Here is a 288358-nt window from a genome sequence, read left to right on the forward strand (position 1 = left end):
AGGCAGATTCATAAAACAGAAAGTGAATGTGAAAGATGTAACGGAAAATAAGGGCAACTCCACACATCAGCTCCACTAAGATTGTTTGATATTACGATATGGTGATAAAAGGATCATTGCATTTATTTTGTGTTACATGTGATGGAGAACATCATGATCTATAATGTAAAATTTCTCTGGAGAATTTAACATAATTTTCATGATGGATAATAGCTGGACAAGTTTAGTGTCATTCAACAATTTATTTTATTTATAAACATATTACATATTTTATTCACAATTTTTGAAGTTAAAAGTAATTTGCTTTCTATTCATTCACTTTTTACCACGCGAAAATTCGCATAACGTAGCCGACAATGCTGAGACAGCAATACTAGTCAGCGCACGTATTGTTTGTTGATATCTGAATGCAAATGAAGTACGAACGGGAACTTGCGAGACTTGCATGACGTCATGGGTCAAGCAGCTTTAAATTCAAGATGGCGGTTATTCAAGGCCGTCGGTCTTGCTGCGAAAAATCCATTAGGAGGAGAGAAAAATTACAAATACCGAGTAACTATTGAGCGGGTAGGTTATATGAACACCGGACAAGGTCCTTTTTGAAAAGTTATGTCACATTTTTGTCTTTTAAAATTTCTGGCGAAGGCCGTATCCTGTGCGATATTTGCGTGTTACACATCGTAGCCCTACCACTCCAATGACCAACCTACCCGAGTGGCAGAGGCTACGGATTCGCAGCAAGAAAATACATGACTCCCCTTTGCAGTTTTCAAATTTAAGGTGACTCACCCTGGATTTGCCGGCCCACCCCGGCCGTAATAACTGAACGCTCCCTAAATCACAGAATATATATATCTTAAAGGCTAGTATGTCGCATGCACAGTCCGCATGTGTGTTGGCGCTCCGTAACAAACAAACGCGCTGCACATGCACACCCACTCCAGTACCGGTATGCGGGTCTTGCCTGGCCAAGTTATCGTATGACTGGAGGGGAGAGGAAAAATCGACGGACAAACAAACGGAAGTAAATATCACTTCACTTTTCGAGCGAGTGGTACAGCGCCAAAGATAAACATCCCTGCAGCAGCGCATTATTTTTTCAGCATCAACTCCCACCAGAGGTCAAGTGGTTGCAAATCATTTCCTTAGGGATTACTAAGAACAGGTATTTTATTTAAACTGTCATGACGATATCTCTGTCCATCCAGAAGAGACGAAGACACATTCATAAGAAATTGAAACTTTAGCTGCGATCGCGATCTCGACCCCGATTATACCAGTAAATTCCTGTAGAGTGTATGCTTAATGTAGTGTAGTACTAGAGATTAGGTCGAAGAGATCATCATCCTTGTGGTAAATCCTAATTCCCTAGATTGTCGGCTCCATTCGGCTTGCCCATCTCTCGCCTCGTTGTATTTTAACAGCATTGCGAGCCAACTACTGAGCTGGACAAGACAACTTTGTATGGCCTCAAATCCGGATGAGCAAATTATGCAGAGCGAAAGCAAGCTGGACTTGGAGGGGGGGGGGGGGGGGGGGTCTCGCAACATAAAGATACGTGAATACAAACAACAAACAGGTGTCTTGGCTAAAAAAGGGGTATTTACAACTAATAACAGACGTTAATGGTATACCCAGTTTGCTAAATACACGACAGATATCTGTGCAACAAGTGTGGGCGTGGCACCTCTAATCACGCACAGAAAAGGAAACAGGAAGCTTCTTCAAAGTTCAGGCCCAAGTGCCATAAACTGTCATCTCTTTCGGTACTCTTTGCTGGATCTACTCTCCACAGCATGTAATGATGTTGCTCTGTACTCATTGGAGCTAAAACGTTGGCTCCATGATATTAGCAGAAGAGGTGGAAGGAGTCTAAATTTTACATCCATGGTATTAAGCTTAGCAACTCAGCCTGTGTTTGTTCTCATTCTACCTCAGTGGTCCACACTATGATGGCAAGTGCAATCATTAATAGTAGTCTACAGTGCTGTAGAAATTCTGTAAAATGTCTTTCATTCTCACTTGCTTTTGTTGCCTGAAATATGGTATGTGAGAAACTCTAGCACAGTGTAAGTGGAAGTCAAACAAAAAGAAGAAGTTAGAGTGATTGATTGCCAGTATCTATTCTATTGTGATAGTAGCCTATTTACATACGTGTACACATGTGTATTGAGCAGTTTTGTCCGTTTAGTTCAAGGATTGACAAGACAGAATTTCAGGCGTTCAAATGCTTTTATTTGCTCCTATGTTCATACTGTTCCTTTGAGGAAAAAGCATGCAAATTATCAGTTTGTGTCAATGAAGCTGGCAGGTTTGACCAGATTATTTCACATTGACCACAGTGACTGAAAGAAGGGATGCAGCTTCTAATACAGAACAATTTGAAAGCCCAAAAAACGATTTAAGGACAATGTTGCAAAGCTGGGTGTGGTGTCTATTGAGGACGTGACTTCCACGTTATTCTGTTATCCCTTAACATTAGAAAATAAGTTAGCTGCAACAGATTTTTCAAACATAACCTCTAATACTTGTAAGGAAATGAAAAAACCTAATCTGTTTATCATGATTTCACAATGTTTAAATTACTGTACTCAGAAGACAGGCCCACGTACCACTGAGACAGTGATTTAACATAGATACTGCTTCAGCATAAAAAGGAAGTGTATCTAAGTTGATCATCACGACACGAAAGTTAATTTTAAATTTTGGCAATAGGAGGTATGCCTAGGCAATTTAAATTCTTACTTCTGTATAGAGAATTTCTTTTGGTGAAGCCCAGCTCTCTAGATATTCAACACCTCTATGCTGAGCTTGTTCCAACACCAACAAATTCTCAGACCTGATTTGCTACATTTCATATATAATGTGACATTGGCAATTCTTTTTTCAGAAAGCAGAAATGGCAGGTGTGCCGGTGCCACCAGGTGGGCCGTCATCTAAAGTTGAACTGAGAATATCATGCAGGAAACTACAAAACAAAGACATCACATCTAAATCAGATCCCATTGTGGCATTGTTGATGCAACTTGGCGGATCATGGGTTGAGGTGAGAACCAACACATGCATTTAACCACAAATTCTATCAACCTTACTAGTGGTGCCTATTTGATTTTTCATGTCTAGTTCTCTCGATGTAAAAATTGTTAAATATCCGTTTTAATGACATGTGTATCAGCTTGTCACCATTTTATGGCTTTGCATAAACCTATTCAGGCTTAAAGTCCTACATATAAGGGTGGCTCTGGTCACCAGAAAGTCAGGCCTGAAAGGCTTAAATTTAATGAAAGTGGTTTTCAGATAAATTCTTTGTCTGTCTGAAATATTATAATACTTTTAGACTTACACATCATCTGTATGTGCAACTATAAATTAGCAGGGCGTTTAGAGCTCCGTGCGAAAGGCAGTTCTAGGCAAACAGGTGGTTCTCTGGAATTAAGTTAGAACTTGTCTGTGCTCCTACAGTGTTTGCTACAGTGGTCCACTGGAATGGTCCACACAGCAGTTGATGGTACTTTAGCATTTAATCATGTGACTGCAGCATTTGTGTGGGAAATATCCCACAGTTGTGTTACCATTATCCTAGATTTATGTATGGATGGAAATTTTCCATGGCAGATAATGATAATTAGCAAATTGAATGTAGTTTAGATACAACAATGTCTGTTCGCTTTATATGTTTGTGAAGTTATTCCATCACTTTACAATGATAGTATCTTAAGTTGCAATTGAGAAATGATGACAGTTTTCTCCTCAGTGTCTATCTCATACTACATGAGGTCAGGTATCCGTGTCTGTTGTTTGTTTTGGTGTCTGTTGTTTTCTTAAAATGAGTACAGATTTTTTGTGCAGTAATGGATGTTTTCACACAAAGAGGTTGGTTTGGACCTACCGGGGTACTTACAGAAAAGTAGATGAAACTGTTGTTATCTGAAATTTTCATTTTTTTTAGGTTGATAGGACTGACAAAGTTCAGAACTCGCTGGATCCCGATTTCTCCAAAGCCCTGGTCGTAGATTATATGTTTGAAGAAGTGCAAAAGCTGACGTTCAGTGTTCATGATATTGACAACGAAAGTGACAAGCTATCTGACGACGACTTTCTGGGTCAACACGAGTGCACTCTTGGACAGGTATTATGATATCAGTGTTAATGTTACTGAGGCAGTCTTAACCCTTATCCTGCCAAGTTTATACATGTACGTCACCATCAAGTTGGTAACAGCCAGTGAATCAAACCATGTCCCATTTGTTGCATCTTGAGGTAGTATACACCTTGACAGTGAAAGGAAAACTTTTGCACAAACATTCCTCAGTCAAACCTTCAACCTTTCTCTTACCAAAATAAAAAATAAAAATCAGAATCACTGAGCAAGGTTTGGCACTGGAGAAACAAATTACCTGACATTTACCAATATTTACAATTCAAAATGGCCGCCATTCCTGTGTTAACTCATAGGGGAAAAATGAAATTCTCAATTTTCAAAAAACTAAGATGCTGACAATTTTCCTTACTCCAAGAGCTTTAAAATGATCCCCTGCAACTGGTAGATCTGAAAAGAATTGTAAAAGTTTGAGAGTCTGCATATCTATGTCTGAGGCGTACTACCTTAACAAAGACTTGAACATTTGGTGTCTGAATACATAGATACAGTAAACATTGTTAAATGACGACAACTTTTGTAAATATAAGGACTCTAGACACATTGATAGTAAATGCAGTTGTACAGAGAATTCTCAAACAGTGACACATGACAAAGACAAGTCCAAAATTTTGGACCTCAATGCAAGTAATATCTTGGATGCACAACCTAGTTAGCATTATGCCATGGTTGTTTGACCATCTGGTAACTCTGTAAAAAAGTAACTTTTCGTGGTCATTTCATCTGAATAAGATGTAACCCTGGGAGAAAGATATGAATTACCAACAGGTGTGGTTGTACCTCTGTGTGTTCTTTATGAACTACATTGTATTTGCAATAACTCAGTAAGAATCCTTCACAGCCCCTTATAGGCTGTGAAGCTGTTTGTTGGCACGCCCTAGGCTCAACCAGACTGAGGTCATATGCTATCAAAAGAGTTCCCATCCAATAATGGGCAGTGAAAGAGTCATCAATCATCACTGTGTTCGTACTTTTAGGACATAGCAGAATTTGAGAACTTGAATCTTGTATCATATTGTTTCACATATTTCTGTAATGTCGAACTTGTGCTTCTCTTTCAGATCGTTTCCATCGGCACTTACACCAAACCACTCAGCAAGAAGTCAGGTTCAACTATCGGAGAAAGTACAATCACAGTAAGAAAAATTTTGCTTTAACTCATTTTGAAGAAAATATAAATGTGCTTTTCATCAGTGAAGTTTCATGAGTTGTAGCATTTAATATTCCAAATCTGTAAGGCAAGACTTGTAAATGATTCTTCATTCTATCTTATTTGGTTACACTCATTATAGGTCAGCCACACCTATACCAAAATGGTTTAGTCAGGGTCGTAGAGGTCACAGCAAATTCCACATCTGATCCTAAGGCATCCTTCTCTCATTTCCTGTCCAATTTGTAAATACGATACTGGATGGCATTCTTGCCGACAATATTTGTTGATTCCCAGTTTCAGAGTGACAAATTTCAGAAATTTCTGTTTCAACCACATAAATATCATGTACATTTAACAAATTGAAGTTATTTGTATGATGTAGCTCCGATAGTTTTTGGACATTTTATCTCAGAGCTCTCATATACATAATGTCCTACCATATGTTGGGGTTGTGTATTACTCTGAAATTGTTGATATGTAGGTCAATATTTGGTGTCACTCCACATGGCAGCAACAAGTTACTCACCGTGCTTGTCACCAATTGGCTCAGAAAAACAAACCACAGCGAGCAGTGTTTTTTACCTGTCTTTATTGAACTGAAAACAAAAATTATGTGAATGTTACTGTTTTATCACTTTAGTCAATTTGGAATTTTTTTGAAATTGTTGTGAGTCTATTATGTGAAATGTGACAGAACAGTGGCAAAGAGGCTCTAAAAAAATTGGGTCAAAGTGAAATGAAAAAGCACAAATGTTACATCCCACCTTGAGGACATTAAAAAGACAAAACTTCTATTGTTTTACCTGAATTTTCAGGCATTTTTGTTGTGCATATTTTTACTGTTTTTTGCTTTCTTCTGGGAGCATGTTGAAATGCTCAGAATTTGTTCTGTCAACACTGTCTGTATATGTAATGCCTCTATTATTGTGGACACTTTGTAAAATCTAGACTCCAAGTCATCAGTAACAACAATGTTATAGTTTGAGATTTTGCTGGTTTGTAAAGAAATATGAAAAAAATTTCCTCACCGCCTCAGCACCTTTGCCAAAAAATTCTAAGGAATAGTAATCTTTATCTTTAAAGTACAGACTGATGTAAAAGGTAGAATTTGTGATGTACAAGACATCATGAACCATCAATGTGATTTATGTGTCTTCAAACTGAAGTAATATCCTTGTCTGTCTTTTATTAGATTATTGCAGAAGAGGTGTCTGATTCCAAGCAAGTTTTAAATTTGAGCTTCAGAGGTCATAAACTGGACAAAAAGGTAATTTTCTTTTCTTCCAGCATTTCTGTGACACAAGGGTATGTACCATTATTTCTCAGGCATGCTGAAACAGACTCAGATTCAGCAATTAAACCATACGACTATTATCACATGCATCCAGGTTTCAAATAAACCTTAAATTTCAAGATTATGTTACTTTTTACTCATAAACCACCCTACCTTTGTGACCTCAGAAGTGATGCAATATTTTGGGAATTTGATCGTCATGTAGCTTTGATATCCAGAAGAGCAACGGTCAGTGATTGCCTTAATGCATCACAATTTTTCATGTATGTGCCTTGAGAATGTTAGGTTTTCGCTTTTGCTCAAACTTTCCTCACAGAAACTATTGACTATTCTCTTTAAAATAGAAAAACATAAATGATAAAATAAAAGGAAATAATGAAAATAAGGTTTCCCTTTGCAAATTTTTTGTACCAGAAAAACATAAATGATAAAATAAAAGGAAATAATGAAAATAAGGTTTCCCTTTGCAAATTTTTTGTACCAGACAAACAAATTACATTAAATTAACCGGTATTTGAAACGAGTAATGGCAATAATCCTGGTATAAACTTTGTGGAAAAAAATTGAATTTCAATTTTCACAATGATATAAGACAAGGAAAACTTTATTTAAATCAATTTTAGCTTCAAAATGAGCAAAAACAAGCAGTAATGAGAAAAGTATTGTAAAAGTATGAGAGGCAGAATATCAGTCACTAAGGCACATTTTACCTTCATTGCAATCTCATTTTGAATGGTTCTTGTAATTTCTGATCCTGACTGTAATACATCTGTGAAATATTTACCCATTTCTGAAATGCAACAATCATGCTGTAACTGTAACTGTATGTGGTAACAATGACCACAGAAAATAGTTTCAATTTAAAAAAACTTTTTTCACATTTCTCAGGACTTATTTGGAAAATCTGACCCTTATCTGGAGTTCCTCAAACCTGGAAGTCAGGGGAACTGGATCCTGGTACACAGAACTGAGGTAAATGCTCTGAGGAATTTCAGCCATAAGCCCCTACGCAGGCTGGTATATGCGAGGTTTGGGTACAATACACAGCATATAGAATGAGTCGTTCAGCAAGAGCAATATGGAGCATTGCTGTTTGAGACTGCAAGTTTGAGCACTCATTTATTGTGTGTGAATTAAATTACAGTGCTTGTTGCTAAAAGCAGAGCATTATGAATAATGACACAAATTACTTCAAGTTTCATGCATCTAGCGTGTGTGAAGATTGCTAGATGCTTGAAACTTAGGTAACAGATATACATGTATACACACACACACACACACACACACATTTGCAGACGGTGCTAAAATCACACTGTAACTCCAAGTCAAGCATGTGGCTGTTTGCCGTCTTGAATACGTGAGCAATTGGATACTTTTGTGTTCTCTGTTGTCTGCTTTCCTGCTACGAAATCTCTGAGAAAATGCTTGAATTATATGGCATTAATCTTCTTTCATTGTAACGTCACACCGCGCATGAGACACGGTTTAACACCTATTTAAGGCTGCACAACGAAAGGGGATACCCTTTGCTCTGATTCAGTGAGATTAACAATATCAACTACCAGGTACTTAACAACTGTTAGGCGTATGTCGCCACACTCAGAATCTCTCAAATAACCAAATGGTGACATTGTGTGTTTACTACAGGTCATAAAGAACAATCAAGAGCCGACCTGGAAGACCTTTAAAGTTTCTGTGCAGTCCTTGTGCAATGCAAACTATGAAAAGGAAATCAAGGTAAACTGAGTCTTCCGGTAGACTTCACACAAGCTTGTCATTCCAACATCATTGAGAGCAGCAATCCAGCTGATGAGCAAGGTCACTGTAATCATAGAAAATTTGCATTTTTCAGTGTTAATCAGAGAAAAAATAACTGAGTAAGAGTTATACAAATTATTTTGTATAAACCTGTACACTCACTGAAAGTGATTTGATTGTTGCAAATTTGCATATACCCATATATGGTAAAAGAGGTATTGTTGGCCAATTTTTCACTTGAAAGAAGATTGACACTGTGGTTAGCTTTGGTGGCACCCTTCCCTTTGTTTGTGTCGCCACAAAAGTGAAAAATTAATGGCTGGCTGCTGCAAGTACAGGTGACTGATTTCCTTTCAGTAACATATACCCGGACTTGAAATCTTGTAGTACCTGCATTTTTTCCGTTTCAGTTTTTCTTGTGTCATTCATATCATTTGGACTCTTCATATGAACATGCTAGAAAATACGAAACAGGCACACAGTGTGCCATGACGGATGTGATTTGTAATGAGTATTTCCCAAAACCTGCTTCAGAGCAGAGACTCCATGAAAAAGCTGCTTTGTGATATTATTTCCATTGGAATACAGTGAACCAGTCTAAACAGGAAACCTGTCTAAACTGAACCCTTTTCCATGTCCCATTCCAATAGAACTCCATGTTAAAAGGACCTCTATAAACCAAACACCACTCCAAACTGAACAATTTTCTCAGTCCCTAAAGAGTTCGGTTTAGATAGGTTTTACTGTACTTTGATCGGGACAATTTGAAAAATTAGAGCTTTCGACTTGTATGACTTAAACACTGGATAAACTAAATTGGATACCATCATCTATAGCTAATAGAAGTAAATAGCTGTTCATTATTGGACATATGATGTCTATCAGAGTAAATATGTCTTAAATAGGACCATTAAAATGTTTGGAACTATTTTGATTAATATTACCGTAGGCTTAGACAGTCCAGAGAAGACACATAGCTTATGATTATACAAACAGGATAATTAAATCTAGCTATCGAAAGTAAAAATGCCCATAAAGCATACACCAAATGCAAAATAAGCAATCCATATATCCTTAATGGCCTTACAATATTTTTAGGAATCAAAGGAAAAAATCCTGCTGAATATTGTATCTGTGTTTCCTTATGTCCTGTCTGCTCCTATGTAACGATTTTGTCCTATTACCGGTATCATTTTAATAAGGTTCAGAACAAGATGTCTTTCTATGACCCTTACTTGAAATCTGTAGACAATATTTATCAGCAGCAATTGGTCACACAGGACAATTAAAAAAAAAAGGACATTGGCAGGAAAGTTACAAATATCTGATGGGCCATTGTGATGTTGAAATGATTTGCCAATTTTGCAGAGATGGCGCCCTCTACAGGTCAATGATACATGAAGATTGACAAGCCAATGTACTCATACATATATATATGTGCATACGTATATACCCAAGACATGTACCAAATTTAATCTGGTCTTTACTGTCAAGTAGCACATCTCTCATTACTCTTTGGGTTTCCTCATTGATAAAGATAACGTATTTCATCCATTTATCAAATGACTTTCATCATGATCTGTAGAAGAGGACAAAAATGATTTCTCATCTTGATGTTCATTGTTCCAAATGTTGAATTATCTATGTGACTGATCATGTTGCCCAATATTTAACTATCAGATCGTCTGCTACGATTGGGATGACGACGGAAGCCACGATCTCATCGGCGAAACGACTACTAATGCTCAGCAGATGATAGACGGTACGAATGGCGGCAGACAGGTGATAAATTATTCCATAAGTGTTAAGGATTGGCATCGCAATGTGTCACTGATTTTTCCCGGGTGCAGAATCCGGATATCTCAGATTTCAACCGAGGTGGCATTTTCATAAAAAAATCCCAAGGCTGACATTTTCCAAAGAGAATGCATTATGTATTTAGTGTATAAAATTACCAAAATGTCACAGCTCCATGTATGTCTGTTATTGATCTACACAAAGAACATTTATACACTCCCACACAGATACCAAACCCTGCGGATAAAAACAAACAAACAGATGGAACGTCCTTTGGGAATGTCATTTTATTTTATTACCGTAGAGAAGGATTTGGAGATACAGTGAATGAGACCGTCAATAAATGCACAGGTTATTCAAACATTTTCCAAATAGGTCACATATTGCATTGATATTGGGCAGCAATGAGTGTTGAAAGTTTGTGGAAGGTGCCCTTTTCAAGGATTAAAAAAATTTAGATGAAAATGGGCAGCAAAAACCAGTGAACAGCAGATTAATTTTTCCAGTGTCTTGCCAAAAATAAGAGTAGCGTTTAAGAGAAACAACCCTTGCATTGTGGCCCTAAGTTTGATTGCTCATCTGATTTTATATTTTTTTTTGTTTATTCACTTATGCAAGTAAGTGTGCTTTATGTATGTGCTCTTTGGGTATAACCAGTGTGAGATTTTGTTGAACTGAAAACTTGTTCAATGCTATGCTATTAGATTTTCAGTACTCCACACGGTCAAAAACTGCTTCTCTACTTCATAGGTATATGAAAATTTACATCCAATCCTGGCTGCACAAATTTTACTGTCTTCAACTTGAGAGACAGTATAATTCAAAAACCTTTTTGCAAAAACTACCCAAGCACTTGATATGTCATTGTCTTGTAGCACACAGATGGCATACCAACATTGGCATTTGTTCAGTGTAATGGTCCAACCACTCTACTAAAAACACCTGGACTCGGCCAAAGTAGAGTACAAAGCAATCTGATTAAAATAAGATATAGAGTACGGCGACGTCTCTGTACTTGCGCGGTATTCTCTTGCTGTTGCCTCTCACTACAAGGCAACGCAAGAGAATACCACACAAGTACAGAGACGTCGCCGTACTCTCTTATTTCAATCAGATTGAGTACCACGTAGTGACAGGGAAAGGCTATCACAAACAACATTTTTTGACAACGACTTCTTGGTACCGTAAATATGATTTTGCCACCCAAGTGTCTCATAACAGTCTAAAGAGGTTAATCCTATTTTCAATATGATGGATTTCTATAGATAACACACAAGATTCCTGAAGTCAAAGAAAAGTTTAAAGTTATGAGGGAATTTCATACCAGAAATGTCTAAAAAGATGAAGAGATGCATGACTTTGGCTAGTTTTGCAATGAAACAGAACTTTTTGTCATGAAAACGATTTCATTTACATTAAAAGTATTTATTTGAGCACCATCTCAAACTTTTGCTACGGTGAGAAGTCGACTTTTTACCCTCAGTGCATTTCAATATCATGCAGTTTGACCCCTTAGCACACGACAAAAGCTATACCAATTTATTAGTTAGAGATAATTTGATCAGACTTCAAAGGCATTGGTCATACTTATATTAGTCATTTATGTTTTTTTCTTCCACATCATGTTTCTAATGCATTACTTTTGACACATGGTGCCAACCCAAGTCTTACTTTGATTTAAACTACGAAAGCACACTTTCAGCAACATAAGAGTACAGCTATAATAAACTTTTGGTTATTATCTTTTTAGCTAAAATTGTCAAAATTCCTATACCTTAACCTCAATAATAAAACATTAAAAGTTCCCTGAATAAACCCTTACAGCTGAATATTTTCATATCATTTGTCATTAAAATGTCAGCAAAACAAATGCCAGTAAATAGTGAGCATGCCATGTTTTACAAATTTCAAATTTTCAAATGCCTATCTCAAGCTTTTTCAAGTCTACTTTCCACACCGATACTTTCAAAACCTCTTCCTATAAATGTACTCTTTGTTCACAAGCAGCACTGAGACTTAAAGGCATGGTTCAGGCGTCAGATTGTCTTGCCAGGAAATGTACTTACTAGATTACAATTTCAATGGAAAACAAAAGGCTATGACACCTTCATAATCCTCTTACAGACTACAACAAACTTCGATCCCTAGGATCGATTCTCCTACCTTTAAAGGTATACAGTCACCTGTAATCTAAATATGCCTATATATGGTCAAAGGGGCGTTCCTTGGTATTCAAAATGCCCATGTGAGGGCGATGTTTTTAAAAAGCAGCCGCCTGTGATTGGTTAGATTTTCTCTTTCCATGGTAACTGTGGCAAAATTGGAACAGGTGACAATATACCTTTAAAGTGTGCTGCATAATAGCAATAGCAGCACTTTTGCTTTGTTCTTATAAATTTACTTTGTGGCATATTATACTTGTCAGTTGTAAGTTTATTCCTCATTGTATATCTGTGTACATGGAAATCTGGTAGGCTGTAATAATGTAACAAAGGAAACACTATACTTTATATTGTACTGTCTTACAAAAAGTGATGTCAAATGTGTCCTTCAAGTTCCATTGTATCTTACATGTAATGTTGTTGTATTTTCCATATCAGGTTGAATGGCAACTTATTCATCCTAAGAAGAAAGCCAAGAAAAAGTCATACGTACATTCTGGATTGCTTTTCCTGACTTCTTGCAAGGTAGTGGAGCAAAATTTTGAAATTCAATTTTATGGTAAAATTACTTTTGTCACCAAATATTTCAAAAGTTAATCTGTAAAGCCACTTTTACATAACCCTCTTTCAACATCTTTCAAATAAGTTATTTTAGTTTTAATACTAGCAGTCAATATTTGACCTTGCACTTGTCCACAAATCTTGCAAACTGAATGAAGAAACTAGCAGCTTTTTGATGTGAAGTTTACAATCTGATAGCCTGCTGCATTTTATGCTTGGAAGACCACCTTGTAACCAGAGCTAGGGAGTATGAACACTTCTTATAGACTCCCTAGAATGGAGTGCTTCTGCTCAAAATTGGAAATAGCTCTGAAACAATGGATTTCCAGGGTTGTGCCTTTAAGGTAGTATGCACCTCCAAAGTGAAAGACTTAAAGGTTTGCTCAAAATTTCTTCAATGAAACTTCAACAATTCTCTTACCAAATCAAGGGTAAAAATCTGGGTTACCGCACAAACTTTGGTATTAGAGAAACAATTTACCTAACATTTACCAATATTTGAAATTCAAAATGGCAGCCATCCATGTGTTATCTTTATGGGAAAAAATGAAATTTTCAATTTCCATAAACTAAGATTAAGAGCTTTAACCCTTTCACCCCAGTTCCCTGTGTACAGGTCCAACTTTACAATAGAAAACAATGGATTTGAGAAAAACCATAGCGGTGAAAGGGTTAAAGTGTGAGCCTGTGAATGGCTGATCAGCAAAAAATTGGAAAAATTTGAGAGTCTGATAATCTGTCCGTGAGGCACTTCCTCTTTTTTCTTAGTTTTGAGTGATCTTTACGTTATATCAGGGTTACATACTGACTGTTGGGCATCAAAATAATGTGTGAAAAATGTTGCAGAAAGCCAATGATACTTTAAAATGCTTCTCTTCTTTGACCACCAGATCACTCAGGAATACTCATTTCTTGACTACGTGTTGGGAGGATGCCAAATTAATTTCACGGTAAGCATAAACCTCAAAGAAATATTCCACCAAAGTTTTCATGAAAGCTTATTTTGTAGACTGTTTTGGCTTCAATTACCTTTTCAATTTCTATCCTTCATTTTAATGTGGAGTAAATGCCCCATTTTATTCCAAAAGGAATCTTCAACACAATAAAAAACACAATCTACCAATTTCTCGGAGCGGGAACAGACATTTTTGTGCAGGAAATTGATCAATTATTTCTGGACAAGGAAACCTTTGCTATATATTAATTTTTCAAATTAATTTCCTTGTACTGTCTCTCAGTGAAATGCAAAACCATGGGTGCATAAAAAAAATTACCAACAGGCACAACAACAAAATCGAATTATTTGCCAAAGTAGCATATCTCATATTATCCACTCAACATCAAAGGCTTCATTAAAAGCCTGGAAGAGATTTCAGGAAATGGAATCCGGTCAGTGCAGTGAAAGAAATTTGATACTTCATGAACTGAAATTGCATGCACATACAAACATATAAAACAATTTGTGTACCATGGTTTTTTATGTCTTTTCTGTTTTTTAATAATACTGTGTCATCAAATTATACACTACACTCATAAAAAAATCTGAAGATGAAAAAAGTGAGATTCTCTTAGGGTTCAATTCTAAAACACACTCAATACCAAAGTCATGTACTTTTATCAAATAGTACTAAGTGTAGCTTTAATGTTGTTTTAAGATTTTATTGAAGTTTGAGAACTGAAATCAAGGTTACTTATAGGTTTCTCTCTGCTCAAATATTGTGTAGATCAGCAGTCAGAACTCAGCCCTTCTTCTCGAGTAGATGCAATATATAAACACTTTGACAATTTCTGCCATATGCCAGGAAATCATGTCACCAGTGCTGTAATATTTATAACCCTCCTCTTGAAAAAAGTTATAAAAATATAAGAAAGATTTGAATCTTCCCCTTTCTGAGGAGTCAGTATTGTTTGAATCAATAAAAATACATGTATCAAGTTTCCAAAAAAATGATAATCATTGAATCATTCCTTGAGTGTGTGGAATTTTTCACTCTGTAAAAATATCTGATTTAGGTCGGAATTGATTTTACTGGCTCCAATCTCAACCCCGATGAACCAACGTCCTTGCATTATATAAACCCTGGCCACCCAAACCAGTACAGCCAAGCTATTATGGCAGTCGGAAATGTTATTCAAGACTACGACAGGTGAGTAACACAACACCTGATGGTTGTCAACTGACGAAACTTTGGTTAAGTTTTAGTCAAAAAATTGTTATAGGAAAATAACAATAATCTTTATTTCTTCTGTAGTGCAATTTATTGATGGTATAAAACATGCTTTACAATATAGCCATAATGGAACAATGACCGTAAAAATAAATTGTCAAATTGCAGATAATAAGAATACATGGTTAAGAAATAAAGGAATTTAGAGAGAATTTTGATTTAATTTTACAACCGTTCAGTCAGCAGGCCACTTGAGTGTGTAATGGTCAGACTGTCCATGAACTAACAAAATGCATAAATATGTAAATAATTGATATTGTTGTCTTAATTTTCATCATACTTTAAGCCAGAGAAGGCACAACAAGTGGCAAAGGTCACCATTCCATCTGTGTGTCAGTCTGTCCAACCAATTGTTTATCCATCCATGCCTTAATTTATATATGTCATCTCCTGTCAAAAGTCTTCTCTTCAAAAACCACTCTTCCAATAAGTATCAAATTTGGCTTTTGAATCTTTTGGTGACTTTATTATCATTTGTCCCAATGATGATAAAATTTGAATATTTAAATTTTTAGGGACAATCATCTTATATATGCAGATGTTAACAATTGACTTCTACACAAATACTAACAACTTGACTAATTCACGAAGAAGTGTATGTAGCCGTTTGATGCTTTCCATGCAGTTTCAGGAACATCTTTGCCGATCTACGATATTATGAATGTGAGTCTAATTGCACTGTCAACTACAAGAACCATGCACATTTCCATTTTCCAGTAATTGGCAGATGAAAGACTATTTTTACAGCACGACGTCCTACAATGCATATTTGTATTGTGCATGTACTGTGTCAGCTGGAAGGCATGCGCTTGTTAAATAACACTAATGCATACATGTGTACTTGCAAGCTGAATGGAGGTTTCTGTATCAAAAGTGTTGAATGGACCGGTCATGTCACAGTTGCTTTTATTCAAAGTGTGTGGGCGGAATATGTCACTGTGCAAGGTCCTTCATTTGCTTTGTGCTTCATAGATTTTCTGTTATTTTTTTGGAGAGTGTCAAATTCTAACTTCTGGTTATGTTGCTCTAGGGTATGTAATGGAGAATGGTGTTTTATACCTGTTTACAACACCTTGTCTGTAACGTCTGTAATAAGCTGTCTCCATGTACCCAGATAAGCATCCTTGACGACTTAACAGTGAAAAAATCACATAGTCCCTGGATGCAGCAGTGATATTTTTAGAGGAAATACTGTAATCCTGATAGAGAAAATTCATGATTTCAGAACGCTTGATAAAAAACTGCAATAAGGCCAAGAAAAATAAAAAGTTTGTTTCTCATCCCCTCACGCGTCAATTCAGACCCGCCGTGTCAACTTTTTTTTCTGCTCATGAGGAAATAAAATGGGAAAAAAACCCCACAAAAATACGCAACGATAGTGCATAACACAGTGCTGTATAAAACAGAACTGTACACAAAATAACTGACACTAACATTCCATTCAGAACTGTACACACGTATGTCACTGTTATATTAAGCTGTCAAAACTGTGCATTGCTGCACTAAAAGTCAAACCACAGAACTGTTGGCTATACACAAATACTAAAGCAACATTGCTGTTCATGTATCTCTGGATGCATTCCTATCTTGTTTTCTGTTTTTCATGTTTTTTTGCACATTCTTGTGGTTGAAGCCGCGTCACCACATCATTTTTGCAATGTGTCTAGGATGAGAAACAAACTTTTTATTTTTCTTGGCCTGACTTAGGATGGTTTAGAACTTCGGAATGTTCTACCTTTGATATTTTTAGTGGGTTGCCACCTGTCTCAAAACATCAACATGGAGTTTTCCAAAATGTGAAAAAAAACATTTTGGAACGGAGGATGTTGAAATATGGTAGGATGGGCTACTAGCTGGCCAACTCATAGCTTTCGTATAGGGTCTTCATGACCCAGTTCCTAAGGTAGCATCACATGAGCTCACAGTAAGATCTGACAGAAAACCATTATGTATGTGTAATACAACAAACATTATTGCAAAACCATCTTATCATGCATGTAATGCCTGATTCTGAAACATTCGAAAAATTAATCTCTTACCAAATGAAACTTTGTTAAAAGCATAATTTCTCAAATTCATATGAAGTGTCATATTTGAAAGTCAAAAAGCCCAAAACTACAGATTCGTAATCTGTAAATGAAGTAATTCTTTCACTGGGATATGAAATGTGTCTGTGGATTAGATGGGTGTTAAATGATGAAGAATGATTTCAAAATTATAAACTAGACTTGTAAATGGTAAAATTGCATTTTTTTAAAATTAAAATGATTTAGGCTAAATAACTTGCATTATTTAAATATTTTTTACTGAATTTTAATAGCACAAGAAGTGAGAATTCTTAATTTGTTAGAATATTACCGAATAGGCTTGACTTTTCTGAAATAGAAACCAACACAGACGACGACCCACATACTTCACTTTCCAGTACTATAAGACACATGACACTCTGAGTTACGTCATGCCCTCAAATGTCTCATCTGCTTCCAAGAAAAAATATTGAGACATTTCACGGTAATAGAAAAAAAAGTCAAATCATTTTCTTTTCCCTTATTTTCTTTTAATTAGTGGCTGACAATTATTTCCCGACCATTTGTTTGAAGTATATGAAAACAATACCCCATGTTGCAAACAGTCTGATATTTTTCCCCAAATTTAACCTGTTCACCTCGAACTCTGTGTAACCAGGTCCACACTCGCCCTTGATAACAATGATTTTGGGCAAAACCATGGTGATGAAAGGGTTAGGAATTGTATAACACACTGCATATCCCTACATGACACCATATTAACATCAAATTTCAGACTTTCTCAGGAAGCAATAGAACTGCATGCCGAATTACTCATGTTCAACCCTGCAGAACAAGAATATATTGAAAGTCAGTCGAGTCAGAGACTTTCAATATCAGGTTACAGTGTTTGAAGTTGAAGCCATTAATCTTGAGTCATAATGTTACGCTCGGAAGCTTGTATAACTAAAATGAGTATTATTTCATATTAGGATTGATTGATGGAGATTGAGGCAACGTGCTTTCGAATACAAGAATTTTAAGCAACATGTCGGTATAGTATGAAGTGCTATTTTGTCAGTGAGTGTCTGTCGTATGTATGTCTGTAGGTCTGTCGATCCATCTATTGCAAAAATTTTGGAAGGGCTGCATGAATCACCTCAGCGCTTTATTTTAAGATATATCCTTGGTTGTGGATTGGATTTTTTATAAATGAACAGATAATTCTTCAAAATCTTCAAAATCTGCATGTGAGCTTCAAAATGTGAAATGGTAAAAAAACTTGGGGACTACAGACCATATGCTTATATTTGGTTGATGTACTCATGCTGGCATGTCCCATTAAAAACTATTCAAATTTACATAACTTTGCATTTGTAAATTTGTGACTTTTTAGGGAATTTTTCTCATAATAGTCGCGCCAGCGGCTTACTGAATACGCATGCGCAGATTCATAATATACTATGCGAGTAACCGGAAGTGTACCCTACTTTTATGGGCGCTGCCATGTTTTTTTGAGTGCTTGTAAATAAACGATACGAAATGTGCAAATTATTATATAACATGCCATTTGTAAAATATATCTCTTTTATTAGCCAGTAAGTATTATTATCCACCTTGTCGCTGATACAAAATATCGTTAATATAACGCATAAAAAAAAAGAAAAAGGGAGAAAACTGTTGTGCGTATGAACGGGGCATACGTAAAAAATGCTGGGATTATTGAATGTTAGAAAAGCGCCCCTGTGTCAATAATTAGATTCAAAAATTGCCAGTTTTTAGACCGGAACGCTGTAGTTTTCAGCTTGCAAGTGGAAGTTGGGCAGTGCGGTTACCATTGCAATAATAATTATTGCATAATACGTCCCTTGTTTAACGCAATAGCCTGTTATCATGGTAAAAATTGCCAATTTTTGTCCAACATTTTTACACATTACAGAAACTCTATACCTGCTCTGCTGCAGGGTTTGACGTCGTGTACGTACGTGAACTGCTTTCATCAGAGGGAAACTGGGCATAGTTGTCATATGAAGTAACAATTAATTCTATTTTATCATGAATCAATACAAATAACATTGCCATTCTTAACCCCTGGCGCGACTCCAAGGGCTAAGCCCTATATAATATTATCTCCTGCTGACAAACCTCTGATCCAATGTAGTGAAATTTGCTTTGGTAGGATTTTTGAGATGTCATTCAGATTGTACAAATATATAAGATATGCATATTTTAGACAAATTTTTTATTGTTTTTTTTCCTTACATTGAGTTCAGTGTATGATATTATTGATGATAAGTGAATTCTCTAATCCAGATTATATTACATGTATATGACGCATTGCATGACTGACACTCATATCCATGTAATATAATCTGGATTATTGCATAACTAAAATTCAGTTTTTAATTTCAACATTAGACATACTATACAGGCACCAGTATGTTGCTGAGTTGAACACTTATATACACTTTGATATGATTTGGGAGGAAAACGAGAAACTGCATTTTACAGACGAGATGATAATGGAAAATCCATCAAAAATTTCAAGCTCACGGACGCGTAATCCATTGAAGAATTTGCTTCCACACTTAATTTTTGTTTTCAGTGACAAGATGTTTCCGGCACTAGGTTTTGGTGCACGCATTCCACCCAACTGGGAAACGTCTTTTGAGTTTGCCATCAACTTCAACATCAGCAATCCATTCTGTGCTGGTAAGTCACACATCAACAAAGAGATGGGAGAGTTAAACTATTTTCAGATCATGGATGCAAAACTGACATTTCTCACAGAGGGAAAAATTTCCAGCCAGTTAAATATCACTACTTTTAATTTTGATAATTTAGTCTTTCAGAATAACAGGAGGAAGCTGACCAGATTTGATTTTATTATCTCTGTCTATATAATTACCAAACTGCAAATTTTTCCAAGTGAATTCATGCCATGCCAGAATTTACTTACTTTAGCCTTTTAAGGGTCTGTAACCATCTTTTTGTGATTTTTTCATTATCTTTATTTTTGTATGTCAAAGAATGTTGAAAACACCAACTATTTAGCTATGTTTGTAGAACACACTTCAATTATTGTGTACATTTGAATTCTAATCTGGACCAGCATTCACTTGTCAACAATAACATATATTATATTACCATGCCCTGCCCGTCGCATTTTGATTGGTCGAGCTGAACCACGTGACTGACCACAAATACACAGTAATGGGTTGTTTACATGCCCGTGAATATGAATAATAAGATTAACAACTCAAAGTATCGTAACTTTACAGCTCAAACGTAAATCATAATCAATCACAAAATAAAATGGAGCACTTGTGGGCCAAGTTGAGGTACTTTTTTCAGAAAATACTCCGGGTTTACCAAATTTTTACAGCGTGCGTAACAGTGCGTTGCATATTGCTCAGTTCTGGGGCCCAGGTGTCGTTCGCTTGGGAAATTTTCCCAAATTTTGATGGTTTTCTTGGGTTCGTTGATAATGTAATGACTTGTAGATCAAGTTGAGATACTTTTTTCTGAAAAAATCTCCAGATTTGCCATTTTTTACAGCGCACATGGCAGTGCGTCACGTATTGCTCAGTTTCTGGGGCCCAGTTGTCGTTCGCTCCTGAAATTTTCGGAAATTTTGACGGTTTTCTTGGGTTCGCTGATAATATAATGGAAATAACAGACTCCACTCTGACCATAAACGTTTATTTGTGGGCGCGGGCTCGAGGAAAGCCAAATTAAGGGGCTCGGCAAGCCTCGCCCGTTAATTTTTGGCTTTCCTCTTGCCCCTGCCCACAAATAAACGTTTATGGTCAGCGCGTCGCCCATTATTTCTATAACGTAGTTTACACATGTACAGGCTGAGTTGACAAGATGAATGCTATTCATATCAACATACTTTTTGGAGTAGAAGAAGAAATTATGGTTGCATTAAGAACAAAAATAGTGAAAAAAATCATCAAAAGTTAGCATTACTGGCCCTTTAACAGTTTTGCTTGTTCAGCTGATTTCAAGGAGGCAACCAATACAGTGTTTCATCAACACAACATTGGCAAAATTGATGTTCCCAGCAACTTTTTTCTTATAACAATGGCATTTCAGTACCCAAATGAATTTTAATATTTATCGTACTGGGAATCTGAAATAGAATCAGTGAAATTTGATCTCCACGAAACATTACCATATGTCGGAGTTTTGAAATTCTCATGTATTTCGATGAAAAGGAGAAAAGAAAAACTTCACAATACAACCTTTTGTTGTTTAAACAGGTGTCCAAGGTATTTTGCAAGCTTATGAGAACTGCATCCGCCAAGTCAGGCTTTGGGGACCCACTAACGTTGCTCCCATCATATACCATGTCGCCAGATTTGCCCAGGAGGCATCTCAACAGCCAGGGGCATCGGTAAGTACTCCAAGCTACAACTAAAGAGTCATCAAAAAAGACACAAACACTGTGTACAGAGGTTTAGTTAGCTTAGCTAGTTCAGAGTCCTGTAGGGCGCTCTCATACAGGTATAGCGATGTTTGCAAAAGTAGACTACAAGTATTTTATGACTTCACTGACTTGTGTAGCCTTGAACAAACGTATATTTTCCGCATCTTATGGAAGATCAAATATGAAAATTGTGTGATTGATGGTGTCTGGGTGCCCTGTTTGCAGGATCTTACATTTTTTTATCCTTCCATTAAATTACATACTGTGATGGCTTTAATGTGAACAATATATTTAACTTTGCCAGATATTTTCCTTGACGGTTTTATGACAGTGTTATTAGGCCGTCTGTCCCCGAAACCTTCGATGCTTGCAGTCTGTTTCAAGGAACCCTTTTCTTCCATATTCCTTGCCGTAGGATCATTTATGGATATCATGTGAAAAGAGAGTGCCTTGAAGACAAACATACAAGCAGTGGGAATTTCCAAATCTCCCTTTGCCCTTTAATATTGAAAACATATAAACAATCTCTACAGCAATAGCACTGCATAGTGAACAAGAAAAAAATCCTCACCATTTTCTGTGTGGAGTTGACATAATTTTGTATCTTCTTTTAAAGAATGAATGTCAGTAAACATGAGTTAGTTTAAATCAACTTCTACTGGATGTACAACAGCATGTGCTCAAAGTTGTTGCGCTTTTTCTCTCTCTGATCTATCTTGCTTGTTTTAACTCATGAATAGAAGTCGTATATGGCATCCATTAATGCGCATAACAGATAAATACCCCATATCCTCTTACAAATATGACTTGTCTCTGACTTCATTCTCAAGTAGCAATTTGTTTAGCTAAAATTCAGTCTTGCACCACTGTTCAGATAAAGGGTAACCCTTATTCCTGGCGATCCCGAGTTATATTCTCAAATATGAAAGAGAATGGTCTTACATTTCCCTAAGGAAGGTTTTAGCAATTTTGTAAACTTTCTAGTTTTAGGCACACATTACATTAACGCAATAGAGATACACTGAAATCTTATGGTGAATAACTTAAACAAGAAATTGTGAGGTTATTGATAACTTGAGTTATTGTTATTAAAATTGTATTTGTGCGTTTGAATTTCATCGACTTAGAGAAATTACAAGTTGATAATTATTCTCCTACCTGTAATTTTGTTAGGAATTTTAAAAAGAATAGTTTACAGATTCCCGGAGTGAAAGTTAATCTTTCAGCTTCAAGCACGTACTACCCTAAATGAGTATTATACACATTCACATGTGTATCTCATATCTTGTCAATGAAGTTTGATTGTATTGGTGACTCTGATAGGAAGTTCATAGCACTTTTAGATAAAATATATTACAGAATGTGAGAGAATTTACCAATAACATCTATATCTTTTCACTCTTTAATTTGTTGTCAGCGGTACCTATGACTTTATGGATGGGTGGAAAAGGTTTTGTTAAGCGAGGTGATTAGTTTAAGCTTTCTTTAACATTATGTTCAAATGCCGCCGTTTATCTCTCCAGAAATGTTCTTGCGCATGTAATATTTTTTTCACGTTCTAGCAATATTACGTTCTGCTGTTACTCACCGATGGGGTCATTACTGATATGGATGACGCCAGAGAGGCCATAGTCTATGCGTCCCATCTACCCATGTCCCTCATCATAGTTGGAATCGGAAACGCTGACTTTTCTGACATGAGAGTCCTTGACGGAGATGACGGCGTCCTCAAGACAGTGAGAGGAGAGAAAGTGGCAAGGGACATCGTGCAGTTTGTGCCGTTCAGAGATTTCAAGCATGTAAGTATATGGCGTTTGTTCTCAGATGTCAATATTCCTTCATCCGTTGCATCCATGAATATGTCAGTGAAATAAACCATGCATTATGTACTTCAGGCCGTACTGAGAAATGATCTTGAATACTCAGGACAGTATGGTACAGAAACAAAGGAGTGAAGTATCAAGTTCCCTCTTATAAGAAATGGATGTGTTCTCTTTCAGTCATCTGATACAATGTATGTAAAACATCATAGTAGTGATTGAGTTGTTTATTAATTTTTGTTTGAAGAGCTTCTTGTTTGAATCCTAGATGTAGAAAGAGAAAACATTATGGATGTCATTATTTTAAAATGGACAAGTTGTTGATCACATGTATTGTTTCTTTGGAGTTCTCAAAAATTTTTCTGGCAATGACATGTCATTCGTATGTTGTTATATGTCACCATATTAAAGCTAACTGCTAAGCTCTTAGAATAAAGACAATTGGTATTGAGATCATGAATGTGGTTATACTAAATTTATAAGTTTTCTGATCCTGTTTATTGTTTCTATAACCTTCTTAGAATATTTTTCTTGTAACTGATATGGCTTTCTAGCTTTGCTGTCAATGACGCAAAGCCTATCATATAGGTGAATTGTCCATTGGCATCCGTCTTCCATCCTCTGTCAACATTCATCTTCTTCTCAAAAACCACTGGATCAATTGCTGTGAAAATCAGTATCCAGGTTTTTTAGGAGTGACCTTAGAGTTTTTCAAATTCTGGCAGAATTTGCTTATTTTGTATTTTTTAATTTTAAAATCTTCTTCTCTGAATGGTTTTGAAATGGTATGCATGCTGCTGAGGTCACCTTAGGTTTGTTTAAATAGTCAGGTTTGTTTAAATTGTAGTGAGTTTTGCATACTTGTGTTTTTGGAGCAAATTTTTCCCGTTTCTGGACAAAAATCTTGTTCTCTTAAATCACTTGTCTGATTGTTTTGAAACTTTGTATCGGAGGTTACTTTGATTGACTTCACTAATGTTTTTTTCAAATCATGCTGGAATTTGCACACGTGTATTTCTGGGACAATTTTTCATGGTTTTTGGTCAAAAAATTATCCTCTCTGAAACCCCTTGTCTGTTTGGTCTGAAATTAAGCAGGTTGCCAGGGATGGGTGAGCTTAGAGAGGTTTGTTCAAAACTTTTGTAAAATTTGTATATATGTTATTTTAGGGCAATTTGTCCTGTTTTTGGTCAAAAAATCTTTTTCTCTGAAACTGCATTTCTGATTGATGTGAAACTTGGTATTGAGGTTCCTTTAATATACTTCATCAAGGTTTGTTCAAGTCATGCTGAAAATTGCATATTGTGTATTATTTTGGCAATCTTTTCTCTTTTTTCTCTTAAATCTGAAACTGCTCATTAGATTTCTTTGAAATTTGATATGAAGGTTCTATGATATGCTCTATGTCAGTTTTTGCAAATTGTGAAATACTCTACAAAGCTGCACTTAATTGACAAAGCATCCACACTTTAATACTAGCTTGGTTATATGATGAGATAACATACAAGCAACCTGGTTGCCGATGTTGCTAATGTATGTGTTCACCTGAGCAAGGTAAACTTAGCAAAGTTCTGAGAATAAACACAATTGATGATGTTCAAATCATGGATACGGTTCTTTATAATTTAGACTTTTGATCATGTTTCATCTATCTCTGAATTACATTGAACTTGAACATGTTGTTTATTTGATATACTGCTCCATCATCTCACAGCTTTCCGCTGAATTCCCAGAACAAACATGTTTGTTTGTGTCAATCCTTTAAGTGCCAAAGTCAATTTTTGTCGCCTTCAAACAAGTAGACAAGTTTTGCAGATTGAGACAATTTCATTTTTCAGATTTTTCCAAACATTTTGATAAAAAAATAGACGTTGAAAAGTTCTGTCCATTTGGTCCAAAATTATCAAAAAAATTAAAGAAAAATTCATAAAAATTGGTAAAATGTTGCACTAAAATTTTGGAGAGAAAAATCACGGCATTCAAAGGGTCAATATCTTCCACCGATATACACACTGTATTTGTTCACTGAAGGGCCTATAAATAAGACGAGTCTTAGAATTTCCTGACTCAACGTCTTGCCTCATTTTGGATTAGACAATGCTTTTGTTCTGCAATATTGGGATTAGACATGTTCATCGAGACAAATTTATGAACTTCATAAAAATTTATGAACTTCATGAACTTGGCGACGGCAAACCATGCCTTAGGTTCAATGAAATTTTACAGCAATCTTAATAAGTACCGAGGTAGCGCAGTAGAGATTTGAAAGGTACCACAGCTCAAGGTCAAGGTGCAGAGGTTGTAAAATTTGAAAAACGTTGTGCACATCTGTGAGAACACTTATAGAATCACTACAAAAAAATGGCAAAAAGTCAGTAGCTTTGAGAAAAGCAGCAGAGAAGTTGAAAAATAAAAAAGACAAAATTTTCAGACAAAATAATCAAAAAGATATATTTTGATGTCAGCACTGCAGACGAACAGCACTCAATCTTCCGTACATACAACTTTTCCATCTTGCCCATAATTATACTGCTCTCGCTCTCCAAATTACACTTCAGGTTGATATTCATGCTTTACAAGATTGTCAATTACTGGCGTTCCCTGTAGTATTATTGCTCTTTAAACGTCGTAGATGTCCTTTGTATGACACCATAAATCAAAATATCAAATTCAAAGATTCAAGAAAAGATAATCCTCTGCAATAAAGACTACAGTCGTGACAGCCCGCCTGCAAACGTATACACTGAATTGATGTAAAAAATGACAATATATTGACTTTTTCAATTTTATATATATATATATATATATATATATATATATATATATATATATATTATATATATATATATATATATATATATATAATAAATAATCGGAAGTGAGGATGGTGTCAACAAGACACAACAAAAAGGCTTTCACGGTGACTAGCTTTCGCCCTGCTTACAGGGCATCATCAGGTCCAACTGGAGAACTCAAGTGAATGGGCACACAAACACACAGACGCAAACATGTATAGTCAAAGGCCACTGAATGAATGGGCACCATATGGTTGTACAGATGTCCACTTTTACAGAAATCCTTAGCTACATATTATATATACATATATATATATATATATATATATATATATATATATATATATATATATATATATATATATATATATATATATATTTGTTTTTCTGAGTGAACTGACTCCTATCTTAGATCTATTATGATGTCTGTATAATGCCGTTTCTACGAGCCAAGCATGATATGTGGAAAACCTTAATCTCATTTTGAAAATTTGAATCGAGGACACTACTTTGCATTGTTCTTTAATGTTTAGATAATTTGATGGATTCATTTGAGTCACATGTGGTATGTCAGTGGAGAGCTTTGACGTCAGAAATGTTTACCGTGATGAATTAATTCTAACCGTAGCTAAGGATTTCTGTAAAAGCGTACATCTGTACAACCATATGGTGCCCATTCACTCAGTGGCCTTTGACTATACATGTTTGCGTCTGTGTGTTTGTGCGGCAAAGGTTTGAGTTAATTGTTCCCGGTGAGACAGTTTCGGTTACCAGGAGACACAGTGTGCCTCGAGACAAGATATGTATCCCACAACAGTAATACTGAGACAAGAATATGTATCCCACAACACAAAATAGAAATACGCCATGCATACTGACTATCGAGGTATACCTACCAATGCAGGCCTATTCTTATCCCCCATTGAATGACAAGTAGCCATAATTTGCATAATATCTGCATATTATGGAGAGAATTTACCCTCTCTTTTGGATCCCAATTTGCTTTTGAGACCGTTGTGTTTCTTCTTCGCATGTTGAAAATATTCGACTCTTGATGCTTCACATTAGAAATCAAATCATTTGAAATCACCATGGAAATAAATGTACCTAAGAGATCATAGTTGCATGCACTGGCTTTTATGCATGACTCATCAAGTGATATGTGTGTTATGCTTCACTTCTGTTTAACCAATTTGATGAAGAAGTGGCTGGAAAAAAAGATGATTCAACTTTTTTTTTCAACTGTGCTGTCCCAAATATAGAGCTTATGAAATGTGATATTATAAAGTGTAATATATCTTGTCAAAAATTAAAGTGCTGGTTCTGTTTGATATTTGCTTTTCTGGTCACTGTAGACCTGACCTCATTCAGGTTTGATCAAGCTGGGAAGAAATTATCAGTGGGGTACCTGTATTTAATTTACAGGGATTCCAGGGAAGGGTTTCAGCGTGCTTTCATTAGTATCTTCACGGAAGTGGTTTCTGATAGCTCTCAAATTTGGTACCTTGGCCAGAGAAAAAACAATTATTGTTCCTCAGATTTTTTGGCAAAGCTATAGAGATGGCGAATGAAATTTTTTTTCATTTTCTTTTTACGAACAGCAAAATCTCCAACTAGTGACTTTGTTTCAGATGACTTGGAGTCTAGATTTTTCACTCTCCAAGAAGAAAGCAAAAACTGAAAATGTTAACAAAAAGACACCTTAACAAGTATTGTTTGAGATTTTCTGGTGTAACTTTGCCCCATGTTTTAGCCTCTTTGGAAGGCAAGTTAAAGAAACAATTCCAAGGTGGCTGTAGTAGAAGCAGTGATTCTGAGGAACAATTTAATCATTCTTTGTGGCTGTGCTGTAAATGTGTTTTGGTACTTGTTGTATTTAGATTTTTCAATTATGGTGAAATTTGTAATTTTGTTCTTTCAGTTATGTATCTTCCCATTTTTTAATCAAAAACTCCTTTCAGAAGCGACAGGTCTGATAGCCAGGAAATTCTTTTTTGTTTTCAGGATGTGTTCAAAAAATGCAAAATCATTAAAGCGTCACAATAGCTGTGTCTGTTTGCGTTGTTTTGATACGATAGCATGAAATCAAATGCAATGTATAACAATGCTTAATGAGATATGACCAGAGAATGTTTTTCAAACATTGGGTGATGAACGCACAGCTTACATTTTCACAACTAAATAATTGTTGAGTTGCAACTCAAATATGGCCACTGCAAATATACATGGCAGCACTTGAATTTTTAATGGACCAAATCAAGCAGCAAGGATTGAAATAGTGATAATTTCAAATACAATATGGCTTAACATTAACAACGGGAATCCAAAACATCTCTCAGAAGATTAGTAGAATAGATGGTATTTTTTGTTAAGAACATACAAAAAGATACAGCAAATTGGACTTTAATCCTTTGGATTTCTATCATTTCACATGAAATAACATGATCATTTGCTCTAGAAATCTCTGAAGGGGCAAATTATATAAAATATTGACAACAGAACCCAAAAGGGATAACACCGTGCAGTTAATCTTGAACATTAATAATTCACTTGGCTAGTTCATAGCTCTGATTATTAAGCTAGGAATTTGAAGCAAGGATGCACCAGCCACCCGTCTTCCCCCTCTAGCCTAATTGTTAACAAGAATGTGCAGTCCTCCCCAGATCTGCAATAAACTATTTATAACCGTGATAAACGTGTCCCTAAGACATGACAGATCGGTTTGCTTGTCTGGAAACCCATTCTTCAGAGAATGCAATACGGTAAGAGTTGGAAATTTATGATGTACATGTTGATAAAAAGTTGTACTCAAATGTTCCTAATAATTTACATATAGATATCCCAAAACCATAATAAAATACTGCTCAAGATAATTTGCAGCCTTCCAATATTAACGTATTTGGCTTGAAAACATGAATGTAAATAGTTTCATGGTTGATAGGCTCTTAATATCTACATGTTTTTTTTTTATACTTTTTTCAGGCATTGACGTCACATGAAATTATTACTGATTCACCTTATTGATTATCTTTGACCTCAGCTTCTGCTGTAGATGTTCCAATTCAACATGAAAAACAAAGAAATTTAACAGGCTGTGCTGCTTGGTAGAAATGAAAAAAATAATGCAACAAATATTTTCTGAAGGTTTGCTTCAGTGTTGCAAATAATGTGATGACTAATTTTATATGAAAAAAATGGAAGGATTAGTATTTCTCATGTCGGGTGGATGTTTAGGGACTGATTCAGGATGACCATAGATCACCAGGTATAGTTTTCAGGCAACAGACGTCTCCCTATAGGGTCGTTGTGTGTGATTCACTCCAAAATATGGCAGATGAGCTCTGTTTTGGACGTCCTAGCTCCACGGGGCTGTGCAGATTATTGAGTGGAAATTGAATACAGCCTGAGTGATGTTGGCTTAGAGGCATTCTTCCTGTAACTGCTGTAACACATTTTCAGTTACGAAGTACTGATTAGTATTTCAAACTATTATGTAAACTGTGAGTCTATGTGACCTACTTTGGATAACCATTATCATATCTCTTACCATTCTTTGTTGTCTCAGTTTCATACTTGATATTTTTATGCCATCTGAGAAAGCAGATGGAAGCCTCTTTGAGGACCTTGCCAATAATGCCTGCAGAATTACTCTCGTTTGCCATCTGACTCACTCACTCAAGGTGCGTGAACTTGCTGAGAGTATTAGGCATAAAGTAATAGCATCATTTAGTATGGAATTCTATCTGTAAAATCAATTTGCACAGAATCTCATCAGTGTATATTAAATCGGGACTGATAAATAGAACCTGACGTTTTCTAGGGTCAATCTCATCCTGGGCAACGTTAATATATCTGCGTCTAACAAACATTGGATAACAAGTCGGTGGGATATTTCCATACAGAGCAGACAATTTAACACAGTTGATACACAGCGACTGTATCCTTGTGTGACTTACACTTCTTGTCAGGTTCGTTGAACCGTTATTGAATTACGCTTTAACAAACAGGACTGAGTGTATTTGAGTTGAGGGAGGTAACAAAATGCAGATCAAATTAGGCCAATATTTGTACATAACAGGAAACTTCTGTCAGATACAGTGGAATATGAGAATGAAACTCGAACTTTCATGTCGATTTTTCATAATTCCCAAACTTTCATCTTTTCGTAAATCCCAAACTTGATTGCATCTGAAAATACGATGGTTTCAATCGGATTCGAACTCACAACGTATTGTACCCAATCACGTAGCGCAGAAGCCCACAGACAAAACCACTTGGCCAAATCCCCAATCTCAAAAAGATTGGTTCATAACCTAGCTATAAGTTGTTACAATTCTGACTGCGCCCTCTCCACACGTTGTAGAGTTCGTGAAGCACTCATGCTTGTACACACTATCATACATCGCACACAAACTTTATTTAAGCGAAGCAATGAATACATTGCTTAAACTGGGCGGAAGACAGCCTCAGGGACAATTCTGTCCACCAGCAGAGCTATCAACCCAGGGTAGAGAATACGATGGTTTCAAACGGGTTCGAACCCACAACATACGGTAAAAGCGTACGTATCACACAGTATTTCATTCAGAGTCTGCTTTGGGTGATTGCTACACTTTCACCTCATATGCCCTTGACTTGAGGAAGTTTAAGATTGCATAAAGGTATATATATAAGCTGGTGATTTACTTATGTGATGGGTGAGCAAGATAGGAGGAATTGATTTCTTTTCAAGGGACAGGACAGTTTGTGTTACTGGGGGGGTCTCTGCATCATATGCCAATGGCTGAGTTAATGTACATTGTACAAGTGTTAAAATAAATGGTTCTTTGATCTGTGAAAAATGTGGTATTTTATCAGGGATCAAGACCCCTCAATAATATATGTAACTCCATCTTATTCCCATCTTATGCTGTCCACCCCATTCCGTGTAAACAGGCACACAATCACCATCGATAACAATGAAATTGGGCCGAACTATCCATGGTGAAAGGTTTAAACTGAAAGAGTTTCTCACCTCCTCTCATCTACATCATCAACAGACTACCAGCCACCCCTGTAGAGGAGTAGTCGTCTCAGACACCTTAACCAAACGGCTCAATCAACGACCCAATTTCCCATTTAACTTGAGCTCTCCTGATCCTTACCGCATTCAATCAATGCTTGAAATCCCATCTTCTTTTAAATCCTGCTGATTGCCGCCTTAAACCACAGGAATGGACAGAAAGTAATTTTGTCAAAACACTGTGTTGAGGTCACATTTGTAGCCTGAAAAACATGCCCTGCATGAAGATGGAACACTGCAAAAAGATGTCAATTTCTGGGCCACAATCACCCTTGTTTTAAACAAAAGGGGTATGCTTGTTATACAAGAAATGTGCTATGAATGTCTATAAAACATGCTGCATGCATGGCCATGAATTATTTCAATAACGAATTTCAATAACATTGCATCAAGCATGCATGAGATTTCTCAATTTTTTCCCAACGCATGATTGAGCGTGATGTCTCCATTTACTGCCCTCCCATTTTAATCAGAGAATCTAAAACTATTTGATAGAGTTTTTTCTGATGGGTGAGATTGAATCAGAGCTAGAAGGTGTTGATCAAAAGTATACTGTTCATCTACAGGCTGCTGTCGGGCAACAAGTCCAGTTTCTTGTCTTGTTGTGTATTCCAGACACTTATCACAGGGTAGTATGATTGCAAATATTTCATGAAATTTGCTGAGAAATCCCGTTTTTTGATGACAAAAGGCACTACAGACTATGGTAACAGAAGATGTTTGTCAACCTGAGTAATTTGTTTCATGAATCTCACTGCTATTGCTGAAAACCTGGAGGTATTCTATATTTTGCTTGCAGAAGTGGGCCAATCTTGTCCCAAGGCTCAGTCATGTAGGGTTAGGTATTTTTCAATACGAGCATTGTTGTGTACAATTGAACATCAAACTATGAGACTGGGCAGAAACTCAGTCAAGAATAAATAAGATGAATATTTTAATCATTTTCTTCTCTTTGTATTTGTGTATTAGTTACCTTTTTTAGCTACTATAGACTATAGTCTACAGAAGCTATTTGGATGGGTATCCGTCCAGCGTCCGTCGTCAGTCTGTATGTATGTATGTATGTATGTCCGTTTGTGAGGCGTCCGTCCACTCAAATATCTTGAGAACCACAGTACTAACTGATTTGATATTTGTTGTGTAGATGAAAAATAGGATTTTGAGAAATCATTTTTTTTAATTTTTTGATATTGTTGAAAATAGGCAAATTAATGCCAAAAAAGGTGTTTTTGGTAAAAAATCTTCTTCTTTATAACCGCTGGTCAGACAGCTTTGTTATTTGGTATACAGGTCCCTAGGGATAACCCAACTTGGATTTGTTCAAATTGTGATGAAATATGCACAGGTGTATTTTTAAGGAATTTTTTTGTCATTTTTGGTCAAAATTTGACTTACATTGTATGTAATTCTTGTACTGTATAAACCCTATCAATTCACCCAGAAAAAAATAATTAATATGATTTTAAATAATTGAATTAATTGGGAAATCATCAAAGCCAAAATGATTTTAGTGTAGAATTATCAGAAACTTTTTTTGACAGTTCATAGTGAAATGCCTACCATCCAGGAGGATTAAAACATGTAAAGGCAACTTTCCTGAATCCCAACTTTGACATATTCTGAACCGTTATTTATTATGCCCTGTATGTTATCTAAAAGAAATTGCTCATAATAGTTTGTCATGATAGGATGGTCAAATAAAAAGAGATAGAGGAAGTTCTAATTTCCATTTATGGTTGACTTGGTAAGGATAAAAAAAAATTACTCTTTGAGGAAAAAAATAGAGTGGTCAATTAAAAAAGTGGTCAAAGTGATAGGGTTTTTATGGTAAAGCTGGGCTATAAGATTCCTCATGTGCTATTTATAGCAATTATGCAATCTGTGTAAACAGTACAAGAAAGTGTTACATTATTCCTTATAATGCTTTTGATGACCTTGAACTTCTTAAGTTTCAAACATTTGTCTCTTCAGTGTGCTTTCTGTAAGTACGTACAGTCTCAACTTATTCAACAGAACTTACTTACAATGCTAATTTGAAAGTTAAAATGTGCTTTGTTAATAGGATGGAAATACTGATAAAGATAACCAGCTTAAGATTCTTTATAACCTGACAGATACATATATGCTGTTTTTTATGACGTAAATCTTGATTTAAGCAAGTCTTGTTTATTTTAATTAGAATGTAATTAACTCTCGTTTATTAGCTACTATAGACTAATATAGTCTATAAAAGCTATTGCGATGGGTATCCGTTCGGCGTGCACCGTCAGTCTGTATGTATGTATGTATATATGTATGTATGTATGTATGTACGTCCGTTTAGGCGTCTGTCCACTCAAATATCTTGACAACTGCAGTACTTACTGATTTGATGTTTGTTGTGTGGATAAAATATATGATTTTGAGAAACTATTTTTATTAATTTTTTGATATTGTTGGAAATATGCAAATTAGCACCAAAAAAGGCGTTTTTGGTAAAAAATCTCCTTCTTCATAACCACTGGTCAGACAGCTTTGTTATTTGGTATACAGGTCCCTAGGGATAACCCAACTTAGATTTGTTAAAATTGTGATGAAACAAATCTGTATTTTTACGGAATTTTTTTTTCCATTTTTGGTGAGGCCATCCTGAAATGAGCTATCAAAGATATCCACCTTCTTCATCAATACATGTGTCACAAAAGGTTATTCTCTACATAATGCAGCAGAGCTCTGTCAACTGTTGAGTCGCTTGTTTTTTCAAAACCACTGGTCAGACAGCTTTAATATTTGGTTTACAAGTCCCTAGGATGACCTTAGTGAGATAATTTCATACAGTCATGTATCCATGTCTATAGTAGCTTCAGGGACTTTGGCCCTATATTTTAATAGTGTTTTAATTAACATTGTCTGATTTGTTGCTACGGAAACATGAAAGAAATACAAAAATAAAAGGAATATCTTCCCCAAATCATCAGAAAACATTACATCTGACTGTTTCTAAAATTTTTGGAAGCAAAATTATCCAAAGAATTAAAATTAGACCTAAAATTGTCATGCAGTATGTACAATTGACTTTATTGGTAGAATGTGCCTTGGGGACAGATATGCGGACTTTAAATTTTACAATACTTTTCTGATCTACCATTTGTGTGGGCCCATTTTGAAACATCTTTCATGATTTTGAAAAACAAAAGTTGAAAGTTTCCTGCAGGAAAGTTTGAGTAAAAGCATAAGTTTTTCACTTTCCAGACACTACCCTAAACTGACATTTTCAAAACCCAATGGAAAAAAATTGTGCTTTCCCAGTAAAGGGCAAGTGATTTACTAAATGAAAAAAAGACCAGATGTTTTGTACGTTGATCACCACACCGCTTGCGTAGTGATTATTGTCAGAGCCGCAGGGATAGTTGGGTAAAATTGAACAATTAAGGATTGTAAGCAATTAATCAAAGAGAATGTCTGTCAAAAACTGACTTTTGATGCAATGATGTAAGACCATCATGATTACAAATGTTTGCAGTCAACGCAACCTGAACCTATATGCGGTGGACTAGCTCCTGGTATGCATGCATGCATACATATAGAATTACCATCATACTTGTCTTCAACTTAATTAGCAAGAAATATATTGCAATTATTTTTGCTAGATAAAGATGTTTGATTGCACTGCTTGTCTTCTGTGGTAAATAATTTGTGCCATTACAGAAATATTGCCTCAAGCTAATGCAGTTAGCATTCTGATAATCACATACATATAGGCATGAAGCTTTGAATCTCATACTCAGCTGTATGTTAACTTTTTTGGGTCTCTTTAGCGTGTGTAGTTTGTGTGCTTAATTGGAAAAGCAAATACATAAACATTTTGCTGACAAATCACCATGTTCTGATGAAGACTTTCATGAAGACACTGGTTTATATTGATTGCATTCCAGGCACAAGTAAAATTACATCTCTAGGTATTCTTGGATATTTTTATTCTGCAGTGCAGCATGCATGAATCAGTAGAAAGATTTTCATGTGACTGAGGTCAAATTATTTCAGAATCTAGGTGCTTAGTTGAGCAAAGTACAGCACCTGAGCAGTGGAGCTGTATGTCTTAGTAATATTTGTATGTGATGTGTGCATGCTGAAAATTCAAAAAGATTGTGTCTTTCTGTCATATATTCATGAATACATGACATACAGCTTGATTTGGATCCATATCCCAAGACATTTTTAGAAATGATCGTTCAAGAATAATGAACTTTTCAATGATTTGTATGTGTAAAGCATATTTAGTTGCTGACCTGATAACAACAGAACAGCACCCTCAATAGTCTGTTGGGCATTTTTTGTGCATCCGTTCCTGTCGATTTCGTGTGTTTGTTCAATAAATAACCTATTGATTACAGCATGTCCATATAAGCTTTATAAGTGAATATAAAAGAAAACAAGAAAGTTCAAGTCACAAAAATATGAACCTAGATTTAGGACGTAGTATTTTGTTACCCTTTGATTTGACAGAACTGATCAATACTTTTCACTAAGCTTGAAACCTCAGCCTAAAGTTGGTTAACTTCCTCAGACCGTGTACAAGATTGTATCGATCCTGAGGGAGTAAATTGTCCATTTTCGCTTGTATACATTCAGCGTTGGAAAGTAAACCATGAATATAAGTCAATTCATAAAACTGCTTTCAGATCTCACCAATTTAAGCACTCTAGTATTTCCCGGGCGATGTGATCAGCTGACCTCACATCCTGGCTGGGTAATGTATTTATTAACCCTTTCACCACCATGGTTTGTCCCAAATCCATTGTTTTCTATGGTAAAGTTGGACCTGTATACAGGGAACTGGGGGTGAAAGGGTTAAAGAAACGTGGAGATCATCTTCAAAGTGATGTCTGTGCTTGTAATGCAAAATTTATGATGAGTGGTATTTCTCATTCTCATTAGACTCACGTCTGTCTCTGTGTAATCTATGTAAATCATTAATGTTTCACAGACAAAATGGCTGTGAATTTTCCCACCGTTTCCAAAAGACTGCAAATGCCTTGACAGAAAATCCATATTGTCAACAATTTTAACTTCAGATCCACATTTGTAGAAGCATTAAGAACAGTGAACCCATTCGGAAGCAACTGTCAAATGGCATTAGGCATCGCATGGTTTGTTTCAAGATAAGGTTTACGCTTAGTGATAGCTTTGTAGTTAGCTTTGTAATGGACCTGAAATTAATGCCCTGAGGTAGAATGCACCTAGGGGACAGACATTCTGACTCACAAATTTTTACAATTATTTTCAGGTCTACCACTTGTTGGGGCTCATTTAAAGGTCTTGCAGTAAGAAAAATGTTCAGATCGAAGCTTTTTGAAAAACATGTACTTTTTCCCATAGAGTTTAACACAGGGATATAGTGACCATTTTGAATTTCAAACATCAGTATATGTTCGGTTATTTATTTCTGAAGTACAAAACTTTGAACTCTATCATTCTTGATTTGGAGAGAGAATTGTTGAAATTTCATTGAGGATAGTTGAGCAAAAGTTTCTCTTTTTTTTAGAGGCATATACTACTATGTCAACAACAGAAGAATCGACAGGACCTGTCCTTCAATTTGTGAGGTCTATCGCAATGTACACCCATAAGGTAATCTTCAGGTCATTATCGAAAAAGTATTTCACCATCAGTTCCTCTACTTCTCACATCACTTAGAGAACATTTTTCTTCAATATTCGCCTTTTAAAATTCAGAAACATATATTCTAAAGCAGTTAAAAATAAAAATTGGTTCATAGTTATGTAGTTATGCTTGAAAATGAAAGCCCTGAAAATTTTGCTCAAACTTTCCTCAAGGAATCTTAAAAATTTCAAGCATTCTCTTTTAAAATCAAGAAGGGGCAACCCTGCAAATTTTGTAACTGGAGAAACAGATAACCCAAATTTACTGACATATGAAATTCAAAATGGCCGCCATCCCTCTGTGTTAACTCAATGCAGGAAATTTCAATTTTTGCTTTTTGAAAAACAAAGACAATGAAAATTTTTCTTACACCAAGAGCTTTAAAATGAGCCATCACAAGTGGTAGATCAGAAAAGAATTGGAAAAGTTTGAGAGTCCAATTATCTGTCCCAAAGGTGCATTCTACCTTAATGCTTCAGAGCAACAACAGCCTGACAAATGTTCAGTTAATGTACCTTTCAAAATGGTGAGCAGAAAGCATTTAGAATGGGCTTGTGAATGAAAACTCTCCCATTTGTATTAACTGACTCAATAAATTCATAGGTTGACGGTAAAATTTCTCTGACATATACATGACAAGGCAGTACCGGTACATGTTACTGGCATTGTTTTCTTATAATATTTCCTTATTTGCATAAATGCAAATAGCGACTTTCAAGCATGGCTGTACCCATGTAGCAGTTCATACCATTACCAAATAAGGTTAGTAGATTGTAGCATAGATGGGATTGGATAAGTTAATGATAATTTGTTGCCATTCTGTGCTCTTGTGACATAATTCACATCCACTCCTACACTGCAATTTTAAATCGCCTACCTTAACATCACAAATTGAACATTATACACAGCGCTGCCCACAAGAGATATCGTTCTAAGTAATTCAGTGAACTAGTTTCTTCAGTTTGTAGGCCAGCATTTTTTTTTGTTTCTCTAGCTCCGTTGATTTGTTTTCCTGTTTAGAAGCAATCTTTATCCCTTCAAATTTCATATGTCACATTATCAGTTATATTCCTATTATTTCTCGAAAATCAAAAGTCCATACATCTTCTCACAGTCCCTCTATCCACTGTGATCTGCTCAAGCATGGTTTTCCTGTATGGTTATTCTGTTTACTCTCCATTTATATAGATTTAAAGTAGAAAAAGAAGCAACAAATCTTAAGACTTTTACTACTTATGCATTTGAGGTCTTAAAGTTACTTCCAGTATTTCGTGTCCTTGTCTGATAAATCAAGTTTCTTTCTCTAAAATATTTGCCATTCTGTCTTAAACTCTCATCCGCATTTTGACCATTTTTGTTTTTCTTTGAGGACCCTGTTTAGTCTTCAAAAATTTTACAGAATCAGTTCCTTGTTTTTTGTTGTTGTGTCTTGGCTATTTTGATAATTCATATAATGCTTGTTTTTTTTTGGCAAAGATTTTTACCAGCATAGTTCATGTTGTTGACTCTGACATTTACTTGCTATATTAAGATGGTAGCCACTGAAAACTCATTTTCAATCCTAGTTGTCCATGCATATGATAAGCTGACACTATAAACCACTTAGTCGTGATTTTCACAGTTTTACAAAATCTGAATTATCCTGCCAAAAATTACATATGGCATAATAATATTTACCTTTCTTAAAATTGTTAAAACAATGAGAAAGTATTGAACATGGTTTAATGTTAAAAGACCTGCCATTCAATTTGTTAACGCTATGATCATGCTTTTATTCAAAAAGCTTTTAACCTTTTGAGTGCCAAAGTCAAATTTTGTCACCTTTATAAAATATTATGCAGACAATTTTTTTCAGATATTTTTACATAATCTTGATAAAAAAACTGTAGCCAATTAAAAGTAATGACCATTTGGTCCATGATTATTAGAAAAAATTACAGATAAATTCATAAAAATTGGTGAACAGTTGCACGTAAATTCTGGTGGGAAAAATTGCAGCTCCAAAGGGTTGAAAAGTTGAACAAGTACTCAACTTTTGTCACGAATGTTCACCTTTTTGTTCAAAAGCAAGTCAACTCAGAAGCCAAAAGAACAGGCTTGCCAAATTGAATTTATAACACTCCATTAAAGCACAGAATATTATTGATTTATTTTTAGTTTGACCCCTTGGGCACGGTACAATTCCGTGAGCCACACCGGTGCAGATCAGGTGTCAATGCCTTTCAACCCGTGGCAGAAATTCTGACAACGTTCAGATGTACAGCGTTAAATTCCTTGCTTAGATGTAATAGTCCCAAAGTTCAAGTGATCTGCATTGTCGCTAGAAGCCATGTTACAAATTTATACAGCTGTCTGCTCAATGATGTCAGAGTTGACATATACCGTGTGAAAACTCTAATAGGGTCAATCATCAAAAATAGAAGTCATACACAAAATAAATGTGTCCAAAAATATACCTTACTTGATCAGTTGAACCAGAAGACATCACTATATTCAAGTACAGCACACAAGTTAATTGCTCTTACACACGTACATTCTACTTACCCAACTTCATACAGTTTTATTTATATCCTTTTTTGTGTGCAATTTTTAACTCATCATTTTGTTATATATTCCACATAGATCGGACAGTTCATTTTTATGTGAAACGCAAACTACTGCATGAGACCATCCATGAATAAGAAGCACTGATAATCTACAGTAGCTAGATCACTGCACATATTCCCAGTTATGTCATGATTTGTCTGATGGGAATTGATGTTTTCCCTCAGAGATATGGCTTTGTATTGCCATCATGCACTTTTCAATTTGAAGTGCCCATATGTCGAGTAATGTTGACTCACTGATATAGATATATCTAAACCGAATTCTCCTAAATATTAGTTTATTCTTTCATTCATTCTATACAAACCTCTTTTTGTGTAAAATGATCCTGACAATTTGAATAATTGATATTTTCATCAGTATCATTTCATGAGATGAGCCGATGCTAAGTTAATTTGCTATGTCTTTTGACAAGAGCATCAGATGACACCAGTCGTAAAATATCGATAATGAATGGATTCTGCAATGGATGTTACATGCTGGGAGTTCAGTCAATGCATGTGATGACAGATCTAGGGTTACTGTTTTGATTTTCACGCTGTTAGAGAGCTTATGTGTACGTAACCCGGGGACATCCGCATATACAGGAGACTGTTTTCCCTTACTTGAAGGACTAATAGGGCTCTCCCCGATGGAAGATAATTCACTGCAACTGTTTTCCATGAATACAAATCACCACGTGCCGCGGTGTGTGTAAGTGTTAGTGTATATATGAGAACATAAAGAATTGGTAGTCAAACAGGGAATGTGGCAGTGGCAGTAAATTGAGCCGTCGTAGATGACGTTCTTTATGTTCTATTCAACACTGGTTGAAGTCAGCAGATGTAGAAAGCTTCTCATTTCTCTTGTACCCGTCAGTGCTTGTCCGTTGTGATTGAACACCAATCTTGAATTCATTCACATGCAATTTGCAGAAAAGTCAGTCTACTCTGGTATGCCAGAGTTCGGGTCGTAGTACATGATATAATATTCCTTTTATCAAAAGCAGTAATTCTGTACCGAGTTTACAGGTACGTATCAATTGTAATCACTTATTGAATCGTTCTCGCCTCGTGACACAGTTCTATTCTCAGGTTAGACGCCAGCAAATTGCCTTCACCTTAATTTGCCGCCGTTCATGTCCCGCGAGGATTCAATTCACAGCCCCTTCATGTTGAGGTCGGTGAAGGGGAGTGAAAAAAAACGCATTTGTGTAGCATAAAAATTCTACATCAGTTAAATCAAATTATAGGTCAAGGACGGTTGCAATATATTTTGCTCACATCTTTTCGTGGAACTCTTTCTGTTTGCGTCAAAATCTGGTGGAAAAATTCAACAAAGATAATTGACTCGGACAACACTTCTGCGTAGATCATGACTCCATGAACCCACTTTCATCAAGAATGTTTAACATGTTCACCTGATATGCTGTTTTTGACAGTTGCCCTTCAGAGACGGGTAAACCTTTATAGGTATAAGCACTTTTTCTTAGGACAACCTGCCTGGTTTTAATGGTTTCATGTAACTCTTTATCTCTGAGCTAAGATTGTGTGAGTAGTGTATTGCATTTTGGCACAAACTTTGTGTTTTGATTTATTTCATGCAATTTAAATTACTAGTCCTCATATATTAGATCATGTATTTTGTTGAATAATCTGATTTACATGGATTTTATTTAATGTCGTTCAAAGATGGCAAACATTGTAAGGCCAAAGTAATTCTTTGTTTAGCATCTGTGGGCATGTAGGTTTTTGGATGTTTTTAGGACAAAAAACATGCAGTGTATTTGATAGTTCTTTACAGCTTAGCTTTTCTGCCTACAATTCTTTGTTCACAGCATTTAGTAATATGTACACAAAATGCATGCATATTTGCAGAATGCTACACTGTAGTGTAAATAAACAGAAGGTTCTGCTTGGATTCTTGAATGGACACTCATAGTACATTGAAACAATCAAGTAAATATAAAACTTGTGTGTGTAAAATTTTATAGTGTGTGTTTTTTGAACTGCCCTTCCCCTTACCTTTCAAAAATTTGGACGTACAGTACACAAATTAAAGTATTTAATAACTCTGACGTAAAATATGAATCCACCTGTATACATATAGGGAAGGACACATGCATAAACATTTTTGATAGTTTTTGACCAAGTCAAAATTACTGAAGTGGTTGAAGAAATCTATAACTGTGAAGAGAAGTTTAGGATATTATGATGATACAGGTACCGTCTGTGAAATATTTAATGGTAAACTTAATATATTGAGATATTTTGAGTAAAAATAAATTTATCAGCTTTCGAGGGCCTATAGCTGTAATACTTGACAATTTTTAGTCCCCATGGACAATGTCCTGGGGACTCATAGGTTCAATCATGTCCATGCGTCGGTGCTTCTGTCTCTGCATCTGTTGTGCATCCGTCCAACCATTCACACAGATCTCTCAGACATGCCTGAGCCAATTCCTTTCAAACTTGGTACAAGGATAATACTCTGTGGCATACTTATGCACGTCCATTTTATTTAGGTATAGCATGCAATAAATAGTGCTAATATGTAAAATTAGTGATTTTGACAAAGAGCTGTATTTCTTGAGCACGGTGCCACATTTTATTTGTACAGATGTTGGTTACACAGACTTCTAATGGCACATAGTGACATATGTCCAAATCTTTAGCACACAGTCCTATATATAATGTACAAAGACACGTCATGTTATTGGTTGCTAATTTGCATATTTCATGAACTTCCCTAATTAGTATGCTATGTCCAGAAATACTGCATCAAATTTGATGAAACGTGGTACAGATGTACTGTAATACTGTGTGAAGACATTAAGAAGTATCATGTCAATTAATGGCTAATTTGCATATTTAATGACCTTTCCTTATTAGCGTAATATGTCTAGAATTATGCATCATCAAATTTGATGAAACATGGTACAGATGTGATCTTCAAGTAGTGTAATTGTGTGCAGAGATATGTAGCAGTATCATGTCAATTAACTACTGATTTGCATATTTATGAATTTTCACAATTAGGCTGATATGTCATGGAATAGTTCATCAAATTTCATGAAACTTGGTTACAGATGTAGAGCTCACATTGCTTTAACGGTGGATAAAAATATTTATCAGTGTCATGTTGATGATGTTTTAATTTATATATTTAATGAACTTTCCACATTAGAGTAATATGTCCAGATATACTTCATCAACTTTGATGAACCTTGGTACAGATGTTGATCTCACAGTGCTGTAATATAATCAATGACACTAAGCGGTATTGTAATTAGTCGCTAATTTGCATACATGATGAATTTTGGTTATTGGGTGAATGTCCAAAAGCACTGGATCAAATTTTATGAAATTTGGTACAGGTAATAATCTGTCAGTGTTACAATAGGATGAAAAAAAATGTTTAGCACATCCTGCATCCTGTCAATTAATTACTAATTGACTTATTTAATGACCTTTTGTAATTAGGATGGTAGCCCAGATTGTTTTATGTTTTCACCACAATGGAATTCATTCTCAGCCATTAAGCCCCATCTTTATCGCAGTATTTTTAATCACAGATCCAATTAATGAACAGGACTCTATCTCTCCCTGGACTTGTAATCAAATTACCCATTAACAAGTGCGGACTGTGTCATCAATGATGACTTGTTTTCACTATTTTGTTTTGTCAGTCAATTGCAAATTTATTGTTCTGCTCCCAAAATGTGGAAAATGCACTGTTATTGTTTACATTTGAACTCCAGCCCTGACCAAAATTATCTTGTCAACAACACTGCAGTCTTGCACATACAGGCACAGTTGACAAGCTGAAATATTGTGTACTTCAACATGCTTTGAGGAGTAGAACAAAGAATGTAGTTGACAATGAAAACAAAATTAATTTGTGAAAAATCCTCAAAACTTACAGCTGTACTGGCTTTTTGAGAATATTGAAAGTTCTCTTCTAATGTACTCCCTTTTCGTCACTTCCTACCATAGGCTAGTCCACCAGCACTTGCAAAGACTGTTTTAGCCGAGGTACCCAGGCAAGTCGTACAGTATTATGAAAAGAAGGGAATTCCACCGAACAACAGACCTCCTGCTAGTCAGTAGAGAGTCATGAAACGTCAACAAATGCTGATGGAGTGAAATGTGAAAAAAATGTCTTCTGATGAATGACAGCTTTTTACAACATCCTGTCCGGGCAGGATAAATTTTATGCCTTTAACAATGGTAAACTTCAATTTTGCCTTCACCTCATATATTTGTAATTTTCAGAGAAATGCTTCTATTTGCACCGTTATAGTACTTGCAACATCATCATAGTGACATAGAAATATAAATTTTTGCATATGTATACAAAGAAGATATATTGTAATTAAGAAATTGTAGAACATCTGCAAAATAGTTAGAAAGGAATGATGTATATTGTGAATCATGAAGAGATTCACTAATCATGATGAAAGAGATTCACCAATCAAAGTTGATCTCGCAAGAAGCTGCTGGTAGGTCTGACTAGGCCTGGGTTTTTCACGTTGCCGTAAATCATTACAGTAGGGAATTTCTTAAACTTTTCATAGTACAAAGGAATGCAATTTTTTGAAGTAACATTAATGGAAGGAGATTTTTCATAAGCTTCACATGCATGATTAAATGGCAGTCAATGGTAATTATACTTGAAATCATGAACATATATTGTGCATTTACTGATATCATATGTACCTTTTATGAAAAGTAGTATTATTACAAGAAAATTGAATTTTTCAATTGTAGCTTTTGTAAGTTATGTATTTCTCAGACTCTATAGAAGCTTGCTGATATAGGTCAGAACTAAAATGCTTTTACAGGAATATAGCCATAGTATAGATCTTGGCTGCACCTTTCAGTACCCAGACCTTATATATCATTGGAAAATGAGGTTTCCGTGGAATGCAGAAGCTAGAAGGCTGATAAACTTTGGAGAACTTTTCAACTTTGACGATAATCTTTAGAAGAGAAATTGTGATCATGCGGAATGAATTAAGATTGAGTTAGAGCTCAGATAGGGAGAATTTTTGTGCAGTTTTTTTAACTGTAAATTTCAGCTGCAGCATCTAATCAAATCAAACTAGGAGTATAAACATGACATTCCTTTTTTTCATATTTTCTGATGCAGACTGCATAGGCACTGGAGCATATACGGGTAGATTATAATAGTGCAACTCGGTGTGTTTGTCTTCCAGAGCTGTTTCTAAAACTGAGTACATGTATCTATCTTAGTATACCTCTTTCAAATCATGATTGTGGAGGACTATCACATTGTACTTGTCAATTTATTTTTACTGAAAAAAATGCAACATGACTGCCAGTTGACAGTAGTACCATTTCGATGACTAGGGGTTATTCCGACTATGTCTTCTACACTCTTCCAAACTTAGAAATCTTGTACAGACCATGACATGACAAATTAAGTTTGCAATGGCCAGTGTATATATATATATATATATATATATATATATATATATATATATATATATATATATATATATCGTACAATCCAAAGAGGCTTGCTGTTTGTCTATTTGTTTAAAACTTGAAGTAGACATGTGCCTTTAACGATATGATATATCACAGTCGCTCGAGAGTTATTCAGCTCTGGGACTATTCGCCCCATAGACGAGTATACAGAAGCGAGAAATACCCCAAGTCAGGAAACAGAATGGCTATAAAAACCGCGCCATGTAACATTCCGTGTCCGATTTCACTGTGAAAATTAGCAAGTTCATCTATCATGCAACCGTCGATCGTTCCCTTCATTCTAAAAGTTCATACCTGATACTTTATCTGATTCAAAAACGCTTGTTTCGTGTGATTTTCGGCCGAATTCGACGGACACCTCGCCAAAACCTGGGGTGAGCAACATTCCGGTCACCTCTTGGGTACCTCCACTTTACTGACGTTGGCGCCGCCTACCCATGAGGGATGACTGGAATGTTGCTCACGCTTATGTTTTGGCCAGGTGTCTCTCGAACTCGGCCGAAAATCACAGGAAATGAGCATTTTGTAAGCAGATGAAGTATCAGGTATGAATTTTCGTGTGATTTTCGGCCCAGTTCAGAAGACACGTCGCCAAAACATAAGGCATGAACAACCTTCCAGTCACCCCTCATGGGTACGCGGCGCTAACGCCAGTAAAGTGGAGGTGCCCAACGTCCACTGTAAGGTGACCGGAATGTTGCTCACGCTTATGTTTTAGCGGCCGAAAATCACACGAAACGAGCGTTTGTGAAGCAAATCAAGTACCAGGTATGAATTTTGAGAATGATAGGGAACGGTCGACGGTTACATGATAGATGAACTTGCTACTTTTCACGGTAAAATCGAACGTCGAAGATGACATGGTGGCACAATCCCTATACGAAATAGCCATTTCATTTCCTGACTTGGGGTATTTCTCGCTTCTGTATACTCGTCTATGGGGCGAATATTCCCAGAGCTGAATAGCTCTCGAGCGACTGTGTGATTATATATGCTATCAAATCTCCATTTCCTAAATACTAGTGATCACATTTTTAGCTCCCATAGCCATATGTATATATGGCAATGGAAGCTATTCTTATAGGCTAGGGAATGTCTGTATGTATGTATGTCTGTATGTCTGTATGTCTGTATGTCTGTCCGTCAACATCAAAAACTCCAAAACCGCTGTACATTTCATCTGATATTTGGTGTGTACATGGATGATGGGCTGTAGATGAGATTTTGTTCAAATGAAGTTGTCATTGCCAAAAATATGCAAATTAAGTGAAAAAATGTAAAAACAGTCAAAATTGAAAAAACTCAATAACCACTGAGCAGATTACATGAAAAATTAGCATGTAAGTACTTTGGCTGACATGAAATGATTGTGCACATCTTGGGTCAGTATCTTGGACTTGCTATTTTTCATGAATTTTTTTGTAATTTTCTCCCATTTTTGGTCAAAAATCTCCTGCTCTGAAACCACAAGTCCGATTGATTTGAAACTTGGTATGGAAGTGCATAGGAGTGACCTTTCCCAAATTTGGGCAAATCGTGGTGAAATTTGCATATTTTTAGTTTACACGTCCATAGACTCCCATGTATAAGGCAGATCTCCATAGACTCCCATGTATAAGGCCACGAAAATAAAAATTTAGTTTCTCATCGTATTCATATTGCAAAAAGGATGCAGTGACACAATTTTTAGTCCCACGGATGAAGTCCAGTGAGCTTATAGATTGGGTCATGTCCGTCTGTTCGTCCATCCGTGAGTCCATCCGTTCACGCATATATCTGGATATTTTGACAAAATGTCATGTGACCTTTATGACCTTTGATCTCAAATATACATATTTGTCCATAACTCAGTAACCACAAGTGCTACCGCCCTTCATATATGGTATGATGGGACACCTTATGACGCCACATATTGTACCTCATTAATTATGTGCATATCTAATTTTGAGCGAGCCAATAGAGCTAGAGGTCTGATTTTTGGTATATAGGGATAACTTAGCAATACAATTTTTTTGACAAAATGTCACGTGACCTTGGTGACCTTTGACCTCAAATATACATATTTGTCCATAACTCGGTAACCACAAGTGCTACTGGTACACCCTTCATATTTGGTATGATTGGACACCTTATGACGCCACATACTGTAACTCATTAATTATGTGCATATCCAATTCTTAAAAGCAAGCCAATAGAGCTGAATGTCTGATTTTTGGTATATAGGGATAACTATAGGAGAGAAATTTTTTGACCAAATGTCATGTAACCTCGATGACCTTTTACCTAAAATATATGTTTATGTCAATAAATAAGTAACCACAAGTGCTATGTCCTTTGTATTTAGTAGGATTGGAGTCCTTATGACAACACACGCTTTACCTCATTAATTATGTATACATCTAATTCTGGGCAAGCGAATAGAGCTAGAGATCTGATTTTTGGCATATAGGGATTAAATAGCAATATAATTTTTTTTTTCAAAATGTCATGTGACCTCGATGACCTTTGACCTTGATTATACATATATATGCATATTTCAGTAACCACAAGTTCTATACCCTCCAATTTTGATAGGATATTAGACCTTAAGATGTCACATCTTGTACCTCATTTATAATGCGCATATGTATTTCTTGGCTGGCCAATACTGCTAGAGGTCTGATCTTTTTTCCCGATTTAGAACCATAACTTAGACATGCCTCATGTGTTTCAAATTGGGAACAACGACATAGACCTATGTGCCCATAGATCTCAACATATACACTCCAGTGATACTTCTTAATGACCACATTTTCCTGCCCCATCAAGACTAATACTCCTATTACAAGTGGGGACTATGTCATTGTAAATGACTTGTCAAGTTAAGGTTGTATCACAGTATTCGATATATCTAATTCTGTATTTTTTCCATTTTATATTCTGAATAATTACATTAAACATATTTCACTGTCTCCAGTACATTTCATTTAAGTATTTTCACTTCATGCACTTTATCCCTTTCACACATGTTCAAATATCTGACCTGACACTAAATAGTCCAGGATGGGAGCTACAGTGTCATTGACGCTATTTTTTAGTAATGCCAACATGGATTGCTTATCTGTGGCACTTTTTAATTTCTTGAATGCACTTGTTTGGGGCTCATTTGAAGCTCACATAGTAACTAAACTTTCACTGGCTTACTTTTGTGAAAATCGAAATTTTGATTTTTCCTTGCTGAGTTAACACAAGGCTGGCAGCCATTTTGAATTTCAGGAGTCAGTAATTCTCTACTACCAAATTTTGCATACTAGCTCCCTGATTTGTATTCTTGATTTAGCAAGGTAATGATCTGACTTTTTCTCTTTTAGAATGTTTGAGCAAAAAATTCAAGTCTTTCAATTTTGAGGCACATAGTACCTTAACATAGGGTAGAGTGGCCATTTGAAATTTCAAATATCACTAAATTTACGCAATCTGATTCTGTAATGCCAAACTTTTCATCGTGCTTCTGGATTCATTGAGTTGCTGATCATGAAACAGAATGGTTTAAAGTTTTCTTGAGGAAAGTTTGAGCATGAAATAGTACAACTTTCTGTGTTTATGAGGTGCATGCAACCTTAAATGTATCATTGATGATGGCAGATGCATGGTGTATATTTGTTACTCATATCATTTCTGGACAGAAAGTCTTTACTAGTACTCTAAGATTCTGTTTCCAGGCAATATTTGAATCTGGCAACCTTGATACATTCTGAGCAGTATATGTCACCTTGACAAGAGCTGAAAGTTACTTTCTATATGCTGTCATCAAATTTATGGTGAAATTTGCCTTCGGTTTAATGAGAAAATGTAGCACATTATGATGGAGGTGTCATAACACATGTGACCAATCACTTTGCCCTGATTTTTTCATCTGTATACTTTGTAATTGATATACAATGGTTAACTTTTTACGATCCATTTCACAACATGAGACTTGTATATTGCTTTTAGTGTGCAATTCTATTCTGATTTTTAATTTCCAAAGCATTAACTCAGATATATATCTTTACGAACTCGTATGTATTAAAGAATTTCAGTATTCCATCCGAGTCCAGAGGATTTTACAAAAAGAGTTCATTTTCTGTGGCGCAAGAATTTTATATGTGAGATGTATTGATCTAGGGTTAACTCTAAAAGATTTCCAGACAGACTCAAATTATTCTGATGTTTTGACTTTTAGGTTGCACACAGCCAACCGTTTCAAAACACAGGGCTGGAAGATTTGCCATTGTACACAAGTCATAATCATTGCCACTTTAAATCACTTAAGTGTGATCCAGGAGGCTCTTTCTTTATCTTCAGTGTTTAATCTTTGACATGCAGATGGACCTTGATGGGCCATCTGACATTTTCAACCGGCAGAATGACATCAAATTCAACATCCCAAATCTTCTGCAGATGTCCGAGGTGATAAACAATGTGCCTTTTTTTCAACAACACCAGGTTTACACTGAGTCATTATTCAACGCCTGGGAATTGTCTGGTCATTCGTTTGTAATTAAAGGACTACAATCATCAGCATTTTGCTCAAAGCCACACGCATCCCCGGTGACAAGGAAGCATGTTTCAGATAACGTTTTCTTCATCATTGGATGTAACATTTCTATTATTTTTATTTTGAAAAACATTTGTGCATAAACAAATCATAGATGTGCAGCCATTTGTCAGCAGGGCCCTTCAATGTCAACTCAAGACAACCCCACTTTTTAGCACCAAGAAAATTTTACCCACTATTCTCCAGATGGTCAAATATTCCACTTGACAGCCCTTTATTTCTATATGTATGAATAAAATACATCTCATCACCTCAGCATTCAATTTCATGTGACTCTTAATAGCCCAGCATCTTGACTAGGCCATGAATTTTTCCGTTTTCTCTCTTGGCACATATTTTTGTTATCCTAAACATGATTGGAACTAATTTGGGATAATTTGATTTTCATATTTTCCAAATTTCTCAAAATGTTAGGTGCCATATAGCTGAATGTTGGCGATATTACAAATACTCATACAAACAGTGTGTAACTTATAAAGAAAAGCATATGATGTTACATTTGCAGATGAAATTGACATTACTTCACCATCCAATTATCCAAAATTAGTTCCAATCGTGTTTTATCCTAAACATAGAATAAAATGAACTTTTGTAACTCTTGCTTTTAATAGGATGTTGTTTTGGGCATCTCAGAGGGATCTGGCAAATAATAATGGTCATAATCAAAGTATTTTCCTGCAGGTAGGATTACAGGAGGTCAACTGCTTATTGTTAGGCAGCTATTATTAGTTACCAACGACCTTAGAGGGATCTAAAGAGAGTGACTCGAACTAACAAAGAGCTACAACAGAACAGTGACTTGAACCGCAAGGACTTGTTGAGTTCCGTGAACCTTGGGGCGTAAATTTTGCAGTTGGGTATGGATTCTTCAGAGTGTAGAGACTCTGCTGATTGCAATTTGCAAGACAAAATCATATTGTAGAATGAAGTTTCTACATAAGCACAAGCAGTCAATGTTTTTCAGCGTACTGAGCTTTCGATCTCATGGATCAACCAAGCTGATGAATATCTGTGTACAAAATCACATTGGATATGACCGTTGTGACATATTTGTCATGCAGTATCTGACCACCTGGAGATGTTTTGCAAAGGACAAAATTCCGTCTGAATATGGAAGCCATCTACTGAAAACGATGATCCGAGTTGAAATCCTACAAAATAATCATGTTTAGGAAGTGAAGGCACCGATAGTGTGTATTTGAAATTTAATAAGGTTAGATACCTTCAAGTTGATAGCTTTTTAATGTCATGAAATATCCGTAAATGTTGTTGATTGACCCCTTGAAATCGTTTCCCAACCCATGTTGGTCATTCCAAAATTTCCTTTGAAAGAGGTATTTAATAAAATGGCACTCCCATTTGGTAACATTTTTAAGACACATTTTTTTAGTGCCAACGGTCGATATTTGACGTGGCGACTGCGCGCGGATCGCGAGATGTCGATAAAAACATGTCTTCAAAAAAGTAAAAGTTTGAATTCCGGTGGCCCACCTATACGTAAATAAATGCAGCTTCCAAACATCGAACGTTCGGCACTGGGGCCATTGTCAATGAAGCTATATGGAGTACGAGTCTACACTGACGCTGCTGTACGCCACAGTACCTGGTAACCACTCGCGTCGGTGATCGGTCATGCCCCTAGGATAAAGATGAGTCTTACTGACTTGGTGAAAAAACGGAAAACAATTTTTGCTGATTCCACCAGAATTCGCATAGGTGACAAGCCCAGTTACGTGCAGTTGATACATAGCGGCCACCGCGCGCGGCGGACCACACGTACTGTGTGGGCAGACGACAAAATGTAGTTATCGGAGGCAGCTAATATTTAACACGTAAAAACTGATGTTTATGTGGTATTGGTTAAAAATATAATACAACTGATTTAGAATAATGAAAACGACAAAAGCTAAGAAGAAGTTTTCAAAAACTGACCTGTGGTAAAGGCATAATGCTGTATATAAAGTCTTTGCAGTGGCAGTAAATTAATTGCGTCGTCCGAACTTATTATAGACTCCCTAGAATATCGTCAACAGCACAACAACAAACCCTCGGGGGATTTCGGGTCAAAATCAGAAACGATCGTAAAACTTCGGGATGTGAAAAATACGCTCGGGAAGTGACATGTTTTTATCGATATCTCGCGATCCGCGCGGCGCAGTCGCCACGTCAAATATCGACCGTTGGCATTAAAAAAATGTGTTTTAAAAATGTTACCAAATGGGAGTGCCTCTTTAAGACTGAATTCTGCCAAATAAGACAACGAGAATTATATTTTTCACAGTTTGATTTCAGTAAAACTGTAATAGTAAAGGAGATCAAACTACAACTATGTTACAATTCTTAGGGAGTTTCTCTATTCAAAAGTGACTCCCTAGCCTAAGAGATTACCATTATAGGTACGATTGGGCCCACTATTTTAGAGACCCGAGGCTTTTGCTTCAGTTTTTCCCGTCATCATCTCCATCTAAGTGATTTCTGTCAGCGACAGCAATGTGCAAAGAGAGGAATCAAAATAAATGTTTTTGAAGATTAACATTTCTCCAATCCTACCCAGCTTCGAGTAGACCGTGATGACGTCATATTTTCTTTCCATTTTCTTTCTATGTCATTAATAGCGATACAAGTAACACATATTACCAAACGAAGGCAATAAATAATGTACGCTCCAGAGCCCATTACAGATGTTCCAGTCAGTCCGGAAGATAAATGTTCAGTCCAGAAGATAAATGTTTAATGAATATTTAATGAGTTTGAATAACAGCTCTACAGAAATGTTTTGTACAATTTTTAGCGGTAATGCTTCGATCTGTCGTAAAGATGGCTAGAGATTATAAGATTACTGTTTGGATGAAACATTTAAACCCTGTGGTGTTTCATTCTTTATGGTGATTTTAGCGCTTGTTGTCTCTAGCGCAACGTCACTCTTTTCAATCTCATGCTTGTTGCAGGATGTGGTATTAGTAATTTTCTTTACAAAGTTGAAGCTAATAGGCCTATATATTGAAAATTACTGCTTTGTTGCCGTATTGCAGTCACTCACTGAATCGTCACCCTCTTTAGCCTATTTTACTTTACTATATACTATATTATATATACTATATTATAACGCGCCTTTGGGACAGATATTCGGGCTATAAAATTTATCAATTCTATTCTGATCTATCATTTGTGAGGGTTGAAAGCTCTTGGTAAAAGAAAACTTTTCATTGTCTTAATTTTTCGAAAATCGAAAATTTTGTTTCTCTCCATAGAGTTAACACAGGGAGGGTGGCCATTTTGAATTTCAAATATCTGTAAATCTTGGGTAATTTGTTTCTCTAGTACCAAAAATTGCACGGTGACCCCGATTTTTATTCTTGATTTTGACAGAGAATGGTTGGTTGAAAATTTCATCGACGAAAGTTTGAGCAAAAGTTGAGGTCGTTCACTTTCGATGCACATATCACCTTAAATAAAAGGGCAAATCTACTTACACATTTGCAATAAAACATATAAACAAAATACCAACACTAATGAAAATTGCCAAGGAAAAACCAACAACACAGAAAAAAATGCTATCATACAAAATATATAACAAAGCAGACAATTTATCTTTGAACCCACGTGAGGAAGAGAAAAAATCAAATTTGAAGAAATTTTATTGAACTCTGACATGTATCTCTATAAAGATTGATGCTGTCTGCCATTAAGAACGGGGCTGTTTGTGTAAAAATGTCGGCTCGAACATTACTGTAAATTTAGTTTGATTTCGGAAACGAGGTAAATCGCGGAAAGAGGGAATATTTAATTTGTATAGATTATACATGTCAATAATTATAGGTCGCTTGATAAACAACATTTGAATGTTGCCTCACAGAGAAAACGCAAAAACGCAGGATTTGGAGCTGTGAAGGTGACGATTTATACCGCAGAGACTTAACTTTAACCCATTTGATTTGTCCGATGGGCCATTCATTAGAGCCCAATCCAATCGAAGACAGAATTTCACATTATAGTAGTACGGGGACATTTAAAAATCCAACAATATTCCTTGCGCTCTGGTCACAATTCTCTTACTGTGGGAGGAATACCCCAGGTTGAACTTATGAAGTGTGCATTATCTTGAAAACAGAACACGTTCGAGAAGAGCTCCATTGATGGTGATGGAATAATTGGTGCAAGGTATGGCGGTTTTTTTACCCGAGTAAAAACGATGAGTTTACATGTTCGCTGCATTAAGCGACAAATTCCCATTTATCACACCAATAAACAGCGGTATTACGATCTCTTTACAGCATATCATGATCAACCGCCAGCCCAAGAGCATTTGCACAGAAATTGGTGTAAATAATAATAAATATAACAAGGGCATCTTACACAACTGGACTACAGAGAATATTTGCCTCGAATTTGTATGTTTTTTTCAAAAGCCAAGAAGTAGAGGAAAATTATATTGTATATGATTACATAGCATATTGTACTTGATTAGAGAGAGTTTTCAGTTGTTTAGTATATAAATAGCGACATATGCGTTGTGTGATTTAATAGGGTAGGGATCAAAAACATTGCTGTTTATGACTCGTACAGTTGTAATGGTGGGTTTTTTTATTTTGAGTCATTCAACGAGTCCATGAATTCAAGTTCTCTTGACGGAAAACCAGAGTGGAAGAGTATACCTTCCCCGAACAGCGTATGGCGTCGACACCAAGCCTGGTTTCTTGCATCAAAGGTTTCAGAGAGTTCAAATAAAAGCAGTTGCACTTCCACGACCTTTAGTTGCTCTGCAGAGCGATTGAAACGGACGACAAAAATCGAGCCTCTCGAAGAAAAATCTTTCTCCTCGTTCTGTATCGCTCTCCCACCTATCGAGCATCTCGTCGCGGGACTTACCATGGAAAGCAAGAAAAATGTTACTCTAATTAAAGTTCACCTCCGGGATTTCAAAGAGTACACTCACTCAAGTCCTAATGTCTTCCGTGCAGACTTTATCAATAGCTTTCATGGACATATTTTACAATTTCGTTAATACGCAAATGATAAATTAGCAATATAAACGTAGCCTCTAGCAAAAAGGATACAGATGCGGGCGTCTGTTACGTTTTTCTCCCCCATGTAATTTACAGACCAATAATCTCGTGGTATTGGCCGTTACAATAAATCTTTTATGGACTCAATCACCCGGGGTAGACCGTGGAAATACGGAAAACAACAAAGTGCATTGCGTTCAGCAATGTTTTGGTTTTTGGTTATCAAAAATTTTAAGAGTTGTCGTAATTGCGATGCATATACCCTCATATTAACGTACAGTCTTCTGCCAATCCTCTGCGATAAACTCTATTTTTATACGAGATCCATTTCAGCCCCTGAATGTTCTAGATCAATCTGGTTAATGGCGCGACCGGGATATTTTTATCACTGTCGGTGTCGCCAAATCAGGATCTCATCTTATCTTCTGATAAGAGCAATAAAATGATACTTGTACCAATAATGCCTCACTTAAATTCATCGCCGTATAACCGGATTTGTTCACAGAAGTCCTATACAAGAATTATATACACATTTGGTGACAGTGCACATTGGAGACAAATTTTCGTAAGGGGGGGACAGGCATCAACAAGCAAAATATACTACTCCTAGCACATCATTCGCAAGCTATACAGCCAACTTAGAGAAATCGATAGCAGATGCGACTTTAAGGTAGAATGCGCCTCGGGGACAGATATTCGGAGTCTCAAAGTTTTCCAATAATTTCTGGTCGCCGACTTGTAGGGCTTCATTTTAAAGCTCTTGGAGTAAGACAAAATTTTACAGTCATAGTTTTTCCAAAAGCGAAAATTCAATTTTCCCTTAAAGTTCACAGGAGTGGCGGCCATTTTGAATTGCAAATACCCGGAAATGTTAGGTAATTGTTTCTCTAGTGCCAAATTTTGCACGGTGATCCGTGATTTTAATTCTTTATTTGGTAAGAGAGTGGTTGAAACTTTCATTTAGGAAAGTTTGAACAGAAATTTCGAGTCTTCCACTTTGAAGGTACATACAACCTCAATCTATAGGCGTTTCACGCCTCGTAGGAATACGATAAGTTTGATTCATACTACTGTTAGTATTTCATGATTCCTTATGCAATTCTCCTGCTTATGCAATTCTTGATTGTACGTATCTGTCCCGCTGAGAGGCCATCGACGTTCTAACCGCTCGCTTTTGTTATGAGAACGGGTTCAAGCATGTCCAACAAAGGCAAATTAATGGCTGTAAAGTCAGATTGCGATCATGCTGTGCAAAAAGGCCTACAGTCTGCTTGCCATACACTTACTCAGATCAACCCCTGTATCTCATACTGATATAAATTCACATTTATTGTTCGTAAATTTTCAGTCCAAAAGTAATCAAGAACAAGATAAACGTTCCACGTTTTAACGTGAACAACAAATAATTTGGAGTGAATTAAAGGCCTCCTGGATGAGTCATCATGACCTTTTATACAAATCATTATCACATTGGTATCAATAGAGTGATGTTTTAGGAACCATCCGTCTCTCTTTTGTCAAATCTAACTTCTATTAATCATGCACTCACTCTACGAGTTACCATGGCAAAGTTTTGGTGTCGGAAACAGTTTTTGGTTCTCAGGATCGACATTCATCAATCACTGATTCCCGTAACGCCACATTCTGTACGAATCCCCTAAATGAGCTATGAATGTGCAATTTTCGAACTCGTGTTCTGTTTATTTTATAACCAAGGTCTGGTTTCGAATACTATTCGTGTGAAAGGACGGACGGACACCTTCAAATACAATACTTCAAGGAGGTGTTCTCTCGGATTCGTCGTGCGTAGTCTGAAGCAAAATCAGGGTGCATAGAAAGTTCATTCCATCGTTGAGTACATCACAGTTCGTTTCATTTAAACAGTCGTCAAGGTTCGCTTTTTCAGTACTATGATGTACTTTCAAAACGTGTGATGCATCTATAAGCGTCTTGGAAAAATCAACGGTGTCTCTTTTGTTGCGGATTTGCTCGAAAGTTGGTGTCGGCTCGTGATCCTCAGCAACCCTCTTCATCGTCAAGGAGATGCAGCTGTCGCGCACGCGCATGCCCAGTGAGAAGCCTACTTTGAGATAATTTTTTCCATTTTCTAGGACTCCTATTTAGAGTCTGGATGCGTGAAAATATTACCTCAAATTTTACTAAGTCTAGGTCTCTCTCTCTCAAGGCAACTTCCGACTCAGTAACCGCCATCTTGAGGGGGTATGGCCACCTATGATGATCAAAACTGCCCATTAAAAGATGCCCGATTCCAGAGAATTCTCTCCAAAACACGATCTAATGTTGAACGAATCTGGGAGAAAATTTCATCGTTAAACACACCTTATATGTTAAGCGTAGTGTCGGAGACCGAGATGGAGGAGGCGTTCTTCTTAGTGCTTGCAGGTTTTACGGGGTATTAGTGCCCATTTCTCTTGACATGTGTGTCTATATAAAACTTAGGATATGTGTGTCTATTTCTTGGGACATGTGTGTCTATTTCTCCTGTTTCTTGGAATATTTGTGCCTGGGTGGAATTACTAGTTTGAGGTTTCATTCGTAAATATATCCAGCCCATCCAATGAATGAAATCGTGTGTTCTCTTCCCTTGACTCCCTTAAGGTAGAACACTCCTTGGGGACAGATATTCGGACTGACAAACTATCACAATTTTTTTCTGATATACTACTTGTGGTGGTTCATTTTAAAGCTCTTGGTGTAGGAAAATTTTCACTGACTTAGTTTTTCGAAATTCGAAAATTTGAATTTAAAATATCGGTAAATCTTGAGTTAAATGTTTCTCTAGTACCAAAATTTGCGCGGTGGCCCCGATTTTTATTCTTTATTGTGAAAGAGAATGGTTGAAAGATGCCTTAAGGAACGTTTAAGCAAAAGTTTAAATCTTTCACTTTCGAGGCGCATACTATCGTAAGTGCATCCGATTGAACATCTGGCCGGCCGTGCCAGGGCTTGCCGAGTACGTACCACAGTTGTGCTTTGATCAACCGACTGTTACTCTAGCAACTAGCCTTTGGCGACTCCACTTTATTATTAAAATGTACTCTTTTTTCATCCATCAATTTCAAGGGCCCTGATGACGAATGAAAAATTGATTCATGTCCAGTCAAAACGAGGTAAAGCTTGTTAGCCACTGCTACACCCAAAGAGAGTGCTCGCGTCTGACAGTCGGCCACTGCATTCAAACACGAATACGCACCCTTAGATCCGGGATAAAACCCTATATAGGTCAGGGTCCAAAATTAATAAACCGCTTCATTTATTTTCTTACATGGCATAGTCGTCTGTTAGTGCACATACGGAATTGAAATTTTACACTCAGACGCCTTCGTAGTAAATCAGTGCAGCGCAGTCCAATTTTTAAATTTTTCAATGACCCAGTTTCTTGCCCCCGCTTCAATTAATGCACGATATTAACGATCCCTGGCACAATATTAAGGGAAAACCTCCATTTGACTTACTCAGGATAGTGTATGCCACGCGGACAGCTGTTCGACCACATTTTTCCCATAAATCTGTCCTGTCTGCTTATCGTGTGGACTGACTTCGAAGTCGGTCCAATGAAATGAAGTTTTCACTGCTTGTCTATGTTTGGAAATCGCACATTCGATTTTACCAGTAGAGTTAGCCAGGGCCATTTTGAATATAGCGGTGATAATTTCAGACAAATTGTTCCTCTAATCCAAAACTTAACATTTATGATTCTGGTGCGTGTCCTAAAGATCGAAATTTTTGCTCAATGGAACTGCCCTCTGACTGACGGGCGATGAATATCAGAGATCTCGGCACACACGTATTGATTGGAGAAGCAAATTTACCTCAAGATTTTTAAAAACTTGACGTGGACAGCGGCCGTCGATTCGGATCTTCCTCCGATGGAAAGCTGAATTCTTCATAGCTTTTAAACAAGTCATAAACACCCGGTTATTCTGCTATTGATTTTCAAAAAGATTCTTGAAACCGCGCGTAAATTGAACTACTGACGGATTTGGAGGGCTTTCATCATTTTCTTGAAAAAATCCAACCGTAAGGTGCATTCTAACACCATGCTTAACTTTTCGTCTGCTGGAAGCGCTCATCAAGTAAAGGGCATGACGTGGCTTTTCAGTAAGTGAAAAAACTGGCTCTGTAGCGGAATATAGAGGTCATTTCACCTGTTCCCAAGTCTTTGAAAAAACTTCAAAAGAGTGGCACCGCCGTATAATGGAATATTTGATGCAAATATCAAAAAAATCTGATAAAGGACAACACATTAAGAGATCGGTCTTAGTGTTTGGGTCGTATATATCTATCTTGAAATCCATCTTTTTCTGCAAACGAGAATAGAAGCGCCAATCGATCGGAAATTCCTTTGAAATTTAAAAACTTCTCTCATGGTAAAATGTCAGGGGTGGTGTACGCATGCTCAGAAACAAAGTAAAGCAATTTTAGTACCTGGATGTCTACCCTGCAAAATGCCGTATTAATTCGTCAAAATTGGAACAGTTTTCTCAAATCACACGCTCAGGGGCACGTGTTTATAAAGCTACTAGGTAGCCGATCGATAATTCCGGGGACCTGCAGCCACCGTAAATACACAACCAGAATGATGTTCTGGATGTCGAAAAAAAATGAATGCAGGGGACTAAGATCTACATGATAATTATGAAATTATAAGTTGACTTACATCACAAATTTCAACAAAAGCCTGATGCAACAGGATATATGGTCAGCTTTAATAGCGAAGTTTCATAAATTCACGTGCAAAAGCTAGCTTCGTAGTTGTCAAAGGTAGCATTAATTGAGAGAGAGAGAGAGAGAGAGAGAGAGAGAGAGAGAGAGAGAGAGAGAGAGAGAGAGAGAGGGGGGGGAGAGGATTCCACATAATACTCTTTCACAAGCTTAAGTCGAGATATTTAGAAAAAATATATTTGTCCTACTTTCAATACCACAATCTTTCGTTATACCACCGTACAACGGCAACGCGCTAAAACGGTTCACGCTTGACAAGAACGTCGTACGGGTCAACGGATCCATGCATTTATATCAAAAATGAAACAATCGCAAGGCATCTTGTCTAGATAATTTCGTTATCAGCGTGCTCACATTGCTCATCCGGAACATGTTTTTTAATTTGTGAAGACACACTTTCCGACAAGCGCAGGGATTTCCATGGCGACCGATCTTGCACTTATGTAATTATTAGTTGTATTGTGCTTCTATCATACTCGGTTACAATAAATATAAGCGTAAGAGATAATACACAAACAAGCTTACATCATGCCATTAAAAACGATAGATTTCATGATTAAGGGCTATTCCGGTTGCGGATTGGTGTAGCTGCACGCTCGCAACATCGTACATTTGTCAAGACCTCAGAGGTGTCCCTGACCTCAAAGGTATCCCCATGTTTTCAGTTTCATTGCTGCCAGAAATTTGGACATTTGTCAGTGTTGCAAGAATAGCTATAGTTTGAGCCAGTAATGCATTTTTTCTAATGATTATCATAGTCGCCTAGTGTTGTCGTTAATGCATGCATAATTTCCAACAATGTACTCTAAACTTGTGGACAAATATTTATTTTTGCATATTTATGAGAGAACAAATGCGAACAGCCCTACTCCATAAATTATCCATAATGATTTATCCACCTAAATCGATATGAAACGTTTTATGATCTGTGTGGGTGATTTTAGCGTAAATTTTCTGTAGCGACCATTTTCAAGCCTAACCTCCTTACAGGGCTGTGTGCAAAATCGCAGAAATATTTCGACTTCGCCGGTTATTTTCCGATTCATTTACCATTTGGCAGAAGGCCATGCCCTGTGCTTGTCATCAGCATTGGGAAAGCAATCCTAAATACGACAACGAGGAAAGTGAACGTTTACATGTACCTATTTCCACTCCAATAATTGCACTGTAACGGGTGTAAACCGTGGATCTGTATATTTACTTATTTCTATTGGCCCAACAGTCATCAGTCATCACTTATTGGCTTTTCACCAGGAGGTAAAAATACATCTTTAACGACCTGTCCTAATTCATATATGCTTATTTGTAAGACGGGTAGTGTGTGTGTGTTTCCAAACACGAGTATCTGAACGTGCATGTATTACACGTAACCAGTTATCATAACAATTTTAGGATTTCGTGGGAGTGATTGTTACTTTCACTCAAGACTTTCGTTTTTTAAGCGGCGTCCCTTAAAAAATTACCCTCAGATAAGTAGTAAACAAAAAACGACGCTGGCGCTATCTGTCCAGGTCTATCTGTCTGTCTGTCTGTCTGTCTGTCTGTCTGTCTGTCTCTGTCTCTGTCTGTCTGTCTGTCTGTCTGTCTGTCTGTCTCTGTCTGTCTGTCTGTCTGTCTGTCTGTCTGTCTCTGTCTGTCTGGTCTGTCTGTCTGTCTGTCTGTCTGTCTGTCTGTCTGTCTGTCTGTCTGTCTCTGTCTGTCTGTCTGTCTGTCTGTCTGTCTGTCTGTCTGTCTGTCTGTCTGTCTGTCTGTCTCTCTCTGTCTCTCTGTCTCTCTGTCTCTGTCTCTGTCTCTCTCTCTCTCTCTCTCTCTCTCTCTCTCTCTCTCTCTCTCTCTCTCTCTCTCTCTCTCTCTCTCTCTCTCTCTCTCTCTCTCTCTCTCTCTCTCTCATTTCTTCGGTTTACCTAACAGAAAGCTTACAAAGATGCATATCATCAAATCCGAGAACAGTGGGTGGTGCCCACCTTTGTCCTCAGATAACCTCACCAGCTACATGCCCAACAGCATCGTGTAACAACACTGGGGCTATCTCGTTACACAGGATCGACTTGGATCAATTAACGTAGGAGTTACACCAGAAAGTAAAGGACATCTGGCGACCACAGTAGTCTCACAGGCAAGCAATACTGTGGAGCACGCAACAAACGTATAGAGAATCAAGAACCAATAACAAACAAACAAACAAACAAACAAACAAATGAGTGAATTCATCATTATACGTTAAAATGTCAAATCAAAAAAGTCATTTCGATTTCTGAGTTGATGCACGCCGTTGCAAAGAACTCACAATGGCTTTAAACAATGAATATATATGGATTTTGTAACCGTTGATTATCACACGGGGGTAATTTCCTGGAACAAATGGACATAGCATCTAAAGCACAGATGTATATACACATATATATATATATATATATATATATATATATATATATATATATATATATATATATATATATATATATATATATATATATATATATATATATATTACATATCAGATATTGTGGCAACTTATTTTTCAAGCTATCTCAGTGATGACCTTACCAATTGAAAAACGTTAGTCAACTCTTCTGTATTTTTAAAATAAAAACGAGACTTCTTGTTCGAAGAAAAGCTTCTCGCCGGTGTTTGATAAAAGTAATAAAACCTCTCAGCCGGGTAATCATTTTGCAGTTTATCATTTTAATCCTAACAAATTCCATTGAAATTCTGACTTTGGAAATCATAAGTTCCATATATTTAAGTTCTATATATGGCACTGCAATTTTCCTATGAAATGAGGATAAAAATGCAGACAAACTCCCTTTTAACAGCTCTCGCAAATTCACACCCATTCTATAATTTCTTATGAATGGTGAAAATGCTTAAACAGCGACTTAAAACAGCGGCTTTCCATGCGCCCACGTAAGTTGTCACGTGTACATTTAGGCTGATTACATGAAAAATTATTCAAATTTAACTTGTTATAGGAAGGTATTACTGTATCTCTGTACAATCCTTTCAGATTGCCGTACACAGTTTAATTTACGAAGCCACCAAGATTCTACTTACTCCGCCGCACAATGATGGCTACTGTGTTCATTCCGTCTTTTTAATCACTGCAACTTCCATATTCCGATTGAAACGTCTTTGGAGCTTAACAACTCGGTTTACAAACTGTCGTGTGCTATTATGGTGTATATTTAAACGGAATTACTCGGTGGATAAAGAATGACGTCGCACGGTAGTTGGACTTGTTGAAAACGGATAATTTCAAAACTCGCACGTTTCATAGTGAAGGTAGTGCGCGCCTCGAAACTGAAAGACTTAAAGGGAGGCGGTCGTCGACTTTCTTGTTTACAAACAATATTTCTATTTGGATGCATCACGTCAACATAGCTGCAATATTTAAATTTTACGAAAATCATTGTTAGCGATTATGTTTCAACTTTTATCAGTCGCCAATGTACCCTAGATACAGTGTTTACATCGGTGATAGGGGTCCGTGAGCAGAGTTCCGATCAACGCCTCCCTGGATAATAATAAAAATCAGGGGGATAGAGTGCAATGTTTGATACTAGAGAAACAGATTACTCAGTTTTTCCCCGATTCTTGAAATTCAAAATGGCCGCCATCCCTGTGTCAATTATCAACTCAATGGATTAAAAAATTAAATCTCACAAAAAATAAGGAAGTGAAAACATTATTTAGTCCATTTCAAAATGAGCCCATACAATCGTTTGGCCCAAAAGTACTGTTAAAGTTTTAGAGATTCAGTTCGAATATCTGTCCCCGAAGCGCGTTCTTTCTTTTGATTTTTATTTCCTTCGTTTCGTCTTTCAGTTACTTTGGTGTGTAACAATGTAAATGAGGGTAAAAGAGATCATAAAGCATCTTTACGACTGTTTGTTCACTCGCAGACAAAATATTTGCCAGGTCCCAGTTGTCTTTGCGTTGTTGAGGGATTTCATTACACCGCGGTCAATGGCAGGATTTTGTCATCTGAACCCTTGTCTAACCCCTCCATCGATTCGCTTCGACGTTGGACCATGGGTGATAGCCGTGGAGCGTTGTTCGTCTGCTGTTGCCATGGCAACTGGTCGACCCGGCGGGACAAAGTGCGGTTCGTTGCTTCCAGCGGTGTCTTGACGGTTCTGGCAAAAAAACACCGCGTCCACGGGAAAACTACCTTGAAGTCCTCTGGAGTTCATTAGATCAATTTCTATGCGCCGCCGTTTCCCTGGTAACTCGGTATGTTCAGCCCAGGAAAGATTATGAAGAATGTTCAAGCAAGGCCAGTTGAAGGAAAGCCTTGATTTGCATCGTTTCAATCATGACATCCTTTCCATCTGCCATAGTTCAGCGGTTTTCGTTTGTCTCCCGCCTCAGCGTGCAGCTCTGCTGTTTGACGACACGTGTAAAGAGAGAAAGCAGTCTTTTGAATTGAATATGAGTATTAAGAGGAAGACATGTATAGTATGTATTGGGCCATTTGAACAATTTAAAGGCGATCTCCGCTACGCGGATTTGATGTCATTTCTTAGCGTCCCGACAGCTAAAATTGTGATCACGTAATTAAAAGTATCCGTCCATGTTAAAATCAACAATAAGATCCCTAAAATCCCTCTCTCTCTTTCTCTCTTTCTCTCTCTCATGCAATAAGCTATACCCTTAAAAGGTGTACAGACTTTTGATTATTATTTTCCAGAATTTGCCCCCGTCGTCTGGATTTTTTCCCTGAAAACTAGTTGTCGGTTGCTTCCACTCGCTTCGTTGAAAACGGTTTTTACCTTGAAAGCTACTTCCACCGAAAAATAGAATCATCGTAACTTTAAATAGAACTGATGAAGGTCCCAATGGATGCAGCAAGGACAATTTCTTCTTTTGGCGTTTCATAAATGCACCACTGATCAAGCTCAGACAGAGCCAGTCATTAGAGGAAACCTAAGGGATATTCTGATAAATACGATGCTGTTTAGAGTCTTATTTTCGTGCAAATCGTGCAAATATTTGAGAGCTCCTCCTTTGGAGGTCCGTGGCATCCTTGATTTTGTCACGAAGTCGCACCGGAAGAATGTTTTTTTTTCTGCCTTCGATAAGTTCTATGAAATAACTGAATTCCTGTAGTTGGTATGACTTCGCCTGGACTCATTAATCTTCTCATCGACTATGATTAAAGTTGAACCTTTTCTTTCGAATCGTTGAATTCTTCCACTAATCAAGATCGGTTTTGTGTTTGAGATTTTCTTGTCGCTTTGTTCATGATAGACTAGGTTTGTAATGAACTTCCTTATGGCAGCCAGAATGTACCAGATCGATTCGTACGTTCGTTTACCAGGGATAGCAGTTTCCCAAGTCACATAGATCAATGCAGTCATTTTGTGGGTGAGTCTGTAACGGTTCCTATCGATATGACCCAGACGCAATTGCATCTAGAAATTGATTTTGATGCAAAATTCTGACCTCCCGTGGCCTAACTTTGTTTTCCATGGATGTAGCGGGGAATTAATTACAATATTTGACGCACTGTGCAACAATCATATTAGGGGCCCCTAATGATATTCAATCATGCTCACGTAAAAATTAGAACCTCGCGCACAATGACCGTATTAGAGAGTTGTTAATGTTCATAAGACCTGTCCCTATAGTCCATATATTCAGAATTTTCTCTGTACCAAAAAACCCCCCTACTTTTCAACATAATCTGTAGAAATGGATGTCCATGGTTCAATACAGTCGGTGAATCTTTCGTCACTGCATGGTACATATTCACTGAAATGTCGACAAATGACCTCATAGTACAATGGCGCTGTTAACAAAAATTATCCCTGATGGATAAAACTTCATGCGGTCTTCTTTCTGCCTGTCGTTCATGTATGCTGAGGGTGGAGAAAACGTCTCCGGCAGTCTCTCTTCATTCCTAAGATTTGCTGTCAATGCATGTCTACTAATGCTCATCTCGAGCGGAGTATGCGCATGATAGTATGCGCTCGTTGTTCGGTATGGCGCGTTGCGGCGCCGGTGTGTAGCTGGATTGGGATATCAAGGGCTTGTGAGATCATAGAGCCGTATGCCAGTGCAAACACATCAGTTGTGCAGTGGGGAAAGAACCGAAGACAAGTTTTTTGAAATGGTTTAACTCCCCGAAATGGGTCGACTCGGTCAGGATTTCTGGGAATACACAGCAAAACAACAACGTCTGTGTTCATTTGGAGTGGCAACTGGGGAATCGAAACCAATTTGCGATGTCGTTATGCCCGCCTTTATAACGGGTACGCGCGCACGTTCGATGCGTTTGTGCACGCGACGCGCCAGTACACATTGGAGCAGGTGTGACGGTTGAATGATAATGGCAGTTCACAAACTTGCTCTTTCGGAAGAAGTTGCGTAAGATAGCGAGTTCCCCCTATCTGTAAGTAGAACGGAATCTGTCTTTGAGATGGGCAACTGAATTACCGTGACGATAACATTTCGCTGCATAGTTGTACTTGGAAACGAAAACCACCTGTGTCCACGTGATTTACAAGTACTGTCACTTGTTATGGGAATGTTACGCTCCCTTGAACATTGGAGGCAATGTTGCATCGCCCTGTCCATTGCAATGGTCCCCGCCGGAGCCTTCAAAGGACAATTCAATTACCTCGCCAGTGCAAAGTTATTATTTTGCAGCGAGTAATTTATCAGTCATTTACCAGAATAAAGAGAGGTATGCCACTGCTTCTCAGAAAGGAAAAACACACTGAAAACGAGTGTGGCATCATGAAATAGCTTGGGGCTATTCATGATGCCAAGAGAGACGAGATCGCCCAAACCTCCTCTGCCACCCCAATTCCATTTCATCATCTGAAAAGCGTTATAGGCTATTTAGCGTCTAACACTTTCCTTCTTTCATTCATTAAATGTAGCTGTTGTTATTGTACCTATTAATTTATGGATCATTAAATATTATGCCCCGACGGATTTTTTTTAAAATGCGTGGATTAATTGATCTATCTTATCGCATCCAATATAACGAAATAACCTCAATTTTATCGCTGCAATTCCATGACGGAAAAATACAAACGCAAAGAATTATTACAAAAAATAGCTAGCGCTCTTTAGATCTGTCTAATTTAGTTATAAACGTTGCTTATGTGTGGGAAATAATTTTATTGCAAGGTCGATGCAATGGCAGCTGCGATTGGGTGTAACTCAGTGTGCTTCCAAAGTTTTACTCTGATGTCCGCATGAGCGCAAATTTGTAAAATAAAAAATGGAAAAGCTGGCGGTGCAAGGAGATACAACTGACAATTTACTGAAGAGTATAGCTCGAAAGACAATAGGTTTTTAATCACAGTCGTACTTGTGTTTGTACTCTCGGATCCCTAATAACGTAGGTAGGTATATAAGCAAATAAGTGGGTAGGCCCTTAAGCAAGCAAGTACGGTAAGTTAGTGAACAAGTAATGATAACAATAACACTATGTAATCAAATAAATAGAAAACAATGAATAAGTAATGAACGTTCGAATGATACATAAATGAATAGGTGAATAAATAGACAGATAGATACAGATAGATAGATAGATAGATAGATAGAAGATAGATAGATATATAGATAGATAGATAGATAGATAGATAGATAGATAGATAGATAGATAGATAGATAGATAGATAGATAGATAGATAGATAGATAGATAGATAGATAGATAAATTGAGTTGAGTGAAAGAATTCACTGCTCCTATAAATTGAGTTGAGTGAAAGAATTCACTGCTCCTATTTATTCAGGATAGCCAATATTATGGTATCACGCACAACAGTGTGTGCGCACTACCATGCGTTTTAGCGAATACCTGCCTGTGCTGTGCACATGATCGAAAGAGTTCATCAAACTTTCACACGGCTGCACATATATTTTGTGATTGTCCAATATTAGCAAGCAAGTTCTAATTAAAATGAATGTGTCCAGAGCAAATTTCCCATCGGTGATGATTAATTTTTTTGAGGGTTAAATCTGACGCGTCATCCGAAAATATGTTTTTTTTCTGGCCCAGAAAGGTTCTACTAGGCTCGGACTCACTAATGTCAGCCTCGGCGCCTTGTTGGCACGAGAGAAGCAATTTCAACCTCAATGTAATCGCGCGCACTCGGAACTGCCTCAGAGCGTGAATACATCGTAAAATGTACAAGGTGGAACGATGTGGAACGAGGTATAAAGTCATATACTGCACAAAAGCTCAGAATTCGGGTGTTTTGCTCTTCATCTTTAAAGATTTATTAGATGTCCATTAGGCAAGGTACACGATCCCACAGCTCCTCTCTTGGTCTCTGTTACATTTGCGTTTTTATGCGTCTTTGGAGAGTAAATTAGTTAAGAAGGGCTGCAGTGGTCTTTACAGCCTCGTATTCCTTCGCTCTCATGGTGAGTTAGACAAAGAGGGTACGACTTTTACGTGTTATAATGGCAGAAGCCCCCTGAGTGTAATTTTGCGTATCAGCTAAGCCTTTTGCCTAACTTTAATGATATATGGAGTGTACTCAACGACGACCTTACAGTTTCTACTTCAGCGTACACCGAACTGCCGATGTTTGAGTGTTTTCGGGAGTTATTTTAAGTCGCAGTGAAACATCTGTCAAGTGGAACCAGTAACATTGCTAACCCCCGTGCACTACAGTGCCGTGACGCTGTACTCATACGGTTCATAGGCAATGCATGTGTCAGCGAAAACACGCGAGAGGATGATTCTCCGCCGGAAACAGAACGCCATGCATCGGATCACCGCCGTCGCCCTGACGGCTGCCCCTCTGCGCAAACCGGAACAAAAATATGAATGCATGTGTAGGCTATGATTTCATTACAAATATTTTTTGGTGGAAAAAATCAACAGATTTCAAGAATGCAAAACTACAGGGTGAATATACGAACGATGTTTTGAAACTATCACCGGGAATCGAACCAAAAAGTCACCAATTTTGTCAGGTTATCAGTTGCTACAAGTCAAATCCATTGCATGACGTTTTCACACAACAGGCACTATATTGCATTTAAGTACAATATTTTTTCTTTGACTTATTGAAATCAATCTACCACCGAAACCTATAAACGAAAATAATGGCGTTCACGATGTGAACATCGACAGTCAGACTTGTTGTCTACCAATTTATAATTTATCGACAGACTTTTCCGTTTCTGTCGTTTTAAGTATATAAGTATTTGTTGTCATGGCAATAGTCCAGCCGATGTGCAAATAAAATATTGATATGCGAGCACAACCAGCATAAAATTTCGTAATCTGCGGTACCACTGTGAAATTGTCTTCCACATCAATCGCAATAGAATAATTTGCAATATTTGTCTACAAAAAAATCTGTCAGCAACCAGGAAAACCCTAAAACTAGCATGTAAAACTACTGTAAGTGCACACACCGTAAGTTTTCACAAATTTAGTATTTACTTCTTAACAACGTTGCTAGATCTTTCGGTTTAAGTAGATTCTAAGTTCAGGCACCGCATTTTAGAGGCACTGATCGAAGAAGAGCGAGTGATATGAAACAAGTTTGGCAACGTGCAAACCTTCATCTCGATGTCCCAAAATTGAAGACACTTGGAAGTCACTTTTTGCTACGATGGACGCGCGTTCACACTGTAAGGTTTAAGGAATTTTCCGAACACGAATGGATGAATACTGTGGTAGTATTCCAACCCAAAGAACCTGAAAACATGCATAACTATTCGAGAGAGAATGTGCATGAACCGGAAACATGAGAGATCCGCCGTTTCCGACTCAAAAAAGCACAAATAGATTTTTTTTTGGTGCAAAATATCACATATACGAATACTTGCGCATGTGTGATTCACACTTGAACATGTATACAAATTCACTACACGTCTGAACTCGTACACATCATATACATGTATATACGCAGTAAAAATGAGGTTTAAATAACATGAACGCATGCACTTGCTTCACCTGAAATTATCACTTAATAAAGAAAAACTAGACTACTGAAGGTCACCCTACAGTATACTTCCTCTTGTCCTCGTATTGCACTTTGTGAGTCAATCCACTTTACCCGTGCATATATCACCATTCTACAACTGAAGCATAAAGCATCGATTTCGGTGCCATTTATCCGTGCCATTTATCAGTATGGCCTTGCGACAAATCCAGGGAAATGCTGCGTTCAGTTATCGGTCGGTGGGATTTGAAATGCCCACGTGTGCCACCCAAACTACTTCAAGGTAAATAGCCGTTGAAGATTTAACCGTGCGATACACCCACAAATTGCAAAATGGAATTGTCCGTGACTGGAATTCCTGCCATTAAACTAAACTTTGACGAGCCGTGTAAACCACCGTTAAGACACACGTAGGAGGATATTGTGGCGCAGGAATTGATGTCAATTACCTTGGCGGCCAGTTTTGGCACACATACATATAGAGAACTCTTGCAAGTACATAAACATGATAGACGCCTACCTTGTGCGGTCAATGACCCAACCAACATAGTCTAGTCGCCGTAATGACTGCATTATCCAATTAACAAATCTAAATGACTTCATCTATATCAAATCCACATGCCGTAAATTGAACATATCGCGTGAACTATCTTTAACTGCGCAAAAAAGAACGAATTATTGAGATCGTCGTCATATTCTTCGACACTAATTATTACCGACTGTGTAACTCGGTTTGGAAGAGATGAGTTTATCAGAAGCAATTTTTCTATCAAAAAAGAGTTCGTCACAAAAATGAACAAATCGGAGCAGATCGTGCCCTAAATTTCATCAAACAACCCATCGAAACCACTGAGACAGTATTAAGGAGGGTGGCTGTAAATTATCTAAGATAGAGGCGGCCATCTTGCAAAAGAGCACAAAGAAGACAGCCACCCACTATAGTATAAAGTTTGATATCGCTTACAGCAATAGTTTATGAATCATGCAAACTTATGGCACGTAGGAAAGGTTAGCCAGGAAACAGACATTATGATATGAAAGTAGAGTAATAAGCTTTCCTGAAAAAAATACTAAACCCCGAACGAAACCTGTCTGTCCACGGTTTCCCTGGAGAGTCATGTAAGAATGAAAAGTTCACTTCCCCAGACTTGCGTTTGCAAATGTGTGCCCAAATCTCACAGTGTCACGATGTATGACATTTGATAGGTGGGCGCTGGAATTGTTGTTCCTGTTTCGCTTTGAACTCGACTCCTCGGCTTGGATTTCTGTTGGAGTTTCGTTTCAAACCTGTTCGAGACCGCTGCAGGACATATGGTGCGCATTCACGACCTTGACTCTCAAGTTCCCTGACAGATCAGAAGAGATTCATCGAAGCCCGTAATACTCAATAGTAGGAGTGAAACCATCCTGCGAAAGAATGTCGATTTTTGACCATTTTGAGTGGCCTTCTATACCCCGGACAAGATTTCAGTCATGGACAATAATGCCAAGCATTACACCCGTACAGGCTGCGTTGACAAGTCAAATAATATAAGCCTTTCGCTATGATTTTTAGAGCAGGAAATTTTCACTTTATTTTGCAAACATCTAAAATGGCGAAAGATACATCAAAAGTTACACATTATTGAACTTTGACAGCAATTTGAGAAAGATGTAGATCTTTTTTACCAAACCCTGCAATGCTATTACAACAGGAACTCACAGGCATATCGTAAATCCATTGTCGTGACAAACGTATCGTAATTTGACGCTGTTATTCAAATGTTTATGAAACTTCAGTGGCGTCCATTGTGCCATAACACCAGTGGCTGTACGCTCATTTCGTTGCGCTAGGATGGGAACGGCCAAACAAGGCACATATTCTGTAAAGGGATTTTTTCGCATAACATTTCAGATCGTGTCTCGTTTGCAGGACTTTATAGGCTGCAATCACAAATACAAATTCCTTTCATAGGTACCATTTCTCGTCGGATTTTAGTGCAATCTGTTCTGCTCTGGTGATACAAGCTTAAATCATTATGTCAACTCCTTACATCATTTTAACTCTGTAGGAACTGTCTTAAGGTAGTAAGCGCCTCGAAACTGAAAGTCGTGAACGTTTGTTCAAACTTACAGGAAACATAAAACCATTCTCTTTCATAATGAAAAATTAAATTATAGATCTTTGTGCAAATTATGGCCCTAGGAAAACAAAATGTCTAAAATCTTACTAATGCGTGAAATGTAAAATGACTGCTAACCTCGTGTTAACTCAATAGGGACATATGGAATCTTTAATCTTCACAAACACCAAAATGCGAAATCTTAATTTGTTACAATGGCTTGAAAATGAGTCCTCACAAGTCTAACATAATTGTAAAAAGTTTAGAGTTCAAGTGCTTCGTTTGTTTAATTTTAAGGTTAGAGTTGTGTTATGACAGATGCGACAATAGTTTTTGACTCAGCTTTTGTCTAAAAAAGCATATATGCGCAAGTATTCCATGTTTTCTTGACATCACAAACAGTAAAAAAAAGGAGCGACTTTGTCCCTTTAAAGGTATACTGTCACCTGTTCCAATTTTGCCACAGTTACCATGGAAAGAAAAATCTAACCAATCACAGATTTTAAGCGGGTGGCCGCTTTTTAAAAACAGCGCTCACACATGGGCATTTCGAACACGAAGGAACGCCTCTTTGACCATATATGGGCATATTTAGATTACAGGTGACTGTATACCTTTAAGATATAGAATGCATCTCGAGGACATATATTTGAACACTATAACATTTTCAATGTACTGGATGCTTGTGGACAAAGTAAATATTTCACCACTTTGTTTTTGTGAAAGTCGAAAATTTAATTTTCCCCAAAAGAGTAAACATAGTGATAGAGGCCACTTTGAATTTCGAATATCGGTAAAGTGACATCGAGTTTTTTTTTTATTTACAAAAAAGAAATATTTGATGTTTTCTTGAGCAAAAGTTGCAAAGTCGGTTGTGTCGAGGTGTATATTACCTGACTCTGACTGTCTCGCGCCCGAAAGAAAGCGATTTTGACACAAGCCTTGTTTTCCTGCTGTTATGCTGACCATGATTACAAGTGTGCGAATGTACGACCCTTGTCTATTTTATTGCATTTTATGACAAGTCTCCGATGTAAGATTTCGATGTTTGATACTCGAACTCGCACCATCGACACTTGATCAAAAAATGTCCGTGAATGGAGGGCTTCACCATCTGTACACGTGTTGACGATGCGATACAAATATAATATTCACGTGACTGACTCCAATTTTAATCCGTGTAAAGAAGAGATGTCGCCTGAGCGAGATATCCCTTGTCTGTTGCAGTGATTGCTTGGATAAGACAATGCCTTTTGATGGTCCATGCTCTTGGTACCAGTCCTGCGCGAACTGGTAAAGTCGTGTAAAACCCAGTGTCGATTTTACTTAAAAGCGGGAAATGCTTAGCTCGGCTCCGGTCTCAGGGCAAAATCTATCATCAGACCCAATTTCAGATATTAACGCATAAAGAATCCAATTAAACGTTTGCAGGGGTGATTACAATGTAGCTTACCGCAGAGAAGCCCCGATTACGATAGTTTCGACATAAAAACTGCGTATATTTATTAAAGATTCCATACAAGATCGTAATATGGGTCTTTTAATCTTGTGTAATAATGCCGTCTGTGTAATCATTGATTCATGTATGTTGCATAATGTTTCACAGTGGCCTACTTTTTCGCGACTTTCTATATAGGATTTATAGCACTGGCGGCGGTTTAATCTTTACAGCGTCAACTTTGACTTGAGGTGTCATCATAGCGTCAGGTAAATGTATCTAACCAAAAATCCTAATCAGGCTAATCTCTCTTTTTTTCTTTCGAAGGCTCCCACTTCACTGACCTACCTCGCTAGGACTCACGTAGTCATAGAAACGACGATTTGCTTTTATGAGAAACTTAAAGGCACCAGCAATTCACTTTGCCCTCCATTATCTTGTCTCTGTCGCAGGGGTATACATGAGCACCCTTGATAAGTCACTTAAGGAGCTCGATAAGGTCCTGAAAAGTTGCTGCTGAAATGGAAGGGCAATAACGCCTAGTATGTTAGATTTATTGAAACTTCTCCGAGTAGCGAGAACAGAGTACACACGACAAAAACAGAGAACAGCAAGAACTCTCTGCAAGGAAACGTTCACTAAGACCATTTGGGAGAGGGGTCATTTGCGCAAACACGTTTGTTTTCCCCCCAAAAGACCCTCAGAAACGGTCACAAAGCTTTCAAATGTCCCCGTGCGTGTCTGATATCTTTATCACGTTCAATACTTGCTGAACGCCTTCTTAACTTGAAAAAATGTCCATATGTTAAAGAAGTTTTATGTGCTTCAAATCTTGGACCACTCAATGATGCCATAGGCAGGAAAATCTTAACCTGCTACCTTACTATTGATTAAGGTAGAATGCGCCTTGGGGACAGACATTCGGACTCTCAAACTTTTACAATCCTTTTCTGATACACTATTTGTGGGGGTTCATTTTAAAGCTATTGGTGTAAGAAAACACTTCACTGGCTTAGTTTTTCGAAAATCGATATATTTTTTTTCTTCATAGAGTTAACACAGGGATGGCGCCCATTTTAACTTTTTAATATCGGTAAATTTTGGGTTATTTGTTTCTCTAGTACCAAAATTTGCACGGTGACCCCCGATTTTATTCTTGATTTAGTATGAGAAAGGCTGTAATTGGATTGAAGAAATTTTGAGCAAAAGTTTAAGTCTTTCACTTTCGAGGTACATACTATGACAGAGCTCCATGACCTTGCCTTGACGTTTGTGTGGTACGGAAGTTATTGTCACGAGTGATGCGGTGTATCCTGCGGCCGTATTTTCACGAGCGAAGCGAGTGAAAATACAGCAAGGATACACCGCATCACGAGTGAAAATAACTTCCGTACCACACAAACGTCAAGGCAAGGTCATGGAGCTCTGTTATTATTACATATGTTCCCAAATTACACACGTTGGTAACTTCGTCGAGCAAGTAAATTCTTCGGGTCGGCGGATGGATATTACTTAACCAATGGAGTTATTCGCCCCTCAGCTGGTACACTCAGACAACGTCACTCACACGTATGACACAACAAAACGATTTCAAGCGAAACCGTTCGTATTTTGTATCATTATAATCGAAATTTATGTACACTGGAACAAGAACAATGAATAAAACTTCAAAACGAGAAAGTGTAATTATGTTATCGGTTGAATAATTCAATCTGAGTCAGAATCGGAGTAGATAACTGCAGGTCGGCGACGTTTGGAGGCGATGCAACGACGCGTGATATACAGGCGAAGACTGTTGAGATAGGGAATTATTTCCGGTGATGTTGGAGGTAAAGTTGAACGATCCACCACTGATGTGTGCATTTGAGAACATCCCTGGTAGTTGCGGTAACTGATGGACAGCATTTTGATGTATTGACGACAAGGGACCTCGAATAGCATACGAAGGACCGTGCACCGGTCGCGGTGTATGTTCGGCCGGCGTCAGGCTTGTACTTCCGGTCGCGGATGCAGGTTGTGTACCGGCGAGTATGTTGCTCATCTGACGCTGCTGGTCTGCACTGGCCACAGAATAACGGTTGAGTTTTTGTGCCCGCTTTAGGGACCGTTCAGTTTTTACGGCCAGGGGGGGGGGGCGGCAAAATCTTGTCGCCGGTGTTCAAAAAAATGATGACCCCCTGCATTTTTCGCGAAAAAATGATGACCCCCCCTTTGTCAGACGAAAAAATTTGATGACCCCCCCCCCCCCCCCCCGCTGAAAAATAACCAAAACCCATATGTCAAATTTACCCGCACGGTTTGGATTTGAACTCCGGTACGCGGCGCACTTTATTCGTGTAGCAGAGATGCCAGTGTACAAACTTCTCAGCCACATCCATGCAAACGTCTGTTTTAGGACTACTGTAGGGCAATTTTTAACTTCATTTCACAGACAACTTATGTCCATGGACATTGTATAAAGTAAACTTTATTGGAGTGGTTCGCCAAAGGCAGCCCTCTGGTTAAGAGGATCATGGGCCATTACGTAAAGTCAACTTTATTCTAGTGGGCAACCAAAGGTGGCCCACTGGTAAAAAGAGGGTCGATCATGGCCATTGCATGAAGTAAACTTTACTGAACAGGGCCGCTGAAGGCGTCCGGCCGTTAAGATGGTCGTGGGGTATTACAATAAAGTCAATTTATGTAGTGGGCCGCCGCAGGCGGCCTCCGGTAAAGAGGGTCGATCATGGCCATTGCATGATCAGAAGTAAACCTAATTGGAGTGGGCCTCCAAAGGCGTCTGCCCGCTAAGAGGGTCATGGGTAATACATAAAGTATATTTTGTATTGGGCCGCCGAAGGCGGCCCGCCGGTAAAGAGGGTCAATCATGGCCATGGCATAAAGTGGACTTTATTGTAGGTATTATGTTTTTGAAAATGTGGTGACCCCCCCTTTCCTACCAGTGAAAAAGTGATGACCCCCCCTTCTTGGATTCCAAAATTATGATGACCCCCCCTGGATTTTGCCAGCCCCCCCCGGCCGTAAAAACTGAACGGTCCCTTAGCTTAGTTGTGAAGCCACAGTTGGTGTAACGCCGGTTACACAGTTGGTGTAAACATCGAGCAGTCGTTGTACGCAGGCTTTACGAGCGATGTGATTACTCAATTTGTCAGTGAGTCCCGTCGCTCAGAAAAAAACGGGCTAGCAATTGATCTTACTCAGGTGGTGGAATGTTCAGAACTTCGCAAGTTTCTTCTGTCATGGTGTGAAGCCATTCCTTGAAAACTGCCACTGCGTGTCTTGTTTTCATTTCCGTGTTTTGTTTTTTCTGCGCTCCAACTTGGACGTCGACATCTGGACGTCGACATCAGCTGTGTTGACACGGGCACATCTCCCTGTGCTCGCAGTCCCAGATGGCACTGTCAACGACGCTACCGTCGCGTTATCCTTAAAAAAATACTTGTTTCTCCGTGTCACAAGGTGTTTCCATTGTGTCTCCGTAATAAAATTCAATTTCAAAATAATCAACATATTCGCAATTTTGCCAGTCGTAATGCTGGTCCTCAATCGAGCAGACGACAATTTTTACCAAAGTATAAAGTAGTCCGCCAAATTTGAGACTCATTTGCATAATTTAGCGTGAAAATACCGAAAAATTATTGAATGGGCACGTGACTAATTTGCATAGTTATTTGATGGCTTGTGACATTCTCCTTCAATCTGTAAGTACGTTTTTAGCTGTTTGACAAGGAGTTTATTGTTAACATTTTGTATTATTATGATAAAATTAATAAAGTGTAGGAAGCAACTGTGTGGTCAATATTATATGCAATTTATCCTGCCAAAAACCGAATTTTTATGAGGAACTATTTTTCTCATATGCATATTACTGAGATTCAATACCAACTTCATGTGGTGGGGCACAATAGAATAATCTGCAGTACATATGTAATAATACCTTAATACCATGCAGCGAATGCTCTTTTATTTCGATTTATCATCAAAGTTTTAAACTGTTGTGCGCATTATTTCCAATCGTATATTCGAAAGAAAAATACCGCCAACATAGTCATTGATACCAGTAATCGACTCTCAGTGAAATGTAACAAGTTTTAATCGGAATTTTCTCAAGCAAATCAGCCAGCCGAAGAATTTTACAAGTACATATAATTTCATTTACAATTGACAATGCGTACTTAGATGCGCCTTTCATTGTTCATTTCATATTTGTGGGTCAGTGTGTTGATTCACACCCTCGTTTTCCATGTTGTAGACATCCGTTCTGCTCAAGTATATGTGTTTCACCATTGTCATACTTTCTGAACCTAATCCTCCTTCCACTTTGACGGTGCCAATATCTGACCACCTGCATGCTTGTACGATCTTTAACCATGCAGCATTTGAACTTGGTCGTGACCTTTTCAGCGTTTCGCCCGTACCTAATTTGTATATCATGGAATCGGTTTTTTCAGTTCCGAATTGAATTACCTAGATTATATATTCCAGATCTCCTACTTTGTGTTGCTTTCATTGGAAGTTTGAGTTTTAAAGATTTTTATCAGTTGTATGGTTCGACAAAAAAAAATAAATTTGATGAATAAAACGTAGCCCATTTCAATTAATTTTTCATGATAAACAGATGGCGTTTTAAGATAACACATCATGTTCCAGTACTTATCCAGTACCAATTCTACATCCAAATATTATTTAGTAGCCCATTTACCGCGCTCTTATATTTGTTCACCCCAAACTGACTTCTCCCACCCTCCCTAGAGGTATTTTGTGAACGCAGCCTTAACCCAAGAGTCAAGATTGCGTGGCCGCGTAAACCTTGTTGCATGATTAAAATGTGTTATGCCATTAGCGGATACTTTAAACGGTACAGTCAATTGGCTAATCTGCGCTAGTCCTATAGTGCCACCTATAGCTTTGATAAAACATTTTCCATTTCCCAGTGTAGTGTCGTGAACGGTATGCAACAGTGGCAAGTGTTTGGCACGGTGGGTAGTTCCGTTATGATTCACGTCATCCGCGGGAGAACAATCGAGTGAGAGAATAGATCCTCTCTGCAGTTCGACTCAGGGGGCTGCGCTTGGTCGATAATTCAGGTTGGCTGGTGGTGATAATGCACCTCGTTTTCATTAACGGTGACAATCTGATAAGTGTCATTCGGACCTGGGCAGGATGTGGGAGCTTCGTAGACTTCCTAGGCTGTGAATTGATTGGACGGGTACAAAAGCATGTCAACACGAGCGATATAATATATGTGTAAGCTGTCATTTCATTTCAGCTACGAGGCAGTGTATTTATCCGATCGACGGTCTTTTATCAGCCGGAAACGATACACATTGTCAAGTAGTACGAAAACACTATACGTCGGGGAAAAAAACACGAGGCGCATCCAAAGTGGGCGCTTTAATTGTTGTTCAGGTTACGCGAGTCACTCTGAGTTCCTATCATCCCGGTAGAATTTGGCTGAGAAGCAGATATTTTGTTTAAAAAAAGCCGTGAATCGACACCCCTGCAGCACCCACGCGACGAAGCTGAAGTCCTGGTTCCCAACGGATGCAAGCACATCCACGGCGCATGTGGAAGGATAGGACGCCAAGAGGATTACAAGGAAGAAAAATACGTGAGGCGGCGCCGTTTGGGCCATTTTCGTCTGAAACTCCGAGCGACATGGATTTAGTAGATTTTGTCTGTGTCGTTTTGTGTTACGTGTGCCTTCCTTGCGCGGCCTTTACGTCGCCATCGCAGAGGGAGACACTGGCCGGTGGCTCGACAGGTAAGAAACGATATGCAGTACTTCTCATAGCGAGTGTTGTCCTGTCCGTAAGTCCAAGTGTTTTACTCTTGCTTCATCAAGACTCTCCCAGCAGATTTTTGTTACGTATCTTTCTCCACGTCAACATGTCTTTCTTCGTCCTCTCGTTACTCAAACATTTGCTTTTCACCTTCACTTATACCGATGTATACGAACAAACACGTGAAAATATGACAAATATATACTGACAATACACAAACGTACCGTTCAATCAAATAACTGGGGCAAGATATAGGAATAGTCAAGATAATCCCGCAGTGAAAGCAAATAGCAACTGTGCAGCAGTCTGTGTGTAGCGATTCTTACTCTAAACAAGAAAATGCATCTATTCAGTGGCGGTGACTCCTCGCCGTGAATTATGCTGTACAACAAATTAGCTCGGTAAATCTACACGTGTGTATGTGAACGCGTGGTTCACTCTGTTCATAGACATTACGAAGCGCAAAAATCATGTCCTGGGCTCTGAGTGTCGCATTTTAATTTACGGAATGCCGTGCTTATTTTCAATTTTCTCCACATGTCCCGCGAGGACATTTGATATAGTGGCGAGGGCTTTAGTCACTGGCGTGGAAATAGCTCTCGGGAAGTAGATGTGTAGCCATGAAAGACGACCGTACTGATGAACTCGCCAGGCAGTGACGTGTCCTATTATCTGACATTCATCTGATTGGCTTGAAGCGGTCGTTCAGGATGTCTTCCAAATAATCTTAATGCTTCCTCCCCGTCGCGCAATAAATGAAAGATCGTCTGAATTGTAAATGCAATCAAAGTTTGGGGACGAAAAAGCCAATCTTCCCCCCCCCCTTCCCGACCACGAAAATTAATTTAAATTGAGGGGTAGCCATCTTGACTAGGGCGCTTTAATATTGAGTGTTATGTGTAGCTGAAATACTTAAAGTACGTTCTAAATAAGTTCCGCGTCGTCACACTCCGATAACATCGTCATTCTGAAGCTCCAGGTCTCTAACTACCACTTCTCAAGCAGCTGCAGTCGGCACGCGATTCTCGTCACGGTCTCGTCGAGACTCGTACATAATAAAATTGCTCAGCTGGTCATATTAAAAGTTTACTGGGCGGGGGAGGGGGCACAAAAGTCACGCCGGCTGCGCCTTTCGTGTAAACTGGTATTTTCAAAGTGCTGGATTTTCTTTTGGTTTTTAGATTTCACAGATTCCTGTCGGAATGGCACAATGCGGGTGATGACGTCACATCGGGGAATTATTAACATATACAGCACGGACTACAGAAGAGTGTGCAAATTTTTGATCAAGGCGCCCCGAAGACAATACATCGAGGTAATATGTTCATTTCAATAAATATCAATCGAAATGCTGATATACCTCCTGTAGACACAGTTGTCTTTTTAGATGTCGCATTCGGAAAGAAGGTCTTCAATTACGCAAAGAAATGTCAATGCTCTTGAAGAAATGAGTGCACAGATGTTTCAAGAAAATTGAAATGAGACTTCGAAATTCTAGAAGCTGGTACTTTTAGAAATCATTTTCACGATTCGTTTATTGGTTGTTTTCATATTCTCCGTGGCCATTTCCTTTTTACAAGGATAGTTTTTCACTTTACTGAAGCATGTGTGACGTGCGCATGCAGTGTTTAAAGGCCATTACCTGTAACCCTTTGTTGTATTTTCACTATTTTTGTTTTGTATCATTATGTCAATGCAATTTCTTGTTCTACTCCCCAAAGTGTGCATTAACACCCAGTATTATGCCTGTCAACACAACGCCTATACGTGTTAAATGTACAGCCACTTCTTATTTGAATTCTAGTCCGGACCAGTATTCCCTTGTCAACAATAACAATACCACCTACTCGTGTACAGATTGAGTTGACAAGATCAACACTGTACATACTGTCACCTGTTCCAATTTTGCCTCAGTTACCATGGAAAGAAAAATATAACGAATCACAGATTTTAAGCGGGTGGCCGCTTTTTAAAAAACAGCGCCCTCACATAGGTATTTTGAATACAAAGGAATGCCCCTTTGATCATATATGGGTGTATTTAGATTACAGGTGACTGTATACCTTTAAAAGACAAAAACTAGTGAAAAGAACAATCAAGAGTAACCGCTACTGTTCCTTCAAACTGGAAACTATCCATAACATGCATTGGTGCAAGTCAGGACTTAAAATTTGACAGAAATGAACTACTAGTGTAACACAAATGATTCAAATACAGGATGCATAAGTAGGCAAAAGGGGACCTCTCAACATGTCGCACTATCAAAGAGTTGATAATTTTCATTAATGTAAGTCCGGACTTAAAATTCTACAGGTATGAAGTATAATACAAATGATTCAAATACAGGATGCATTAGTAGCCAAAAGGGGACCTCTCAACATGTGGCACTATCAAAGAGTTGATAATTTTCATTAATGTAAGTCCGGACTTAAAATTCTACAGGTATGAAGTATAATACAAATGATTCAAATACAGGATGCATTAGTAGCCAAAAGGGGACCTCTCAACATGTGGCACTATCAAAGAGTTGATAATTTTCATTAATGTAAGTCCGGACTTAAAATTCTACAGGAATGAACTATAATACAAATGATTCAAATACAGGATGCAAAAGCAGGCAAAAGGGGACCTCTCAACATGTCGCACTATCAGAGAGTTGATAATTTTCATTAATTAAGTCCGGACTTGAAATTCTACAGGAATGAACTATAATGCAAATTAGTCAAATAAAAGATGCATTGGCAGGCAATACGGGACCTCTCAACATGTCGCACTATCAAAGAGTTAGCACGCCTGTCGGAATTGAAAGTGTCGGAAAATTTAGAATGTGTTCCATCATACAATAAGAAACATTAGGTCACCATACAGTTTTTTGTTCACATAACCAGAGAATTACTTGAAACTTTAGATTAAAGCCCCAAAAGCTGCTAATTTTATTCATTATTTTCATGATTTTATTTTCAAACCAAAGTTGGTTCGTGTAAATCTGCTGAGTGAAAGACATTTATAGAAGTATCACTGATTTGGACCATGCCTATGCGTTTTAAGAGGGGTGCCGCACTCATGAAATGGTGCCCCCACGGAAAAGTACAAAAAATCACAGAGTATCATAGAAGAGTGGTAACGCCTGCATGCCTTTTGTTCCATGGTCGTCTCGGTAGACTATTGGCTTTTCATATTAAAATGAGCTTCAAAGGTGTTAAACTTTTTGGAGGCTTTGTTTGTGGTTGATAATTACACGAGATTATGCGAAATATACGACGAGATGGCATCGTACTGCCAGTCGCGTAGCAACCATAGTTACTTTGTGAGCTCTCAGGCCAGAAACACTGCTTCACGCCAATCAAAACATAACACGCCAGCAGTTTCATAAACATGTCCTTCCTTGACGCACTTGTGAAAGACGGTATGACTGACCGTAAACCATTGAGTAAAACCAGACAGTATCGATAAAAGACTTTCAAATTTGGTTCAAATACACTCATTATATATTCATAAAAATATGAGAGGAATTTTTATTTTTTTTTTTTTTATTTATTAAACTTCATCACTGGCATACAAAGACAAAGAAGACACAATGACAAACAACTAGCTCACCAGTGAAAGGTTGAGACAAACAGGTGACGAGCACCTCTATAACTGCCCCACCACACATTAAAAATTGAAAAATAAAAACAACAAGGCACATAACAAAATGCACAATAAAAAACAATTTAACATACAGTAAAAAACAAAGTCGGCAGCTGTGGAACAGTGAAAAGACCGAAATAATTAAATTGGACGACAATTATGACAGCGACATGCTGAAACCCATGTACAAGTATCAGTACAATTGAAAAATATTACAAATTTTGCTGATAAAATGAAGTTACTCTTGATTTAAAAAGAGAGACGCTCCCCGACATTCTAATATCTGAGTGTAAATGATTCCATAGTGGTACAATTCTGTTAAAGTAAAGCGTGTAAATGATTCTGTGTGGCAAGACTGTGGTTTAAGTTTTAATAGTCATCAATTGATCTCGTATTGGGATAACTCGAATTGGCTGAGTAAAGTGAACAAAGTCATTTAAATTTACATCATAATATCCATGAATACACTTAATGAAAAATATCAAATCTGACATTTCTCTTCTGTATGTGAGAGGCATAATATTAAGATCTGTAAGCCTTTCTTTGTAATCAGAATCGGGATAATGAAGTATAAACTGTGTGGCCCTTCTTTGCACCCCTTCCAAAGCCTTAATGTTTTGTTTGGTAGTACCCGCCCACAAACTACAACAATATTCCAAGCCACTCCTAACCAAGACAGTGTACAAGGTCTTACTTACATTTTGTGGAGCATCGAAACCTAAAATCCGCTTTATCAAACCAAGTTTAATATTTGACTTCTTTATAAGTCTTTGTATATGATTGTTCCAAACCAAAGTGGAAGAAATATCCACTCCTAGGTCTGTAATTGAATTAACCCGACCAAGGATCGTGCTTGACATGTTGTAATTATAGATAAGTGGATGTTTACTGCGAGAAATTGTAATAATTTGACATTTAATTGGATGAAAACGGAGATACCATGCTTCACTCCACCTTAGCAAAGAATTGATATCATTCTGAAGACACTCACAGTCATCAATATTATTGATAATTTTGTAACACTTTGAGTCGTCAGCAAATAAAGCAACAGTTGAGTGTTGGACAACGCTGGGCATGTCATTGATGTACAAGAGAAATAGCAGCGGCCCTAATATGGAACCTTGTGGAACCCCCGAAATTACCGGGAGCCACTCAGAGTGTAGTCCTTCGACAACAACTCTTTGCATTCTCCTAGTCAGGTAACCTCTAACCAAGTTAATAACTGAGAATGGATGCCAAGGATTTTAGTTTATGAATTAACAAATTATGGGGAACACTGTCGAAAGCTTTGGAAAAATCCAAATACACCATATCAACCTGACCAGCTTTGTCCAAAATGGAACCAACGTCATGGAAAATTTGCAAAAGTTGAGTCAACGACGAACGCCCTTTAACAAAGCCGTGTTGCAATTGATGGATGCGGTCTATTATATTCTGAAAGATAACATTAAATATAGACCTCTCTAATACTTTACTACAAACACATAACAGAGAAACCGGTCTGTAGTTTTCAACTTGTTGTTTATCCGATTTCTTGTGTATCGGAACTATATTTGCCGTCAGCCAATCATCGGGCAATATACCTGTTGAAAGTGATAAGTTAAAGATATGACACAATGGTTCAACTAGTTGCCTGGCACATTGTTTAAGAAAATGTGGGGAAATACCATCCGGGCCAATTGCTTTAGAAGTGTCGAGATCAATGAGAATATTCAAAATTTCCTCCTGAGTGACCGAAATATTACCTAAAGAGCCATGCTTGAAGGTGGAGATGTCAGGCAAAATGACATTTAAAACGGTAAAACTCACTTTCCTGAAGCTCAAAACACTCCCGTTTTCGCCAGCACGTCAATTCTGCTCAGCACCACACGACAACAACAACACAAACTTTGCCGAACATACTTTCGCTTAACAATTGGCGAAAATCCGAAAATTACCGAAGGATTCATGGTCGGCACTCTTCGGAAAAGAGAGGCGAGAGCAACCTGAGGCGAGGCGAACATGGATGGCTTACGTAACCGCTTCACGCCTTAAAACAATACCCGTTGCGACTCTACCTATCTTTCTCTATGAAAAAATGCATTATTTCCTGCACATAACACATCGTGATCATAAAAAAAGCATGATGCCACACGATAGCCACATTCTGTTGTTGTTAAATTTCTCTTCTTTGTCACATTATTAGCTTTTGAAAATGGCGGGAAATCTAAAATACTGTCAAAACATTTGAATTTACATGCACATTCGACACCTATGACAGTGTTATACACTTTTTCATAAATCGGTAATATTTAAAGAAAACTCTTGGAAAACTTGTAATATTTTTAGATCGGTTTATTGCACATTGGCAGCTATTGGGACTTTAAATATATGACGGTTTTCAATTTTGTTAACTTGAGCCTAAAGGCTGGTTCTGCTGATATTCAAGGATGAACTAAGAAGCAGCGACTTTTTTAATTTTTCGCAAACATTTCCCTCGGACTACTTTATAGCAGAGAACGGTAAGATTTTCAAAATTTCAACCTCCTGAAATATCTCTTTTCAGGCACGTTTTGCAAGCAGCGTTCTCGTGATTTCAGATACCCAATGATCATAACTCGCTACAAATGCCCGTTACAGTCATCTCTCGACGTCTCTTTTTACATCGCTTTGACACAGTCAATGGGTGTCGCCAACTTTCGATTGAATCGTGCAGCGCCATAATGGATCCTAAAAAGGCATTTTGTAAAAAAAAAGACGGGCCGGTGTTGATTTCGCGATGCCGATTTCATCTCAGAATAGCCCTACAAGTATGAATCGGCGGCTCAGAAGTGAGTCGTTTACAAACTACTCCGCGAAGTGAAAACGGCGCCCTTTTCTGTCAAAGAGGATACATAGTTCAACGGGAAAAAGAAATGAATACTAAAAACAGCACCGCAGAAACTCGAGAAGGCGAATGGACTGAGGAAGGAATAAAAACCATTAACAGCGATTTCAACAACACAAATGGAAAATGTTGAAACGCGGGTCATAGTTCACCTTAGTGACAGATTACGCCAACACTGCCATTATTAATTCTCACCTGAGGCAAACTGCTACAGGCCTTGTTATAGAGTAGAACCGGCGATCATCAATATCCATTTCAGTGTAATCAGCGACAATTAATGCGGACCAAAGCAGTATATCACACATTATCTCGATAATTTTTATTACGCTGTTTTTGGCTACCCTCATTCTATTTGTTGCTTCATGCCCTAGTTTAGAGTCTGGCCACATGCTCGGAATCTCGGAAAGTCACGATGCAGACAAGAAATAAATAAAGTGACCAATAGATAAGACATTAAATAAACCCATAAACGAATAACCAAAGCAACTGCATGAACAAACGCACAAATTAATGATAATAATAATGATAATAATAATAATAATAATAATAATAATAATAATATATATATATATATATATATATATATATATATATATATATTGTATATATATACTTGTACAAAACAAATAAATAAATATATATATACTTGTACAAAACAAATTAATAAATAAACAAGCAAAAAACAAGCATGTCAACGATAAATATTAAGTAAACAAATTATATATATATATATATATATATATATATATATATATATATATATATATATATATATATATATATATATATATATATCTTTCATTTGCAAAGGCTGACACCTGAAATAAAATCAAATGTATGTATATTAACTTTGGAGAATTCGCGATGGTATTTCTTTCACTTTCTTTGGTTTATACTAATATGCGACGCATCTAGACAATGCTTCAACCACTACAACGCGACAAAATCCACATGGCATTGACAAGCGAAGATACCACTGAAAGATAGCGACGATAAAGAGTCAGACGACGTGACGTCATCATTACGTTACGACCATTGTGTCGGGCTATGTTTTCTCTCAGGCGGGAGAAGTGTGTCTTTAATAGTCCTGTTGGTTGCTTTGCAAATTTAGGCATGGTTATCAGCTGTGTGGAAAGAGTTTCCTGGCGGTGTCAGTTGCATATCTCCATGGTTGCAATACGCACCACATGCACTTTGAGAACAGTGCGCCAACAAACCACGTTCAATCAGAAAACTGCCGTACTAGTGTAAGGGACATAAAACACAACTAAATCGAAACATCAGTGTATCGCCATAAGGTAGGGACTTTCTTTGTCCCATACTTATAACAGTGACTTTGATTCTATTCCTAAGTCCATTACTCGACGAAGAGAAACGCACATCTTGACCGCACGAGTTAACCTACAAGGATTCGTAAATGGCCAGAAAATTATCCCTTATTTTGGTATCAAATGATCAAAGGGAGGCGGTCGTCGGAACTGCACAATGTATTCCATCCATGTTATCCAGGTGCATCACTTCATAACTGCAACATTTATATTTTACGATATTCATAGTTAACAAACATGTTTCAACTTTCATCAGTCGCCAACGTACCCTAGATGAAGCATTTACATCGGTCGTAGGGGTCCCTGGCTGTTCCTTTGAGCAGAGTTCCGACGACTGCCTCCCTTTAATAAATCATGATTTCAACTAAGCAACAGTGTGCACGTTTTTCACTGCTTGCTGCCACCGTGGGCAGTCAGCTTACAAGGCGACGAAGCAGAAATCGCCAAAAACCATATCGTCAACGTAGACAGTCAAGACGCGGCAAACAATCATACATCCCTCATCTTGGTATCAAATGATTTATATTATAAATCATGATTTCTAAAGGCAGCAGCGTGCACGTTTTTGTCCGCTTGCTGCTACATATTGCGCCTGGGCCTAGTACTCGGCGACCCAGTGGGTCCAGGGAACTTACCAGAAGTCATGACGCCATGATACACAGTCAAGACGAGGAGGGTTCAGCTGTATGCCCAGGGGACAGCGAAAATGTCCGTCTCTATAGGAGTTGGGTTTGGCATTGGTTGTCTTTATCTCAGCACGGATTTCTTCTTGTTTTTTATTTCATTTTAATACAGTTGACTATATTCCTCATAAAGATTCATACTACCAACCTAGCGTATGTTGGTCTTATCTTAGCACTGGTTTTGTAAATATCTCTTTGCCTCCTTCAAATGTGTCATGTATTTGTCCTGTGAAAACTCTACGCTAACTTTTATCACTATTTTGCTTTCAAGCGAGGGTAAGTTACTGTGGACGCTGTCACCAGGCTTATCACCTTATTAACTTTGACAAAGTCGACAACGAACGCACTAGCAAGTGTAAAACAGAAGACCTCTTCATTATACCATTGTTTGTGACGGATTAGTAACTTACCCTTGCCTGCTGACCCATTAGGCAATCAAGCGCATCAGATCATAGAAACAGCATAGTGATAAAACTTAGTTTACAATTATAACACTACAAATACATTGACACAATCACAGAGAAACAGAAGAAATCTTTACAAAACTAAGACCAAGGCACTCACCGCCAACTTGAAGGCGGCCATATTGAATTTAAAATATCGGTAAATTTGGAGTAATTTGTTTCTCTAACGCAAAATTTGTATGATGACCCCCTCATTTAACTGTTGATTAAGAAAGAAAGTGTGAGCAACAATTTCAAACTTTAACTTTCAAGGTGCATATTACGACCTGGCTTGTGAAAAGCCATCAATTGTTTTGGCGTTGTTCCTGTACAGCTCTCAACCCATGGCAGCCATTTACGAATCCATTTGTGTAATTTAGAAGCGGTATATTGAACGCCAACAACAAAACCTTCAAGTTGCCCTTTGACCCTATTTCCGTGTCAACGTTTCCTTGAGCGAAGTACCTGAAACGCTTTTAGACTCTCATTTATGAGGCGCCAATACACATGATAAATCTTTGAATTTATGAATATATCGCTCCTCTTCATCTGCCTAAAAGCTCTGCCATCAAGGGATGACAAATTACTATTGTTATCATTTTCGACGGAACACACTAACCCTGTGGGCATTTTGCGTGAGTTATGAGAAACGTGAAACGTTTGCATTGTTGGGAAAACTCCAAAACGGTGATACATGAATTGCTTTTTTTAGGGGAGTAGACGTAACGTTTTGATATTTTATTATTCCCGCCACGATGTTGAAATGGGGTTACAGTTTACCATCTTGAACCGACAGTTTCATTGTTGCGAAAGCTTGAAAACATCCTTCTTTACCTGTATGTGTGTAGGTGACGATGAACATTCTATTTATGTATGCGCCTCATGCATCATGCGTTCGCTATATGTAATTGACAGGTGTATTATTGCAACAGCTTGTCGACAAAACGTGTATGTGTATAATTGTTGAGATCGTGGATATTTTTCCGTTATTCATCCTAAGCAATTTATTTTACGTGTATCTATCGCAACGCTTACACAGCACCGACAACGTTTACAAAAGTAGTAAATTCTATATTAGGTAGAATGTGTTGCAGAGACTTTGGAATCTTTGCAGTACTTTTCTGATCTGCCACTTGTGTTGGGTATTTTAAAGCTCTAGAGAAATATATTCCTTCACTTTCTCATTTTTGCTAAAATCGAACATTTCTTTTTCCCATACGATTTCACGTAACACAGGGCGTAGGATGGCGGCCATTTTCATTTTCAAATATCGGTAATGATGCTATAGGTTGTTTGTTTCTCTAGTACCAAACTTTACACGGTGAGCCCTGATTTTATTCTTGATATTGAAAGAGAATGGTTGAAAGTTTCCTAAGGAAAGTTTGAGCAAAAGTTGAAGACTTTCACTTTTGAGGCGCATACTACCTTAACGCTACATGGCGGGTAGAAACACGCGACAACATACACGACAATGACCGCATGACGCAGACACACGCACCGACGGTAAAAAAGGGAATGATTACAACTAACATGGCTTTGATAAAACACTGATTACCGCAGACCAAAAATAGAACTCATTTTACGGCGAACAGGCAGACTGCACGTTTGAATAGACCTTGAGTACGGCAATAGCGAATTATTATGACAAATGTCACGTGATTTTCAAAGGGGATTGATGTTTTATTGGACCCGGAAAGAAAATAACGAGGCTGCCGGAATGATGCAAATGTTGAGGGCATTGTTAATATAGAAAACCTTCATTATCAGCAAATTTCAATGGCACAAGCTACTTCTTTGTGTTATTTTAATGTAATTACTCAGAGCGAATACAAGCGCATTAAGTGAAAAGGATATTAGAACAATGTGGCACTGACTTTCTGTAGCACGCTGAGGCAGTTTACACATGGCACGCACAGTGAGAGTGAATAACTGTGATCTGTTAAACAAAACATAGCAAACTCTCGCCTTTGGTGCTGCTGATATATAATATATATATTATATATATATATATATATATATATATATATATATATATATATATATATCAACACAAGAAGATGCAGACAAAATCATCACAAATAAGACTACAGTCCATCATATATATATATATATTATATATATATATATATATATATATATATATATATATATATATATAATATCAACACAAGAAGATGCAGACAAAATCAGCACAAAATAAGACTACAGTCCATCTTTACCAAATATGGAAGGGATTTTACAAGCTCAGTAAATTATATAGATATGGAGTGTGAAAATTCTTACCGTTTGTGTGTGACGCAGATGGAAAATGCCAGTTTCCATCTGCGCCAAAGATAAATGGTAAGACATTTTACATTCCATACCTATTATAATTACTGAGCTTGTAAAATCCCTTCTTCATTTGGTAAAGATGGACACTAGTCTTATTTTGTGCTGATTTTGTCTGCATCTTCTTTTGTAGACATCTTTTCATCTGATGAAGTCCTATAGTGAGGACGAAACGTGTCAACATCATGATCAGTAGACGTATGTAAATAAAGTCGTGTGTATGTATGTATGTATGTATGTATGTATGTATGTATGTATGTATGTATGTATGTATGTATGTATGTATGTATGTATGTATGTATGTATGTATGTATGTATGTATGTATGTATGTATGTATGTATTTATGTATGTGTGTGTGTGTGTTTCCCTTTGAGAGGATGTCCGTCCACTCACACGTTTTTAGAACAGTACTTTACAGACTTGATATTTGTTATGTGGATCAACATACGGTAAACGGTCTATTTTCATTTTTTATATTGCTGAAAATATGCAAATTAGCTCCAACAGCCCCGTTTTTTGTAAAAAATCTTCTTCACAACCGCTCGCAAGACAGCTTTGATATTTGGCATGCAAGTCCGCACGAATGACCTTGACTGTGATGAAATATGCGAGTTTGTATATTTAAGGCAATTATCGTCACTTTTGGTCGAAATATCTTTAAAAATCTTCGAAAATCTGCTTCTTCTTCTTAAAAAATCTGCTGGTCAGACATCTTTGATATTCGGTATACTAATGGTCCGCAGGGAAGACCTTATTAAGATTCGTTCACATTGTGAGTGATGAATTCTGTAAATTTGTAATTTTAAGGCAATTTGAGGCTTAGACGTCAATTTTCTGTAAATGTTTGCGGCTATAGGGGTGGTCTTTAAGTATGAGCCACACTGAAATAATTCTCCTACCATAAGAATATTGTCAAAGGAGCTCTGCATTTACTATATCGAGTATTATGCTATCTACGTCTTCTATACTATCCAAGCCTATGGTAGATATAGGGACATTGGCCCTTTTTGGGTCTCTTGGAGTGAGTCAGTTGCTTTTTAAAGGAACATAAAACAACTTTCTTTTCCTGAATTCAGCCAAAATTACAGCCCACACAGTGATGTGAAAAGACCGACCATATGCAAAATTTACACTCGCACCCATCACGCGCAAGACTGTGACTGTCATTGGTCAGTCCTACCCAAATCATATATCGATAGAAGGACAAAGTACAAACTCAAACAATTGCAAAATTGAATATGATTTCATATCAGCTAGGGCGGTTGGCAGTCATCAAGCGTGGAATGACATTGCGCATGCTCTTTCATACACGTCGTCTGCAGAGGTTTCGCCGAACATCTATCTAGGCATGGCTACCGCCTGCGTAAATACACGGCACTGTGTTCAATGTTCAATTCTATATAGTTTTGACAAATAAATCCTTGTCCGCTGCGACTAAAATTCAGTCACAAACGATAAAATTAGACTGTGTATTCACACCTAAGTTGTGTTGATAGCCTTGGTTGTGTTGATAGTCTTAACTCAAGGAATTTCTACGTTATTCATGAATAGCACAAGAAGGCCAAAGAGGGTGTATTTTGCAAACGGAACTGTGGTGCTGTAAAAATACACAGAATATATACGTATACGGCTGATGGAGTTTAGGAGTGGATAATCTGTACACAACGAACGTAATCGTAAGCGTTGGTTTCGTTTCATATTCTTTGAAACGAATTCTAAAAGATGCACATATAACCCGTGAATGAGTCAATAGCGTGTTCTCAAGGTATGTCTGAAAGTACGTGTATATCTATATACAATTTGAAACGGCGGGAACGCTGAAGGAAAATTTTTCAGGAGAAGTAGCACGGATTACATTCATTGCCCTAAGACGGCCCGCGTTTTGCTCCCTTGTCTTTTTGTCAAGTTTCAATAGGGAATAACATGTTTTCCCTCGATTTCAGAGATAGACGACGTTTAGACAACTCGACGTACATCAGCATTGTCTCAATTAGACTCCGAATGATGTTGACCCGACGTTGCAAAGCAGGGGTTACCGACAACGCCTACTTAGCGCGCCCAGGACACATTTTCTCCGTGGCAAGATTTTAAAATCACCCAATCGAGTCTCTTTACTTCGCGAAAATCGTTATTGAGCTATTTAATACTCAGCTACTGAGGGATTCGGTAGTTAATTGTGAAGAACACTCTTCGCTGGTTACACAGGCAGAGCTGCTTGAAACCCCGCCAGCACTGTTCCTCCATAACGACGCGCCCCTAGCGCTACTAACAATGCTGGAACGTCACATACAATATCTGAAAAGTTGAGACTTAATGTGACATTTCTTAGGGTGTGAATGCCCACCTTAACGACGTGGTAGTCACCGTTGCTAGGCGATTCGACAACGCTACTTAAGTGGACCGATCAACTTTAAAAATGATTAATAAATGCATTCCTTCCGGTAATTTTATTCGTAGATCCGGTTTTTTCAAATCTAAAACAATATAGCCACGGTTAATTGGGACTTGAGTGTTTCAAAATGTTTTCGCGATCATTAAATTACCTTTGAAAGTCAAGTGATCGATGAATGGAAACGTGCGAGTTACATGTGCCAAGGATACGTGATATTTTGAAAGAAATAAACGGCACTGACTCTCGAATTAATCATCCTTCTCTCAGACTGTAGGTCGTCTGAATGGGCTGTTTATTTTCCATATAGAAATTAAATTTGCCCAACTCAAAGAGGTGCCGCTCGTTTCTTTAGTGACGCTTAAAATGCCCCTTTCCCAACGTGAGCAGAATTCCTTTGTAAATATTACAGATGTATATTCAATGGGAAAGACGTGGCATCTGGGTTAACATAGAGGTTCTTTCGCCGCCCCACTTCCTTTTTTACTTAGCCGAAGATTTCGTGATTGTTCTAAGCAGGGGTTATAGGTATCGTGCACGCTACACGTGCGTCAAATACCGGTAATTGCGCTCGTGCGCTTAGACGCAAATGAATGGTTTTCCTCCGACGATGCAAGAGATATGCCGCTCAATCCATTGTACAGGCACTTTATCAATTTAGAAAACTAGGGGAAGAGAGGCGACTGAACGCATTGAGAATGAAGAAAGAGGAAAAGTTCATTGTATCCCGCGGATTTCATTACTTTTTAACACAGCTCTCATGTGTGTCTGAAAATGAATGAAATAGGCTTTGTGGAGGAAATCACTCTGTCTTTTTTTATTTTCCACTCAATCTATTCCATTCTTTAATTCCCCTGTTTTTTTTCAGTTACACGAGCTTGCATTTCGAGCTTATCAACATGAAAGCTGCGACAAGGAATACGTCGCCCTCTACGACGGCCAGAATGCAAGTGCACCGCTGATGGCGCAATTCTGTAGAGATGAGCAACGGCATCCACCGAAAATAGGTTTCGCTTCGAAGGGGAGATATATCTACATTGAAATCTCTTCACAAGACACCACAGAAAGGCAGCAATTTTATTTTTCGACAAAATACAGACTGTGGAAAAAACCGCCAGCTGTTCCCTTTCCAGGCAAGTTTGCTTCTAATGTACACTTCGCTGTCAACAATAATGGTGAACTATGAGGCCTAAATGGTTGATTTGCTTTGGAAGATTCTGAAAGCACATTAATATTTATTCTGACACTGAAAAGGGCCAGTTAATTTTTTTATGCTTTTGTATGTTAACTGTAGTTTTTTATCCTCCAAAAACATATTGCGATACAAGGTGTCGACCTGTTAACTCTGCCTGTCTTTGTATAGACTACCCTATTTTTATTGATATTAAAGTGAATTCTGGTAGGGACTAGAATTTAAATGTGAACAGTAACATGTGCGTTCTACACGTATAGAAGCTGTGTCGACGGGCTAAATAGCTTGTGTTTTGACATGCTTTTGGGAGTGAAACAAGAACTTGCATTTGACATACAAAACCAGTGGGGGAAAATCATAAATGTGGCAGCTACTTGCCCTTTAAGGGAGAACGCACCTCGGGGACAGATAGTCGGACTCTCAAATTTCTACAATTCTTTTCTGATCTACCACATGTGGGGCTCATTTTAAAGATCTTGGAGAAAGAAAAACTTTCATCGTTTTAAGTTTCGCAAATCCGAAATTTTATTATTCCCCCATAGAGTTAACAAGTAATGGCGGCCATTTTGAATTCAAAACATCGCAAAATGTTGGGTAATTCAAGTTTGTTTCGCTAGTTCCAAACTTTGCACTGTGACCCCCGATTTTTATTGTTGGTTTGGTAAGAGAATGGTTGAAAGTTTCATTCAGGAGAGTTTGAGCAAAAGTTTAAGTCTTTCACTTTCGAGGCGTATACAACCTTAACATCTGTTGTCGTACTTGATAAAATTGTCTGTCCCAAATTAGTTTATGGTACAATACGCCTTGGGGACAGACATGTGGACTCTCAAGCTTTTACAATATCCCGTCGGCCTATCACTTGTGGAGACTCACTTTGAAGCTTATAGAGTAAATAAAGGTTTCACCGGCTTCTTCATGTGAAAATCAGGAATTTTATCTCCCCCCCCCCCCCACAATAGAGATAACACAGCGACATCTGGCTGCCATTTTGAATTTCAAACATCTGTAAATATTTGGTAATTTATTTCTCAAGTACCAAAATTTGAATGGTGACCCGGGATTGTTATTCTTGATTTTGAAAGAGAATGGTTGAAAGTTTGCTCGAGAAAAGTTTGAGCAAATTCTAAGTCTTTCATTCTCGATGCGCGGAGCTACCTCACGTATTCTGTCTGCAAGTCCCTGGGCATAATAATGCAACGAATGCCAACAATATTGTCTCCTTGTCTTATTATACTGAGGCAGGTTTCAGATATCGTCGTCCAGAACCTCTCCGTACTTTTGGTATGATACGCTCAAAAGTTTTGAGTATCGTACGAAAACAGGGGAGACATTCTAGACAAAGGTATCACAACGATAGTCAAGGCGAATGTACTGTATATATATGAAGGATGGTTCGTTTTACGGTCGACTGGAGGACATGCGCGCACATGTATAAATTAATGAAAAGCTTTACATTTTTTATGTTTGTTCAAAGAAGTTTATACATCAGTTTGTAGGAAGGTGCGCTTTCGTGTGTGTTGCACATGGCTCTGCACATGGCTCTGCACATGGAACCGAACTTCTCCAGACGTTGAAGGCCTCTAGATTCGCTAGTGGCCATTACAGCAGCGGAGGCACATCTATAAAGCGCCGTATGGTGTACAACTTAGTAAACACCTATTACTAGTACCTGGTCATGAGGGCTATAGCGCCCGTTTATTACCCCGAAGGACTGTCCGTTACCAGAAACACATCGCTATACCCGCGAGGCCGTCGGCCAAGGGGTATAGCGATGTGTTTCTGGTAACACATGACCGTGAAGGATAATAAATGGGCGCTATAGCCCGAATAAAGACCAGGTTATAGGTGTTTTTATAACGCACCACACGCTCATGTAGTATTATGTTATGTTTTATTACAACCCTTTTCAGAATTAGAGCGCGAAGCCACTGCAGTGAACTGCAATAAAACTGCTCACACTAATTAGTTTCAGCTGTAGCCAGCTGGCAAAATCGACAACATTGTATGTCCCATGCAGACAGTTTGTCTGGGAAGTTGAAATAAAAAAGATTTGTACATGGACCAGTGCATGGTAATGTTACATTGTATCTTAATCTTGAACACAGGGTGCCAATCGTAAACTCTCATTTACAACTCGAGCCTCAGACAGAGCTAGTTTTGCCCTTGTACAAGCAGACTTTTTGGTCTTTATCAAGAAGCCTTGTTCAACACTAAAGTGGCCACGGCTACAGCTGAAACTAATTAGTGTAAGCAGTTTTATTGCAGTTCACTGCAGCGGCCTCGCGCTCTAATCTGAAAAGGGTTGTATAACACGCCACATGCTCATTCCGTGTCGCGATTCGCTAGAATACGTCACGTGACGAGAAAATAGATACGTCTAGTCCCATCAGATCGAAAAAAGTGACGTCAGAGGGTATTTTTTGAAAAGCTATTTCCCTAGGGAAATAGTCCTGACCAAATTTTGAAAAGTGTCTGGTCACGTGACCGTAGTGTCGTCTGCAGCTTTGCAACAATGGCGGGTGACTGGAACGTGATGTGCGTCCGGGATACGTGACGACACATTCTCTAAACAGATTTTCCAACATTTTCCAACAGTCTAACAGCGTAGGAACTTGAACAGCTCATAGACGGAAAAGATTAAAGTGCAAATAAGGATGTCGCTAGGTATGCTTAGAATATTTTTTGAAAGAAAATGGCACTACCACGTACAACTGAAACCGCTGTGGAAACATCGCCCAGTAAACTTGTTACAATGGATTGTTGTGGTGCAAAATATCAAAACACATTAAAAAACTATATAACAATACAACATGAGCATGTGGTGTGTTATAAAACACCTATCGCCGCCTGGTCTTTATTTGGGCTATAGCGCTCGTCTATAACCCCTCGTGGCCCTGTGTTACCAGAAAACACATCGCTATACCCCTCGGCCTACGGCCTCGGGGAATAGCGATGTGTTTCTGGTAACACACGGCCCCTCGGGGTAATAGACGGGCGCTAAAGCCCTCATGACCAGGCAATAGGTGTTTTAATGTGTTTTGACATTATGCACCGCAATAATCCATTGTGACAAGTTTACTTGGCGATTTCTCCACAGCGGTAACATTTTACTAACAGTAGTACCACTTTCTTCTAAAAATATTCTAAGCATACCTTGCATTGTCCTTGGTTACACTTGAATCTTTTACGTCGATGAGCTGTTCAAGTTCCTACGCTGTTGGAATACAAAATCTTGCTGTTTTAGAGAGAGGCTTGTCGCTCATCTTGGGCGCACATCACGTTCTAGTCACCAACGAACCATTGTTTCAAAGCTGCAGATAGTCTGGTTCCCTGCCCCCTTTCTACCGTTGGCTGCGCTACACTCACGAAAAGGGTCAGGTATGCGGCAGCCATTTTGCCCAGATTTTGGGCAAAATGGCGGATGCACGTGGCGCGTGATGTCAGGCTGGAATGTTCGAAATGACTGCGCCCTTGACAGTAACTCAGCAACAAAGTAGGAGGGGCAGTTACATGAACATTACACAAGTCTTCAAAAATCAATGTTTCATTATGCAAAACGTCGTACGAGGTGATATATTTGTGAAAGAGCGTACTTCATCCGAATGACAGAATCGAGTTAGTTTTTTGTTTGTTTTTGAAATTTGAAATAACATATAACACTGCAGCGGACGCAGCAGACGCAGGTGCTCCCCTTAGCCAATCGACATGTTCCATAGTGTCGTCCAATCAGTGCCGTGAATAGAATGGCGCATACCTGACCCTTTTCGTAGAAAGGGGGCAGGGAACCAGTCAAAGCTGCAGACGACACTATGGGCGCGTGACCGGACACTTTTCCAAATTTGGTCAAAACACGGAATGAGCAAGTGGCGTGTCATGTTCATTGCGTGTCGCGATTCGCCAGAATACGTCACGTGACGAGAAAACAGCTACGTTTGTAACACACCTCACCCGCAGTCTGTATTCTAATTGGTATACTAGTCCCCACTGAATCGACAAAAATGACGTCAGAGGTTTTTTTGAAAGACTATTTCCCTAGGGATATACTTTTTGCCCAAATTTGGAAAAGTGTGTCGTCACATAACCGTAAGCCTCTCAAGAAAACAGCAAGATTTTCCATTCAAACAGCGTAGGAACTTGAACAGCTCAACGACGATAAAGGTTCAAGTGTAACCAAGGATGTTACCAGGTATGCTTAGGATATTTTTGTGAAGAAAATGGTACTACTATTACCGCTGGGGAGAAATCGCCAAGTAAACTTGCCACAATGGAATCTTGCAGTGCACAGTATCAAAACACATTAGAAACTATAACATAAAACAACATGAGCGTGTGGTGTGTTATAAAACACATATAACCTGATCTTCTTTCGAGCTATAGCGCCTGTTCATTGCCCCTCTGGCCGTATGTTACCGGAAACACATCGCTATACCTCTCGGCCTACGGCCTTGGGCAATAGCGATGTGTTTCTGGTAACGCACAACCTCTAGGGGTAATTAACGGGCGCTATAACCCTCATGACCATGTAATAGGTGTTTATTATAACACGCCACATGCTCATTCCGTGTCGCGATTCGCCAGAATACGTCACGTGACGAGAAAATAGATACGTCTAGTCCCCACCAAATCGACAAAAGTGACGTCAGAGGGTAATTTTTGAAAAGCTATTTCCCTAGGGAAATAGCTTTGACCAAATTTGGAAAAGAGCCCGGTCACGTGACCGTAGTGTCGTCTGCAGCTTTGCAGCAATGGGCGTGACTAGAACGTGATGTGCGTCCGGGATATTCTCTAAAACAGATTTTCCAACATTTTCCAACATTCCAACAGCGTAGGAACTTGAATAGCTCATCGACGGAAAAGATTAAGGTGCAACTAAGGATGTCACTAGGTATGCTTAGAATATTTTTTGAAAGAAAGTGGTGCCACGTACAACTGAAAGCGCTGTGGAAACATCGCCCAGTAAACTTGTCACAATGGATTGTTGCGGTGCAAAATATCAAAACACATTAAAAACTATATAACAATGCAACATGAGCATGTGGTGTGCTATAAAACACCTATAGCCTGGTCTTTATTCGGGCTATAGCACTCGTCTATTACCCTCGTGGCCGTGTGTTACCAGAAACACATCGCTATACCCCTCGGCCTACGGCCTCGGGGAATAGCGATGTATTTCTGGTAACACACGGCCCCTCGGGGTAATAGACGGTCCCAAAGCCCTCATGACCAGGCAATAGGTGTTTACTAATAAACCACCTCAGCGACGGGTATACCATGAGATTTTGGACTGGCTCAACTATGTGTATGCACCCATTTTGCTGAGATGGGTTTATTGCTATCATATCATTAAAGTTTATTGAAATTCCGGGGTGAAACGTCAAACGGAATTTTTCTCAGTCTGAAAGACACTCGTGTTCAAACTGTTCTATATCGCGAATATAGCACGGTTATATTAATGTCTCGCCCAATGAGATTTCTGTTTTGGCGCCATCAATATAGTAGTGAAGCAATAGCAACCCCTCCCGGCCCACAGGCTCGTGGAGTGTTCGGTGTTAACTACTGTAAAACAACTCTCTGCGTATATCACATTGGCAACTCCAGTGCCTATGTCCCGGCCCATAATTGACGAAAGCAAACTTTGCACAGCGTAATGTATAAGGCGAAGCCACGGTCCGTGGAGGGACCGTGGCGAAGCCAAGTATATTATGGAGTACAAATCTTGCTTAAGTCATAGACTCTGAAGGGTCTATGCTTAAGTCCATTACGGGTCGGGAGGGGATAGATTAAAACTATTACTTTGTAGTTTTGTCAATGCCAGTAAATTTTTAGATATAGAGAAGATCTGTGGGACCAAAATGCTTGATGATCGGATACATTATCAGAATACGGGAGGGCATAACAAAGTTCACTGGTATTGACAAAACCCTGCTGTAATATGATTATAATAGTGCTTTGTACAGATTATGTACAAGATACATGCGATGAGAAACTTATTTCGGCAGTTCAGTTTGATTGTTCCGATAGCGCATGGGCGCACTGTGTATTGTTCTGTTGACCTGCTACGTTTTATTTTAGGTTGTCTATCCCATAATTTCCGTCTCATCTCCAATGCTTCCAGTTTGCACGCAGTTTAACAGACTCCGGACGCCATCCGATCAGCGTGGGGGCTACATCACATCTCACGACGGTTATCCAGGCCCGTACTCACAGAGCAACTTGAATAGTTCAACGCCCTGTCACCTGCACATTATCACCGGCCATTCATCAGACCGGGTTTATCTGAACGTATTCGATGTGCCAAATCGCCGGCAAGGTAAAATAGGTCAAATTTTACATTTTAAGGGACAAAGTCGGCCATTGTTCATGAATTTCGTTTGATGCAAGATATTGTTTGACATGTTGAAAGATACTGAATAAATGGGTGACCATGCATATATTCGACCCCGGTTTTAGACAAATTAAGTGAAACCATCGCGAAAATGAATTAATGGTCATGATCATTAATTCATTTTCGCGATAGTTTCATGTATCGTGTCTAAAATCGGGGTCGAATATATGCATGGTCACCCATTTATTCAGTATCTTTCAACATGTCAAACAATATAAGTAGTATCTCGTATCAAATAAAATTCATGAAAAATGGCCGACTTTGTCCCTTTAAAGACCCCTTATCGCAACATTATTTTCCTCCGGTTTGACAACAATGTCGAATTTTACTCTGTTGTGAAGGTTGCTTGTTGCAAGACAGTTATGAACCGAAAGTGCTTCTGTGTGCCAGTTTATGTTCCAGTCGTCTGTAAATTTACACTTTTCTCTGACGTTAGTGCTTATACTGTGTATCACCCCTATTTGTAACAATCAACCCTATTTGTAACAAAATTTAATTTCAAAACAACTTTGCCGTATATGTTGAAATATTAATAAAATATGCATATTTGTATGTTTGAGGGCAATTTTCTTTTTTTTTCCTTGTCAAAACTCATTTTTCCGAAACTGCTTTTTTTACAAATTGGGTTGATTGTTACAAATAGGGGTGACATGTGTCAACCCTATTTGTAACAATCAACCCTATTTGTAACAAAACCTAAATTTCAAAGAAACTTGGCCGTATTTGATGAAATCGTGATGAAATATACATATTAGTATGTTCGGGGGCAATTTTCTTTGTTTTCCTTGTTGAAACTCATTTTTCCGAAAATGCTCGTGAGATTAAATTTCGATGTGCAGGTTCCTAGGGATAAGAGCCCTACTCGTAAGATATAATCAAGTCGTGCAGATACATGCCAAAGGTTTGTTTCGGGGCAATTGTCCCCATTTTCGGTCAAAAATGTTAAAAATCTTCTTTTCTGTCCGAAATCATACTAAACCTATATGGGGTTAACTTTTGTTACAAATTGGGTTAATTGTTACAAATAGGGTTGACATGTCAACCCTATTTGTTACAATCAACCCTATTTGTAACAAAATTTAACCAACTTGAAACAAAACCTAATTTTCTACAAAACTTGGCCGTATTTGATGAAATCTTGATGAAATGTACATATTAGTATGGTTTGGGGCAATTTTTATTTTTTCCTTGTCGAAACTCATTTTTTTTCGCAAATGCTCGTTAGATTAACTTTCGTTGTGCAGGTTGCCTAGTATAAGAGGCCTACTCGTAAGATATAATCGAGTTGTGCAGATAGGTTTGTTTCGGGGCAATTTTCACCAATTTCGGTCAAAAATGTTAAAAATCTTGTTTTCTGACCGAAATCATACTAAACCTATATGGGGTTAACTTTTGTTACAAATTGGGTTGATTGTTACAAATAGGGTTGACGTGTCAACCCTATTTGTAACAATCAACCCTATTTGTAACAATCAACCCTATTTGTAACAAAATTTAACCAACTTGAAACAAAACCTAATTTTCAAAAAAACTTGGCCGTATTTGATGAAATCTTGATGAAATATACATATTAGTATGTTCGGGGGCAATTTTCCTTGTTTTTTCCTTGTCGAAACTCATTTTTTCTTAAACTACTCATTAGATAAAATTTCGGCGTGCAGGTTTCTAGGGATAAAAGGCCTCCATCTAAGAGGTAATCATGTTTTTCAGATACATGCCAAAATTTGGTGGGGGCATCAGTCACTAATTTTGGTCTTAAATGCAAAACAATCTTCTTTTCTGACAGAAGTCATACTAACCCATTTGTATCAAAGTTAACGCTATTTGTAACACTTAAAACTAAAAAAATAAATTTTGCTCTTCCAATAACATGGTTTCAAAATAGGGCAGTTAGGTCGGCTGGTTTTCTTTTCCCAATATTTGTTTTTAAATATGCACTTTTCAGGGGTTCAGGGCGATCTAACACTTACCACAACATTTCCAGAAAAAGCGTATCATACATATTAAAGGACTAATTACATAAAAGACATCGACGTCCCAAGCAAAAATCAAATATCAGGTGACGAACACGTGATTTTACGGGGTTTTCTGTCTTTTTGTTACTTCCGTGTTTACGTTGCTAAAAAGTTTAGGGTCGCAGGCTAAAAAATAGGGTAGGTCGGGTTATCGGAACAGGACAACTTTTTTCTTTTGCCTATCCTATCCATCTGCAGGCCACCGAGACTTTGGTCGGCCTCTGTAAAGGATGCTTCATAGTAACTTAAATCATCATCAAACTTTAAATTTTAAAAACTTTCAATCACGTCGCCCTGGAGTTCTATATTTTTTTCCTCCTTCAGTCGTATTTTTCTCTGTATTACTCCACTATAATGCCGTACAGCAATGACAATGCCGTAAAATCGATAATTTTATCAAATTAGTCGGGAGGTTTCTGTCTAAAACCATATGGAATTAAGGCAGAAAGGACCCATCATGTAGTTACTCATTAGCCAAGCCAGGCACACATAGGTGAGACACTACACATACGGTGTCCAAAGTTAGAGAGTGGAGTCGTTTATGTTCCAGATACCTTCGATCTGGTGTTTGACCTTATAGCATCGTTCACCCAAATAACCGAGTAGTTCAGAATATCACAAAAAATATAATCAAGTGCATTGTTTTAGAATTCGAGGGACAGATACTTCTCGATCTGAGTAATCATAATTTTATTGAATGATAATCTACCTCTTGAGGTTTATGATACGAAAATGCCATGCACTTGACTCATCCCTTCATCAAAGGTCATAGGTTTACTTATCCATCAGAGCTCGGCAGCAACATCGAGTGGGAAAATTACCCTTGTGTCTCTGTCTCCCAGTTAATTGTCAGTGAAAATCTCCCTACATCAGGTTATACAAACTGACGAATATTCAATTTGAATATTAAAATGGTGGTATATTTCATGACACTACTGACACTGGCAAGTGACGCAGCCGGGCAATAAAAGAATTGTAAAAGTTTTCTGTACGATCAAGTGCACTACTGAGAGCAACCCATTTAATAAGCCGGACTCAATTATCAATAAAAATGCCACTGTTCCACGTTGAAGCATGGGAAGTACATTATTACTCTTTACCAAAAAAAAATATAATCTGTCAGAACTGAACAAAGAACTGTTCGTAAATCCATTCATTAAATCTCTTTCTGTATTGGTACCATTGAGGGGATCGTGAATAAAATTGTTGTGAAATTAACATGGCTGAAGTTGAGTATGTAAAGGATAAAGTCTACTTTTCTATTGATACCCGTAGCTTTACAGATATTAATTGAATTTCATGAAACTGGAGAGGTGTAATTAATTAGTCCCCACGGACACCGTCCGGGGGGACTTATAGGTTTGGTCATGTCCGTGCGTGCGTGCGTGCGTGCGTGCGTGCGTCCGTCCGTCCGTTCACGCAGATATCTCAGAGATGCCCTGGTCAATTTCTTTCAAACTTTGCACAAGGATAGTACCCTACCCCATACAGATGCACGTCGATTTGTTTCACAATGCGATCAAATTTGGCCGTGTTAGAGGACTTTTTAGTTTTCACCTCCATAGACTCCCATGTATAAGGCAGTCTCCATAGACTCCCATGTATAAGGCAGTCCATAGACTCCCATGTATAAGGCCGGGAAAATAAAAATTTAGTTTCTCATCGTATTCATATTGCAAAAAGGATGCAGTGACACAGTTTTTAGTCCCCACGGATGAAGTCAAGGGGGCTTATAGATTGGGTCATGTCCGTCCATGAGTCCATCCGTGAGTCCATCCGTTCACGCAGATATCTCAGATATTTTGACAAAATGTCACGTGACCTCGGTTCCCCTTGACCTCAAAGATACATATTTGTCCTTAACTCAGTAACCACTAGTGCTACACCGTTCATATTTGGCATGATGAGAGACCTTATGACGCCACATCCTCTACCCTTTTAATTATGCACATATCTAATTTTGAGCTAGCCAATAAACCTAGTGTTCTGATTTTTGGTTGACAGATGTAACAAAAGGAACGAAAGTTTTGTTGTAAAAAAGACGTGTAACTGTGATGACCTTTGCCCTCTCTGATGACATTTGCCTTCTTTTTCCCACTAAAGATTGCTTTGGCCCCGGCATTGCTGCTTGCAGCTATATTTCTGGTTGTTTTTTGCACCTTGCGGTTCCTCTAGTAGTTTGGGGAAATTGTCACTTCCTAACTGTCGTACTCTAACGAGCGTGGACAGACACTTAAGGAGTATAACTGAGTAAGATAGGGAGTCCAGTGACCTACGTCACATTAAGTCTAGGCAGGAAGTTCAAGTTTTAATCTAGCATAAATGGAGCCCCAAGGGTTATTTCCCAAGGCTATTTATTAACGGTTAATTATTACTTAGCACTTTCAAGTCTACTCTTACACGATTAGTGTTTTAACTGATGAAGAGTTACATTCAACTTTACATATATGTATTATATTTAAATGTATATATATATTTTCTATACGTTTTTCTATGTTTTCTGTTTTATGAATTTCTACTTACTCGTAATATTTATTTATGTAGTTGTTCTTTTATTCACTTAGTTACTTTGTTACAATTAGGTTACCTTGCAGTCCAGCTACTTTCGTGTTACACTACCCTCGATATACTTCATTTTATTGTTTCTTCTTCTTTTTCTTTCTTAACGTCAAATGGCTTTGGGAACGGACTTGACTAGCATTTTTCCGTTTCTGTTTATCCTTTATCACAGCACAAATCAGATGTACATTAATTACTGAATTGTAATATTAACATGAGTATGGGTAATGATGATGATGATGATGATGATGATTATGATGATTGTTATTATTAATTTGAGGAATATATAATGGCCTTTTTACACAAGTGTACATGTTACTTAGGGTGGACCATTGGTATACAGAGATGTCGGGAAGAATTTTTTCATGCAATAAATTTAAACCACGCTCTCTCTCTCTCTCTCTCTCTCTCTCTCTCTCTCTCTCTCTCTCTCTCTCTCTTCTGTCTCTCTCTCTCTCTCTCTGTCTCTCTTCTCTCTCTACATCTATATATATATTATATATATATATATATATATATATATATATATATATATATATATATATATATATATATATATATATTATATATATAATATATATATATATATATATACCGTAGCTCATCTGTGTCCACATGTATACATGTTGTCATAAAGCCATATATGTATATACGATGATATTGTATATATTTTGTATATATATATATATATATATATATATATATATATATATATATTATGTCAAGCTACCTGCGACAGATTTTTTTACTGATGTCTGCTGGGGAATTTTTTACAAAATCTTCCGGATCCCAGCTTATTAAATGATCCACCCCTTACGATAAGCATAAGTTTTATGTTTTTTCTCTTGAGTGTTGGAAATTTCTCCATCAGAGACATTTTCAAGGAAAACTATTTTCCAGGGTCTGCAATTACCCATGGAGAGATGTTATTCTCAGTGGTTATTTTTTACATCTAAATATACACTCCATGGACATTGAACCTTTGTGGTACACACAACTGCATTGGAAAGTCAAAGAAAGGGCTATAAATATTAATCTTTACGGCGCTGATACGGCTTTTGCGGCCCGAGGTCGTACGGCGGAAGGGCCGAGCGTGCGAGGGCCCTTACGCAATACTACCAAGGGCCGCAAAAGCTGTATCAGGGCCGTAAAGATTTTATCATATACCTCATGCAATGATAAATATGTAGTTTACATAATATTCAACATTGTTTAGGAGAAAAAATGCGTGCGATATCAACTATTCATCGCCATTTGTGTCAGTTTTTCGTAATGCTATGGCCGCTTCCCATCGCGGATAGACATACATAATGACGTCATTTGTTTACCTGCAGAATTCTAGAACGCGCAAAGCAACATCCGTACTATTATGTGGCCAACAGAGATCAAGGCTGAAATCGAGGTGTAAGAAGAACAAAAGCGTTATGTCAGTTTCTTGTAATTTATCCTGGACAGGCACGCACTTAGTATACACAGGATTTCACTAGAATTTAGAAATAAAAATATTTCAGGGCTCAAAGCAAAACTAAGAAATTATTCTTGATATTAAAACAAATGCAAAACCAACCTGAACGTTCCAATGCCTGCTCAGAGGATCACCCAAAAACAACTTTTAAGGGATCCATCAAAGGCGAAATTCTTAGATACTCGCCTACATGCAATACCCAATCGATTTCAAGAAAAAAGTAGAATTCTTCACAAGCAAATTAATAGACAGAGAATGCACGGCAACATAAACAAAACAGAAACCATACTCAAAAACGTAAATAGAAAAAACAAACAAACAAACATTCACAACATAAAATGACTTGATCTTCACAACAACATTTAGGCTCAACACATATCAAAACAAAGGATAAAAAAGAAAGCCCGTCAAAATATTTGGAAGAACTTGATAAGTGGGAAGCAATAAAAACCTTTTGCCTAAACAACCAACAAGAGCCTACAATAAAAACAAGTATATAAATTAAAGCAGCGGCATTGAGGGTTCAAATGAATCAAAACAAATGCCAAGGCTGTATCTGTGATGAATTATCTGAAAATTAGGTAAAACGTCACCACAAGGAACCTTCATACAAAATGTCAAAGCAATTGGACGAGTAGATTCTAAGAAGAATTTTTTGACCTGTTTTTTTTAGCAAAATGACGAAATTGCCAAAAAAAGAGTCGTGCATAGATCAGCACAATTCAATACGTCTTGAAGGAATTATCTCCAGAGACCTGTATACCAAATTTCAAAAGTCAAACAACCTCGCAATTTTAGAAAACATATTTTTTTGAAAAACGACATATTTTCCAAAAATATAGACCTAAATACGCATATTTCATCAAGATTTCATCAAATACGGCCACGTTTTTTGAAAATTAGGTTTTTTTTTACAAAATTATTAAATTTTGTTACAAATAGGGTTGATTGTTACAAATAAGGTTGACACGTCAACCCTATTTGTAACAATCAACCCAATTTGTATCAAAAGTTAACCCCATATAGGTTTAGTATGATTTCGGTCAGAAAACAAGATTTTTAACCTTTTTGACCGAAATTGGTGAAAATTGCCCCAAAACAAACCTTTGGCATGTATCTGCACAACTCGATTATATCTTACGAGTAGGCCTCTTATACTAGGCAACCAGCACAACGAAAGTTAATCTAACGAGCATTTTCGGAAAAAATGAGTTTCGACAAGGAAAAAATAAAAATTGCCCCAAACCATACTAATATGTACATTTCATCAAGATTTCATCAAATACGGCCAAGTTTTTTAGAAAATTAGGTTTGTTTCAAGTTGGTTAATTTTGTTACAAATAGGGTTGATTGTTACAAATAGGGTTGACACGTCAACCCTATTTGTAACAATCAACCCAATTTGTAACAAAAGTTAACCCCATATAGGTTTAGTATGATTTCGGTCAGAAAACAAGATTTTTAACATTTTTGACCGAAAATGGTGAAAATTGCCCCGAAACAAACCTTTGGCATGTATCTGCACGACTTGATTATATATTACGAGTAGGGCTCTTATCCCAAGGAACCTGCACAACGAAATTTAATATCACGAGCATTTTCGGAAAAATGAGTTTCAACAAGGAAAACAAAGAAAATTGCCCCCGAACATACTTATATGTATATTTCATTAAGATTTCTTCAAATACGGCCAAGTTTCTTTGAAATTTAGGTTTTGTTACAAATAGGGTTGATTGTTACAAATAGGGTTGACACGTCAACCCTATTTGTAACAATCAACCCAATTTGTAACAAAAGTTAACCCAATATAGGTTTAGTATGATTTCGGTCAGAAAACAAGATTTTTAACATTTTTGACCGAAATTGGTGAAAATTGCCCCGAAAAAAACCTATCTGCTCAACTCGATTATATCTTACGAGTAGGCCTCTTATACTAGGCAACCTGCACAACGAAAGTTAATCTAACGGCATTTTCGGAAAAAATGAGTTTCGACAAGGAAAACAAAGAACATTGCCCCAAAACATACTAATATGTACATTTCATCAAGATTTCATCAAATACGGCCAAGTTTTTTAGAAAATTAGGTTTTGTTTCAAGTTGGTTAAATTTTGTTACAAATAGGGTTGAATGTTACAAATAGGGTTGACACTTCAACCCAATTTGTAACAAAAGTTAACCCCATATAGGTTTAGTATGATTTCGGTCAGAAAACAAGATTTTTAACATTTTTGACCGAAAATGGTGAAAATTGCCCCAAAACAAACCTTTGGCATGTATCTGCACGACTTGATTATATCTTACGAGTAGGGCTCTTATCCCTAGGAACCTGCACAACGAAATTTAATCTCACGAGCATTTTCAGAAAAATGAGTTTCAACAAGAAAACAAAGAAAATTGCCCCGAACATACTAATATATATATTTCATCAAGATTTCATCAAATACGGCCAAGTTTCTTTGAAATTTAGGTTTTGTTACAAATAGGGTTGATTGTTACAAATAGGGTTGCACATGTCACCCCTATTTGTAACAATCAACCCAATTTGTAACAAAAGCAGTTTCGGAAAAATGAGTTTGACAAGGAAAAAAAAAAGAAACTTGCCCTCAAACATACAAATATGCATATTTTATTAATATTTCAACATATACGGCAAAGTTTTTTTGAAAATTAAATTTTGTTACAAATAGGGTTGATTGTTACAAATGGGGTAATACAATACTGCACCTCCATAAAATAGTTATGATCGAAATTACGAGCAATAATCATCAAGTATAGCTTAAATTGAAAGTACGGAGCTGAAATGAAAGCGCTTCATTTCTTTTACTGCCGTCATATAATTGTATTATCGTATTTTGTAGCAAGTATAGTAGTCTTTAAGTCCTAAAAGTTTTATATGCCAAATTATGAAAGTTCATGAAATATGCAAATGCGAAATGCCTTCACAATTGTCATAGTTGTATTGTTAATGTTTATCAATATTGGTTCAGTCAATCCAGTGAAACATCAATAATTGGGATAATTTAGCAAATACGCATATTACTAAATAGGTCAAACAAAAATATTAAATTTATTTATTTCTGTTATATTATTGTGGAATCAGTATACTTAACAAGTTGTGTATTATTTATTTCTGTTATATTATTGTGGAATCAGTATACTTAACAAGTTGTGTGCACTTTGGTGAAGTTCTTTTAGTTTTATGATCCATATTGGTAAATGTTTATCAAATATGCAAATTGCGAATTAGTTGACTTAAAATGAAAAACATCGTTCACCTATACTAAATCATTGTCTCATCAATATACATAGTAATCTTCGTTCAGTTCGGTTGAGTCCTGGTTCAATGTGCTAATTGGAAAAGTTTGTTAGATATGTAAATTAGTAATTTGCTGATGTGAAAATGCTAAATGACTTTCCTCATTAAACGTTATGTCGTAGTATCTTCAATGTCTACAGCAAGTTTCGTTAACTTCGATGGAATCAATCCAGAGGTGTATATTGAATTAGGAAAGTTCGTTAAAAATGATAATTAGTAATTTGCTAATGTTAAAATGCTATATAACTTTCTTTTACATTATATCTTCCATGTACATAGCAAATTTCGTCGACTGCAGAGGTATATCCCTAATTAAGAAAGTTCTTTTAAAATGCAAATGAAATGAAATCTTCCATACTGTTCCTTTGCGAACATCTGTAAGAAGATCCATGAGATACGGTTGTTTCATTCTGAATATATTAGATTTTAGAACAAACAATTATGCAAATTAGTATCACTTATTCAAACCACACCCACCAAAACATATAAGTGCTTGCCATTTCCAACAGAATGTATACGCAAGATTTGATTTGATTTGATAAGTCGTTCATGAGATGTCGCCCCACCAGATAGACAGGCAGACTGACAGACAGACAGACATCGGTACGGCAATGTGTGACCACATGAGTTAAACATTTAGACCCAATCAGCAATAGAATATTAGGTTACTCTTAAATTAACAAATAAATGTGCCAGCAAACATGTTCTAACATACTTTCCGCCTGACCATACAGCGTACGAATCGACGTACATGAAAATGTCCATTAAGGTAACATGCACCTCGAAAGTGAAAGACTTAAACTTTTGCTCAAACTTTCCTCAGTGAAACTTTCAACCATTCTCTTACCAAAGCAAGAATAAAAATCAGGGGTCACCGTGCAAACTTTGGTACTAGAGAGACAAATAACTTGCGATTTCTTGATATTTGAAATTCAAAATGGCCGCCATCCCTGTGTTAACTCTATGAGAAAAAAATAAAATTTTCGATTTTCGAAAAACTAAGACGGTGAAAACTTTTCTTTCGCCAAGAGCTTCAAAATGAGCCCCCACAAGTGGTAGGTTAGAAGAAAATTGATAAAATTTGAAGGCCTGAATTTCTGTCCCCGAGGTGCGTTCTACCTTAATAATGGATCATTTTCAGCAGGTCTAAGGCCTTTCATTGTTACAGTTTTGCATAAGAGTGTCATTTTGTAGCTTCCCAAGATATAAACTTACAAGCTTGATAAAAGATCTACGCAAAACAAAACTTATACGATGTTCTTCGACAGTGACGATTTCTGTGCAGAAATTCACCAGCGAGAGAGCCGGTAAATAGGTAGTCAAAGCGTTGACATTGTTACTCTCTCTCTTCGTCCGTCTCTCTCTCTCTCTCTCTCTCTCTCTCTATCTCTCTCCCAACCCGTCCGTTTCACTTTCACATAGTACTTCTTGAAGTAAAATCTAGACATGGACGTGTTATTTGCCACCTTAATTATCCCAGACTACCAAACACGCCCACCATCCTTTCGAGATATTGACAACTCTGTGGATTAGACTATGGTGTAGGCGACAGAGAAAGGTATTATTTGCTCTCGGTTGCCTTTAGGCGAGACTTAGCAGACTGTATCATGGCCACTGCGCATGGCTGCCCTTCTGAACTTACTTCATGTTTGTCGAGGATGGTGCAATGCAAACCGGGGTATTGACCGGTGCCTGAGGCAATCTGATCTTGCGATTGTGATTCCGATCGTTGTAAGCTTTAATGTCTTCATTTTTTTTCACTTTCTTCACTTTTTCCTCAGACGAAACTCTAGATTGTCTTCAAGTTATTGACAAAAAAGGGTCTGGAGATAGTCTGCTGGGCCAGTTTTGCGGACAAAAAACCGGCTACATCGAGTCAAAGTCTTCCAACGTATTACTGGTTGTCACCAATCGCTCTAGTGCAGAAGAAATGCCCTTCAATCTCGGCTTCATGGCTTCTTTTACGATATACTACTATGCAGGTAAGGCCTACTATCAAATAAAGACACTTCAATTATAAATCGGCGTTCGGCAGTGAACTGAACGTGTTACAGTAACCCAACAGATTTTCTGTATTTGTTTTTAAGTTATCACTTGTTTGACAGTTGTTCTCAGTGTTCAAGGAGTAGCATTATGTGCAAACATTTCTTTCCTTATGAATTTGAACTAAGCAGGTAGGTAAAATAACGCCAATTCTCTATTGTAAAATTATACGTGGCTGGTGAACCACAAGCTCACTGAGCTTGTGCAGCCAGCGACTGGTTTCGCCAGCTACGCCGGCTTGCTTGTGCGGAGCCAAGCTGCACTAGTGCGTAGCCAGCGAGGGGCTGGGAGTTTAATGCCATATTGGCAATGACCTCTATTTATTTGGTAGCCTTGAACGGGATAGTTATTCTTGTATCTAACAATTGCGATGAGTACGGACGAGTGTTAATTGATGATTGTTTGTTGTCATGTTCGAAAAACTTGCCTATAGCAGTTTTCTTTTTTCATGACACACTCTAAAACCAAGCAGCTGGTGTTATTCCACCACAGAAGGATGTGTATAATTGTGGTCCAGGAGTATGGTTACCGGGCATTCTCTTTTATTGCATAGGTTTAATATCATAGTCAGTCAGAGGCTCGAGATTTATTTCCTTCGCCCTTCGACTTCAGATCTCAACGCTTCGGTCCTTAGCTGTGCATCTTGGAACTTCTGAAAAATGTATCTCCACAGAGAGAATATCGGTCTACTAGCCTTTCTTTGAAAGGCAAAAGTAGTAAAGAAAACGTGGGCAACTGTGATTAATAAGAATTTTACACCCCATTTTATTCATTTATCTACATGAAGCGAAGGAAAAATTAACCATCCATGTAACTAAAGTGTGACCCTGACCTATATATGAACTCACGCGCAGCAGTGCATTGTCCTGAACTAAGCGGGGAAATTCCCTGCTGAGTCACACACAACATGTTTATACATGTACGGGAAATTCCGTGTGAGTCATCACCATCAAACTAGCCTATATAAAGGAGCTTTTTTTACCCCCGTTGTCAGTCCGGCCGGCCGGTCGCGGAGTCTAGCTGATGTGAATTTTTTCCAACTGCATGACTGAGGTCTGAACTCGGAGTTCCTATCGGTGCGAACTTGTTCACCTGATAGATAAAATTTTAGTAATTTCCTCTGAACTTAAAATGTGACGGAAGACCATTACTTCAAATAATATGAGTCGTTTCAGATGAATGGTACTGATATCTAAAGTGTTCACTCTTTTATCTCTACGTACAATGTAGTTCCTAAGTCGTTCTCTATTCTATTCCCACCAACAAAACATTCAATACTCATTTCCCTTCCGATCTTTATCAATACTTATGATAATATCACAAGTTGTTCTGTTATCTGTTTTCATAGCATAATATCCAACCAAATCGTCAAATTCATCTCCAGTAGCTAACTTTACACATCTAATGAGAACTGTACCATGTTGAAGTATTTTCATATTATCAGTCATCTGTTGATTTACAGTCTGTAAAGTTAATTCAGCTGCCTCATCACCGACACTTTTAAGACCCAGTTTCTTTAAAGTTGTGTCCCAAAATAATCTAACTGGAACTCCGCTAGCTGTATACGAGCAATAATTCTCCCCCTCGTTTATCCACCTTCTTAGTGTATTATCTGCCTTCATTATTGTATTAAGAGGACTAATTTTAAGATGAATTGGTATACCAAGAAGTGCAATGTATGGATTTGTAGGAGTAAGCCAACTACGAAAATCTAACAATTTATATTTGTTTACATTGCTATCAAATAAATCACATTCGGAGTTCCTGGTGGTTCAGCAACACCTCCTGCAATTTCACTATCCAATATATCTAAGATGTTACGCGGCACATTATAAGGCATGAATTTCTGACTATCCCCATCCCATGTCAGAGCAAAAGGAGTAGGATCATTCGAAGCCTTTGTGGCGTCAATTACAGTTTCATCAATGTCTTTAAGTTCGGAAAATTCTACAGCATGTTCGTGGGGTGGCGCCGCGGCATTGGCTAAAACGAAATATTTTTCGCGGTCTTTATAACGAAGGACGTAATCCTTATTATGATTAGCAGCCATTTTAGTATTATTGTTAACTTTAACATCACTCAGATCTTCAAGCTCAAGATTTTGCATACGAATTGTACCTAGACCGAAGCCACTTGGATCAGACATAATTATGTTATATACAGTGAAAATTAAAATAATACCTTGTAATATACACAACCATGGCTTCAGCAATAGGAATGACAGTTCTCGGTGCTGTATTAAATGCAACGGCATTCACAGGAGGAAATATTATCGGACAAAAGCTTTCTGGGAATGGTGACGCTCTTATTGAAGAGAAAGTTCGACATGATAAAGCATTAGAAAAATTTGAACATGATCGCAACGTCTGGTCAGAAAAAAGATTACTACAGGCTGACTGGGAAAGAGAAAATCAAGCAAAGGATGCGCATGCTGCGGCAGAATTAAGAGATACAGATGCAGAAATCCTGGAAGAAGCAGAAGCGGTGCAAAGCAACTCTACGTCAAGTCCAGTTCAATTCTCAGATTATTATCAACCCAGCCCTGAGCAAAAGAAATATGAGATGATCTATATTGCTGGAGGATTAGTCGTGGGATGGTTTATGTTACACCGGTAGGGGGCTCCTTCGGAACGCTTCAGAACGACTACAGCAATTCAATACAAAAGCTAATTGGCCAGTTTTGAAATCGATCATGTTCCCATCCTGATCTGTTATCCAGATACGCATTGAATTCATGTAATCTCCCCTTTTCTCAATGGCATAGAAATTGCTCCGTTTTTAAAATCGTAAGTAACCTTTTCACTTATTTCTCTCGTATCCCGGATGGGAAGTATTTGTAAACATTCGATACTTTCCCCTGTATGTATCCTCCGGAGGCACCCGAACCAAATGAAACATAATTTCCAGTAACATCGACTACATCTGAATGAACTATATATTTAGTGACTGTTAAGAAATCCACTTTCTTCGGACTCATAATACTTTTTATAACTGGGTTGTTCTCAGGTTTATCTGAAAAGCCGACGACGTTGGCGAAGCTACCTGTGGCATTGAAATAGACTTTAATATCTTTAGCCAAAGTTAGATAAACATGGTTTGTCGGCAGATGTTTTTCAAAATTAATTTTTTGCTTCAACCCGATTGCTTTGTTTAACGTATCGATATTGTAGTTACCTGGACGTATTGATTTAGTCTTCTTCGGTTGGTCACCTTCTTGATATTTTATTACATTATTCGTCGATGTTATGTTATGCCATGAATTATATAGTCCGCACTCTAGCAGTCTTATCTTCGTAAACTGTGTCGTGTCAATGCAAGGGTAAAAATTAACAGTGACTGGTTCACCTGTTTGGCTTTCAATCCAAATGATCATTGTTGTGCGCTGTATATATTACTAAGTATAAATGTTCGATGAATAATATTCCGAAGGTGCCCATTACGAAGTATAAGGTTCTGCAGGAATAATATTTTTCTGTTCAAGGAGATCTTTGGTTGCTACCGCGGCAGCAGTCGCACCGCCTAATTTTGCCAATCGAGTCAAATTTGGACGACTTGGATCGCCAACCTCTATTTTCAGAAATTTGCTGGAGATCATAAGATATCCCATCGCAAGTCCTGCGATTACAATACCATCGTACATTGTGTTTACAACTGTTTTAATATCCATGATTGCTGACTAGTATATAAAATAAAAAATAAAAATAAAAAATATGGGGAGTTAATCCATCTCATACAATGTAGAGGAGCTGGGTCCTCCCTCCCCCTCCCCCTCCCCTCCCGTCGGAACTGTTCTGGAGGGAGCCGCTACTGGCTCTGTTTTTTCCGCTTTCTTATTTTGGGGAGGATCTTTCCGATCTGGACTCGATCGATTAACGGGACAGGGGGTATGCCGAGCACGCCCCCAATATAGCCCTAATGCAGTCAATGAAACTCCCACAATTCCTAAAACAAGATAACATTTATTATACCAGCGTGAATTATTATCACACTGTTCTTTCATTGTAGGCGGTAGGTCTGCTTCAGTCGCTACCGCATCGCTATCCCCCCCCTCCCTCTCCATTGCTTTTAGTTTCTTCTCCTGTTTTGCCTGTTCCATTCCGCTAATTTCTTGCCCGCAGCAACTCTCCCTGGATGCTTCGTCGGTAACGTCATTTTCTCTATGTTGCGCTGTGTCGGAGGTGCCGGTGTTGGTGTTAGGATCGTCCCTGACGGAGTCCCTGGCGGAGCCGTTTGCTGAGTCGTCGAAGTTGAATCCATTTATTTCAGGTACTATATTAACCCGATTTTTTTAAAATTTAAATGTTTACCCGTAATTAAACCGGTGGAAATTAGAGCAATCAGGGGCCCCCACGTGTACCCTAGCCGTCCTGATAATCGTTTTATTTCACTGTTTAGAATAAAATCCTTTTTAAGATCAGTGGCATAGTTATCTCGATCATCGATTGGAACTACCTGACTGATTGCACGGGCTCCTAGATCTATGAAACTTTGAGTGATGGTATCACTTATAAGAGAACTGTATTTCGCTTCGTACATTTTGAAGGCTTTAACCACCGTTTCATCTTTCCATTTTTCTACGTCAGCAACTGAAATCTCCTTACCAAAAAATAACTTACTTTGACCACTTGCGATGACACAGAGTATTTTTTCACGTTTTGTCTCTATTATGGATTGATTATTGTCCGAAGGCGCCGAAGGTGCCGAAGCCCCTTCGGAACCGTTCCGGTAGGGCGCTGTCATATTTGCCGCTGCCGATGACTTTATTAAATTCTCCATTGTTTGCAGTATGTTATCTATTCTTAGTAAAAAATAAAAAATTCGTTTAAACCTGAATCCGAAATAAAGTATTAACATAGTCTGGAATGTTAGTACCCCTAACGTTCCGACAGGGATTCCGGGAAAATTCTCCTCCATTTAAATCTATATGTATATAGAAACACGAATAATGAGTACAGACTTATTCCCAGTTGCTTTTCAATTGAATAAGACGAGCGTACCGACAGTACAGCATGCTGATATTCCTTCCAAACCGGACGGGGGAATAAAACCTATTCTCATGGACTTAGAAATATATGTAACGCCGACAGATAAATTTACTTTTCATCCACGGATGTGTTCAAAGATAATGTAATCACTCATAGAACAGCAAAAGAAAGTAATGTCTGGCTGGGCAGCCCGCATATGAAATATTGGGACCAGCAACTGAATTTCGCTGTATGGTGTAGCACTACTGGTTGTGGTATATCATTCACCATCTCTTCGATAAGAAATTTCCTCCGCAAATACGATCATTCTGCCGTTTCCATGTATACTTTACAATACGTCGGATCCTTCACGAAATGGGCGTTGCACTTCCAGACGATACCCCCACCTTCAAAGCGGGCGACAATCCATACAATCTCGTCCAATATGAACTTCTATGTACAGAATTTGGAAATATAAGCCCAACGAAGTCCGACTTTCGTTATCGAAAAGGTCAAATAAGGGTCTTGGTTATGGATATGAATATTACACTAATCGTGGGCCTGTTCGACAGCCAAAAGCGATATACAACGGTCGGGACTTTTTCCTCTCCGCCGACGGAGGCGTTTTCTATACACATACCATTTTTGGAAAGAAAAAACATGTACTGCCGACAAAGACAGACCACACTATTATTTCTTCCGAAATGATGGATCGGAGGGACAATACAATAGTTTCATTCCTCTGAAGGGAGACTCGGGACTAACAAAGGCCGGTCTCGCCCGCCTCAATGAAAGCCTTGAAGCCTACGTATATTGCATACTTGGCGCACAAGCAAATATTCGTAGTACCATAGTGGCGATACTGGCAGTGCAGAGCAAGTCCGAAAAGAATTCGGTGTTCTCCTCGAAGATGAAATTCGTAATACCGACAAAGTAATTAGTTATAGGCGATATCAAGACACAATAATGAATACTGGTGTAAAACTTGATATGGCAGTTTCACCCAATTTACTTCTCTTACCGTCTGAGATGGTCATTCTTTCGGCCCGGCAATCTCGGGTTATAATAATGAATTGCAATACGCTACAGAATCTATGTCCTTCGGGGTGAACGGTGATATAACACGGAAGTTCGAGAAAGTGCTGTACACGAGATGGAAGGAGGGGAGGAGGGAGGGATCCTGTGAAGTGGCAGGACGAGCCCGGAGAGTCACCTCACAATGACACGACTCGGGGGGGCCTCCCCTCCCCGGAACGGGCAGCATCTGCAGACCCTATTCACGAATATGGTAAAATTGGTTTGTTATCTTTAGCAATATTCATTACTATTGTAGGTACTGGAATAAAGTCACTAATATATAGATCCAGAGGAAATGTCAATATACGTAACCCCACCATTCAACATGATTATAACTGGACCGACATATTCTGGCAAAACAGAATTTATGTTGGACCTCCTCACGGTCCGTACTTAAGGAATTCGAATATGTGATATTCATTTGCCCAACATTCATGAATAATAAAGCGTATAATAGAAGATTCATTTTCACCGATGATAATGTGTTTATATTTCCAGTCGGACTCGATGCAGTGGATGATACTTAACCTACGTGCATAAAGAATGGGCCGGCACGAACACTTTAATAATCCTCGACGACTGCGCCTCGTCCAAAGATATGAAGAAGCGCAGTAACGTTTTAGTCCAACTTGGTTTCAGCGCAAGGCACGACGGATTATCTGTCTGGGTTCTGACTCAACAATATACTAGTATTAGTAAACCATTCAGGGAAAACATACAGATGTTAGTACTATTTTACACACCGAACAAGATAGACAACAAAACTATTATAAAAGAATATGGAATGGAGGTGTCAGAACAGGAAGCCGTGGCCTAATCAAGCAATTGAAAAGTAGGCCATTCAGTAAACTAGTATTTCGTTTACGGCAACCGTACGACATAAAATTATTCGTATAATATAACAATTATGGAAGCTGAAGCCGAAGGTACTCTTAGAGAATTATATTACAACCCGAAAACTGGTTTTGGAGGTGTACAAAAATTGTATGACGCAGCACGGGCCAGCGGACTCCACGTCACTAAGAAAGAGGTGAAGGACTGGTTAAAAACTCAGCTAACTTATAATCTACATAAACCGGTACCTCGTTCTCATGCTACGGGCGGCCGACGCGTTTTTGTAACATCGATAGACTCACAGTGGCAAGCAGACCTTGTGGAATTCCCTGCAGCATTCGCAAAAGAGAATCATAACATTCGATACATGCTAACAGTAATCGATGTACTCAGTAAATATGCCTGGGCTAGGCCAATACAGTCAAAAACGGCCGATGACACTCTGAAGGCACTACAAGATGTGATTAAGAAATCTGGGAGAAGACCCGACAAACTTCAGACAGATGAGGGGCGGGAATTTACTAATCAGAAAATGCAGGGGTGGCTCCAGGAGTCAGGCATTCATTGGTTTCACACCTACAGTGACAAAAAAGCTAGCGTCGTTGAACGTTTTAATCGGACCCTCAAGACGATGATGTGGAAATACTTTACATATAAACAGACACGTTCCTGGCTTTCTATTCTACCCCACCTTCTCGAGAATTACAATAACACCGTTCACGGAAGTATCAAAATGAAACCCAGGGACGTAACAGAGGAGAACGATTGGCAGGCATTTTATACACTATTCGGTCCTGAGTTGGCAGCCGGGGGAGCCAACCCTGAATTCAAGCCGGGAGAACGAGTCCGAATTACAAAATACAAGACCACTTTCAAGAAAGGATATTTACAAATTGGACAGAGGAGATTTTCGTGGTTTCAAAAGTTGTGTACGCAGCTGGCTTGGGAACACCACCAGTTTACAAATAAAAGATCTGAATGGAGAGGAAATACTCGGCACTTTCTATTCTGATGAACTTCAGAGCGCACCTTCAGAACGCGACGAGCTGTACAGAGTAGAACGAATTTTGAAGACGAAAAAATTAGAGGAAAGAAATATTATCTGATAAAATGGAAAGGTTATCCAGAAAGTTTCAATAGTTGGGAGCCGGAGGAAAATGTTATTAGAACTTCGTAAGTTCCTGTGCTGGTACTACGTAAGTACTTCGTAAGTTCCTGTCCATGGTACTTGTCAAGTACTACGTAAGTACTAACGTAAGTATTTACGAAAGTTATTCAATAAGTACCATGGAAAAAGTCTTAATTTCTTGAAAGCCGAAAGTGTCAGTTTACCACCCCACTTCCACCCCCCACCTGGCCAAGTATTTATCATGTACTGTCGTAAGTAATGTTCACTTACTGCATCTTTTTCGGCCGTATGTGGATGAGGTGGTACCCCCTCGGTTCCTGAACATATTAAGTTTGCAAGATCTTCAAAACGACTTCTCATGTTACCACAGTCCGTTCTTTCGAGTCCCCCTTTTTCAGCTTTATCTATAAGTTCTGGTTGAAGTATAATGTACACAACTGACATGAGCCATAGACAAGTAACTTCAAAGTCCCTTTCAGAACCGTAGGGTTTCATAATGTCAAGTGCTCGTAGGTCAAACGAAGCATTATAAGCACACACAGATTCACAAGCGTTAAGAAGTTTGTGTAGGTTCTTTAGTGAGACTCGAGGTTGTTCTAGTTGTTCTTGACCAGGTGGGAAGTACGCTTTTTCAAGTTCACCTTCGGAAAAACCGTCTATTAAAAATCCCTGGCTGCCGCCGCTCCATGCAATTCCAAAGTCAAAAGCTCGTGGATATTCTACTGGTCCGACTGTCTCGGTATCAATTGTTGGATTAAGTATATTCTTGAGAACGAGGGGGGTAAGAGCGTTCCGAATTACCAAACATGGAAGCCTATAGTCGTGGAAATTTCTAAGAAAGTCTGTTTGAACTTGTTGTGAATCTCTTCTAGTTCTTCTAAGGCGGCTATTTCGTACGACCTGGCTCGAGTCAACACATTCCGCCTGCAATAATCCCAAGGCATATCTTTGAATATGATAATGAAACTGGGTAAATGGTCAAATGCTCTAGAAACAATCTTTTTTTCTTCCGTTGCCACGCCCCGGATTCGAGAAAAAGTCAGATGTTGAATTATGGAAGAGTCACAAATAATGTAGTGTTCTGAAGGGGAGGCCCTCCTCCCAGCCTGACATTGTAAACTAAGCGTATGTTCTATAAACTGGTTCTGAAAATCGGCAATCGAAACGTGGGTGACACGCCCATTATAAAAGTCGGCAATGTTGCTGGAAAAACTAGTGTCAAATTCTGGTACGTGATACGGATCCAAATTTACTGCATCGTAACTCTTACCACTTCCAGTTGGTCCATTTATGAATATGTATGACATTTTAGGATACTATATCATAGAAAAAAATTTTTTTAAATTATTTTTATTAAGATATATACGATAAGACAATGACAATCCTTTCTATTTCAACTGCAATAAAAATACTTGAAACCGGAGAAAACATCAAAATTGATGATGGAGGCAAATTAGTATTTGGTGAATATGTAGATCCTTTCATATACGTAGACAGTGAGCTAGAAGTAGTTTTCAACATCGGACCTAAATATGGTTCTAAAGATCCAGCTACATGTGATGGGGTGTGTGTCCGTTGGCAACCGAGTCTTCAAAAGTTTACTGATTTAATATATTCCGTACCCTAGGTGAAAGTTTCGATGCATCTACTGCTAAAAGTTATGCTCTAAGCCTGGCCGCTCACTCCAAGAATACTACTGGATTTTACAATCCATCTAAAGTGTATCAGAAGCGAGGGAGCGGGGCGCAGCCAGTTGCGTATTTTAAATTTCAGTTTAAAAGAGGGAGAGGGAGAAATCACGATTTCGCTACATGTATTGATATGGTTCAAGAAATTGACTGCGGTTTTAAAACAGTGAGCCCGTTACTACCAGTCCGAGAAAATCCTGCTATTGTACCTCGTAATATCAGGAAAGGTAGTAAGATAGAATTCTTAGCATTTAAACCGCGCTTAAGTAAGCGTGCTCTTTCTTTCACTGTTGAGAGGTTATATTTTGTGCTGCGCCTAATAAACCAGAAATTCAAGATGCGGAAGAACTAGTCGACTTAGAAAGATTAGGCGAGATATATAAACAAATAAATGCTGACAAAAATATTATAGTGGATTTTGATGACCTATCATAGAATAATTATTTTTTCATTTTAAAAATTTTTAGGATAGTATATATCATAAAGATTATTATGGCCCGTCGATTACATACAGCATTCAAGGGAGCAGTTTTACGAAAGAATTTCCTGAAGTCAAGCGAGTCAAGGATATCGGGGAGCTGGTGGATATTGAAGGTATGGTCAAACGAACGAAAGATGTACTCTGTTTATACCGAAATGGAAGTCAAATTATCGATCCGAAAACTGGTAATACACAAATTCGTATATTGCCTGTTAATTAAAAGATACATACACAAAAGATGTAAGAGGATCGGGATTGGATGTGGGCAACAATTAATAGATCGCTACGATCGTATGCTTGATACAATTGAAAATGTTGAGGGTTCTGGTCTCGTTCTCGAGGAGATACTTAATTTTGAAGTAATTCTAGTAGAAGTTTTACTCGGGGCTGGGGCTGGCGCAGTCCAACTTCCCAGATGGTTAAAAAATAAGCATTGTGTTAGCGATCTGGTGCTACCTTCGGGCAGCGAGAACTGTTTTCAATACGCCATCGTAGCAAGTTTAAAGTTGGCCGACCCCGAGTTTCGTGAAAAGAAATGTGGTCAGGTAAGGAGAAAATGGAATACGTACGCCCCATTATGGCTGACTACTGTTGGGAAGGTATTCCCTTTCCTACGCCCGCCGATCTGACTGTATTCAGGCGCTTCGAGCAGCAAAATCCAGGGGTCAAACTTCAAGTATTTCAGATCTACGAAATGATCCCACTCCCCCGTCCGACATAACTGTGTTATATAGTGCCCATTCCGAAGGTGAAGCCGATAGGAATCAAATAGCAAATATCTTACTGATAGTTGGCGAAGACGGCGGCCGTTCTCACTTCGTACCAATTACTGCTGAAATCGCCTTCGTAATTCTCGTACTAATCGAAAGAATGAGCGCAGACGGAAGTGTATTTGTATGGTTTGTAAAAGAGGTTTTAAGTCAACAGAGAATTAGAAAAACATCAGGTATACTGTGGAACAGACACTGCCCAGCCAGATTTTCCTAAGGAAGTGTGTCAATTTGAAGGACATCGGAAGAAGGTTCCTTCTCCCTACGTCGTCTATGCAGATACTGAGGCAATTATTGAGAAGGGGACCGGTCGACACATTCCAATTTGTCTTTCGTATGTTATGGTGGAACGGGGGTGGGGGGGACCTTCGGAACGGGGCCCGGGCCGACCCACTGTTTATGGTAAAAGAACATTCACAGGTCTCTCCTGTGTTACAGACTTTCTAAAGGATATGAAAGAACGGGCCGAGTATTATTCGAAATCGTATTATTGGAAAATAATACCGATGAGGATCCTTCTAATTACCGGCGCGACGGATGTGATCCAGTCTGTATTGCATGTGGAGAGCCGGCAGGATACCGAGTAGTGAAGGAGGAGGCGACCTTCTATTGCGAAGGATGCCGGCCGTCGAGAACCATTCCTATCTACTTTCACAACCTCAGGGATACGATGGTTCTTTTATTTTGAAAGAATTACATGAAATCGTTACCGAAGGAGATGATGGGGTTCCGGACCAGAGCCTAAAATCATAGCTAAGACGAGCAATGGAGGAATTATGGGTCTCTCGAAAACATTTATTTTTCACGCCTCAATTGTTGTTGCCGGAGGGAAGAGGGAGATAAAGAGACGTTTCTTTTCTATAAAGTTTATGGACAGTGCTCAGTTGATGATGGGTCATTGGCGAAGTTGGCAAAAACTGTGCCGGAGGATGGGTGGACGGCGGCGCCACTTTCGTACCCGGACATTCAAAGGGCGAAAGGTTTCTTCCCCTACGAATATTTAGACTCGGTTGACAGATTAGAAGAGGGTGAGCTCCCGGAGAGGGGGGAATTTTATAGTGAATTGACGGAAGAGGGGATTTCAGAGTCCGATTACGAACATGCATTAAGAGTATGGGACGAAGTTGGATGTAAGACGATTCGTGATTATATGGAATTCTATTGCGAGACTGACGTTCTACTTCTTGCAAATATATTTGAAAATTTTCGTGACACATGTTTAAGGGCATATAAGTTAGATCCGGCCCACTATATGTCAGCGCCCGGCTTGACATGGGATGCTATGTTACTTTACACAGGTAATAAATTTAAACTCATTCAAGATACTGAGCAGATGACTTTCGTACAATGGGGAATTAGAGGTGTATCAGCCAGTGTAATATTCATTATTTACAGACAAATCATCCTGCTTACGGGAATTACGATCCAGAAAACCAGTGGCCGAAATAAAATATCTCGATGCAAACAATCTCTACGGCTGGGCAATGAGTCAGGCAATGCCTACGGGCGGACTTCATTGGATGACGATGGAAGAGTGGGAGGAATGGGCCGCCGGCGGAGCGGGGGGCCGAGCTGGCGGAGCGTGGGACCTGGCGCCACCTTTCCACCAAGTTTTCTAGAAGTAGACTTAGAATACCCCCCGAATTACATGAAGAACACAGCGATTTGCCATTAGCGCCGCATCACTATGAATTTCCGAGGCAGGGCGGTCGACTGATTACAAGTGTGATGGATAGAGAGAGATACGTCTTACACTACAAGTTGCTGGAATTCTATCTTCGGATGGGAATGAGATTGAAAAAGATTTATCGGGTGCTTGCTTTCGATGAGGCTCCATGTCTCGCGAAATATATTGACTTTAACACTAAAATGAGGACAAAGGGGAGGACAGATTTCGAAAAGAATTTCTATAAGCTGATGAATAATGCAATGTTTGGTAAGACAATAGAAGATGTTCGAAAGTACAGAGACTTTAAATTTGTTTCGGACTGGAACGGCACGGATAGTGGACGTAAAAAGATTCAGAAGTATAATCCAAAGATGAAACATATAACTTTCATAACTTCCGAAGAGGATGGTGATTCCTGCGACAGTGCCCTACTGGAACTGAAACGGATGAGCATAAATATGTAAAACCAGTTTCATTGGCGCCGCAGTACTGGAACTTTCTAAGCTGCTTATGTATGAGACGCATTACAATTACTTTCGGGCCCAGTTCCCTGGAATACGATTAGCCTACATGGATACTGATAGTTTTGTTTACAGTGTGCCGATCCCGGACCCCGACGTAACTTTCAATGATATAGCCGAGAAGATGTTGAAAAGAATGGTGAGAAGTCTATATATGATACTAGTGGGATGAGCTCCGCCCCAACTTTCCGAAGATTAATAAAAAAGTGATAGGTAAATTTAAAGATGAGTTGAATGGTGAACCTATTCTTGATTTTGTCGGCATACGCTCGAAAGTGTATGCTTTTCGAACTCCAACTTCGGAGACGAAAAAAAATAAAGGGGTGAAAGATGTTTGTGTTAGAAAACATTTGAACTTTGAAGATTATAAAGATCTGTTTGAAACTGGGAAGGAGCCCGAGCCGGCACAGTTTGTACAGTTTGTACGGAAAAGGCTGGAGAAATCCATAGTGAAAAGCGCAGTAAAATTATGATGGCGCCAAATGATATCAAACGTGTGCAGTTATACAATCCAGACACGGGCGAATGGCTGGCAGAAACATGGCCGATAGGACGGACGACGGGTCATGGTTTAAAATTGTAAAGACATTAATCTACTATTTTCAATAGAGACCAGGGCATCACTGATAACATAAATGTGGGCAAATATATTATCATTGTGAGCGTCATCGCCAACCCACGCGGTATCTTTCTTCAGGATCTCAAGTTGAATTCCGTCCTTTGTGTTCATTACTTTTAAACCATTTCCATGAAACTCAATATCTTTAAAACTACGCAGATCGATAAACAGACAGAATTTATTCTTCAAATAATCGGCCTCATCTATATCAATTTCACACCAATCTTTATCTTCAGCAAAATACCGTCGCACCTCTCGCCAAAATTGTCTTGGTATCATCTTCTGAGCGTACACTTTATTTGCAATGCCTTCGATTGATACAGACACAGATTCAATGGATGGGTTAAAGAAAAGTTCACTGTTCAGTTCTGTCTGATTCTGATTTTTAGTGAAGAGTATAGCGATACCTCTAATGCTACGTCGTGGTACATTTATATTTTCATTGATAACCGTGTCCGATTCTTTGAATGGGATTGTTCTAAAATAATGTATATGCTCGTAGAGAAAACTTTTCCCATTGTTGTAATAACCAGCAGTTGACCTCGCGAGATCGAGGTCAGAAATTGTCTCGTATTCCATTTGAATGTTTTTTAATTTATAATTGGTTGTAACAACCTGATTACTGACAAGTAATTGGGGGCGGGTGCCAACGTAATTTCCCATTCAATATGACTCCCTAACGCTTTTGGATATGCAACTCCATGACCTGTTATGAGGGGGTGAGTGAGACGAATAGCATATTTTGTTTTATATGTGTCGAAAAGTAACTTATCGCCCACGACGTTTTGATCTGCATCGGTCGAACCGCTTCTTAATTTTCTTAGATTTTCGTTCTGAATTCCGTACAGTGTCATGTTCGTTCTCTCCTTTTTATGTTTGAAGAGATCACGATAGCATTCAATAAAGTTATATTTACTCAAATCGGAAAGTGTCTGACCCTCAAATGTGAGTTTCATACGCTCCACCAAATTTTTTGCAACATTTTGTACTACTCGGTTATATTCATCTCCCATTACTTCGAGATCAAAAACCAGGTCGAAAGTATCTGGAACTAAGAGTACTCCGCTTTCTAACTTCGGACATCGTATGATAAGTGTCTGGCCTGGATCTGCCTCACTTGGATTATGAGCAATCACGTGATGAGTTCTTTCTGACTTTGTTCCATTCGGTATTCGGTTGGTGAAAGTCGGTGATAATGTTCTATCGTACCCCATTTTTCGTGTAATGTATATAGTAGAGAAAAAAAAGAAAATAAATCACATCTTTACGTAAATATTTCCGTCTGCCTGAAAGATAAATCGATTGCCTGTGTCGCGAATCAATCGAAGAACCCAATATTCTTGGAGATGATGAGCCTCTTGGTCATCCTCAGTATCCTGGAATACAGCTATGAATTCTAGTCGCTTAAAGAAGTTAGTCTTTTGACATTCCTTCACGAAAGCTAAAATGTTATGATATAGATTATCATCTTTGAGTCGGACACCTGGATTTGCTCGAAGGATATGTCGATTTACTCGTCGGAGTTTGCACCATTCCAATTCGACGGAGAAACCAAACAGGTCTTTATTTTTAGAAAGAAACTTTGCAATATTCTTTTCACCAAACATGCTGATTCCGTAGGGGTGTCATATATTAATACATAATTTTATTATAATGACTAATGTTAATCCAGTTAAAAATATCCATAGCTGTTCTCCAACAAATCCGACCACCGATCCTGCTGTTTTTAATAGAAAACTGACGAGGGAACCGATTAAACCTGGTATTGCAGCAGCACTTTTTGCGGCCAAGGTTTTAACCATTCGCCAAATTGCTTTACAATTTCTTTCGCTTTTGTATATACTTTGGGCGGACCTGAACCAGACCCGCCAGTTCCTGCTCCTGCTCCCCCTCCTCCTCCTCCTACTTTAGTCACAGCCAGGGCAATTGTTGATATTGTCATTCCAAGGGCAGTCAGTATTGCAGCGATTGTAATACCATTTCGTTTAAATAACTCTGTCAGCTTCAGCCTGAGTGACAATTCTGGATCGGAAATTACATCACGAAGAGACCTAGTCGTAGCCAGACTTTCACGTGCCTCACTGATCTTACCATGTTCGTATTCAATTCGATTGTCAACTTTAGCTTCGCTTGTTATGAGTTCAGCTAGTAGTTTCTTGGCTTTTTCTTTTCCTTGGGTGCTCGTTTCAGGATCCTCTAACTGTTTTTCAGCTTCTCTTTTCTCTAGCCTTATTTTAACTTTTTCGTTGTTAAGCTCACCAAGATGCATATTCGCAATCCTTAATTCATCATTAATAGCTTTATATTCTGGATTTAGATTGTTCCATTGTTCGATTTTATTTTCAAAAGCTTGTATTTTATCTGCATTACCAGAAGCATCTTGCCGTAACTCTGTCAGTTTATCTTTGTATACACCCATGTCTTCTGGCGTCATCTTCTCAGCTGGTATTTTATCATTTTCCACATCTTTAGAATGCAATGCACGTCCCACAAATTCGGGCTCACTATATTTATATACTTTCCTTACAAATTCGGATCCTCCTTCTTTTCTTTTTACTGTCTCGAGTGATCTAAATCCACGTCCTGAAAGTTTTGATATCATGAGTTCTTTATAATACAGCTTTCCATACCTAATCTTTGCATTCAAAATTAATTCGTTTCGTGCTGCTTCATCAGTAATATTATTCTCGTTTAAGAATTGTTCAGCCATTTGTATTTCAATTGTTACTTTCTGTCTAGTCGTAGGATCTACCTGCGGGCTCTTCGCGCTTGAGACGGCCTGGGAAGAATCGGCTTCTGCAAAGGTATCATCATCATAGGAAAAAGTTGTTTCAGCAGTAGCATCATCATCGTCATTTACATTTGCATCATCTAAACCCTGGAGTGGTATATCTTCTCCTCCTTCTGCCATATTGTCTTTCTATATTACTACAATTATTTTTTATCCCCCCTTACATATACAGTAAAAAAATGCACATCTCAGTTGTTGAAAGCGTTGAACAATTGGCTGATTATATCGAAAGAACAAGTGCTGCATATCGACGAAGTTATAAATTAATGGGTCGAATTGATATGGCTCTTAATATTACTAAAGGAATTCTTGTAAGCTCTGCTGTAATAGCGGCAATTCCAACAGTTCCGGTACTGTTAGCTTTAACTCCTATACCAGGTGTTATTATTGATGTGATACAAGGGAAAACTGGTGTAGCAAAGAGACGAGAGAAATATAAACATTATTATGTTCAATATAAACAGCTGCTTACACAAATACAAGAAAAAGGTGCAACAACAGAGGCTCCGGGGTCAGAACTTATTCAGGACATATTTCATCAGGCGCTAGAAATTCAAAAACAAGAAGGATTTAGTCCGCCGCTGGAGCGATATCTACGATATTATGGATTGAATGGATATGAAAGTTAGGTTCAGAAAAAATTCCACAGAAAATTTTTCTGAAAACTGTAGAATGACAGACATTGAACATGACATCACAAGTTGCTAAGCAACTGAAGCCCGGTATTGCGAAAGCGGTATTGCGAAATTCCCTACTGGAAAGTTCCTGCCTGAAAACGTTCCGATAGGGGTATTGCGCAACAGTGTTCCGGTAGGGGAAAATCTCGTTCCGACGACTCCAAACATAGTGAAAAGGGACCAGCCAGCAGATAAAATTCACATCCATAAACGAGAATCAGCTCCGATACGGGTCTTTGTAAGAGCTCCTGTACGGCTCCGGTACGGCTCAGTCAGAATCTATCTAACAAATGAGAGAGAGAATAGAATGTCGTTCTGTTTTGCTCAGTGGGGGTGAGTCATAGCTACTGTATTGCGCAAGTTCCATTTGGAATGTGAATGACTCAGCAGGGAATTCCCCGCTTAGTTCAGGACAATGCACTGTTGCGCGTGCGTGAGTTCGTATATAGGTCAGGGTCACACTTTAGTTACATGGATGGTTAAATTTTCCTTCGCTTCATGTAGATAAATGAATAAAATGGGGTGTAAAATTCTTACTTCATCCCAGTTGCCCACGTTTACTTTACTACTGGCAACGATCATTGCCTAGTTGGTAGCCGATTAAAGTATCGGGTTTTCACAACTGATGTCATTGTTCTCTCATTAATATGCAAAATAAATTTGTCCGCATTTTTAGCTTGCGCTTTTGAAAATTGCGCATGCAGTTATGATGGAAATACATCTTAGAAGGCGAATGCTAGTGTAATAATGAAGAGTAAAAGACATATTCAAGACTCGGAGTATAAGCTGCAAAAAACAGCCATGCATGCAATCCGCATTCAGCAGCAGTGTCCGATGTGTCGTACGGGTGCAACTATATATTTAGTAACAAACCTGTAACCGTGAAAAGTGCTATTACTCTGACGGCCTCCGATGAAAAACTTTACAAGGTGTTGATCCATTTCTGGTGGCAGCAAACTAAAGTTTCACTACTTCAATGCATTCGATAGCCTGCAAAAAAGTCACGAACTGCTTCACTGTCTCGTTTTTGGCCGTGACTGTGTTTTTCCCCGCGTTGCTTTGCTATTGCAATTTCTTCACCACTGACATTCACGTGACGTTTCTCCGTTGCCGACATTTTGCGTTTTCTGTCCGATCGTCAAAAGTGACAGCAGACTACAAGTTTTCCCGCTCGCACGCAAACCAATAGAAATTCTAGTATCGACCGTATTTTGTTTTACACGTGTATTTAATAGCCTGAATATCCCCATGCTTCATTACACTAACGTTTCAGGAATTTAAAAATCAATCTGAACAGCTGATTTTGTTTGTTACTTTGAAAGTAGTCCGGGCCCTGTCATGTGGAACAACGTCGTTATATACCAATGACATCATACCATAGGAATGACTTGGTCTTAGGATACGATACTATTATGATCGGATACGATGCGATCTGATGTGGTATGATAATATATGAGATCGTATCCGTATCGTATCGTATCGTATCGTATCGTATCGTATCGTATCATATAGTATCATACATTACATTACATCATATAACGCCAATATCATAACATGTTTAGTTCGGTTTTAACCATGATTTATGTTGCAGATAAGGAAGAAGGCTGTTACAGAAATCCAACCGACTTTGAATGTCGCAACAGTTGGTGTATCGAGAGATGGATGCGGTGTGACGGCACGTACCATTGCCCAGATAAAACAGACGAAATCGCTTGTAGTAAGAATTGTTCTCATATTTGCATGTATAAACGAAGAGAAAGATACACGTTGAATTAATCACCTGTAGTCACTCATGTGTATTATAGCCCAAACATGGGACTCTGTGCGGGCAAATGGTCTCCTACCGCAGAGGGTACATAGTCCCTTGTTTGGACTATGTTTTTATTACATGCATCTCTTACATAGTTTTGACTCCAAATTTGTTGGTTTACATAAAAATGGCAACCATGTATTTCCATATTAGACGAAAATATATTCAAAAAGTAGAACGACTTTCATCATCGAACAGTGTATTGAGATATTTAAATCGCTGTTATGCGGCTTATCGATATAATAATTTTGTAAACGCGGTATTTCCTATGTTGAACATGGAATTTTATAATTTTTAAATCCAGAAGTTGTCAAGCTGAAAATAGTTCCGGTTCACTTTCAGTCCAATGATGACTAAGCGGCCTGCAACGTCATCGACAAATTACCACTGAATCCCATGGAGCGCATGACGTTCGGATGAAGCATGTGATAATACTACAAAGCTTGTTAAATATTTCTGTAAGATCACTGATTGACCTATACCCATCCGTTCAGGACATGGGAGCTTGTTCACCCATAATCAAAAGACAGGTAGTGCTTGAGGACAGGCATAAAATGTTCTGTTTTCACCAGACGAAATGGCCATGAGTTCTGCGCCTAAAGGGTAATAGCGTCATCAAAGGTCATTTAAAGTCCTTTGTCTGAGATCGATTTAATCAGGTATATGTGCGTGACATGGAAAGGTCGCCTGAACCTATGGAACAGTGAAAATGCCAACTAGTGAAAGCGGAAAAAAAGAAAAAGAAAGAAAAAAGACCTTTAGTAGGATTACTTCTACTTCAATGGTTTTTAGTGGCTTGTCATGTCATGATGATGTCAAATTGTAATTCCACGTAGTCGGTATTGCTAGTGGTTTTCCAGCAATTTATTGACTCCAAAAGATCTTCAGTGCATCATTAGGCATTTAACACTGAAGGACGCAAATTTGTGAGTAGAGAGTGAATTGTCAGTTTAACTCAAACAATCCTGTTTTGTCCATAGATGCGATGTAAGGACATTATTCCGTGAAATTTTTAGTGAACTGCCGTCCAGAAAACTTTGATGTCTTGCGAAAATCCCTCCTTTCAACTTAGCAGCAAATAAGAATATGAGTAAAATATCGACTGAGTCAATAACATTTTGCCAGCTCAGCAATGGCGAACGTGAGGGTTCAGGAAATCTTTATCATCACCTCAGGGGTTATCCGTTTTATCTTGTGTATGTGTGGATTTTGCCAGTCCACCTCCGGCCATACAGAACAAACCCTGCAGAGTGGATCAAAAAGTAGAGTAAAATCGACAATAATATGAGACGTCGTGCTGTTTTTAAACGTAATCGTGTTGCGCAGTCACTAAATTGCCCAGTCACTTCAACGACGTATTTCCGCTTTTAAAGAAGAGTAATGACGGCCACGACATTTTACGCGACATGACTGTGGAGCGCCCTCATCTGTCTATGGTCATATCAACCAGCTGAGCTGTAGTACATGTCTTAGGATGTGTAGTAAGAGAATTGTTGAAAGTTTCACTGTGGTAAGCTTCGACAAAAGTTTAAGTTTTTCACTTTCGAGGCGCGTATTTGGTGTTAAATGACTCTCCTCTTAGGAGTCTTCTCTAATTCGTCTATATTTGATCAGACACAGTCTACAGGTTAGATGTGAGGAACCTGGGCGATTGCCCTCGATATTTCACAGTATTTAACAGTATTTTCATCGTTTCCCATTCAACTTGTATTTTCAGGCGCACTTTCGTCGGGCACTTACACTGTCGTGTTTTCCAGTTTTGGTCTCACCGCACTGCTGATATGGACCGTCGCCATGATACTCATATGGCGCCGCTCAAAACGGAGAAAGAGGCAATTTCACGAAAACAGTAGTCGAGACAACAGACGACGAAATGCCTCAGAAAGGTAGGGAAGGTAAATCCAATTTCGCTGTCTCTCCCAAACCTTTCCCACAAACAGATTTGTTAAGGTTGCATGCGTCTCGAAGTCTTATTTTCAGGGGGAAAAAGAAATTTCATTTTCATATTCAGCGACCCCATAGGCTTGATTTAAGGGTACGAATATTTGCTTAAAAGGTGTCAGCGAAAGTTGAGTCAGATGTAAGGCTTTGGGCACGTTTTCAATCTTTTTTCTGTCACCAATATAAGTTTGTTTCAGTCGTCTACCTATAGAGGGGTGAGGTCAGCAAACGTTCAGTTGTCGAAAGCTGTACACCAAACGATATCCGCGCACACCTTTAAGTCTGATTTTGAATCAGATAGCGGAGCTATTGCCAACTGTCGATGCCACTTTGTTTCATTCATTGGTGTTACCGTGTGGTGTTTTTGCAACGTCTAAACACGTTATATTGTTTTCTTCGTTGTCAGAACTAGTGTGGAGGCATCCTTCATTTTGATATAGCCAAAAAATTGTTCTCGTTTCAGTAATAAGCGCATTACTTCGGTCATCACTTTTTTGCACCTCATCAAAGCATGCTGCAAGAATTCGCGTATTGCTAAATGCATGCTTTGCCAATATGGTAGACCTTCCTCATGTGTTTCCCTTAACGCATCATGTCTGCCACTTTTTCCAAGAACTATTTTCTCCAACACCGTGTCCTTCCATCCTGGCTACAGCTGGTTGGTTATGCTTTTTGGGTTTTGCTGGTGTTGACAAATACTTGGCAAAACCTCTACCACCATTTATTTTCTAATGTTCCTCGCACTCAGATCTGATTTCAGTTGGACCAGCACCAGGCCGGATGTTTCGTCACAAGAAGCAGAGGAATGTCCTTGTTCCTGTCTGCTCGCCCGTGACCTTGAAGTTGGCGACGGATACAGTCAGCCCAGGCGATCACTGACAGTGCCCAAGACGGAACAGGGGAGGCTGCTACGGGAGGGTTCCAGAAAATCAAATGCCGAGAGATTTGCCATGGGCCGACGACAAACGATACCAGGGGCGGCGTCTTGTGAGGATGATTTCGTTGGCGACGTGCTCGAAATCTGCGGTTGACGTTCGCTGAAGCTGAAGGGAAACTTATACTTCGCAAAAATTGGCAACAGGAAGTGAATTTAACGGAAAACAATATTGGAATATTTTAGACAGAGGATGCATGCGTGCACTGAAGACACATGACGCATGTGCAGATGATGAACAGTATAACCATGGAATAGTGGGACGATGGTGTCACTGGAATACACCTAGAACAACAGACATCATTAAAAACTGTAAATAAATGTTGCTGGAGAAAACACCAAAACATCACCAGGTTTTTTTAACGGTGGCGTTTTCAAAAGAAAGTACGCCGCGACATATCGATTGACAAAAATGTCTACGACAGAGTATTTCACAATCAACAGAAATTTGTAAAATATGTGGATTCTGTTGAACGGTAGAATGTTCCGCTTTAGGGACAAATATAAATAATTTATACATATTGAATTTTAAAAAGATCAACAAAAAACATATTATTGAAATAAAGAGTCATATTTTGAAGCCGTGTGTCATTATTCGTCTTAAATCAATGAAGTTGAATATATGTAGCTCATCAAGGTTACTTTCTGACTGATGATAATAATCTCCAGACAAATGTTGAGTTGCGAACATTCTTGTAACGTGATGTGTGTATACCGACATGCAGACAGACGCACACACACACACACACACACACACATATATATATATATATATATATATGTGTCTGTCTGTCTGTCTATATATACAATGTTTATATAGACAGACATACATACACACATATATGTATGTCTGTCTGTCTATATATATATATGTGTGTGTGTGTGTGTGTGTCTGTCTGTCTGTCTGTCTGTCTGTCTGTGTCTTTGTCTATGTGTTTATACGTGAACTTTCCGCCGGCGACATCGTCTATTTTTGTACAACTATTCACACTAGCATTAGAACAAAAGGGAAAATAACATGCTCACCCTGAAGAAGCTGAAATAAAGATTTGTTGCTCATGCTCACGTGGGTCGATTTAGATGAGCTGCGTCAACTATAGTTGGCGCTCCTTAAAAGGAATATTTTGAACGGACGATGCGCAACGAATAGCAGACGTGTGTACGGCAAAACGTGCTTAAAATAACTAATTACTGCTTGTAGCCTTACTCATTTGTTGAAAGTAATCCCTCACAGTCACACAATACTTCGTCTGTTAAAACACACGAACGAAATCTTAATTAGAGCAGTCTACAATCACAAACATCACAAGATAGCCATATTATAGTTTAAAAATACAGTAAATTTCATTGATTGCGTAAAATCGCCGAGCCCCTCAATTAAACACCGTGTATACATCGATCAACACATAGAAGCTGTCTTAAAGGGTAGAGGAGAGAGCACGAGGTCACATAAGGCCATCCGCTCTCACGGTGGCGGGAGTATCAAAATCAATGGCAAGAAGAGTACTTATGTTTTTGTTTTTATCACCTTCCTCGATCGCTAATTTTGCCATTTAAGTACATAAGTTATACTCAAATTGGTCAATAAACATTCAAGTGGATGAGAAGAAAGCACCTTCATGTTGCAACACGGAATTATCTCCATGGTCTCGACTTCAGTACAGTGAGCGAGCGCGAGCCCGGCCGATGGATTAACAGCCACAATACAAAAGAATTAATTACATGTCAACAATTTGAGAGTAGTTTACAGAAACAAAAATCCTCCGGATAGAAGACTTCGCACTCCGTGTACACAACATCATACGAAGCGACATGTACCGCGCGGATGAAGTGCGCTGGCTAAAGCGACTCCCCAGGGTCCAGGAGTAGTCAGCACTTTACAGTTCCGAACAGGGTGTATCATATCGATCGTCGCCATCTTACTGGCGGTACCACGCCCTGGTAAACATTGCCTGCTGTATTGTTATTATCATGTCATATTCAGTCGATGGGTCTTGGGAGCAAAACAATTTTCAAACAACAAAGAATTCCAAAAACCAAAACAAAAAAGCTATAACAAAAGAAACCCCCAGTAACTGGATCATTTTATAGAGACCTAGGATGAGAAACAAACCTTGTATTTTTGCCAACATTGTAGGACCGACTATGATGAACTAGGGACAAACTAAATTTAGTTTTGGCCAATTTGTGTTTTGCGTTTTTATCAACGATTTCCACACAGGATCAGTGTCGAACCAGTAAAAGTTTGTGTGGTGAAAATTGCAAATTGCAATCCGAAGAAGCCGCAAATGTGTTGCGCGAATCCATTGTAACGTAGTGTGCCAGCAAGTTAATTAATTAATTTGCAATTAATTTGTGTTAAATTAAATGAAATTAAACGTTACTTGATGTCATCAAACTATTTAGTAGACTATTTAAACTCACCTTATAAATGAAATTTATCAGCCCTTTTGTTTGATTTCACCCATAAAAAGCATAGACAAAAGCGAAACAAAAAAACATCGGTTCAAGCACAATAAAAGTATAAACGGTAGTCTACTGTCAATGAAAAGGATTGGACAAGCATGTCAACCAGTGGCCAATAATTACGATCTGCAGTTAGCAACTTGAATTAGCAATACATTATCCATAACAAACTTATGTAAATCAATATGTTAGTTCACTACCACTAAGGAATTCACTGTGACTCACGGTTGGTGCAATCAATGTTCCTTTCTTCCCCATGATTTTACAAAAACAGGACTCGAGTGAGGTTTATATATTTCTCCATATTCAAAGAAAATGGGAAAAGACGTACTTTGTCTTATGTATTTTTTGATTGCAACGAAAAATGGCAAAACAAGTAATTTTCCTCTTGTTATGGATCTAGAAAAAAATCGGACGTGTTTGTTTAGTTTCAAATGGCATATAATCTTGTCGTTTCGCGTCTCCGTCCTTATTCCGGACCACGGACCGTGTACGGACGATGCTATAAAAACAACAGTCCCCAATGTAGCTTATTATAGGTGGCGCCGGAGCAGGTAACCATGCGTGGAGTAATGAAAGGAAGCAAACACACGGAAGACCTGTTTGCATGTTGAGTTCTGTCTGTCTGAGTGTGAGCGTCTGTAATTTTGACTGCTGATCTTGTTTGCGGGGTTCAACAAGAGACCAGGTGAGTGTTTGCTTTGTAAACTATAAAAGGTAGCAGAGGCTGGTTTTCGCGAACGGACGATGTATTGAGAAATTGAATATCATTGTACGTTTATGGATGTTGACAAGGTATCGTTCCCTTTCATTGCGAACTCTAAACACACCCAGTTATTTATTATGCGTTATTATGTGTGTCGTAAATTAAAAGTAAGGCATTCTTTTAATATTGCACGTTGTGGTTGTATTCAGTACTAGTCATCGGGGACGGTGTGTCATTACAGCAGCGTCCTGTATGTTGTTTGTTTGATCGTCGACACTTGATCACGTCCCATACATATTCACAAGCAAACGCATCCGCTGATGAAGTTTTAATCACGGTCCTGTGCGTGTGCTCAAAACATGTCGTTAGGATCATCATTGGAGGTTACCTCTGTTATACTAGGATCATTGCAAGCTTCATGTACGCAAGCTGAGACAGACCTTAGGGTGATTCAAAGCAAGTTAACCAGCCGTACATGGTGCCATTCACACATTGTGCATGTTATGTGTTAGCTCTGCATAGCAGGGCTGTGTGTTACCGGCGTTTTACGGCCGTATAACGCCAGTAACACACAGCCCTGCTATGCAGTGCATGTTATGTGTTAGCTGTGGAAACGCAGCTATCTGTTGGCGGGGTAGCGTGCATCACGAGCGTAAAGTTGGCGTCATACTCATCCTCAGCCTCAGGGGTCACGCGAAAATGAGGATGAGGATGACGCTACAGCGTCAGCTTCACCGGCGTCAGATCCGATTATTCCCGAATGCGTCTGATGGAATGTTAAGTGTAAAAACGACTTTAAAAATGTGCTCCAAGTTTCATATCACTGTAAATATTAATCAAAACACAGTGGGGTTTGTATTTCATAATACTCTCCTCTTAATATCCGTTTCTCACGATGTAGTTATAACGCAATATTCTTAGCCCTTAATTTCCTTAAAGTCCATATTTCACCATCAGGTCAAGATGGTTAAAATTAATGAAACACAACATATTCCATATGGTGTATTTTAACATAATACTGTACATTTGAAGGCTGTTGAAAACATAAATACTGTAAACTTGATTTTTTTGGACTAAAGATGCTATAACATACCAAGCCGAGCGGGTGAAAATAGGTCATGTTCTGGCTCAATACCGCTTTTTACTGACTTGGCTGATGGGGAAGTAATAGTCCTAATACTGTCTGGCAGGAAAAGGGTTAATACGTTGACTTTTCAGGCCTCAAGTCATAGTTATACCAGTTAATTGTTTTATATGTCCTCTGAATAATTAGGGCTTTCATATCGCCTCTCATGGTGGCGATTTTTACACATTTCGGACCACGTATACTTTTTTACACCAATTTTTGGAAAATCTTAACGCAAGAGTTTAGAGGATACCAACAAACACATCCACGGATCCATGGACTGAAAAATACGAACATTTCCGAAAAACTACTTTGTATGAGATATTCTAACGATAAAATATTACCTGCGAACCAGTTTTGTGATTGAAAAGAAAGTTGAGAAAGAATGAAGTTGTTATTTTCTTAAGTTTTGGGCGAATTTTATCATTTATCCGTCATCTTCGGATACGACGCTGAAGCTGACGCTGAGTAGCGTCATTTTCAGCGTCAGCTAGAAAGGTCACCTGAGGCTGAGGAAAAGGATGAGGATGATGCCAACTTCACGTTGGTTGCGGGTCATCATATCAAAAGGTCAACTCCCATGCGTGACGGGGTTGACCTTTTGATGACCTGCATAGCGATGCACACTACCCCGCCAACAGATATCTGCGTATCCGTGGCGGGGTTGACCTTTTGATGACCCGCATAGCGATGCACGCCACCCCGCCAACAGATAGCTGCGTTTCCACAGCTAGTTATGTGTCAGCAGTCGTCTTTCAGGTGTTGGGAGGTAGGTATGTAGTGGCATGGAGCTACCAGTTCCATGGTAGTGGCAACCGTTTCATGTAAAACACCAACAATGTCTTAGAATTCTATAGCCTAGATACCTTCTCTTCCTTTGCTAGGTAACATTTCACCGGACTTGACAGGCAATTTATTTTTCAGTATTAAACAGCAGTAGCCAATGTCATTGATTATATAAACATCATTGTTATTATTATGAATAATTTAATTCTGATTACAAAGAAAGTCATCACAAAATGAGGGTATGCAGACAAAATTAGAAGAAAACGTAATATTTAATTAGTTTAGAATTCAATGCAGGAAAATGAAAAATTATTGAATCAATATGAGAAACGATACGTATAAATGACACTGAAGTATATCATAAAAAAATTTAGAGACAAGGCATGTCTGCCAATGGTAAAAATAACAAAAAATCCAGAAGAGATCGACAGTGATGAAGTATATATTTTGCTGTAAATGTATCACTGTATGGGGCCTCAAGAGGTATCCTGTCCTTATGTAGAGCAGACCTCTAGGCTCATTTGATATTCCATTTTGGATTCATAATTCTGAGATAATGCATCCCCAGAGTATTTTCAAATGCCAAACACTTGATCACGTTTGCATTCAATAACCATCATGGCATAATGGAAATTCATTTTAATCCATGGCAAAGTCAAGAGAGCAGCAATGAACGTTTTGAACTTCAACATGACTGTCAGTGAGACTGTGTAATCATCCGTCTGTTGTTGACAGCTCCAAAGAATGACAGATTTGATTTTCCGTTCCTGATAATTTCATTCAAAATTTATGATATCAGAAAAATTACCCTCTTCTGGGTTTAACAGTTAATCTTTAGTACTTGACAAATGAACCTGGCCGGAAAAGCAGTGTTTGCTCTCACAAGGTGGGTATGTTACCAACCCTCTCCCCCCACCCCTACCCCCTGCTTGAATTGGGCGGGGGTACTTATTAAGGGGGACTACAATGGATTATGCAAATTAAGTTACCCAAATTTTGTTCAAGGTATTAGCAAATTTACGTTATAGCATTGATCAGATATCAAATAAATGACAGTCTTTCAGTCATATCTCATCCTTTTACAGATAGGAAGCTTGTATGACTTTACTGTGGCTACAGATAGTGGATTACATCAACTGTATGATGTTACATCATAGACAGTAACCATGAAGTGGATTACATCAACTGTATGATGTTACATCATAGACAGTAACCATGAAGTGGATTACATCAACTGTATGATGTTACATCATAGACAGTAACCATGAAGTGGATTACATCAACTGTGTGATGTTACATCATAGACAGTAATCATGAAGTGGATTACATCAACTGTATGATGTTACATCATAGACAGTAACCATGAAGTGGATTACATCAACTGTGTGATGTTACATCATAGACAGTAACCATGAAGTGGATTACATCAACTGTATGATGTTACATCATAGACAGTAATAATGAAGTGGAATTTTATTATAAATACTCTGTGTAAATCATAATCTCAAACCTCGTTGGAGAGGGGTTACATATCCCATCATTGTAATTGTTTTAAGGGGGATTTTGATGAGATAGGGGGAATCGGCACAAACATGCATCCTGGAGAACACACTGGAAGAGTGTGAAGTACAGTCTGTCGGAAATTGTACTTCAATGTCACGTTCGTTGTCTACATTTTCATTACAGGTACAATACTTTATATGTGAATGTAGATATTAAACTACATTGTGACTGTACTATCCTTGATATCATCCAGTCGAGCCGTAGTTTATCTTGGGAGCTGTCCCCAGGTCTCCGTCATTGAGATGGCAGCACCGTATACCATGGCAGCCCACATGGTGCCGGGGTCGGCCGGAACTCCAGCCACCAAAGTGGAACTGAGGATTTCCTGCCATAAGCTTCTTGACAAGGATGTGACTTCCAAATCAGATCCGCTAGTCGTGTTGTTGATGGAACATGGGAGTCGATGGTACGAGGTGAGAGATATAGATCTGCAGAGAATTGTTTCTGTAAAAATACCCATTCACCCCGAATTATGGAACAGTTGGACCTCAACATTTGAAAGAGGGGATGAAAGGGTTAAATCAGGGGAATTTCATGTGTAAATTACAAACCTAATTCCACAGAGCTAATGTTCTTACGGTACTTTTACTTCCCTATATCCTCACAATGAATCAACCTTCCTTTTTCAAAATCAACTTCCTACAAAGCCAGCACCTTTCTGGAGTTTTGACACCGTCTTTTCTGTCATCAAAACAAGAAAAAAATGGAAACTTTCTGAAAATCTCATGATTGATCATTCACTCTGTATTCTGTTTCAAGGCCACAGCAAAAAATGTCGTTAGTTAATATTTTTTAAAGTTCATTATGTTATGTACTGTATTGCCAAATAGTAATAGTGTACATAGTTAAAGTATGTACACTTGTCTATGTATACTGTAACAGTGTCCTAGTTTAGATAACAAATTTGTATAAAACTAACCTGTGGCTGAAATTTAATGAGGTCATTATTGTATTACATTCTCGACCAAGCCCTGATGGTTTTCTGTAAAAATCCAAGTTGTTGATTTCCTTTTCTGGGCAATAACTATTAATGCTACCTTTCCTGACATCCTCTGTGAGAGGGTTGTGAATTATTTAATATATTTGTTAGCTGTGCTAAGAATGGGATGTTTTTCCCTGGATACTAGCTGCCAATGTTACCCACATGTGTGAGGAGAAGCCAATCAGGATACAGCAAATGGCTGTACTAAATTAATCATTCTCTGCCATTGGGCATTGTAGTCACTCATCACCATGGTAACTGGGCAAAGTTCACCATCGTGACCTCAATTGCTTTCACTGTACCGCAGGTCGCAAGAACAGACAGAGTGAAAAACAGTCTGAACCCAGCATTCTCAAAAGCCTTGACAGTGGACTACTTCTTTGAAGAAGTACAGAAGTTGAAGTTCGCCGTTTACGACATTGATAACACAACTGTCCAGCTAGATGATGATGACTTCTTGGGGCAGCACGAAACTACGCTTGGCCAGGTCAGAGAATTTCAGAGAAAATGCTCTTTTGTCATACTGTGATTGTGAATTTGTAGGTCTGGGGCTGTTAACTTGTTTTCCAGTTGAGCTCAACATGTGGGAATGTTAACATTCCAAAAATAAAAGTATATCTGGGAAAAATAGAGAACTGATTGATGCCCAGGTACTTTTGTGGAACTATCAATGCTTTCCTATGTGAAAGACTTGAACTTTTGCTCAAACTTTCCTCAAGGAAACTTTCAACAATTCCCTTTCAAAATTGAGATTAAAAATCAGGGGTCTCTGTGCAAATTTTTGTATATTTTGGTAGTACCGTATTGATACTTGAAATTCAAAATGGCCGCCATCCCTACATAACTCAATGGAGAAAAAATTAAATTTTCATTTGTCACAAAACTGAGCCGGTGAAAACTTCAGATAATCTAAGATCTTCAAAATGAGCCTCCACAAGTGATAGACCAAAAATTGTATTGCAAAAGTTTGAGAGCCTGAATATCTGTCCTCGAGGTGCATTCTACCCTGTAAAGTAAGAAAATTTTGAACCTTTTGCTGTTTCTGTAAGATGAACTGTGGTAAAACAGTGATGATCTGCATTCAGTCTTTTTCTCATTCTATCTCCCATACTGCAGGTTGTGTCCAGTGGAACCTACACCAAACCTTTAGTGTTGAAATCAGGGAAGCCCGCTGGCCATGGCACAATAACAGTGAGTGTTATTGGTTGTGTTGCATCGTTTCCACATATGCTATCATACATCATGGGGGCAGCTATCGTTTTGAAAACAACAAAACAAACTGTATCAGCACAGAAAATGTAACGATATCTTAGTACCCGTCATGCTTTTGCCAAGTCAGCACTGAGCGATGTATCTTACACATTTAATCAAGTTGTAGATTTCTTTTCATATATCGGAATAGAAATACAGAATTCAGAAGATGGACTCCCTCAGGAATATAAGTTTTACCCGATTAACCTCCAAAGCTTGTCTGTCTCCTTCAAGGTTGTTGCTGAGGAGGTTTCTGGTTCTACTGATGTCTTGAACTTGTCATTCCGAGCACAAAAACTTGATAAAAAGGTAAATACTGGCAGGTGTGTCACGTTTCAAACCAAATAATATCATACGGAAGAACTCATTCAATAATATTCACTGTGACCGTGTCACCCTTGCAGTCATAAAATTTTGCTTCATTTCATCTTTCATCACAAAATTAATCATTCTGCTTCTTCGCCTGAGACACCCTTGTGACCCTGGAATATACTTTTTGTGACCCCATTTGACTTGACATCTCAAACTTGATGTATTCATGATTGTGAGGTCTTCCAAAATTTGAATTTTTAATAGATACCCTATCTTAAAAGGACATAGTCGCTCTCTTGTGAACTTTTTTCATGCATTTTGTTTGATATGAATAAGTACTTTTTATCTTTTAACTTCTTGAAACATGCTGACATACTGGTAACAGAGAAACAAATTGTAGTACCCAAGATTTACAGATATTTGAAATTCAAAATGGCTGCCATCTCAGTGTTAACTCTATGAAGAAAAGTACAATTTTCGATTTTCAAGAAACTAAGAGGTTGAAAGTTTTACTTATGGCATCATTTTACAAGTGGTATAGCCACAAACTGATGACGTCAAGTTACTGTACACAATACACAGTGTCATAAATACAAGGCGTCTGTGTTTTGTGTACGGCGATTTGACGTCATCAGTTTGTGGCTATACCACTAAATGGTGTTTTTCTTACTGCAAGGGCTTCACAATGAACTCTCACAAGAGGTAGATAAGAAGAGAACTGAAAAAGTTTGAGAGTCCAAATATTGTCCGTGCGTCGCATTCTACCTGAGTAGAACATTACAGGCTATGTAACTTGGTGGAAAACTGTCGAATTGACTCAGAATATCTGTAAATCACTTAGTGTGCAACAGTAGAGTGCCACAGGTAAACCATACAAACCACTTCCTTTCTGACATACATGTCAACACTTTGTTGGATATTTTACTTTTCTGTATTTTTCCCCGAATGCTAGGATCTCTTTGGTAAATCTGATCCGTACTTGGAATTCTGGAAGGCTGATAACCGTGGTGATTTTATTCTTGTTCATCGGACAGAGGTAAGCAGCACACCTTTACCAGTTTTTAAGTTTTTTTTCTCAATTATCTGTAGCTATTTAACCCTTTTACCAGCATGATTTGGTCCAAACCCAGTGGTGAGTATGGACCTGTTACAGTTTACAGGGAATAACTGGTTCATAATCATACTTATAGAGGCTGTCCTTCTTACTAACTTCTGGAAACTATTTCCTGATATATAATTCAAAGGCAACTTGCTATTCAGTTGCTTGTCAGTTTGCTAAAAATTTTCTATTTTCTGGGTCACATGACTATAATGGATTATGAATCTGATGCAAATATATAACGTTAGACTAACAGCCCATTTTATGCTATAGAGAATTGAGCACTTCCTGGTATATTGAGGGGTTTTTTTCTAATCAACAAGATTGATTTAAATGATGTCAATCACAATTATTGCATTGAAAATGTAAATATTTTCTCTGAATGTTATGCCAAACTTTCAAAATTTCTGCGTACAAGGATGATGAGATGGCTCCCGTTTACTGCCAATGTTGATATGAAAACGGTTATGATGACACGTCACATGGTTGCAGCAATGGATTCCTTCAAAAAGTAGCCAGAGTTGACAAAGTTGCGATCACACAATCAGTGCCATGACAGCCTGTCTAGAAATCACTCGTGTGTTAAATTCTACCGGTTGTTGTTTTTGTTTCAATGAAATCACAGGTCATCAAGAACAATCAAAATCCGACATGGAAACCTTTCAAGATTTCTGTACAATCGTTGTGCAATGGTGATTACGAGAAAAAAATCAAGGTAAATTCGATACTTCTTTTTTGGTCGTTTTGGTGATTCCAAGATGACCTTTTCCCCAGAAATATGTAGTATTGAAAATTCAACTTTTTCTCTGTTTTCGAGAAAAATACCGATTTTCAGCAGTTGAGTTAAGAATTCATTGAATGTGCTTAGCTGTTCAACTAGTAAAAGATAGATCCATACTGATGAAAATACACTGTACAAGGAGGTGAGATAATTTAGGGTCAATGAAAACAAACAATTCTAGGCAGATCTGCCCAGTACTCTGATGAGCGTACAGCTGTGTGGTAAATGCAGTTCTTGTGCTGTCATCAGCTGGGAAGTAGGAGTAAGGTGACGCACATGCAAATATGACCGATAACACCAATAAAAATTGTGAAATTAATCCAAGACAAAGCTCTTGCCCTCTAGATAGTGATTTACTGGGGTCATGGAGGTAGTAAAGGACATCCATGTTTAGATATTTACCTTTCTGTATGATTCATTCAATATTTACACAGACAACAGTATGGTCAGTTGTTGTTTCCTTTTATTGCTTTGATTACGTCTTTATTCAAGAAATGTGCAAATGTATTGCATTGTGTCATATGGAAATTAGCAATGAGATGGAAAAAGTGCTTTGTCAAGCTATGTGGATGCTAAGTTGCAAATGTGTTTCACCATGAGCTACATGTAGCTCCGTGGTTTTTAGCTACTATAGACTATAGTCTATAGAAGCTATTGGGATGGGTATCCGTCCGGCGTCCGTCGTCAGTCTGTATGTATGTATGTATGTATATATGTATGTATGTATGTATGTATGTATGTATGTCCGTTTGTGAGGCGTCCGTCCACTCAAATATCTTGAGAACCGCAGTACTTACTGATTTGATATTTGTTGTGTAGATGAAAAATATGATTTTGAGAAACTATTTTTTTTAATTTTTTGATATTGTTGAAAATAGGCAAATTAATGCCAAAAAAGGTGTTTTTGGTAAAAAATCTTCTTCTTCATAACCACTGGTCAGACAGCTTTGTTATTTGGTATACAGGTCCCTAGGGATAACCCAACTTAGATTTGTTCAAATTGTGATGAAATATGCAAATGTGTATTTTTAAGGAATTTTTTTGTCATTTTTGGTCAAAATTTGACTTACATTGTATGTAATTCTTGTACTGTATAAAACCCTATCAATTCACCCAGAAAAAAATAATTAATATGATTTTAAATAATTGAATTAATTAGGAAATCATCAAAGCCAAAATAATTTTAGTGTGGAATTATCAGAAAGTTCAACTTTTTTGACAGTCCATAGTGAAATGCTTAACATCTTGGAGGATTAAAACATGTAAAGGCAACTTTCCTGAATCCCAACTTTGATATATTCTGAACCACCATTTATGTTATCTAATAGAAATTGCTCATAATAGTTTGTCATGATAGGGTGGTCAAATAAATAGAGATAGAGAAAGTTCTAATTTCCATTTATGGTTGACTTGGTAAGGATAAAATAAGATTACTTTTTGAGGAAAAAAATAGAGTGGTCAATTAAAAGAGTAGTCAAAGTGATAGGGTTTTTATGGTAAAGCTGAGCTGTAAGATTCCTCGTGCTATTTATAGCAATTATGCAATCTGTGTAAACAGTGCAATGAAAGTGTAACATGATTCCTTATAATGCTTTTGATGACCTTGAACTTCTTAAGTTACAAACATTTGTCTCTTCAGTGTGCTTTCTCTGAGTACGTACTGTCTCAACTTATTCAACAGAACTTACTTACAATGTTAATTTGAAAGTTAAAATATGCTTGGTTAATAGGATGAAAATACTGATATTAAAAGATAACCTGCTCAAGATTCTTTATAACCTGACAGATACGCTGTTTTTTTTATGACGTAAATCTTGATTTAAGCAAGTCTTGTTTCTTAATTAGAATGTAATTAACTCTCGTTTATTTGCTATTATAGACTAATATAGTCTCATGAAATATGCAAATTTGTATTTTTACGGAATTTTTTTCCCTTTTTGGTCAGGCCATCCTGAAATGAGCTATCAAAGATATCCACCTTCTTCATCAATACATGTGTCACAAAAGGTTATTCTCTACATAACACAGCAGAGCTCTGTCAACTGTTGAGTCGCTTGTTTTTTTCAAAACCGCTGGTCAGACCGCTTTAATATTTGGTTTACATGTCCCTAGGATGACCTTAGTGAGATCATTTCATACAGTCAGGAAATACTTAATTTTGTATCCATGTCTATAGTAGCTTCAGGGACTTTGGCCCTATGTTTTTAAGTTCTGTGCAAATAAAACAGAGAAGCAAATTACTGTAGATCATTGTAGTATGCAAATTTAACAGGCTGCCAGGTTCTTATGGATAAAATTTGAGAAAGTTCTCTCGATCGGGCAATTTGTCCTTGTCATTGCATTTCATTTCACCTTCAAAACTGAGGCATAACAACAGCAAAACCTCGAAAATAATGAATTAATGTTTGACACCAAAGTTTATAATAATACCAATGGAACTGTAAATGCTCTGATCCAAAATGAGATTACCATTCATAATTGTTCTTTCATTTCAGGTCATTTGTTATGATTGGGATAGTGATGGAAGCCATGATCTGATTGGTGAATTCTTCACTTCAGTTCAGGAGCTTATTGATAATGCTGACAGGCAGGTAAATACGTGTCATATATTATATTATAGGAGTACCGGTATATTGATGGTGCAAATACAGTGATCTGATTGGTTGAGACTTGAAAACAATCATGCTATATTCACAATATTGCATGGTTTGAACAGGCACGAGCTCTCAGCTAGAGAAAATTCCCTTTTATATGTTTTACGGCAGGCTTTCAATTTAATGTAATGATATAATAGCAATAAACAACCTCAGCAACGGGTATCTACCACTCAATTTTGACCAGTTCAGTCCATATACTGTATGCACTTGCTATGCACATATGTTGTGAACTGGTCAAAATCTCATAGTACATGTATACCGTCACTGGGTGTGTTTTATTGCTTACTCTTTGCATGTCAAAGGGGAGCACAATTGTTTTGTCCAAATACCATCTTTTAAGACAATGAATTGTGTGGAAAGTGACAAGATTAAACTACACCAATAAGAGATATTGTTCACTTGCTTAAAAAACACGAGTTGATCACATGAAGACTTGTTCAGTGGGGAGAGCTTCAGTTAAAGAATGTAGCAAACACTTTGAGGGTGTTTGTTAGTGTTTGTTTTCTCCAGAACATGCTGGTCATGGGCAATTCAGGAAGTCCTATGAAACTCTCACACTTTACCCCGACATCCAGCACCATAGCATGTGAGAGAAGTTATGATTTAAGTGTGTTAATACAATACTGTATTTTTAGCACCCATGCAAAATGCTCATGAAATTTGCCTGTGAAATCTTTTCAGTGTAACTATTACTCACTCACAGTTATTGTATATTGTTTCATAACAAACAGTTTGACTGGCAGTGTATACATCCTAAGAAGCAAAAGAAAAAGAAGAATTATGCTCACTCTGGGCTGGTGTTCATGACATCGTGTAAGGTGAGAACACTGCCCTCTATGTACATGTACAAGGGAGATGTAAAGCCAATTGCCACGTACATGTAGTTGTCATGACACACAGAGGAAATTCCTCCACAGAAAATGGTTATCATTTTGAAATGTAAATACACCAATAACTGTCGGCAACATATTTATCATGAATTTGCATAAATTTACACTTCTGTCTTACCTAACTTGCGACTGCTTGTCATGCTAAAAGGTGAACCCAACCAGTACTTTAATCTTGGGGTAACAAATCAATGAAAATTGAATGAATCTTTGCAAAAAAGAGATTTTGAGCAAAAGCCAAAGTGTTTTGTGCAAAATCACCTTATCCCATAGATTAAATTATAGACTGCAGGAAAAGGATCAACGAAGGAAATTCCTGCCGTTTACATTGTACATGTATTGTTAGTGACTTTTGACGGAAAGACATTGACCCATGAAAGACAACATGCCATTTCATGAGACAATGTTTCCCATTTACTGACTAATCTGTCTGAAATGTGCACTTCACACAAACCATATTACAACAATTTCCAAAGTATAGAATGCAGTGTATTACTATTTTAACTGCAATTTTTAGCTTCCTTTAAATAGGCACTGTTGGCTCCCTAATTTTTTAATTGTCAATTCCCAAAATGATTTTCTGTCATGTTTCAGGCAGTAAATACACACTTAGTGTCAAGTTTGTCAGTGTTTAGACATTAAAAGGTTGCTATAATTGTCCTTTTATATTAGGTGACCAGAGAATATTCTTTTCTGGATTATATCTTTGGAGGCTGCCAGCTGAATTTCACTGTAAGTGAAACTTTCATAATTTTTTTGTGTGTGCAAAATTACAGCATACTTCGCAAATATATTATTCTGGTGTGTATACCAATGAATACCTGTCTTAATTATCAGTGAGTTTTTCCAGAATGCATGAAATCAAGACAAAATTTGAGCTTCATGAAAAGTAAAAGAAGCAAAACCCAAACAAACATACAAACAAACAAAATTATGAAACATTGAGTGGAATAACCCAGATCACTCTTTACAATGTAGTTCTCCTCCGGATAAGTATAGTGATTGTTAGATCTTGAATTTTGTGAACTTATATTCAGAGAAGGTGATACAAGTATCCTGGCATACAATGTACATGAAATTTTCTAATTTTGCTTAACTTTTCAGGTTGGGATAGATTTCACAGGATCCAATGGAGATCCCTCAAGTCCGTCATCTCTGCATTATATCAATCCGTACGGACCAAATGAGTATGCCCAGGCTATTATGGCAGTTGGGAATGTAGTTCAGGATTATGACAGGTATCCCGGCATCTAAATCTCCGTTATCTCTCATTTTCTTCCTAATAATTGCAGATGCATGTACCCCATGGGAATGGATTTGTTGTAGAATATTTTAGAGAATCTAACTTCATTGAGGTAGTTTCTTTGTCGGAGAAAGCAACATTTGTATACAGTGTTTCAGTGTTTGGCCTTTACTGGTGATGTGCATCCAATCGGATCATACTATGTTTTGACACACTCTTGTTGGAAGAGCAATAACATGCATATTCGCACACAGTGTTCAGAAACAAGAATCTGGACTAACACAACATGTGAACGGATAACGAACATTCACTGAAATAATTCTAACGAGATATAAGTACAGTACACAGTCAGTTAATATTGTTTGAAATTCCGAACTTCACCATGTGTAAGAATATCTCTGCATTTGTTGTTTCAGTGATAAGCTCTTCCCAGCATTAGGCTTTGGAGCCAAAATACCACCAAACTACGCAGTGTCTCATGAATTCGCTGTCAACTTCAACATGAGCAATCCCTTCTGTGCAGGTTTGTAACAAACAATACTCTGCTTTTCTCAAAACTATTGTGTTAGGAAAACAAAGCTGTGTTTGCTAGACTTTCAGCTTTGTTGTTTTTACTCCACAAAAAATTGATGTTACATGTTTTTCAAGTTATTGAATTAGTGAAACAGCAAAATAAGTCATGTCTTTGACTCAAGCGTATGATATACAAATGTATATGTGTACTGCAAGGAATGTTGTTGTTCCACAGTTAATTTTTGAATTTTGTTTAACCCTTTGCACCATTTGTTACCATTTTTAACCACACCTGAGGACTGGCAAAAATTCTCACCCCTTATTGTTTGTGAAGACTCAGTGTTGTGGTCAGTCACACTGTGATGTGACTGCAGTTGTTTTGTATCATCTATGTTGGTAAATGCAGTATCCACAAAGTATGGAACATTGCTCTTTAGCTCCTAGTGGACTCTGTGTGTAGCTGTGTTCCTGTGCCTAAAATTTTCACAGCCATGTAAAAAGAATAGTGATTCCTAACAGCGCAAAGGACAGTTGACTTGCTACTTCTCTCTTCAAATTGAATTTCCTGTGCACAGATTAGATGTTTGCTTTGAGTGTTGATTCAAAGTACCGTAGAAAAGGTGAAAGTGATGGGCTATGACTCTGTCACACAAGCAGCAGGTCTACATTTTACGTGGGAAAGTGATGTATTTTCTGAACTAGGTTGTTGTATGAATTCCAACCAGGTGTACAAGGTGTGCTTCAGGCTTATGAGAACTGTATCAGACAAGTCAAGCTTTGGGGTCCTACTAATGTATCACCGATCATAAACCATGTTGCAAGATTTGCAAAGGCAGCTCAAGAGGAACCAGGTGCTTCGGTAAGTGACCTCTTTTTACCATGACCTTTACCCTTAAATAGAAGGAACCTCTTTTACCATGACGTCTAAACTTAAAGGTATGCTGTCACCTGTTCCAATTTTGTCACAGTTACCATGGAAAGAGAAAATCTAAGCAATCACAGATTTTTAAGCGGGTGGCTGCTTTTTAAAAACAGCGTCCTCACATGGGCATTTTGAATACAAAGGAACACCCCTTTGACCATTTGTATATGTGGGCATATGTAGATTACAGTTGACGTTGACTGCATACCTTTAAATAGAAATGTTACAAATTGTATTGTTAAAGAATGCACTTTATTTTGTTAAGTCTTTGGTAGTTGTAAATTTAAATTTGTGACAGCATAGCATTCTTTGCAGGCAATCATAAAATGTCAGTACTTCTTTTGAATCTGAATCTGCACATTTCACAGACATGACATCAAAACTTCCTTCCCATTGTGTAGTTTCTTATCGGCATGCAAGTGAAATATTCCTAAGAGAGGCTCCATACATGTAATAAGACAAAATAAATGCAAAATGTAACACCAAAATGTATTTTTTTCCGTGTTCACAACTGTGTCATAAAAATGTGTACAACGTCTGATAAAAAGATTGTCAAAAAGTGTTTTCATTCAGTCCCAGTTCAAGCTAGACAATAGAAGATAATTGGTTAGACTTTCTTTGGTTTCTTTTTATCCAAATGTATCTAAAAGTTATCTACAGAGGATCATTCATTAATGTAGATAGACATTGCTTGCATAAGGTGTTAAGATAACAAATTAACACAGTAAAAAAATTAATAATGCAGTACAGATTTTGCATATCTTGGAAAGTGGCCATGTGCCAAGGTGGTAAAGAAAAAACTATTCTCTTATATTTTAGAGATATGACATACATGTAGTTGTTGCTGTTTTGGTGTGACAGTCAGCTAGATTTACTATATTTACAGGCGATTGATGTGATGATAGTGATATACAGATTAGATATTTGTGTGCAGAACAGATCACGTCAAGTCTGGTATTGACATTATCAACATTGTTATCTGCCCACAGCAATACTTCATCCTATTGGTCATGACTGACGGAGTCATAACTGATATGGACCAAGCCAGAGAAGCCATAGTGTATGCCTCACACTTACCCATGTCCATAATCATCGTTGGTGTTGGCAACGCAGACTTCACCGACATGAGAGTCTTGGACGGTGATGATGGTGTTCTCAAGACGATACGAGGAGAAAGGGTGGCAAGAGATATCGTACAGTTTGTACCATACAGGGATTTCAAAAATGTAAGGAATAAAAAATTTCCAATTATTTTGGATTTTTTGAACCATTCCTAGGAGTTGTTACTTCTGCTTGTTTTCTTATAGCTTTTACTCTCCTCAAAGTGATACTTTTCAGTGAAATTTTTTGCTCTTAGTTAGAACTTAAAGATTACCAGGGTTGACTTTGTTTTCAACACATTACTCTAGTGTAATATCTGAAGATTTTGACAGAATTTCTTTTAACATCCTTAATTGGACTTTAAAAAGAATTTGGTAAAATCATCATAGTCATCATGCAGATGAAATACTGAATAACAGATGTTTACCTCAGCCAAACAACCAACAGACTCTTAGAAATGGAATGTCAAAATCTAGCCATTCTAAGAAAACAAAATTAAGTAGAGGGATGTGCAGTGCTTGGGAACATACACTTACCTGAAGCAAAATTAGAATTGTCTTCAGTAACGTTGGACTGCACAAAATCATTTCTCATCTTGCATTGATTTATTAGTCCCCACAGATGAAGTCAGGGGGACTTATAGATTGACTCATGTCCGTCCGTGCATCCGTGCGTGAGTGCGTGCGTCCGTCCATGCAGATATCTCAGACATGCCCTGGTCAATTTCTTTCAAATTTTGCACAAGGATAGTAGCCTACTCCATACAGATGCACGTCGATTTGTTTCACAATGTGACCAAAGTTGGCCGTGTTAGAGGACTTTTAGTTTACACCTCCATAGACTCCATGTATAAGGCAGTTCTCCATAGACTCCCATGTATAAGGCCAAGAAAAATAAAAATTTAGTTTCTCATCGTATTCATATTGCAAAAAGGATGCAGTGACACAGTTTTTAGTCCCCATGGATGAAGTCCAGGGGGCTTATAGATTGGGTCATGTCTGTCCGTGAGTCCATCCGTGAGTCCATCCGTTCACGCACATATCTCAGACATTTTGACAAAATGTAACGTGACCTTTGACCTCAAATATACATAACTCAGTAACCACAAGTGCTACACCCTTCATATATGGTATGATGGGACACCTTATGACGCCACATATTGTACCTCATTAATTATGTGCATATCTAACTTTGAGCGAGCCAATAGAGCTAGAGGTCTGATTTTTGGCATATAGGGATTAATTAGCAATACGATTTTTTTTCAAAATGTCACATGACCTTGATGACCTTTGACCTTGATTATACATATATATGCAAACACAGTAACCACAAGTTCTATACCCTTCAATTTTGATAGGATATTAGACCTTAAGATGTCACATCTTGTACCTCATTTATTATGCGCATATGTATTTCTTGGCTGGCAAATACAGCTAGAGGTCTGATCTTTTTGTCAGATTTAGAACCATAACTTAGACATGCCTCATGTGTTTCAAATTGGGAACAACAACATAGACCTATGTGCCCATAGATCTTAACATATACCCTCCAGTGATACTTCTTAATGACCACATTTCCCTGCCCCATGAAGACTAATACTCCTATTACAAGTGGGGACTATGCCATTGTCAATGACTTCTTTCTATTTTCTCTGACACCAGGCTGGCCAAGCTGCTCTTGCAAAGAACGTGCTTGCAGAGGTACCAGGGCAAGTCAAAGATTACTTTCAGAAAAGAGGAATCCCTCCCAACTCAAGACCTGATGATGTTCAAAGCCAAGCCTCAGCTCCACCTCCGTCATCATAATCATTGGATAAAGACTGAAAAAAATTCTCTTTCGTGATAAGATAGTTTTAAAGCCCCCAGGCCAGGTCATTGTATGCAATTGCACCATGCTAGAGTTTCAAGGCAACAAGCAAATATTGCATTTGTTGACAGTCTTACCAAAAAAGCAGTAGAAGAGCACTCATTCTTCTTCTTCTTATCTAAGCCACCTTCATCAAATCAAACATTTTGCTAGTTTTGCTAGTTACTTAGTTGCTGAGATATCTGCCACAATGACGGAAGCAGACAGGGCAACATATTGTTTCCACACACATATGACAAAATGGAGATGTGTTCAAAAAATCATAAGCAATCAGGAAAATGTTAATGATTTCAAATGATAAGGGTCTTCAAATGCTGTACACAAAGTATTGCTGCTAAATTTGTGAATACGTAAGATTATCATTTTTAGACAAAATCTGTGCATGTGCATCTGATGACCAATCTTGAGGGCTATATTACACTGTGGAATACTTTTCTTTTTAGGGGATTTTATTTCCTTATCTTACATTTTACTACATTTTTGTAGCATTGTATCTTTGCAGTGAAGGAAGCCGAGAATGCTTCAACATGTAGGAAGAAATAATTTTGACGGTACTGATTCTCGTAGTTCAATTATTATAACAAAACTATGGAAAATGAAATCCTCTCGTATGTAAAGTATTGCACAGTAACGTCTTATCAATGCTTAAAAGAATGCATTTTGTATTTAATGGTTGGTGGTTGTAATTAATAACTAATAATCAAAGAACAGCAAATTTCAAAGTAACATTTTCAGCTTTATGTATATGCTGCCTCTCAACAGGTCAAAATTTCTTCAGATTTGCAATTACTTTTTGTGTACATCCATATAGCAAATGCAATGTCCGATAGAAATATTTTTCTTCAGATGTAAATTGCACCCGCAATATATAGCTGCAATAGGTACTTAAATATTGATAATTACTAATATTAAGACGATAACAGATCAAAATCATCATTACATTTACATGATATCAATGTCATGTGTCCTTACATGTAGTTTGTAACTTAATTCTCTATACAATTCTGGAGATAGTTTCAGCTGAAATTGTAGTCTTCTTACAGGCTGTCAAAGAGAGCTTACCAAAGATTGAATTTCATTTAAAATCCTGAATTGGCAGAAAGTTCATTTTTTCCCTCCAATATGAGTATGAATGAACTCATACCAGTAAGTTCACCAAAGATTTTTTATCTTCTTTTTATCTTTCCATGACAAGATATTGAAATTACGTTTTAGTTATAAAAGGTTTGTGCACTTTTAAATATTGCTTTGCAATGGTAAATTATTCGTCTTCCTTTATCATTCTTAGATACATGTATCCTTGGCTTTTGTGATGGTATAGGGCGACGTTCATACCAGGATACAGTTTAGAATTATATTGGTTGTGCAGCTCTACAACTCAAAGGAGAGCAATGAATTAAAAGATAATCATCATAGATATTAGACTGTACCTATCTGAATTTTGCTATTTTTCTGCACAACCTTGTTAGACTGGTTTAATCTGTAGCCAAGCTTGCAGAGAGAAATGTAATGTATAGGTACTTTTATAAGTCATGGAGGACATTTGCATATTTACCTGTTGGTTGAGCCTCTTCTGGGAACTCAATAACAAAAAATAGGTCTGCACAGACAATTTAAGTTTCAGTGCCTTGTTATAAAACATCAAAGATGTGCTTAGCTTTAATCTGATACATACAAGGAGGATGAGAGTCAAAAAAGGCACTGTGCAGTTTGTGCCATGCAGGTTGGTGTTAGAAATGTAGAAATGAATGAATGGATGCCAAAATACTGACAAAGTTTGAGAAATGTTCCAACTGTCATGAAGTTATGAGTCATACAAATTGACCAATTACATGTATTTTGAAGTTTGTGTGAACCATTCTGGGCTGGCTGATGTTCCTGTATTCCCTTCGCGGAGAGATGTTTGGCTCTAGATTAGGCACGTACATATCATTATACATAGATTTTTGCACATTGGAATACCATTCGTGCAGATTTTTCCATAATTTCCTCAAATACCCTTGATCAGGCATGATTAATTTTTTGACTTTGTAATGTTACGGCCAATACATATTAAGTGCTGACATTAATGTCAGTGAGAATTCCAACAAACAGGCAGGTAGTTAGTATATTGGAATGTCAAATTTAAGTCAACCCAGACTACAAAATGTATCTAAGGAATGTATTGTGCGATGACAGCACTTTGTAATTTGAAAACATCACTTTTACGTATAACGTCAGGCTGGCCAAGAAGAACTTGCAAATAATATACTTGATTAGGTCACAGGACTAGTCAAAGAGTACTTGAGTGGGGTTTTTATCATTGCCATATTGTAACTTTAATGAACTTGCAAGATATAGATAGCTACAGTAGGTACTTTCATAATTACATAATTATAATAATTAATATTGAGACAAACAAATCAAAACAAGTAACATATGATATGTGTCACACATGCTTTCATGTAGATAGAAACTTTATTCTCATTACAATTCTTCAAAGTATTTTCAGATCAAATTACACTCTTCATATAAGCTGTCAAAGGGAGCATACCAAAAATTGAATTTAATTTCAAAATATATAAAATAGCAGAAGCATCATTCCTCCCATCCATGAGTATGGAGGAACGCTTATCAGTAAGTTCAACAAGAATTTTTCACCATCATTTATGTCTATGCTCTTGTCATAGCAAGACCTTGAAGCCTATTTTATGTATAAAGGTTTGTGTGGTTTTAAAACTGTGTTTTACAATATTACTTTATTCTTCAAATTATTCTTCACATACAGAAGTATTTTTCAAGAGTCTTATGACATCAGTTATAATCTATTGTTTATAATGATATTGGTGACATGACATACCAGGTTACAGTCAATAATCATAGTTTTTTATGCTGCCAACAACTCAAAGGAGTACATGTAATAAACATAGGCATTAAATTGTTGTATATTACTCTTATCATTGCAGGTAACATATTTTTCATTAAGTTATACACTTTTATTGCTTGAAATTTAGCATGCTTTTCATTTGTTTTGTATTTCAGTAGATAATGTCTTTTCCATTTTACCCAGTAGCTTTTCATTACCAGAATCCTGCAAAAATGGTGCCTTCTTTCAAGGAAAATTTTCAGTTACTTTTCAGTGGTTTGCATTGAACCATTGGCAATACCAGAGCTAAACATACTGTTTAAATTGAGGAGTTGCTGACACTGTACGGAGTAATTATCTTCTAGGTAGTAATATAAGTCAATAACAAAGAAATCAACTCTACAAAATTTTAAATATTGTCTGGAAGGAGCTAATGAGTAGTCAAAAGAACACCACACATCCTGCTCAGAATGCATCATTTGCAAGCGATGTTTGAGTGGATCTGATGATATTGTTTTGGCTATGTTTTACCTCCTTCCAGACAAGGTTCTAACTTTTGTAGGATGATTTCCTGCGATTGACTGATATCACTGCCAGATGATAGTCACTTCTGACTGTGTTGGTTACTCCTCAATTTAGACAGGATGTTAGGTTCCTGTATTGCCAACGGTTCAACGTATCAAAAGATTTCCATCTAGAAATTCAAGCACCGAGCTGATAGTGTATGTCGGCAAACTTCAAAACCTTTACATACATGTAACATTTTTTAGTAGCTATGAAATCCAAAACATCAAGGTAAATATATGACTTAAAAAATCTAAGATCATCTGTATACTTTGTACCTATATTTTACTTTGGTGTATGAATTTCTGTCTCCAACAATAAAATAATAGTCATCAGCTATTGAGTTAATGAGTTTCTATTCACACATGCATTCATGTAGACTATCAATTACGATTGTATCTGATTTCATAAATTGTACGTCCATTTCACTACAGTAAAAGTAGTATTGCACAAACTTTCAGCAACTCTCGTAGTCCGTGTTGAATTCTTCCTTGCAGAAGTCTCATGAAACATTGTTCCATTCCTAGATCTCTTCCAGTTACTTTGTGTTGTTTGTCAGGCTTTTGCAATACCTGTTGGAGTTCTTTCTCAGCTGAATGTTTGACAGCTAACTTTCTTAGTCCTGTCAATGGGTACGAAGTTAAGAGTTTACATGGTATAGATTATGAGAATTGTGGCCACTGCTGGTAAAAATTGCTCTTAAATGACACTTTCAAAGTGGTTAAGATTAGGACTAAATTAATTTTGAGGTGCTGATAGTATGTTACAGAGAAAGTGAAATACTCTGGATTAGGAAAAGGCACTTTGCATGTACAGCCAGGATATTCATTTTAGAATATTGTAATCATGAAGTTCGAGTGTAATGCTATCGTATATTTTTAGCTACTATAGACTATAGTCTATAGAAGCTATTGGGATGGGTATCTGTCCGGCGTCCGTCGTCAGTCTGTATGTATGTATGTATGTATGTATGTATGTATGTCCGTTTGTGAGGCGTCCGTCCACTCAAATATCTTGAGAACCGCAGTACTTACTGATTTGATATTTGTTGTGTAGATGAAAATACGATTTTGAGAAACTATTTTTTTTAATTTTTGATATTGTTGAAAATAGGCAAATTAATGCCAAAAAAGTGTTTTTGGTAAAAAATCTTCTTCTTCATAACCGCTGGTCAGACAGCTTTGTTATTTGGTATACAGGTCCCTAGGGGTAACCCAACTTAGACTTGTTCAAATTGTGATGAAATATGCAAATCTGTATTTTTAAGGAATTTTTTTGTCATTTTTGGTCAAATTTGACTTACATTGTATGTAATTCTTGTACTGTATAAACCCTATCAATTCACCCAGAAAAAAAATATTAATATGATTTTAAATAATTGAATTAATTAGGAAATCATCAAAGCCAAAATAATTTTAGTGTAGAATTATCAGAAAGTTCAACTTTTTTTGACAGTTCATAGTGAAATGCTTACCATCTTGGAGGATTAAAACATGTAAAGGCAACTTTCCTGAATCCCAACTTTGACATATTCTGAACCGTCATTTATTGTGCCCTGTATGTTATCTAAAAGAAATTGCTCAAAATAGTCAATAGAGATAGAGATAGAGATAGAGAAAGTTCTAATTTCCATGTATGGTTGACTTGGTAAGGATAAAATAAAATTACTTTTTGAGGAAAAAAATAGAGTGGTCAATTAAAAGAGTGGTCAAAGTGATAGCGTTTTTATGGTAAAGCTGGGCTGTATAAAGATTCCTCATGTTCTATTTATAGCAATTATGCAATCTGTGTAAACAGTGCAATGAAAGTGTAACATGATTCCTTATAATGCTTTTGATGACCTTGAACTTCTTAAGTTTCAAACCTTTGTCTCTTCAGTGTGCTTTCTCTGAGTATGTACAGTCTCAACTTATTAAACAGAACTCACAATGTTAATCAAAGATATCCACCTTCTTCATCAATACATGTGTCACAAAAGGTTATTCTCTACATAACTCAACAGAGCTCTGTCAACTGTTGAGTTGCTTGTTCTTTCAAAACCGCTGGTCAGACAGCTTTAATATTTAGTTTACTTGTCCGTAGGATGACCTTAGTGAGATAATTTCATACAGTAAGGAAATACTTAATTTTGTATCCATGTCTATAGTAGCTTCAGGGACTTTGGCCCTATATTTGTAAGGCTAGCTTTAGATGTCTTGAACCCTACAATGGCAACACTATCAAAGCCAGTGATGTGCCTCCCTGATTAGCTGTGTATTCTCGAAAATTTATAACCACCACTGTACTGATCTCAAAGACTGTACTACTTAAGACAATAGCTAAATTACCATAGCATCCTACTGTAGTCTTATCATTCCTAGATCTGCTATCATGCATTACTTGTTTTATGCATGTTCCTCAATTTTGTCAGTTTACAAATTCTATGGAATAGACAAGCATCTCCTAATGCCATCATTTTTTATCAATAAATAACCTTTGACAATTTAGACGACCCATATTCTGAATTACTTTGGTGTTTGTACATAGCGCATGGTTAAGCAGTAAGACAACCACTGCAGTATCTGCAGGTAGTCTTCTGTTACAAGAAAGCTTATTTCCAAAATGCACAAGTCTTAAAACATTTTCCACCAGTGTTAGAACCTTAGGACATTTTGCCTTCATTTGGGTGACAGTGTTGGGAGACAATCCCTCCATTGACTGCATGACTAGACATAAGTCATAGCATTCAGAGCAAATGGTCTCTTTTTGATGCCACGTGAGCTTTACGTCATGACATTCGATGAGACGGTGCTGTGCACCTAGCAAAAAAGACTCAGAAATCTCCAGATGAAAGCCACAAAAGCTGCCTTTTCTGCACAGTCCTAATGATTGATTCAACCGTAAATCATTATCTCTGATTCATCACCTTTGGAGATGCTGGGATTGTAAAAAAATTGTGGTTAAGCTCAGTCAATGAAGAACTGGATCTGTTTTTTCTAATAATGACAGAAATACGTATTATCTCCTGGACCATCAGCCTGGCATCAGACAGTTTCTGCATCATGTACCACTTCAACCTCTTCAGCCTTTATTGGTATGTTTGACAATGTACTATTGTTAACGGCTTTCAGAAAGGTTGATGACATACCGTTTCACATTTAGTAAACTAAGACTTCCCAGGAACAATTTCCATTCTCAGTAACGAACAAAATGTTCATTTTGCCCGGCCCAAAGATGAAATCTATTGATTTCTCATCAGTAGACCAAGGAGAGATAACATGCATTTCAAATACATCGAATTGATGTACTATGTGACATGTAGATGATTCAAAACGAGTCTTGAAGGAGAGTCTGTCCTGAACTGTAACAATTATGATTTCAATGTTTACAGTTCAGAGACCTTTTCTCCTGAAAACTTAATACGAGAGAAGAACCTTTTTCTAGCATACACATGAAACGATCCAGAAAACATGTACCAATATTTATATATTGTGATGCCAGCAATTGGTAATGGATTCATCAAACAAACAAAAAGACCAGCATAAGCCCAAGCGGAATGTACATGACATATGCCAATCAGAGCAGTACATGGTGCGGTAGATGGCGTCAAGGAACTAAATGATGGCAATGTTGACACTATTCAGCCTGAAACAAAGGATGAAGTTCAGGATTGCGAAGCAGATTGATCTGATGTCACGTGTTTGTAATCTCTGCCCCGAGCACGTTGAATATAAAATACATTACTACAGCAATATCTGCAAAACGTTTGCTTATTCTCAGAAAGAAGAGATGTTCCAGGAAAGGCAAATCCTGAAGTCTCAACACAATTGCCATCGCCATCAAAACCCAAGCACTTTGTCTCTTCTTCGGGGTGACAGTGTGGAAGGACCAACCACTTCAGACACTTGCTTGATCTGGCAGCTTGCTGTAAATTTGCCAGGGCCTTCAGACTAAATGTCCTCTTGGTGTGGTGCGTTTTTGTTTCTCGGACGATGGAACACCCAACAGGAGGGTGCAGTGCACCTGCTGAACAGCGCTGGAAATCAGCATATAAAATATGCAGATTCTTGTTTTCTTCTATGATTCTGGAAATAGACTCAACACCTTTGTCGTAGATAGGATTGAAATCGAGGTTGAGTGATGCCAGTGTAGTTCTGCTCTTTATTGAATTCTCCAAGATCAATATGCTCTCACAATCTAACTTATTGTGGCTCAAATCGAGAGCCAAAATATCCAGATATTCGATCATTTTTCCGAGCGAGGGACAGAAAGTTGAATCCAAATTGCAAGCTCTTAAAGCGATGTCATTCAAAGTTCTGTACTTTCCTTCAAGCAAGCTCTTTGCAAAAGCCTCAAAGTCACCCAAGCCAAATGTGCAGTCACAAATGTATAGCCCTTTCATTGAACCAGAATGACTGCAGAGACACCCAAGCATTGACATTGTACTATGAGACAATGTCGCATAACTTATATCGAACGTGAGCAAAAGATAACAGTGCTGATGCAAAAACCCAATGAGATTGGATACACGTTCTGAAGAGAGCAGGGTGCTACAGATACTTATTGCCTTAAGGGTTGACTTCTGATTATATCCGTTGCCATAGACTAGGTCAACAATAAAGTCAAGCTGACTCTCATGGGCCTGTATTCCCGGAGAAGCTGGTTCAATTTCCAAACTGAGAAGTTGGATATTAGTATCTTTTAAGAGTGAGTCACCAGTAGCGAGCTCACGCTTAAGAGCTGACTCAATTGGCTTCGCTCCTACCAAAAATTTAAAGCAGACTGTCGTGGCAGATGCATTATGTCGAAGGGCATCCAAGATCTCAAGAAAGCGATCAATAGAGGATTCCAAATGGCAAACTATGCATACATGGGAAACTTTGGCATGTCGTATCATGTGTGCGATGAACGTGAGTCTATTCATGAGATGGAAATCGGAGAAGTCGATGTGTATCTCCCCTGAAACATATTTTCCGGCATTCGAAACATCTTCAAAACTTTCATACAGAAGATCAACCCTTTCACCAGTTGACGAATGCTGCTCAGTTATTGTGCATTTTCCACTACGTCTGCAGGGAATCGCTTCGGTCAGCTTTTCTCGCGATGGAAATTCACGTGAACTTGAATTGTGGTGCACTTCTTCAAGAAAAGAAGCTAGCCTTCTTGTGCGCTGACTTCGCCATATAGACGTTAAAGGTGGCTTTACGAGATCAAGAATTTGAGGTATTTCCTCAGTTTTGGCTGATTTTAGCATGCCCATCGCAAATTTAAGCACTTCGCCTTTGTTTGGAAATTCAGCTGCAAGTTTTGATAAGATCTCAATACGCACTTCCTTGTCAAATCTCGCTATACGATAAGCAGCAAAGAATTCTTGTAGGGTTTTGTGCGGAAAAACGTATATCTCGTGTCGTCTGATACGAGATGAACTATGCTCTTTGGTTATGAAACCTAACAAGTAAAGGTAGTCATCTTTGTATTTCTCTTTGATGTCAGATTCCTCAAATGTGAGACAACCAGACTCAAAGCCTTCAAAAGCGATAGAAGATGTTTGAAACATCAATTTCTCACAGATCTTAGGGAGGTTGGAACCGCACATTTCTATGCCATTCTTTGCACAGAATCTCCTACATATACAATAGACCAATTCCTCATACAATTCTAGTCTTGTGTTAGGCAGTTTCCCTATATCTTCCCATAGGACACACATGAGGACAACATTAAGGGGGTTGTGAGCCAGGTCTTTAAGATAGGGAGAGACTTTCATTCCCTCTGTGAGACCTTTGTACGACAACTCGGGGTTTACACAATGAAAATATCTGCCGACATATTTGATGGCATTTTCTAAAGTGTAACCTTTAATGTTGAGGTGCCTGTCATACCATATGCCATAGCTGGCGCCAATTTTCATCCAATTATCCGGCCTACTAGTGACAACCACCGTGCAGTGTCGCAACAACTTTCCAGTGAGAATGTTAAACAAATCGGTGTCAAAACCTTTGTGCATTTCATCTACGCCATCTACTACAATCAGATGCCTATGCTGTGTTTCTGATACATATGTTTTGAATTCTGACCTGGATACACAAGAATCCATGGGTATAATTTGGTCAAACAGAGCTTCCAAGACATTACCGTTCAAATGTTTGGCTTCGAGCAGTAAAACAAACTCGAAATTGGACACGGCATAGTTAGTTGTTGGTTGTGTCCAGTCTAAAGCTAACTTCCGACAAACAGTACTTTTACCAATTCCTGGTTTGCCGTATATAAGGACACGCTTTGGTACATCTTTCCTTGAAAGAGGATCAAACATCTGTTCCATTGATATCTCCCTGTAAGAAATAAGACGTGAATATATTAGATGAAAAAGGTGATAGGACAATAGGAATAATTATTAAATGTAAAGGTTTGCTTCAGGTAGTTTTACCTTCTCTCTCCTATTATTTCTAATCTGGTGTACACTTCTTCTTTCAGATCCAAATCATAATCAAGCCATGGTAGAGGCTGTGTCCTCCCAACTGTATGTTTATAGTGAAACTTTAGTTCGTCAATGACTTTCCCCATTAAGGTTTCCTGAAAGTAAGTGAAGAAAATATTTAAAAAACTGCAGATTTATTATTTTTTTTCAGGTTGCGTACAGCTTAATGTCAGATTTCAGGCGAGATAAGATATCACAGTTGACAAGCTTGCTCTTACTATATTAGTCAGGGAAAGCAACTTCCTGAGAAACGTTAGTATGTTTATCTTTAATTCCATGCACAACTTCTTTCTTGTGTCAAACACTTGCGGCATAAATTTTAAGTTTACCTTCATTGCCATGCTGGGTTAGTGTGAGTTGGCCACCTCCAGTCCGCCTCATAGCATATTTAATTTCAGTTGACGGAGTTGGTTGGTTATTTTCCCGACTGCTATGTTGATCTTCGATAGATTGGACCGGGTCTTCATTATTATCATCTCTTGCTTTATTTAAGTTGGCCAAAGCTTGGAGAGACTCAACAGATTTGGCCGTTTTCTTGCTCAATGCCATATGTTCACCGTGCTGTTTCTCAGCTTTCCTTTTTACGACTTTCAGACCATCAGTTATCTTTTTCAGGTTTTCATCCACACGCTCAAAATTCTCGGATGTGAAGTCTTTCAAAGAATCGACGATCAGTTTTGTCTGCTGGGTCAAAACCTCCTTCAAATGTCCCACTTCCTGATGGTTGAGTGTTCCATGGCGCCACTGGTTAATCCTTGATTGATCAGCACCAAGTCGAACCAAAATCTCTTCAAGTTCTTGCCATTTTTCAGTGAACTGGCTATCATTAATACCTGTGGTTGCTACATGACCATAGAGTTCATTTCGAAAGAGTCTCAAGCGTGCAAGGTCCGCTTCCATTGACACATCCGTAGGTGCCGGTCTGTTCACCCATCCTGGCCAGTTAGGTTGATGCAAGCCTCCATACAAATGACCGAGATTTCGGATCAAAAAGAGCATCAATGTTAGATCATAATCCTGAATGGAAGGTTGTGGGCCAGATTTCGGGAAAAGAAGCAGGAACTGCCTGTTATTTAAAATCTTTGGTACTAGAGCTTTCAGTATATTTTGATTTTTGCTAAGAACATTTACAAGAGTATCTGGTGATATTATTTTCAGAAACACTTTCCTCACCACTTCGGTACCTTCGTTGATGAGAAGGGCTGTCAGTCTTGCACCGTTTATAATATCCTCTGAATACACATTTTGTGGAGCAGCAGCCATGATTTAGGCGTCGTCATTCAAACTGTCGATAGAAAGAATTACTAAATATTTGAAAGTTTACAGGTTAGGAAAGATATTCTCTTATAATGTTTTCTCATCCTTCCCCATCGAATATTCGTTTCTGTTTCTGAAAGCGTAGAAGTGGTATCACTACCAGTCAGTTAACTTTGCAAAAGTTCACAGGTTCCTTTGAAAGATATGTTGTCAAGCAACTATATGGGTAGGCCTTCCTTGTACAATTGTAATGCTTTTCAAATCACTATCGTTATAATATCGCTGTGTTATAAGATTCTTGTTCACTCCAATGATGAATCTTTAAGCCCTAAGCTTGACATGTAGAATGCTTTAGCTGTCTTGGGTGGTGCGAAGGTGGATGAAAATATTAGAGGTCCAGTATGAGTCTGATAATCTAATTTGTTCTTTTATACGTGCATATATAGAGGGTGATTTCATTCGATAATGGTTCGAATGTAATGTGAAATCCCAAAATTCTTCTGTATGTGAAAAGCATTTCCTACCCGCAAAAGTATATGTGCAATACGTACACTGGAAAAGGCCGGCAGTGACAAAATTCTGTTGTTTGCCGGATGGTCTTACATCCAATGTGCCGAATGAAGTCGTGTGATACAGACAAGTGCAAATGTGAAGATAATGTCATCGTGTGAGCAATGGTTTATTAGCATTCAAACTAGGTAGAGACCTTCAATGGGAGATAGAGCAGTTGGTGTACATCAAAGGCGAGGGCATAGGGAATCTTTTAAGGGAGAAGGGAACACCAGTGAATTTGAAAATTAGGTCATAGGTTGCCTCCAAAAAGTTCATTCGAGATTTGATAGCTAACAGATTAGCTACACTGGTACGTAGGCATGCCTCAAGCAACTAGAAAAAATCACTTGTATTTAATGCTCAATTGCATATACCACCTAAATTGTTACTTTATTAAATAATGGGTGAACAGCTTCAATCATGTCATAATGTATGTCGATGCAGTATTTGTTCTAAAGGGTAGAACCAAGTCAGCCCGTAATTTAATTAAAACAGTTAAAATATTTGTAGTGTCCACTGCCAAAGTCTGTGTACCGCCAAGACCTGCACACATCAACCTCATGCATGTGTATCGTGGACTCTTGGTAAAAGACGACACAATGAAGTAAATGTTTCATATGGGTATTGTAAGGAAATAAAATAGGAGAGAAGGAACATTACCATTACCTGTGTATCAAGTCTTCTGAGCCGCTAGACCTATTACGGACACCGACCGAGCGCACAAAATGTCCCCCTTCTCCTGACTGTGTACGTCAGATCAGGTTAATTTTTAATGAACAGGGGCAGCGGTATCTGAATTATCATAAACAAAGTCCAGCGAAAACTGCATTTAATTATTAATTTAAGGGGGCGCTGCACCCAACACAGCGTATTTTGCCCCCAAATCACTTTTTTTGCAAATATTAATTCAATTTCAATTAATTTGTTAACCCAAGATTTAAAAATTGGTTGGGTCCACCTTTTAGCTTGTTAAGCATAGCAGTCGTAAGTTGCATTATAAAGAAGAGTTGATTTGTGCAAATCAATGTAAATTCGCTTTCCTGGCTTCTCTTTTCCCCTAATGTCAAGATTTCCAAAGAATTTACTCCACTCTGGCTTGGTGAAAGTTTTTTAAAATGTTCAAAATGCTATATAACAAAACGACTATTTTGTTTGGCAATAAAATTCTTATATTTTGAATAAGAGGCATTTTAATTTCGCTTATCATATTTTACTCACTTTTTTGAGTGTCCGTCTGTCAACCCATGTCATTTTAAAATAAGGATATATCATGCAAAATAAATATAGTCGTTTTTTCCTACATATATCCTTCTTTGAAGTGAAATATTACATTTCAGAAAATAGTGTCAAGTTTTTGCCTTAAATCAATTTTTATCATGAATACCAAAATTGAGGTTTTTTACCCCAAATATACATCCCATTCATCCTTCGAGTAAACTATTGCTACCATACTAAACTTTAGATTCTCTGCTTCTTGAAAATATACTTATAGTGTGAGGTTTCCTTGTCATCTTAGATGAGAAAAATTTCTTTGAAAAAACTGTGTTGGCAACATGCAGCTCCACTTTAAAAGAAATATATTACATTAAAATGTTGCAACAACATTTTAATGTAATATATTTCTTTGCTTTGACTGTGTCAGTTTGTGCCCCTGTTTACCCCTACTATCTATGTATAATATTTCAATGAAAGGTCATATTTAATAGTTTCTCACCCTAATTTCCTCAGATAGTTATTGCTACAATTATAAACGAGGAATATCATCTGACGAAACGATATGGTAAGACGGTCTTTCACCTTGTGCATCGTTAAGGCTGTGTTTAGTCAGGGTGATAATTCTACGCACAGTCGGTAGTAATGCCTAGTGGGAAGATTCACGTGTGGTATGTTATCGTTGAATATGAAGTAGTGTATTTGGTCGGTGACGGGTAGTTGTACACATACTTAAGGCTTGTGTCATTAAAAACGTCTAATAGGTTGTGTTTATTAATTATAATTGCCAAGGTAATATATTGCTGGTCCTGCCCCGAGAATCAGCTAGGAAACACTGCAGCATGTCTGTATTTAGTTGAACAAAATATTATATTACAAATGCATGCATCATGAAGGAGATGGTGGTAAAATTTCTGCAAATGAGCGTTCATAGCGTTTGGGGATGTAAACATGAATTCAATGGTGGCTTCTTTTTTCTCTGTTGACTTGATTGTCGTATTTCTTGCTGAATACAGGTGTAATATTACGTTACACATTTGCTTATTTTTCAAAGTTTCTTTCGAGCCTGTGTCAATTCTTGCAAATGCACAAATACACAAAAATATACACTCACAAGAACATGCAATATGGCGCCAAAACATAGTATGTTTTACACTCAGACTGGAGGCTATTAATCACACAGTCATCAGTCGAGCTAGACCGTTATTAAAACTTGAGTCACCTTTTTGAAAAGCATTCACTTCAAATATCCCTGACGAAGTATATTTTAGGAGTCCAAAATTGTTCTTAGTTCCTTTTGAGTTTTTATTGTACAAAGTTGCTCTTTAAAGAGACAAAGCCCCTTTTTTCACCTTTTTTGTGATATCAAGAAGACATGGAATGCCTGAATAAAGTCACTCATTGTAAAAACTAACGACGGCACATAACTGCAAACGTGTCAAAAATCACCCTTTAGCTGAACGCAAACAGACTATTCATTTGTGATATTCAGAAAAATATGGATTTTACCATTTTGACTGGCTTTCCTATGACAGATAAACACTGTCAAAATTTAAGGGAAAGCTGTTGTCCAACGTTTATTATAACAGTGTGTGTTCAGCCATGTACGGTGAGACTTGTGCATGGACACTGATATCTTGGTACAGTGTAAAAATATTTCCCTGAATGAGTGTGTTATTTTATTTAGCTGCAAGCAGAGTTGAAGTTGTGCACAGCTGACTAGTATTTCAGCATGTTTCAACAACATAAACTACATTGGATTAGTCATTCCCTCGTGCACATTCCAAAGTTGGAACTGAAAATATGTGGCAAATGCAAAGTTTCAGTTGAAGTAATGAAACAAAACTATTCAAAACGTGATCATGCAAAACTTTTATTTTCTAGGGCACGGACAAAAAACTCGGAAAATGAAAATGATCACAAAACATAACAGAAACACACAAATTACAACTAACACAATATAATATACTAAGAAAGCTTCAAAATTAACCCCCTTCACACAAACTGGTGTCGCCGCTACACCAACGTATCTTCCTCAGTGTATTCTAAATAAAATTGCTTTCTCTAAAAATTCTAACAATTGGAAAACAATGCTATGATCACTAGTTTTACAACAAATCAACATCTGTATAGACATCTTTCTTTATATACCTTTTTGTCTGAGATTCAATGCTGAAGGTTATATCAAATTAGAGCAAAGATACAATACTTCTCTTCGAAAAAAGTACAATCAGATATACATGTGGATACATTTATCTCAACTAAAAGGCGCCTCGGGTACACATATTCGTACTCTCAAACTTTACAATATTCTTTCAGCCTACCAATTGTAGGGGCTCATTTTGAAGTTAATGGATTAAATAAAATTTCACTGGTTTGGTTTTGTAAAAATCGGGAATTTAATACCCCCCCCCCCCCCAAAAAAAAAGAGATAACAGAGATGGCGGCCACTTTGAATTTCGAAAATTTACAACATGGGTTATTTGTTTCTCTAGTAACTAAATTTGCGCGGTGACCCCAGATTTTTATTCTTGATATTCAAAGAGAATGGATGAAATTTTCTTTGAGAAAAGTTGAGCACAAGTTTAGATCTTTCATTTTCGAGGCGAGAACTACCTTAAATGAAGTACCCCTTTGAATAAGTACATTCTTTTCATCATCAGCGAATGCAATGTTTACTATGGTGTTTTAATACAATACCTGAGAATAGTTGTTCCCAGTGTTGGCGAACAGAAGAATATGTTTTTGCGATGCTCAGTACATAAAGAATAATAACCCTGACTTTTAATGCAAGTGGCAGTTTGTATTTTTCAACTTCAACAACTTACTCAAATATTCCAGTATTAAATACTGCAGAAATACCCTTCTGAGGGAATTTATACTTTAATGCCACAGCGCTAGCACATCTCATCACAATTATCTTTGAGAATTCTCATGACAAACGTATATGCGATTCTATAAAAACTAGCCATTGCTAGCGGCATTACTTTCAAATGTTTCAAATAGTGTAATACTGTATATCCAAGATGGCTTCCTGCATCATTATTAAATGTCAGGGTAGTGTTTAAATATGCAGCATTAACACGATTGGCAATAATTTGGGAGAATATTATAGTAATCTTGGTTTAATCAGCAAATTTAAACTCATTTACTTTTCTTTTTTGCAATTCATTTGTTTTCAAGGATAAATTGTAAGATGGCAACTTTCAGCTATAGCACACCTAACTTTTGAACAACTCGAAGATCCCATATTCGCAAATTAGCTGCAATTGTGCTCGTTGTCATATTGAATCACTACAGGCAAAAGTAACCATGTAGAATTAGCAAACACTTGCTTACTGTCATAAAGTCTCATTCAACTGAGCCCAACATGCACAAATCTCCGTAGAATGAAGGGTGAGACCAAAGACAGTGCAAAGGCATTTGCAATGGGGAGAATTGCGGCTATTTCAAGAAATTTTACATAGCTCAACTATCAAATCAGCAGAGGTAGGACCGGCGGTGTCAAGAAACAAGATATTTATATCCTTGCCTGAAAGAAAAAAATATTGGTTTCTCGTCATGACATAGTAAGTCATATTGTTTATTTCAATATAGATGGCAGCATATGCTGTAGGTCATGGCAGCATTTGTCTCACTCCAATACGAAAAAATGTCATATATTCTACTCGATAGAATTCATTTAATAGATAATGATAAAAGTCAACCAACGTAATTCCCTCATTAGAGGGAGGTGTAAATAATACGCATACGTATTGATATCACAGCGGTCAATGGAGAATAAAGGAAGTGATATTTAGGGAATGCAGCACTAAATTTGCATTCATCAAGAGCAGACAGGAGACAAATACGGAGACAAAAACAAAGAATTACTGAAACATTAGAACCAGACAATACTCAACAGACAACATAAAAGTGTACTTTCATTTTGAATTGTCCAATGATGGATTATGATGGAGTCATCCAACCGAAAAACTACACAGACGTTGAAGCCGCTCTTACCACAATGAGCACGCTAGGAAACAGGAATGTCCATATCGTTGTGAATGAAACTGATACCAGCAGCGTTGATATTTGATCTATTTTGGCTTTCAACGAAGTACAGGATCGCACAACAGTTGGGCTCGGAAAATAGACATTATCAGGGTACACAAGACGACATGTTGCAAGTGTCTGACAGTAATGCTGATCAGTTGATCAGTCGGGTTCCAACTCACAACATATGGCAGCCAGTCGCCTAGTGTTTTATGTCGCATGCTTGACATGTGCTTTTCCTTGAATAAGCATAAGCTTACCACAGCAAAATCGGCAAAATGATTGCCTATTCTCAGAAACCGAAACTCCTGCTGGACAACCGAATCCAGAAGTCCCAACACATTTGCCATCGTTGTCAAAGCCCCGGCACCTTTTCTCTTCACTGGGGTGACAGTGAGGCAGGACTAACCACTTAAATGACTGACTCGAACTGGCGGCTTGCTGTAAAATTGCAAGGGCCTCTAGACCAAAAGTCCGCTTGGTGCAGTGCTGATGGTTTTCACCGAGGATAGAACACCCAACAGGTGAGTGCACTGCGCCCGCTGAACAGTTCTGGAAATCTGCATACAGAATATGTAGATTCTGGTTTTCTTCTATAATTCTGGAAAGAGATCCAACACCTTTGTCCGAGATAGGATTGTACTCGAGGTTGAGGACAGCCAATGCAGTATTGGACTTCATTGACTGCTCCAAGAGCATTATACTCTCACAATCAAGCTTATTGTGACTCAAATCGAGAGCTACGATATCAAGGCATTCGATAATTTTCTGAAGCGAGGGACAGAAACTGACATCCAAAGAGCAAGCTCTTAAGACGACGTCGTTCAAGGTTTTGTATTTTCCTTCCAACAGGCTCTTCGTAAAGCCCTCAAAGTCACTTAGGGAAAATGTGCAATCACAAATGTATAGGCGTTTCATGGAACCAGATTGACTGCAAAGAGATCCAAGCATTGACATTGTATCATATGACAGTGTAGCATAAGTTATATCGAGCGTCAGCAACTGACAACAATGTTCCTTTAAGAATCCAATGAGTCTGCATACGCTATGCGGAGAAAGTAGAGTACTACATACACTTATTCCTTGTAGCCCAGACTTTTGACGGTATTCTTTGCCGTAGATTAGACCCATGACAAAGTTTAGCTGACTCTCATCGACATGTATTCCAGGCGAAGCTGGTTCGATTTCAAAACCAATAAATTGGATATTGCTATTTTCTATGATTGAGTCGCTTGTAGATAGCTGTCCCTTAACAACCGACTCGACTGGCTTAGTTCCGACCCAAAATTTAAAACAAATGGTCTGGGCATATACACTCTGAATCAGTGCATCAAAGATTTCAAGAAAATGATTAATAGATGATTCAAAATGGCAAATAACACATACATGGTCAATGTTGGCATATCGAATCATGTGTGCGATGAAAGTGATTCTACCTACCAGGTCGGTATCTGACAAGTCAAGGCTTACATCCCCTGGCACATATTTGCCAGCATGATTTAAATCATGGTAAGCGCATTCATACAGAAGATCAGCCCATTTACCAACTGATGGACGTGATTCTTTCATCGTGCACTTGCCACTACGTCTACAACGCTGTGCAACTGTGTGATGTTTATGAGATGGAAATGTACAAGAATCGTCTTGTACTTCTGAAAGCAAAGAGTTTAGCCTCGCCTTGCGATTACACTTGTGTAGTTCTTTCTGTGGTGGGTTTACTATGTCCAGCATTTGCGGTATTTCCTCAACATGGATTGATCTTAGCATGCCCATTGCAAATATGAACACTTCAGTATCTTTCTTTGGAAATTCAGCTGCAAGCTTTGACAAGACAACCATACGTTTTTCCTTGTCAAATCTAACAATGCGATAAGCAGCAAAGAATTCTTGTAGGGTTTTGTGCGGAAAAACGTATATCTCATGCCGCCTGATACGCGATGAACTATGCTCTTTGGTTATGAAACCTAACAAGTAAAGATAATCATCTTTATATTTCTCTTTGATGTCAGCTTCCTCAAATGTGAGACGACCAGACTCAAAGCCTTCAAAAGCGATAGAAGATGTTTGAAACATCAATTTGTCACAGATCTTAGGGAGGTTGGAACCGCACATTTCTATGCTATTCTTTGCACAGAATCTTCTACAAATACAATAAACCAATTCCTCATACAACTCTAGTCTCGTGTTCGGAAGTTTACCTGTATCTTCCCACAGGACACACATGAGGACAACATTCAGTGGGTTGTGTGCTAGATCTTTCAAATAGGGGGAGACTTTCATTCCCTCCGTAAGACCTTCGTACGGTAACTCGGGGTTTACACAACGGAAATATCTGCCTACATATTTAATGGCATTTTCCAAAGTGTAACCCTTAATGTTTAGATGCCTGTCATACCATGTACCATAGCTGGCGCCAATTTTCATCCAATTATCCGGCCTACTAGTGACAACAACGGTAGAGTGTCGCAACAACTTTCCTGTGAGAATATTAAACAAATCTGTGTCAAACCCTTTGCTCAATTCATCTATGCCATCTACTACAATCAGATGCCTATGCTGTGTTTCTGAAACATATGTTTTGAATTCTGACCTGGCCACACAAGAATCTATTGGAATAATTTGGTCATAAAGAGCTTCCAAGATATTACCAGTTACATGTTTGGCTTCGAGCAGTAAAACAAACTCGAAATTGAACACAGCATAGTTAGTTGTTGGTAGTGTCCAATCTAAAGCTAACTTCCGACACACAGTGCTTTTACCAATTCCTGGTTTGCCGTATATAAGGACACGCTTTGGTGCATCTTTCCTTGATAGAGGATCAAACATCTGTTCCATTGATATCTCCCTGTAAGAAATAATACATGAATATATTAGATGTGAGCAATTGGTATGACAAGAAGAATAATGTTAAATCATGAAGGGTGTTGATACACAGGTTGTCTTACCTTCTCTCTCCTATTATTTCTAATCTGGTGTACACTTCTTCTAGATCTAAGTCATAGTCTAACCATGGTAGAGGCTGTGTCCTTCCAACTGTGTGCTTGTAGTGGAACATGAGTTCATCGATGACTTTGTCTTTAGAGTAACCTGAAATCGATAATGTGAATGCCATAAATCTGAAAAAGATCATCCTAATATTATTTTAAAAATTGGTCATTAGTATATTTTTGGAATGTCACATCTACATACGTTAAATACAGACATTTACAAATTCCATGTGACATGTACATTATTATTTTTACAGTATCACACTCAACAGGATGATCTTACCTCGGTCAGTCGAAGCGTAATCCAGTGTCACTTGGGAGGGCTTATCTATACTTTCCCGCAAAACCTGTTGATTGTGTCCGGTACCAATGGTGGATGGCTTTAGATGAGTTTTGTCACCACCATGGGTTAGCATGTCTCGTTCTCCTTCTGCACCCTTTTCTTCTCGGAGTTCGGTTGACAGAGTATGTGTATCGTTTTTCTCACTGCTTTTCTGATGGTGTGTGATATTACCAGCTCTTGCGTTATTGTGGTCGGCGAAAGCTTGGAGAGATTCAGCTGTTTTCTTGCTCAACGCCACGTTTTCGTCGTGCTGTTGCTCACTCGTCAATTTGATAACTTCCAAGGCATCACTTAACTTTTTTAGACCTTCGTCAAGCCGCTGAAAGCTCTGAGATGTGGAATCTTTCAAAGAATCGACCATTAATTTTGTCTGCTGGTCATCCAAATATGACTGGGTCAAAACCTCTTTGACGTGTTCCTCTTCATCATGGTTAAATGATTCAGTGAACCACTGGTCGACCCTTGATTTGTCAGCACCAAGTCGAACCAATATTACTTCCAGTTCTTGCCATTTAGAGGTGAAATTTATATCATCAATACCTGTCGTTGCTACATGACCATACAGTTCATTTCGAAAGAGTCTCAGGCGCGCAAGGTCCGCTTCAAAGGAAACATCCGTAGGTGCCGGTCTGTTCACCCATCCTGGCCAGTTGGGTTTTCGTAAACCTCCGTACAAATGGCTGAGATTTCGGATCAAAATGAACATCAATGATAAATCGTAGTCTTGAATGGATGGCTGTTGGCCAGATTTCGGGAAAAGAAGTAGGAACTGCCTGTTGTTTAAAGTCTTTGGTACTAGCGCTTTCAGTATATTTTGATTTGTGTTAAGAACATTTACAAGAGTATCTGGTGATATTATTTTTAGAAACACTTTCCTCACCACTTCAGTACCTTCGTTGATGAGAAGAGCTGTCAGTCTTGCACCGTTTATGGTGTCCTTTGAATACACATTTTGTGCAGCCATGATTTATTGTCCGAGTTTCAAACTGGCGTTAGCAAACAGTTTCCTCTGTGAAAGTTGATAAAGTCCTTGTGAAAGATATTCTTAACAGCATGGATTTCCTTTCCGAATATCCCACGTTGTGCCTGAAAAGTATATATAATAAGTATTAGATAACGTTGCAGATTCATATTGTCCTGTGCGTCACAGTTTTGGTATCAACTATTTAGGAGGGCAAACATTGTTAAAATGTCATGCTTCTCATATAACCGAGATAAATATTACCAGTTAACTGAGTTAAGGGCATATGAGATGTCTGGCATGTGTGCTAAAATCTAGCAAAGTAAGATGTTTTGAAAATTAATTTTTAACCCTTCCCGTGCGCATCTCATTACTGTATAAACGTATGTGGAATGAGTCTTCAGTGAAGTGATTGAGCTTCACCAGGTTGACTTGACCTTTCGCCATCCCATAATTAATCCGCATGGATTTAAATTATCAAATGCGGACTGCAATTATCAAATATTGGCATGGAAGTCGTTATCGATATTTGCGATTACATACGTAAAGAGAGGTTGTTCCTTGCTCGCTATATTGTAATAGTGCTGGTATACAACAGTTACTTCATAACTGTGGTTAGACTTTTTTATCTACCTGGAGTGATCATGTCTTCCTTTTGCAAGCACTCCATTAAAATGTGTTAAACACCATCTCGTCTTACTCATAAATACCTTAAAAGAATATTTGTCACACTTATTATCATACCTACATTGAGGGGAATGCGCGATTGCTAAATCGTCAGGTTAACATGTGATCAGCTATTTGCTCCTCTTGACCTCAATTGTGAGAAGTATAATTCACATGTCAAAATTTATATATTGCAGTGTAAATCAATAAAATATTGCGCTTAGTAACTTATGCACTGTAAAGATCATGTAGAGTTCACCAAAGAAAACAATGAAATCCAATGTCGTTGGCTTGTAAACATGATCGGAGTAAAGGGCCTAGGGTTGTACGGAGTACTCATATCTTTTGTCAGCACAGCACACAAATTAATTTTGGAGTACTGTAACAAAGACCAGAACCCTGCCTTAGGCATTTTAATGGGATTCGTAAAGTTTGGTAACTCCAACGGAATTATGTTGAAGAGGTTATTCATCATCGCGATGAAGCTTTTATGCATGAGTAATAATTTTAGGTTCTAAACTTCGTTTATGAAACTTCAAATGTTAACTCTTAGTAACTTTAAAACAAATACATTATTCGGGCAATGATTCATCCATTGAACCATGTGTAATGCTAGCTTTTGAAAGAACATCCGTAAATTCTACTCTTTAAATGTGTAACGAATACGGTCTACCAGTGATAGATTAACAATATAGGCATTCAACCATGATCATGCAGCTCGCTGATTTTAACATATATTTTAGGGGTTGTTTGTCACAAAGTCTGGAAACCAGAATACATTGTTCTCTTGCACTATTAAGTTTGAGAAAATGTCAAGTAGCCGGCAATGAATAGGATACTGATGTTTGCTGCAAGTTCTCGAACTTGGTACTTTTGAAGCGATGTAAGACTACTAATTACAATGGGGTGTGAAATCTTTAGAATGTCCAATCGCATAGAGGGGGCGATGAATCACCGGGCGAGCAATTCAGCTTTGGTGATGGGAGAGTGGTAGTTTGGCCCAGTTGCAGTGAGTAGGAAAAACTAGTAAACGGTCAATACAAGTAAGAGGGCGCTCATGAACAGCTTTTATTCCCCCTTCCACTTTGTACTTTTGTCCAAATAAGCTTTTTAATTAATAGTGCACATGATTAAATTACGTTTCCGCGTACAATGTTTTGAATCTACAAGTCAGCTTTCCCCTTTGGTTAACGATGAGAAGTGCGTCTAATCATTGAGTGGAGTGTCGCGCAATCCACATGATTTACACCTACTATCCGTGTTATAACCTTTCATGGTACACCCATCCTTTCATATGGCTTAGTTACACTGTTATGTAGGATATAGCCACCTAAATATAATCCCCCCACACTTTCATATGCAATAATTTGGCTACATAGTCTGTACCAGTAGGCTAGGTTGTAGGAAATTTGAAATCACAGGCAGTTAGGCAAAAAAAAAAGAAAGAAATGTTTCTGGTCAGGTCTTTCTTTAAAAAATGGTGCGGCGACGCGCATTTTATTTTTTTACCTTCTCGTGTCTATTTATAGACAGAGAAGGTATTAGAGTTGAAAACCAATATGCTGCTGTCAAGAACTTCCGTCTGTCAAGACTTCCGTCTGTCAAGATCCGTTGATGTCATGCCATTGTGATGGGTCATATCATAAACTGGTGGGGGTGTTCATGGCTCAGGTTGAGGTGTGGGAGAACGATTTTGAGCTATGACAAAAATCAAAAGGGACTTAGCGGCATAGCCACAGTGTTAAGCCTTTCTCCAAGGTTTCTTAGTTGACTACAATCTATTACAGACTACTGAGCTGATGTTAGGGGTACTCACTTTGTGTTTGCTCACTCTGTGAGCGCTAGTGTTTGGTACTGAGTTGCTTGGATATCCCCTCATGGCCTCACGTGATCTGGGCCTGTTGCATAATCTGCAGAGATGATCATATGCCTCCGAGTCTGAAAAACTGTCATTGTGTAAGCCTGTCGGCATTTCCTTGCATTTTTTCTCATTTAATTTTGCAAAATATCGGCGAGTACCTCAATATTTCAAGATAACACTTTCTTCCCAATCGTTTCCTGGAGTTTCAGAGTCATATGAACGAAAATGAGTGAAAGTTTTAGACAGGAAAATCGGACGTCGGCCATGTTCAATGTTTACAGTACAATCAGAAGTTTACGTGGAGCAATTAACCAACAAACACAGGAGTGTTCATGATGCCCGCCCTCTAGAGGCAGACCCTCCTATATGAAGTACCACATTTGATGCTTGTGGAAAGCTTGACCACACAATGGAGCATTTAAACTTTTAGAAAATGACAAACTGAATAAGAAGGTATTCAGAAAATGTCAAATACTGAGGAAAAATGCGCAAATATTCAAAATAAACAGGTTAACTGATTGGTCAGCTATAAAAACAATGAAAATGTTTATGATCAAAAGTTTTTGAGATGCGCACATTTTAACAAATACAGAAATTATTAACATTATAAATATAAGACCAAACTATTTTTTCAGGGATGGGACAGGTTGGAAATGAGGGGTGAGAGACAAAGGCACTCCTATTGCTGCATGTGGATACAGCCACACCATTTCATTTACAGCATACTTATTCACTGTGTTGTGTTCAAGTTCCATATTGTACTGACTGTCATACAAGGATAACATAAGCAAATCAAATCAAATTAGAAAAGGATCAATGCTGTTGTGTGGATTTTGCTGAACATGGCTGATATTTCGCCCTATATATTTGGTATCCAGCAAAGGCATATTTTGATGTAGAGTCAAAATTAACACTACATTGCTGACAATATATTTTACCGTTTCTGCATGAATTTTTCTTTTTTAAATTATAGTATATTAGTACTTCAAACAGATTAACAGTTATCGTGATGTCAACCCATAATTTTACATCACAAAGACTGTAATTCTGCCATTTTTTTTTGTTTTTCAGTCATTTTATAAATTTTGTACTGCACAAGATGATTGAACAAATTGCAATGTTTGAATTTGTAAACTCAAAGAATAAAAATCCTTTGGTCACAAATTAAATTATTTTTTGAAAAGAAATTTACTCTTAAACACTTTTAGCATATATTCTTTACATGGTCATGTATTTCAAGGAAAATATGCCTATTAAAAACAGTAATTTCTTCACTTTCAATTTTTTTTCAATACTATGACAATTATCAGCCATGAGGTTATACAAACACAAGACAAGATAAGCATTTTTCATCATTTCCACAGGACTCTTTGGAAAATCCATTAAAAACAGTTAAAAGTGACTGGAAATGATCACTTGGTATACATTTAATTTACAGATGCCAGGTTGTGTATTTCACATGCACTCAGGTCAGTAAGGAAGTGCGTCATTACTATTTTGGACTGTTAATTCTTATTTCTGAATTGTTTAACTTTTTTCCACATTGAACTATCTTTAGGCAGTTTATACTGTAGCTTAGAATTTTTTTGATTGATGTATTTAATCATCTTTTGGGTTCTTTGGGTCCATATCCCACCTCATGCCCCTACATCATCAACTATTTACCAACAACTCCATGCCAACAACCAATTACCTGACCTGGCCACACATTAGAGAAGGTACAGCGTCATTGACGGTATTTTTTTATTTTTATTTTTTTTTTCCCTCAAGGGAGGGAGGAGGGTCAGTTTTATAGTTTTATTAATATAGTCACATATATACTGTTCATGCAGTCACTGATCATGCCCCCAAAAGAATTTTCTCTTTCTCTTCAGCCATTTTGGTTTGGTGTCAGCCACGGCCGCCGGCCACAAACAGAAAAAAAAAGGTGACGCGCTGTTGTTCAAGTGACGCGCGCGCTGACCAGAGACATTTCTTTTTCTTTTTTTGGCCTTATTTTCAACTGCACATTCATGCACCATACAACATGAGTTACACACTAGTTCAAAATGAGTAAACATCCTCCACCAGGTCATCATTTATAAACTCGTAATTTTGTCAAAATATTTGCCGTGTCCAGTGTCACAGTCAGTTTACCGCCATGACGCCAACACAAGGACCCTACACGTTTTAGTCGACTTTTGATGGAAGGCGACATTACAAAGGAAACATTTGTATGAGGATGGTGAGAAAATGAAACACGAAGAGGCATAATTAATTACCTGCGTATCAAGAACTGTGAAAATGTTACGAAGACCGACTGAGGACATATTGCATGTCGTCACTCGCCGACCTAATTCTTCAGTTCCGGTTAATTACTAATGAACAGTTGCAGTGACTTCTGAACGATCATAAAAATCAGAGTGGGTCATTGTACTCCGAAGCCAATAATTCTTCCTTTCTATAGTCACTACAGTGTTAAATTATTATAAGAACCGGATTATAACGAACACTTTTGTTGGAAATACACGGAGGGAGAGATGTTTTTGTTTTAGGTGTCGTACCAGAAATTCTATCAGACTTTCAAGGTGGCTCTCTGAATGTCCTCAATGGCGGGTACAACTGACCTTTAAAGGCACTATACCGCCGTGCAAAATTTCAAAATTGTAACCAATGTAACGTTGAGAAAATAGTATAATTTGAAATTGTCAATCTATTGTGGCCGTTGTGTATGAAAACCTTTGGTTAGTATGAATCGCCGGCAAAAGTTGTACTCGCAGTTGGCCTGAAGCCTTATCCACTCGAAAGCGTTCACCGTGGCTCGTCGAGGGAAACGAGGACAAGTCTCAGGGATGAACCTTTGACCTCCATCACAGATGGCGCTGTATGAAAGGCGTTTGCAGTAATAGATGAAATTACTTACAGTGAATATATGAAAGGATTCGGCAGTATATATTCATCATTTCTGCATTTTTTGAATACCCGAACAATCTATGTAGGATGTATATGTCCGAAGAGGCGTTTTGAGTTTCGCCTTCTTCTCTATCAAGGAACATTGTATATACGACATTTATAGGGTTCATTAAACTTGGTATAGGCCTAACCCTAAGCACAGACTGGAGTCTTCCCCTTCTACTGTCTATGGTATAAGGATCTTCAGTAAATGAATGTTTTCTCAGAACTTTATCTTTGATTTGTACAATTAGGACCTCCCTGTTGCATAAATGATCATTTCTTGATTATACATGATTTACTGGCTATTTAACCCATTTCAATGATTTACTGGCCAACCCATTTCACGTAAGCAGACCATCAAGGCTGCATGCATTCAATGAATAAATATTTGTATTGAACACAGTTCCTCCACAGAATAGTGCAGTGTGTAACTTTGGATGTAACACTGTCTCTCACATGCCTGCAACACGTCAGCACAGGGGCTATGTTTTATTTATACGAGAAGTAAAAACCGTATTTCAGATTTAGTTTCAATACGTCGTTTGAGCGTGAGGAGACGAAACTGAATACATGTCCCGCACATTTAAGGGATTTCATTGAACGCATTTTCCTGTCTTTTTAATTTGAACAATGCGCAATGCAGTACTGACCTATGTCAGAATTCTACACAAGACTGCAATTCATACATCTTACAGGACAATTCAAACTGCGCTTCTTTTTCCTCTGTTGATTTGATTGATGTAATTTCTTGATACCAATGATGTGTTTTTTTCTTTCTCTTATTTTCATGTTTCGGCTTTGCCAACTTTTCGTACGCATCAGCTAATCTTTAAGTGCCTTTAGCCGTCTTTACAAAAGGCGGCTGATGAAAAGGAATGAATAATCAGAACAAATACACAAGTTTTCAATTTGAGCAAAAAGTCAACAGTTAGATATATACGTGCAATACTGCATTGTCATTGTGCCGAAATTTTGAAACCTCTTTCGAACCTATGATCATATGACAAGTACGTGCATAAGTAAAAGGAAAATACAGAGGCACAAAAACTCACACAATTGGGAAATAATCAGTGACAAAGTTCGTCCAACCCTTCTGCACAACAGAGGCCGTAAGCTAGAAGGCCCCTTTGGCCCCTTGGCTTTGTAGTTTGATAGATAATAAGTGTATAGCGGCCCACGCCCTCTATCCCTCCCATATGAAAAAATACAGAAGTGAAATGTAACATGATCCGCGTTTCAATTATGAAGGTATCCAAACCTTCCGCTCTCTATGTCATAAGATGACGAATGTTCTCCCTTCTATGTAAAATCTTATGAATACTGCCGATTTATTCGTTTTTTCCCGAAGTCCAAAATTACCGTTAACCGTGTTTGTTTCCTGGGACCTCACGTTGTCGGAAAATTAACAGAGCATAAATCATCAGTAAGCTCTTTACGCTTCTTTGGAAAGGAACGTTAGTGTGGCGGAGTGGATTATTACAAACTGTTACAAATGGTGGAAAACAGCATGATTTTACTACTTTGTGACTGATTCAAACCGCAATAGACTGTGTTTGTGTCTTTGGCGTGGGAGGGGTAGATGCTGACTTACACGAGCTTATAGGTCTGCATTGTCAATCTAACGAGGAAACGACCCTCCTCAGTAATGCAAATTTCTGGCAAGCCCTTTCGTCCGTCTTCGGTCAACTGAGATGAAACCGCAGTCACCGAAGAGTCCGATCGTCATCTTTGTCATTTTTAACAACTTTTGTCGTTTGGTAAATCTTCTCCCGTCTAATAGTATGCATCAGCTCCATGCACTATTGTTTTGTCTGAGACTGCTATCAACATACTCTCCGCCCTCTGCATATGTTTTACATGTAAAAGAGTGTTCATACAGCATTGAGCCAACATATTTTACTAAATTACCTTCCTCTACAATCTTTGAAAGAGACATACTTACATGACTGAGTCGTTCTCCTCAACGTCTGTTCATTCAGGAATTTTTGTTGTTTACTTGTACAAGCTAATTTAAGTTGTGGAAGCCAAAGTGAATACAGTATACAGCCTTATTTCGCACACAAAAGCCGAGCTCAGAGAAAGGCAGCGTTGGCAAACAGGTCTGTGGTTTCTTTTCCGGGGTCATGGCCTGACCTTTATGTATTGATACCAATTTTACATGTACCTCCACACTCACACGACTTTAGTCCCTGTAGGATTTTGCCAACACTATGGTGGTTCCCGTTCCCATCAGAAGTGTAAGCGAAAAGGGATAGCAACTGATTATCTGAGAAACATTTGAAAACAGCGCATGACAAAATTGAAACTAACATGGAGAAGTAAGGATGTTTGCTAAGTGCAAGCACAGTTACCCGCTGACTTTTACGACAGGTTTGATAGTAGCTGCAGTAGTTCTAGCCCTTTGGCAGTGCTCTGGCTTCTTTCGTGTGTGCTGCTGTTGCAGTCAGCGCCCTGGGGACCGGCACAACAACAGTCAACTCGAAAGAAGCTACCAGGAATTCGCGCTCTTAAAATATTCATGCCAAAAGAGCGTCATTTCAAAGCTGCTGTCGTATTGTCCATCGAATCTTCACTATATATACTCATTACCCTATGAAGCAACGAGGAGTAAAGTTTCTGGCTCGTGAGCCAAAAGACCACCTCAGCTCAAGTCTGGAGCACACCATCCAACGTCATCGAGTCTTATACTTATCAATGAAGGTTTCGAACTTACCATCATCGCACTTTGCTTTGATTCGATATCCATACCATCACCTGACTCCAAAACTCTATACCTCCACTTCATTTGCAATTCAGCGACAAAAATTAAAGAACGGAAAGTTGGATTTACAACAATTACTTATTTTGAGTTGCGGTAGAAGGCACGAACGCATGTTGAATCAAAAGTAAGCCTCCTTAGCCCGTCAGTGGAAACGACGACAATCCTCAGGGATGACCCTTTGACCTCCATCATCGATGCCGCTGTATGAAAGGCGTTTGCAGTAAAAGGTGAAATTACTTGCAGTGAATATACGAATGGACTAGGCAGTATATATTCAGTATTTCTGCAGGTTTTTTAAAACCGAACAATCTATGTAGGATGTGTATCCAAATAGGCGTTTTGAGTTTGGTCTTCGTCTCTCTTCAAGGAACTTTGTATATCCGATATCCATAAGGTTCCTTAAACTTGGTATAAGGATCTTCAGTTAATAAATTTTTGTTTACCTTTGATAAGTAGAATTAGGACCTCCCTACTGCATAAGTGATCATTTCCATTAAACATGATTTACTGGCTAACCCTTTTCACGTAAGCAGACTGTCAGGACTGAATGCATTCAATGAATAAATATTTGTGCGTTGAACAAAGTTCCTCCACAGCATAGTGCGGTGTGTAACTTTGGATGTAACACTATCTCTCACATGCCTGCAATACGTCAGCACAGGGGCTATGTTGATTTATAAGAGCCGTACAAACCGTATTTCAGATTTAGTATCGATGCGTCGTTTGAGCGTGAGGAAACGAAACCGAATTCACATACCACACACATTTAAAGGGTTTCAGTACGGACCTATGTCAGAATTCTACACAATACTTCAATTCATGACCAATAAAACGGCGCTTCTCTTTCCTTAGTTGATTTGATTGGGGTACGTCCTTGATGCCTTGGGTGCAAAGATGTTTTTTCCTGTCTTTTCTTGTTTTGGCTTTGCCAAGTTTTTGTACGCATCGGCCAATCTTAAATTGCCTTCAGACGCCTTTGAAAAGACGACTGATAAAATACTAGTAGAATGAATAATCAACACAAGTTTTAAATTTTAGCAAAAATCAGCCGTTACATATATGCATGCGATATTGCTTTGTCTCAAAGGAAAATGTAGGTGCAAATAAACTCAGACAATGAGGAAATAATACGTAGAAATGTTATTCCTCATAAAGTTTCGGAAACGAAAGCAAGAAAATCAATGCGACAACTTTCAATATATGTTATACATCATAGTGTTTATGTAATGTGTGAGGTGACAAATCAACTCGGCTGTATTCCGCAATGAGCGGCGTCATTATCTGAAAGAATCAGTGTCAAACTATGTATACTGCTTAATAAATTGCGTATCAAAACAACCCGGAAGAAACCAAATTTACACATTTACTTCAAAATGATTAATATGTTTTATTTTGAACTTCCATAGTACCATTAATTGAAAGAAAGAACGCACTATCTACTCCTTTTCAAACTTGCTCAAACATTTTTTATAGTCTGAAGTTCAGCTTACGTTGCCATGATGTAAGTCTCAGCAATAATTATTACAATATGTTGCTATTCTTTTGCTATGGGATGGCATGGGAAATTACATGCGTGGCATAAAGGCATGTAACTAAAAGTATTTATTCTGCAACTTTAACACCATATCATATACCTGTGAGTTTTGCATCCAGAAAACTTAATATTATTATAAGTTGTCAACTTTAACTCCGTGGTTTACATGTATCATGTACAATGTCATCTATAACCTGTGGTATTTACATGTGTACAGATGACAGTGAATACTACGACATGGCTATAGCATTATTGAAAGTATATACACAGCAGTCGCCAACGTCTCGTGTCAGTTTCTCTAAATTTATAACGTAATGAGCACACTACCGGTTTAAACCTTGTCAATCAAGCTGAAACGAATTTCACGTGTGATTGTTCTGTGCCGAGTCTATCCAAAGCGAGTCGCAAGAGCTATTCACCTTTCATGGCTGCGCACTTAAACACTATCTAGAGCGGCCTTCTTGATATACTTATTTGGTAGGTCAAACGTTGATGTGAAATATTTGGTGTGGTGCTGCCTAATTACCCTCCCTCGCCTTTTCTTCTCAATCAGAACACGAGGTATGTTTGGTCCTTTTTGATATTTAATATATTTAGGTGAGCCGTGTTAACGTATGTACCATGCAGAGAATCAGATTGTTCATGAATTCTAATCGTTTTGTTTTCCATCTGGTGGACATTGATTTCAGTTCGCAACCACTCGGGCTGGTAAGGTTTTTCTTCCATTTGTGTGTTCAGGAAACAAATAGTCACGCAACTGCGCCCTTGTGCTGTCGCGATAAGTTGCACTGAAACTTTTAATACAGATTTGTTAATTTACAATCTAAAATCTTAAAGGGTAAATTTCAGTAAATTTGTTACCTTCCAACTTAATGAAATATTCTCTATTAACACTGGAAACATTCCAGACTACACTTTCCTGTATTATTGATACGTTTGTCTTCAGTATTTTCCCTGTAGTTTAGACCTTTGGGAGGCTGATCGATTTTCGGGTTTAGCTGCATGAGAAGTGCTCAGCTCCTTCTCGAGTAGCATCATCCAGTAGCAGTTAGACTTAAAACGAACTAGTTAATTACTAAATTCATTATGGCTAGAGATCTTCTATATCGATGTAAAGTGCGCTTGGACAATTTTTCGTCTTATCTAAATCCTTGAAGCCTCATATAAAACATCGGTTTTGTACTTTTAATGCTATAGACTGCAGCATATTCGGGTATAGAGAATCGAATTTCCTTTTTGATTAGTATTCACCTCAAAAACCCTAGTTTCAGTTTACTTTTCACTTTACATAGTTGCTGTCTTTATAATCAGTCATTGTAATTCTCTTGCACACATTCCAAAATCATAAGGTAATAGGTTTAGTAACAGCCAATTTCAGTCTGGGTCGTAGCATTTAAACAATACCATTTGTAATATACACATGTTTTATTTCCACAGAACAGAATACACAAAAATATTACAAAACGTACCCAACACATAACAAACGGAACAATACGAAAACAAAATCATAAGTAAAGGAAATTAATGCTATATCAACAGCAATGTCACTATCTTATTCCTAAACATTCTATACAATGAAGACATCATCTTGTGATCAATTTGGCAATGCCAGTTGAAGTAACGATGACTCACCTAATAAAGGTGTACAATGATTATTGATATGCACAAAGGACACCATCAAATATTTCTAAAAGAATTCTGTGCAGGGTTAGAAGTCAATCCAGAATTTTTGTATCAAGAGAATTGGAAGATTAAAAAGAAAGAAAAAAGACTGCATATAATAGTTGTTGCTATAACCAAAAACTGACATGTAAATTGAAAGTTTTCGAACTTCACGGTGTCAAAACTGTAAAACTGTAATACTTACAACAGTTTGGAATAAACATACCACAGACTACGAACGATATTCTGAGCTTTCAGAAACACCTTTGCGTTATATAGGAAGAAATAATATTTACTGATATAATATACATACATTTAAAAACTTTGCAAGCAACAAGTTAGTGATAAGTTTTGTTTGTTTAAAAAACTGATGAAGGTTCCAAGACAAGTATGGAAGCCTTCCAATTAATGAACTGTCTGCAGAAAATTATGCTTGTAACCCCATCAAAGTATATATTTTCTGAAAGCCTAGATATTGGTTTGTTTACATAAGGACCAATTTGAATAAGCTTTTACAAATCGTTTTTTTTTTTGTTTACCTGCACTAACGCTGGGGTATTTCCTGTCGAAATGTCAGTCTTGCAAATTGTGTCTGCGATTATTGTTTTAGGCTCCAGAACGTTTTTTTATGACGGGATAATTATCTAACGGATAACTGATCCCTAGTCTAACATCTTTCAAAGTATGTAACACAAAAATAGGACAGATTAATAAAGTCCCAGACACATATACATGTTTGGAAGATTGACACGGCACCTTTTCTATCATGCTAATTTTGAACAGAGTGAACGTGCTTGGGAAGTACATATCATAATGTGTCTGTGGATTATGATGCGAGCGAAATTGATGCTGATAATGTACACATTAGTTTGTTTTCAATGAGAGACGAAAAAGCATATGCATTCAGACAAAAAAACTCAGACAGAAATTCAGACAGAAAAATTTTCAGATAAATTTCAGACAGAAAAAAGAACTTATCACAAGGGTCTTTCGTCCAGTTTAAGCGATGTATTCATCCCTTCGATAAAGTTTGATTGCGATGTAAGTGTAAAAGTGAGTGCTTCATGAACTGTACAGCGTGTGGAGGGGTCGCAGTCAAAAATTGTAACAACTTAGTTCGGTTACTGAACCACTCTTTTGAGAGTGCGGGTTTGGCCGAGCGGTTTTGTCTGTGGCTTCTCTGCAAGGTGACTGGGTGCCGTACGTTGTGATTTCGAGCCCGTAAAACTATGTATATTATCAAGGTAATTGTATACCATGATGACACAATACAAGTATCAGAGAGTTACGATAGTCAGTGTTTCAAGTTGCGTGTTTGTAATCTCCGTACCGTTGAATGCGTATTACTTTACCACGGCAAAATCTGCAAGACTGTTGCCCTTTCTCGCCAACCACATTTTTAATTGCTGTTAACGGAAAACCAAAGTCAACAGTTTCAACGCATTTGCCACTGGTGTCGAAGCCGGAGCATAATTTCTCTTCACTGGGATGACAGTGAGGGAGGACCAACCACCTCAGTGACCGACTTGATCTGACAACTTCCAATAGATTTGCCATGGCCTTCGGACCAAAAGTCCTCTCGGTCGAGTGCCTCTTTTCATTGAGAATGAAGCATCCAACAGGTGGTGCACTGCATCGGCAGAACAGTTCTGGAAGTCTGCGTACAAGATCTGCAGATTCTGACTGTCTTCTACGATTCTGGAAACGGACTCAACACCTTTGTCGGAGATAGGATTGAAATCGAGGTTGAGTACGGCCAATGCAGCTTTGGACTTTATTGACTTCTCCAAGAGCAATACACTCTCACAATCCAACTTATTGTGGCTCAAATCGAGAGCCAAAATTTCCTGGCATACAATTATTTCCTCGAGCGAGGGACAGAATGTTACATCCAAAGAGCAAGCTCTAAAGGTAATGTCATTTAATGTTTTGTATTTTCCTTCGAGTAAGCTCTTCCTAAAAGCCTCAAAGTCAATTAAGGAAAATGTGCAATCACAAATGTATAGGCGTTTCATGGAACCTGACTGACTGCAGAGAGATCCAAGCATTGACATGGTGTCACTGGACAGTGTGGCATACGTTATGTCGAACGTGAGCAAATGATAACAGTACTGGTTCAGGAATCCTACCAGCGTAGAAACAGTGCCTGGAGAAATTAGGGTACTGCAAATACTTATTGCTCTTAGGTCAGACGTCTGTTGGTGTTCTTTGGCGTAGACTAAATCCGTGACAAAGTTTAACTGGCTCTCATGGACTTTTTTCCCTGGAGAAGCTGGTTCAATTTCGAAGCTAAGAAATTGGATATTATTATTTTCTAGTATTGACTTGCCTGTACAGAGCTGTCCCTTAACAACCGATTCGACTGGCTTAGTTCCGACCAAAAATTTAAAACAAACTGTCTTGGCAGACATACTCCCTCTTAGTGCATCGAAGATTACAAGAAAGTGATTAATAGATGATTCTAAATGACAAATCACACACACATGGTCGATGTTGGCATGACGAATCATGTGTGCGATGAAAGTGATTTTACGTATCAGGTCGTTATCTGACAAATCAACGTTTATCCCACCAAGAACATATTTTCCAGCATTTTCCAAAGCATCGTCCACACATTCATACAGAAGATCAGCCCATTTACCAACTGACGAAGTTTGTTCCTTCATCGTGCACTTTCCACTACGTTTGCAAAGCATCGCCTTCGTGTGCTGTTTTTGTGACGGAAATTCACTGGTGCAACAATTGTCTTGCACTTCTGCGAGCAAGAAGGTGACCCTTGTTTTGCGTCTACATTGGTTTGTTTCTTTCGATGATGGGTTTACTAACTCAAGCATCTGCGATATTTCTTCTACATTGATCGATTTTAACATGCCCATTGCAAATGTGAATACTTCACTATTTGCTTTGGGAAATTCGGCTGCAAGCTTTGACAAGATGACTGAACGTCTCTCCTTGTCAAATCTAACAATGCGATAAGCAGCAAAGAATTCTTGTAGGGTTTTGTGCGGAAAACGTATATCTCGTGTCGTCTGATACGTGATGAACTATGCTCTTTGGTTATGAAACCTAACAAGTAAAGGTAGTCATCTTTGTATTTCTCTTTGATGTCAGATTCCTCAAATGTGAGGCAACCAGACTCAAAGCCTTCAAAAGCGATAGAAGATGTTTGAAACATCAATTTCTCACAGATCTTAGGGAGGTTGGAACCGCACATTTCTATGCTATTCTTTGCACAGAATCTTCTACATATACAATAGACCAACTCTTCGTACAACTCTAATCTCGTGTTAGGCAGTTTCCCCGTATCTTCCCACAGGACACACATGAGGACGACATTCAGGGGATTGTGTGCCAAATCCCTCAAATAGGGAGAGACTTTCATTCCCTCCGTGAGACCTTCGTACGATAACTCGGGGTTTACAAAATGAAAATATCTGCCTACATATTTAATGGCATTTTCCAAAGTGTAACCTTTAATGTTTAGATGCCTGTCATACCATATGCCATAGCTGGCGCCAATTTTCATCCAATTATCCGACCTACTAGTGACAACAACGGTAGAATGTCTCAACAGCTTTCCTGTCAGAATGTTAAACAAATCTGTGTCGAACCCTTTGCTCAATTCATCTATACCATCGACTACAATCAGATGCCTATGCTGTGTTTCTGAATATAGTTTTTGAATTCTGACCTGGCCACACAAGAATCTATTGGAATAATTTGGTCATAAAGAGCTTCCAAGATATTACCAGTCACATGTTTGGCTTCGAGCAGTAAAACAAACTCGAAATTGGACACAGCATAGTTAGTTGTTGGTAGTGTCCAATCTAAAGCTAACTTCCGACACACAGTGCTTTTACCAATTCCTGGTTTGCCGTATATAAGGACACGCTTTGGTGCATCTTTCCTTGAAAGAGGATCAAGCATCTGTTCCATTGATATCTCCCTGTAAGAAATAATACATGAATATATTAGATACAAAAGGTGATATGACTATAAGAATAATGTTTAAACGTGAAGGGTTCTGCTACAGGTAGTCTTACCTTCTCTCTCCTATTATTTCTAATCTGGTGTACACTTCCTCTAGATCCAAATCATAATCAAGCCATGGTAGAGGCTGTGTCCTCCCAACTGTATGTTTGTAGTGATACATTAGTTCGTCGATGATTTTGTCTTTAGAATGGCCTGAAAGTAATCGTGTAAATGAAAAAAAAAAAAGGAAAAAAAGTTATGCTAAGGTTATTAGAAAAAAAATTGGTCATTACTATTTTTCGTTAAATTACAAATTACAAATGTTCACGTGACACATGCGTTTAACGTATTTATAACAATATTTTACACAATGACATTCAATAGAATACTGTGTCACTTTCCTTGGCCAATTGAAGCAACTTCAAGTGAAACAGTAGAGGACTTATCAATACTTCCCCGCAAAGTCTGTTGATTGTATCGAATGGCAGCTGATTTAAGTTGATCTTCATCACCATGATGGGTCAACATACCTTCGCCACTTTCTGTCTTTTTTTTATCATCCTTCATTTCGGCTGCCAGAGTCACTGTATCGCTTTCCCGACTGCTGTGCTGATTATCGATAGTATGGACAAGGTCTATGACATTACCAGATCTTACTTTATTTAGGTTGGCGACCGCTTGGAGAGCCTCGAGAGATTCGGCCGTTTTCTTGCTTAATGCCATGTTTTCGCCGTGCTGTTGCTCACTCTTGAGTTTTACAACTTCTAAGGCATCACTCAACTTCTTAAAGTTTTCATCCAAACGCTCAAAGTTCTGAGATGTGGAATCTTTCAAAGAATCGACCATCAGTTTCATCTGTTGGTCATCCAAGGTCAAAACCTCCTTGAGATGTACCACTTCCTGATGGTTGAGTGTTCCATGAAGCCACTGGTTAATCCTTGATTGATCAGCGCCAAGTCGAAGCAAAATCTCTTCAAGTTCTTGCCATTTTTCAGTGAACTGGCTATCATTAATACCTGTGGTTGCTACATGACCATACAGTTCATTTCGAAAGAGTCTCAAGCGTGCAAGGTCCGCTTCCATTGACACATCCGTAGGTGCCGGTCTGTTCACCCATCCTGGCCAGTTAGGTTGACGCAAGCCTCCATAAAAATGACCAAGATTTCGGATCAAAATGAGCATCAACGTTAGATCATAATCCTGAATGGATGGCTGTTGGCCAGATTTCGGGAACAGAAGCAGGAACTGCCTGTTATTTAAAGTCTTTGGTACTAGAGCTTTAAGTAAGGTTTGATTTTCGCTGAGAACATTTACAAGAGCACGTGGAGATATTATTTTCAGAAAAACTTTCCTCACCACTTCGGTACCTTCGTTGATGAGAAGGGCTGTCAGTCTTGCACCGTTTATGATGTCCTTTGAGTACACATTTTGTGCAGCCATGATTTAGCCCCTACCGCTAGTCAAACTGTCACCAGCAAAGAATTGCCAATAAATATAGTCTTTTTATACACTTTCTCATCAAGTACCGGTACCTCGTGCTGCTCCTGAAAAGTAAAGAACAGAAATAACTCACTCTGAGTCAATGCTGCAAAGTCCACTGGATTTTAGTGACATGTTGTCAAGCAACTGCATAGGCACAACTGAAGCTTGAATGAACTTGAAAAACCCCCATTTAGTCTGATGAATGATAGCAATCATGTCTTGTCAGTGAATATGTGAGCAAACTTCCAGTATTGTAAAATACTTCAGATGTGCAATAACATGAAATGCGTTTAACGTTTTCTTGGTAGTTTCTCTCAAAATGTTCTTTAAGATTTTGCCATTCTTAAATGAACTGCTCGCAATCGATCACAAGTAAAGCAAATACATTTCATGTTGAAGTTCTCCATGGCCTCAGTGAGTCCTCTTGTTTTAACATCAGCTGCAAAAAAATGTTCAAAGATTTTTTCGTCTCCATGATTTTGTATGCTGAATGAAATTGATTACATATTATGGATATCACTGGCTCCAATGTTGCTTGTTTGTAGCGTGTAACAAATAATTCGCTGAAGTTTTTTGCGGATTAGTACTTTTCGCAAAGTTCACGGTTGTTAAGTTTCATTTTATTTTAAAGTTAACCTATGGCCAACACGATTGGAACTAATTTGGGATAATTGGATGGTTAAGTAACGTAGATTTAATCTACAAATTTAATCTCATCTGTTTTTCTTTTTACGTTACACACTTGTTTTTATGAGTAATTTGCAATATTGCAACATTCAGCTATAGGCTACGGGTCCTAACTCTTTTGAGAAATTTGAAAAAATTGAAAATCCAATTATCCCAAATTAGTTCCAATCGTGTTGGCCTTAAAACGTAAAATTAACATCGGTTTGGTAACCGGTACCTCACGACTTTACCTTAGCCTTATAGAGTTCTTTTGAAAGGTAGAATGCGCCAGGTTTTCGGACTTTCAAACTTTTACAGTATTCATTTGGCCCAACACTTGTTGGAGTTCATTTCCAAGCTTAAGGAATAAAAAAACTTTCACCAGCTTAGTCTTGTGGAAATCGAGAATTTTACTTTACCCGATACAGATAACGCAGGGATGGCGGTCAAAATTAGCATGGTAACCTTTGACCTTTATTCTTGACTTTGAAAGAGAATGACTGAAAGTTTGCTTGAGGAAAGTTTGAGCAAAAGTTTAAATCTTACTTTTCGAGGCGCGAACTACCGTAACTCCATTGACAGATTTTCTCCTGTGCAACTCATTGTGACATGTCTAATTTAAGTTATCCAAGGGCACTGTTTAAATAATAACACATGAGGTCGAGGTCAATATCACGATTTCTTGCCTGCCTAAGGGATGGTGATGTGATCGAAATATTGATGATGCCCGAGCCGTATAGGCGAGGGCATCATCAGAATTTCGATCATGACCACCTGCCCGAGGGCAGGCAAAAAAATAGTGATATTGCCCTAGCTCTCATGTGTTATTATTTTTATTACACCGAACAAGCAAACATGCAAAGAAACAAAAACACAAAGACTTCTTCGAGTACAGTTCGCCTTCTGAGTCCGGACCTCAGCGTAAAATGTTGTCACTGCCTAGTCTAGGGTTGCCGCTAAAGTTTGCCGATCTCCTCGGTGGCATATCCAAATTTGTTGCTTGCATAGTCGCTGAACACAGAAATTGCATTCCTTGTTGCCATTTTCGTTCGTTTGCTGTTTACTTGCATCAAAATATCGTCTAACTGTGCCGGTGATAGCTCTGCATGACGTTTCGCAGCCATAAGTTGCCGACTGCAAAGTACGACAATTTGCGAACGACAATTTGTTTTGCGCAGAAAGGATGCGCAGTAAGTAAAATGACGTCATCCATGTAATATCAAATGCAGAGGGCATCATCACATTCGCAGAGGGCATCACGCGTTCTTTTACATGTCACGTGAGTCGTGTTTAACCAATGGCAGTGCACGCTGAATGAGTGAGGTGTAATAAAACTTAATACTGTACCGTGTAAGCTTCGATGATTGCAATCCTTGCACATAACTGTCACGTGTTTTAGGCTCCAGTGCAATGGAAAAAAACACTGGATGTCGATATTCCTGGTTTTGAAATCTAACTTGAATGCCGTGTGCGTAGAATGTTTTGCTTATCCATATCATTCATGTGCATCATTAGATGACTTAATCCTAGAGTACTTTTTGACAGACCATAACATTTGCTTTCGGCGTTTGGTGGTCTTTACATGTAAACAATATGCAGTCCTAACCTATGTGACTTTAGGGTGTGGAAACTCAAACGGATGAACTGGTTAACTTTGCAAGGGTAGATTCTTCAACCTATTACATGTACTAGTGCTCAACAGGCTACTCTTAACGTATGATCAACACGGTTTGGTCGCTATTTGTCACAAAACTAAAAACAACAAGTTCAGTTTTAAACAAATTATATACTTCCAAATAAATACGTTCATTTGGCAATTCATGTAAATTCAGTGCCACAAACATCTAAGCTCACAGTTTTCCTCAGAGTCGTCGGTTGACATTTTTTTCTTATGTCGGGGAAGTTATCATCTGCTAATTACCAATGATATTTGAAAAAAATGTCCGGTTTGGTGGCAAGCGGTGATAAAATACTATTGTCGGCATTGGACGCAATAATACAATCCAAACAAGAATGAATTTAGAAAAAATACTCAGGGGTACCTACTGTCAGATATAGTATGGGTGTGTGGCATGCAGTGTAAACCCCAGGGCCCATTTTTGACTATTTCCACTTCGAAAAGCACATCCCATTTTAGACCAGCCACTTTTTACATACCCTCATATTATACCATAGTTTTGACCAAACAGTTCTGTGGGTTATAAAGAGAGCACTAGCGACGCTGATATTGTCATGTTTCTCATTTTGTTAAGAAAAACCCACTCTCACTGAGCATGCAGAAGTCGAGCTTTTTTAAAGGGAAAATGTGATGAAGTAAAGATTTCCAATTATACTCAGGCACTTTTAACCAAAATTCAGATTGCATTAAAGTCAGGAATATCCGAAAGTTCAACTTTGTCACAGTTTCAACTTTGTTACAGGGAAATTACCTGATTTATGATCAATGAAAATGACATTTTACTAACTTACCTCAAACACCATTACAAAATTAGCTCTTCCAACCTTCCATTAAATGGACAAACTGCTATAATCTGATCGCGTGAGAACCGGGGAGTTTTAGCAAAGGACAGAAGGAGAGGGGCTTTGTAATGGATGAGAGGAGCCCAGAATATATTTACGTGGAAAGGGAAAACTATAGTGGACTGGCAATCATTAGGAAGCTTGTCGTAGACATCTTTATTTCATCTCTATTCCCGCTCCGTTTGAGTTTAGTTCGAAGTGTCATGTGCCTCGAATGGTACGATTTTAAGAAACTCTTGCATACAGCTTCTTAAAATCTGTTGGCTATCCCTGGTGAATGGCGAAATCTGTGTTTTAATTACGTGGTACAATATCACATGATTTCATATACTGTTGTTTAAACCTACCATCAGTAAGATGCCCTTTGTACAGTTCACCAAGCCTTTACTTTAGTTACACCGGTATGTAAGGTTGTCATCTGCCTCTATAGTTCCCGCAACCTTTGATCTTTGATACGAAATGAATAATTGGTTACACTGGAACCTTGCGTGACTGGACACAGTATTGCCTCTCGCCAATTTACTGAAAAAAATCCCGCTCGTAATTCTCAACTGCACATTCATCTCTCAACTCAGTAGTCACACATCTCAATATACGGGGCCAGATGGCAGTATTAGTCATTACAAAACTGTAGTAATTGTTTATGTTATTAATAAGTTTATAAATATAAACATTGTCGATAAAAGTGTAATGTTTCTGTCATAATTATATCCTGACTTAAGCATCCGATTGAATCCTGAATGATAGTCAAAATGTATGCCCGATTGAGGCACAGATCCTCGGAAGTAGGACATATAGTTGCAGCACTGCACAGCAATACGCTGGCATGTCATAGTACTGCCTTCAATTCCGGGGCTTGAACTATAGACCCTATTTTCGAGGATCTGTGCTACAACCACGCGACTTTGGCATAAATTCTGAAAATTATTCAGGATTCAAGTGCAGATGGGTACTTATGTAAGTATATAATGATGACAGATATATTAAATTTTTATCAACAATATTCATATTTGTAAACTTATCAACATACTATTTCGACACTTTTAATGAGGGCCAACGCTGCCTTCTGGGTAGAACTAAATTGTCACGTAATTTCGTTGAAACATCTGCATTGTACGTTTTCCGCCATGACGCCAATACATGGACCACAGGCACCTTTTTTGGACTTTTGGTGAAAGATGACATTACAAACAGAAACAAAGAAATTTGGTACAGTATTGAGAGAAAACTGAACATGAAAGGACATTATCAGTTACCTGAGTATCAGCTAGAATTGCAGAAGTCATCTGAAAAGCAAATTTTTAAACAAACACCGTCTGACCGAGTACACACTACACACAGTCTATAACTCGCCTGTCTGGGTAAAGGTTAATTTTTAACAGAAGTGGGATGCATGATAAATACAGATGGTGCAGATGGGCACTAGTTACAGCCTGTCAGTATAAGGTTCTTACATGGCCTGCATACACAGGTACCCATCCTATTTAGGAAGGAGACCTTGATGTTAAGATTTTTAATAGCAAAACGACAGCAACATTTGTTTTACATGACCATGCACAAGTCTAGTTTCTGTTCCAACGCAAACAAATCGCACAGCAGACAATTCGGCTGAATCAAAAGCTTTCCAAGTGGTTTTATTTTTTTCATAGCTTAGGCCAAAGTAATTAAATTCTTTGTTTTGCGTCCACTCTAAATGGGAAAAGGTACGTGTCTAAGCGGCTGAAAAACACAGACAAGAAAATTAACACAATGTAATTTGATTGCAGCAAATACAAAATTGTAACAAAATTTTAGTTCAGAAAAGCTAAGCGGGTAGGTCCTAAAATTTCCTATTCAAATACACTGTGTGTGTTTTTCATGAAAACCTTAAAAACCTAGGCGGGTAGGGACGCAAAACAAAGAATTTAATTACTTTGGCCTTATCAACTTTTACCGTAAATGTTAAACCACAATTGAATCTAAAACTTGTGTGATTGGAAGTTCATTGCAGACTTTTCTATGAAAAATTGAAACGGGATTCCAACTGTACGGTTGTGAGATACAATAATCCGTTTTAACATTATAAATGCAGACTCCAGTTTGTTTGAATCTGACCACATCAGAACGGAATTGAATGCACTGAAAATACTGAAAATATCAGGCATGGTCACAGAATTACAGTATGAGGTATGGAAACTTTTATGCATAAATGTGGAAGTCTATGAAGAGGAATACATAATTTCATGCATATAAATATGAATTTCACTTTACATACACATATGCATGAAAAGGTGGAGGTGAGATCCCGGCAATACACTCAATACACAGATAAAATTGCAAGTGCATAGAAAACAACTTACTACCACTCACTGTGTTTTTTGTTGGCATTACAGTGATTTCAATAACATTAGGACAGCACTCACAATCTTAGCATCATACAAAATTAAACACACTGTGTTTACTTGTTAAATATAAAAAAAATATTTATTGGTTAAAAAACATTTCCATGAATAACAGAAACTACACTTTTTTTGTAAATTACATGGCTTTCAAAAGAAATGAAATCATAAAGGCAGCCATGATATATGAATCCTATATTCAAATTCCATGTCTTTGTTTATAATAAGTCAATTTGGGATGCGATAGGGAGGTTCAGTTTGCATGGATGAACTTGGAATTGTACATCAACATGCTACGACTGTCAAAAGCAATAATCAACAAGGCCTGTATTATAGGAATGTAACATAGAGGGCGCTATACAAAGTCAAACATCCTGTCTAAATTCATCATTGTTTACAAGAAATGTTTCCTGCCGTTGTATTTTGTGAAAACAAATCGTTTATCTTCAGAGGCCAAAGGTTGAGGGCATTTTCCGTCTTGGTGTGGATGGGTTGCAGCGTCCCTTCTTCCCGGTGTTGCCATTTTCGATCTAGAAGTAAAAAAGAAAGCAGATGCACATTGGTTGTTGTGTTGCCCGAACTTATGTCAAACTGGAGAAAATTTTGAACCAGGAGGTTTGGTTCCCTTGAATTCAGATCTCCCTGTTTATTTTTCACAAGGGCATTTGTATTGGCTGTGACTAATAAGTATGAATGTATTATCGTTTCAGCACCAGCTGTAAGTTGCTACATGCATGCACCGTTTATGGTATGGAAACCAACATTTGTGTACAGCATGTATAACATTGTAAAAGCAACACATTTGTGACTCGCTTTCTTCAGTGTACGTCACCTTCAGAAAAACTGGTTGGTGATGGTTCCGTGATGGTGCAAAGTCAATGCTTTCTTAATCTTTGTAGGCATTATGTTGATTTCAATGATATTGGACATTTGGACAATTCTTGGGGTAAATGGACGGGAGGCATCCCCCTGGAGTGGTAACTTGGTTGTTTTGTTGTTGAACACTTTAACACACACCTTTTAGAACCGACGACCTCCTTTTCGGCGGCTTTTCGTTTCCTTTCCTCAAGTTCAGCATTGGCAGCAGCCAGTTCCTCTTCCATCGCTGTCATGTCAGCTTTGGCTTTCTCTCGTTTGTGCTGTGACACACAGATGCAGTGTGTGTGTGAGAGAGAGAGAGAGAGAGAGAGAGAGAGAGATAATGATGATGACATTAGATGTACATGTCAACAAATAACAAATAACTGTTTGTACAAAGTACTGTTACAGCTTTACTCTGGTTCTATAGCGATGGTTTCAATTGATCTAAAATTCAATGGAAAACACAGGTTTGCACCGTGTGAAGTAGATAGGTACCCTGACAGAACAGATCAAATCAAGAAAAATGTCTCTTTGAGACTTTGATTGCACATAAGACCAGAATAGAAGTAAATTCAGTAGTCCTGCAACAAAGTCTAGCACAATAATATTAATTCTTCATGGTAATCCTGTATTGGATTTGTTCATATGAAACTTGTTCTCCCCAAAGTCCCAATAAACAGATCCAAACAAAACAGTGAGAACAATAGGCACAGGCCAAACCATAATGGTAAAAGGGTGAACAGGTCTTTTCATGCTGCGTGCACAGTCGTCTTTTCCTCTGAGGCTGTGAATTCAACAGTTTCCACAAAGCACTTACTGCTAAAATGACACAGCTGAAACCATGAATACGGTAGTTGGCTGTTACTTGCTATATATACAAGTGTTTCTGTGAGTACTTACATGTCTAGACTTGGCAGACTCTTTGATACTGTAAAACATGGGACCTAGCTCAGCAAGCCACTCTCCGTCCACTGCTGTCACACACTGCATGTATTCCTGTTACAAACAGAAAGTCAGGATATTGTAATTGGAAAACAGTGTAGTGGCTTGTTGACTCTGAGGAGTTCATATTGTGTGGATGGAGTATGTGTAGACAAGCATTGTATTTTAAGGTAGAATACGCCTCGAGGACAGAGAGTCTGACTCTCAAATTTCTACAATTCTTTTCTGATCTACCACTTCTGGGGACTCACTTTAGAGGCCTTTGAGAAAGAAAAACTTTCACCATCTTAGTTTTTCAAAAATCCAAAATTTAATTTTTACCCCACAGAGTCAACACAGGAATGGCAGCCATTTTGAATTTCAAATATTGCAAAATGTTTGGTAACTTGTTTCACTAGTTCCAAACTTTGCATTGTGACTCCTGATTTTTATTGTTGATTTCGAAAGAGAATGGTTGAAAGTTTTTCTGGAAAGTTTGAGCAAAAGTTTAAATCTTTAAGGTTCGAGGTGCATAATACCTTAAGAAGTATGATTTCATTAGGATTCAGGCAACCAATCAGATTGTGATATTTCCAGTGATTAGTTAAGTTACATCATTTTCAAAAACAAACTGTGTCAAAACATCTGAACCAAAATCTGTATGATCAAACGGTCACATTTAAGCAAGATCTACCATTTCATCTTGACTGTGGGATTCCTGAAACTTAGCAAGCTATACCCCATCTGTATAGCACTTGGAGGGAGGTGGGGGGCATTAGGTCTGCTATGGGACAACACTATATCCTGCAAATTCCTAATTACTATGAAAGACAAGTAATTCAAAGCCCCCTCAACACTTCTAAATTCCAACTCAAAATTATGGCAAGGAGACACAATTCCCTCTCACTGTGGCATCCTGCAAGAAAAACTGCAGGATTTCGTTCATATTTACCCATACTTTGTCCCAGTAAATTGGGACTTCCATGAAAAAATGGTGTAAAGAAAGGAAAGAAGTCTCCATAGATGAAAATGTACTCATGCAAATGTCCAAATCTTGAAAAACACTTGTTTTAAAAGTTTTAAGTGTCCAAGAGATATCAAACATACTACAGGAAAGATATGCTCCTATAAATTCAATGACACCATCATGATTAGAGGTGGCATCTGTAGACTACACTTACCTTTGAGGTCATCACAAGTTCATGATAGACGATGTAGTCAGGTGTGAAGCCCATACCATAGAGGGCGCTTGTCGGGTGCAAGTGACAGGGCATGCCTGTACGGACATTGACGTATTCACCAATACCCTGGAATGACAAAGGCAGAGCAGATCATTGATGGGAGTATTGTGAGGGGCAACATGATTTGTGAATGCCAGAGGGCGGATACCGGCATTACTGAGTTTGTTCACAGTGCCCTCATACATGTAGTTGAAGTCAAATGTTCCCTTCATCAGACGTTGGCAACTTCTGGAGTATTCGTTCATAATAGGAAACCTTTACACAGTGGCAGAGAACTACATTTACTTTAAATTGAAGTTTTTTAGTGCTCCTTGAACTTTTTGAACTTACCAAGTACTTATGTATTACCTCATGTAATTTTGATAAAGTTACCACTCTGCTACATGTCACTGTAATATTATGAAAATTTCACTTGAGGGGTAACATTTGGCTTTCTTCCATAACTCTAGTTCTGTCTCTATAGCACATTATTTTTCTTATGCCACTGTACACCTTTGATTCAAATTTGTTATGCTGGGAAGGAAAGTGGCACCTTCTACAACAAGTTTGCCCATTGGTCAAACAGCAGGCTGTTGCTGGCTGATTGCTAAAATGTGTCACCTGACAATTTTGTATGTGCAATACATCAGAGAAAACAAAGCCATACCTTCAGTTTTGCAGCTTGATGGAAGTAGGAGGAACAGATACATTTTCTGAGGATATCCCATCCGGTACCACAGGAAACGATATCCATCTTGTTCTGCTCCATGATTTCCTTCAGTTGTTGCCTCACTTCCCGGACTTTTCTCATAGCTTTGACATGGATGAAATGCTCGTTACTCCACATGGCTGAGTAACTGAAAGAAAACAAACAGAAACAGACATTAAATAATGATCGGTGTGTCATTGATTGACTTGGGCATGGTCATTACCTGGAGGAGAATCAAGCTGAATTCTTGAAACTGTAGATGGAGTGGAGAGACAAACTTTAATGGTCTCAGAGGAAATACTATTGAATTCTAAGGCAGGGTGCCCTCTGAACCACAAGACATCAACCTGCAAGCTCTGGAGAGGAATCTGCCTAGTTCTGGAGATTTTCTTTGGGTTAGCTGTGCACTAATTTTTTATGTGGAAACTACTGCATAGGTTCAGAGAGAAGGCTTGTATGCCTATGTGAGGTGGCACTGCACTGACTCAGACAGCATTCTGTTGTTAAGTTATCCCTGGTATCTGTACAAAACTGTTATTTGAAAACGAGCAAAGCCTATATGTCCCATATTTCTCCAATACGATATAAAAACATAAACATAAGACATGAAATGGTTGCATTAAACGTTACATAGATCACTTACATGCAGCATATTTTAAATACTCATTCATTTTATGAATGTTTCTTTGTCAGTGTGTTGATGTTTTAAATCAGACTTTGTCAACACTGCTGACATGAAATCATGAAAATTCAAAGAACGCTACTGTTGAAATCTGGCAGTACTAATCAGTCACCATTGTTTTCTTTTCAAGGAGATAGGAAACTGTGATATGGTTTAAGTCTGCATTTTCCATTCAAGTTTCCCACACAAAAATGAAGTTGTCTGTGAAATCCATTGAAAAATAATTCTGGGTAAAATAAATTTAATGTAAAAGAAGATTGGTTGTCAGTCACGACTGATGCTCACTTATTATTTTTCCACTGTTGATAAACATTGAGGTATGTCAGGTGATCACTTTCCGGAACAGCAAATTTCTCCCTAGCAGCGTCACTCTCTTCCTCTCTTCCCTTTGGCCGGAAAAATATCGACGGTACTGACAGCATGGAGACAATTATCTGGAGGTAAAGACAGAAGACGTTTGGACGGTGACACAACAGGAAGATCTTTGTCTGTACTCATTTCATGTTGCCTTCATTAGTTGTTCCCTGCAAATCACTCGCCAGTGTATGTATAGAAGTAGATGCCTTCAAGCCGCATGGTCAAATGTGCAGTGGTACTTCTTTGTTATATACGGCCCCCTTGAGCACACATATTGTGATGGTTTTAGTGAACAATAGGCATCATCAGCTCTCCTTTGCTGTGCTTTCATGGTTAAAACCCGGGGATGTGTTCATTTCAGGAATTATATACATGTAGCTCTTAAATCAAGCATGGCCAGCCAAAAGATGAAAGACTGACCACACAATGTGGTGTGATTATGGCCTGAGGTGCTCCAAAGGCCATTATATTCCTGGTAATAGTGAGCTGTACGCCTTAGTTCAGTTTTTAGTATTCTTACGTTTTTTTTTTATTTTGCACTACTGCCCTCAAGGCAAAAAGTCAACCACTTCCTTTGTTTCCCCATCAACGTGTATCCACAAATTGTCATTACAATGGCTTTGGTTAAGATCAGGCCTGTACACCTAGACTGTTTCTTTTCTCTCCTTGGCTGGATAGATGTAGCCAGTCTTCAACCCTAATATCATCCAAAGAGAGTCTCTTTCCTTATCACTCTGATCCAAAATCACTTCAGAGACCAAACTAGGTCCCTGTTCTTTCACTTCCAAAGTGATTTCATACACACTTACATGATTATTATGTATATCAACACCTTGTACATTCCTAAATAATACCTACTGTACACATCTGTTACTTTAAATGATCAATATCTTTTTTTTTCACAGAGCATGTCTCTCATTGTACAAGCTGATTTCATATATTGCACTAACCAAGATCTCGGCACTGCATCCCATGTCACACGAGACAATCAACATCTTAGACATGGCCGGATCAAGTGGAAATTCCACCATTTGTCTTCCCAACGGTGTCAAATTTCCAGTGTTATCCAGGGCCCCAAGTATCCACAGCTGATACATGGAATTCAAAATGTTGTCCTGAGATACAAAAAAAAACAAAAATAAAATAAATCAGGAGATTTTCAGATAGATCTTCAACATATACAGTATTTGCTCTTCCAGCAGTGAACTTGTATTACAAAAGATTGTCAAAATAGAAAAAAAAATTGTTGAAAAAGTACAACTTTCTAAAAGCTAAGTTATGAGTGAATTCCTTTTATGAATACTGAATCACTTTTGAATTTTGGGGATTTCATGTAATAGATTTTGAAAATTTTCCAATCATGTTTTTACGATCTTGAAGAAAAAAATAATTGGCATGCCTGGAGAACCCTAGGCCCATTTTCATTATGGTATTAATCAGTGCTTGTTAGGGTGCCTTTTGTGATCAATAAATACAGACATACTCCCTAGGAGTGTTGAATTGCACTGTAGCTGAGCATGGGCCCAGTGTTTTTCAGTCTTGCCTCACTTTTCTCTATTCACTAATAGACTGCATAGAGGGTGTGCATACCTGAGGTGGTGGGTCCATGAAATGAAACTGGAGCAGATTTTGAACACCGAGAGACTTGAGCAAGAGAACCACATTGGCCAGGTTTGTTCTCTGGATCTCCGGCACAGTCATTGTCAGCAGCTCGTTCTTGTACGCCGTCTCCGTGTAGAGACGATAGCACTGCCTGTGTTGACAAATAGAAATGGACAGAAAAGTACAATAAATTAAGTGTAATTTACAAGTACAGCAGCATGTACATGCACAAAAATTGATACTTAAATGTTCTTACCGTTATATGATAGGTATTCATTATATTTTAATACAAAGAGGACAATCTTCAACAGAGTAGATACTGTAAGTTATCCTTACATGAGTCAAATGTCTTGTAAATAAATGAAAAGCCATCTGTCAAGGTTTTGGCAAAACAGTTAAAGGAGTCCTAGTGACTGATCATGACATGCAGTCTGGTGAAAAGCAATGCGATACATTCTATATTGATTCATTCATCCTCAATGATTTTGCTGAAGAAATCGTGCAGCAGTCTTTGAAAACAGAGACTCTGCTTTGAGAAGTAGAACAAAGACAAGAATAAGTGAAGACTTCAGTTGTTCAGGTTTGCATCTTTGGAAAAGCATCAAATATAAAATAAGGGAGAAATTTCTCCTCCTCACTGACCCTGGTCCAGTTCTGCCGGCACGTCCTGATCTCTGGTTTGCATTGGCTTGGCTGATCGGGTAGACTTGCAGAGCATCCATACCGATGCGAGGGTTGTACACTTTCAGTTTACAGTAACCGGAATCCACAACAAACATGATACCATCCACTGCAAAAAGCAAAAAGGAGCGAAATACGGTATTAAAACCTCAAAACTACAATTTTGTTCTGTCACTTTTGTTTCTTTCTTGCTTAACTCTTTCACCACTGTGGTTTAACCCAAAATCCATTGTTATGAATGGTGAATGAAGATCTGTTTACCGGGAATTAGAGCGAACAGGTTGAGTGTGTGTATAAATCCTGTAATTTATAATTGTATCATTGTTTTATCTGGAGAAAATACATTCAGTTCCTCAAAGGGAACAATATCATTTTTGCTTTACTGAGGATTGAATATCTTTCAGTCTGGTGGTACAGGCTTCAAAACTTTGAATATCTAAGAAGACTTGAACTTTGATTAAAAGATTACACTTTTTGAACAAATATTAATTATAAAGTAAATGACTTACAGGACTTCTAAGTGTCATTTTTGTCACGCAAATTATCAAACACAGACTTTGCAGAACATGTACACACCATGTTACATTTGTCACTATGATTTGGAGCATAGCAATGAACTTAGGGCTTCTCACCTGTCAGTGATGTTTCTGCAATGTTGGTAGCCACAACACATTTTCTGATTCCGTCCGGTGCTTTCTGAAAGATCTTGGCCTGGAGATCCGATGGCAGCTGTGAGTAGATGGGCAGAATTGCCAGCTGTGGAGCATTTTCAATTTCTTCCAGTCTCTCTGTGTGTGAATAAAACAAGAAAGACATTTGTTTTAAAATTTAACGAGGTGACACTTAGACTGTATATTCTCACCACAGCAAGAGTTTGAGATACTGATCTCATACTTTTAATACAAAAATAATTCTGTTTGTTCATGAAACTAGCTAAACTCATTCATTTTTTATTAAATCCCTGTGTGACATAAAACTTTATTTTTGCTTCTGGAATCTCATGTGTTTTACCTGTAGAAATCCACCATATTGAAAACATGGTCGACTGCCTACTCTTTTATGACTCTTTTAGGTGGCAAAATCCTACTTAAGGTACCGAGAATTGTGATGGAAACAGTAAAAGCTTTGATTTACTTCAGGCATAATATTAACACTAATTGAATTAGACAACAACAACTTTGCAAAACAGAAAATAGCCACATCAGTATTGTACCAAAGTGGGCTGGAGAATCTTCCATTCATTTATTACTTAGAACGACAATACGCCATGTTTTGAAAAAATACCACAATGATATGGTGTCGCTCACATTTGATCAGAATTGGTACATACCAGTATGGGTACCAAAGATCGACAATAAATGTTGTTTCTATCTGTTCAGTGCAGGAAAATTCTACGTTGATGTTATGACAATGATTTCTGAACAGTACAACCAGAAAAATAACAAGAAATATTTAAACCAGAAAAACAAAATGACAAAAGTAAATAAGGTCTGAAACTTTAGGTACTGGAGGTCAACTTTAGCAACATACATAGCTGCGAGGAATGTTTCAACACAGCTAGTCCCTCTAGTTTGAGCAGGTCTGTTAATATGTAACAGTTCATTAACAATGACAGGAAATGACTCAAAGTCAGTGGAGTAGCCTATTTCAGTCACTGGCATGCCACCACTCCTGCACATTTGCAGGATTTCTCTTTTTCTTACCTCATTTGCACATTTTTGAAACTGACATGTTCATTTGAACAACGTCACATCTCAACCCCTGGGTCTACCTGTACACCAAATACTGAGATAGTAGGTGTGGAGGTTTGGGAGCCTTTATGTGTGACGGACATACATCCGCACATACATACATACACACATACATACACACAGACATACAGATGCCACAGACTCACCATAAAGCTCTTTTTGGTATTTATATACATACTAAATATGAGCTAAAAAATCAGAGTTATAATTTTTATGATAATCTGGTTTCTATAGTACAGCACTTGGACAACCAATGCTATGACATTGGAAAAAAGACTCTTGGAGAGCAATTCTGACCTGCAATGAGATCACAAGTGACTTCGATATCTTCCTGACCAGGCATGAATACCAGGATATCACCTGGAGCTGGTTGAAGATGTATCTGCAGGGCTTGCTTGATGGCAGCGTCTACGTAATCCTCCACTACATTCCGGCTGAAGAGAACATCAACAGGGAAGGTACGGCCAGGAATCTATGGATAGAAAATGTAACACATTGCAACTGAATGCTGAATGCCAATGCACAGTTGATGCTGACACAAGATTCAAAGTCTCACTGCTGTGCATTTGTCTGCAATAAAGTCATTCTGCAAATTTATCTGGTCCTTATTCAAAAGTTTTCCAAACAGGTGATTGCAAACTGTGATAGGTGGTCAGGGAGATGATAAAATTCCAAGAGTGAGTATACTCTTCAAGGATGAGAACATTTTCGGTAAGGAGCTTACTGGCTAAGCTTTGCGAGTAACCAGCCAATTAAGCTAGTGACTGGCTGAAAAACAAGCATGCTGTGGATCATTGAAATTGTATTGGATTAAACATTCTGATATTGATAGTGATTTATCAATGATATGTCTCACTGGGAGAGAATTTGATATATTTTATTAATTATCAAATACCTTAACCCTTTGAACCCGGTTTGGACATAAATGTTCGATGACGTCATAGAGTACCAGGCGGTCTGGGTGCAAAGGGTTAAAGAATATGTACTGAAATATTTGGAAAATAGATGTTTACTACGTACCTCAAATATTGCAACATTGCCGAAAAAAGTAGCAAACTTGGATGCATCCATGGTCGCTGATGTTACAATTAACTTAAGGTCGGTTCTCCTGGCAACCACCTGGTATACAAACAGACAAATCACGGTGGAACAGATATCACACTGCGAAAATTATGACACTTCCATACTTGAAATGTTCACTGGTCATCTAAAACCATAGTTTTGACAAGTTCAGTGTTCTTTATCATCACAATACATTGTACATGGTTAAGATGGTAGCTGTCAACATGTGAGCTTGAACTCTCATCAACTCCATTCCTTTCTTGAAATCACCACTAGGGGGCATTATAAAGCTCAATCTGAACTCCCTGCAGGATAAGTATGGTGGTTCAAATTTAACAGTAACTTTTAGGTAGCATGCACCTTGGGGACAGATATTCAGACTCTCAAATTTTTCCAGTACTTTTCTGCTCATATTGAGGTATAAAGCTATTTGGAGTTTGGAAAGTTTTCACTGTAATAGTTTCCTGAAAATTGAATTGTTAATTTTTCTCCATAGAGTTAAGACAGGTATGGACGCCAATTTGAAGTTGAAATATCAGTAAAAGTTGCGCAATTTGTTTCTCTAGTACAAAAGTTTTCACAGTGATCCCTGAGTTTTATTACTTCTTGATTTTGAAAAAGTATTGTTGAAAGTTTGCTTAAGGAAAGTTTGGGAAAAAGTTTAAGTCTTTCACTTTCGAGGTGCAGTGTGTACCTGAAGAAATTCATGCTGAAAGGGCTTTTTGATAACAAACCTCTCTAAGAAGTCCAAAGAGTACATCAGTGTTCAGCGACCTCTCGTGAGCTTCATCCATGATAACGGCACTGTAATTGTCAAGGTCAGGTTCACTGAGCGACTCTCTCAACAGAATACCATCGGTCATGTACTTGATCAAGGTTTTCTGAAACGACAAAAAACAGCACAAATAAATAATCTATTTTTCAGCTACATCTTTATGATTTGGTTACTACAATTGCTTTCAATGTAGCAGTGGTTGGATCTGTATACAATGGCTTGAATCACCTCATTTCTCATTTGTAGCCTAAGAAGAGTCATATTTCTGTATAAGGAATATTCTTACTACAGTCAGAGGCTTGTAAACCCTTTACTGTCGTTTGCAGATAAGAATGGACAGTGAAATTGATCTAAATGTTATCACACTTGTGTAATTGGTTTGTAAATTTGTTTCAAAATTTACTACAGGAGCGGTAACTTTAGTTGAGTTGCGGCAAACAACAGACGGATGATAGTGTTGTTTCACAGTAGGCTCCTGCTGTAATTGTTGATATAAAGCAATTAAGTAGACAAAGATTAGTGTCTGTTTGTGTAGGGTAAAGATTTCCTGACTTTCTGTCCCCAACAACTTTCTCACTTATTATTTCTGGGGTATAGGAACACCTCTTTTCTTGTAGATCACGATTTTTTGCCAAAGAACTTTATACAATGCAAAGGCAACAAGAGTCTAATGACAACTAGACTCTGACTTGGCTTGTGATACAATGTAACTCAGAGCAGCGGTATATAAGGAATGTAATATGAGTCTGAGTACCCTGTATATGAAGTGCACTGTGAAGTGTACTCCCTGGTGTGTGTTTATTGTGGGTCCATAAAAGCTCTTTGATTTTCACCGCAGTTATAACAACTTAGTGCAACTTCTGAGGCAAGTTTTGGAACAACTTTACAAACCAATTACACAAGTGTGACAACATCCAGATCAATTTCACTGTCCATTCTTATCTGCGTACCAGTGTAAATGAAATGGAAACTGCAAACTTTCAAATTTTACACCATGACGAAATGAAGGGAGACAATATGCAGTAATCTTCAAAACTGTTATCATTACAGAGTTTAGTGAATCACAAAAGATGAGACACAGCTTTAACCGTACTCATTTAGCATTGCTGTGGCTGTTTTCAGCTACTAAAGTCTGAACAATATGGGAACTGTTGAAATGTTTGACTTACATATGATGTAACGTCTTCAAATCGAATTGCATAGCCCACTTCATCTCCCAGGTTGACATCCAGCTCCTCACTGACACGTTTAGCGACAGACATGGCGGCCACTCGACGTGGCTGTGTACAGCCAATCATGCCATAGTTGCTATAGCCATCCTCATGTAGATACTGATTGTAATTAGAGAAAGGAAACCAGGAAATCAGAACAGGAACACTGTTGCAGTGCATACACTAGCTATGAACAGCAATTCCTGAATATGACATCTTGATCATTTCTTTAAAATAACTGTTTCAATGGTCTGCTCAAAATAACAACATTTATTCAATAGTATATTCTGGGTAGATTGTAAAAATGTTACTTCTAAATACATGTACATGTAGGAAGCTCTGACTGCTATGGGAAATGTCTGTGTGGATTTTGTGTCTTAAGAGAGATATACCTGAACTATCAGGAACGGAGATAGAATTTTTTTACCCCTGCAGGACAATCATAAAATTTTGACGTAGGATTCATTATAGTTGTCTGTATTGTTTGACAACATCAATAATATGCAGTTTATGGAAATGCGAGGATTCCAAAACATTCCTTAACTTTTATCCAACTCTATCGTAAACTGTCAAATCACACTGACCTGTGTTAGCTGTGTTGTCTTCCCTGAGCCAGTTTCACCGACGATCACGACCACATTGTTGTCCCGGATGATGCTGAGCAGTTCCTGCTTGACGGCAAATATCGGCAGATACTGCCTCTGTTCTTGGAGAGATTTCTGCTTGGCGAAATCACTAGACGCCTCCGTCTTCTCCTTCATGTGTTCAGCAAACTGCTGCTGTGACTTGTAGTTCACGTCCCCTTCCTTGTTTGTGTCCTGGTGACAATGAAAAACAAAATTCAATATAATAACTGTGATTTTCAGCTCTGCTACATGTGGTAAGTTACAGGACAGTGTTTTTGCAAAGGTTGGGAAACGTTGGTTAATGATTTTGGAAGCCCGGTTTCTGCTGTCTCCCAATCTGATTGCATTGATATACAGTACCAAGGAGTACCCTGGTAACATTTGCCTGCTTACCACACTTAACGAAAAACACTTCGGACACATCCAGTCATGCTTTTGTCTCAAATTTGTCCTTTTGAGTAAAATAACGGACTTGCACAGAGAAACTTTCATTACTGGCAAGTCAGACATGCTTAAGTAAACATAGTTAAGGAAGTTGTCGTCAATACCTTTTCATCCTCATTTTTGACACCCATGATGTCACCCAGCTTGGTTCCGGCTAACTCCCAGTGTTTCTGCTGGGCTTTCTTCCTCTCTTTCTGTTCTCGGTGTTGTCTGACCACAACGCTTCCCTTGCGAGACACAATTGCCATATCTGAAGTACCATCCTGTTCAAATTTATCGATAAATTATCCATAGTCATTATTGGAGAATAATTATTGGAGAATTAAGGTAGTATGCACCACCTCAGAAGTGAAAGACTTAAACTTCGCTCAAACTTTTTCCCATGACACCTTCAACTATCCTCTCACCAAATCAAGAATAAAAATCAAGGGTCATTGTGCAGAGCTTGGTACTAGAAAACAAGTTATCTTAGATTTACCGATATTTGAAATTCAAAATAGCTGCCATCCCTGTGCTATACAATGGGAAAAAATAAAATGCCCGATTTTTAAAAAACCAAGACAGTGAAAATTTATCTTACTCCTAGAGCTTTAAAATGATCCCCACCCCACAAGTGAAAAGCATAGGAGAAATTTTGAGAGTCGGAATATCTTTCCTGGAGGCGCATTCTACCTTAACTACAATGGTGCAGGTGAAGCTGGTTCATTGCCAATATCAAAACAAGGCTGGGTTTTTGTTGATACATTTTCTCAAATAAATCACTCTGAATATGAAAGTGAATTAACCACCACTCCTTCCCTGTGTGTTGGTCAAAGTTCTTAAAGAAATGAAGTTATTTCAATGCTCGGTGTTAATTCGAGTAGGCAGTTTTCAGAGCTTTCAGTAGGTCAAAGAAGTCTAATTCTGGATATTCTGGCCCATGGGATCTCCTGGCTATATAAAACTCAGATACTTATGCATTTCTCCAGGAGGAAGATGAGTTGGAATATATAACATAAATAGACCATATGAGAAACAAACAAAAATAAATAAATATATAAAAATAAATAAGAAAGGCAGAAAGCACACCAGTCTATCATTGCTCACACAATAGATCCTGATTACATGCATAAATGCCTGTTGGACAAAACCATTACCTTGATGGGTATGACAGGTTCAGGTTGCTTGGTGAAGACAATCCTTCCATCCAAGAATGGTGGTACAATGTTATGCACAAGTAGATGTACCCTGGCCACATTGTCTTCTTCTAGTTCCTCGTCATTGTCAACTTGCATGACCACACCGCTAGTCAGCATTCTGTTCATCTCCCATCTGTCATTGTCCTGTTAAATTAACAAAAAATAGTTGTTTTGGTTTAATAACAGTTCCTTTTACAGTCATACAAGAATCTTAATGAATTATGATTTGTATATATTGACAGGTTCATTGTGACTCTGATTGTCAATGGAATGAGATTTCAATTCGTCAAAACTCTAGTTGGGACAATCCAAAGCAAAAGCGATACCAGAGGCTTGAGGAATCAAATGAATTACACTTCAAATACAGTAAAAATCTGTGTATCCTTGTCAGTCAAGGGAACAAGAACAAGTGACCATTATATGGAGGTGGCCTTTCTGTAAAAGGTGTAACTGAGCGGTGAATTCAGGAAAAGATGACAGCAATGATAAAGTTTGAGATCAGAAATCTCTGAATATCATCATATGTCCATTTAATTTCTGATAAAATGTTGATGCAGCTTTAAAAATTGATTCAAAAAGACTCAATTCATACTTTCAGTCTAAGAATTTGTTGACAGAGGCCATTCTTCGTAGTCTGATATGCTGACCATTATTTACAGGTTTTGTATAACAGTGGAGCAATTACATGTGGTCATGCGGCTGTTCTACAGTGGGCCTTTAACATGCAAACTGTTACGGTACTGCCACAAGGTGACCATTATAAGGTGGCCACTCTGTAAGGGTGACCGCTAAGACAGGTTTGACCATAAACAGCTAAGTGTAATAATGGTGAATTTTTACTGCAAAATATTGGGTTTACTGCGGTAGTTTGTTTAACTATTTAAACACAATTCAGGCTAAGGAATCTGTCTGATTACAATAGTTATTTAGCATATTGACCATTTAAGAAACTGAAGTCTCTTTTTATGCTCTTCAGCTATCCTTGATGGTGTCCACAAAAAAACTCTTCAAAAATTCAATTTGTGTAAAACTTACTGTCAAGAACCTGACCACTTTATCTAGTGTATGCTAATGTCTTTTTTAACCAGAAAACTGTTAGTGATGATAGCCTTAAAGTGAGATCACAGTTGAAATAACTTTGTCTGAGGGAGGGAGTACTCCTAGTACAGTTGACAGTTAATAAGTGGAAACAACATATGATCTGTACAACACGGTTGCTGATACATGTAGTCAAGACACTATACCTTATTGATTTGTCTTTGCTGAGCCGATATTCTCTTGACAACTTTTCTTTGCATTTCTTCTTCTTTCTTCTTGGTGTATTCATCAGACATGGCGGCGAATGGATTGTTCTGATCGTCGTACCCTTCATCCATGCCATACCACTGCCTGTCTAACCTCTGAAATGATGGAACGATAGCTTAACTTTCACCACCTTTGTTTGGAATGGCCCTATTGTTTTCAGAGGAAAGCAGATCCTCTATGCAGAGACATGGGGGTGACAGGGTTGGATATCAACCACCATGACTCGGTTCTGAACTATATTTACAGGCCTGGGACATATTGCAGTAAAATACTGCACAACTCGGTATGCTTCAGAAAACACATCTTCACATAATGGGTTTTCTGCAACTTTAAAACAAAACGGAGTACAGTAAAACTGTAAAATACTGCCATTTACAGCAGTGTGTTTCCGGTTGAACAGCATCTGAAAGTACAACAAATCTTACGAGAAATTACAGAAATTTTAATCTTTTACTTCGTTTCAAATGATTTGTTAGAATATCCTGGACATAGAGGGCAATGATGACAACCTGCAACTGTGGTGTTCAAAGGGTTAAGATATACAAATTTAGCAAAGCATATTAACAATATGGCTGACAGTGAACAATTTTAATATTTACATGTTTACCTTTTGCTCGTCTTCCCAAGCAGCTCTGTCTTCCTCATTCTCCAACTTTGGACCCTTGCTACCTGAAGATGATCATGACAGAAAAGAAGAAATTGATAAAACTATGCAGGTCTGACACTTTTTGGATGTGAATCTCCCATATATCCTTTGGCAAGTGGAAAAGTTGGTCAAAACATGAATGAACACGGTGATGATAAAACTATTACTTGAGGGTTGTCGAACTTCAACTGAATGAAACACGAGATCACACTCTTATTATGAATTTCACTAAAATAATGCACAATAATAGAGGTTATTACAAAAATATCAGTGAAACATTTGTGATACATATGCATGATGCGAAGTGAAGGGCATGGCATGACACTAGTGTTTGAATGCATCCTTTGTGGTGTTTTTGTAATCAAAAAGGCCAAATAGCAACTGTTTTTGGTGCAACGTATGTATCAGAACAAGTTTACTTCTATTCATAGCAGTGTTCTCCCCAGGCAGTTTTAGCGTAGCGGCCCCGCTACGCTTACACTTTGCCCCGCTACGCTTCCCATTGTTCCGCTACGCTTTGGACAGTTTCCTCTACCCTTGTTTTGACCACAGGGGCTCATAAGTGCCTATTTAAGTCAATATTACAGCGTTTTTCTTTCTTTTTCAATGTTACAAATAAAGCTGAAGAGCACAACATTTGTGTAGCTGTCTTTTGTGTAGCTTGTATTGGCATGTATAGTGCGCCCTCAATGGGGAATGTGATCATATGTAAATACGACCTTTAGTTCCGTGACCTCTAGCCAATTCCTCTGGCCATGCCTTCTGTGTTTACTGTACTATTAGTACAGTAAGCATAGCGAGGGCAGGGCAGGAAGTAGGCATGGCTAGAGCCGGGCCTAGAGGTCACGGAACTAAAGGTCACATTTACGAGGACTCACTGTACATGCCAATACACGCTACACAAAAGACAGCTACACAAATGTTGTGCTCTTCAGCTGCATTATTTGTAACATTGAAAAAGAAAGAAAAACGCTGTAATATTGACTTAAATATGCACTTATGAGGCCCTGTGGTTTTGACTAGCTTCATTCACAGTTTGTCAACACGCAGTCCGTGTGAATGGAGAACGTACGTGTGAAAATGTGTGCACGCGTAGTGTGTGAAGTCACTAAAAGGCAAGCTTAGTGTGTGAAGTCGCTAAAAAGCAAGCGTGAAAAGGGAAGTGTCATTACTATAAAACAATGAAACTTTGCCCAGTTTATTTCAATCAAGAGTGTGAACGATAAGCACAAGGCAATCTGTGCTGTGTAGTATCCGCCTTATCACCGGCAAAATGGTAGACGGAAAACACGGTCTTGATCAACACATTATACGGCATGGCACTAAAGAAACAATACAAGCGCTTGCTGGAAACTGCATTTAAACGGTGTAGAATTGTGCCTGCAGCACCATTTTTCATCGAGACCAACGAGATCATGCCTCGCAAATCGGCAGCTCCGATGTTCGACATGAAGTCCTGGCTTACAGCAGCACGACCGACTGGGGGGGGGGGGGGGGACTTGTGTACGTAATCCAATAGTCGCGGTCACGTCTCTCGAGATGGTGACGAGAATGCTTTTATCGGTTTATAGAATTCGTGTGCTGTGGTATATAATAAAAAAACGGTATTTTAAAGAGTTTTTAATTATTTATCTTGTTTCTGAATAGTTTCGCCGATGCATTAACCTTTGCAAACTTCAATTTGCCCTCGACTTTACAGCGAGGTCACGTTTGGTCCATTCAAAATGGCGGCTATCAAACTTGGTTACGTTCCGTTGTGGGAGCTAGTCGCTAGTCGCTACATATTAACGATCAATGCGGATCACGTACAGCAGCCGCTGCTGCACAAAAATCTTGCGAATCATTTCCAACAGTTTTATTTCTTTATTTGTGCGTTGTGAACAACCAAATAACCTCTTATCTGATCTACTCGATTCATGGATTTCTGGCGGTGAGTCTTGCGCGCGTATAGTTTTAGCTAACTTGGACCGTGCGTTGATCGAAGTCTGACATAGAATATTCGATTGGTCGTATGACTACTTTGTCTTTTTTGGTGATCGTTCATAAGAAGAGCGAGAAATTTATGGGAGTTCTATTATCCAATGTAAGAGTTTCATATTTATTTTTTTCACATAGGTATAGGTATACTGTGCAAACTTTGCAAGAAGTACAATTTGTCATGTATATTTTCTGCATTTCTGTTGACTTATCAGGAATGAAAGTTTGGGCATATTTTTCAAGGAAAATACTATATGGTTTGACTCAATATTTTTTGTATTTGTGTGTGTGTTGTGCCTTTGCATATATTCAAATTCATTGTAATATTATGCAAATTAGATATGCAAATTTTGTGCAAATTAGCCACTACCCTTCACCTTTTTCCTGAGGAGAACACTGCATAGCAAAGTGCGGAATGCTATCAATGCGCACCTGATGCGTACATAGCATGGACATATTCTGACAATCATCCAACAGGTCCCATGAAATTGTTAAACAGCGAATGCTAAGAGGCACAAACAGAACTCACTGCCTCTGGGGCACCTGGAATCATCTACTGTCATGTACATGTCATGGCATTAGTGTATGCAATGTTCCATTTATGGTTAGATTATGATAACGTACTAAAGAGATGGGGTACGGGTGAAATGTCGATGGAAACTCTTTTTGCTCTCACATGATCAAGCAAGACGTATGATTAAGCACACATGGTAATACTGAGTACTAAGGAATAGCTGTGTGTTCACAGAGTTGGTAAATTCATGATGCGAAGAAAGACATTACCTTCAGAGTATCTTGGAGTAGCACCAGAATGCTTTCTATCCTTGACCCACTGATTGTATTTGTGAGACGGCGTCGGTAAAGGCGTGTCGTCAACTCTCTTCCTAGATCTGAGAAGCAGTGAATCAAGTCACAATTCAATTCAATATCACACAGACCACATTTCTTGCATGAAACAAAAGTTTTGAAAATCACAGAAACAGCCATTTTTACAAGAACAATTGTTGAAAGAACTGAGAGATGTGGGATAGTTTGTTATTCAGGCTGTGTACTCTTCCACCATCATGAAAAACCCTTTTATAGCTGCCCGTACATCAGGAAATGCCTGTACTGTGTCATGTATATGGTTTCCAGAGTCATCCGTTGGCCCTTCTTACCAGATTCTTTAACTGTTTACTAATGTACCGTATCATACAGTGCTTGTACTGGTACATATTCATTGCATTCAGGATATATAAAATACTTGTACATTGGAAAAGAAATGTAATACATGTACATATATTCCCAAAATATTTGACCGCAGCATCAATTTGATAAACACTCCTAACTATCAATCAATCAATCAATGAAACACATTTCTATAGCGCCAAATTCCAAAACACAATGTTGCTTTACAGAGTTCAGTATGCTCTACTAAACAGAAAAGTTTTGATGTTCTTCTTAAAAAATATAAAGAGTGGGTGACTGGCGCACTTCTAATGGGACACTGTTCCTGGCGAGGGGTGAGAAGGCAAGATTGCCATAGGTTTGCTGGTTACTCTGTGGTACTTGAAGTAGAATTTTGTCATTAGATCAAAGAACTCTACGTGAATCTTGGTGTGAACTATACCTTTTGTCATATTCTCTACTTGACCTATGACTTCTGTCACTTCTTTCACTCCAGTCACGTCGGTCACTTCTGTCGTTGTCTCTGACGGAATGTGCAGGGGACGGCATATCCCAGGTTGATTTCTTGGTTCCAACCTCCTCATCGTCGTCCCAGCTTGACCGTGACGGAGTTTCAAGACCTGATGTATTCACAGAAATTATGAAAAAAGACGAGAGACGAGATAAAATTATCATCTTGGATACTGATACTAGAGTTGGAGAATCATTCCTACGACAGACAAACCTCTCCTTTATGGATATAATTGCACTTTCTGCGACTTTTTTAGTGTTTGGGTTTTTTGATGATCCACACAATGCTAAGTGCCTAGCTGTAGGTCGAGAGCTTTGATATAGAAACTGTTTAGTCTACTTCCTGCCTGGTTCACTTATCTCTATCACGAAAACTTGGTTAAAACCAGTAAAGTATGATATTCTAAATATGATATTTAACAAAGCAATACTTGACCATTTGGAGACCCTAAAATTTCCAAACACTCATAAACATAAAGTTGACTGATTCGGACCTGACTGGCTGGGACATACATACTCATGGTGATTTTTACTGACTTGATATAAATGTGATATTTTTGTAACAGCTGTACATTTATGTGGTTGTGCCATCTTCAGGGTATCTTGATTTTTGTGTCAATTTTGAACAGCTTGGTCTGAAAGGGGTGAAGCAATCAAAGGCTGATACCAGGCCTGGTTTCACCTTGAAGAAGCGACGAAAGACATTACCTTTAGGTCTGTATCTTGGTGTACCAGGTTCCTCTGATCTCTGCGGTGTGTCATCCCACTCTCTCCTGCTACTTCTGTGACTGCGTTCTGATCCACCACTTCTATCTCTATCTCTGTCTCTGTCTCTGCCCCTGTCTCTATCCCTGTGTCTGTCACCTCTGTCTCTATCACGCTTATAGTCTGGTGGAAAATTGTGATGATAAACTCTTAAAAGTGCTTTGCGATGAAGTGGTATTTGGCATTGACATAACAAAAAGTGTTTGACTTACATTTTTGTGTGTACATTTGCTGGTTACATATGTTAGCTTCAATTTTGTAACATTTACATACATGGTCTCTATGTTTCTATACCCAGTTTTCTGTCAATTTGTTTTACAGTACTGAAAATATCCACTTTCAGCTACGTGTGTGGACATATATTATGTGCAGCCTCATATTTTGTTTGATATCTCTACACATGTGACAATCAGCTATGGAGCACTGATCACCTTTCATGACAGAGTATGTTATGCTGCACTTTGTTTTTCAATGCTGAGGTTGATGGAGTCTATATGATGAAAGTTTCCCAATTTCAGCATGACAGGTGTCTTAAAATGCTCACCTCTGTCTTTCCTTCGATCTCTGTCCCTGTCCCTGTCTCTGCCACTGTACTTTTTATCTTTGGACGTTGCGTACACTCCTCTGGATTCCCTCTCTTTCATCTTCCTGTGCATGGTGTCTTTGGCTTCACTGCTGACGCCTCCAGGATGTGACGGTGTCTCAACTTGGTGTGCTCGGTAGTTCCTGACAAAAATATTATCAGCAATTCTATATGGTTATTGGTTACTGGGATATGGGTGCTTCATTTTTTTTGTTTAGCTCTTGGAGAATGCTGTCCTAATTATGAATTTGGCTTGATGTGCTAATATTAATACAATTTTTAAAACCATCTGAAGTCTTTGTTAAGGTTCTCTTGAACTATGAACCAATGCATCTCTGCAGTCTATTTCTTTTCTTTGCTCAATCCATATACAGTAGAAAAATGGTGTCTATGCTTGATGTACGTCAGTTATTATGGCGTATACATGTAGGCCATGGAGTACATGACCCTTGAGCATGTTTCTGGGAGCCGCCATTACCAGAAGTTGGTAATGGCGGCTCCCAGAAATGTTTTTGGAACGCAATCGACGTGTTTGAACAAATACTAAACCCCATAAACAACAAGGTTTGTGTAGTATAGTGTTTAGTCTTCAGTAGTGATAAATCGGTACGACCAAATGCAGTAAATATGAGGGATTTCACATCAAACTGCCGCGTCATGTGCGAAGCGCTTATTTTGAACGCTACAGGGCCTTCTAGCGATACTGGTGACCGAGGTTGCAAAAACCAAAACTATCCGACCGCCTGACCGTAGAGCTGCAATTTTGAAGCTAAGTTCGGGAGAAATAAGAAACGTGAATTTACCTATGTTTTGATTTTCCTGTGCTGTATTTATCATATTTGTCGCCGTCGTCGTCATCATCATCATCTTCTGCATTTTCTTCGTCGAAATCATCCCTGTAGGACAGTACTTTAGATTTCTTCTGTTCGTCAGAATCAACATTTCTCTCTTTTCGCTTTCTCGCAGCTAACACATCAAGTCCCAGTAAAGAAGCCCTCGGGATTTCATTTGGGTTTTTAAAAACCGGTTTGTCACTTTTGTCTTTTGGTTTCTTCTTTATAATGAGTCCTCCAACTTGACTGCTAGATCCCTCAAGTCTATGAATCGATGGATCGTCATCCATGTCCAAAAAACAGCAGGTCTCCACACACCGAGCACAACGAAGGTCGACAACGACTACAAAACGTCCGTATTTGTACGTTTGTAATGCTGTATAATTCCCCTGTACACGATATTTCTGGCTTGCAGAACGACAATCGTAAGGTAGTTATCACAAATATTGTGATATTTGTCCTGAACGTTTTCTGAAATTATTAAATATCTTCATGACACACTCTGTTTTGACAAGCAGGTGAGCTCTCACATTTCCTCTTCGAAGTAAGTCGCCATTTTATATGTATGTTTGGTTGTTTGCTCTTTACTCTAGTTCACTCAGGGATGGACCATTTGATATTCGGGGTGGGTGGGTAGGGTGGAAGATGAACTCGGAAGCATTATTTTTCTCTAAGCTTCCCTTGGAATTATTTTTATTAACTTAGCCAATTCTGCCAATGTTTGTCCTTCCTAAAAGAACATTTTTTTTCGCGCGCGCATGCGCACACCTGGTTACCAATATTCCCTGTTGATTTTTTGACGAAATGTTTTTCGTGCTGCAGCATACAGTTCACACCAAACTACAGGCGTCTGCTTCAGAAAGAAAAATTGGAAAGAGGAAAGAAACTACTTGTACTTCAAGATTACTGATAGAGGACAATGTGACTGCTAAAGAAATAATTGCTGACGCAGTCTTTAAACCAGATATGAACTGAATATGCTCACGTGTTTTAAAACAGGTTCATTAATAGTAGTACGCTTCACAGAACAATAAGATATATTTTATCACTAAATGAAGCAGGTTTTTTCAACATCGCACAGTACTCTCAGATTTTAATCACTAATTACAAAACTTTATTTAATATGCAAATGAGCTGTTAATAAACTTGACGCTGCTCAATGCTTCATGGGACAATTAGATATCCATCAGATCAACATTTGAAGCACGTTTTATTTAATTTAATGCAGTAATTTTAGAGTAAATCACTACCGGTAATTACAAAGTTCATTAAATATGCAAATAATCACTATATTAACTTGACACTGTTCAATGATTCATAGCACAATTAAATATTTATCAAATCAATATCTGTAGCACATTTCACAAAATTTGGTGCCGTAATTTCAGAGTCATATACCTAATTACAAAGTTTATTAAATATGCAAATGAACACTTAATTAACTTTACACTACTAACTGCTTTACAACACAGTTAGATATCTGTCAGATCAATATATGCAGCAGTTTTCATCACATTTGATGCAGTTATTTCGGAGTTATATGACTACTTATAAAACTTCATGAAATATGCAAATGAGCTAATTATTAACTTGACACTGTTCAATACTTCTCAGTACAATTGGATATTTATCAGATCAACATCTGTAGCAAGTTTCATCAAATTTAACGCTGTAATATTGGAGTAATATCACTAATTACAAAGTTCATTAAATATGCAAATAAACCCTTAATTAAGTTCACACAAGTAAATGCTCTACACCACAATTAGATATCTGTTTGATCAGTATCTGCAGCAGATTTCATAACATTTGGTGCAGTTATTTTGGAGTTATATCACTAATTACAAAACTTCAAAAAATATGCAAATGACCTATTTGTTAACTTGTCACTGCCAAATGCTTCTCAGTACAATTAGATATTTATCAAAACAATATCTGTACCCAATTTCAAAGACTTGGGTGCCGTAATTTCAGAGTTATATACCTAATTACAAAGTTCCTTAAATATGCAAATGAACCCTTAATTAATTTCACACTACTGAATGCTTTACACTACAGTTAGATATCAGTCGGATCAGTATCTGCAGCAGATTTCGTCACATTTGGTGAAGTTATATCGAAGTTATATGACTAATTACAAAACTTCATGAAATATGCAAATGACCTATTTATTAACTTGACACTGTCCAATTCTTCTAAGTATAATTAGATATATATCAGATCAATATTTGTTGCAAGTATCATCAAGTTTGGAGCAGGATCTTTCAGAGTTATCTCACTGATTACAAAACTTCATAAAATATGCAAATGACCTATTTGTTAACTTGACACTGCCAAATGCTTCTCAGTACAATTAGATATTTATCAAAACAATATCTGTACCCAATTTCAAAGACTTGGGTGCCGTAATTTCAGAGTTATATACTTAATTACAAAGTTCATTAAATATGCAAATGAACCCTTAATTAATTTCACACTACTGAATGCTTTACACTACAGTTAGATATCAGTCGGATCAGTATCTGCAGCAGATTTCATCACATTTGGTGAAGTTATATCGAAGTTATATAACTAATTACAAAAGTTCATAAAATATGCAAATGACCTATTTATTAACTTGACACTGTCCAATGCTTCTAAGTATAATTAGATATATATCAGATCAATATTTGTTGCAAGTATCATCAAGTTTGGTGAGGGAATTTCAGAGTTATCTCACTAATAACAAAAGTTCATTAAATATGCAAATGAGAAGGCAATTGACATGACACTCACAGTATCATCATAATGTTCTGAGATTGTCATCTGTGAAAAGTTTCATGAAATTTTGTGCAGTATTTCTTGATATATGTCTACACTGTCATTACCGTCTCCATAGAGAACCAATCTTACGGAAAAAAACGATATCGAATAACTTCATTAATATGCAAGCCACACTAACCAAAATCTAATCAGTTCTTGCAAGTAGCATATGGTACCTGTGTACCAAATCTGACTTGAATCCGTTCAGGCGTTTTTGAGTTATCGTGTAAACAGACAGACAGACAGACACACACACACACACACTAACACACACACACACACACGGACAGACAGACAGACATCGCTATGACAAAGTTTAAAGTTTAAAGTTTATTTATTTTCTAGAGCGCCTTTTCTATTCCTAAATATTCAAAAGCGCTACACACATTAATAATAAACCATAAAAAAGTCTGCAAGTTAAATATCACTGCTGAAAACGAATAATAAAACTGGAAACAATGTTAAAAGTTGGGCTAAAGCTGTTGCTTAAAAAAGCAGATTGCAATTGGTCCCTACAATTTATAGTACTGTTTAAACAAATGTGTTTTAAGATCACGCTTAAAAAGATCGATGTCAGTGGTTAACTTTAGTTGTCTGGGAATTGAGTTCCATAGTTTTGGCCCACAAATAGTGAGCGCTCTATCATTGAGTGTATTAAATGAACGAGGTACAAGAAGATTGTGAATACTATCGTTACGTAAATTGTAACGTGTATTGCTGGTAGGTGTGAACAAATCCTGAATATACATACTTTTGCTTTGCCATTCAAGGCCTTAAAAACTAGCAAAATTACTCTCGCCTTTACAGGCAGCCAGTGAAGCTCAATGAGAGATTGTGATATTCTGTCATTTTTTCTCAGACCTTTTACTAGTCGTGCAGCATTATTCTGTACTCGCTGCAATCGATCGAACAAGTACTGCGGCATTCCATACAATATCAGATTTGCATAATCAAGATGAGAACTGACGAGAGAATGGACCAAAGTTTCACAAGCTTTCTGATTCAAGTATTTACGAATACGACGTAGATTATATAAGTTATGGTTGACTTTCTTGGAAACTTGGTTAACGTGAAAAGACATCGATAGATTTGAGTCAAGCCAGCCTCCAAGATTGCGGACGTGGTCAACTAATTTGATCTGATTACCACGTGAGCTAAAAAATAACACTTTTTAGCGCTTGAGGTAGTAAGCACCTCGAAAGTGAAAGACTTAAACTTTTGCTCAAACTTTCCTGAATGAAACTTTCAATCATTCTCTTATCAAATCAACAATAAAAATCGAGGGTCACCGCGCAAAGTTTGAAACTAGCGAAACAAATCACCCAACATTTAAATTTTTGCGATATTTGACATTCAAAATGGCCGCCATACCTGTGTCAACTCTGTGGGGGGGGGGGGAATGATTTTTGGATTTTCGAAAAATTAAGACTGTTAAAGTTTTTCTTTCTCCAAGAGCTTTAAAATGAGCCCCACAAGTGGTAGATCAGAAAAGAATTGAGAGTCTGGATATCTGTCCCCAAGGCGCGTTCTACCTTAAAGAGGCACTCCCATTTGGTAACATTTTTAAAACACATTTTTTTTAATGCCAACGGTCGATATTTGACGTGAGGACTGCGCGCGGATCGCGAGATATCGATAGAAACATGTCATTTCCCGAGCGTATTTTTCACATCCCGAAGTTTTACGATCATTTCTGATTATGACGCAAAATCCCCCGAAGGTTTGTTGTTGTGCTGATTGACGATATTCTGGGGAGCCCATAATAAGTTCGAACGACGCAATTTTACCTCCCACTGTGAAGACTTTATATACTGCATTATGCCTTTACCACAGGTCAGTTTTTGAAAACTTCTTCTTAGCTTTTGTCGTTTTCATTATTCTAAATCAGTTGTATTATATTTTTAACCAATACCACATAAACATCAGTTTTTACGTGTTAAATATTAGCCGCCTCCGATGACTACATTTTGTCATCTGCCACACATTACGTGTGGTTCGCCGCGTGCGTGGTATGCGTCTATGCATACCATGCGGTGGCCGCTATGTATCAACCGCACGTAACTGGGCTAGTCACCTATGCGAATTCTGGTGGAATCAGCTGAAATTGTTTTTCCTTTTATCACCAAGTCAGTAAGACTCAGCTTTCTCCAACGGGGCATGACCGATCACCGAGGCAAGTGCTACTGTGGCGTACAGCAGCGTCAGCGTAGACTCGTACTCCATAGCTTAGTTGACAATGGCCCCAGTGCCGAACGTTTGATGTTCGGAAGCTGAATTTAGGTGGGCCACCGGAATTCAAACTTTTACTTTTTTGAAGACATGTTTTTATCGATATCTCGCGATCCGCGCGCAGTCCTCACCTCAAATATCGACCGTTGGCACTAAAAAAATGTGTTTTAAAAATGTTACCCAATGGGAGTGCCACTTTAAAGGTAGTAGAGTCGTCGGAACCGCGCTCAAAGGTCGTATGGGACTCATACGATAAATGTAAACACTGTATCCAAGGTAGGTTTGCGATGGATAAAAGATAAACATGTTTTTTGTAAGGCAAATACATCCTGTAATAATGTTGCAACTGTATTGACGTGAAGCATCTGGATGTCGTTCCTGAAATACATTGTCTGTAAGCAAGAAAGTTGCATAGGTGCAGTTCCGATGACCTATCGCTACAGAAACTTTATCATTATTGTACTTGGGCCTCAGCCCAAGTACATTTGTTTTCATTCCGTGGGAAAAAAACTCTGTAAGGTATAACCATTCCTGGCTGAGACCAGGGAGGGCAAAATGTCTTGGCTTCATCTTTCTTGGCATAATAAATGGCGTAATGATGTTAACTGAATGGAAGTGCTGCTCTCAGCCAGTCTTGAATAAGTGAGATGTGAATATTAATGCTTCTCTATCTGAGTTTTTGCCACAAAATCTTCTGAATATAATCAAAATGTGCATCGAAATGCAACAATTAATGCACCCTCTGTTTCCTAGGCGATGGCACGACCCTTGCTACACCCACTGGACGAGCCAAAGTGGGAGGGGTAATTTCAGTTTGGTCGAACAAGAGGGCTCGAGACCAGAATTTAACATTTAAACTTGAAAGATGTTTAATCGCTGACAAGATGTGGACTAGTGTTAATCGAAGTAAAATTGTGGAAAGGAAATGTTTTATATCCCGGACACAATGAAAAACATTACGACTGGAAACTGTACCCCCAGTTGAGAATAGTAATGCCCACAGCGATGGAGAACACTTATCCTTGAGCTGAGAAAACCAGACCATCATTTCGAAATAGAGCTGCAGATTCGAGAAGCTCGTTCAAAATAGCTAGGTACACCCCATAAAGGGGTGGTTTCGAGTTTTGAGGGCAAATTTCGCCTCCTTCATATAGAAATCGTACGTTTGTTTTTCCAGGAGAACACACCATTTGACACAAAATTTGCATGTAAAGGGGTCGCCAGTAAGCACGTGGTCAAATCTGGCATAAGAAACATATGAAATGTTGGGTAAAGCCAGTCCAAAATAAACTGATTTGAACTTTTGTGTTTTGTAATTTATACCACTGCAGTAACATTACCTTTTTTGACAACATCACACAATGTAATACGTTTTGAAACTGAATACTCCGACGTATTCTGTGTCTCCTTTGCTAAAAATACGGTATGCCGATTACCATGTAAGGAGATGATGACGTCAAGACAGATTTGTAGTGTGTTTGGTCCTGGATGGTGCACGAAGTTTTGTCAAGGTAGCTTGTGTATTTATTTCCTAACTGGGAGAGATTAGGGTCGATCTAAACGAAGGCCGAAGAATGTTATGATCCTCTAAGCGAGCTGAACTCTAACGCGAATGGTTGGATAATTTGGAGGATGTCTAGAATGATCTCGTCTCATTAAGATTATTTGGCGGTCAGTATTGAATTTCAACTGCGTCACAAGTTTGCGAAATGAGTATTCCGTCGAACGGTCAACGAACGATATTTTAGAAATCTGGAGACATGGCACATCGCATTTTTATTTTAATATTTATATTTTACAAAAGATGTAAGAAGCAATGATTTTGTCGGAAATTCTGAAAAAAATATAGGAAGATTTGATCGCGAACACATTTTCACTTGGGGTCAACTAGCTCTGCGTACGATGCTGTGTGTTCCGCTACAGCTAATCGCCCCGCTCACCACAGCCCTGCAAAGACCCGTACGCGTACGTAGGGTCGGTGACTTCAAATCCATTTTGGGACTTGACGTAAAAAGCCAAATTACTGCCGAAATTCAGCGTTCTTGGGCCCAAGTCGTATCCCAGCCTACCTCAGCTACTCGATCGCTTCCAAAAATGACAGTCTTTTATTCACTTCTCGTAAATAACCGTCGATGTCGGCAACTCTCTCGCTAGCCCTGCGTACGATGCTGTGTGTTAGCTGTAGCACATAGCATCGTACGCAGGGCCAGGGGTCAACATGGGGTCGCAGCCATGTTGCCTCAAAACTTTTCTGTCTGCACTCAAAACTCAAAAATGTCGGATATGAACCTGAAAGATCGATGCAATTTTGTCAAACGTCGGCGAAATTTCAGCATATAGACAAAATTTCATCTAGGTAAGGTAAATTTACTGAAATTTGATCGACAAATAATCCTGAGCTTGAACGTGACAGCTCGCCTTCTCCGGGAAGTCAAGCATCCAGCTGCTCATACACAGTTGCCCATATGGCCAGGTTTATGAGATTGTTTTCAAGCGACGGCGACAGACCGTACGGGCTCTGGATATGAACCTACCGCCGGTGTAGCTGTAATAACTGTTGCGTTGTTTTTAGTGCCCACGGACGAAGTCCTGGGGGAGTTATAGGTTTGGTCATGTCAGTCCGTCCGTCCGTCCGTTCACGCAGATATCTCAGACATGCCCTGGTCAATTTCTTTCAAACCTTGCACAAGAATAGTACCCAACCCCATACAGATGCACGTCGATTTGTTTCACAATGCGATCGAATTTGGCCGTGTTAGAGGACTTTTTAGTTTACACCTCCATAGACTCCCATGTATAAGGCAGTTCTCCATAGACTTTCATGTATAAGGCCAAGAAAAATAAAAATTTAGTTTCTCATTGTATTCATATTGCCTAAAGGATGCAGTGACACAGTTTTTTGTCCCCACGGATAAAGTCCAGGGGGCTTATAGATTGGGTCATATCCGTCCGTGAGTCCATCAGTGAGTCCATCGGTTCACGCAGATATCTCAGACATTTTGACAAAATATCATGTGACCTTGGTGACCTTTGACCTCAAATATACATTATTGTCCATAACTCAGTAACCACAAGTGCTAAACCTTTCATATTTGGTATGATGGGACACCTTATGACGCCACATATTGTACCTCATTAATTATGCGCATATCTAATTTTGAGCGAGCCAATAGAGCTAGAGGTCTGATTTTTTGTGTATAGGGATAAGTTAACAATATAATTTGTTTGACAAAACGTCACGTGACCTCAATGACCTTTGACCTCAAATATACATATTTGTCCACAACTCAGTAACCACAAGTGCTACACCCTTCATATTTGGTATGATAGGACACCTTATGACACCATATATTGTACCTCATTAATCATGCGCATATCTTATTTTGAGCGAGCCAATAGAGCTAGAGGTCTGATTTTTGGTATATAGGAATAACTTAGTAATACAATTATTTTGACAAAATGTCATGTGACCTCAATGACCTTTGAACTCAACTATATATATTTGTCCAAAACTCAGTAACCACAAGTGCTACACCCTTCATATTTGGTATGATGGGACACCTTATGACACCACATATTGTACCTCATTAATTATTCGCATATCTAATTCTGAGCAAGCCAATAGAGCTGGATGTCCAATGTTTGGTATATAGGGATAACTCTAAGGTAGAAATCTAAATATGCCCATCTAAATATTAGACATCTACCATCGAGAAAAAAGAAATTTGCTGTAATTTGAATATTTAAGGAGTTTAAGCAATTTCACTATAAATAAAGAACCCCTGCCTCAAACTCCACAAAAGTTGCTAGACATATTTTGCCGTTGTCATGCCATTGCTTCGTTTAATAACCAGTTAATCAAATGCCTAATTGACAGGAGGAAATTCAAGACCATATTTGAATAGTAGTATATATTGTCCTCAAATTACTCTATCTCGGCCCAAGTACTCATTGCCTTCAGCAATACTGCCTTGTTATTATTATTATTATTATTATTATTATTATTATTATTATTATTACAGTTGTTGTTATTGTTAATTCTTGATAGAATAGTTAAGTTTAGTGAATAATTATTTTGCAATACGGGGACGAATTGCTTTAAGGGAGGGGGAGTGTTACAAAGGAAGTTTTTTCATCAGAAACTTTTGTTAAGACACAGAGTTCAATGCCCTACTGCATGCCAATCGTTGTATGTTAATTGGAGACCGTGACATCTGTTGTTTTTCTTAGTTGTATGTTAATTAGAGATCGTGACATCTGTTGTCTCTCTTTAAGTTGTTTTTCACTTTAATCTGCTTATAACGATCTGTTGCTTCTCTCTTTAACTTTTTTTATTACTTTAATCTTCTTATAACGATCTGTTACTTTGCACATGCTAATAGCATCCGGTGTTTTTCTCTTTAAGTATGGTAATGAGTTAGGGCGTGCATTTAAAATGAAGTTTTGTTTTATTTATAGTTAAGTTAATTAATGTCTGCTGTATTTACAATTAAGTCGATGAAGTATATAGTCGGACGTTAAGTTGAGTAAGTAGCTCTTAACACCGGCTGGCTCATCTGTAAGCTTCTTCACTTCGGGAATAAAGACTTTTAATTGTCATCCACACGCCTCTACTCTAGTCGATCTCTGGTATCTTGCTAGTACGACGAACAAAGTTTCCGTAGCAATAAGTGGTGGAGAACAAACGGGTAGACCAAGCAAGCTGTGATTGAAATATGACAACAAGGTCTGGTATAGAAGCTACAGAACGATGGCAGAAGGACAAGCGAACCCTGCAGACGAATGGCAAAGAGGAGTTGACGATCAATTGGCTAAGATACAACGACCTGCGGAGATACGTCAGATGGTTTGGCCGGGAAGACGAGAACGTGAGGCGATGGTGGCAGCAATACAACGCCTTCGCCGACTACCGATGTTGGCCAACGGAGAAGAAAACAAAAGGGGCTGGTCTGTATTTGGCTGGTGAAGCTGATCGATGGTACCAGGGCTTGACTGATGCTGTAAAGAACGACTACACAACATTAGAAACTGCCTTTATGGATCGCTTTGGTAAATGTGGTCCCTTATGGTTGTACGACCAGAAACTTTTTCAACTGAAGCAACTTTCCAACCAGACGGTTGAACAGTATGCTACATCATCGAAGGAAAAGGCTGAGAAAGCTCAGAAGACGGACAAAGAACTATTGTCCTTCTTCATCAACGGGTTACGGCCCGAGATAAAAGCTTTCGTGGCAGGGAAAACACCAGGGGACTTTGCTGCTGCTTATGAAGGTCGTACCTATGGAGGTCGAGCCCTCCATAGGTACGAGGTGGTGGTCGCCGTTGATCCCTGCGTCGTGACCATGTCCGCTCTCGATCTTCGGCCTTGTTCTTCATATCTTTTATCTCTTTTCTAGTCCATGCAAATGTCCGATTATCTCTCTCATCCCTCCGCTGATTTCCTCTGGCTCTTTAGGAATGTTAGTAACCACTTCTGCGGTCTTTGCGTGTACATAAGCAGCAGCAAAGTCCCCTGATGTTTTCCCTGCCACGAAAGCTTTTATCTCGGGCCGTAACCCGTTGATGAAGAAGGACAAAAGTTCTTTATCCGTCTTCTGAGCTTTCTCAGCCTTTTCCTTCAATGATGTAGCATACTGTTCAACCGTCTGGTTGGAAAGTTGCTTCAGTTGAAATAGTTTCTGGTCGTACAACCATAAGGGACCACATTTACCAAAGCGATCCATAAAGGCAGTTTCTAATGCTGTGTAGTCGTTCTTTACAGCATCAGTCAAGCCCTGGTACCATCGATCAGCTTCACCAGCCAAATACAGACCAGCCCCTTTTGTTTTCTTCTCCGCTGGCCAACATCGGAAGTCGGCGAAGGCGTTGTATCGCTGCCACCATCGCCTCACGTTCTCGTCTTCCCGGCCTTTGAATATACCAGGAGCCAAACCATCTGACGTATCTCCGCAGGCTCGTTGTATTTTAGCCAATTGATCGTCAACTCCTCTTTGCCATTCGTCTGCAGGGTTCGCCTGTCCTTCTGCCATCGTTCTGTAGCTTCTATACCAGACCTTGTTGTCATATTTCAATCACAGCTTGCTTGGTCTACCCGTTTGTTCTCCACCACTTATTGCTACGGAAACTTTGTTCGTCGTACGAGCAAGATACCAGAGATCGACTAGAGTAGAGGCGTGTGGATGACAATTAAAAGTCTTTATTCCCGAAGTGAAGAAGCTTACAGATGAGCCAGCCGGTGTTAAGAGCTACTAACTCAACTTAACGTCCGACTATATACTTCATCGACTTAATTGTAAATACAGCAGACATTAATAAATAAAACAAAACTTCATTTTAAATGCACGCCCTAACTCATTACCATACTTAGAGAGAAAAATACCGGATGTTATTAGCATGTGAAAAGCAACAGATCGTTATAAGCAGATTAAAGTGAAAAACAACTTAAAGAGAGACAACAGATGTCACGATCTCTAATTAACATACGACTAAGAAAAACAACAGATGTTATGGTCTCTAATTAACATACAACGGTTGGCATGCAGTAGGGCATTGAACTCTGTGTCTTAACAAACGTTTATGATGAAAAAACTTCCTTTGTAACAGACCTCCTCCTTCTAAATTTGTTCTAGTGTCATAGGGTACCAGGGGGTCAGGGTGCAAAGGGTTAAAGCACTTCGAACAAATCCATGAAGATTTTGAAGAACTGTACAATGCATAAATGTTGATGAATTATGTGCCTTGAAGAGCACAAATAACCCGGGAGATCAGGATAGGAGGGGTGCGCTGAGAGAGAGAGAGAGAGAGAGAGAGAGAGAGAGAGAGAGAGAGAGAGAGAGAGAGAGGGGGGGGGTAGGGAAGCAAGCCCTGCTCGAGGACAAGCTTTGCTACAGAGGGCGCATAAAATCAATCCGCAATGTTGTTTGCGATAACTTCATAGACATGGAAAATTTCCACCGACACCTGTTGCCCTCTGTATACGAAGCTGAATAATAAGCTACCTACTATACTAAATTAAATAGGAAAGAAATAAATAACGTCCATTTTACTGAATTCAAAACGACCATTATTCTGTTTCAACTGATACAATTATTACGGTATGAGCCGCGTTTGGTCGGCATTGTGGTTAATTCAGATCTAGTCTCATATCAAGGGAACCCAATAAGTAACAAAGTAAGCTTATCATCCAAGCAATAATTTGTAGGTCATATAACTTGAAGAAAACTCGATAATGTTAAAAAGGCCAATCATCCAATTCTGTTGGCTTCATTCTTCGGTAAGGAAAACAGTTTTTATATTTACACAGTTATTACGGAATCTACGAATGATACGATTAAATTTGTTCACTTTATTGTTTGTCTAATATCAAATTAATAAACGAAAACACAGTGTATACCAGGCACTATGCTTATCTCCACATAATTTCCAACTCACTTTTTTGATAGTGCATTTGAGAAAAGCGTAGATCTCTTTATTAAAATAACCTTAATGATGTAGTATCCCCATTGCAAACGCCGCTATCAGTATCTGTTGAGAAGAAACATTTTTTGGACAAATATCGATACAATTCGCTGGTTTTGTCACTAGACAGGCTTCCTGTCCTTTCAATCATGTAAAACGGAATTGGACGTCACAAATTTAAGTGTTACTTTGATAAAATAATTACAGGGCCGCCGTTTTATGGGCATGATCGACTGGCACTGACTGAGTTCGGAACTGAAAAACCTAGTTTGGAGGAAAAAAAAGCAAAAAAACCCAAAAAAACAAAAACAAAGAAACTGGTGGGCAGGAAGGTGAATGTTCAAATCGTAGAGGGCGGTCAGATTCGATGCGAACAGTATTCCCCCCCTCACCCCCCCCCCGCCTACGACCCGAGAAGAGCACCTGAAAAGATCGTATGTATTTACATGAACATACTCCAATTCATTTCCCGAAATCAACTGGTATGCTGCTCCTGTCCCTATTTTCCAAAGTAGCCCGCTCAACAGGCGAGAGTAAAATTTTCCGACCCTACTCCTGCGAATTGTCCGAATGTCTGACCGTCTACTAAGAAACCGTTTTGAACTCTGTTTTCCTCGAACAGCTTTCTTGGCAGTCCGCAGCTCCCTTGGTATGTCCAACTCATTGAATCAGTCATGATGAACGAGACCCAGCCGTGACAGCTACGACACTTGAAAAGCGCCACCAACCGCATGACGAACGTGCAAAGGGCGGGTCACATGTCCTTCTTCCAACTCTGAGGTCGATCTGTTGTCTAGACCTGTGGATAGGCCAAATGCTCATCCAATACAGGATGCAAAATATTGCAATCTTAACTGTGGGAAGTGGGTTGTCCAGACTAGTTGCATCGAAAATCTCGAATCTCAAATTTTGTCGTGACACGAAGTACTGTAGTAAGAATATCCCGATCCCTGGCAGGGAAACAGCAACCAGTTACTCTCTACTGTCCCCTCGATCCTAGTATTTTGTGAGTGTGGGATTGTTTGCTTAACGAAAATGATAGGAGACGTCACTTGATCCCACAGGGTATAGTGGAAGCTAAATTGATTTAAGAATGATGATAAATAACAACTGCCAGTATTGTATATTAAACTTTTTCACATCAGCTTAAACTGTGTCGTGTGAATAAAGCTAACCTTTCATTCTTTCACTATATCCTTGCAGTGTTTTCAGATATCTCTTATCTCCATATCTTTAAGTATTATCGACCAATAGCGCGAATGATTATTGTCTTACCCAAGAAATTCCCTAAAAGCTCATTGGGTAAAATACAGAAAGGGGTAAAACTTTCAGGTTTCGTGTTATAAAATATTTTGATATACATGTATAGCATTTATTTAACATAATGAATGATTTAGCTCTCACTATACCTTGTGGTTATTCGTATCAGACGAAAATGGGGTCACGATCTCCCCCTTGCAACCATGTTAGGTCTGGAAAAAGCGTGTAGCTCGATGTACATAACACAAAAAGCGGAGGAATATGTTTCAACTGGCAGGCAGTTCTGAGACTCGACGTGCATTAATTCGCATCCCCAGTAAAACGCAACTTCGTGACAAGGAACGCAAATGGCCTTTTGGAGCAATAGAATCTGGCAAGCCCATAAATGCGCATCTGATTCGCAAACACACTTCCCGCTATATCATCATCCGTATTAAGTATCAACACACGTTGCCAAGTTGCCAGCGTTACGTCGTTAGAAATGAAAATCGCTACCCCTAGGGGCAAAACAATGACGGTTGATCAGCACAGAGTTGAAACCAGTCACCCGGTGGCCATACTGATTCGCTCAATCGCCCTTTTGCAAGTTTGACAGCTCTCTTTTTCTCAGAGTTTCCAATTCAACGATCTCGGACAGACATTAAGACAGCAAGTGTTTTTTCCTGCAAGCCTCATCCCGATGGAATGCGATTATTGGTTGTCACGCTGAAAGGAGCATGATTGACATCTACAAAGTGTACCGCATGACGTCATCCGGACATTCCTTAACGATGCACAGTCGAAGTACCGTGGAAACCGACTCGCATTTTACGTGCCTGTCTGTGTGTATAGCTTCACGAACAGGACAGAGCAATTACATTTTCTTTAATAAGATTCCACAATTGATGACAGTAATAAAATATTACTGCGTGTAACGTTTACTCTTCCCGCCTTTCATTCGAGGAAATCATTGCTTTGTGCCTGCAAACTGAGACCAGTTTTACGAGCAGGAAGTGTGACGTTAAGTCGATGTCGAGGACAACTCGAGCCGTTCAAGTTCTGCCTCTGCATTTCTCTCAGCTCGCGTTCCCCCTTCGTATCGTCTCTTGACTCGGCTCTGTATGTCTCCCTTCGCTTCAAATGTAATGTATTTTGAACCTGTTTGTAGGGTGTGGGTCTTGCCTTCACGTCCGCCCCTACGTCTCTTTACTATTTGACTTTGCCCACCCAAATCTTTTTCAGGCTGCATTTAAAAACATCGGGGGGGGGGGGGGAGGCGTGAATCCCCCAATAGTTGTCTGATTTTTTTCAAATGAGTCCCTTAAAAAACTCAAAACGCGTTCAAATGCCCCCTTCTGACTGGCAACAATTTTGAAATCCCCTCAAAATAAATAAAACTAGCCTGATTTTGGAATGAACAGAATCTCTCTCTCTCTCTCTCTCTCTCTCTCTCTCTCTCTCTCTCTCTCTCTCTCTCTCTCTCTCGTGTGTTTCCGTCGACTCATCTCTCCTGACGGGTGGTATCTTTACCGGATCTTCCTGTCCAAGAAAGCGCTTGTTTGTCTCGCACCATTCCTCTATAGTTTCACACCGGTGTCTTTGTCTCCCCTTTCCCCATTTATGCCGTGTAAATCAGTAAAATTGGTTTCGCTGTCCTAAATTCAGTGGCATGCAGGCTTGCCCAAACATGTTACACACTTCATCCACTGCCTATGATACTGGAATTTTCCATTATGATTTTGCCCAGTGTGTGTTTGACCATGGACACGTTCTCTATCGAAAGGAGTTGCTTGCGTCATCGATGACGTCTTTCCCTTCATCATCGAAATTCTTGTAATCTACGAAGATGACATTGTAAACATGTGAAGATAAAACCTCAACAAACGCCTGTAAATTGTTTCGAGACAGATCCCGGCCGTAGATCACGACAACAACATCTGAAGAAAGGGTTTAATGAAGTCTACACTTCTAAAAATACTAATGAACCAATGACCAGACCGTTATCCAAATTCCATGGCAACGGATCGATCCTTGCTAGTTTTCACATAACAAGTTTTACTGGACTAAAAGTTATAAACATCTGGCAAAGTAAAGGGTGTCTATCCGTTGTTAGCGCCGATTCGGTTCGTATAGCGTGGCACTCGTCTGTACAAAGTGACGGTAAATGTCGGAAACACGGGGAATTTCACGGATATCGCAGAGTAGAAGATATAACCATGTTTGCTAATTAGCTCCGAGGTCAAAGGTCACACAATTTCATAGTTATCATCGACAAAATCGAAATTAATTTAAAAAATGCTCCGTATCAGGCTCCAGAAGCGAGGTCCAAGAACTCGCCTTTCAATATTGCGTGACACAGAAAATCCTAGAATTTCATTTAGATATCAAAGTCCCCCATTTCAAAAGCTTTGACCCCATTGAACTTTTCTTTTCTCTTCACAAATTTAATAACTCGATGTAATTAGAGTCACGTGATCGGACTAGTCCATGAAATAAAGGCGCGGGTCAGATGTCGATCTCGGGTTCTCGGCCTCAGAAATGCAACTCCGCGGAAAAAAATATACGAGAGATTCTCTAGGGTATATAGACGATATATGTGCCACCTGCCCTCCAAACTGAAGTATTACCTGAAAGAATTCGTGACCATTGTGAGATTTGAATCGCAACTGAGTAGAAGTTTCACGTTCACTCTGTGACTGTCAACAACGCTAATTTTCCTTCTTTGCAAAACACACACACACTCTCTCTCTCTCTCTCTCTCTCTCTCTCTCTCTCTCTCTCTCTCTCTGACAGACTGAGTTATCATCGTAGCATGGTGCGTTGCAAAATTTACAATCATTGTATTTTGAATTACAGATATCGTACCCTTGCTTGCCATAGTTTTCATATGTGCCGTCAAAATGTGTGCGTACGTCTCCGTTTGTGTATATGTTACATGTGTATACAAGAGAAAAACCTCTATTGACCCGGGGGATACTTGAAATAATACTTTTAGATATCACCTTCAACTTACCATTGCCATAACAACGAACAGAACGAAGGACACTATAGCTAGTAAAGGGATCATCCGTTGTGATCTTTTCAGATACGTGATTTAAAAACAACCAAAATCTGTAATCAGCGATTGCACAATCTGATTGGATGTTTGAACTGATACAGGTGTCTTCTGTGGCGCGAGAATCTCTGTTGGCGTGATTTTGACAATTTTTTCACAATGGCGTTGACGCATGTTCCATCTATTCACACCGACGGTAGCGCCAACCTTTGATATTTTGCTAGGATTTCCCACATCCCTGTGTCAACGGTAACTTCTCTGGAACAAGTCGATGATGAATAAATAGTTCACTGTTCAGTTGTGTCAACAGCGACTGTAATTTGTGTGAATGTACGTGCCATTTGCTGTTTTACCATCGCGGAGTTCAAGTCGGGACTCGTACCAACTTAACGATATATCGACACACACTGATAGCCTGCCTGTAGTTTGTACAATTACAAACATGTAGCATTTTTTATGCTTTGAAAGTATTGATATCATGATATGTCATCCGGCCAGGCTACCCTTAAGCAGATAAATATTGTCCGTAAACTACAGTGCATACATAAATCTAGCTGTAGCAAAAATTAAAGAGAAATAAATGACCATTTTCACAGCCTTCCTACTACTCGAAATGTGTATAACGGCTGGGTGAAAACGTGGGTTGTTGTAAAAAGTATGATATGGAAAATTCAGGAAAATGTCAAAGTTTTGAGAGCGGAAACATTTGCATGTTGGCGTTCTTACCAACCTTCTTGTGATGGTGCTGTGGCGTTTGTTACAGACCGATTGATTCCTGTGAAATGTCAGTGTGTATCATCGCTATGTGACATGTTATATATTGCATAACAGATGATGGAATAGTAAGGCATGGTATAGTATCTATATGGTATTGTATGATAGTGGTAGCGGATGGTACTGTATGCCAGTACCATACAGTATGATATCGTATCGTATACAGTATGATATTGTATGGCATAATGGTATGGTATGGTATGGTATGGTATGGTATGGTATGGTATGGTAAGGTATGGTATGGTATGGTATGGTATGGTATGGTATGGTATGGTATGGTATGGTATGGCATGGCATGGTTTGGTATGGTATGGTATGGTATGGTATGGTATGGTATGGTATGGTATGGTATGGTATGGTAACCACATTGTCTGTGTCGCGATTTGCCAAAACACGACACTGGTTCGAAAAAGTTATGTCAGAGGGTATTTTTGGCAGACTATTTCGCTAACTTAAAGGAAGTAGTCATTGGAAAAGTGACCACACGCTTAGTGTCGTCTGCAAATTTGAAACAATGCATGGCGGGTGAGCGCCTTGGATGAGCGACGAGCTGCCAACTAAAAAAAGCAAGATTTTACAAAGCAAAGGAACTTGAATAGCCATTGACTACAAAGTTCAAGTGCAACCAAGGACGTTACGTGATATGCTTAGGATGTTTTTGCCCTTTTTTGGGAAGAAATTGGCACTACAGTTACCGCTGTAGAGAACTCGCAAAATAAACTTCTCACAAAGGATTTTTGTATCACGTTGTATGTATATATCAAAGCACATTAAAAACAATAACATAAAACATCATGAGCATGTGGGTGTGTTATCAAACACCTAGTCTTCATTGGGGCTATAGCACCAGTTTGTTACCCCACGTGGCCATGTGTTACAACAGAAACACATCGTTATACCCCTCGGCAGTAGGGCTCGGGAAACTTAGTAATGTATTTCTGGAAGCGCATGGCGCCTTGGAGTACTAAGCAGGCACTAGAGCCCTCATGACCGGGTAATAGACTACGCTATTCTTTGTTTCGCTAAGCTATGCTTTGCTATACTATGCTTTGCTTTGTTATGCTTGACTATCTGCGAGGCTATGCTATGCTGTGGCATGGTAGGCAATGTAATTGCATCCGTCTGGTCTGGTCTGGTATGGTATGGTATGATAAGGTATGGTATGGTATGGTATGGTTTGGTATGGTCTGGTCTGGTATGGTATGGCATGGTATGGTATGGTATGGTATGGTATGGTATGGTATGGTATGGTGTGGTTTGGTATGGTATGGTATGGTATGGTATGGTATTTGATACTAGGGTAGGGTGGGATATGGTGCCGTATTAAACACCTATTACCTGGTTATGAGGGCCGTTTGTTACCCCGAGGAGCCACGCGTTACCAGAAACACATCGCTATTCCCCAAGCCCGTAAGACCAAGGGGTATTGCGATGTGTTTCTGGTTACGCATGGCCAAGCAAAGCAATAAACGGGCGTTACAGCACTAAGGGACGAACCATTAGATCTTGGGAGGTGAGGGTGGTCACAATCAGATTATGAATATTTATTTACAATTGTAAATATTTGAAATTTTTTTCCAAGTGAGTCATGATGTGCTAATTTTTTTTTCTAAGTAAACTGTCAGATGTATCATTTTTTGCGTCCGTATTTTATTTTTTTATCTTGCAAACTAGTCTGAAGATTTTTTCTCCTAATTTTTGCTTTATAGGTGTTTATTACACATCATAGGCTAATGCTCCTCTATTGTTTGAAATGTGCTTTGATGTATAGGTACTGAAACAATACATTATGAGAAATTTACAGTATTGCCAATTTCTTCACAAAAAGAAGTTCAATGTTCTTAGTATACCGTACAACGTCCTTGGTTGCACTTGGATCTTTGTTGTGAATGAGCTCGTTAAGTTCCTACTCTGTTGAAATAGAAAATCTTGCTGCTCATCCCGGGCGCTCATCACGCTCTAATCACCCACCATTGTTTCAAAACTGCAGACGACACCTACTAGGCGTATGGTCACGTGAAGGAGCCACTTTTTCGAAAATTATATCCCGAGGGAAATAGTGTTCGGAAAAATACTCTCTTGCGTCACTTTTTTCGAACCACTACGGAACTAGTCGTATCTAGTCACGTGATGTGTTCTGACGAACTGCGGCATGGAATCGGAGCATGTGGCGTATTACAAAGTATATCACTTGTAACTTGTACAGAAAGAAATTGTACAACTGTTGTGTGAGTTTTGTCGGGTGCTTCAGTACATGCTCATTGTAGCTAAGATTATAGACCCTATAAGTGCAGGCTGTCTGTCCTTTCTTTTGAGAACAAACTTATTCAGTTGGAAATTCACGAAACGTTCAAGGGAAAACAAAGGTCAACAAAATGCATGCAACTTGCCAATATGAAGGAGAATTAATGCGAGAACCAGGGATTGAGGACTGCGGCTTTAAGTTCCAGGGTCTAGAATGGTATCGTCAATCCATAGACCCTCGAGAGGTCTATGATCAATCGCATCATATTTTTTGGTATCCTGACGTGCATGCTGTACTTGTGAGCAGCACGTGTATCGTACTGAATGTGTCCTGTAGCGCTGGCCGAGCCAAGTAGTGCTATGAAGAGAGAAACTCGACATTATCTGGAGAGCTATGAAGCAGATTGACGCACACATGCACTTGTCTCAGTCTCGTACAAATCAACCTCAAACTTGGGGCTTTGCAGATATCAGCAAGACCTTAGTGTTGTACATATGATTTCACGTTGTAATGTTGGAATAAAATATGGAAACAATTGAAGCTTGTTGAATTCCCTCTCTGCGCAAATGCATGCCCGTCCCCCACCATCATCAACTGAATGAGGATTCCTGGACGACACTTATCTGTACAAGGAGAGCAGAGTGATCGCGTTTTGACATGTTTGGGAAGACTTGCAGAAATGTGGATATAAGTAATTTTTCGAAGGTCACAAGTACGCCATGTTTAATCCGCTATGAGCGACCCCTGGTAGCTATGACTACGCCAAAATGTGTTTCAATTTACAGTGAAACTGTTAGCGCGAGTACTCGGTCATTATTAAGGTCATAGAGGAATACAGACTATTGTATCGGAGGTAATTTATCGATACAGGCTCAACCTCATGGGATTCTGCAAGTTGTTTCAAATATACCGCCGTCAGGTCAAAAGTGCACAATGGCGAGTAACTTCAACCATTGGGGAAACGAAATATCGTGAAAAACAAAACAATTCGGCGTTTGGCGAGGCTATTATTCGAAACATTTTGATGAACGATTTCACTCAATTCGGCGCTCATTTAATCACCACGAGCAATAAAGTACCCGCCGGCCGTAAAAGAAAGTGCCGCGGCGATAAAACGTATCTTTCGGGAATGATCTGACGGCGGTGAGGCGATGCACAACTCTAGGGAAGCCAATGGGAATCCTATCTGTTCCCTAATTTGAAGAATTGGAAGTTTTATCTGATGACCTATCAACGGGGGGCTCTGATGAAGGAAAACTCGCGGCCGTAAACTGCCCGGTAACATGTTCAATTGACGCATTTTGCATCAAGCAAATGAATGATACAGCCGATGTTTGTCGCTTAGGAACACATATGCAAGGTACCACAATTGATTGCAGACAGGCATCGCACAGATATCTGGGATTGTGCTCTCAATGAACGAACTTGATGTGCAAGTCAAAAGTACCAGTCTTCGAACTGACAGGCAAAACCATTCCCACTCATTCCTTTGAAAAATCTGTGCCATCAGCAGGTGCTCTGTGTGCAACGAAAGACCTTAACCTACGCTGGGGTCGTGGTGAGAAAAGCTCCCACGCGTTTTTGCGTAGCCTGGAACGAGGACACGTCCTTGAAATCCAGCCGCAAGGCAAACCTGCGATTTGGAGACATTTCAAAGAATCTAGCTCTCTATTTATACAGACGAACTTTCTTCACAAAGATCACTGTTACCCGAGGTTACTGTTAATTGATTTTTATTTCAACCGCGGGAGACGAGATTACGTGCAAAGTCCGATAATTTTCGTAAGAAAGCGAACGGCTGAAAAGACACACCCGTTCGCTAGAAGATTACTTTGTTGCCAGTCGGCGAAGGGATATAAGTAATTGGTTTTGATGTGCTAAATTCAAGCTAATGTAAACCGCAGACGCCTAGTTAAATTTTCACGAGGTTTCACTATAACATGGGCGGCATATTCTTTAAAGACAAAAAACGCTTCCTTTAAACGGTTTTCGGATTCACCACTTCGTTTGTGATCGATTCTGTTCTCTGTCGCGTTGCCTGATTGTGGAGGATCGGCTTGGTGTCTGCAATAAGAACCCACTCGTTATGTTGCACAGTACGAAAACAAAATATGAAAGTCAGGTCACGTGTCCCGCCTGTACTAAAACCCTTTCGCCTAGCTCCTGCTTGGCGCAACTGGCAAAATTACTCTGCAAGATTGACTATTCAAAGGGAACGAGATAATGTTCAAAAACACGTTCGCCTACCAGGCACTGCGCGAAATTGCAAGGTAACTCGAGAATGTTAGGGGGAGCGCGAGATCTGCATACAAACCGGACGAAAAGCCCAAATCCAGATATTGACGATTCTTGACGTGGGTATACATGACAAGTGAGGTTTCTGGACTTGAGGCGACAGAGATGATCAAAGGTTATATGGGTGACGAGGTGTCGTCGATTCATAAACCACGTCTCGTGGTGTTCGTTGTCGGAATGTAGAATGTGATTAACAGTTTGTACTGCAAAACCAGAGAATACTGTTAAATCGGAGTGAAACATTACAAAGTGCACGTATACATACATGTGGTATGGCACTCTACATTAAAGGGGCACGTACACCAAGGATATAATCAAGCTCAACCACATTTTACCGTGCTCAAGTCATTTTATTTTTATTTTTATTTTATTTTATTTGATACACAGATCAACGGGCAAACCCACTAACAGATCTGCGAAATAAAAAAAGTCACACCATCACAAGACAAATGTACAAGACAACCATAAAAGTAACACATTACATTAAATTAAAAACATACACGAATCAAAAAAGAGAACTGTTAAAATGACTGGATAAAATAGTTTTAAAACTAAACATCGTAGAAAAAATATCTATATTACATCGAAGAGAGATATCATTAAAAAACAGACATGCATCTAGGCACTGTCGAGAATTTTCTGCAATTAACAGAACACAAGTTAAGTCTGATTTAAAAAGGGGTTTCTTGCGTAAATTTCTACTGGGGACATAAAAGCAGATTTGATTTAGAATATTTGGTCAATCATAATGTGAATGGATTATTTTGTATAAAAAGCACACGTCAAGGGTTAGTCTTCTATTGTGTAACTTAGGAATGTTCAGAATTCTGCAATAAAATGGGTAGCTGGATATAGTGCAGTGAACATTGAGTTTGCGACGAATGTATTTCACAAACTTAATTTGAACTCGCTCAATTTTTTCTGACCGGCCCTGCTGGTGGGGTGACCACACAACAGAGCCATACTCTAGAATAGATCTTACATAAACAAAATACAGAGAAATAATTGCTGAAATGTCATTGAATGGCTGGCAGAGACGCTTAATAAAACCAAGAGATTTGAAGGCTCTAGAAACAATGTTATTGATGTGAAAAGAATAATTAAGGTTGGAAGTAAGGTAAATGCCCAAATCCTTGACAACAGAGACCCGTTGAAGAGGAGTACCAATAGATGGAGTAATCAAAGGAGGAAATGATTCTTTTCTTAAGTGTAAAACTGATAAATTTACATTTACTGATATTAGGAGACAGCTTCCAGTTGTTACACCATTGAACAAATTTGTCAAGATCTTGCTGTAACATGACACAGTCAGCGAGCGTTGTGATGGTGCGATAGATCTTGGCATCGTCGGCATACAAGCTGAGCTTTGCAGAAAACCGGAGACGTATACAGGTTTTCAGACTAGAAATATCCAATTGTGTGTGGACTCACTCTGAAACATGTGACGAAAGGCAGGGTTTTATTTTGCTGTTTTGAATGTGTGAAAATCGACTATTTAAGAGTTTGCCATAGATGACGACATCATCATAAAGACTACGTCGTTCAATTGTGTTTTCAGGTAATATGCGCCGCGAAAGTGAAAGACTTCAACTTTTGCTCAAAATTTCCTCAGTGAAACTTTAGACCATCCTCTTACCAAAGCAAAAATAAAAATCGGGGGCCACGGTTTAAAATTTGGCACTAGAGAGACAAATAACCTAATATTTGAAATTCAAAATGGCCGCTACCCCTGTGTTAACTCCATGGGTAAAGTAAAATATTCGATTTTTCGAAAAACTAAGACGGTGAAAGCTTTTTGTTCATCAAGGGTTTTAAAATGAGCCCCCACAAGTGGTGAATCAGAAAAGAATTGATAAAATTTGAATGCTTGAATTTCTGTCCCCGATCGAGGCGCGTTCATTAGCTGTAAATTTGGTCATTTTTTATTTGTTTGTTCTGTGTATCATCTGCAGTTTGTGGTTTGAATCATTGAACCATTGAGAAATTCCTAATATTTAGCTCATAAATATACCCTATATGAGTATAATCTGCATTGTTATTGTTTAAATTTTGTATTCAGGTCCGGACTAGAATACATTTATCAACAATAACAATGGTCATTTCACATATACAGGCTGTATTGGCAAGCAGGACACCGGGCATTGGTCATGATGATCGGATTATAGTAAAATTCTGTAGTTGATACATTGAAACAGAGTAGTGAAAATTTAGTCAAAAGTTACAGCTAATGTCCCTTTAAAGTCGCTTGGTGACTAATCTTAACCATGATTACGAAAAAGGGAAGTTCAAAGTGTACTTCAGCACTGTAATCACAGTATAAAGAAAGTTTAAACGCTTTCATTTTTGAGCGCTCAGAGAGCTTCACCTCAAATTTCAGAACACTATATATTAACCACATAATGAGAAAACAATCTGTTATCGTTTTGATGTGAAAAGTCAACGGTGTGAAATTTTGAATAATAAAATATTTTGATTAAGTGTTAATTACACTCTAAGGGCTTTTATCTAAGTGATGCGTAATTCTAGCTGCATGGGGTTCTTGTCTTTCCAAAAGATAGAGGAGGAGCAGTTACGTCTTTACCCTTTCGCCTTCGAGACAAGGAAGACGTTCTGACAGTGATAATTGACTAAAAGTCCCTGAAATCACGCTTCGAATGGCGGGAAGATTTGTGGGTCTCCATTAAGTTTTCATAGGCCTGCGTCTCTGATGGCCGCCATCTCTTCACTGAAGCTACTGGGACAGTTACCAGCGTGAGGTGCGGCGTCTTGAAATCCATGTGATAAGGTTGGGGAATTTAGATCTTGTTTGCCTGTACGTTGAACAAGCAATAGGTTTAACCCGGCCTTCCGCGCGGCAGAGAAATGTCTAGCACCGTTCTTTGATAAGAAGAGCATTTTCCTACGAACAACAGCATTTAACTTTCTCCTCTTGATCAATGATCATATTCTGCCGTCGTCTGTTAGCCCCGAATGAAGAACTTTTCGAGTACGTGCCCTAAACAAAGTGTGCTTCACTACAGCTGCTTGCATGGAAGTGCCAAGCTTCTGGAGAACAGTCTGAAAAAGAAACATGATCTGCTAGGCTCGTCCTTCTCTTCTTAATCAACACACACATACCCCTTCCCTTCTTCCCTTTTCATTTCCATAGAACGTCGTCTTTTCAATCACTTTGCACCGTGGCAGTTCTGAAGTATTTCAGATCATTACTGAAATTACGAAGGGAAAAACTCAATTCACTTTGACGCCCGAGAAGTGCCATCAATTGCTCGGTAACAAGGGAACGCTGGGCTGTCTTCGCGGGAATAAAATCAAGCGCCAAAACACACACGCTAATTCGTTGCATGGTATTGAAGGCAATTCTTTGTGTCTCTATTTGGCCAAAGCATTTCTACTCGGCGGGATATCGTCTAATTTGCTAGATTAAGACCCTGATCTGATTGGATAGAATGAATCTCTGGTGCGACAGACAGAAAAAGGGAAAGAGCAAACAGTATGGACACACTCACTGCGAATTATTTGCACTCTTTTTGGTTGTCAATATTGGGTCATTTGAAATGTCAGGAGGTGTTCTCCTTGACAAGAGTTTACCCGGAAAAAATTCGATGCAAAAGTCAATTTGCCGTGTTTGCGATGTGGTAACCCAGTGGATAATTTGTATGCATCGCTCGTGTGTGCAAACTCTAATGAAGCGTTTGGGACCGGCTTGTGCGCATGACCGTGACGCAATTCATATTTTGAAGCCTGTCCCCTCAGTCAAAATATCTACTCTTTGGTGTAACAGCCGACCACTTAAGATTATTGTGTTTGCCTCGACAGAAAACCCTTTTACTAAAATGCTCTTTATTTCTCTGCAACATGGAAATAAAGTGAGTTTTTTGAGAAATTATGATAATTTAATAAGGGGTTTCCTTTGAACAAATGCTTTAATTTTGTCTCGTGTCACACGTCACTTCGAAAATAAAACGATTCATCGGCGCTGCCGCCTCAAGACAGCGGGAAATTACGTACATCAGTGAGCCTAAATCAAGCGGTTTCAAGGAACGATTGACGTCACGAATGATGTCATGAACATTCATTGCACCGATAGAATGGGTTTATTTTTGGAAATTTTGTACCCTTTATCCAATGTATTTAAAGCTTCAGGATCATCAGCCGAACATTTATCAGGCGAACAATCCAAATGGCCATTTTTATCCCACTCATTTCGACATTTCTGTGGCGAAACGTACCGCTTTAATTCCGTAATTGCGCGCTTCATTCGGGGCTAACAGACGACGGCAGAATATAATCATTGATCAAGAGGAGAAAGTTAAATGCTGTTGTTCGTAGGAAAATGCTCTTCTTATCAAAGAACAGTGCTAGACATTCCTCTGCCGCGCGGAAAGCTGGGTTAAACCTATTGCTTTTCAAACGTACAGGCAGACAAGATCTAAATTCCCCAACTTTATCACATGGATTTCAAGACGCCGCACCTCACGCTGGTAACTGTCCCAGTAGCTTCAGTGAAGAGATGGCGGCCATCAGAGACGCAGGCCTATGAAAACTTAATAGAGACCCACGAATCTTCCCGCCATTCGAAGCGTGATTTCAGGGACTTTTAGTCAATTATCGCTGTCAGAACGTCTTCCTTGTCTCGAAGGCGAAAGGGTAAAGACGTAACTGCGTCCTCTATCTTTTGGAAAGACAAGAATAAGTCGCTGATGCCTTTCCATGTCCCCTGGTTCAAAAACAAAACAAAACAAAACAAAATAAGCAAACAAAATAAACTGGATTCCCCTTCCTAGAAGAGATCGATACATTGCGTTACCATTTCATCATGCTGTGAGTCAGTCAAGGCCATCGGTTGGACAGACAGAGTGTCAGTGATTAAAACATCTCTCCAAAAAAGTCATTGGCGACTGACGGCATTGTATCTGCCTGTCTCAAACGATAAAGATCAACCTGCCACCGGTGGGTTACGTTGACTCAAGGCGCTCTGCCCTTCAAGTCGATGAGTCAATGATATCTTTGCGTATTCCTCGTACTGTATAGGAGATTTGGAAACCGATATCATCTTGTCTTCTCGTCGTACGAGACAACAGCCTCGGGCCTGACTGTTGAAAGAGTAATTACGTTCTTGTGTCTTCTCCGACTGCGAGGTAGCCGGCAATTATGGCATGGATTTCTCTGCCTTTTGAAAAACCAAGTGGCGATTATAACGTAGGTTTTCTGTTCCGAAGGAGGATTGGCGGGTCATCTATGTATATTATTGCACCTTTTCCCTCCTGAGTTCCACACCGTAATCTGGTGTTATGTACATCAATCGGTCAATTACACGCCCGAGAAAATGCAGCGCCCAGACGTAAAGTAGAGAAATCATGAAAATACCAGCCGACTGTGTCCAAAAACTTTCCAATAAGCACCATACAGATGCTCATTGAAGCGTCTTAACCTCCATGAAATCGTCTAATGAACCCGGGGAATGTACATGCCAAGTGGAATTCAATAAGAGTTGGTTACCTTTGGTATACAGAGCGACTTTGTCGAGCCTTTCATATCTTACTATGCCTAAGCTTTTGTCAACAGTTGCCAAAATTTCAATATTGCTACCAAACTGAGGTCAGCTTATTTCGGGCTCCTCCAAACTATTCGCTGACAATCATCCCACGAGAAAGTCCGCACTCATGATATTTAAAGTGAACAATCTCAGACAAATGAGATCGACCAAAGGCAGTCATTTGCTTTCATGGACCGTATACCATAAAAGTAATGGCTTGTTTCCCGTATTTTATGTGTGAAATATAGACCAGTTAAAAGATCTTCTAGAATCGAGGAAAAATCTTACACTATGACTGTAGGTGGGAATCCTTAAGTGATATAGCAGTGATTCTCATTTGTAGTAAATGTTTTCGTTTTATTTTTGTGCAGTTCGGCCAGATCTCATGAATTCACGCGTGTCGTTGACATTCATTGGCCTTCAGGAGGCCTGACCTCCCGGAATCGACTCAATTGTCTGGTTTCTTGCCAGTCCGAGAATATGGGCGACTCTGTATCCAATGACACTCGCCCTTTCGAAAATTTGCCCTCGTTTTCACTGGAAATGGACTGCCAATGTGTCGTCAAACTGATTGATTTGAGAAGATAACAATTTTATAGGATATCGTTTTGCGAAAAACGAGAAAGCACATCAGCCACAGAAAAAAAGAAATCATACTTCAACAAGATTTTTAAAGAGTCCCCGATGATATTTTAAGCTCATACAACGTCACAAATTGCGTCATCGGATCTTTGGAAATCACGAATATCGATCGAAGTTAAGCCGGGTAACGACCTCAAGAACGTGTAGACGTAGACTTGTGTGTCTTTCGGTTCCTGGAATTAAGGGATTCTGTCAAGAACCCTGCAAACTTTGATGGTCGGCCCTTTGGGACCACCACCGGACTTACCGGTTCGCTCTTAAACTAATAGCTTTAGCGCGAAGCCCGCTATGAAGAGTTTCGGGGTTCCGCTGCCATTTTAATAGATACATGCCGAGTAGCTCGGAGACTCGTGACGATGAATGATATCGAGAAGCCTTGAAATAGGCAGATAATATCAATTGACGTGGGCAGATCTAGAGATATTAGGGAAATAAGGAGAACTCAGAAGGCAAGGTGTGAGGGTCATCGACAGATGTTGGCCTCCAGTAAATACTTATTACTTTACCACCAGAAAAGTGGACAGATTACCGAACGACTGTGGACACGGACACAGACGCGAAAGGCGCGCGCACAGTTTATGGGCAGACGATAAAATGTACAATATTACACAACAAGAAAGTCAGACGAAAAGATCTAAATGAATGAAGTTGGCAGCGGCAACAGGCCCAAGTGTATTGGGAAATGTAAATTTACTTGCCCTTTATAATACTGAATGAGAGCTCTCGAACGAGTCGTCTGGTGACGGTGCGAGGTAATTCGGTAAAGTGACCCGTTATTAAAATAACTGTATCCAAAACGATAGCAGTCTCCAGGCGCGTTTTCTGCACCAATAGATTGTTAATTATTCAGAATGCAGGAGCGTCAGCCGAGTCTGTAAAAAACTACAGACAGCAGACTATCGTCGCCTGGTTTCTTAAAGTGTCTGTATGATGTACTCTATCAAAATGATTTATGAAGGAAATGCATGAACACACTTTGCGTTGGCTTTAAATCTATAATTAGTTTGGAGACGCTTTGCATAAATTGTACAATTTAGGTTGCGGTCGAATGTAACCTTCAAACTAAAACTGGTAAGTGCAACGTTTTTATTGCAGATACGGTCAATTGTGAATCAAAGTGTGCGTTTGTATCCCTCCGTCTGTCAGTTTGTTTGCATACATACATACATACATACATACATACATACATACATACATACATACATACATACATACATACATACATACATACATACATACTTATGTATGTACGTATGCATACGCACGTAAATACATAGGTATATATAGGTCTGTCCTTCCATACATGCTGTGGTTAGAGACAGCATCCATCTCTACCGCCGAGTGTTTCGAAATCAGCTCATCAATGTTTACCTCCAGGTTAATAGGAAGAGTTAATCTTTTTAACTCGATAGTGTACCTGCACTCGGAGTGTTAACTTTCAACGAAAAATAGCAGATATTAGCATTTTTGCCACAGACAACCCTGAGTGATACCTACAAGGAAATAGTGAGTCATGGGGTCGAGCTCAGTCTCCGAGTGCTTAACATGTCCGAATGCTTGACATGTGCAGGTCCTTGCGTGCCTGTGTGTCAAAGTTTGTTTATACGGATCTCAAAAAACCATTAAGGCAAATTAAACATGGTTTGCTACGCATGATTGCTCAGTTCTGATTGGATGTGCGTAACTAGGTTCAGTGAGTTGAGGGATTGCGATAAATACCTGTGTTACGATTTTCCTAATGCGAATACGGCATTTTACCAAGGAGTCATTTTCGTCTAAACAACGCAGAGCAGAGAAGTGGTTATTTGGGACAGTCCTTGTCTGATAAACCGTTAATTTGCATATATGGTTCCAAAAATGTTTTATGTCAAACGTGATATTTCAATATCATATATTGATTTTGATACGTGCATGCGTGATGAGATTTAAATTCTGCAGCTAATGACGAGCTACCGTTGACGTGTGTTGTAATTTTTTTTAAAAAAAACTTCAACACACGGCAAGATTCCTTTGAATGTTATCAATGGAAACAATTCCGATGACATGCAAGCCGTACGTATGCTGGGAGAAATTCATCGCAAAACAATACGCGTGTAATCTAATTTCCCGAGATAACAAGTCTTCAAATATAGGTGGACAACTTGGCAGTTGCTGCATTTTGGCAAATTCGTACAACTAGACGACTGCACCTTGAAAAGAAAGAACAACCAAATACAGCCCTGTTGGACACCAGGACTTATTGATCAAGAGATTTTTAATGCAGTGGCATTAATGAAAATCCTCCTTGATTACAAAAGTCATCTGTCTGTTCGCTAATGTTTGCAGACCAAGTCTTCCAGTTTATTTTAATATTGATCTATATCACTCTTTACCAACCACAAGTCTGCCTAATCTAGTCGACCAAAGGGCTAATTTGTGAGCATTAAACGGCATGCTCTACGGTTGAGTAGGGTGGTCAGGAGACGACGTCGTCTTAATATGGTATTATTCACATAACTTCAACGATACAAACATTGCATTTAATCCCTTGTTTTCCGAATTCACCAATTTCAAGACTTGAACACGCCGTCTGGCAAGTTTGTGGTTAATGAATAAGTATACTTGTCATAATATTTCCCTGAGAAAACCTTCTGTGGATGGGCAGGTTCCATCAGTCAATAGGCACATTAATATTTGAAAAATCAATTGTAATTCAATAGACATGAAGCTGTCTTTCTTAATATAAATGCAATCATTAAAAAGTAACATCTAATGATCTTGGAATTGTCTGGGTTGTACACGTTTCGTTGTCAAGTGGCATGGTCGCAAAAAGTCAACTTGAAATCGTATATGTTTCAAAGTAGCGGAAACCTTCTATATCACACATAGCAACATGTATTTGTTATCACGTCATTTTGCAGCTATGTCACACATTTGAGCTACTTCACTTGAACGGCCTATCTCATTTGATCATGTTTGTTTAAACAGGTTTAACTAGAACCCACTCCCTTGTTCGCTTGTTCGTGTGTTCGTAGGTTTTCACCAACAGGTCTCGGAATTCGCTCACTGTCTGCGGATTTAAGTATTTTTTCCCTTTCACAAGATATTTTCGCTCACACTGTCTCTTGTAAATAATATCTATTTAGGAAAGTAAGCTGCGTCAGTGCTGACATATCGAACCCTCGCCGACGCGAAGTTAAATAAAATGATCGGGCTGAGTCAAATTCTGACTTTCATTATAACAATGCCCAATTAGAACTGATGTTACATAGTGACTACCTAAGACGATGAACTTTATTCAATATTTGTTTGTGAATTTAACAAAACGGTCAGTTTATCACATGGCGTTTTAGTTATTTAACTGCGTATTAAAGGCATGCAATTTCCACATTCTGTATAAAACTGCATATAGTTGTTGCCATATTTCAGGTGCATATTATCATAATTTGCATATTCAAATTTAGCCTTTTGCTTTTGCAATGTCTTTCTATGCAGACATTCATACTATAAAAAGACAGGTTCAATATTAGTTTGAAACAAAACCGTGCATTATGTTGTGAAAAGTCGCAGATAATTGGGTATGAAGTGTTTCTACTTTGTTTCGTAAGAAAATGTTTTCTGAACTAGCCTGTTCCTCTATTTCTCTGTACATATACTGTACCCTTGATAATTCTAGGAATAGATTATATTGTTGTGGCGATAATAGTTGAAGTACAAGTTCAATAACTTGAAAGAGATGTCTATATGTGTTCTCATGTACTTTGACGGCAAGTTCTCCTTTGTGCCCAACTGTGAAAGAAATTTGTCTCGGTATCATGCGAACAGTTTTGATGTAACTCTCCCATTGAAATGTCTGCATAAACACTTAAACGATGCAATGTAGGCCTATATGCAAAGCACATCCACCACAAATATTAACAAGCGCTTGATAACAACAATGCATATGATCATGAGTTTCGCTAAATATGTCCTTTTTTACACACATACATATATGCATGCACACGACGTGTTACTGTGCCGTTAACAAATCTAAGTTTTCCTTTCACGTATTGGCGATACAGTGAAACTGAGTGATGTGTGCTTTGCAAGTTCAAATTCATCTGTTTTCTTACAATGTACCTAAGTCGCTGTCTTGAAATTGACAAAGAGTTCACTTGAAATGAATATGCAAATGACCGACAAATGATTTCGGAATTGTAACATACTGTATATAGAGGCGACTAATCGGGAAAACATGGAGATTTGGTGTTTTTATACTTGTTTGAACAAAGGTTCAAAGTACGATTGACTCGGTTTTCCCGTTTAATCCTTTGAGTGCCAATGTCAAATTTTGTCACCTCTAAAAATATTCCCTTGTCAATTTTTTTTCAGATTTTTGCCTAAATTTTGATAAAAACTACAGCCAATGAAAGGTAATGTCCATTTGGTTCAAAAATATCCCAAAAAATAACAGAAAATTAACGAAAATTTGGAAATGTTACACCAAAATTTTGGTGGGAAAAATACAGCACTCAAAGGGTTAAATATCGCATTCAACACGGCAGACCTCGATTCAATTTCTCCAGACGATTTGTTTTATTAGTTTTTCTTTTTCACTTACACCGGGCTAACCTGACACTGTCAGTTTTTATCAAAGTAAGAGAAAATCACAGATGCTGTAAACGCCATCGTTTCGTGCCGTGCCAGACAATCAGATCCTTCCGCAAATGTGCAAAGTCCCAAGCGTGTCGTGAAGGTGTTTGCAGACACGGAAAAAAGTAAACCCACAAAATGCTTACTAATAGATAAGCGAACTGAAGTAAAATATACCTGCCCCGACCGAACTACCTTAACCGGAAGAGGCGAACTGACGCTCTCGGTCATCTTTAATTAAAGTGAAAGGTTTAAAGACATTTTAAGCCATCAAGCGGGCTGAGCTGGCATTTAATGCTCTAATCATCCGCGTTTCCACCAGTTCCTCCCCTGACGGTGCCTGGATCTGCGCAAGGCAGGATTTATCTCCCCGCAGAGGCCTTCCTCTGAGGAAAAGACTTAAGCCGGCACAAACGGACGTCACAGCACAAAACGAAGGAGGATTTCTCCAGCAGGGCGAGTAATTAACTATTTAGGCATTCTGGTCGTGTGATTTAGACTTGGCCGTCTTAATCCATTTAAAAGAGGCAGACAGTTGCTCACTTTACCGTTCAGTTAACACGAATACATCATTACATGTGGCGAGATAAAAAACTATGAACACATGGGGACCGAAAAGTTATCGTCGATAAATCTTAATGTGTGAGTTGAGCTTGTCAATTTCATATAGAGCATATATCGCTACCGTTTACCGCGTCTGATTCACAGTGTGCGTTGAGGACGCGAGAGTAAATGGCTTAGGCGCGGGTGATCGCGCTCCGCTACAAATCGCCTTGTTGCTGAAATATATACTTATATTTCCTAGATGTTATTAGCGACTTTTTTGTGCATAATGGATTCTTCACTAAGCGTTGACTGTCTGGCTGGTTTCAGCTGTAATATCATTTAACGGCACTTGCATGTGGCAGGAATTGTGGAAGGTGCGCACTTTGTGGCGCATGCGGACAATCGTAAAAGAACATATTCTAGACGGGGTGGTCCTGATTTTGACTCTGTATAAATCGGTACGCACGAATAAAAGTTAAAATCCTCGCGAAAAGTGGGAGATTTAACATATTTTTGTTGCAGTAATAGCGAAAAAAAACCCAACCACACAGATACATTTTGGCGTGGTTATATTCATGAATGCCCATCACTAGTATGGTTGACGCGTTGCAAGTTGCGAACATACAGCTACGTGTTAATGCGCATGTAAACGCCGATGTGATGCCAGCGTTTAAACACTGTGTTGGGGAAAACGAATCGCTCAGGTATGTCCCTGATTTTACGGGGAATTCTCGCAACCGAGTATGGGCAGGAAGGTTTTTATAACTGCTAACCATTCAGACAGACACAGTCTCCTTGAACTTACATTCCCAAAGGTTTGAACTAAAACGCTCTGAAATAAAAGGCATTCAGACAGCTTCGTGCTCGTTAGGATCTCAGCTATTTATTGTCACCTCGCATGGTCTCTTAAAATGAAACGCCCTGCTCGGCAGAGTATTGCTCCATCTCAACTTCCTGTGAAATAATTCGTTCCTTTGCGGCGAGAAATGCCTACCCCTGCCACACTTTTCTTCACCCTGGCCGTAACCATGGCGACGGAGATCACTGGTAATGAGCAGCCGGGTTTCAGGTGTCACACACGAAATACCATAATAGTTGGAGCCGTTATTTCATTTTTTTTCACTCAATACCACCGAAATGAAAGTGCATTACTCCAAGGTAACGCAGGCTGATAAAACGAAGTGATTTGACATAGTGCTAAATTCAAAGTGACAGAATCCACTATACATATTTTCCTGTACATAATTCACTTTGTATAAACATGATCTTTGGTTTGGATACACTTTGCTCTCGCCTGAAAATAATATCGAGAGTATCAAGCACATCTGTCTCAACAGAGTGTCTTTTGGTACGACAAAAACACATAATACATGCTTTTGAGGTGGAACAGTACCTCGACGAGATCTGCAGTGAAACACCACCGAAAACGAACACGTCTCGGTTGAGACAAAAATTAAATGGACGAATATGATATTCCAGAAACGTAACACTTTCAATATATGACATCTGCAAAATCTCATTTAGTGTAGATTTGCATGCAATTTACACCGATACGTACTGAATTGGGAATGTGGTTTCTCTGCGAGTATTAAAGCCCTACACTAGGAATTCTCTATTCAAAACAATCGCTTTCTCTGTTACTTACTCACGATCACTCGCTGCCATATTTTTTGTCTAATGACGACAAAAACAAACACACTAAACAGACAGATCAAAATATACATATATACCCCGTACGCACAGTTGAGAAAACCATGTACATTTAACAAAGAAATTACGCTATACAGTTGAGAAAAACGACAGTAACATAGTGTTTTCGAGCCAGCGAATGTTTTCGTCATTTGTGGTACGGTAACCGACAACTCTCTATTGATGTGAATGTTTGCAGTTTGAGTCAGTAGATTTACAGATGTTCTAGACATCTTTGCAGCGAATTCAAATGCATCTCACTAGCTCAGTTGCTCTTAGTTTGTGTCAAACACAAAAAAAAATGTGTCGGTATAATATCGACTGCGCACTTTATAAAGACTTTCTGACATCAACATAAAAGATTGCCAGTCATACGTTATGCTACATCGCAGCCTTTGATGACGGTTGAGGAAATGTAACACGTCTTTCAAGAATATTATTTCATTAATGTGTTAGTCAATATATGGCCAGTGACGTTTTTTTCTCTCTCCTTTTCAAGTTGTGACGTCAGCAAGGAAGACCAATTTTCTTTATGAATGTACCCAGTTTCCATAGCAACATAGTTAATGTTCAAATCAGGAATTCAATTACCTGGCGAAAAATTATGCTTTCGGTGAAAATAAAAAAGATGAGAGCAGGCGACAATATCGACATTTAATAACGGTAACGAGGCTAAGAGTAAGAGGCGGAACTTGACTTCTTAAAAATAACTGATTTTTTATATGGGTGTAGAGGAGAGCCACGGAACCGGATGTGACGTAACCCTTCTCCCAGGATGAAATATAAAGAAAGCCCGATGTAGTGATCACGTGATGACACCCGAAAATGTGTACTTAACAAAAGAACAACGAACGAAACGACATACTGACATTACACGGTAGAGGTCTATGTACTATTGACATGATGCACGGCCCAAAATCTAAAGCTATGAGTAATACCGCGAATCTCCATAAACTCCCGTCCATCTATGTTTGGCTTTGACCCATAATGCCGTTCGATATCCGGCATATGATACATTCATGGGTATGTTCGATTGTTAATCTTGAACTCAATTATGATCAGCTCTGGATCAATACATCCTCGTTCCGGACGATAGTTTAGAGTTCTCTCTCCGTTGATGCGTATATGCCTCTCCGCACACATTACACTTTTTGAACTCTTAACTACGGCGTTGAACCGTTTCGGTTCGCCTCGGCCACTTGGTTCGTCAAATGTTCAAAAACTGCTGGAAGGGGTTTACCGTGGATCAAGTGTTCCAGTCACATACTTTGTGGACACAGCGGTGTCGTGTGCAATGTACCCTGTCAATTTGGCTGTGTTCCAACGTAGTGTGACTAGAGCAGGCGGGGAAGCATGGTGCAAATAAACAGGATTGACAACAGACTCGAGAAGCGTGCTGATGTCGGTGATAAACCTCCTGGAGAGAGAGAGAGAGAGAGAGAGAGAGAGAGAGAGAGAGAGAGAGAGAGAGAGAGAGAGAGAGAGAGAGAGAGAGAGAGAGAGAGAGAGAGAGAGAATATTTATTGTAATAACATGAAAGAGCACGGATCTGATCTTCACATTGTCAAAGTCCTAGACATCGTTCATTAAAGTGAATATAATCTATGATTTGGAAGCTCTCCTTTGGAAACTAATCAATCGAGAACCCATTCTTACTAAACATGATTGTGATGTATAATATTTGTGGCAGTAGCATTGGGACTATTTGTTTAAGACTTGGAATACCTCATCCTTGTAATGTAACTGTGCAAAACATCACTTTGAGGATTAGCTTTAACGTGGAAATTGCTCGGACTCTAGCCATGATGACAATCCCCAAATTTTATTACAACGTCAAGGTCACTGTATATCAAACATGGTTGACAAGTGTCTGCGCGATCGGACCTGGCTTAGTATACATGATATATAAAAATATACAATCGTTTTCTCAGTTTTATCCATCCTTAAGCCCGGATTTCCATTAAGTCGTTAATGACGCATATACAGGCTGCGTTGACACGTTTAACAGTAGTCATTTCGACAAGAGAAAAAGAAACAGTATTTCACAAAGCGAAAGAAAAATAATGGAAAATATGTCAAAAGTAATAGCTGATTTGGTTTAAAAAATGTTCAGTACATCAAACTATGAAATGTAAATGACATATAGCATATGACAAACCATATATTTAACTTTTCAGTTTTGTTTTGTGTTTTTTTCCCTGTGTCCTACCGCGCAAACAATTTGTATGACCAAAAATTCAGCTGCATTTTGGTGTAAATGGACAGTCGCGGCAATAAATCGACACTAAAATATATTCTGAAGCCGCGATATTATATTCGCTGGTGAATTTTGATTGTTTGCAAAAGTCGTATTCTGAGCGTAACTGAAACAATTATTATGGAAAACCTGTAAGAACGTGATAAAATAACTCAGTAAGGTTTTACTTAATATTGTTATAGAAATCAAACAAGTATATTTTCTTCTTAAAGTCCATATAAACGTAAAAGTAAATCTCCGTGATATATTTGCTCGTTAATGGACATGAGCAATCATCTTACGGCATCATTAGTCTAAAGTCGTGACTATCCACGAGTCCGACTCCTGGTCCGAGCAAGAAACAGAAATATGGAAAACAAACCTTAACGCAGTCAAATCAGCGTGAGCCGGAAGAAAATTGCCCTCAAGAATTTAGACGTTCCATGGTGTTAGTTATTTCGAACACAGTAGAGACATCTTGCTGTTAACATGCTCAGTGAGACATTTCTGTACGCAAGTCATCACAGCATCAGAAGCAACTCGTGGTTATCTAAGCTAGACTCTGCTGTGTGATGTTGTCTTGAGAACTGCCGTATTCCCCAAAAAATGCACATCACTTGAGATCTAGCATGATCAATCGGGCATACTTAAGAGGCTGTATCGATCATAAGACGCTGGCATTTGAAGGAATCAATCAATCTTACAGTCCCAAAGTGCAACAACTTGCGTCGAATCTTTGACTTAAGATTGTCTCGGTGCTTGTATGTGACAAATTTCGCCGATTTACATCACCGCTCGCATGTGGGGCTCACACGAAGTGTGGGCGTCAGCGTGAATTATAACACCCCTGGGAACAATTCACAAATAAGCTCGCATGTAGATGGTTATTGACCCACCTGATTTGTCACCGTCGTTATCCTCAACTTGTAAAGTGCCTTGACCTGTAACATTCATAATTCAGAAAACAATGAATGAAATATTACGGATCCCTGTTGTCTTAAAACAGGAAACGGATATATCTTACGCAAGGGACAAGGCCATAACGGAGCACACTCTCCTCCTAACCAAAATACGCTATTATTATTCTCAATTTTAAGATAATGTGAATAGATGATATAAGAATGTCTGTTCACGTTCTTTGTAATGAGACCAATCTTGTTTCTCATTTTGTGTAAATATATATATATATATATATATATATATATATATATATATATATATATATATATATATATATATATATATGTATACAAATGTTATCGTGGGAAATTACAGTGCTCCATGCGGAAAGCAGAGCGTTAATAATATTACACAAATTACTTCAAGTACAAAGTAATAATCTCTGTTACTTAAGTTCCATGCATCTTGCAATCATTAGACTACTTTTGCCCTTAGGATGTTGGCCTTTTATAGGGATGGGATTTAGCATTGTACTATAGTTCGTTCGATAAATATTATTCGAACACTATTCATAGAATTTCAACACCATTTGAAAGTAAAAGCATCTGAGTGCATATACGTGATTTGCAAACCTAAGTAAGAATCATGAATTTTTAATAATGCATAGCCATTTGGCAATAGATCAAAAAGTAAAAGCATTCTCTGAAGTATTCCTTTTTGCAATTATCGGTCAAAATGTCGACATATATCATGTACGGCGAGGAAAGATAACTTAATTGGACTACCCTTAGTCACGATTCTATGACACAGCGAGTAAATCTGAGTCTTCGTTGTGCTACTGGTAACCGCAGGCACCAAATTCTTTCAAATAATTGTTCTGCCTTGACAACGATATGCGAAGTTTTTAAAAATGAGATGCTTATGGCGTAATACTTTTAAAGGTGATGCTTCGTGTACGTAAGAATCATTTGATTTTAATACTCAACTGTGAAAAAGGTCTCTGTACAAAAATTGAAGGATCTCTCAAAGTGTGGGTCACATTAAAAAATCCAAACCTCCAGAATGTGAAAGTGAACAGTTTTTGGGATTGATTTTCCTCACTCTCGCACGCACTGTGCAGATTTTTGTACAAGTTTTTATCATCTATGTTTTAGATTATACAACTGCAATGTCAAGAACACATACAGCACAAACGTCAACCGAGTGCGATTGAGCATCGCGCCGCAAACTTAGTACATGAAAACAATTTCTCGCCTGGGCGTCGTCAATTTGTGCCACATCACAATATACGGACTAATCACGAGCTGTACTCATGAAAACAACAGACACATTTAAAAGAGAAGTCTGGCCTTGAAGGGGCAGTGTACAGCAATAAAAGTACAGAGTCCCGACAGGCAATATGAAAGAAGATCCATTCATAACAACCGAGAATAATGATAATATGTCGTACCCTCATCAAACATTTCTATTCACGGCACTCTTTTCACAATTCAACGGCTATGTAATGCTTTTGAAACCTTCGAGGGCTAACGCTTGTATAAAAAGACGCTTATTACCCAAGTATACGTTTAGCGACAGAAGATCAGAGGTCTTTTATTGTGTGAAGCTCTTTTGAAACTCTGAGTTTTTTGTAGTTAAATTGACCACAGATAGGCTCACGAATATGCACACAGTGAAAAATATCTTTTTAAGAACTGTTTGGTTTCTCGGTACGGATAAATTTTGGTTGTACGAGAAATTAAACTGCGGAAGAGCACTATAAGAGTGTATGTAGATCTTGTAATTTCAATTCGTATCCTTACTTTGCGTTTGAATACGCGTTGATGTTAACAAGTCAGATATTCCCGATCTAAACTCAACTTGACAGCCGATGGAACTGGAAAAGCAGCGTTCGTAACTTTAATTCTATGCAAACATTAGAATGAACTGATTTGTTGAGATGTGACATAGAGATACAATGCGCCTCGACGACAAATATTAAGACTCTCAAACTTTTACAATCCTTTTCTGGTCTACAAATTGCGGGGGCTCATTTTGAAGGTTGCGGGGTAACCAAAGTTTTTACCGGGTTATTATTTTTTTGAAAATCGAGCATTTATTTTTCCCCCATTGAGTTAACAAAGGAATGGCAGCCATTTTGAATTTCAAGTGTCAGTAAATATTCGGTGATTTGTTTGCCTAGTTCAAAATTGAGCACGGTGACCCCTGATTTTATTTCTGATTTCGAAAGAGAATGGTTTAAGGTTTCCCCGCGGAAACTTTCGGCAAAAGTTTAGTTATTCCAATTTCGAGGCGCGTGCCAACTTAAAATGAATATAATTACACTTCGTGCCCTATTCCCCCTTTCGGGGTCAGGGTTGAAGGGAGATTAAAGCAAATACCACTGAGCACATGGTTCAATTGTAAATGAAGATGTTTCCTTAGCTGGGAAAGTTTCCTGTTCCAGTTGAATTGTGTGTAAATATGACCAGAATTCCATGTTTGATGGCTTTGATGCGTACGTATTAACATGGATAAATTTGCATAGACGATCACGAACATCTATGTAAATATCAAGGGCCATATGATGACGTATTTGTTAGTTCGTCTCACCCAAGGATATTCAAAGTTGTTCAAAACGAGCTGATTTGATAGTGCGTACCTGAATTCGATGAGGTAGTATTGGTTTTACCACCGGGTGTACTGGGCACTCCTTCAGTCTCCATTCTGGACGTGGTCGTGCCATCGTTGTTCAGCCCTCCCCCTGGAGGAGGCACATCTTCGCCAGTCCTGTCGCCATTTTCTGAACCCCCGTACAGGGGTGGCATGTGATCCAGCGACGGTGGGTTGGCGGCTGACGGCATGAGTTCGGCGTCATCGTCGTTGCCGACATCATCGTTCGCCGAGGCGCTCCACAACCGTTCTGCATACAACAAAACACAAAACAATATAAAGACCATATCTTGATGAAATACATGTTGTCGCAGTCTGGTTTGAATTGTGACCTCCCCCTTTTTGTTTGCAAAATCGGCAAGGGAAAAAACTATTTTGCCATGGAGACCTGTGAGATGCTTTGCGGTAGAATTCATCATACGGAAGACAGCAATCTTTTAACAGGGTAGTTTATCACCGAAATCTTGTTTCGCGTTACTTTAATCCCTGGCACCTGCATCGTTGTCTTTTATGTTGTTTTGACAGGCGTCTTGCCAAATAGGGCCCTAGGCAACTATCAATTCCCTTCTACAGCAATAAATTTGACAGTCAATACTGTAATGTAGAGGTCATGACCCCATAGGCTATCTGTTCACCTGCTGAAGGTATCCTCCCATTTTTCTCTGTCTACAGCTCTCCATCACTACAAGCAGGGTTGAACTTTGACCCAAGTGTGACTTTTTAACTATATGCATGGCTGGGTAAATATTCCTCGCACTCTCTGCTTTCTGCACCGAATTACTGAATAGACGCATTTGCCTGTCAGATTTTTATCAACGTCTCGATAAAATTTGCTCGACAACGGTGGCGAAACCCTGGTAGGCGAGCGTTTCATAATCAAACCAAACAATCCTAATAATCTAACTCAAGATTATTATCTCATGCAGAAGATAAAAACATCTCAATGATGCAGACACGATTTCTATTAATGTCCTACATTTATTACGTCTGCTTAAATTGTCAAAATACAAGAACCTGTATCATATGAATAACACTTAGGGGTGACTTCAAAATCTGTTATGCTTCGCATGCGCACCGGGGAGCAAAATGCAACTTTTTGGTATATTGTTGAATTCAATTATTTACACGCTGATTGGCCTGTCGGTATTTCGACGACTTGCATATTCTTAAAAATGAAAGCAATGGCGCTGTTGAATTCTACGCATTTTGTAACCGTCCGATTCTTATGTGTAGGACCATTTAGACCTCGAAAGCAGAGTGTTAATCGCTGTTTTACAAAGTGTCGCTTCCACGATTCTTAGCAAAAGACCGACTTAATTTGAAAGTCAACGGCGACCGTTTTTGTCCAGAGGCTGTAGAGAGCTCTATCTGTGAAGGAATATTGAAACCATCGAGGCCCTTTCGTCAATGCCTTCTTCACGCTGCGTAAGTATAGCAATGTAATAAAATGCCTGTGTAATCGTTCGGTTCGCCACGTTCTAGTGGGGTGTTTCCGACGTTCTATGCGCGAGTGGGCAGCATACCCGCAGACTTTCTTTTCAGCGGAGAAGCGAGTGAACCAACTGCAAATATGTGAGGTTTATTACGCTTAGGTTTCATCGAGGGATGCATCTAGAGTCTGCTGCGCACAAGACCGTGACGAAAGGCGTAGTTAATACGCATGTGCTTTCTTTTAAATGACAGAACGCTGTACAGAGGTGACTGGGATTTTTTTGCTACATCTATTTTATCACGAGTATAGAGAAAAATTTTGCCGGATTCCTTCTAGCGTCATGTGTTTCCTCCACGACAAAACACCTGCAAAGTCGGTTTAAATAGATAGCGTGGGCAGGACTTGAGCGTTAACAGGCTCCACGGCTCCGCTAATGTGAATAGGTTCGTATATCTTTGAATGTCAAAAGTATTATGGAAGATGGGTCTTCGATGGGGATTACCCGTAAAGGTCATGCAATCACAGCACGGTGTAACACCATGCCACGGTTTGTTCAGAGCTCTACCCCCGAAATCATTTTGACCATAATTGAAAATTTTGCATCGTCCCCATTTTGCTTCAGTACAATAGTGTTTTCGAAGGGGTTTACCCTGACGATCTGAATTTTAATAATTGTTTCTTCTGGGGCGTTTGAAATCTCGGAAGATCACAATCTCTCCGTGGTCGCCTCGTTTCCAATTTTTCTTCTCTGAATATATCGCGACATTTGCACATGCGCACAATTTGTTTGTTGTTCCTTGATTTATTTATATTTCTTTCCGAGGGTTACTGTCTATCATCAATTGTGTTGTGTGTGATTGTCATGAGAACGTTGTGCCTAGACTCTCCACAGTCGCTGTGCCTTTTTTTGTGCGCGCCCACGATGGGCCTGCATTCGAAGACTACGTTGTGCAGCTGCGAGCACGCGCTGCCAGACACAGCGACTGTCCGTTTTTGCAAGCGTATGAATATTCATAAGGGTAGTGACGTCAAAAGAAACACCTATCTAACTGGGTGGAGAGAATATATACTAGTAGCCGGTAGACCTATATACGTGGTATGTTTTTATTTTTCATTTTTCATTTTATTTGGCTATGCTACTTATCATTTTTGTTTTGATTAACGGGTGTGTGGAGTTCTATAAAGTACCCGGATCAGGCAGAAATCTGACCGGTCGCTTGCAAGAACGCCCAGACCCTGGGATTCGCGTCGCGTCTGTGAAGGGCGCGCGTGTTCAACAGGGGAGAACGCGAATCGCAGGGTTTCTGCCAGACTACGTTGTGCCATGCGCGTATGCGTGTATCTAAGTCGGGGAAAAGAGCGGAATTATGGACGAGCATCCGTGAGGAAATGAGGGTCATGAAAAAAATGCGAACCAAGGGGGATGCAATATCAAAATTTCCCATCAGAGCTTGCACAACTATTTTTTTAAACAAACAAGAAACAGATATTACGTTGCATCTAAAAGAAATATATAAATAATAAACCCGTTATCTAGGTGTCTACTTTAAAACAATACTTTAAATCTGATCAGATGGCCACTCAGATCATCGACAATTCTACGTATATGAGCCAGTGAGGTTTATACCCCTGTTCGACGGCAAACCCCATTGAAGTATGCTTCACTAATGGCTGATCAAGAGCTCACTTGTGCAGACATAGCAATATATATATATATATATATATATATATATATATATATATATATATATATATATATATATATATATATATATATATATATGTATGTATAAACCTTGAAACGCATCATTTATACATACATGTGAGTGTTTTTGTGTCCTGAAGCGAATCACACACAGACATACACACACACACACACATATATATATATATATATATATATATATATATATATATATATATATATATATATATATATATATATATATATATATATATATATATATATAAACCTTGAAACGATACACACACACACACACACACCTTGGACTACGTAATTGTTTGGCAATAACAGGGATTCTATGGTTTTCCATGATTTGAGTTGATTTCGAGGAGGGAGAGGGTGCTGTCGATAGTCAATATTGACAATTTTTCTCCCTAAGCCCTCTTCCATGAATCCTGCTCGTTCTCTGATGATATGTATGTTTGTGCGTGTGTGATTAAATCATTATGTGCTCTGTGTCCTCGACAATGTGTTCACGATAATGCGTTCCTTTGCATGGGTGCACGCAGATCTATTAGTGTATCCATTGAGCGCAATGCGCTTTTTTTCTTCGTGTGCGATAATGGACTTACTCGTCGACACTCCTCTCTCGGGTTATGGAACATAAAATTTGACTGAAACCAGTGCCATCCGAAGACAAGTCATTTAGTGGTCTTGTGGGAACGCTCGGTAGGTCATTAGCACCATTCAATGTCAGAAGTATTATCTGTCATTGTCTCATGTCCCGGAACAGAATTTGCCCTGTAAGGTGGCTTTTTAGCTACATGGTGGCAGTCACTCTAACGTGGTCAATGCATCACCCGAAGAGCTAATAACCTGATATCTTTGCTTTACGGTGTATGGTTGTTTCTCACATCAACAGCGGGTATGGGCCTCACTCTGCTATACTGAAAGACGCGCTGACGAGCGCCCGGTCTCCATGGCCAACAACGCGCAGGAGTAATCGCTTGTCGCTATTTAAAGGGGAAGCCGCATGGTGAAATTAGGCCAAAGTAATTAAATTCTTTGTGTTGCATCCACTCAAAATGGGAAAAGGTACGCGTCTAAGCGGCTGAAAAAAACACACAAGAAAATTAACACTATGGTACTTGATTGCAGCAAATAAAAAATGGTATTAAAATTTTAGTTCAGAAAAGCTAAGCCGTTATGTTCTTAAATTTCCTATTCAAATACACCGTGTGTGTTTTTTATGAAAATCTTAAAAACCTACGCGGTTGGGGACGCAAAACAAAGAATTTAATTACTTTGGCCTTAACCAAAGAAACAAGTTTCGTAACAACGTTAAAAATCAATGGCAAATAAAGGCTTGTACAGTGATAATTGAATATGTATAAACTGAGAACAATATAGCTACACCGTGTAAGGGAAGCTGTCCCTTTCCAAGAGAGGCGCTTTAATCGTTATATAGACAATCAAATAACAAAGATCGGAGACATAGCACCTTGTCACGCTCGGAACGTTGCCAAGGAGGACTTGTTTCGCCGAGTAAAATTTGCCACAGAAGAACAACAGATCAATAGGAGACAATATCAGTCGAATCATCTTCAGACTGCAAGTAGCGCCACCTTGGAAAGATCTGGCAAAATTAAGTGATAACTGGAACACGATGCGCTTCTTCTTCAAAATTTAACAGGAAAGAAGTGACAGCGTCCAATGAAACGAGAGAATAAAGCGATACTTACCGTTCTGCGCCGACAGAAAAAGAAGAACCGTAAACAGCAAAATTGGATCGGGCCACATACTTCGTCCTAAGGCTTATTTCATGTGCTTGGTATACTGTTAGCGTTAATCAAATCCTGGGAAACGTCTCTCAACGATTGTCAGCCAAAGGGTAGCGTGGAAGCGATATGGCAAGCGATTGGAACGCTGGTTATGTGGAACACAGGTTTTCTTGCGTATAGACTGACTTCAGCACAGGGCACCTTTATCAAACTCGAGTTTGCTCTGGTACTGTGTAAAATCAAGTCCCGGAGCTGTCTTGCCAGAGGGGCGATTTTTTATCTCAAGCACAATATCAAGAAGAGTACTTCTCCAGAATGTCCTTGTAATTTTCGCGACGGGATGTCTGTGTGTTGTTGTGTGTTGTCTTTTTTTTGGGGGGGGGGAGAGTTTTAAAAATAAGCTGGTAGCAACTCGCTCGGTGTTACATATACGATTCCGTCTGAGTTAAGGAATGACAACTGCTGGCAGACAGGGTTTCAGGGCGAGTCGTAGATCCTTTTCCGTGGTCTTTATGTGGAATCTCCGTACTGTGGGAAATTTCGTACTCGTTCTCACATCGCTTAGGTTGCTAAAACACCTACTGAATCCGTCTAGTCCCTTTCTGAGGCGTATATCCTTTAAGTTGTTTATGACTGTGTGGATTATCCAACCGTTACTCTGTTCCTCGGCGATTCGACTTACATTAGACCCGACGGAGAGCTGCAGCAATGGAGGCCGTGTCGATTTCGGGAATTCTGCGAAAATACACAGAGCAGAGAGCATTTAGTGCGATGTCACTGAGAGTCGATGGCAAAGTTTGTACGGCGTTCACACTTTCGAATTCTGCGCACAAGATGCATAATGTAATGGCTCGCAGCCACGCCGAATGATAAAGCTTCAGCGGAGGGCGTTCTAAGGCGACCCTGTACAGCCGCCACTCTCGGTGACGTTCAAATCCAATCAACGTCTATCGTTGGCGATTTCATTGCTTCGCCGCTAACGCCTCCTATCCAAAAGGAAAAGCGTATAGCCGGAGTCTATGAATATTCATATCATCATAGCTAATCAAGGCATCTATCACACGACACCTTCGAACGCTTAAAAGTACCCAATTCCTTCGTTTTTGTGTGTAGAAACGTTTCAATGCCCAGCATCCTTATTTCGTTTTCTTTTCAGATCGACACACACATTTTTGTGTATGTATGTATGTATGTATGTATGTATGTATGTATGTATGTATGTATGTATGTATGTATGTATGTATGTATGTATGTATGTATGTATGTATGTATGTATGTATGTATGTATGTATGTATGTATGTATGTATGTATGTATGTATGTATGTATGTATTTATGTCTGTCTGTCTGTCTGTCTGTCTGTCTGTCTGTCTGTCTGTCTGTCTGTCTGTCTGTCTGTCTGTCTGTCTGTATGTATGTATGTATGTATGTATGTATGTATGTATGTATGTATGTATGTATGTATGTATGTATGTATGTATGTATGTATGTTTGTAGGTAGGTAGGTAGGTATACATGTTTCGTTTCCTTTTGCGTTCACGTTGTTCTTGTTAAGTTTTAGTTGACTTCACCAAAATGACAATATGGGAGTTATCCAACAATCTTTAGAGCGTTTCACTACAGGCCTTTGAATGACACCCCGTCCTTCCTACTTGTCATGTTGTCACTAGAAACTTTAATGATTTCCTCTTTCACGACATCAAGCTGAGATTGAGCCTACAGCGTTTTTATTTGGGAAACATGAAATTCTAGGTAAGCACCAAACAATGGTAGAACCTCGGTGAGAAATAGACATTCATACAAGGCCAATTTTAAATGTTAACCGTACGTCAAGGCAAATCTATCTATCTATCTATCTATCTATCTATTTATCTATCTATCTAGCTAGCTAGCTAGCTAGCTATCTAGATGAAGAGGGAGATTATGTACGTATGTGTATATGGAGATTTTTATGTAAAAATAAACGTTTTTTATATATGTAAGTATTCATAAGTGTATGTTATATATATGAGATATATATATATATGTGTCTGTCTGTCTGTCTGTCTGTCTGTCTGTCTGTCTGTCTGTCTGTGTCTGTGTATATTAACGTGTTAATAGGGTTCCAATAATGACCTTGAAATTACGAAGTAATCAAAACAGGGAACGTTTTCTAACTACATCGAGTGGAGAGTTCAACGTTTTTATGATTTTAGGTCAACGTGGGCGTACTGAACTCTTGTTCTGTTGAAACCCCGAGAAGTCCTCTCTATTACCAAGGTTCAAATACATACGTACAATGATTTAAGGGTAGCCCCGCAACACGTTAAAAATTTTGTTCTGCAATGATATAAAGAACAACAGGGTAACATAATTCTGTGCTGCCTCACGTTTCAATTGTCAATAGTATTTACTTCAACCAATCAATGAAGTAAACTGATTGCGCTCATTACGAGATTTTGCGAGAGTGAGATATTCAAAGTCCCGATTCGTTGTTACGTGAAGTCTACCTTTGACAGACTGTACTTTGTGTGTATCTTCATTCGATGCCTGGAAATCTAAACTTTGATGCGTGGATTTCGAGCAGTAAAATGCAACATTTTAAACATCGTAGATCGCGCACCTGTCGTCCTGTGTGGTGAGATGTGGCGAGATAATGACGTACCAACGCCAACTCTTGAAAAATTTCTCGTAAAGTCACATTTTCCATGGCAGATGATCTTTTTCTGCGATATTTATCGAAAACTAATGATTGATATCGGTAACTATTTTCCGCCTTCAATCTTTCGGCACAATTTGATGTTGATGACGTCAGTTGTCAATATTTTGACGTCGTATGTAGGGCGCAATATCGACGCCAAGTTTATCTCAGGTAATGTATTTTAGTCGGACGGCGTGGAAAACGTTGGGAAGTCATTTTTGTATGTGGAGATGTTAATTCGGTAGTTTCATAGCTGACCGACAACGGGCGAAAGCACATAAACAAAATGGTTTTCCTGTACAGTAAGTATGTTACTCACAGCAGACGGTTCATAGGTACAATAAAACGAACGTAAATGTAACATCAGAAATATAATTCCAATATTACTTGTATGTAAAGCCAATATATGTACAAAGAATTTACATAGCGAGTTTTTTTCTCCAGCTGGTTGAGCTTTTGATTTTAAAACGCTTCTCTTAATAAGCGTCAAGACAACAACAGAATGTGGTAGCTTTTGATTTTAAACACTTCTCGTAATAAGCGTCAAGACAACAACAGAATAAGGTTTCTGAAAGCATATGTAAATGGTACATATATATGTACGTAAATGTATAATGTATTTTTGTATGTATATATGTATGTATGTATGTATGTATGTATGTATGTATGTATGTATGTATGTATGTATGTATGTATGTATGTATGTATGTATGTATGTATGTATGTATGTATGTATGTATGTATGTCACACATACTCTCTCTCTCTCTCTCTCTCTCTCTCTCTCTCTCTCTCTCTCTCTCTCTCTCTCTTTCTCACTCTCTCTCTCGATCACTTTAATCCCAATCCTTCTGTAAGTGCCTTTGCAGCTGTATTTTGCAATCTTTGGAGAGAAAAACGTCAGCAGAAATGAAGACTGTGATTCTCTTCATGTTCTGCGTTCCATGCTGACATAAACGTTATTAAATGCTTGAAGAATGTGTCAATGGGTAAATACTGTTCCGAAGGATTTAAAGAAGTGCTGATATTTCGAGTAACATTCCACATGTAACCAAAAATTCAATTTAATTTGTGCAGACCTAATTTTATCAGCAGCCATGCTTATTTTGATGTGTATTGGCGCCTATCGTTTGTCACGGTATGACGTCAACGCACTCTCACTGTCGGATAATCCCATTTTTCCTGATATCCTACGAAACAAGGCTAATAGGTACCTCTGCCCTCTTGGGTCATTTTTTGAGGGAGTTATTGAACTTATAGAAATGTGTAATTTGTACTGGTGCTTACTTCAGCTATTTAGAGGTGAGGACAACAGGGTTCTGATGACGTCACCAAGCTCATTATAGAATCGCTTCTGACTTTACACGTGTCTGTGATCGCGGAGTTGTAAGTCCAAGGTAAAATCGTTTTAGCATTTACATTAACTTAAACAGTCGGCATCGGATCTTTATTTAGGCCGATGTGCGTGAATTTATCCAAGGATTTGGCATCTAATTCTACCAATCTTGACCACTCTCGACACGCATCTCGTGAGCAACGATTTGCGTTCGTGGCACGGTGTCCATTGGTTTCATCTCTGATGGAGCGGTTCATGGTAACGTTTTTGCGAGCCAAAGATAAACAATTTATCCCGTTTCTCAAATTATGCTGCAATAAGCACAGTCCAAGTCAAATAAAACATCCAACAAATAAGCGGTAATATGTGTTACCTGGCATTGATTGAACGATTAGTCTCATTGAAAAATAAAGAATACGTTCTCCGATAGTTTATATGTCGGAGATCAGGTTGCGGTTATTGCTGTCCTAAGCTACGTACACTGTATGATGATCTAGAATACGTGATGAACCAGACGGACAGTAAATGCTATAGGAAACTGGAAGCCTTCGAATGCCCGTACATGTGTTTTTTAGGTTGGTAGTCTGATTGCTTGGCTACACTTGGAACGTAAAATCATGTTTATAACCGACCAAGAGAGACGTATTATAGATGTTAGCGCATCTTGATGTCTTGTTTAAAGGCCGGAGTTTGGACTTTTCCAGACTCGAGCTATGGTACTCGGGATGCCAGACCTTACAGATTACTCTACTGATCAATAATTCACATATTATAGCAATACTGGGGAATTGAGGACACGTACAACATAGGAACAATGATGAGCAAATCGCACGAACAAAAAAATGCTGAACAAAAAGAAAGTTTAATACATAAAAGAAGAAGTTAGAATAAGTAGAGACAGCTTCAGGTTGGCTTTCCCTATTTGATTGTCGGATTCGGATTTAAAGGATTATTTATGGCAAGGACTCACAATTACACAGCATTACGCTTTTGTCGAGGGAGAGAACAAGTCGTAGAAGCGTTAAATGATTATTATATGGGCTTAGGGTTGAATTTCCACGGCAAGCCGAAACCTTATAAGATCTCCCGTTGTTATATACACTATACCAAAGTCAAGTTCGGCGCGAAACAAAGAGGACGACGATTAGTTTACTATCGTTGAAACATGTTCCTTAATTTACCCTGGCGAAAAAAAACGTTGATTTTTCGGTGATAAGCATATGCACAAGTGAAAACAGACAGCAAACAAACAAACATTTAAACCAACCAATAAATGTCATTGAGATTTCAATGTCGCGTGTGTCTCTTGTAGCTCTTCACACAAGGATTCTTTGTCCTCATCCCCCTCCAGAAATAGTTAAAGAAACCCTATCCACCAAATTCATCTCCGACATGCAGGTGACAACTTGACCTTTGATCTGGATAGCAATGAATGCAGAGGTAGTTCTTCAAAGTGTTTGAACTGAACATCGATCTCATAAACGGCCCGTGTTCATGTCAGGCTTCAAAATGAGAAACCCGCTTTTTTTCACTCAACTTTAAAGACTGTCAATGTTGTCTGACACATTGCCCGGATGTCAACACCTTGCTCTACCTGATGAGAATTCGTTTGCAAAGATTGCTGTTAAACACCATGAGCCCTGAACTTTGTAAGGACACGTGTCCAACGTATGTTCTCTGCGACAGCGAAACTTATTCGTACACTCTATTGTTGAGATGTTCAGGCATGACGTCATCGCTTAACAATCGTTTTATCACCGACGAATTCTTTTCACGCCGTCTAAATTGTCAAATCATAACGCGTTAACTTTCCTGTTCACGTCCAGTGATGCATAACATGCTGAAATTAAATGCATATAACATCAATATGGCAAGATTATGAGACACGCCGTCAGAATGACAGTTAATTCCTGATTCTATTTCATTCCCGTACTAAGTTGTCGCCGACGTGGCAAATAGGAAACTGTCGTCACTACGGCCGCATTTTCGTCACGGTTCCGCGAATTGATGTTGGTCTCATTAGCACCTTGAATATGAAACAGTCTTGTGGCGACATTTGGCCACGGTAATTGAGGACAGTGACACCAAACGGATAGTTAAGGCGGGGAAATTCAGAAGAGCGACAGTAGAGCCTGGACGTATAGCCGGGACTGTTGAAAAGCTTATATCGAATCCTCAGACCTAAAGCCGGGAGATTAGATATATATCCCTTTTCTAAATAGCAATCAAGCGAACAAGTCACATATGTTAAAGATGGAACACGTGAAGATGCGCATTTAAACCAATGACAGTTCAAATTCACTGTGAACTAAGAGGTGTGTACGCCGTCAGCGCTAACTGCTTGGCCAATTCGTTATTATACCCACTTTCTGATGGACCAATTTGCTGCCAAAGTTTACGATTTTAATTCCCACTTGTCAGCAGGAAAGTAGGACGGCGAGCCAAGAGTTGAAAAAGACGCCAAACGGTTTTTGAAATGTAGTGTACTTACCTTTAATAGTGACCGAGCGGTATCTCTCAAAGGCTACGACTGTTCACCGAGGAGATCTCGACGAGACGAATGTCCTCCGCTGAAGTAAACCAGATCACTTACCTGACGTTCGTCCACGTGATCCGATTACATGCAGGTTTACGTGATCGATGAGCGTGAGGGTGGGTAGGGGGCAGAGCATCCAACAGCCACTGACTGCGCCCTTGACGATGCGTGCCCAGAATATAATGGCCGCAACATCTGCAAGCAGAAATAGAGCGTCGTTCATTTTGACAATCACCGATGTGCTGATGTGTTGTTGACTTAATACCATGGAAACCCCTCCTTGACAAACTGATGGGGTTTCTTGCTAATTAAACGTGATGGATGGTCAGAAAACAAAGACTGTGACGAGAGTAGGGATGCAAATATCTGCATCTCTGAGATGTTCGTCGGTTACCATGGTAACCCTGATGAGTGACAAGCTCCGTTTCGAAGAAAAGGGGTGAAATCGCTGCTTAAAGTGTTAAAAATTGACGTGGAGAGACGTGAAGAGCTGTTTGAAGTAATAAGCTCTGAGCATTTTCCGGCGTATCCAGGCCAGGAATAGAAATTCTCGATTTCGAAAGGCTACACTTCATACTGAAGCCGCCAATTGACGCACATTGACATTATTTCCGGGTATAATTTCAAATAAAACACTTGAAAAATGTCCAGATGAGAGTATAGGTGAAGAACACAACAACGTGGAAACCAATCAACTTATCAATGCCGTTAACAGTGAGAAATGGTAATTTCTACCGCTTATCAGAAAATCCATGCAAAAAAGCCTGTTTGTTCTTTCCAGATAGGCGAACAGGCTTCAAACGGTCGCCGCTCTTATGACAACCATTTCGAAATGGCTTTTATTAAATTGAAAAGACTATACGAAACATTGAACATCAATTTGCAAAATTTCGTATAAAAACATCAGTCGCAGCGGTTATCTGGCAAGACCTGCCGTGCGTGATCTAGGAGTACCAGACGGTGAAAAGGGCGGCTTGTTTTTGTAGAGGTATCCCCCACTACTGATGGTGTTTTAGCAGACTTGTTGTTTGTTTCGTTGGATTAAAGTTTACAGCTACAAATAGACTCTCAAAGAATTGGTAAACCATTTACAAATAATTGGCCCAATGTGAATTGTACAAGCCGCAGCGTCCGGCACCACAGGATTATAAGACACTAATTGGATTTTGATCCAAAAAACAACTATAAAAACAGATTAGAATATTAAGAGACTGAGTAACCCGCACATAGCACCTTCGCCCCTTTTATATGTATTATGGTAAAAATTTAAACAAGTCAACTGGCCAGAGCTTTTGGTCCAAAGAAATTTCATTTTTGGATATGAAAATACAGAGTGTTTTTCATATCCTTGATATTTGGCTCAGGTGATGCGTTGATGTGTTTTTTCCCCTTTCCTTTCTTTGTTATGATGTTATGCATTTATACACATTACCAAATACTATCCTTCCTTTATCTTATCAGTAATTAAGGTAGTGTGCGTCTCGAAACTGAAATACTTGAACTTTTGCTCAACCTTTCCTTAAGGCAGCTTTCAAACAATATTATTCCAAATAAAGAATAAAAATCAAGGGTTACTGTGCAAATTTTGGTACCAGAGAAATTAATTACCCAACATTTATCGATATTTGTAGTTCAAAATGGTCGCCACCCCTGTGTTAACTATATGTAGAAGAAAATAACTTTCGAATTTCACGAAAACAAGACGATAAAAACTTTATTTACTCAAAGAGCTTCAAAATGAGTTCCCACAAGTGGTAGGTTGGAAAGATTTGGGGAAAAATTGGTGGTCCAAATATCTGTCCCCGTGGCGCATTCTACAGGTCAATACTCAGAGTCTGCGAATTTTGCTAAATCGCTTCAGATTGTGGGTTAGCCGATTGCTTAGGGAAACTATGGCATGCAGTAGTGTTTTTGAACCGCGTACCAAACAAGGAAAGTAAAACGTATGACAGTCAGAGCTTGAAGTGATACGGGCGATGATAAAACACAAATATAATTTTTGCCGTTATCTGAGGACTGTCAGATTCTGAATCCCAAGTATATAATACAGACTTTCTTGAAGACATTATCTCCTATAGACATAACTCGACTGTGTGTGAAAAAGAGGATGGCAATTCCATCTTCCATGTCTGATCAAACATTATAGTTTCTCTTTTGCAAATAAATGTTGAAATCCGTCAATTCCTACTTTCAGCAGGAGACAAAACATAATGATGTAGCATCTGAAAGCAAAGCACCTCGAGCGACAGGCGTTTCGACGCCAAAATAAGAACGTGACAAAGAGGAAGTTGACTTGAAGGCATAGTGTGCGAAGCTGATATCACGAGAAGACAAAGAGCGATATGATTTTCAAATATTCCTTTTACTTAGTATGACAGAGGACAAAGTAGTCTTGAAGACAAATTAGTTTTAATATGTAGGCGATTGAAATTTGAGAAGGCAGCCGTTGATCATTCGTGTTAAACTGTGACGGGCTTAAATAAATAAATAAATAAGTAAATAAATAAATAAATAAATAAATAATAGCAACAACAACAACAACAATCATCATCACCATCATCATCATCATCATGTCCAATCTCTGTTCTTCCTGTTTTCAGCAAAATAACTGAAAAAATAGTGAATACTAGACTTATGGGCTTTCTTAATCAATTCAACTTACTCTATAAACATCAATATGGCTTTAGAGGTAAACATAGCTCAAAACTGTCGCTTGTCAATTTGGTAAGCAATTTACTTCATCAAATTGATAGTGGCAATCCTACTATTGGAATTTTATAGACTTTACAAAGGCTATCGACACAATAGATCATGGAATTTTACTTTCAAAGCTGGAGCATTATGGGATAAGAGGAAACCCTCTTAACTGGTTTGCAGACTATTTACAAAATCGCACTCAGTTTGTATGACTGTGATGATGGTATCAACTCTGAAAATATGCCAATCATTTGTGGTGTTCCACAGGGTTCGACACTTGGCCCAACATTGTTCTTAGTTTAATATAAATGATTTGCCAAACACATCTAACTACTTTGATTTCCGTCTCTTTGCGGATGATAGTAATATTTTTCACACATTTCCAGATAAGACAAGAACAATAGAACTTTCCATTGTCAATGATCATTTCAAGGAAGTCGTTCTATGGTGTGATGCAAATAAGTTGACCATCAATATAGGGAAGACAAACTACATACTTTTTCATGGCAAACGCAAAGTTATATTTACATCGGGTGCTCTTATGATTCGAGATCAAGCTGTAAACGAGACTGAAAAAATCTTCTTTGTTGGTGTAATCTTGGACAAACACTTATCATGGAAAGACCATATCGAGTATGCAGAGAATTGTATTCGTACGAAATCTGGAAATTAAGAAATGTCGTATCCCAACACATTCTTATTTTACTTTATAAATCTTTCATTCAACCAAACATTATGTATGGTTTAGAAGTATGGGAAAGTACTTATTCTTCCTATCAACAGACGATTTTAAATGTTCAGAAAATGTGTGTACGTATTATGACATATTCTGGCTTCGGAGATCCGTCATCTCCATTGTTTAAGGAACTTGGTGTTCTCGATATTTATAAGTTTCATAAACTTGGCATAGGAAGTTTTGTTTTCGATTTGTACAATGGGAACCTTCCTCATCACCCTAGTGAATATTTACAGTTGATTGAACATGGCAGAAATACAAGATTCAAACTACATGGAAATGTATCTATTCCGAAAATGCTCACAGCTGCAGGTCAATTTTCTATTAATTATGTAGGTGCAAAGCTATGGAATAAGTTACCAATACATTTGAAAACCCTTACATATCGCTTCAGGAAAGGTCTGAGACAATACCTTGTTGATGAAAAGTAATTTATTCACCATAATACCTTGGCAATTTCTTGAAAACTTGATTACGCTGCTCATGTATCCTTTCTTTTCTTTGTAATATGTAAAGAAACTGTTAGCCCTCAGTATTGTATTACATACAAAATAATTTTTTGAGGTGGAGCCAAACTTGACTATCGAAAAGCTATTTTTTGGACTCCAAAATTGCCATTTCAGTGTTGTGCTGTGTAGTTCGGATAATTATAAGTAATTTATGTATATTTTTTTTGCTTCAATGGCAATAAACATGAATGAATGAATGAATGAATGATCATCATCATCATCATCATCATCATCATCATCATCTTCATCACCATTATCACCATCACCACCACCACCACCACCACCACCACAACCACCATCATCATCATCATCATCGCCGCTACCATCATCATTTCACCACCGCCATCGCAACCAAACCGTCATCATCCTATTTTGTGATATGATCCGTAGGCAGTAGTTGCATTGCTTGTCGGATGTCATGGATGAGTAATCTCATAGAAACAAAACAAACCTTCACTCTCTTTTTTTGTGCAACAACTCATGTTAATTGACAGTCGCATGCACGCATGCGTAAATCATGTAATCGTAGATAATACGTGAAATCCTTCACGGTCACCCATTGCATCAGGGTAACTTTGGCGACGTCTTTTCATGTTGACCTTCAGGGGAATGCAAACACAGGATATAAATGCAAAACTACATATAGTAAATACTAATTGAAGGTAAATGTCATTTGTATGATAGTAAGAGTTATATATGGCTTATTTTTCTTTCTTTATTCACATGTAAAGTAGTGTTTAGCCATTATATGGCGATATCATTTCCATCACCCATTACACGAACCATCCAAAATCATAGCGATAAGAGCAAACGTTGTTGTGTGCACTTTGTGTTTCTTATTCAACCTGCCTTATCTTTATCTTGGTGCCAACCTAAAGGACAGCCATTGTGCCACGTCGCCATCCGTTTGTCACCGGGCAGGCGCAAAAGGTGAACGTTCTGGTTACCTTGGTGACTATCTCTGTTGAAGACGTTTGCCCCACTTGACCTTACCTTGTCACTTTCACTGTGAAATCGTCTCCATGCCGTTTCGCACAGAGCAGATTTGTCGCATAATGCGTGTTCGTTAGATACATGTCTGTGATAATGCTGAAAGCATCGGCGCTTCGAGTTACCACCGTCTTGTCAGTTGTCACTTCCCCAAACCCCTTTCGCCACCGTGGTTTGGCCCGAACGCATTGCTATCAATGGTGAGTGTGGCCCTGTTTACAGGGAATTGGGGTGAGCAGCTCCGAGTTGAAGTCCCGGTAAATTTGGTTTTGGTCGTGTTAATGTTACAAGCCGCTGCTCACTCTTATAGATATTTTCCTCACTGTGTACGCTTCAAAAAGAAACACATTAAAGCCAAAGGAAATAATTCTCTTTGCGATTATGTTTCTGTATATTATCATCAACTTTCTCATCTACAGCGTTAAAGACATGTTAGCGTTAGCGAAATAGTAAATACAGTTAAGATTTCAATTTTTACCTCTGTTTTAATCACTTATTTCCTACTCTAGAATGCACTTAGTTTAAAATATATAAAAGGATCATCGATCTCCCTGTAATGTTTTCTGTGAGGATAAACAAGATCAGTTTATCATAATTTGAGTGTCTTTTTTTACAGAAACATTAAGGCGAAGCTGTGCGTTGGCGGGTATTTCTCGGGGCACACTTCAAGATAATGTTTCTAGATGTACGTTTACTGATACCGTCCCACACAGGAAAAACGGCAAATCGGATACATATTATTCTGTAGACACAATAACACGGAGAAAACAGGATGGTGATAATACATAATCTACCCTAGGCATAATGAATGATAAATCGAAGCAACGATAAGCACGCCAAATTGCTTTCCACGATAATTTGTATCCTCCCACGCCGGAAAGAAACTTGCAGGGGGTCAAACTTTTCTCAACTGTCTTGAGTGTATATCCTCCTTCGGCAAGGAAAAGAAACCGTTCATGACCTGGTGGCACATCACCATTTATTCTGAGAATATTACATTTATTTTCACTGGATGTTTGCGCTGTTTAATAGGTATCACCACTTTGTTTTTAATCAACTTTGTTGTCCGTGTTCTATATTTATTTGTGGTGATTCGGATGAAATTGCAAACTGATGTGGTAATCAGAATGCAAGGAGTCTAAACGTGCGGGGGCTGTGATTGTTTCCAAATCGATAGATCGGTTGACTGAGATCTGACATGTACACGACAGACCAAATATTACAAGCAACCAGTCGAAGACTATTTAAGGTAGAATGCGCCTCGGGGACAGATATTTAGACTCTCAAATTTTAACAATTCTTTCCTGGTCTAAAATTTCTTGGGCTCTTTTTAAAGCTCTTGGAATAAGAAAGGTCTCCTCTGTCTTAGTTTTTCGAAAATCGAAAACTGCATTTTTCCCCACAAGATTAATACAGGGATGGCGGCCATTTTGAATTCCAAATATCTGTATGAATGTTAGGTAATCTGTTTCTCTTGAACCTATCTTTGCGCGGTGACCCGTGATTTTTATTTCTGATTTGGTAAGAGAATGGTCTGAAGTTTCATTGAGGAAAGTTTGGGCAAAAGTTTAAGTCTTTCACTTTCGAATCGCGTAATCGTAACGGTACATTCAGCCAGTCAGGCTGCCTACAGCTGCATGGTAACTTCGTATCATTGATTTCTAATCAACTTTTTATATTATTTTCCCCTATTTATGACATTGGAATTTATAACACAACGAATATCTCAACAAGTAACGGTCTCGAAGCCAATTTTATGGCAAAATTGAGTCTCAAACCACAAGTAACATATTTGTCGTGCGAGTGACAGCGCGACTGATACATTTGAACTCTCACAAAAATATAAGAAAAAAATCATGCATCTAGACATAGTTACTGAAGGTGGAACGCGCCTCGAGGACAGATATTCGGACTCTCAAACTTTTACAATTCTTTTCTGATATACCACTTATGGGGGTTCATTTTAAAGCTCTTGGTAGAAGAAAGCTTTTCACCAGCTTAGTTTTCGAAATTCGAAAATTTTATTTTCTCCGTAGAGTTAACGCAGGGATGGCGGCCATTTTGAATTTTAAATATCGGTAAATCTTGGTTTATTTGTTTCTCTGGTACCAAAGTTTGAACGGCGACCCCCAATTTTTATTATTGATTTTGAAAGAGAATGATTAAAAGATTCCTTAAGGAAAGTTTGAGAAAAGGTTTTTTTTAAGTCTTTCTCTTTCAAGGCACATACTACCTGAAGTCATTCGAACCATTCCAAATGCAACGAAGTTCGGAAATTAATAAACGATTTAAGTATATTACTCAGCCGTGCATATCATAGCCATCCGATAATTAGACTTTTTGTCACGTTGTTTGAACAGAGTCCATGTGGATTTTATGATAAATCCTTACATTGAATTGTTGTACTAACAACGTTCACATTTACAACAAAGTAAATTTTACAACAAAGATTTGATATTAGCTTTAAGCAGAAAGCCCAGATGGATTGCCCATTTCGATTAATTTTTTAAATAACAAGCATCGGTCGGGAATTATGATTATCCCGTAAAGTGGGATTATCGGATTGACGAGTAATCAATCTCTTCTGTCAAAATGGAAGTCGAGTTTGATAAACCTGTTTACCCTTCTACTGTTAGAAACGGGGTCAGGCGGTTAAAGCAAATTAAAAATGCCTCCTTTTCAATCAAAAGGTTTCATTTTTGAAATGATCATAATCACTCATATTATTTTATCTAAGCCATCAGTATTGACTTATTGTTCCTAAGATCGCAGACCCCGGAGCAAAAAAACTCGGACTAACACCATTTAATCAAAAGTTTAGTTCCCATGATATATATCCCTATCACAGCATTGAATGCTGGCTACACCGTAATTTTTTTAAATTTTTACTTAAGATTTGCTCCAGCATGACTTTTATTGAAAATATAAGCGTATAGCGTGTCGTTTCAAAATGGATCGAACATTGGGCGTGCATTCGCAAAATAATATTTTTTTTCAACGGGGAATACTGATACGTGCACCGTATTCAAATTAGTGACCGAGGTATACAATGAAATGTAATAGAATGTCTGTCTGTCTGTCTGTCTGTCTGTCTGTCTGTCTGTCTGTCTGTCTGTCTGTCTGTCTGCATGCATGCATGCATGCATGCATGCATGCATGCATGCATGCATGTATGTATGTATGTATGTATGTATGTATGTATGTATGTATGTATGTATGTATGTATGTATGTATCTATGTATCTATGTATCTATGTATGTATGTATCTATGTATGTATCTATGTATGTATGTATCTATGTATGTATGTATGTATGTATGTATGTATGAATGTATGTATGTATGTATGTATGTATGTATGTATGTATGTATCTATCTATCTATCTATGTAACCTAAATTATCTCCACACAGTAATTCACCAGTCTTATATGGATTTTAAAGTTCCATTAGCTGTATCTTCTTGCGATTTTTCCGTTAGTTTTGATTGAAATGATCACTGGCTCATGTTGAATAGCCTGTCAAATAACAGAGAATCGCATATTATTCGGAAACATTACGTGTCCCACAACTAAATAACATGTGATTTTACAACGAAATTTTCAATTTTTGTCCGGACAGAAATACAAACTCTGTTGACACGCGGATTGCAACGTAGGCATTCTTCTGCACCTGCGCGAGCCATTTACAGCGATTTCAAAATAAATATTCATTACTTATGCCCGGTACTTACGTCGTAGTCCATTGTCCGAGCACGTTGCGTTGCCAGATGTCTGGCAATCCACAATAAACGTGAACTTGTACATCTGGCGTGATCGCGGCGTCACCATATCTGCGTTCTCCCCAGCACGCTGAGCACGCCAGACGTCAACAAACGAGCTCGGAAGGGCAACACGTTTGAACAAAAATTAGCAGTTTTATGTGGCTGAACATCACTAATCATGTTTGTTTCTTCGTAAAACAACATTTTGCAACAAATATGAGCCTCCAACATGGAATTTTCCGAGGTAAAAATGGTCAAAAGTTACAAATAATGGCCCTTTAAACTACTTCTAGGCACTTCCGATAGAAGGGAGTATAAAAATAAGAAACACACTGAGATAGAGCGACGTGAGATACTGGGCAAAAATGAGGTGTATTTTTTATCGACTTCAACTTTTATCGACTTCAATTCGTTTAAAAAGAGAGGCAGTGTTAGCCTAGAATTCGCCATGCACTTAGTCACAGATGTGATTACTGATCACGAGTGGAATCATTAACACAACGCGGAGAATTTCTTGAATACACAATTGCTCGAATGGGCAAATCAAGGTATAATTTCATTACAGTCGACGTCATCGAACGCCCAGGTATAATTCCATTACCTGGGTTGTTAAACTATCCAGGGGCCTTGTTGCAGCGCCATCCAGCACGTATACAGCAAAACACACAAATGAAAAAACTGGGACGGCCACGTAGATCTCCGGGGCATTTTCTCTCTAGTATCAGCGGGAGGGCAAACGACGAAAGGGCAACATTTTACAATCAGCGAGCGATAAAATCTCCTGCTTTTTGCTGGAATGGCATCTTGGACAGAGTCAAGCAGAGAGACAGGGAGTAAGATTTGGTTGTTTTCGCGGAATTCCATTTGTGGAGGTCAACATCATGGTTGCTAAGAGAGAGGATATGGAAGCTTTTGTAAGTCGGCGAGGAAAATCGGAGGGTCTCTCGGTGGTGAGAGAAGAGGGGCCTCTCTGGAGTTGGATAAAATGGTCGATGGGAGGGGAGAGTTTTTACAGTGGCGGAAGGGAATTTGTAAACAGCCTTCATTTCCCCCTTGTAATCGCATTTTAGTATTCCTCAAAATATCTCAGAATATTTACGATTAAAGCCACGTCCACCGACAATTTCTAGGAACCGGTGGAATGATTGTCCCTGAAAATATTAAGCATGTCGTTTTACGTTCATGGTTTCTCTATTTATTTTACTTTTGTCTGTATTTTTCCATTTGAATGTACTGTCCACATAACTGTGACGACGATTTGCAAAAGAAAGAAGAGAGAGAGATCGTGTATGGTATAATGTTCCTTCCTATACTTTGCCGTTCATCCTGCATGACATAATGTAACAGACGGTAGAAAAGACTGCTACAGGCGAGACATGGTATAAGAGGACGTGCGTACAATGCATCGCACGCCGTACATGGGCAAACTGTAAATAACCTCGGGCTTCGATGGTTTTATTTCAGTGTTACCACATCGCTTCCTCGGGCGCTTCATAGTAACAAAAGATTATTCATTTTCATCATTATTCGAACCAGGAAGTTGTGCATGAGGTCAAATCTCCAATATTGGCAGTGTTGACTCACGTCGACTTGATTAGAATTTTACCACACAGGAGCGAACCTGTCTCCTTATATATACAAGCTTCTGCGGCACTGCGCAGTCTCACTGGCACATGTATTCGCCTCGTTTAGGCGTTGACTGTAACACTGTCAGTGGAAAATCCACAATATTTTCAAGTAGCTTGCATAAGTCACGAAAAGACATCGGATAGCATCGCAAAAAGAGAAAGCATGTAAAGTAATTATGAACTTTTTTCGATATTACAGATATTTATCAACAGCAGTGAGAATAGTAAGTGATATTTCACAAAAAGGAATCAAACGATGGGGATGTTGTTTTTTGCAACCAAAAGAAGGTAAACCCGGCACATCAGAGTGAAAAAAGTACATGTAAGATGAAATGAGATAGTTTTCAACTAATTGACATATAGACTACTTCAAAAATAAATGACTGTTGCTCGTACAAGTTATAGACATCAAAGGTGGCAAGGTTTTGGCATAGGTGCAGAAACGGTGATTTCATTGCATTCAATGACTAGCTGACGGCCCACCAAACGACTGAACCAACCTTAGCACCTCTCATGAGAAACGTGGTTAAGTAAGAGTTCAAGGAGGATTCTAAGAGGCGTTCCGTCGGGCCTTATCTCGAATAATTTGATCAGACGTGTACTGGAAACGAAACAAACTGCTTGTCTGCATTAGCAATTTTGACTCTAGTATAAAGGACACGAATTGGAAAATTTAAATTCTCTCGGCTAGGTCGTGTATATTCTCGGAGGATTTGTCCGGCAGTTGTTTACATGGTCTTGCAGCTTTCCCCAAGTGACTATAAAATAAAACTTGAAATGCCAATTCGAAGACAGATACCCCTGAGAGCGTGGTGGACAGTTCTCGTTCATGGTTGGTAAGCAAAAGCCCATTGAAATGGTACATGTCTCGGTGGAAACAAACTCATGACTAAATAATTGACGTCACACAACATGACGCCTCTTGGGTCAAGTACGCATCAATTTCAATAATATTCTGTTATGTCAACAATATATAGTCATCAGCGGCGTAGATGTCAATGATGGAACAAGAAGTGCGTTGAAGAAAATCTCGGTTAAAGTTTCACTCGCATAAGTTACAAATACAGCTTAGGACATCTATACAAAACTTCAATTCAGTTTATATTAATTCTGTAACTTGGCTCACTCGAAGGTAACAGGTCCAATCTATGTCACTCGTTTTTTTGTCGTTAATTCGCTTTTAGCTTTTCATCGATCCGAAAAAGAGCAGAATTTGACGAACTCGCTGGAGGGAAGGCTTTCTTTCGTTGACTGCTTTTGCTGTAAAAGTCAAATTTAATTGGCCATAATGGTTCAACAAGTGCTTGTAGCAGTGCATGACTGGGCTTTGCCGGATGTAATGTCGCTTTAGGCTAAAAAAACTATCATCAATGTGGGAAAAAAGCATTCAAACGCCTGGGGTTTGGCGTTGAAATTTCATTCAAGATCCCCACACTCTTATTTGTTCACCGCTGAAAGTGAAAATCTTTCGGGCGAAGCTTCTCGAGGCTTTAAAGAGAGTACTCTAAGTGTTCTCCCTACGACGCCCCTGGCACAAAATCGCCCGACTCACAAAAGCGTCTTTGTTTGCCACGGGTGAGACCTGTAATAATGCGAGCGATTGATAAATCGTGTTTTGTGTATAAGATTCACTTCTGGTCGATAGTTGAGAGATCTATTGGGTGTGGGCCGTTTTGAGAGAGAGAGAGAGAGAGAGAGAGAGAGAGAGAGAGAGAGAGAGAGAGAGAGAGAGAGAGAGAGAGAGAGAGAGAGACTCTAAAAATTGTAACATGTTTGACACGACACATTCACTCTCCTTCAAGCGTCGGTTGCATGTAGAGACGAACCAGTCACATTTTGTCGGTATTCTAATAGGCATTTTGTCTTCAATAGCGAGGAAGAATTCTTGGAGAATATAACCTCACGCTATACTGTTTTCATGGCCCAACAATTCTTCAATTCAAATTAGGCATAGCATGTATATTTCAATTGAAACTAGACAGTAAACTCGAAGTGTATTCCAGACAATGCACCACAGATTTTGTGATAAAAAATCGACTTCTTTAATACATTTTAGAACAGGCTTCTGCTCGTGTTCCATTCTTTCATCACGATCACTGCTTTACAACGTGAATGTATTTTTTACCACGAGTCAGTGAACAAATTCCAGCACTGCTTTCTAAGAGCAGAAAGCTTCACTCTTTGCCAGCGTCACCGTTTTGAACCATTATTGAATATGTGTACAAGAACGAAAATCTGAATGGCCTTCTATTCCTGTATTGCCCTGAGCGAACAGAAATATTATCTTTTAAAAGAAAACTTGTTTCATGAAGGAAGAATGCAAGCATTACTGTTGAAAATTGTGCCGCTGAAAAGGTTTAGTGATCGTGTAATGGTCCATATAAACACACACGGATCTCAGAGCGATATTGCAGTATCTCCATTTTATTGAAACAAATCGAAGGCTGTAAATTTCAATGTAGTCAAAAGCACACACGCTCGGGAAGAATAGGTGACAGCGATCGCAATCACTCTCCGTGTTAACAGGTAGAAAGCAAGACACATGTGTTTCATTGATTGAGAAGCCTGCCGGGCGAATCAGGAAATTAAAGACTTGTGATGGCAACACCCCCACGTCCAAATTAATTGGATGGATTTTGGGGGCTTTGAAATCAGTTTATTCAAATTTTTCTTTCCCTCTTAATTAATTCTTGGCTTGACAGATTCAACGTTACGTCGGATCCTTTGCTTAAATTTACTCTCGGTATTACAGTCTTCGTCACACGACAAAGCAAACTAAGCGATTATACGGCGTTATACTTGATCAATGAACTTGTTAGCTAATCAACGTGAAAAGATAGGTCAAATTATGCGGCACTGCGGATTTAACCGAACGTGAACACAATCATAAAGTTACGCTTCCTTTAAAAGATGTAGACACTGCGTCGGTGGATCGACAGAACGCATTTTATTTAATTGGAGGCGACGATGTTTGTTCTCGATCGTCAAACAAAATAAATCTATCCTAGTCGCTCTGCGCGTTTCAATAATGTAGAAAAAAACAGAGCATCGAATCACTGAAACTTCCTGAAAGGATAGTGAAAATTGGGAGCGCTGAAATTCCCTCCAGCATAGAAAGACACAAGACATTTAATGTAGCCGAACCGAGTGGGGTCCGGTCGATTTCACGGAAGTCGTGTGCAAGTCACTTTGCCGGACACAGGTCTTGGACCAAGAGGCTTTGAGTCATAAACTGCGTTAGCAATACATCATGCTGCTCTTTTTTTTGAATTACCGATCAATTGCCGACCTTACTAACGAACCAAGCGCGCATGTTACAGTCCTATTAAGGGTCATTTATGCGAGTTTACGAACTCTAAAGAAGTACATTGACTCAGTAATTCTGCGTCGGGAATGGACATTTGTCGATTTTCGAAAATCAAACAAGCTCTCCATGTAGTTTTCATTGTTCGTGTTTTTTCGTGACAAGGTTGCTGTTAAAAGTCACATGTAGTTCATGTGACGTGATTGTAATCGTAAAATGTATCTTCACAATGTCGCATTGATGAGATTCGTGGTTTATGCTGCACCTGTGACTCAAATTCAAAATGACTTCATATATACCGTCTGTGAATTGAAATTAAATCTCCTTTCGTCAGAAAGAGTTGTTTAGGCTGTATTGTTCCCCACGTTTTATTTGACGGAAACATAAATACGTATTTAGAAGTAGAAAAATAGAACATACATAGATAAATAGATACATACATAGATCCATACACAGATAAATACACAGATAGATAGATAGATAGATGGATAGATAGATAGATAGTTAGATAGATAGTTAGATAGATGGATCCACCCATCCATCCGTACATACACACATGCATACATACATACATACATACATACATACATACATACATACATACATACATACATACATACATACATACATACATACATACATACATACATACATACATACATACATACATACATACATACATACATACATACATACATACAGCACTCAACGCAAACTGACATTCAACACTCATGAAGTCTATAGAATCTGAAAGGCTTTTAATGAAACTAAAATGCATTTATCATGAAGGAGCTATGCAATTTATTTAATAGTTACAATATAATAGTTGCTCGAATGGAATGTAAGGAAAACCCTTCAGAGACTGGACTTACTGACGACAGTAAGTGATACAAGTTCAGGAAATAGGGGCTGTCTCGTCACACGCCGGCACAGATTTCTAAACCGGTTAAAAGTAGAAAAAATGAACATGTTTTTGCAGTGATGTATAAATTATGTACGTTTCAACTTCGAGGCAATCGATTGGCCCCCGCTGAGTGGCCATTTTAGTATATTTCCCCATCATCAGCCTGATAACAGGTCTTCAATAAAAAGAGAAAGGTTACCTGGGAATAGTCATAAGATACGCTAATGAGCACATGTGACAAGCCTTATCTGAACGCTCTCCCGGCCTGTTCATCGTTACGTACATAAGAGCAATGCGCCTATTTTCATTCCTTTATTATTTTTTTATTTTCGATACTCGTTACGATAGGCTGGTTTAAATGCAGAGCTAGCGGGCATAGCCGATTCTCTGCGCTTCAATCTGCACCTGCTAATCTGTCACCATGGAGACAAGGATCCAGGTTTAGAAATGAAGTAGGTGTAATCGAGTGAGTAAGCACTAGCTTTCGAAGCCCTGGCGAGTTTCAGTTACGATTGTTGTAGGGCTGAAAGAACCCACGACAAAGATTGAGAGTTATTTCGGTACGATGAATATACTGGCATCTTCCAATTTCAAGTTCGATGGCGTCCGCGCAGAGTTCAAGATCTTGTAATGCAGATACATTATGTATGAATAAGAAATTTCTGTAAATGACACACACTGTCTTTCAAGACAACGCCTGTATCGGAGTCATTTCGTTCGATCGCGAGCCAAAACACTTGACTCTTTCAAATCCGAGACAGCAAAGGTATATACAAAGTGTATCGTGACGTAATTGATCAATAATGTTCACGCAAGAAGCAATATGGTCGAATGTGACTAAAATACCTAGCTTGGTTTCTTTGTTCATTCAATCCAGGTCATATTTTCAACACCACTTAAATATACAAAACATTCCATTATTTCTTGTTTAGCCTCACGGGTAAACATTAATCTATTTTATTGCAGTAATAGTTAATTAAATTTCTTTATTCCTGGGTCTGACCGATAAATCACAGGTGGGGCTTTCAAATTTTGCGTTTGACTTAATGCCCGGTAGATCGCTTACTGCGCTTTAATAAAAAATATTTCATTTTGAGGAGCAGTTAGCGGAGTTGTAAAGTGCGCGCGCGAGTACTTTAATTTTCCTTCGCCGGCGCGTTTATTGTAACGGGACATAGGAGGACACTTTTAGCGCTGCAATTCATCAACGCGTTAAGTGGAGATCTGCTTTCGTACCAGGTATTCTCCCAGTTCTGACGTCAGGGCGCTGTGACTTTTTATGAAGTTTTGCTTATGTTAACGTGCTGCGATGACATCTGAAGGCAGAAAATGATACAAGGAACGATTTTAAAAAAAAATTTGTTCGACTTTTTCAGCTCGGTCGTCAAGCGCGCCAATGTATGCGGAGGCACGCTGCAATTGTGTTGTGTGATTGGCGGCAGTGCGCTGTTTTGCAGAGCCTGAGTTCGACTCATTTTGTTCAAATACGTTGGTGAAGGCCAAACGCGATTACCGTTACCTCGCGTGACCTGCCTCATTAGTTCACACAGGAATGAAGTTATCGTTGATGTGACCTTTGATGACTTTACATGCGCAGTTTGAAGTATTGTTCAAAGTGTAGCTTACAGAGACTGCCGTATATCAATGTAGAAATATATATATATATATATATATATATATATATATATATATATATATATATATGTATGTATATATATACACACACATATACATACATACATACATACATATATGTATATATGTATATGCATATATATGTATGTATGTATATGCATATATATGTATATATATATATATATATATATATATATATATATATATATATATATATATATATATATATTTGTTGTCTGTGCGAATGCGTTGCGATGTTATGAGCTATGATGAAATGATTTTGCAGTTAGTATCGCCGAAAATGTTTGTGATGTTATAACTTGTGTACCGAGTTGGCGCTGAGTTCGGTACACGCTATTGAGCGATGCGATGCACAGAGTAACATATAGACAGAGTCGCAACACTTGCATGTCTTTTGTTCCATGGTCGTCTCGGTAGACTATTGGCTTTTCATATTAAAATGAGCTCCAAAGGTGTTAAACTTTTTGGAGGCTTTGTTTGTGGTTGATAATTACACGAGATTATGCGAAAAATACGACGAGATGGCATCGTACTGCCAGTCGCGTAGCAACCATAGTTACTTTGTGAGCTCTCAGGCCAGAAACACTGCTTCACGCCAATCAAAACATAACACGCCAGCAGTTTCATAAACATGTCCTTCCTTGACGCACGTGTAAAAGAGGGTATGACTGACCGTAAACATTGAGTAAAACCAGTCAGTATCGATAAAAGACTTTCAAATTTGGTTCAAACACACTCATTATATATTCATAAAAATATGAGAGGAATTTTTAAAACAGTAAAACTCATTTTCCTGAAGCTCAAAACACTCCCGTTTTCGCCAGCACGTCAATTCTGTTCAGCACCACACGACAACAACAACACAAACTTTGCCGAACATACTTTCGCTTAACAATTGGCGAAAATCCGAAAATTACCGAAGGATTCATGGTCGGCACTCTACGGAAAAGAGAGGC

The 288358-nt window shown here is 38.4% G+C and overlaps 9 protein-coding genes across 12 annotated transcripts; 3 read left to right on the forward strand and 6 right to left on the reverse strand.

Moving 5' to 3' along the window:
- The first annotated feature begins 467 nt into the window (after positions 1–467).
- On the forward strand, positions 468–44773 carry LOC139147600 (copine-2-like). Of its 2 annotated transcripts, none has more exons than XM_070718749.1 (15): positions 468–567; positions 2891–3046; positions 3950–4129; positions 5221–5295; positions 6505–6579; positions 7495–7578; positions 8254–8343; positions 10045–10146; positions 12762–12848; positions 13775–13834; positions 14898–15031; positions 19724–19830; positions 21384–21517; positions 23113–23349; positions 43449–44773. In XM_070718749.1, exons 2-15 carry the CDS (start codon positions 2900–2902, stop codon positions 43560–43562), a joined length of 1626 nt encoding a protein of 541 aa, XP_070574850.1. In that variant the 5' UTR covers positions 468–567; positions 2891–2899; the 3' UTR covers positions 43563–44773. The 2 variants fall into 2 exon arrangements, with proteins under 2 accessions (XP_070574850.1, XP_070574849.1); XM_070718748.1 differs by lacking the exon at positions 468–567 and adding an exon at positions 1027–1165.
- Positions 44774–77684: 32911 nt separating this feature from the next.
- On the forward strand, positions 77685–133671 carry LOC139147601 (suppressor of tumorigenicity 14 protein homolog). Of its 2 annotated transcripts, none has more exons than XM_070718751.1 (8): positions 77685–78523; positions 79724–79857; positions 93079–93343; positions 99518–99712; positions 110925–111125; positions 129998–130123; positions 131934–132111; positions 132906–133671. In XM_070718751.1, the coding sequence occupies exons 1-7, from the start codon at positions 78304–78306 to the stop codon at positions 132104–132106; spliced, it is 1314 nt and encodes a 437-aa protein (XP_070574852.1). In that variant the 5' UTR covers positions 77685–78303; the 3' UTR covers positions 132107–132111; positions 132906–133671. The 2 variants fall into 2 exon arrangements, with proteins under 2 accessions (XP_070574852.1, XP_070574851.1); XM_070718750.1 differs by having other exon boundaries at positions 77696–78523; positions 131934–132102.
- Positions 133672–136137: 2466 nt separating this feature from the next.
- Positions 136138–157096, forward strand: LOC139147603 (copine-3-like). The gene is made up of 15 exons (XM_070718752.1): positions 136138–136245; positions 139862–140151; positions 141028–141207; positions 141837–141911; positions 142206–142280; positions 143236–143319; positions 144008–144097; positions 146659–146754; positions 147552–147638; positions 148380–148439; positions 148812–148945; positions 149367–149473; positions 150189–150322; positions 151375–151611; positions 153148–157096. Exons 2-15 carry the CDS (start codon positions 139981–139983, stop codon positions 153289–153291), a joined length of 1674 nt encoding a protein of 557 aa, XP_070574853.1. The 5' UTR covers positions 136138–136245; positions 139862–139980; the 3' UTR covers positions 153292–157096.
- Positions 157097–160210: 3114 nt separating this feature from the next.
- LOC139147604 (NLR family CARD domain-containing protein 3-like) lies at positions 160211–163292 on the reverse strand. Its single transcript, XM_070718753.1, has 2 exons — positions 163165–163292; positions 160211–163069 (listed from the first exon to the last, which is right to left on the reverse strand). Exon 2 carries the CDS (start codon positions 163057–163059, stop codon positions 160405–160407), a length of 2655 nt encoding a protein of 884 aa, XP_070574854.1. The 5' UTR covers positions 163060–163069; positions 163165–163292; the 3' UTR covers positions 160211–160404.
- Positions 163293–163512: 220 nt separating this feature from the next.
- Positions 163513–164478, reverse strand: LOC139147030 (E3 ubiquitin-protein ligase DZIP3-like). The gene has a single exon (XM_070717881.1). It carries the CDS (start codon positions 164476–164478, stop codon positions 163513–163515), a length of 966 nt encoding a protein of 321 aa, XP_070573982.1.
- A 3622-nt stretch (positions 164479–168100) lies between these two features.
- LOC139147605 (NACHT, LRR and PYD domains-containing protein 3-like) lies at positions 168101–182119 on the reverse strand. The gene is made up of 4 exons (XM_070718754.1): positions 181966–182119; positions 173542–174687; positions 173217–173358; positions 168101–173116 (listed from the first exon to the last, which is right to left on the reverse strand). The coding sequence occupies exons 2-4, from the start codon at positions 174563–174565 to the stop codon at positions 170482–170484; spliced, it is 3801 nt and encodes a 1266-aa protein (XP_070574855.1). The 5' UTR covers positions 174566–174687; positions 181966–182119; the 3' UTR covers positions 168101–170481.
- Positions 182120–189611: 7492 nt separating this feature from the next.
- On the reverse strand, positions 189612–195960 carry LOC139147606 (E3 ubiquitin-protein ligase DZIP3-like). Its single transcript, XM_070718756.1, has 4 exons — positions 195877–195960; positions 190483–191496; positions 190024–190165; positions 189612–189926 (listed from the first exon to the last, which is right to left on the reverse strand). Exons 2-4 carry the CDS (start codon positions 191390–191392, stop codon positions 189626–189628), a joined length of 1353 nt encoding a protein of 450 aa, XP_070574857.1. The 5' UTR covers positions 191393–191496; positions 195877–195960; the 3' UTR covers positions 189612–189625.
- Positions 195961–197056: 1096 nt separating this feature from the next.
- Positions 197057–219435, reverse strand: LOC139147607 (pre-mRNA-splicing factor ATP-dependent RNA helicase PRP16-like). Of its 2 annotated transcripts, XR_011555763.1 has the most exons (25): positions 218835–219431; positions 217993–218174; positions 217392–217571; positions 216616–216793; positions 215790–215896; positions 212991–213052; positions 212323–212478; positions 211037–211222; positions 210005–210163; positions 209415–209648; positions 208789–208950; positions 207579–207725; positions 206803–206901; positions 206080–206254; positions 204664–204819; positions 203993–204140; positions 203339–203501; positions 202699–202863; positions 201677–201825; positions 200668–200857; positions 199962–200087; positions 198760–198855; positions 198016–198137; positions 197331–197528; positions 197238–197292 (listed from the first exon to the last, which is right to left on the reverse strand). XR_011555763.1 is itself a non-coding variant. In XM_070718757.1 (24 exons), the coding sequence occupies exons 1-24, from the start codon at positions 219152–219154 to the stop codon at positions 197393–197395; spliced, it is 3798 nt and encodes a 1265-aa protein (XP_070574858.1). In that variant the 5' UTR covers positions 219155–219435; the 3' UTR covers positions 197057–197392. The 2 variants fall into 2 exon arrangements, 1 of the variants encoding a protein (XP_070574858.1); XM_070718757.1 differs by having other exon boundaries at positions 197057–197528; positions 218835–219435.
- Positions 219436–253157: 33722 nt separating this feature from the next.
- LOC139147608 (uncharacterized) lies at positions 253158–271414 on the reverse strand. Its single transcript, XM_070718758.1, has 5 exons — positions 271175–271414; positions 264632–265405; positions 259763–260023; positions 257118–257162; positions 253158–255402 (listed from the first exon to the last, which is right to left on the reverse strand). The coding sequence occupies exons 2-5, from the start codon at positions 264687–264689 to the stop codon at positions 255320–255322; spliced, it is 447 nt and encodes a 148-aa protein (XP_070574859.1). The 5' UTR covers positions 264690–265405; positions 271175–271414; the 3' UTR covers positions 253158–255319.
- Between the last annotated feature and the right edge of the window lie 16944 nt (positions 271415–288358).

The sequence above is a fragment of the Ptychodera flava genome, chromosome 13 (genome assembly GCF_041260155.1).
Source record: "Ptychodera flava strain L36383 chromosome 13, AS_Pfla_20210202, whole genome shotgun sequence".
In the NCBI taxonomy this organism is placed as follows: Eukaryota; Metazoa; Hemichordata; class Enteropneusta; family Ptychoderidae; genus Ptychodera; species Ptychodera flava.

Bases quoted from the DNA above. Each gene is read 5' to 3' on its own strand.
- LOC139147600 (XM_070718749.1), top strand. From the start codon at position 2,900: ATGGCAGGTGTGCCGGTGCCACCAGGTGGGCCGTCATCTAAAGTTGAA. The intron at 7,579-8,253 runs GTAAATGCTCTG...TGTTTACTACAG, and splicing joins TCCTGGTACACAGAACTGAG to GTCATAAAGAACAATCAAGA. The intron at 8,344-10,044 runs GTAAACTGAGTC...TTTAACTATCAG, and splicing joins ACTATGAAAAGGAAATCAAG to ATCGTCTGCTACGATTGGGA.
- LOC139147601 (XM_070718750.1), top strand. From the start codon at position 78,304: ATGCAAGCACATCCACGGCGCATGTGGAAGGATAGGACGCCAAGAGGA. The intron at 99,713-110,924 runs GTAAAATAGGTC...CTTTTTCCTCAG, and splicing joins TGTGCCAAATCGCCGGCAAG to ACGAAACTCTAGATTGTCTT. The intron at 130,124-131,933 runs GTAAGAATTGTT...TTGTATTTTCAG, and splicing joins AACAGACGAAATCGCTTGTA to GCGCACTTTCGTCGGGCACT.
- LOC139147603 (XM_070718752.1), top strand. From the start codon at position 139,981: ATGGCAGCACCGTATACCATGGCAGCCCACATGGTGCCGGGGTCGGCC. The intron at 140,152-141,027 runs GTGAGAGATATA...ACTGTACCGCAG, and splicing joins ATGGGAGTCGATGGTACGAG to GTCGCAAGAACAGACAGAGT. The intron at 141,912-142,205 runs GTGAGTGTTATT...GTCTCCTTCAAG, and splicing joins CTGGCCATGGCACAATAACA to GTTGTTGCTGAGGAGGTTTC.
- LOC139147604 (XM_070718753.1), bottom strand. From the start codon at position 163,059: ATGGAACAGATGTTTGATCCTCTTTCAAGGAAAGATGTACCAAAGCGT.
- LOC139147030 (XM_070717881.1), bottom strand. From the start codon at position 164,478: ATGGCTGCTGCTCCACAAAATGTGTATTCAGAGGATATTATAAACGGT.
- LOC139147605 (XM_070718754.1), bottom strand. From the start codon at position 174,565: ATGGCTGCACAAAATGTGTATTCAAAGGACACCATAAACGGTGCAAGA. The intron at 173,359-173,541 runs GTAAGATCATCC...TATCGATTTCAG, and splicing joins TTACGCTTCGACTGACCGAG to GTTACTCTAAAGACAAAGTC. The intron at 173,117-173,216 runs GTAAGACAACCT...TATTTCTTACAG, and splicing joins GAAATAATAGGAGAGAGAAG to GGAGATATCAATGGAACAGA.
- LOC139147606 (XM_070718756.1), bottom strand. From the start codon at position 191,392: ATGGCTGCACAAAATGTGTACTCAAAGGACATCATAAACGGTGCAAGA. The intron at 190,166-190,482 runs GTATGTTGACCC...GATTACTTTCAG, and splicing joins AAAGACAGAAAGTGGCGAAG to GCCATTCTAAAGACAAAATC. The intron at 189,927-190,023 runs GTAAGACTACCT...TATTTCTTACAG, and splicing joins GAAATAATAGGAGAGAGAAG to GGAGATATCAATGGAACAGA.
- LOC139147607 (XM_070718757.1), bottom strand. From the start codon at position 219,154: ATGGATGACGATCCATCGATTCATAGACTTGAGGGATCTAGCAGTCAA. The intron at 212,479-212,990 runs GTAAACATGTAA...CCATCATTTCAG, and splicing joins CTTGGGAAGACGAGCAAAAG to AGGTTAGACAGGCAGTGGTA. The intron at 211,223-212,322 runs GTATAGTGTCTT...TTAATTTAACAG, and splicing joins AGCAAAGACAAATCAATAAG to GACAATGACAGATGGGAGAT.
- LOC139147608 (XM_070718758.1), bottom strand. From the start codon at position 264,689: ATGTGGCCCGATCCAATTTTGCTGTTTACGGTTCTTCTTTTTCTGTCG. The intron at 260,024-264,631 runs GTAAGTATCGCT...TGTTGTATGCAG, and splicing joins TTTTCTGTCGGCGCAGAACG to AACGGTTGTGGAGCGCCTCG. The intron at 257,163-259,762 runs GTACGCACTATC...TGAATGTTACAG, and splicing joins TACTACCTCATCGAATTCAG to GTCAAGGCACTTTACAAGTT.